Source organism: Bubalus bubalis, chromosome 17, assembly GCF_019923935.1.
Source record: "Bubalus bubalis isolate 160015118507 breed Murrah chromosome 17, NDDB_SH_1, whole genome shotgun sequence".
Taxonomy (NCBI): Eukaryota; Metazoa; Chordata; class Mammalia; order Artiodactyla; family Bovidae; genus Bubalus; species Bubalus bubalis.
This window is the reverse complement of record NC_059173.1, coordinates 18,872,109-19,104,856: the sequence shown is the minus strand read 5'-3', so window position 1 is coordinate 19,104,856 and position 232,748 is coordinate 18,872,109. Positions and strand designations below refer to the sequence as shown.

The 232,748-nt window shown below is 46.9% G+C and overlaps 4 protein-coding genes and 1 long non-coding RNA gene across 15 annotated transcripts; 2 read left to right on the top strand and 3 right to left on the bottom strand.

The window, feature by feature from the left end:
• The first annotated feature begins 26,737 nt into the window (after positions 1-26,737).
• Positions 26,738-37,878, top strand: MORN3 (MORN repeat containing 3). 2 transcript variants are annotated; one of them, XM_006047159.4, is made up of 7 exons: positions 26,738-27,103; positions 29,363-29,518; positions 32,141-32,298; positions 33,902-34,061; positions 36,664-36,848; positions 37,130-37,213; positions 37,751-37,878. In XM_006047159.4, the coding sequence occupies exons 1-6, from the start codon at positions 26,770-26,772 to the stop codon at positions 37,205-37,207; spliced, it is 1,071 nt and encodes a 356-aa protein (XP_006047221.3). In that variant the 5' UTR covers positions 26,738-26,769; the 3' UTR covers positions 37,208-37,213; positions 37,751-37,878. The 2 variants fall into 2 exon arrangements, with proteins under 2 accessions (XP_006047221.3, XP_006047220.3); XM_006047158.4 differs by having other exon boundaries at positions 37,644-37,859.
• A 4,511-nt stretch (positions 37,879-42,389) lies between these two features.
• ORAI1 (ORAI calcium release-activated calcium modulator 1) lies at positions 42,390-57,877 on the bottom strand. The gene is made up of 2 exons (XM_006047156.4): positions 56,838-57,877; positions 42,390-43,403 (listed from the first exon to the last, which is right to left on the bottom strand). Exons 1-2 carry the CDS (start codon positions 57,135-57,137, stop codon positions 42,798-42,800), a joined length of 906 nt encoding a protein of 301 aa, XP_006047218.2. The 5' UTR covers positions 57,138-57,877; the 3' UTR covers positions 42,390-42,797.
• A 40-nt stretch (positions 57,878-57,917) lies between these two features.
• On the bottom strand, positions 57,918-84,156 carry LOC102398747. Its single transcript, XR_326521.4, has 3 exons — positions 83,524-84,156; positions 61,226-61,364; positions 57,918-58,811 (listed from the first exon to the last, which is right to left on the bottom strand). It is a non-coding gene; the product is annotated as an uncharacterized LOC102398747 (long non-coding RNA).
• Positions 84,157-84,480: 324 nt separating this feature from the next.
• Positions 84,481-203,878, top strand: KDM2B (lysine demethylase 2B). 10 transcript variants are annotated; one of them, XM_045163095.1, is made up of 24 exons: positions 84,481-84,597; positions 85,849-85,993; positions 88,934-89,012; positions 90,385-90,431; positions 108,898-109,076; positions 109,275-109,381; positions 122,709-122,802; positions 124,072-124,225; positions 132,118-132,233; positions 137,877-138,003; positions 140,300-140,784; positions 158,077-158,163; positions 187,471-187,695; positions 188,376-188,468; positions 192,413-192,556; positions 193,779-193,865; positions 194,037-194,306; positions 194,497-194,610; positions 195,279-195,317; positions 195,454-196,133; positions 196,904-197,067; positions 197,157-197,318; positions 197,956-198,174; positions 202,558-203,878. In XM_045163095.1, exons 2-24 carry the CDS (start codon positions 85,981-85,983, stop codon positions 202,737-202,739), a joined length of 3,867 nt encoding a protein of 1,288 aa, XP_045019030.1. In that variant the 5' UTR covers positions 84,481-84,597; positions 85,849-85,980; the 3' UTR covers positions 202,740-203,878. The 10 variants fall into 10 exon arrangements, with proteins under 10 accessions (XP_045019030.1, XP_045019023.1, XP_045019022.1 ...); XM_045163088.1 differs by having other exon boundaries at positions 84,512-84,779; positions 194,046-194,306; XM_045163087.1 differs by having other exon boundaries at positions 84,512-84,779.
• Positions 203,879-207,116: 3,238 nt separating this feature from the next.
• RNF34 (ring finger protein 34) lies at positions 207,117-227,949 on the bottom strand. The gene is made up of 6 exons (XM_006047154.4): positions 227,797-227,949; positions 215,369-215,587; positions 211,952-212,359; positions 210,358-210,459; positions 209,900-210,101; positions 207,117-208,055 (listed from the first exon to the last, which is right to left on the bottom strand). The coding sequence occupies exons 1-6, from the start codon at positions 227,800-227,802 to the stop codon at positions 207,865-207,867; spliced, it is 1,128 nt and encodes a 375-aa protein (XP_006047216.1). The 5' UTR covers positions 227,803-227,949; the 3' UTR covers positions 207,117-207,864.
• Between the last annotated feature and the right edge of the window lie 4,799 nt (positions 227,950-232,748).

Genomic DNA, 232,748 nt, shown 5'->3' with positions numbered 1-232,748 from the left:
TACTCACCCCTCTTCAGCCACTGTTTTCTAATTCCTGCTTTTGCATGAAATATTCTTCCCTGTAACTCTTCACTTGGTTTCCTCTTTCTCATCATTCTCTACTTAGTTCAAACGACACCTGTATTAGTTTCCTAGGGCTGCCCTAACTACAAACTGGGTTAAATACCACAAACTGGGTGACTTAAACAACAGAAATGTGTTCTCTCGTGGTTCTGGAGGCTAGACTTGAGAAATCAAGGAAAGAACAAATTCATACTCCTTGGAATCTTGCTTCTTCATAGCTTGTGGTGGTCACCAACCTCAGCATTCCTTGGCTTGCAGTTTCACCCCCTCCAGCCTCTGCGTTCTGTTGTTACATATGGCTCTCCTTCCCGGCATGCTTGTCTCTGCATGTCCTCTCCTCCTACAAGGACACCGGCCTCCTTGGATTAAGGGCCCACATGCCTCATGGCCAAAAAAACAGAACAGAAACAGAAGTTCTTTGGAAGGAATGATGCTAAAGCTGAAACTCCAATACTTTGGCCACCTCATGCGAAGCGTTGACTCATTGGAAAAGACTCTGATGCTGGGAGGGATTGGGGGCAGGAGGAGAAGGGGACGACAGAGGATGAGATGGCTGGATGGTATCACCAACTTGATGGACGTGCGTTTGAGTGAACTCCGGGAGTTGGTGATGGACAGGGAGGCCTGGCGTGCTGCAATTCATGGGGTCTCAAAGAGTCGGACACGACTGAGCGACTGAACTGAACTGAATATTATAACAAATTCAATAAAGACTTTAAAAACGGTCCACGTGAAAAAAGAAAAAAATGGAGGGGGGCGGAGGTTGAAGGGGAAAGGGACATATGCATACTTATGGCTGATTCACGTTGTTGTACAGCAAAAACCAACATATTTTAAAGCAATTATCCTCCAATTAAAATAATTTTTTTTAAAGTGGAAGGCTCTGGGTACACTGGACTCATGTTCATACTTGGCCATGGGCTGGAACAGACAAACAGATGTCCCCTTCACAAAGGGCTTGCCAGTCACCACAGTCCCCACCATGCTCAATTGTACTGCCCCAGCTTATTTCATGTGGACTGGAGACTGTTGAGTTTGAGAATTCTTATATAAAGTGTCATGAAGCTTGGAAACCTGTATAAATCACACACATGGTGAAAAAAAAAAACAGAAAACAGTTTATTTAATTGGGGTTAGTAGATAAAAAAGGAAACCCAGGGCCTTGAAGGATGAATTAAATGTCACCAAGCAGGAGGAGAAGGGGACGACAGAGGATGAGACGGCTGGATGGCATCAACGACTCAAGGGATACGAGTTTGAGCAAACTCCGGGAGATAGTGAAGGACAGGGATGCCTGGCATGCTGTAGTCCATGGGATTGCAGAGTTGGACAAGACTGAGCGACAGAACAATGACAACAAGCAGAGGAATTTGGAAGAAGATCCCGCTTTACTATGCTTGCAGTCATTCAGTTCTGGGTGGAAGAGGCTGGCCCTGCCCCCCCAGGTAGAGTTGGGCAAGTACACCTTCTCCACTTGCTGGCCATGGTCAGGTTGCAAATCTTAGGAACTGTTCTCCATGGGGTCAGGACTCCAAGTGATTATTCATAAGCCCTTCTGTAGATGGCGCAGGCTGTTCACCCCCATCAGTGTAGCCGCTTAGGTACCAGAAGTATCAGATCTCACCTGGCTGTCCCCACCATCACCACCCTCCCACCCCGCCCCCAACCCCCTGTCCCAGTTTCTGCCCAAAGAGCTTTCAGACTCACTCATCAGCTTCCTGGGGCTGGATCTGCCTCTTCTTAAGAACTTTGAGCATGATAGATGAAAACATGTGTTGCAAGAGTATCCTCCCCACTTCTTCCTCACATCACCAGGGGGAAATATCTTCTATTTGTTCATTGCCCTCTCATGATGTACTCTGCATATAAGTTAAATAAGCAGGGTGACAATATACAGCCTTGACGTACTCCTTTTCCTATTTGGAACCAGTCTGTTGTTCCATGTCCAGTTCTAACTGTTGCTTCCTGACCTGCATACAAATTTCTCAAGAGGCAGGTCAGGTGGTCTGGTATTCCCATCTCTTTCAGAATTTTCCACAGTTTATTGTGATGCACACAGTCAAAGGCTTTGGCATAGTCAATAAAGCAGAAATAGATGTTTTTCTAGAACTTTCTTGCTTTTTCCATGATCCAGAGGATGTTGGCAATTTGATCTCTGGTTCCTTTGCCTTTTCTAAAACCAGCTTGAACATCAGGAAGTTCACGGTTCACGTATTGCTGAAGCCTGGCTTGGAGAATTTTGAGCATTACTTTACTAGCATGTAAGATGAGTGCAATTGTGCGGTAGTTTGAGCATTCTTTGGCATTGCCTTTCTTTGGGATTGGACTGAAAAGTGCAGAGTACATCATGAGAAACGCTGGACTGGAAGAAACACAAGCTGGAATCAAGATTGCCGGGAGAAATATCAATAACCTTAGATATGCAGATGACACCACCCTTATGGCAGAAAGTGAAGAGGAACTAAAAAGCCTCTTGATGAAAGTAAAAGTGGAGAGTGAAAAAGTTGGCCTAAAGCTCAACATTCAGAAAACGAAGATCATGGCATCTGGTCCCATCACTTCATGGGAAATAGATGGGGAAACAGTGGGAACAGTGTCAGACTTTATTTTTTTGGGCTCCAAAATCACTGCAGATGGTGACTGCAGCCATGAAATTAAAAGACGCTTACTCCTTGGAAGGAAAGTTATGACCAACCTAGATAGCATATTCAAAAGCAGAGACATTACTTTGCCAACAAAGGTCCGTCTAGTCAAGGCTATGGTTTTTCCTGTGGTCATGTATGGATGTGAGAGTTGGACTGTGAAGAAGGCTGAGCGCCGAAGAATTGATGCTTTTAAACTGTGGTGTTGGAGAAGACTCTTGAGAGTCCCTTGGACTGCAAGGAGATCCAACCAGTCCATTCTGAAGGAGATCAACCCTGGGATTTCTTTGGAAGGAATGATGCTAAAGCTGAAACTCCAGTACTTTGGCCACCTCATGCGAAGAGTTGACTCATTGGAAAAGACTCTGATGCTGGGAGGGATTGGGGGCAGGAGGAGAAGGGGATGACAGAGGATGAGATGGCTGGATGGCATCACTGACTCGATGGACATGGGTCTGGGTGAACTCCGGGAGTTGGTGATGGACAGGGAGGCCTGGCGTGCTGCGATTCATGGGGTCGCAAAAAGTCGGACACGACTGAGCGACTGAACTGAACTGAACTGAACTAAGGCCCTCTACTTAGAGACCTACCCACCGGAGAATTTGCTCAGTTAGCTGGGAAGAGTCGTAAAAGTATCAAAACAGAAGGAATTCCCTGGCAGTCCAGTGGTTAGGGCTCTGTGCTTTCACTGCTGAGGGCTTAAGTTCAATCCCTGGTCGGGAAACTAGGATCCTATAATGCTCATGGCACAACCCCAGAAAATAAGTAGCACACACATAGCACTCACTATGTGCTCGGAGTTCTATGGACTGTATGTATATGTATTAACACATTAAGTCCTCACAATGACCTGATGAGGAAGGACTTTTATTATCCCTATCTGATAGTAAGTATGGTTTCTCCAACTTTTCAGGGTGCTTATGAACCACCTCCTGGAGCTCTTGTTAAAATGCAAATTCTGATTCGGTAGGTTCTAGGATGTGAGAGTTGGACTGTGAAGAAGGCTGAGTGCCGAAGAATTGATGCTTTTGAACTGTGGTGTTGGAGAAGACTCTTGAGAGTCCCTTGGACTGCAAGGAGATCCAACCAGTCCATTCTAAAGGAGATCAGTCCTGGGTGTTCTTTGGAAGGAATGATGCTAAAGCTGAAACTCCAGTACTTTGGCCACCTCATGCGAAGAGTTGACTCATTGGAAAAGACTCTGATGCTGGGAGGGATTGGGGGCAGGAGGAGAAGGGGACGACAGAGGATGAGATGGCTGGATGGCATCACTGACTCAATGGACATGAGTTTGAGTGAACTCCGGGAGTTGGTGATGGACAGGGAGGCCTGGCATGCTGCAATTCATGGGGTTGCAAAGAGTCGGACACGACTGAGCGACTGAACTGACCTGAACTGAGGAAGGACCCAAGATTCTGTAATTCTACAAGCTCCCAGCCAATACTACTGGTCCAAAGACCACACTTGGAATAGCAAGAGACCAAGGTGCATAGAGGTGAAAAGACTATCCCCGAATCATCCAGCTACTGGTAGTGGTGTTACTTATGCATTGCAGGATGCTAAGAGCCTATTCTACAGAAATAGCAGCTGCCCAATGAGAAGTGAAAATTCTAGGGACTTTTCCTTCATCTGCTTCCCACAAATGCCCTTGCTCAAAATAGTCCCTGAGATTGTAACAAGCAATTTGTGCAAAGATGGTTATAGCAGCATTTTTCAAATCAGTCACATACTGGAAGCATCCCAAGTGCCCCACAACAGGGAAATGGTTAAGTAAGCTATAGTTTGCAGTGGTTAGGACTGAGTACTTTCACTGTGGTGGCCGGGGTCCAATTCCTCTTTGGGGAATGAAAATCCCACAAGGCGGGCAGTGCCACAAAAAAATAAAAAAGTGCAAAAACAAAACAAAAAAGATATAGTCTTTCTATTTCATGTAATATTACATGGCTGTTAGAAATCGCTATGGGAACTAAATGAATACCTTTAAACAGGTATATTAAATCATGCGAAGTAAGAAAGTGGAGCCCCAAAATACTGTGTATATACTGATTAAAGTTATATGATCATTCATGTATGCTAAAAAAGACTGGGTGAATTTAGTATAACAGAAATAGTCCATAATATAAACTGATGGCATCTTTTCTTCCTGAAATGTTCAGGTATTTGATAGAAATTTTACACTCCTATCTTTATGTTCATGGGTTTATAATGTAAGCAGTATTATCTATTAAAATTCATTTGTTTAATATTTTCTCTCCAGGTAGCAAAATGCCATTTATGTCTTTATTCAGTTATTTGCATTTCTGGGCTTATCTGGGACTGTAAAGTCCTGGCTGGCTGGGGCTGTGTGGTTTACTAGTCAACCTGAGTTCAAATCTCTTGCTATTTGCCGGATAGGTGACCCCAAGTACATAATTGGCTTTCTCTGTAAACTGAAGGTTGCTCTCATAGGATTGTTGTTAGGACTAAATGTAATATGTAGATGAAGTGCCTGATATGTAAGTACCTGAAAGCACTAACTTTATAAAGCTGGGTCTTAAAAAACTAACAGGACTTCCCTGGTGGTCCCGTGGTTAAGACTTTGTGCTTCCACTGCAGAGGGCACATGTTCCATCCTCGGCGGGAGAGCTAAAGATCACATGCCTTGGGGTGCAGCCAAAAAAAAAAAAATTGGGGATACTTTAGAAGAAGCTGAAGTTGAAGGGTTCTATGAAGACCTACAAGACCTTTTAGAACTAACACCCAAAAAAGATGTCTTTTTCATTACAGGGGACTGGAATGCAAAAGTAGGAAGTCAAGAAACACCTGGAGTAACAGGCAAATTTGGCCTTGGAATATGGAATGAAGCAGGACAAAGGCTAATAGAGTTTTGCCAAGAAAATGCACCAGTCATAACAAACACCCTCTTCCAACAACACAAGAGAAGACTCTACACATGGACATCACCAGATGGTCAACACCGAAATCAGATTGATTATGTTCTTTGCAGCCAAAGATGGAGAAGCTCTATACAGTCAACACAAACAAGACCAGGAGCTGACTGTGTCTCAGATCATGAACTCCTTATTGCCAAATTCAGACTGAAATTGAAGAAAGTAGGGAAAACCACTAGACCATTCAGGTATGACCTAAATCAAATCCCTTATGATTATACAGTGGAAGTAAGAAATAGATTTAAAGGCCTAGATCTGATAGATAGAGTGCCTGATGAACTATGGAATGAGGTTCATGACATTGTACAGGAGACAGGGATCAAGACCATCCCCATGGAAAAGAAATGCAAAAAAGCAAAATGGCTGTCTGGGGAGGCCTTACAAATAGCTGTGAAAAGAAGAGAAGCAAAAAGCAAAGGAGAAAAGGAAAGATAAAGGCATCTGAATGCAGAGTTCCAAAGAATAGCAAGAAGAGATAAGAAAGCCTTCCTCAGCGATCAATGCAAAGAAATAGAGGAAAACAACAGAATGGGAAAGACTAGAGATCTCTTCAAGAAAATTAGAGATACCAAGGGGACATTTCATGCAAAGATGTGATCAATAAAGGACAGAAATGGTATGGACCTAACAGAAGCAGAAGATATTAAGAAGAGGTGGCAAGAATACACAGAAGAACTGTACAAAAAAGATCTTCACCACCCAGATAATCACGATGGTGTGATCACTCATCTAGAGCCAGACATCCTGAAATGTGAAGTCAAGTGGGCCTTAGAAAGCATCACTACGAACAAAGCTAGTGGAGGTGATGGAATTCCAGTTGAGCTAGTTCAAATCCTGAAAGATGATGCTGTGAAAGTGCTGCACTCAATATGCCAGCTAATTTGGAAACCTTGGCAGTGGCCACAGGACTGGAAAAGGTCCGTTTTCATTCCAATCCCAAAGAAAGGCAATGCCAAAGAATGCTCAAACTACCACACAATTGCACTCATCTCACATGCTAGTAAAGTAACGCTCAAAATACTCCAAGCCAGGCTTCAGCAATACGTGAACCATGAACTTCCTAATGTTCAAGCTGGTTTTAGAAAAGGCAGAGGAACCAGAGATCAAATTGCCAACGTTCACTGGATCATGGAAAAAGCAAGAGAGTTCCAGAAAAACATCTATTTCTAATTTACTGACTATGCCAAAGCCTTTGACTGTGTGCATCACAATAAACTATGGAAAATTCTGAAAGAGATGGGAATACCAGACCACCTGACCTGCCTCTTGAGAAACCTGTATGCAGGTCAGGAAGCAACAGTTAGAACTGGACATGGAACAACAGACTGGTTCCAAATAGGAAAAGGAGTACGTCAAGGCTGTATATTGTCACCCTGCTTATTTAACTTATATGCAGAGTACATCATCAGAAACGCTGGACTGGAGCAAACACAAGCTGGAATCAAGATTTCCGGGAGAAATATCAATCACCTCAGATATGCAGATGACACCACCCTTATGGCAGAAAGTGAAGAGGAACTAAAAAGCCTCTTGATGAAAGTGAAAGTGGAGAGTGAAAAAGTTGGCTTAAAGCTCAACATTCAGAAAACGAAGATCATGGCATCCGGTCCCATCACTTCATGGGAAATAGATGGGGAAACAGTGGGAACAGTGTCAGACTTTATTTTTTTGGGCTCCAAAATCACTGCAGATGGTGACTGCAGCCATGAAATTAAAAGACGCTTACTCCTTGGAAGGAAAGTTATGACCAACCTAGATAGCATATTCAAAAGCAGAGACATTACTTTGCCAACAAAGGTCTGTCTAGTCAAGGCTATGGTTTTTCCTGTGGTCATGTATGGATATGAGAGTTGGACCGTGAAGAAGGCTGAGTGCCAAAGAATTGATGCTTTTGAACTGTGGTATTGGAGAAGATTGTTGAGAGTCCCCTGGACTGCAAGGAGATCCAACCAGTCCATTCTGAAGATCAGCCCTGGGATTTCTTTGGAGGGAATGATGCTGAAGCTGAAACTCCAGTACTTTGGCCACCTCATGCGAAGAGTTGACTCATTGGAAAAGACTCTGATGCTGGGAGGGATTGGGGGCAGGAGGAGAAGGGGACGACAGAGGATGAGATGGCTGGATGGCATCACTGACTCAATGGACGTGAGTCTGAGTGAACTCCGGGAGTTGGTGATGGACAGGGAGGCCTGGCGTGCTGCAATTCATGGGGTCGAGAAGAGTCTCGGACACGACTGAGCGACTGAACTGAACTAAGATATACCAACAGAGCTGCAAAGAAAATTTCCATTTACTCTTCTTCACTCCTTTTCCCCTTATGTTGACAATTTACATAACCATGACATCTTTATCAAAACTAAGAAATGAACGTAGGTATATGACTATGAACTAAATTCCAAAATTTATTCAGGTTTTACCAGTCTTTCCACTGATGTCCATTTTCTGTTCTGCAATTCAATCTGACACTACATTTAAGTATCATGTCTCTATGGTCTCCTGGTCTGTGATAGTATCTCAGTCTCTCCTTGTTTTTTCATGGTCTTGACAGTTTTGAAGAGTAAACTATATATTTTTAGAAATAATAGTTTTATTGAGCTGTCATGATGATTAATTTTATGTGTCAACTGACTGAGCCAGATAGGCTGATATCCAGCTAAACATCATTTGGGTGTGTCTGCGAAGGTCTCTCCAGAAGAGATTATTTGGATCAGTAAACTGAGTAAAGCAGATTGTCTTCCCCAATATAAGAGCACCCCAGCCAATCCACTGAACATCTGAATAGAACAAAAAGGTAGGGGAGGACAGCATTCTCTCTCCCTCTGCCTGACCCATTAAGTCTCCTGCCCTGGGACTAGGATTTACACCTTATCAGTTCTCTTGGTTCTAAAGCCTTCAGCTCAAGGGACTTACCTAGTGGTCTGGTGGTTAAGAATCCACCTACCAATTCAGGAAACCCGGGTTTGATCCCTGGTAATTGAACAAAGATCCCACATACTGACGAGCCGCTAAATCCATGTGCTTCAATAACACTGAAGCCCAAGCGCCACAGCTAGAGAGTCCACAAGCTTTTAATGAAAGATCCCACAAGAGGCAACTAAGATCCGACACAGCCAAATAATAATAAAATAAATAAATACTTTAAAAAAGAAATAAATCCTTTAGTTCAGACTCAGTGCAGTTCAGTTCAGTTGCTCAGTTGTGTCCGACTCTTTGCGACCCCATGGGCCACAGCACACCAGGCCTCCCTGTCCATAACCAACTCCTGGAGTTTACTCAAACTCATGTCCGTTGAATCAGTGATGCCATCCAACCATCTCATCCTCTGTCATCCCCTTCTCCTCCTGCCCCCAATCCCTCCCAGCATTAGGGTCTTTTCCAATGAGTCAACTCTTTGCATGAGATGGCCAAAGTACTGGAGTTTCAGCTTCAGCATCAGTCCTTCCAATGAACACCCAGGACTGATCTCCTTTAGGATGGACTGGTTGGATGTCCTTGCAGTCCAAGGGACTCTCAAGAGTCTTCTCCAACACCACAGTTCAAAAGCATAAATTCTTAGGCACTCAGCTTTCTTTATATTCCAACTCTCACATCCATACATGACCACTGGAAAAACCATGGCTTTGACTAGACAGACCTTTGTTGGCAAAGTAATGCCTCTGCTTTTTAATATGCTGTCTAGGTTGGTCATAACTTTTCTTCCAAGGAGCAAGCATCTTTTAATTTCATGGCTGCAGTCACCATCTGCAGTTCAGACTGGAATTACACATTTTGCGTGTCCATTCACCTGTTGATGGAAATTTGATTTTTCCCCTACTTTTTGATTATTATGAATAATGCTCCTATAAACATTCCTGCACAAGGTTTTGTGTGGACTTACTGTTTTCTTTTCTCTTTGTATTCCACTTAGGAGTGGAATAGCTGGGTCAGATAGTTACTTTGTTTAATATTTTGAGGAAGCAACAAACTCTTTTCCCCAGTGGCTGCATTTTACAGCCTCACCAGCAAAGTATTTGTTTTTTAGTCACTCAGGCGTGCCTGACTCTTTGTAACTCTATGGGCTATGTAGCCCACCAGGCTCCTCTGTCCAAGGGATTTTCCAGGCAAGAATATTGGAGTGGGTTGCCATGTCTTTCTCCAAGCAAAGTATTAGGGTTTGGATTTCTCCACATCCTGGTCCACAGTTGTTAAGTATCTGTGTTTTTCATTTTAGCCATCCTTATGATTTTGTGTGAAGTGTATCTCACTGTGGCTTTAATTTTGCATTTACCTAATAGCATATTAAAAAGCAGAGACATTACTTTGCCAACAAAGGTCCGTCCAGTCAAACCTATGGTTTTTCCAGTGGTCATGTATGGATGTGAGAGTTGGACTGTGAAGAAAGCTGAGTGCCTAAGAATTGATGCTTTTGAACTGTGGTGTTGGAGAAGACTCTTGAGAGTCCCTTGGACTGCAAGGAGATCCAACCAGACCATCCTAAAGGAAATCAGTCCTGAATATTCATCGGAAGGACTGATGCTGAAGCTGAAACTCCACTACTCTGGCCACCTGATGCAAAGAACTAACTCATTGGAAAAGACCCTGATGCTGGGAAAGATTAAAGGCGGGAGGAGAAGGGGACGACAGAGGATGAGATGGCTGGATGGCATCACTGACTCGATGGACATGTGTTTGGGTGAACTCTGGGAGTTAGTGATGGATAGGGAGGCCTGGTGTGCTGCAATTCATGGGGTCGCAAAGAGTCGGAAACGACTGAACGACTGAACTGAACTGAACTGAACTGAATGGCTAAGAATGTTGAGTGTCTTTTCATGTGCTCATTTCCATTGGCAGGCATATCTTCTTTCAGAGAAATGCCTATTCTAATCCTTTGTTTATATTTTGAAAAGAAGGAATGGGATCCTCAAGACAAGTGGAAGAGTTGTCTTTACATTTTATTTTTACTTTTAGGCTGCACTGTGCCCCATTCAGGGATCTTAGTTCCCCAACCTGGGATTGAACACAGGCCTTTTGCAGTGAAAGGATGGAATCCTAACCACTGGACCTCCAGGAAATTCCCTAGAAACCAAGTTCTGGGTACTAGATATGTGCTCATCACTAGGGAATGTCACTACTCTCCTCTCTCAGCTGACAGATCTGGGGACTGACTGCACTTATAAATTATAACTCTATAAGTATTGAAAGGGCTTCCCTGGTGGCTCAGTGGTAAAGAATCTGCCAGCAATGCAGAGGCCCAGGTTTGATCCCTGGGTTTGGAGATCCCCTGGAGGAGGGCATGGCAACCCACTACTCCAGTATTCTTGCCTGGAGAATTCCATAGACAGACGATCCTGGCGGGTTGTGGTCCATAGGGTCGCAAAGAGTGGGACACGACTGAAGCGACTAAGCAGCAGCAGCAAGTATTGAACACCATGACTCCACACCAATATCCACTTCTAGTCCACAGGGTTCATTCCAGTTTTTCTTTTCCAGATCTGCTATTCCCCTCACCAACAGTGGGAAATCTATCTCCTGTCATTTTTAGTATATTTACTTTTCCGATCATTTCTCCTTATATGTAACCAATCTCCCATCTCCACCACCTATCCTCTCCCATCTTGAAGCCAACCTTACCCCAAATAAGTGATTTTGCACTTTTTTTTTTTTGGCTGCACCGCACAGCACATGGGATCCTAGGTCCCCGACCAGGGGTGGAACCCATGTCCCCTGCATTGGAGGTGCAGAGTCCTAACCACCAGACCAGTACGGAAGTCCCAATAAGTGTGTCATTTTTAGAAATATTCTCTTTATTTATTTACTTATTTGTCTCCACCAGGTCTTATTTATGGCATGTGGGATCTAGTTCCCTGGCCAGGGGTGGAACCCAGATCCCCTGCATTGGGAGTTCAGAGTCTTAACCACTGGACCAATAAGTTTATCTTAATGAGAGAGATGATGAGCACATTAATTTCTTTCTCTGACTTGATGTCCAGATTAAAATGTCTTTTTTTTTTTTTTTTTTTTTTGTACAGAAACTCCAAAGGCTATTACTAGGGTGTGGAAGGAAGTGCTTGGTAAAGATTTAGAAACTGAACACTTCCTCAGTTCAGTTCAGTTGCTCAGTCGTGTCCGACTCTTTGCGACCCCGTGAATCGCAGCACACCAGGCCTCCCTGTCCATCACCAACTCCCGGAATTCACTCAGACTCACGTACATCGAGTTAGTGATGCCATCCAGCCATCTCATCTTCTGTCGTCCCCTTCTCCTCCCACCCCCAATCCCTCCCAGCATCAGAGTCTTTTCCAATGAGTCAACTCTTCGCATGAGGTGGCCAAAGTATTGGAGTTTCAGCTTTAGCATCATTCCTTCCAAAGAAATCCCAGGGCTGAAACACTTCCTAATTCACCTCAAAAGCCATCTAAGAATATTTGAGACTTGTATTTATTATTAGACATCTTGGCTGTCTTCATTTGTTGCAGACACAGAAAGCCCTACATCCTGGGGCCCAGCCAAGTCTGTTATTTTGAGGGCCCTTCATCAAGCAACAGGGAGAAAACACCCACTGTCTTTGACGTATTTGAAGAATTAAGTCTGACAGTCCCCCAGTGAAACCATATTTACCAGGTTCTTTTGTGTAATGGTGGATATTGGAGGAAGATTGAAGGTAGTGGGAAATTCACCAGAATATTTTCCCATCATCAGGGCAAGTGTTGGCTGCTTTTTGTTTTCCCTTTTGGCTTGCCATTGAGCCAGGAAGATTAAATCTTATTTAATTGCGCCACCTGCTGACAATGTTCCAGAATTTCTTTTTCTTCCAACAAAAGGCAAAAATCAGCAGATTTATTCAGTCTTTTTCTCTTCCGCCTGGAAAACTACTACTCACAGAGCTGGGGTGGTAGAAATATGTCAGCGTTGTTCTTTAATGAAACAAACTTCTGCTTTCCACAGTTTCAACAATGAGACTACATTACATTTTTATTGTGACATATGACAATACAGAAATGTGCATAAAATGTATATGTATGGGTTAAATAATAATCATAAAGAGAATCTGCATAAGATCCAGGTCAAGAATAAGATGTTTTCAACAACAATAACAATAAAAATGAATAAGGAGGACTTCCCCAGCGGACCAGGGGCTAAGACTTCATCATCCCAACGCAGGGGGCTGGGGTTCTAGTCTTGGTCAGGGAACTAGATCCCACGTGCAGCAACTAAAGATCCTGCATGCCACAATGAAGAGCAAATATCCCGGGGGCTGCAACTAAGACCTAGTGCAGCCAAATGAATAAAAAATAATAAAATGTGATATGCTATACAACGGAATATTATCCAGCCATAAAATGGAATGAAAGCAGTCAGTACAAAACGCCACAACCATGCGATTCCATTTATATGAAATGTCCAGAATAGGCAAATCCACTGCAACAGAAATTAGGTTAGTGGTTTCCAGGGAAGGGGGGTAGAGGAAAGAGAGATGGACTGCTAATGGGAACAAGGTTTTTTGGAGTGATGAAAATGTTCTGTACACATTACAAACCACTGAATTTTATAAAGAGTGAATTTTATGGCAGGTGACACACCTTAATTAATTTGTCACAAATAACATATATTTTATTAGAAAGGGTTGTTTGTTTGGCCACACCTTGCGGCATGAGGGATCTTAGATCAAAACCCATGCCTCCTGCAGTGGAAGCCCAAAGTCTAAATTTTTGCATACCCACTGTATATCAAACACCATGCTAGGTACTGGGGTGACAATAATGAGCAAAGCTAGATAGGGATCCTATTCATATGTGGTATACATAGTGTTAAACATTACATCACACGAAAGATCTTCAAAAGGAAGGCAATAGCCAATTCATAGCACAAGACTTCAAATTATTTATGCCTAGTAGAATTTTGTTATGATTAAGAAAACCTCTATATCTCATTTCTCCATTGAAGGAATCTGATGTCTGCCCCCGCTGCACCCCCATACGGGTAACAAACGAGTGAAAAGAGACCTCAAATATGGAATGGAAAATATGAAAGCGTCAAGGTACATATATGCTTAATCCTTTCCTGCTTTTTATTTGGGGAAATTTTTTCAAAAGAAGGAAGGGAGGAAGGAAGGAAAGAAAATTTCATGCATACAGAAAAGAGCAGGGACTTCTCTGGTGGTCCATCAGTCAAGAACCCACCATCAATGCTGGGGACAAGGGTTCGATCCCTGGTGGCGGAACTAAGATTCCACATGCTGGGGGGCAACTAAGTCTGTAGCCACTAGAGAAGGCCTCACACTGCAATGAAGACCCAGCACAGCCAAAATTTTTTTAAAAAGAAAAGAGTGAAAAACATTTTGTATAGTTTAACAAAGAATTATGAGGTGAACATCTATGTAACTACCACCCAAGTCAAGAAATAGAATATCACCAGCTCTCGGGTGTTAATTTCCAATTGCAATCTCCTTCTTTTCCACAGAAGGAGAAGGTTCCACTTCTAACCACAGTCCTAACTTTTTGTGGTAATTTCTTTACCTTTCCTTGTGGTTTTACCACGTATCTTTGCCTCCCTACATAACATACTTTTATTTTTCCTAGTTTGGAACTTTTATAAGTGAAATGATTTGTTTCTGATTCATTTTTATGCCTCTTGTGCTCAGTATGATGTTTTTAAGAGTCACCTGTATTACATGGACTATAATTTGTTTATTTTCACTGCTGTGACATTCTATGGAATAAGTAGTACACAAGTGATGTATCTGTGCTATCACGGATAAACATTCAGGTCATTTCCTGTTTGGGGTTTGAAGAACAATGCTGGAAAGGGCATTCGGGTACATTTATCCTGGTACCTAGCCAGGAGTTAATTGCTAGAAGCAAGGTTACTCATGACTTAGATCTCAGCCAACATAGTTCACGCTCTCTGTGTTTGGACTCTCCTGCTTTTTTTGAAATACCTTTGAAAAGTGTATTTCATATGGCTGGTAGCTTAAAAAGATTCTAAGTGGGCTTTCATGAAAGCTGCTATTGGGCTGTTTGAAATGGGGAGACAAGTGCCACTTGCCAGAAAAAGCACTTCAAAGAATTTAACATCTGCTCAGCGCCTCTCAGCTCTCAGCTCTGTTTGACAACAGTGCAAACATCACCATTCATACATCTTCCACACACCTTCCATGGGAACAGTTGTTACCTGGGATAGCAGTTACGCTTTCACAAACAGTATTTCAAGTAATCCTTATAAAATCCTGAGAGGTAGGTGCTCTTAACTGTGTATTTTAGAGATGAGGCAACTGAGAGCCAGAGTAATAGCTGTTCAGAGTGTCCAGTAAATTCCAGTGCAGGGGGTTGTAGCTCAGGTTATTTCTTTTCATCACACCTTAGCATGGGAATCTGAGAGTGCACGTTGTAGAGAAAATTTTGTTGTAAAGGACTCACTGTAACTAGATCCGCAGAGCACTGCATACGCCATAGGCAAAGCATATGTCCTACTTCTTCATTTGGGATTGGATCATGTAGCTTATTTTGATCAACATGATTAAAGGTTTATAAAGCACTTGAATGAAGGAATTCCCTGGCAGTCCAGTGGTTAAGACTCCATACTTCCATTGCCAGGGGGCTCAGATTTCATCCCTGGTCAGGGAACTAAGATCCCACATGCTGCAAGGCGTAGCCAAAAGTAAATACATAAACTGAGCTTATGTTTTAAAAAGTGCAGTATATATATGTATGAAGGTGTGTGTTAGTCGCTTAGTTGTGTCTGACTCTTTGCAACCTGATAGGCTGTAGCCCACCAGGCTCCTCTGTTCATGGAATCCTCCAGGCAAGAATATTGGAATGGGTTGCCATTCCCTTCTCCAGGGAGTTTCCGCGACCCATAGATCTAACCTGGGTCTCCTGAGTTGCAGGCAGATTTTTTTTTACCATCTCAGCCATCAGGGAAGCCCCCACATACATATATACATACATATATATATATATATATCTCATATATACAGATATATATTACCTATATATATATATGTAAGTAATATACATATCTGTAGGATGTTTGGACTCCAAAGCCAAAAAATATTAACTAGCTTTACAGAAAAGGTTTGCCCAATTCACCCCCTGGCTCTGGGGAAGAGGGTTCACTTTCCCTAGACAAAAGGGAAGCTAACATACTTGGAGATCTGCCATCAAGGAGGAAAGCAGGGGGTGGCAGGGTGTTGAATTTCAGTAGCAACCAGTAGTGTGTCAACCAGGGAACCACAGCCCCCATTCTACCTGCCCCTATTATCACAGCCCGGGATTGTCTGAGGCTCAGGACAAAGACAGTATCAATCAAACACAATGAAAATATCACCACAGAAAACGAATTAGGTTGGGGCAAGGGACTGGTTTTCAACCATTCACCAGACTTGAAAGGCTGGATAAAGTTATTCTCTTGATACCTCTTTTGTCATCTTTTGAAGAGCCAGGGATGATAAAAATTGTCCTTTGTTCAGCCATCCATTTATTCAACGAGTATTTATTAAGGACCTCCTGGGAACTGTATTCATTTGCTAGGGCTGCTGCCATCACAAAGTAACCACCAACCGAGGCAGCTTATCCAACAGAAGTTGATTGTCTCACAGTTTTGGAGGCTAGATGTCTGAAATCAAGGCGTCAGCAGGGCTGGTTCCTCCTGGAGGCTCTGAGGGAAGGTCTGTCCCATGACCTTATCCCACCTTCTGCTGGTTTGTCTGCATTTTTTTTTTTTTTTTTTTTTTTTTTTTTTTGCTGTGCCAGGTCTTAGTTGCAACACTCTGAATCTTCCATTCTGATTCCATCAGGACCTTTGGTTACTGCATGTGAAGTCTTAGCTGTGGTATGCAGGATCTAGCTCTCTGACCAGGGATCAAACCTGGATTGGGAGCTCCAAGTCTTAGCTACTGGACCACAAGGGAAGTCCCTGTCTGCATCTGTAGTGTTCCCTGGCTTGTGGACAGGGTTTCCCCAACAGCTCAGTGGTAAAGAATCTGCCTGCAGTGCAGGAGACCCAGGAGATTTGGGTTCAATCCTGGTCAGGAAGATTCCCCTGGAGGAGGAAATGGCAATCCACTCCAGTATTCTTGTCTGGAAAATCCCATAGACAGAGGAGTCTGGCGGGCTATAGTCCATGGGGTCCCAAAGAGTTCTCCCTGTTCAGTCAATTGCTGTGGTCTAAAAGTCACCTTCTAGATATCCCTGGTGGTCCAGTGGTTAAGACTCTACGCTTCCACAGCCAGGGTCGAGGGCTGGATCCCTGATCAGGGAACTAAGATCTCACATGCCTTGGCTCAGCCAGAAGATTAAAAAATGAAAGAAAAAAAAAATTATAGTTAAGTTTAATTTTTTAAAAAAAGTCACCTTCTGCCTCATCCCATGCCAACAGAGCAAATTCATGAAAACACAATGGTTCCTGGCCACTGGATTTGGATCCAACCTCCCTGGCCTTGGCATCTAGACCTCATCACTCCCAATCTTACCCCACTCTGTTCAAAGGACACAACCTTCCATGTCATTTCCTCCCTTCTACTTTAGTCTTTAACCAAGACAGTGTCTGGAATCATTTTACACTGTCATGCTTACCTCCAAGATTTTGCCCAGTCTATTTCTATAGCTTAACCCCACCCGGTCTTTCCCAGTGTGAATTCATCAAGGACAGGGGCTGAATTATATTCATCTTTTAATCTCCAGTATCCAGCACAACGTATATATATAAAAAATAACACGTTTTCCACAAACATCTATGGAATCAAGCTGATGAACTGACACTGGGGACTTCCAAAACATTTATAACTTCTATGACACAAAAGCACACTTACTTCTATGCAGATTTGTTTCTTCTTTCCTGGTTCCTATTCAGCATATCTTCCTGAAAATTAATTTCCTGACTGGGATTCCTGACTAGGACCTTTATGTGGGTGAGAATAAGTGCTCTTCATTTTTTAAACACTCATTTTCAACCTGGCCACACAGGAGGCACTAAAATGTGCCTTTTTTCTTTTTTAAAATTTATTTGGCTGCGCCTGGTCTTAGTTGTGATATGTAGGCTCTAGTTCCCTGACCAGGGGTCGAACCTGGGGCTCTTGCACTGAGAGCACGGAATCTTAGTCACTGGTCCACCAAGGAAGTCCTGCAAATGTGTCCTTATTGAGTCCTTAAGTCTTTCAGAATATAAGAATTGATGGGGGGGTGGGATGGGGAAGGGTGGGGAAGATTTCTTGGCGGTCCAGTGGTTAGAACTTCCTGTTTCCACTGCAGGGTACCTGGGTTTGATCCCTGGTGGGGGAAGATCCCGCAATCCCAGAGGCAGGGCTGAGAAACAAAAAATTCTTGGGGAAAAAGAAAACAGGGAAAATCCTCTTTGCCTCTAAAACTTTTCTTAAATATACATGCAAAAAATAATAAAACCTTTTAAAAAATCGAAAATTATTAAGTTCCCTGTGATCACATTCTGGCCTTTACATTTCTGCAGCCGAGCATTTGGGACATCCCCTACATTCAGCTTTCCATTCAAACACACTCGTCTTTGTCGCTTTCTCCCACCTCCTTTCAGGCTTTGGAACACGATCCCGCCCACTTCCGGCAGAGGTGTACATAGCGCAGGCGCAACTCCTGGACCTTTTTACCGACCTCCGGGTCTAGTGCTGAAGTATACGCATGTGCAAGGAAGGGGGCGGGCCTGCTTAATTGGGCGGGAGAATGTAGGTCCGCGGAACTCACGCGACTGTCTCCGCCCACCTAAGTAGGCGGGAGGAGCCGAGAGCCTCCTCAAGGTTCAGGCAGCGCACGCGCACGAGTGCTGGGACGCGGCAAGGTACAAGGGAGCCTTTACGCATGCTTATTTAAATAAGGCAAGGAGCTTCTCTCGTCAGCTCCTTAACCCGCCTCCTTTCTCTTCTTTGTACCCGCCTCTGACTTTTAAAGGGCTAGAGCTCTTTTTCACCGAATTGCTTTTTTTTTAAGATAAAGCATTTAGGTGGGCTTTCCTGATGGCTCAGTGGTAAAGAATCGTCCTGCCAATACCAGGAGAAACGAATTCTATCCCTGATGTGGGAAGATCCCACACCTAAATTAATTAATCAGTCATTTATTGAGAGCCTTCTGTGTGCTGGGCCCAACTTACATTTTCTTCTGTGTGCATTTTCCAATTTTTCCTTTGGAATACTTGTAAAAATTACATCATTATGTATATTTTTGGTAATACCATTCCCTTGGAGGCAATTTTCAGAAATGGGAGGCAATATGGTGTCCTGGGCAGGTCTTAGGTCAAAAGATCTAAGATTGAATCTTGGCTCAGCCACTTATTTGCTCTTTTACTCTGTCTGGGTATCATCCTTAATTTTTGTGAACTTAAGCGTTTGCAGATTTAAAAAAGTGAGGTTAACGCTACCTACCTCATAGGATGGTTGTGAAAACACGAGTACTTTTTTTTTTTTTCATTTTTTAAAAACGCAACGAAGTACCAAGTACTGTGGCTCATACCAGCTATCTATTAAATAAATAGTAGTTAAGTGGAATTAGCCAGAAAATAGTTTTATGGTTTCTGTAACATGGTTCCAGATGGTTCTTCAAGAGGATTTAACTAATCACCAGGATGGTTAGCAGTAGGTAAAGGTGTCTTTTTCCCCACAATGTTATCAATATCACAGTCCATCATTTTTTACACATTTTTCTAGTCTAGACAGTATGTAATGGTATGGCAGGCTTATTTTAACTTTCACTTCTTTAATTGCTGGGGAGGTTGCAGATTTTTCCTTGGGATGATTTATTAGCCGTATTTCTTTGCCTAACAACTATTTTCAAACACCATAATTTCCACTGGCTTATCCTTGCAGACATTATGTTAGGTTCTGACAGAGCATTTTGCTGACCAACTGAAAAAAAAAAAAAAAAGAGGGATAGGGAGCTGTGGTCAGTAAAAAGAAATTTTCCAAGGAGGGGGCAGAGTGAGAGATGACAGCTCATCCCTGAACACAGCACTGTTCAGACCTTTCTCTGGTAAAGGAAATGTCCTGTATCTACCCTGTCCCCTGGGGTAGCCAGTTGCCACACGTACCTACTGGATACTTGGAATGTGTCTAGTACCACTGAAGAATTGATTTTTATTTTTATAAAATTCTTTGGGACTTGGCTGGTGGTTCAGTGATTGACTCTGCATTTCCAATGCAGGAGGCCTGGGTTTGATCCCTGGATGGGGAACTAAGAACCAGCATGGTGGGGCGTGGCCAAAATAAATATAATAAAATTCTTTGATGGCATAACTCTAGAGATTAAGAAAGAAGGAGAGAAAGGAGAATAGCTGTCCTGCAGAGTCACTCAAAAGTGACCTCATATTGTTTTGGGAAGGAAAACACCTCTTATTGAGGAGGCCGTAAAACATTTAGGGTCTTGTATTTTATGGTCTTCTGTCGTGACCTTAGGATTGATTTCCAGTACTACTATAGTGCTGATAAATGGCCTAGTTGAGCACATCTGTATTTTAACAGCTTTGTTCCCTTACTGTGATAAATGGACCCAGAGGTGAACATTTGTAAAATATTTGAATTTTTTTCATTGTTCCACTTTCAAAAGTATTGCTCTTGTTAAATACATTTAGTTTCTCCTGTAATATGTTTTGTTAACCTGTGTAAAAGGATTAAATTTCATTATGGTTTTAAAAATGCTATTTTTATGTGAATTTAAATGCAGCCACATATTGTTTTTTAAAACCATATGGTTTACCACTAATTTCCCAAAGTTGCCATAAACTCTCAAAAGTTAAAAAAAAAAATGGCATCATATATATCAAGGGACTTAAATTGAGACTTTTGGCGTTGTTTCCAAGAGAGACAGTCCCAGAGGATCAGTGATAACAAGAATGGTGTGTTCAATTTGCAAAAGTCTATCAGGTTATACACCGATGATATTTCCATTTTTCTACAGAATTATACTTCAGTAAAAATTTCAACAACATTTCTACATTTTGTGTTACCCTCTTTAGGTATTTCTCTGATTTTTAATTCAGTAGAAGTCAAAAAAAAAAAAAAAGGCCTGTGACTTGCTCCGGATAGCTGAGAGCCCCTAGAGGGCGCTCATTCTGCACTGGAGACTTCCAGTTCAGTTCAGTTCAGTTCAGTCGCTCAGTCGTGTCTGACTCTTTGTGACCCCATGAATTGCAGCACTTCAGGCCTCCCTGTCCACCACCATCTCCTGGAGTTTACTCAGACTCACATCCATCAAGTCGGTGATGCCATCCAGTCATCTAATCCTCCGGCGTCCCCTTCTCCTCCTGCCCCCAATCCCTCCCAGCATCAGAGTCTTTTCCAATGAGTCAACTCTTTGCATGAGGTGGCCAAAGTACTGGAGTTTCAACTTTAGCATCATTCCTTCCAAAGAACATCCCAGGGCTGATCTCCTTCAGATGAACTGGTTGGATCTCCTTGCAGTCCAAGGGACTCTCAAGAGCCTTCTCCAACACCACAGTTCAAAAGCATCAATTCTTCAGCGCTCAGCTGTCTTCACAGTCCAACTCTCACATCCATACATGACCACAGGAAAAACCATAGCCTTGACTAGATGCCCTTTGTTGGCAAAGTAATGTCTCTGCTTTTGAATATGCTATCTAGGTTGGTCATAACTTTCCTTCCAAGGAGTAAGCGTCTTTTAATTTCATGGCTGCGATCACCATCTGCAGTGAGTTTGGAGCCCCAAAAAAAAAAGTCTAACACTGTTTGACTTTAAAACATCTTTATTGAGAGAGAATTCACACGCTGTACAATTTACCCATTTAAAACGTGTGATTTGATGGTTCTTAGTATATTCACAGAGTTATACATCCGTTATCACAGTCAGTTTTAGAATATTTTTATCACCACAAAAAAAACCTTGCCCTTTAACTATCACCTTCCTATCTTCCCATCGTCCCCTTCCTCAAGTAACCAGTAATCTAAATTCTTTCTGTCTTATAGTTTTGCCTATCCTGGACACTTCATATCAATGGAAACAACCTTTTGTGTCTGGCTTCTCTCAGCACAATGTTTTCAAGGTTCATTCATGTTGTAGCCTGTGTCGGTATGTCATTCCTTTTTATGGCTGAATAATATTCCATTATTATTATGTATGGATAGATGACATTTTGTTCATCCATTCATCTTTTTTTATTTTTTTAAGCTGTGCAACTCAGCTTGTGCTTTAGTTCCCCAATCAGAGCTCAAACCTAGGCCCTCTGCCATGGAAGCATGAAGTCGTAACCACTGGACCACCAGAGAATTCCCCTATACATTCATCTTTTGATGGTCATTTGAGTTGTCTCCAGGTGGGTCTTTCCTGCCACTTCTGGGAAGGTTTAGACCCAGATTATTCAGCTCCAGAAGGCCCCATTTGCATTTTATTTAGACAGTGCTCTCAGGAATGGACTACAGTGTGAATGTCAGGTCCTGGAGTTGACAACTCAGCAAGCATTGGATAAAAACTTTGGATTTCTTGCCAGAGTGGAGCATCCCAGCTTCCAGCCAAAGCTCTGTGCCCAGGAAAGTATATCCCCCCAAGGGAGTATTTATCTGTGGGTGTGGGGAGGAGTCCCTCTCACCTCCGACTACACAGGAGAACTCCCTTCACCTCAAGCTGTAAACAAGGCCCTTAAGAGGAGCCCAAGCTATTCAAGACTGACTACCTTTTTTGTTTGTTTTGGCCACGCCACACGTAGCATGTGGGATCTTATTTCCCTCAATAGGGATGGCACATGCGCCCTCTGCAGCGGAAGCACGGAGTCTGAACCACTGCACTGGCAGGGAAGTACCAGTTCTAGCCATTCAAACGTGGCAAGTAATTATCAGAAGGGTGTATGAGACAGAAGCCCTCATGCTTGACATTCCTGGCACTTCAGTATTAAGGAGTGGCTGGTCTGTAGCATCCACTTAGGAGTTTGTGAATAATGCTACCAAATTCTGACTCCACAAGGAGAATAATATTATAGATTTGTAACCTGCCGACCCAGATTGCCTTCAGAGGCAGATAAATGTTAACCTACAGGGCTTCTCTAGTGGTACAGTGGATAAGAATCCACTTGCCAATGCAGGGGACACAGGTTCAATCCCTGGCCCGGGAAGATGCCACATACCATGGAGCAGCTAAGCCTGTGCCCCACAACTATTGAGCCTACTGTCTAGAGCCCAAAGCTGCAGCTGCTGAGCCCATACTCTAGAGCCCATGAGTCACAAGTACTGAGCCTGTGTGCTCCAACTACTGAAGCCCATGCACCTAGAGCCTGTGCTCCGCAACAAGAGAAACCACTGCAGTGAGAACCCCCTAGCACATCAACAAAGAGTGGCCCCTGCTTGCTGCAACTAGTGTAAAGCCCCAGTGCAGCTACGAAGACCTGGTGCAACCAAAACCAACCAACCAAATAAATAAATTATTGAAAGAAACAACATTAACCTACTCCAGTTTCTTCTCTAGGGGACAGTCCTTGCTTCCCCTGAGCCAGGGTGTGATTAGCGGTTGTGAAAGGGTTTCTTGCAGGGATGGGACTGAGGCTTGAAGCTGTGTCTTGGCCTGACCTTGGGAGAGAGAAAACTAGACCATAGAGGTACCACTCAGCTGATGGCAGGGCAGCCCTGGACAAAGCCGCAGCACAGGGGTTGTTTGCACCAGGAGAGAACCTCTGGGACAGCTGGCCAAGTACCTGAGGAGGAGAAGAGAATGTCTTAAGGAGAACTACAGTATCTACACCTACAGCCTGACTGGCCCTGGGCAGACTCTGGATCTTAGATGAGCCAATCATGAATTTGGGATGGGAATTTGGAAAGAGCCAATTAATTTCTGTGAGTGATTGGAACTGAGGTGGAACCATGAAATGGAACCATTCTCTTTAAAAAAAATTTTTTTTAAGCTTTTCTTTCTTTTATTATTTACAAAATTTTTTAAAATTTGTTTTTAATTGGAGGATAATTGCTTTACAATATTGTGTTGGTTTCTGCCACGTCAACATGAATCAGCCATAAGTATACCTATGTCCAGGCTTCCCAGTGGCTCAGTGGGTAAAGAATCCACCTGCAATGCAGAAGATGCAGTAGACAAGGGTTTGATCCCTGGGTCGGGAAGATCCCCTGGAGCGGGGGCAAGCATATTCTTGAGCAGGATACTACTTCCCCAACATTGCATGCAGTTTCTGTTTCCTCTTGAGTAGGAATCTTCAACCTGAGGACCAAGGATTCCCAGACCAGGAGTCCCTAAAAGCACATCATTCATTCATTTGACAAATTATTAAGCAACTACTAGATGTCAGGAATTTCTTCTAGGTCCTAGGAAGACCAGAGAAGAAATACAAAAACTTCTCTGCCTGCACATATTGTTACCGAGCATGGGCACAGCAAACCAACTCACAGTGGGAATTTGCAACAAAGAGTTTATTGAAGCAACTTAGCAGCAGCAGCAGCAGCAGCAAGAGTTTATTTGCAAGGGTGAAAGTGAAAGTTGCTCAGCCGTGTTAGACACTTTGCGAACCCATGGACTATACAGTCCATGGAATTCTCCAGGCCAGAATACTGGAGTGGGTAGCCTTTCCCTTCTCCAATGGATCTTCCCAACCTAGGAATCGAACCAGGGTCTCCTACATTGCAGGTGGATTCTTTACCAACTGAGCTATCAGGGAACTCAATGGTAAAGAATCCGCCTGCCAATGCAGGAGACCCAGGTTCAATCCCTGGGTCAGGAAGATCCCCTGGAGAAGAGCACGGCAACTCACTCCATTCTGTAGCCCACCAGAGGAGCCTGGTGGGCTGCAGTCCATGGGGGCAGCAAAGAGTCAGACACGACTGAGCATACATGCACACAAGCAAGGAGAACAGGCAGCTCATGTTCAAGACTCAAACTCTCTGATGGTTTTCAGGGGAAGGCTTTTAGGGAAAGGGGTCCTAAGATGAGTGCTGAAGTGTGGAGTTAACAGGGTGATATTTTAGGAATGTCAATCATCAACCTTCTGGTGGTTCCAAACAGTCTGGCTCTACATGCCAGAGGACAGCATGTCATCACCAGCCTTCACCTGGAGGAGGGTGGGAGGTCTTAATTTCTGCTGAACAATTCAAAGATATGTGTCAGATGTTATCTATATCCCTTCAGAAGGAACTAGGAGTCCAATGTCTCTTTTGTTCTCATCATTAGCTGCTTACGCCTGTTCTCCCTGGGGAAGGCCCAGGAGACTACAGCCTTTTTCCTGCAAATGAGTAAAGAGGGGCACGGAGGGGCTTTTGTACTGGGAAGACCTCACAAGTTCCTCCTTGGTTTCAATTCCCCCTTTTCTTGATGATCCCCAATCCTGAGGGGAACAGGGCCAGGATAGGAAAAGGAATAAAGTTTCTGATAGAAAGATTAATCACAAACTTGGGAAACTGGGTTATTAGGGGAACTCAGTTTCAATACGGCAATATGACAATAGCTGTCCAGTACAGGCAGAGGTTATAACAGGTATTCATTGTACTATTACTGTTAACTATTAAGTTTTTCTGTGTTTTTGAAATTTTTCACTTAAAAGTTGAAAGAGGGCTTCCCTGGTGACTTTGTGGTAAAGAATCCACCTGCCAATGCAGGAGACATGGGTTCAATGCCTGGTCCTGGAAAATCCCACATGACACATACCAACTGAGCCTGTGTGCCACAACTATTGAGCCTGTGCTCTAGAGCCCAGGAACTGCAACTACTGAGCCCATGTGCTGCAGCTACTGAAGTCTATACCCCTAGAGCCCGTGCTCCGCAACAAGAGAAGTCACCACAATAAGACGCCTGAGCACCACATCTAGAGAGTAATCCATGATCGCTGCAACTAAAGAAAAGCCTGTGCAGCAATAAAGAGCAAGCACAGCCAATAAATAAATATATAAATTTTAAAAAAAATTGAAAGAAAATTTGCCTTCAAAGAGATAGATAAAAAGTGTTTGCGCGCGTGTGTGTGTGTGTGTTCATGCGTGTGGCTAACGAGAACATAAAACAGGATGAGAGTGGGAAGGAGGAAAACAAGTCAGAAAGTATATATGGAGATTCCAGTTTTAAATAGGGTGGTTCAGGGACTTCCCTGGTGGACCAGTTGTTAAGAATCCACCTTCCAGTGAAGGGGACTCAGGTTTGACTCCTGGACGAACTAAGATCCGACTTGTAGGGCAGCTAAGTTTGAGAGCCATAACGAAGACTCAGCACAGCCAAAATGTAAGAGTCAGACACGACTTGGTGACTGAACAACCACAACAATATATAGATAGATAGATAAATACAGGATGATCCAGAAACTCCATGCTGAGATGCTGCTGCTGTTGCTGCTCCTGCTGCTAAGTCGCTTCAGTCGTGTCCGACTCTGTGCGACCCCATAGACAGCAGCCCACCAGGCTCCCCCGTCCCTGGGATTCTCCAAGCAAGAACACTGGAGTGGGTTGCCATTTCCTTCTCCAATGCATGAAAGTGAAAAGTGAAAGTGAAGTCGCTCAGTCGTGTACAACTCCTAGCGCCCCCATGGACTGCAGCCCACCAGGCTCCTCCGTCCATGGGATTTTCCAGGCAAGAGTACTGGAGTGGGGTGCCATCGCCTTCTCCGCCATGCTGAGATGATGTTTAAATAAAACCCTGGAGATCAGGGAGTGAGCCAGGCTGCTTTCTGCAGGAAGATATGGCCTGCCTGGCAGAGGAGATGGAAGAGGCAAAGTCCCTGAGACAAGAACATGCCTAGCATTTTCCAGGAACAGTAAAAAAGTAAGTGTGAGGTTAGCGCAGAGTGGGTTTGGGCACACAGAGTAGGGGACAAGTTCAGAGAGAAGGGAGGGAGGCAGGCAGATGACACAGCGCGTTGAAGCCACTATAGTCACTATGGCTTTTACTCTGAGTGACCAGGGGAGCCACCATAAGGAAGTGAGCAAGGAATGACTTGGACCGGCTTGTGTATACCTAAACCGGATGCATCTTGCAGGGTGAAGGGGCTATTTACAGCTTCCTTCTGCTTCTCAGAGGAGTCTAGTAGACCACCATAAAACGAAGAGCAGGTGTAATGTTGATCTATCCTTCAAATCTGTCCCTTTGTTTTTTCAATTAGGCAAAAAAGCTTGTGATCCTTTTCTGCCAGGTTCGGGCGTGTTATTTGCCAAGGGCAACCCGGGGCAGGAGGAAAGGCGAACCTCCCAGGCACACCTGCCCAAGCTCCGAGATATGAGGTCTCTCGGGCTCGCCCACCTGCCTTTGGCACCAGGCCGGTGCACGAACTGGCACTCGACCTCCACGGGCCCAAAGACGTTCTTCCTCGTCGCGGGAGGGTTTGCAGCCTTCCCCATCCGCGGCCCCGCGAGTTCAGTCTCCGCAGGAAGGGGCGGGCCCTGCCGGTTGGCTTTGCAGAGGCCCCGCGTTGCCATAGCGACCCCGGCCGGGCTCTGGACGCCAGAGCATGAGCCGCAGGTAGCGATAGAAGCTGGAGGCTGCGGGCGGCGACCCCATCGCTGTTTGCCAGGGACTCCAGATCCAGACTCCGCCCCCCAGGAGAGCGCAGGTGAGCGGTCGCAGGTGTGACGGGGAGGGGGCGAGCGCCTAACCTTCAGCCGTCTGAGCCCCTCTCGTTCCACCTTCCCTGGTGGTAATTATTGTTATTTAGTATCAAAACAACCCGAGCAGAGCCCGCATACCGCGCTGTAAAACTTTTTTCCTGACCACGCTGCACAGCTTGCGGAATCTGACCAGGGAGCCCACCAGTGCCCCGGCAGTGAAAGCGCCTAGTCCTAACCATTGGACCACCGGGGAATTCCGCAAAACTTTCTTTTCCTATCAGAAACTCTATGTATTAAGACCACAGCCTCCTCTAGGGTAGAATCTAAGTTCTTGAAAGTTAGGACAGAGGATATGTTACACTGATGAAGGGTAATCATCCAATGATGTAAGAAAGTTATTAGATTTTGGATTCTCTTACAATTTCTGAGTAAGCCAAGGAGAAAGTGTCAGCTTGAGGCTAATGTGACATTAACACCTTTCTTAACATTTGCCAATCTCAACTGTAAGCCCCAGTATCTAGCTAAGGCTTAAGAAATGATCATAAAATCTCTTTCTTGGATAAAAGTATTGACTTTTAAAGTGAATTAATTTCAATATAAAGACTAATCATGGACCACCTTGATGGTCCAGTGGTTAGGACTCCAAGCTTCTAATGCAAAGAGCGTGGGTTTGATCCTTGGTCAGGGAATTAAGATCCCACATGGCCAAATATATATTAAAAAAAAAAAAAAGATTAATCACAGTACTCATGGTACACGCAAATGTGAGGGAAAAAAAAAGAAAAACATTAAATTTAGGACCTGAGACTGTTTCCCTCTGCCCAGTTCATGCCCTGGCTGTTTTCCTTGCTTTGAGTGCCTTTCCCAATTCCTGGGCATGATTGTCAAAATACGTACTAGCCAGTACAGTTGGCCAGCTTAGTCAGATTCCTGAAGGTCCCTGCTGTGTCCCTACAGGGAACTCCTTGATGGACAGGACCCAGTGCAGAATGAAAATGAGGCCCTGGCTCAGGAAGTATTAGGAGTTTTTAAAAAGTGACAGCAGAGCCAAGACCAAGCACATACCTTTCTAAGGACCAGGTCCTGTGCAGCTATTCAGGTTGAACATCTGTGATGCTGGCCCTGAATGGGTGGATGCCTGGAACACCATGATCTCCTGAAACCTGCTCAGCCTTGGGGTCATACTCATTGGTCAATAACTCTGCCTGCTGTTGGTTAAATAGTTCTCTGCACTGGGCAGGGAGGGTAGGAGAGCCCTTGTCTGATGGAAAAAACCTAACCAAGCAGACAGGAAGAGTACCCAAGCAGAGGTCAGAGGTCAGAGGTAGCAGGATGATCAATCCTCCTGGTGTGTCTGGAGCTGTCCCAGTTCTAGCTCTGAAAGTTCAATGTCCTAGGAAACCCCTCAGTCCCAGGGAAACTGGGACATGTGGTCATCCTAGAGACAGTATCGTTAGTTGATGGGCTCTCCTGACAGCTCACAAACCCCTGCAAAGCCAGCCCCTGTGTTTTTCCACCAGAGGCAGGACCTGGGGCCTAAAGTGCTAGATGCTGAACCAGTGGTGGTAATGGGATGTCCCTGGGGGCTGTGCCACAGGGCTGTCTGCCCACCCAGACAAGGGTGGCCTGGCTAGGTCCCAACTCCCCTGTAGTGGGTCCCAGTGCTCACCACTCCAGCATCCACTCTGATTGGTCATGAGTGAATGAAGGTTAGTTGTTCAGTTATGTCCTTTGCAACCCCATGGACTGTAGCTCATCAGGCTCCTCTGTCCATGGAATTCACCAGGCAAGAACACCGGGGTGTGTTGCCATTCCCCTCTCCAGGGGACCTTCCCAACCCAGGGATGGAACTCAGGTCTTCCACATTGCAGGCACATTCTTTACCATCTGAGCCACCAGGGAAGCCCCTGATTGGTCATACTGGTTATTAATGTGACTTTCACCCTCTCCCCAGGGCAGCTTCTTCCTGATGTCATCACAAACCCCTCTGATCTACTGGTTTCCCTGGGTTCCATCCCAAGCAATTGTGCCATCAGGTTCCCCGCCCCAGGGGGCCCTTAGGGAGGCAAGGGAGGAGACATCCAAACATCAGTCCAACACAAAAGAATCCCCCCCAAGGGCTGCTCATCTGCCCCGGGGAATTCAGAACACACATGACTCGCCCCACCTGACCTCAGACAAGTGTCTTTCCAGGAAGTCCCAGGGTCCCAGCATTCCTTGGAGCAAACTGAACCCCTGATGTCCCTAACCCTTTGGCCCCACAGAAGCAGCCAACATGCCTATCTTCAAATGCCCGCAAAAGTCGGAGCCCCTGTGGAAGGAGTGGGACCAGAAGGCCCAGAAGAACGGACTGAGGCACCAGGTGTTCGCTGTCAATGGCGACTGCTACGTGGGTGAGTGGAAGGACAATGAGAAACACGGTAAGTGGGGGCTCAGGGGTGAGTGTGGGGTCTGGGCCACGGTGGACCCCTGGGCCCAAGGAAGCAGCTTGCAGAGCTCACTGGGGACATAAGATATATCGCCGAGAGGTGAATACTGACTAGGACCAGCCAGGGGCATCCTTATGCTGGGGCTCTGAAATCCAACTCAACTCTGGCTTCAGGTGAGCAGAGGGGCCAGCAGGGAACGAAGCTGTCTTTAGACACCAGCCACAGCCTCAGCTGGGACTCCCAGGACAGCAGCTCATTCTCTACCGTCTGCGACTGCACTAAGCATGGAGCTGGCTAGCAGGAGGAAAAGGTGGCCTCCAGAAACCACCTTGCAACTGGGATTCTGGTCTTCAAGCTCAGTCCTTCAAACCAGCAGAGGGCGAAATAGGACATCTCCCACCACATCTCCACCCTGCAATGGCTGGGGCTCCCAGGGTGGAGTATGGACTCCTTGTGACACAAATTGAGCCCTGAAGAAAGAAAAACAGAAAAACAAAGTTTAAAAAAAAAAAGAAAAAGAAAAACAAAGTTTTTATTAAAAAAAGGTGTTATGGCTTCTCCGTCTAGTCTTGCAATTCCAGATTCTTGGCTCTTGGCCACTCTTCTCTCCTGTCTTCCTGCGTTAAGTGCTTGAGTCCATAAACCTGGGTCAATCTCAGCTCCATCAACTGTGACCTTGAGAGGTCTACTACACCACTCTGAGCCTCAGTCTCCTCATCTGTAAAATTGGAATAATACATATCTGTTAAGATAAGAGATACCATCTATCAAATATGTAGCCAAGGATCTGTGCAGAAGGGGAACTTCTTGAATGTTCTCTGAGGGCTGAGCACAGCACAGGACATTATTCAGACTTTCCTTGTCCAAGAAACCCCCAAAAGTTGAACCCACCCTGCTCATAACACAAAACCCACCCTCAGCACTGACTTAAAGGCCAGGTTTTGCACAGCTGCCTGGAGCTCTTTGTGTAGTTAAGGATGACTGCCTTTGTGTTTCAGTCTTTGTGGGAAGCCTGTAGTGTGGACAGAGCCCTGGACTAAGAGTCAGGACACTGAAGTTCTAAGCCTGGCTCTATTACTGAGAGGCTGTGTGACTTTGGGTAAGTCATTTCCCATTGTCTGAACTTGGCTGCCCTACCTGTGATATGACCTTGCAGGCTGGTATAAACAACTATTCATCCCCTACAGTGTAACTGGACCCTGTCTCAAGGGCAAACATCAATGATAGCATCTTTTCTATTTTCAGGCATTGTCCTAAGTATTATACATATACTAATGAATTTAGTGTCCAGAACAACCCCATGAGATCTTCTTGTCCCCATTTTACAGATGAGGAACCTGAGGCCCAGAGAGTTAAGTTTCTTGCACTAGATCAAAAAGCTGGGTTTGTTCCTGAGCTACCAAGGACTAAGACACAAGTTGGCACGCAGAGGTACTTCCCACATATTGTATTCATCCCTTTGTTTAACAAATATTGGTCACCTCCAACATGCCAGGCACTGTTCTTCCGTGCTGGAAATAGAGCAGTGAACAGAACAGACCAGTCTGTGCCCTTGTGAAGTGTACATTCTCCTGGAAGACACAGACAGTAGACAATACATGATAAATAAATGAATTATCTATTATGTTAGGAGTTGGAAATGGCAACCCACTCCAGTGTTCTTGCCTGGAGAATCCCAGGGACGGGGGAGCCTGGTGGGCTGCCGTCTATGGGGTCGCACAGAGTCGGACACGACTGAAGCGACTTAGCAGTAGCAGTATGAGTTGACAAGGGATGTGGAAAGAAATACAACAGGGTAAGGGGTTAAAAGTAGCTTATATTAATTTTTTTCAATATTTATTTATTTGGCTGAACTAGGTCTTAGTTGCAGCATGCAGGATCTTCAATCATTGTTACAGCATATACGGGATCTACGTCCCTGACCAGGGATGGAACCTGGGTCCCCAGCATTGGGAGCGAAGAGTCTTAGCCTTTGGACCAGCAGGGAAGTCCAGAAGCTTATATTAAATAATTTTAAGTGAGATGGTCAATGAGAAAATGATTTTTGAGTAAAGACTTGCAGGGGGTAGGGAGTGAGTGAATATTTGGGGAAGAGTTTTCCAGGGCAGAGGAGAAGCAGGTACAAAAGCCTTGAAGCGGAAGCATATCTGGTGGGTTCCAGGAACGACAGGGCCACCAGGAATTGGAGGGCAGAATGGAAAATGGGAGTGGAGGACACAGAAGGGGTTGGAGTATAATAGGAGGAGGTGGGTCTCCATGTATAATCAGGAGAACTACATAAATATGCAGAACATTCTCCAGAAATCCTGACCATCTGGTATATACACTCAGTATTATTAAAAGATGAAGCTCAAACACCAAAGGGGAAAATTTCTGCTTGGTGTTTGCTCTGTGGGTTTGGCGTCAGGGCAAAGCACTGTAGAAATAGACCTCTCTTGGAGTTTCTCTGGATGCTAGGGAGAGGGTGGTCTACGTACAAGGTAGATACCCCTCTCAGTCCTTGAGAACTGTCCAGTCCAGATGCCTGAGGCCCAGGCAGACAGAGAACCTGTCTCCCCGCACAGGCCCCATGAAGGCCATGTTTGCAGTGTTGGCCCATCTTTGTATCACCAGGGAAAGGAACACAGGTCTGGAAGAAGAACGGAGCCATCTATGAGGGGGACTGGAAGTCTGGGAAGCGAGATGGCTATGGCACCCTCAGTCTTCCTGACCAAGAGACCGGAAAGTACAAGAGAGCCTACTCAGGCTGGTGGAAAGGCGATAAGAAATGTGTGAGTGGTTCCCATCATGCTCTGGGGTGTGGGCCAGGCTGAAAGAAGCCTTTGTGTGTGTGTGTGTGTGTGTGCACGCGCACCCGTGTGTGTGTGTGTGTGTGTGTGTGTGTAGGGGGAGCAGTCAGAGAGGCCTGGGAAAAAAGGGAGGGGGATCTAGGGGAAGAGAACAGGGTTCTGCGTGGGTGGGAGAAGGAAGGGGTGGGGGAACCATCAAGACTTCTCAGAACAAAAACCAGAAACAGGAAGCAGGAGAGGGCCCAGGGAGGAGCCCATGAAACCCTGTGGCTACAAGAAGCCAGCCAGCCTGTGAGGGGCAAAATCTCCTCCCCCACCTCCCCAACTCATTTCCTGGCTTTCTTTTCCCCTGGCATCCCTTTCTGAGAATACCCCTTCTGTTGGGACTGGATAAGAGGTGGGGGGCGGGTGGAAAAGTGAGAGCAAGCAAGAAAGCAGACGCTACACCCTTTGCCGAGAGAAGAAGGTCCTGAGGGCTAGAAGGCAGTCAGAGGCATGCCCCCAACCCATAAACACCTGACTCCTCACCACAGGTCATGGAGACAGATAATCATACAGTACTGCTATTGAACAACTGCTATTATGACCCTGGAATATGATATATTGTAGAACTCCACATCAACATCGTCATCATCATCATTATTATTTTCCTCTCACTGATGAGGAGACATGCTCAGAAGGGTGCAGCAGGTGAAGTGCCTCACCTGGGGTCACACTGCTGGCAAGTTAATTGCCCCAGGATTTCATGATCTCTGCTCTCAAAATGTTTCTTGGCCAGCGGGGGACAAAGATCCCCAAATAAATAATTTATATTGTATAATATGGTGCTAGGATTGAGGTTTTCACAAAAAGTCCAATGGAAGTTCACTGAGAATTCAGGGCAGGCTTCCTGTAGAAGGTGACACCATAAGATGCAAGGTGTTAGGGAGTAAAAAAGGAGGAGGGGAAAGTAGCAAAGGCTGCAGAAGTTGTTAAAGGAAGGAAATATTAAACAGCAAGGTGTGTCTACCCACAGGGGTGGCAGAGAGAGGAGGGGTAGGAGGGGGCCTTGAAGGTTATGTGGGGGATCAGGATTTTTGAGGAGTAGCCTTGGGCTGCATAAGCCAGCCCCTTCAGGTTTGATCTGTGGGGACCCCATGGTGACTCTCTGCGGTTGCATGATAAGTTCTCATGTTCATTTTTCTGGGGAGAAACTCCATAGCTTTGATCTCATTGCCAGGCATCTGCGACTTTTAATAGGGTCAAATCAGAGTTGGGAAGACATAATTAACGTGATCAGACAGGCCATGTAAAAGATCCTCCCAGCAGTCATATGGCAGATGCATGGGATGAGGGGGAGAACGCGAGAGTGAAGGAGGAAGATCAGTGAGAAGGGGCGAAATGATGGTGGGCTGAAGGAAGGCGGTAGCACAGGGTAGCGGAAAATGGAAGGCCTAGGAGATTTTACAAAACAGGACCGTCAGCTTGGATGTAGGGCTTGCGGAGGAAGGAGGAAAGAAGCCCAGGTGTTTTGGGTACCAGGGAGGATGGTGGGTGTTCCTAGTGTTGTGGGGCGCCGTGAACAAGGACACCTTCGTGCTTTCAGGGCTATGGGATCCAGTTTTTCGGACCCAAGGAGTATTATGAGGGTGACTGGTGTGGCAACCAGCGCAGCGGGTGGGGCCGCATGTACTACAGCAACGGAGACATCTACGAGGGCCAGTGGCGTAACGACAAGCCAGAAGGGGAGGGCATGTTGCGCCTGAGTGAGTGTTCAGCCCCGTCCCAAAGGCCTGCTGGCCACGCCCACTCGGCCACCCCCTCAAGGCACAGTCATTCGGGGCCCTGCAAGGCCGGGCCCTGGCCACGCCCATCGGGCCACGCCCTCGCATAGCCCTGCTGGGGATGGGGGGTTAAGGTGCACGACAGGAGACAAGACCCGGTCCCTGCCCTCGGGGAGTTTATACTCTAAAAGAGGTACCTAACAATAAACATAAAGAATTAAGACTTTGTCTTTTGGTCCATAGTAATCATACTGCTACTGCTAAGTCGCTTCAGTCGTGTCCGACTCTATGCGACCCCATAGACGGCAGCCCACCAGGCTCCCCCGTCCCTGGGATTCTCCAGGCAAGAACACTGGAGTGGGTTGCCATTTCCTTCTCCAATGCATGAAAGTGAAAAGTGAAAGTGAAGTCGCTCACTCGTGTCTGACTCTTAGCGACCCCATGGACTGCAGCCTACCAGGCTCCTCCATCCATGGGATTTTCCAGGCAAGAGTACTGGAGTGGGGTGCCCCAATCATAGCCCACACTTAGGCAGCCCTGAGCTCATTATATCCACACTACAATTCTGTATCGGAAGCTGACTGTGGCTCAGATCATGAACTCCTTCATGCAAAATTCAGACTTAAATTGAAGTAAGTAGGGAAAACCACTAGGCCATTCAGGTATGACCTAATTCAAATCCCTTACGATTATACAGTGAAAGTGACAAATAGTTTCAAGGAATTAGATTTGAAAGACAGAGTGCCTGAACAACTATGGATGGTGGTTGGTAACATTGTATAGAAGGGGGTGATCAAAACCATCCCCAAGAAAAAGAAATGCAAAAAGGCAAAATGGTTGTCTGATAAGGCCTTACAAATAGCTGAGAAAAGAAGAGAAGCAAACGGCAAAGGAGAAAAGGAAAGATATACCCATCTGAACGCAGAGTTTCAAAGAATAGCAAGGAGAGATAAGAAAGCCTCCCTAAGTGAACAGTGCAAAGAAATAGAGGAAAACAATAGAATGGGAAAGACTAGAGATCTCTTCAAGAAAATTAGAAATACCAAGGGAACATTTCATGCAAAGATGGGCTCAATAAAGGACAGAAATGGTATGCATCTAACAGAAGCAGAAGAGATTAAGAAGAGGTGGCAAGACTACACAGAAGAACTATACAAAAAAGATCTTCATGACCCAGATAACCACGATGGTATTATCACTCACCTAGAATCCATAAATTTAGCATCATTGTCCCTCCAGACTGTGACCTGCAGAAGGACTGGGACTGTGTCTGTTTTGTTCCCCACTGTTTCCCCAGTGCCTGCTGTGTAGTAGATACTCTTGGTGAGGACACAAACCAGAACCTAGGCTCCTGAAAACTGGGGAGGGTTAAGGCAGCCACTCTGTCATTCTTAATCCTCCCTGCACCCTGCTTCCATTCCTGATTTTAGTGCATACCGCCTACTAATAGCCTGCATTTAGTGAGCACCTGCTGTGGCCCAGTGCAGGCTTTCTAAGGCTTGGAGTCTGGAACCAGCTCTTACTAGTTGTGGGACCTTGGGCAATTAACCTCTTTAAACTCCCTATGCTTCGGTTTTCTCAACTGTAAAGTAAGGGGAAAATAAAGCTTACTTAAAGTTATTGTGAAGATTAAGTGAGGTTTATATTTGTAAAATGCTTAGCATGACATAGAATAAATAGTAGGCGCTCAGTATCAGTACATACTTGTATAGTAGAGCTCAGCAAACTATGGGCCAAATCCAGCCCTGAACATGTTTTTGTAAATAAAGTTTTGTTGGCACACAGATGTGCTCATTCACTTATGTATTGTCCAGTGGCAGAGGTGACCATCTGTGGCAGAGACCCACAGTGTTGAAAATCCTATCTGCTACTTTGCAGAAAAGGTTTGTTGATCTCTGATCTGGAGTTTATCCAGTACTTTTCTAAGTCCTTTTTGTGTACAGATTCATTTAATCTTTACAATAATTTAATGAGGGAGGTGCTACTCTGGTCCTCATTTTACAAATGAGGAAACGAAACAAAATGGCTGCATGACTTGCTCAGGGTCACATAGCTCATATGTGTCTGAGCTGAGACATGTTAGATTTATCATTATTATTTTTACAGCATCACCACCATCCAATGGGAAGTGGAATTGATTCCCAGTTAAGAGCAGGGGCTCCTGGGATGAACAGGATTTGGTTTGAAACCCTTCCTAGTTCTGCGACCTTGAGCAAATCAATCAAATTTCTGGAGCTTTTCAAGTTTCATGTATAAAGTGGAATCCTTTATCCTTCACAGAACTGTTTTTGTGAGAAGTGAGGTCAGAAGCAGCATGGAATCGGCACAGAGTAAGTGCTGGAAAAGCACTGCCTGTTAGTATCATTAGCTATATTTTTTACAGGCAGGAAACAGTGTCGCTTATCTAAGTTCAAGTAGGTAGTTGAGGTGAGGTGATATGTGAACCAGGTCTGAAACCACTGGCACCCTAGGGCTCTATGGCTTTCTGGTGGGCATGATGTCTAGCCTGCCGAGTGGCAGAAAGTCCAGCCAGGTGGGGGGAATGTGGTGGCCAGCACCCATGACCCCCTGTCTTTCCCCCCAGAGAATGGGAACCGCTATGAAGGCAATTGGCAGAGAGGTGTGAAGAATGGGTCAGGGCGTTTCTTCCACCTGGACCATGGTCAGCTGTTTGAAGGCTTCTGGGTGGACGACGTGGCCAAGTGTGGCACAATGATCGACTTCGGCCGCGATGAGGCCCCCCAGCCCACCCAGTTCCCTATTCCTGAGGTGGGCAGCTCTCTGCAGGATCCTGGGACCACACCCAACCTACAGACAGGAAACAGCAGACCCCCACCAGCCACACCCAACCTAACTGAGCCCAGCCGAGTCAGGAAACGTACAAGGTTTTGTTTTCAGTCAGGCATCCCCAGGGAGACTGGCAGTACCCCCACAAAGCATGCAGCACCCCCAAGGCTGGCAGCACCCCCACAGGGCAGGCAGTGTCCCAAAGGCTGACAGCCTGGGTCTTCTCCACACTCCCCAGACCAACCCCTGTTACTTCCGTCCAGGTCAAAATTCTAGATCCTGACGGTGTGTTGGAGGAAGCCTTGGCCATGTTCAAGAAGACAAAAGAAGAAGGAGATTGATACCAGGTGAGAGGCGGGCATGCCAGCCACCCTCTGATGTGGTCTGGGCAGCTCCTGGGCTCTTCTCTGACCAGGAGGGATCAGGGGCAGGACCATATAGGACTTTGCCTCCAAAGTCCTGCTGGTCGTTTTTGCTTCCTCTCTTTGGAATCTCTTTTCCCTGCGACCTCTGTGGCGGTTCTGGGCATAAATAAGAATCTGTGCTCCCAATGCAGGGGGCACAGGTTCAATCCCTGGTTGGGGAGCTAAGATCCCGCATGCTACCTGGTGTGGCCAAACGAACAAGCAAACACACACCCTCTTTTCCCTATAGACATCCTGCCCAGATCCTCCCACTGTGGTCTTATGGGATTGGACTCAGGTGGTCTGCTCACCCCAGAGTGCCCTTGAGTACCGATGTTTGCCCCGGCCCTCTACTTGTCCATCTGTCCTGTAGGGCCTTGTTCCATGCAGTCCCTCCTGGTGGGTATAAGTGGGGTCGAGGAGAGAGCACTGGTACAGCATCTTTGAAACGCCAGCTCCCAGCACCCCTCGCCCTTGCAGAGAGAACCACCAGCGCTTCAGGAGGAATTCAAACCGGAGTCACCCAACTGCTTGGACCAGTGCGGCTCCTGTTGGAGGAGCAATGGGGACACACCCTTGGCACCCTCAGAAGGCACCTTCCTCCTCCCAGCACTGGCTCATTCCTTCCCAGGAGGAGGCCAGTGCTTCTCTCCCCTGCTGGCCTTGGGGACCCTCTTGTTACTGCCTTTTTTCTTGGACCTCATCTCTGAGCGCATCAGAATAAAGGGGACCCTGGTGGCAAGAGCTGGTTGCCTATGGTGGGTGGCGGTGGTGGGTGGGGGCGGTGTGTGTGCAGGGTCCCTCAGGAGGGATTTCAGGTGGAGAAGTGAAGTGTCCCCCTGGGCCACATGGATTTCCCTTGGGGCAAAGTGGGGTGGTGCATCCAGGTCTCTGATCTCTGATGAGATAACTGATCTCTGTCTCATTCCAGAAATGAGACAGAGCCTGCATCAGGCTCCACTCATCTCTTAGATTCGGCATTGAAATGTGACCTGGCTTCTCACCCTAACATAGGAGCTCCCAACCTTGGAATCCCGTGGGAGATGTAAAAGCTAAGAACGCCCAGATTCCACACCCAGAGAGCCTCATCTGTCTAGGATGACTCCTGGGCCTTCCAGAAGTTCCCCAGCTTGACTCTAGTGTGCAGCTGGGGCACAGAACCTCTGACTTATTGGCTTTGTGAACCTAAGCAAGTGACCTCAGTTGCCCTGTCTGTAAAATGGGAACCTCAGAGATCTCATGGGGGTGGGGGGAGGGTGTTGTGATGATCTTCTGGCAGATATAAAAACAACAGATAACATGAGGTTATTGAGGTGAGTTGTAAACAGATATCCACGAAAGGCTTTGCAAAATTTTGCACAACATTCCTGCAAGATAAGAGCAACTCTTACATAATGTTTATGAATAGGAGTCCTGCAGTCAGACTGCTGCAGAATGTGAATCCCAGCACTGATTTCTTAGCTGTGTGTTCTTGTGTATGTCACCCACCCTCTCTGTTCTCCAGGTTTCCTCTCGTAGGCTGGGACAATAATAGTACTTACCATCCAGAGTTAATATGGTACTGGAAGAATAGAATAAGGTGTGGTTCTAATCTGAGGGTGATTCTGCTCCCCTTCCTTCCCTGGGACATCTGGCCAAGTCTAGAGACACTTTCGGTTTTCACAACTGGCAGGGAAGAGTCTTACTGGTACCCAGTGGGTAGAGGTTGGGAACCTGCTGAACATGTTATAATATAAACACTCCACAGAATTCAACCCAACCTCACTGGTATAAAACCATGAAAGAACCCTGAAATATCAGTGTTCATAAAGCCCTAGGCAAATGCCCACCACATAGTAAAGGGCTCAGAAAAGCGTTCACTGGTTGCCTCTGGGCACACCATTAACCAGATACAGAGCCACTCACTGCCAGGCCCAGTGCTGACAGCTTTACATGAGTGCTTTCTCGTGATCCCTCAATGACCTATGAGATGTCCTGCTATTATTCATGTCATTTTAGAAGAAACTGAAGTTTAGGGAGGCTCACAAGTCACCAAATTAGAAAGTGCCTGTGCTTAAACTTAGGCCTGTCTGCTCAGTTGAGAAGAGGTGACGGTGAGAACAGTAGCAATGTGTATAGACTTTTTTTTTTTTTTTAAGAAGAAGTAGGGTGTGTTCTTGTTTATGTATAAAATCTCTAGATGGGATCAAAATATACTGGTAACTGTGATTATCTTTGTGGAGAATTGGGAACCTGGAAACAGGAGCAACAGCAATTTTTCACTGCTGTTATTTGGAACCTATGAACATATTATCTATTCAAAACATCAAATTGAAATTAAAGACTGTTCTTTTAACTGTCCATGTTTCCCTCACAAGTTGCCTGCGTTTGAGTACCTGGAGTTTAGTTACAGAGAGATTCCAGGGAATTCCCTGCAGGTCCAGTGGTTAGGACTTGGCATTTTCAAGGCAAAAAGATTCCAGAGACATACCCAGACCAATTTAAATTGGAATCCGCAGTAGGGCAGATTCTAGTAGATTGGAAATCCTCCTTTTACAAGCCAATCTGATGATTCCTGAGTTCAGCCAAGTTAAGAAAAGAAAACCAAACACTCAGGAAAAACTCCACCCAGACCACAGGTCTCTGCAGAAGTAGGGAGGTAAGAATCTCAGAGAAGGATGGAAGAAGATGCCTAGGTTTTCTCTGGGAAGCCAGTGATTTTTCACACAGGGGTACCTGCTCCACCCTACTCAGTCCCAGTCAGAGGGCCATCTGGGGACAGAACAGCAGGTGGGTCTTGGTACATGTGATACATGACGGAGGCTAGAAGCTGCAATAGCAAAAAGAAGGGCTCCCTTCCCCACTCAGCCCACCAAACTGCTGTTGGCCACGTCCAAGTTTATACAGAAGGACAAGCACTTAAGGAAGGCCACGCATGTGCATGCATGCGAAGTTGCTTCAGTCGTGTCCAACTCGTTGCAACCCCATGGACTGTAGCTGGCTGGGCTCCTCTGTCCATAGGATTCTCCGGGAAAGGATACTGGAGTGGGCTGTCATGCCCTCCTCTTGCAGATTCTTTACCTACTGAGTCACCTCAGAAGCCCATGTTTTCCTCCAAGAACTCTCACTTCATTCTGTCAGAGCACTTTGTTTTTGTAAAACCACTTTCTATGTCAGGGTTATGGGACAGAACAGGGCTCTCAAACTCAAAGGCCCTCTGGGGCCAGACAAGTAACATAGGAAGCTGGGCTGGTGTTATACAATAGGGAGTGGTGGGGGCTGTGGCAAATTCATTTCCTGGGAAGAAGGAGCTGCAACTCAGCTCCTGTTCATTGAGGCTCTGCAAGAAGGTAGGCCAGTAATGCCACTGCTGGATCTTCCAATTTCTTCAGCAATGTCAGAATCAGCCAATGTAAGATTTCTGGGCGTGTCTAGGCTCCAAGCCAGACTTACTTCCAGGTTTGAATTCTGCCCAATAATTACTTACCCTCTTTAGACAGCAATTTCTTGACATCTGCAAAATGGAGATAAAATTCCTGCCAAAATGTACAACCTGATCATAAAAATGAGTAAATACCAGAGAAACTAGATGGAGGTTGCATTCTACAAAACCACTGGCTTAAACTCTTCAAAAATGTTATTAAAGAGGACTAAGAAAGGCTGTTCCAAATTAAAGATGACTAAAGAGGGACTCTCTTGATGGTCCAGTGGTTTAGACTTCGCCTTCTACTGCAGGGGGTGCAGGTTCAACACCTGGTTGGGGAGCTAAGATCCCACATGCCTCAGGCACGAAAAACCAAAACATAAAACAGAAGCAATGTTGTAAAGGCGACCGAAGGGACATGACAACTCATTGCAACGCATGATCCCGGATGGAAAAATCACTGCACGAAAGGACATGATGGCGATAAGAGCAAAATTGAAAATGTTGTATCAGATAACAGTATCGCATCAATGTCAAATTTCCTGAATTTGAGCACTGAACTGTGCTTATGTAGAGGAATGTGCTTGATTTTAGAAGGAAATCTGCAACTAATGCATATGGTTCAGAGGGAAACACATATTGTCATCCTCACTATTCAGTTTTGGTATCTGCAAATCTGTCTGCTTGCTGAGGTCAAACAAGGTGACCCTCTGCCTTAGTTTCAGCTCATGCTGTAAACATCTATCCTTTTCACAGCCTATTTAGCGACCGGGGATGAGGGGACGATGGGGCCCCCCGAGCCACCTTCCCCACAGGCCTTCCCAGTTGTCCAGGGTCAGTAGTGGCGCATAGCCATGGTAGAAACGCGCCCAGTGGCGCCTGGTCACCTGTCGGGGGGCTGCCGACACATCCCCCCTGCCACCACCCACCTCCACTTGGAGAGGAGAGAGAGACGAGGGGCAGAGGGTTTTAAAAGCCCTCATATTTTGGGGGCTTTTAAAAGTTGGTGATTTCACTATTTAAAATAAACCCCAAGGGTAGCAACGAAGCACTGTCTATAGTGTTTGGAGCACAGGAAGAGTGACATGCCTTATGGGGAACATACGTGTGTGTTACAAATAAGTGACATGCTGTTGTGATAATGCATAAGTTCAATGTTATTAAGGTATCTTTAAAAAATATATTTTAAGTAAGGTGTCTTTAGAAAAAAACATGCAGCGAGTTCCCTGGTGGTCCAGTAGTTAGGACTTTGCCTTTCAATGCCCACAGAGGGTGCAGGTTCGATCCCTGGTAGGGGAGCTAAGATCCCACATACTGCCTGGCCAAAACACCAAAACAGAAGCAGTACTGTAACAAATTCAATAAAGACTTAAAAAATGGTCCATATCAACAACAACAACAACAACAAAAAAACTAAAAAAAAAAAAAAAAAAAAGTGACCAGATGCTCGCAGGAACCTAACCCCTTTCTCTTAGGAACAGTGGTTCAACATTCAATTAATTCAGTGTCCTGTAACTATAAAACAGAGCAACTGTGAATGATAAGAGCTGCCTACATAGACATTTCAGTTACTGCTCATGCAACTTTTTCAGATAGGGTGGAAATATCCCAAAATGTTGAATTTTTTTTTTTTTTTCGCTTAGAGGCTCACCTGACTGGTCCACCGGGAGAAAGGCCAGGCAGTTCAGACCCAACAAATACAGACACAAGAGGAGGTGTCCCTTATGAGTATATTTCTGTGTTCACACACGCGCACACGCACACAACCGACGCTGAACGGAGAGGGAGGGTCAAGACGGAAAGAACGGGAGGCATCCAGGTGGTACCTGCTCGGGGGAGGAGAAGGGACAAAGGGAGCGTTTGTCCCCACTCTGGCTCCCGGTGGTGGCCTCTGAGCAGGAGGTGACCCTGGAGCTGGAAGAACAGGAAGTGCTTACTCTCTTAGAGGAAAGTTTCAAAGTGCAGTAACTTCTCTTTAAAAAAAAAAAGCCTCTTTCCTCCACTTTCTGCCCCCGCCTGACGAAAGCCCAGCCCCGTGCACACGTTGTCCTTGAGACTGGGGCAGGACAAGGTCGTGGGGAAGGGCGTAAGGCCAAAGCTCTGAACTGCCCAGCCCAGGGAGGCTTAGGCATAGTGGCTACCCGGGGTCAGGGGGTGGTCCCCTCTGTGGTCTAGCTGGTCCTGCAGGCGGGCAAACTCGGCCAGTTCGTTGAGTTCCTGGAACTGTCGGTCCGTCTTATGGCTGACCAGTGAGCGGTAGAAGTGGACGGCAAAGACGATAAAGATCAGGCCGAAGGGGACCATGATGGTGGTGGAGGCGATGGCGGCGGCCTGGCCTGGGGTGATGCCGCCGGTGCTGCTGACGTTGGCGGCTGCCCCGCCGGCCGGGGGTTTGCTGGTGGGCCGCAGCTGGCCTGGCTGCTTCTTGAGGGGCAAGAACTTGACCCAGCAGAGCAGCACGACCTCGGCCAGGAAGAGCAGCGTGCCGATGACGGTGGAGAAGGCCCAGGCCAGCTCGATGTGGCGGTGCATGCGCTCGTGGGGCGACTCCTTGACTGAGTTGAGGTTGTGCACGTTGCTCACGGCCTCGATGTTGGGCAGGATGCAGGTGCTGATCATGAGCGCAAACAGGTGCACGGCCACCAGCACCGTGGTGCAGGCGCTGAAGGCGATGAGCAGCCCCGGAGGGTAGTCGTGGTCAGCGTCCAGTTGTACCTCCACCATTGCCACCTGGGGGGGGAAGAGCGGGGAGAGGTGAGCTGAGTGACAAGGACGGTCACAGCTCAGAGGCTCTCCTCCCATCAGGCTCTGGGACCCTGGGTAAGTCACTCTGAGGCCTCTCTGAGCCTCAGCTTCTATTATCTGTATAACGGGGATGATAGACCCACCCACTTAGGGTTGAGAAATGGCAGAAAGTACTGATAAAGAGAAAAGGCTCAAGGCCAGGCTGCCTGGATTTGAATCCCAGTTCTGCTACTCTTGAGCTGATGATCCTTGGGAAAGTCACTGAACCTCTCTGAGCCTCAGCATTTTTATTTGTAAAACAGGGACATCATATCAGTTCATAGGCTCATTTTAACAATTAAATGAGAGTTCCTAGTACTGGGCTTCCCTGGTGGTTCAGACGGTAAAGAATCTGCCTGCAACACAGGAGACCTAGATTTGATCCCTGAGTCGGGAAGATCCCCTGGAGGAGGAAATGGCAACCCACTCCAGTATCTTGCCTGGAGAATTTCATGGACAGAGAAGTCTGGCAGGCGACAGTCCAGAGAGTCCCAGAGATGGACACAACTGAGCAACTAACACTTTCAGTACATGACAAATACCCTCCAAATAGTAGTCACCACAAATGGTTAAAATGGTAAGTTATATGTAAATTTCACTATGACTAAAAAAAAAGTTAACATTAATGAAAAAAGGCACCCTCCCTATTGGAGCCACACTCCCATTCCCAAAGAGAGGTTTCTTCTTGTCTTGCTTCTGGGCATAAAAAGAGACGTGGGGTGAAGGGATGAAGGCCCTCCCAGGTCATACCAGGCCCTTTCTGAGAACATAGAGCACCAACTACAAAGGAATCAAGAGAGGCTTCCCAGAAGAGACGGGCTGTGACAGGGTGCTGCAGTGCAGACTGCAAGCCCTGGGGCCATCTCCTCCTCCGGCCCCAGTGCTGGGCTCAGAGCCCCACGGCTGACGTACTAGCTGCTCCCCAGTTCCTGGAGACCTGTGGATCCGGGGTTACCAGGGACATGCTCCAGGCCCCGCCACCCACCCCCTCTCATCTGGGCCTTGCAAATCATCCCCATGTAAAGAAGCCAGCTCATCAGATCTGGGCTGGGAGAAGCGGGTGGTGGGCACACTGCCAGGGGCTGCCTGCCGAGGCCAGAGACTGGGGCACAAGTGCCAATGGCAATACCATTAAGGAGAATGACCCTTTATAAAGGGTTTGCTGTGTATGTGCCAGGCTCAGAAGGGGGAGGTCTGAGGCTAAAATGTACGCACAAGCTCCATACCTGCCCTGATCCCTCCTTATTCCTGGGGAGGGAATGGGCTCCTTCCTTCCAGCTTTCTTGTCTGTAATACCTGGCACTGTCTGCTTTCATTTTTTGTACCTCCTCAGCCTTCTGAGGCCTGGAAAGGCAGTGTGGGGCAGTGGTTAGGAGCATGGGCTCTGGAGCCAGGCTACCTGCTTCAAGCCCTGACTCCTCTGCCCTTTATTAGGCTGTGTGACTCTGGCAAGTTCCTTCAACTTTTTGAGCCTCAGTTTCCTCATCTGTAAAAAAAAGAAAAAAGAAAAAAAAAAAAAGGGACTATAGGGGCAATTCCCTGGCACTCCAGGGTTAGGACTCAGCAATTTCACTGTCAAGGTTTGATCCCTGGTCAATGAACAAAGATCCTGCATGCTGCACAGCATGGCTGAACAAACAAAAAACCCAGGGACTTCCCTGGTGGTCCAGTGGCTAAGACTCCACACTCACAATGCAGGGGCACTGGGTTTGATCCCTGGTCAGGGAACTAGATTCCGAGTGCCACATGCCAACAGTCTGCATGCTGCTACTAAAGATTCCATGTGTTGCAATGAAGACTGAAGATCTCGAGCACCGCAACTAAGACCCAGTGCAGCCAAATAAATAAATATTAAAAAAAACCAAAACAGAATACTACGACATAACTCAGAGAGTTGTGAGGACTGAATTAATCCCACATCAAATCCTTGGGCTTCCCTGACAGCTCAATTGGTAAAGAATCTGCCTGCAATGCAGGAGACCCTGGTTTGATTGCCGGGTTGGGAAGATCTGCTGAAGAAGGGATACCCACTCCAGTATTCTTGGGCTTCCCTTGTGACTCAGCTGGTAAAGAATTTGCCTGCAATGTGGGAGATCTGGGTTCGACCCCTGGGTTGGGAAGATCCCCTGGAGGAGGGAAAGGCTACCCACTCCAGTATTCTGGCCTGGAGAATTCCATGGACTAATCAGTCCATGGAGTCTCTAAGAGTCGAACCGACTGCGTGACTTTCACTTCACTTCAAATCCTTAGTGCCTGGCCTAGAGTAAACCTTCAATAAAAGGAGCTTTATTAGAATTGTTGTAATTCAGTTTAAAAACTTCACTCCCAATCCCAGCATCTCTATATGAAACCCCCCTGCCTGAGCTGGATTTCTATCCCCCAACCTGAGCTAAGGACACCAAAGCCAAATTGGCAAGCCTGAGTTTTGGCTCCAGAATCACCACTGCTTCCCCCTGGGTGACCTTGGGCAAGAATCTTCCCTTTGTCTCTGACAAAGGAGGGGATGTGGCAAGATTAAGGTCACCATCTAGAGCTGATTTGGGGTCAGATACTTTGAGAATCTGGTGAAAATACTGGATATTTCTTAAGACACCCAGGTATATATAGTCATAGGACTTTTCAGACAATTTCAACAGGACTTTTGTCTTGGAATTCCCACAATTGATGGTTGTATAAACTTCTCAGCCCAGAAGTTTGTAAAATGTTTTAAGTTCACATAAATCTGGGGCAGTGCACCATGAGGATTTGGGCCATTTTTAGGATCACTGGTGGCCTAAGGCCAATGCTGAGATTTCTTAGCACTTAGGGCATCAGGGCACAGCAGGTTAAGGGCTGTACCCGGGCTCCCTGGTCTCTGTCCTCAGGCCTGACCATGCTGGAAAAGGGGGGCACCCCCAGCAGGGCATACCTCCTGCTTCCTCCCCACCCCTGGCACTTCCTCTTCCTGTTTTGGCCTGCTGCCCCGGAAGCTGAAACTGGAGAAAGGACAAACAGGAGAGCCAGCTGCTTAGCTGCTCTAGGCCCATGGGCTATTGTTTCACTCACTGGAAATGTCCAGACCCATCAGGTACATGGGGCCCAGAGCTGGGTCCCTATATGGGGAGGGGAGGGGGAACATGCCAACATATACAGTAACCAATCTGTTCCCTTAAACCTGGTATCTCCACCTCTAGAGAGCCATTAAGAGTAAACTGAGTCCTCCACTGGTAAGCTCTCAGTGCCACAGGGGTTGTTACAAGGATTCAACAGATTAATGAATAAAGCCCTTAGCATAAGACCTGGCATGCATAAATACATCTATATTACACTTAATAAAGCGTCAGTGATGGATACATGCATATGTATGGCTGAGTCACTCCGCTATACACCCGAAACTATCACAACATTGTTAATTGGCTATGTGTGTATATGTGTGTGTGTGTGTGTGTGCGTGTTAGTTGCTCAGTTGTGACCGACTCTGCGACCCCATGTACTGTAACCCGCCAGGCTCCTCTGTCCATGGGATTTCCCAGGTAAGAATACTGGAGTGGGTTGCCATTTCCTCCTCTGGGGGATCTTCCCGACCCATGGACTGAACTCACGTCTCCTGTGTCTCCTGCATTGGCAGGCAGATTCTTTACCACTGAGCCACCTGGGAAGCCCATCAATGATTATTAGCAACACTATTATTACGTTTTCACAAATGAGGAAACTGAAGCTCAGAGAGGTGAAGTCAGCAGTCCCAAGTGTTATTCTCCTGCTGAGTGGAGGATCTATTCTTAAGTCCACTTAGCTCTAAAGCCCATGTGCAAAGGGGTTAACAGCACTTTCCTCACACCTGCTACTACAGACTGAATGTCTGTGAACACTCTAAATTTATATTTGAAATCCTAACCCCCAAGGTGATGCGTTAGGAGGCAGGGCCTTTGGGGTGATTAGGTCACGAGGGTGGCGCCCTTGCAATAGGATTAGCGCCCTTATAAAAGAGAACCCCCAGGGACTCCCTCACCACTCCTGCCCTGTGAGAACACAGCAAGTAGTAAGACAGTGTCTATGAACTAGCAAGTCAGTCCCTTACCAGATGCTGCATTTGTTGGCACCTTGATCTTAGACTTCTAGCCTCCTGAACGGTGAGAAATAAATATCTGTTGTTTATAAGCCACCCAGGCTGTGGTATTCTGTTTTAGCAGCCCAGACAAAGACAATCACCAAGGAGATTAAATGAGGTCTTGACATGTTTTTAACAAAGGGCCAGCCCACAGAAGGTACTCAATAAATCTCAGTTAAAAAGAAAAACACAGGGCTTAAAGTGGAAGACGAACAGCTCCTGGACGCCCTCAGCTGAGGCTGGTGAGAGCTGACCCCACATTCTGTCCCCTAGGGAGGGGGAGGGGCTCAGATGCCCCACTCTGGACCCAGTCTGCCTCTTTCTAAGGCTGTCCCTGCTAGAAACCCCGGGTAGAAGGAGAATGTGTGCCCCCAAGCACAGCTGACCACCACAGCGGGACAGGAACCACCCCTGCCACACCATTTGTCACGCCCCAGAGCCAGAACACTGCAGCTGTTGGGCACACCTGGCCAGGGGACGCTAGAACTTCCCCTGAGGTCCTAAGCTGGGAGGAGGGGGTTAGGTAGGCTGGGCAGCTCAGCGTGCGAACTGAGCTCCTTCAAGGAGGAGGATGGGCTCCAGAAGAAACCCCATCAACTGTGCTGGACCCTACAGTTCCTGGAACTTGACCACACTGGCTGGCTCTAGGTACTGTCCCCACCTGGGGGACCAAGCTCCATGTCCTGGCGCTGTGGGAAGGAATGGCTGACACAGATCAGGTCTCCTGATGAGAACTGTTCACAAGCAGAAAAATGACTGCTTTTTTCAGAATGTGTCCCACTTGGGAAATCTCCCCAAGAGTAGGGAGGGTAAAGCCAGGAGGGCCTCATGGAATCTGGCAGGCGACTCCCAGGGCCCCAGCTGAGTCCCAGAGAGATCAAATCAGATCAGATTGCAAGCAGCTTCGCAAGGTAAATATAGCCAGAGTGCTGGGCCGTTAACCCAAAATAAACAGCTCCCAGCCAGCCACGGGCCTGGTTAAACCTGGACACATGGGTTCTAAAGGGTGAGGAGGGGTGAGGGACCACCAGCCCCACGTCACCCTGGTCCGTGGACCCCCGATACCTCCCTCCTCCGCCCCCCACGGGGACATCAAACCTCACCCATGGGCTAAGAGGCACCTGTGATCCCAAGAAGGGTAGGGCCTGGCTGGCTTTGCCAGGTGTCTGCCTACCACACCCGGATGCCAACTACCTCTCCTCACTCTTGCTGGGCTCCCTGGAGACCCCCTGCCACCTGGTGCCTAGAAGGCTGGGCCCCTTGGAGGCAGCCCTCCCATGCTTGGCTCCACCCGGGTGCCCAACAGCTGGGAGATATAACTCTGCCTTCCCCAGCCTGTGCTTTTCCTGATCACTCAGGCCGCCAAGCCAGTCACCCCGGGTCACCCAGGGCCGTCTGAGCCTGCGGCCCCCACCTCAGATGCAAACCATCTATTAAGAGAGGATCGAAGGCTCCTCTAAGAGTTTACAAACTTTTCTGACCACTACAGTACAGTATTCCAAAGGTTTCCATAAATAGACACATACCCACTTATAACAGAAATAAGTTTCCCCAAACAATAATTATCTTTAAAGCATGCTAATCCAGTCTACTCTTACAACACATGACGCATGTGGCTGCTTTCTATTTCATTCGACTCTTCTTCCAATAAAAATTAAAATGCTGGTTGCGACTCACTTCTTGTCACGAGTCACTAACAGGCTGAAGCTGCAGGAGGGGGCAGAGAACAGGCCTAGTCTTCCTGTTCATCTGGCTAATTTTGAGCACCTCCGGTCTCTATCTCTCAAGTCACCTCTGTTCCAGGGCCCTCCAAGTGAGGATGGGGCCATTCATTCAATCACGGACATTTTTTTCTTTTTCCTTTGGTGGTGCTGTGAGGCTTATGGGACCTCAGTTCACTGATCAGGGATGGACCCTGCACCCTGAGTAGTTCAAGAGCCAAGTCCTAACGACTGGACTGCCAGGGAATTGCCCTTATGAACTTTTTCTGAAAACTTACTATGTGCCTGGAGGATCTTGTGGCTCTGCTGGAGACAAAGAAAGCAGGAAGACAGACGGAAGAATCCCTGCCTCAGGGAGGATGACAGGCACAGAAGGTGTAGGCAGGTATTTTCAGATGGTGATAAGCGTCCATCCACTAACGCTCCTCCACCACTGCACTTGCCAAACACGTTCTGAAGATGTAATGACACGTCCGGTTTCCTCCACTCCACTTTCCTGCTTCTCTAGCTTCCCTGCACTTCCCTTGTCCCTCTAGGGGCCTCAGGAAACGAATGTTAAAGGAATAAATGAAGGTCAGAATTGACCCAGCGTCTCTAAAGTGCCTGAAGATTATCCTATGTGATCCACTGGAAACCAGAAGACCATAGGAGAACTCTCATGACATTCCTTTTTTTAGCTCATCCTTTAAAATTTTCAATATTGTGTCTTTACTTACTTCAGTTCCCCAACCAGGGATTGAACCTGGGCCCTGGCAGTGAAAGTGCTGAGTCCTAAACACTGGACCACCAGGGAAGCTCCTATGTACCTTAAAATAATTCGTTTATTTTTTAAATTTTTATTTTTTGGCCATGCTGTGTGACTTGAGGGATCTTAGCTCCCCAACCACGGCTCAAACCCACAACCCCTGCAGTGGAAGCGCAGGTCTTAACCACTGGATCGCCTATGTACCTTTTAATACTCACGCTTTATTAGCACTCATATCATACATTACTATATATCTATGTACGAATACTAAGTCTAATGTTGACAATATTTTGAGTGGGGTGTGCACTCAAAATGTTGTTGGAGATCACCACCTAGACCAGGGGTGGCCAAACTGGCCTGCAATGTACTTTCTGCAAATGAAGTTCTACTATAGCACACAACACGCCCACTCACTCACCTGAGGTCGGTGGCTGCTTTCAAGCTAGAACAGAACTGAGGACAGGTTTCCCCCTGGAACGTATCTCTGAAACCATTCATGAGCTGAAATGGCCTAAATGGACGGAGCAATTACCTTAGGAGATATTTTGCTAACATATGCACAAATAAACTGGGATTAAAGCACTGGTGCTCACAGACACAGCTCAGAGCTCTGACAGCTTGATGCCGAGATGCTGAGTGTGATCCCTGGGAAAGGAGCTTGGTGGTATGTCTTACCCCTCAGGGCGCATGCTGCCTCTATAACTGCTAGCTGCAAACCAAATACTGCATGCTATTTTCGACTTTCACCATTTTTTGGTAAAAGTAAAAATTCTCTTTGGGTTTCTTTCGGGCTAGAGAAAACAGGTACAAATGCAGGTCTTCTGTAAAATCGAGGAGGTGTAAAGTGAACTTGTGAAAAGTGTGTGTGTGGGGGACACCTGTAGTTACCACTGAGACCATGTGGCCAGCAAAGCTGAAAACATTTACTTCACAGAAAAAGGTGGCCCATTATTGGGTTAGATCAACGCTCCTAAAAAGGAACGTCGAACCACGGTCTCAGAGGATTCTCCTCTGAAGAGTTTGTGGTTCTATCAGTTTGGGGCATTCCCTTCTGGGAAGCATATTAAAGGTCCCCTGAGAAGAAATTCCACCAGAGAGAAACTTGCTCTTGGTTAAATTTTCTCAGAAGTTTTAGGGCTTCCCTGGTGGTCCAGTGGGTAAGCCTCTGTGCTTCCACTGCAGGGGACGTGGGTTCAATCCCAGGTTGGGGGACTAAGATCCCCCATGCTGCACAGCCTGGCCAAGAAATTTAAAAAGTGCAAACTGTCACAGTTTTTATTAATATTATTAATTAGTTAATTTATTCATTGGCAGCACTATGTCCTTGGACTGCAAGGAGATCTAACCAGTCCATTCTAAAGGAAATCAGTCCTGAATATTCACTGGAAGGACTGATGCTGAAGCTGAAACTCCAATATTTTGGCCACCTGATGTGAAGAGCTGACTCACTGGAAAAGACCCTGATGCTGGGAAAGACTGAAGGCGGGAGGAGAAGGGGACGACAGAGGATGAGATGATTGGATGGCATCACCGACTTGATGGACATGAGTGTGAGTAAGCTCCAGGAGCTGGTGATGGACAGGGAAGCCTGGAGTGCTGCAGTCCACAGGGTCACAAAGAGTCGGACACGACTGAGCGATTGAACTGAACATGGCATGTGGGACCTTAGTTCCCTGGCCAGGGATCGAAACTGCGTCCCCAGCAGTAGAAGGGCGGAGTCTTATCCACCAGGGACGCTCCATAAACTGTCACAGTTTTATTTTTCCAAGGGAACTGCTTCCCAACACTGATTACCACAGTGTCATCTTGGGAAACCCTAGAACTCTCCTTCACCAGCCCTGGACCCAGAAACCAGCAGAGCTTAACACAGACCCTGGCTGAAAACCCCAGACACGTGCACAGGCACTTGTGAAGTTTTCCAAAAGGCTTCTCAGCTAGTCAGGGAGTGCCTTTCCCTTGGGGCATTTAACAAAATTCCATTTATACCGACTCAGCGTACAGAAGGATCCATCTGTAAGACTTCGAAGACCCAGTTTTCAGCCAGCTACATGGGACATGGCGAGAGGGTGATTGAGTGGAAAAGGCTCAAAGTCAGACAGACCATGGCTTGAAATCTACTAGCTGGATCATCGCAACCTCAGTGAGCCTTTTAGTTTCCTCACCTACAGTACATACCCTTAAGGACTGTTCTGAGGATTAAAAAATGAATGGGAAAAAAAAAGGTCCAGGCTCATGCCTGGTGTTCAGTAAATAGTAACATCATCAACATTATTCAAGAATTCATCATGGGACTTCCCTGGTGGTCTAGCGGTTAAGAATCAGCCTTCCAATGCAGGAGACTTGGGTTTAATCCCTGGTCAGGGAACTGAGACCCCACATGGTGTACTGCAACTAAGACCCAACTCAGCCAAAAATAAATAAATGAATAAACATATTAAAAAAAATTCATCATGGAACTCTTTTGCTCTAAAATCTTCCCTGGCTCCCCACTGCCTATATCAGAAGGCCTTGCACTGTCTAGACTGGAAAGATTCACCTTCCTCTACTATCCCCGGACATGGCTTCAACTCCAGCCACACCAGACTCTCTGCCTTTCCTTCCCTAAGACCTTATCATTTCTCATCCTTGTAACTTTGCTCCTGATGCCTCCTCTGATAGAGGGTTCTTTCTCAGCTCTACTCCACCACCCTTAAGGCTTAGCTGGAATCACATTCTTCTAAACCAGTTAACTCTCATAAAAGCAGTCCTAGGAATTTCCTAGCAGTTTCAGTGTCGTGGGCCTGGAGTTCAATCCCTGGTCAGGAAACTAGGATTCTGCATACTGCTTGGCCAAAAAAAAGTAGTCTCAACGTTGTGGGAACAAGGGTGAGCGAGTTTCCGTCACACCTGTACCACGTGTATTTTAAGTGCTTTGCAGATACAAATGAACCGTCACACTGACCCACTGAGGTTGGTTATTGCTATTACTCCCATTTCACAGCTGAGGAAACAGGCCCGGGGACATTAAGCAACTTCCCCAGCATCTCACAGTTCTAAGTGGCAGAGCGGGGACCTGGATCCCACTCAAGCAGTCTGGCTCCAGGGTCCCTGTTCTTTACTTCACTCTACAATACTCAAGCCTCCCAACTCAGTCCTTCCATCGTTCTCTGGTGCTTCCTCTCCCGCAGCAGTGGGGCCACACCAGTCACAGGGTCTGGAAGCTTCCCAGCCAGGTAACCTCAGACAAGTCATTCACTGGGCAGTTACCTTCACTCCCCATTCTGAAGCTCACAAGAAACAGTTCAAGAAGAGTACTTAGCAGGTGTCAACCTATTCCAAGATCCCAATCAACAGTGGTAATATTTAGCACCATGAGCAGTAATACTAATTTCTTACTCATCTCCATGCCCCCTGAACTCCCAACATGTCACAGAGGCTCAATAACATCTTATGATTTGAGCCCTTCCTTCCAACTCATTTTCAGAGAAATGCCAAGCTGCTTCTGAACCCGCTCTGGAACCTGGGAACAAAAGGGTGCTGGCAAGCAGAGAACTTGAGGAGGCAGATAATCCAAAAATAATTGATCCCAGGTCATGGAAAGCATTTTGTTTATGGCAACAGGCTGCCCTTCCCAATTATCTTCTGCTTAGGCTAACGTTACAGGCTGCCCTCCCCAGGAAACCAAGATTGCTGTGTGTGCGCATGTGCGCTCCCCATAGTCCCCAGGGGACAGGGTCAGGCCGAGGCTGGCTGCTTCTTGCTGAGAGGTAAACTGAGGCAGGGGTGGCCTGAATCACAGCACCCTAGGCTCAAGAAGCACCTGCAGGCTGCTGATCCTCTGCTACATCCTGGGCCCTTGGTTTTGGAGTCTGGATGCTGAACCCAGACAAGGTGTGCTATTTCCAGAAGCTCCATCAGGAGTGGGATGCTTTTCTGTAGACCAGAGAGGGCCCACCTAAGGGTCCATCATCAGATCCTGACAATTCCTCAACCCTTTGTGGGTCCAAGCAAACCTTGTAATGACTCTTCATGCAAGTCCATGGAGAAGCAGGATATGTGTTTCCTTTGTACACATGAGAAAACTGCCCCCAAAGAGTAAAGGCACTTGCCTGAGGTCCCATTGCCTATCTCCCCAGCACATTAGGGCAGCTGTTCAGGCCTTTCTGCCCAGGAAAGGGGAGTCTCTCCATGCCCTCCAGGCTCCTCGGAGACCTTCCCTCAATTTCACCTTGTGTGCGGCTGAGACTGGCAACCTCACCAACTCTCTGCCCCTTGGAAATCAAAGGTCACATCATATCACTTCTTCTGGGTTTCCCAGTCTCTCAGAAGGAAGCCCTCTGGGGGCAGGAAGTTGGTTGTGCTGACTCACAGGCCAAGGGAGAGTAGTCCAGGAAACCTGCTCACTCCGTTTCCATGGCACCTGGCTGCATGGCACCCCTTCCTCTCTGAGGCTCATTCACAAGGCTGGGTGCCTGTGGTGGGGGCGGGGTGCAGGCGGACCTGCCCTGTTGAGCCCTTCTCTCTACCTCAACCCCATTTCTCCCCCTTGTTTGCAGACTCACGGCAAATGCAGTTACTCTCTTGTTAAGTGCCTTCCCAGAATGGAAGTGGGCACGGGATTCAGCCTTCCCTGCTGGCAGAACTTGGGGGATTTCATCACTGGAGCCAGGAAGCCTTCTCCACCCCAGTTGGGTAGCATAAAGGTCCCCAAGAGACAGTCTGGTTGAGTCAAGGCCCACCAAGTGCCACCGACTGCCCCTGCAGCCTGACTTCCCCACACTGTTTTTAGCAAGAGGAAGAGGGAGGTGACATCTGATCAGAAGGCCCGGCTTCTAAGAGACTACTCAAGAAGGCAGAAAAGCTTCACCCGTTGCCTCCTCACTGCTCCTGGCATGGGAAGGGGCCTGGGCAGCTATGAATTTACCACCCCAAGAAAAACGGGAACAGGTACCCCACCATCTGAAACAATTCACTGCTGTGACGAGCTGACAGCTGCTGGCGTCACTCCCTTCCCCCTAACTGTAACATTTTATTTTGCTCAAGAGAAGTTTTTCTGCTCTATTTCTCATTCCCTACAAGGCCTGGTCCTAAGAGGTCCCTGGCAGGACGGGGCTCAAAGCTCCATACACCACAAACTGCATAAGTGTCCAAGAGAGTTCTGCATATCAGCCAACCTGGGTTCAAATTCTGCTCCAGCAAGAGAGCTGTGTGGCCTTGGGAAGGTCCCACTCCAAAATTACCTCCAAGCGCAGTGGAGGACTTAGTGCGTCAGTTAGGGCATCTACACAGTGCAAAGTACCTGGTGGGTGCTTGGCTAAGTGTCAGCTGTTCTTAGGATTTGGGGCTGATGGAAGAGAATCCTTTCCTGTAGACCTAAACTAAAAACTAGAGTGACACTTCTTACAAACACACACATTTTATCCTTCCCTCTCAAAAGCTTCCTTGATTAAATTTTTTCAATGAAAAAATTATTTATTTATTTGGCTGCGCCACATCTTAGTTGTGGCACATGCACTCTTAGTTGCAGCATGTGGGATCCCTGACCAGGGATCAAACCTGGGGCCCCTGCATTGGGAGAGTGGAGTCTTAGCCACTGGACCACCAGGGAAGTCCTCGATTAAATGCTTAAATTCAGAGAAGCTCCTGAGAAGCAGCCTTCATTCACCAATTGAGGAATCAATCAAGGCCTACAGAGGGATTTGTCCAAGGTTGCACAGGCAGCAAGGGCAGACTCAGGAAAGTGCGTCCCCTACCTCAGACAGCTGGTCTTGCCACCATGGCCCTGGGTGCTCTGGGCCTGCTTAGGGCTTCTAAAAAGTTCTCACTCCTTGCATCATCCACGAGTTTGTGGAGCCCAGGGAGAGTCCCAGACACGCTCCCTTTCCAAGAAAACTCAAAGGGTGCAGCCACTCCCTCCCCCAAGGTCAAGAGCTTAGCTCACTCACCAGTGAGGCAAGAGTGCTCTGCGCTAAAAACCTTGGGGGGGTGGGGGTGGGGCAGACCCCATCCATGCAGGCTGAAGTCAGGACTTGTTCTGTAGCTGTTCTGGGAGACTTCAGGATTCCCAGCCTGAAGGCATCCTCTCAGCCACTTCTCAGCCCAACATGCAGCCTCACCTACCCCACCCCCCAGAGGCTGGTTCTCACTCCGACCCAGCACACAAGGAGGTGGGGGTGGGGTGGGGGCGGAGGGGGGAAACTAAGCCTACCCCCAACATCAAGAAAGAACCCATTCAACGGGAACATGTCCCACCCTCCTCCCCCACACCCAGTGACTCAGTGACAAGTTTCTGGAGCAGAAACTGAGGGTGGGGAGTGGTTGTCAAACCCCCAGGCTGAGGCCCTCGGAAAATACAATAGGAGAAAGCGTATCAGGAAATCCCCTCTACTAGATAATAAAGGAAGCTGGCCAATTTCTTCTGGCCTCAAGTGTGGGGGCACTAGGGAGATGGCTCAGGGGTCTTTCTCCTCCCAACCTCCTGACACCTGCTCCCAAAGAGATCAGACTACTTATGTCAGTTTCCCTTCCACTTCAACATGCCTGGGACTCACATCTACGTCGAGCATCCTGCTGTTTCTCCCTCCTCGCCACATCAAGCTTGCCCATCTGAGCCCCCCAACCCTGGACATTTGTATGATACCCAACCTCCCACTACGGGTGTCACTTGTCCACCTCTCATGTCCAGCATCTCTGGTACTCCCAGCGTCCACGACAGCTTTCTCCCAGCTCTTCCCTTCACCCCCAGACCCTCTAGCCCTCCTAGCCAGCTCCCCTGTGCGCGCCGTCGGGGCTGTGGGAGGCAGCGGCCAGGACCTGAGAGGGGGCAGGGCAGGGCGGCCCGAGCTCACCATGGCGAAGCCGGAGAGCAGAGCCGAAGTCCGGCTGGAGGCTTTGAGCTTGGCGCGGCTCAAGTAGAGTTTGCGCCAGGACAGCGCCTGCATCGAGTGCTCGTTGAGGCTCATCACCTCGGAGTAACTTTGGCCGATCCAGTCCGGGTAGGTGACGGCGGGCGGCGGCGGCGGCGACCCCGGGGGCTCCCCGTCCCCGCTGCGGCGGCGGCTCCGGCGGCTGCCGCTGGTGCTGTTGCCGCCGCTGAGGGGAAGCTCGGGGCTGTTGCTGCTCGGGGGCGGGGCGGGCTCCGGATGCATGGAGCACGCTGCAAAGGCGCGGGCCGGCCCGGGCGCCTGCTAGGGCAGCGGCCCCCACCCCGCGCCGCACCTCCGCCTCCGCTTGAGGAAGCCGCCGCCTGGCCCCAGCGCGGGTCCGGCCACAGCCGGCCGGCCGCCAAAAGCAAGTAGCTCGAAGAAGCGACTACAGCACAAACTTACAGGCCAGCCGTGGCGCTTGCAAAAGCCCGGGGCGGCAGAGACAAGAGCCTGCTCTCAAGCAAGCGTCCCGGATCCCCGGGCCCGGACCCTCGGCGAGCGACACGATTGGCCGCCGTCCGGGCTAATTTGCATGCTCCCCGCCCATCGGGGGTGGGCGTGGTCAGCGTAAGTCATGTGATTCGTCTCTTCAGACGGTACCGCCTACAGTCCCTGGCCAGGCACCGTCAGCGCCCGCGCCTCTTCCTGGAAGCGCTTCAGCCCCCGGGCCTCTCTCTGTTCCTGCTGCCGGCACCTCCCATCTCCACAGCTGCTTTTATGGCCCTTCTCCCAGAGCTCAGACTCCTGGGTCGGGCCACCTGAATTCACCTCTGGTCGCCTCCTGAAGCCCGTTTCCTCCTTGGAATAAGGTGACTTAGGATCTGCAGGAAACAGCAAACTGTGATGTAGATAGAGTTCATTCATTCTGTGTATTGAGCGCCTCAGTTCAGTTCAGTTCAGTTCAGTCGCTCAGTCGTGTCCGACTCTTTGCGACTCCATGGACTGCAGCACGCCAGCCCTGTCCATCACCAACTCCTGGAGTTTACTCAAACTCATGACCATTGAGTCGGTGATGCCATCCAACCATCTCATCCGCTGTCGTCCCCTTCTCCTCCCGCCTTCAATCCTTCCCAGCATCAGGGTCTTTTCAGATGAGTCCGTTCTTCGCATCAGGTGGCCAAAGTGAGCGACTCCTGGGTGCCATCACTGTTCTGGGCACTGAGGGTCGGGTGGTGAATCAAATGGACAAAATCCCCTGCCTTCGTGAAGCTTACATTCTAGTCTAGTAGCAGGGACACGCAAACACCAAGGAGTAAGTTATAATAGTTTAGAAGGTATAAGAGTATAGAAAAGTAAAGCAGATCAAAAAGAAAGAAAAGAAAGATAAAGCAGAGAAAGGGGGCACAGGTAGTGTGCAATGGCTTTTTTTTTTTTTTCAGGGCTGAGATTTGTGGTATGTTTTGTCCAGTTCGTTCATTTACAGTTCACTATCCTCAGAAACAAGCTGGGATACAGGATAAGAAGCCCGTTCAGTAAGTTTACTGTGCACCGATTAAGCGTTAGGCTGAGGGATTCCAAGAAAATAGTAACTTTCACGGAATCTTACAAATTAGTGAAGAGAATAGGCAGTCAACGAACAAAATAAGTTCACATTTTTCTGACTTGGTCACTTTTGAGCTGAGACCTGAACCAGCAATGCAAAGAAGCAGGGACCTGCTTTCCTGGGGCGGAAGGGAATAGCAGATACAAAGACTCTGAAGCAACAATATCTGCCTGTTGGAACATTAGGAGGCCAATTTAGCTACAGAATAATAGAGGGGAGAGGTGAAGTGAGGCTAGAGTACTGAGGTAAGAACTGTTCCCTAGGGTATCAGCTCCAGGAGGGCAGGGACCGTCGCTGTCGGTTTCACAACTCTAGCATCTAGAGGGTTGCTTGGCACACTGCTCAGTAAATATCTGTTGAATGAATAAGTGTGGGAGAGACAAAAATGAGTGAAACTTATAATTATCCCAGAGTCAAGTCACAAGCATGCAGCATTCCAGGTCAGCTATGTGAAATTTAACTCTTGTCACCACTAGAGGGCACCCCTCCATTCAGCCACATTATGGGATAGACCTGAAGGCCCCCTCCCAAAAGCCTCTGGAATTCTTCCAGAGACCTTTCTCTGTTTTTTATGAAGACCAGGGAACTTGGAATTTGAAATCTCATCCCACTGGGCTTGTTTCTTTGCTGGCCTTTGTACTTGTCACTTCTTTCACTTACCATCTGTGTCTCAGCTCAAATATCACCTCCAAAGAGGGCCCTTCCTTTTCTAAAGTAGGCCCTGTTTCATGTTATGTCACCTCACCCTGTTTTATTTCCCTGATAGTTCTGATCACTACAGTATCTGAAATCACCTAGTTTATTTATGTACTGACCTGTTTGTGCCCCCGACCTCAACAAATGAGTGTGCGTTCAGTTGCTCAGTTGTATCTGACTCTTTGTGACACCATGAATTATAGACTCCTCTGTCCATGAAATTTTCCAGGCAAGAATACTGAGGTGGGTTACCGTGCCCTCCTCCAGGGGATCTTCCCAACCCAGGGATCAAACCTGCATCTGTTGTGTCTCCTGCATTGGCAGGTGGGTACTGGTTCCAAATTGGGGAAGGAGTACGTCAGGGCTGTATATTGTCACCCTGCTTATTTAACTTATATGCAGAGTACATCATGAAAAGTGTTGGACTGGATGAAGCACAAGCTGGAATCAAGACTGCCAGGAGAAATATCAATAACCTCAGATATGCAGATGACACCACCCTTATGGCAGGAAGTGAAGAAGAACTAAAAAGCCTCTTGACGAAAGTGAAAGAGGGGAGTGAAAAAGTTGGCTTAAAACTCAACAGTCAGAAAACTAAGATCATGGCATCTGGTCCCATCACTTCATGGCAAATAGATGGGGAAACAATGAGAGATGAAACAATGAGAGATGGGAAAGAGTGACAGACTTTATTTTTGGGGTCTCCAAAATCACTGCAGATGGTGACTGCAGGCATGAAATTAAAAGATGATTGCTCCTTGGAAGAAAAGCTATGACCAACCTAGACAGCATATTAAAAAGCAGAGACATTACTTTGCCAACAAATGTCGGTCTAGTCAAAGCTATGGTTTTTCCAGTAGTCATGTATGGATGTGAGAGTTGGACTATAATGAAAGCTGAGCGCCGAAGAATTGATGCTTTTGAACTGTGGTGTTGGAGAAGACTCTTGAGAATCCCTTGGACAGCAAGGAGATCCAACCAGTTGGTCCTAAAGGAAATCAGTCCTGAATATTCATTGGCAGGACTGATGCTGAAGCTGAAACTCCAATATTTTGGCCACCTGATGCGAAGAACTGACTCATTTGAAAAGACCCTAATGCTGGGAAAGATTGAAGGCAGGAGAAGGGGAAGACAGAGGACGAGATGGTTGGGTGGCATCACCGACTCAATGGACATGACTTTGAGTAAGCTCCAGGAGTTGCTGATGCACAGGGAAGCCTGGGGTGCTGCAGTCCATGGGGTTGCAAAGAGTTGGACATGACTGAGCGACTGAACTGAATCGAACCATCTGGGAAGCTATCTGAGAGCAAAGTTCTTCTCTCTTTAAATTACTTCCTTATCACCCATGGCCTCTCACAGGAACTGGCACAACAGAGATTCCCAAGAGGAACAGGTTTAATGAAAAAGATAATGAGATGGTCTTGGTTCTAAGAGGCCCCCTCCCTCAGTTTTACAGGCCCCCTGGGGCCTGAGTGGGACCAGCAGGTCTGGAAGAGAAGAACCTTGAAGCAGGGAAGGAAGATTTGCTGACTAAGAAGGAACCAAAGGACTTGTCAGTGGCAGGTCGGCCGGGGGCTTTGGGGTAGGGATGGGGCCAGGTCTCCCACTCTAATTCTATGGAGTTTGAATCCCAGCGCCACATGCACAGAGCAAAAGAGAAGAAAAAAAAAATACTATCAAGACTTGGGTTGGTGGGTGGATGGGGTGGGCATCTGGGCAAACCCTGCTTCCTGTTTTAGAATCTTAGAGCCCTGAAGGGTCAGTGGTTAATCAATTTTCTCCCAAGTGGGCTGGTGGTAAAGAACCCACCTGCCAATACTGGAGACATAAGAGATGCAGATTCGATCCCTAGGTTGGGAAGATCCCCTGAAGAAGGAAATGGCGACCCACTCCAGTATTCTTGCCATGGACAGAGGAGCCAGCAGGCTACAGTCCATGGGATCACAAACAGTCAGACATGACTGAAGCGACTGAGCTCACAGCACATTAGAGCTAGTTGGGTCCATAAGATGCACCCCATTCCAAACCCCTCCTTAATAGCAACTGATGCCCCAGAGAGAAAGCACCTTACCAAAGTACACCAAAGAAGCCAGTGGAGAATCCGACTTGGAACCCGGGCTGCCCATCCCAGCAGTGCCTCCAAGGACTATGTGTGGCTCCATCTAGTGGCTAGGGTATGTGGGTGTGTGCTCAGCCTTTTGGACTTTGATCTGCAACAGCCAAACAGAATTTTTCAATCAACTCTGTGTATGTAGGTATAGAGAGCCAAGGGACTACGGCAACCTGCTTCACCACTGTGGCCAATGGATGGATATAGCCCAGGGCTGGCCAAAGATGGTATGAGCTGCCTTGGGAGGCAGCAAACTCCCACATGGCATGGGGTAAAAAATAAAATAGCACTTAAACAGTACTTACCAATGACAGGGAACAACAGACTGGTTCCAAATAGGAAAAGGAGTACGTCAAGGCTGTGTATTGTCACCCTGCTTACTTAACTTATATGCAGAGTACATCATGAGAAACGCTGTACTGGATGAAGTACAAGCTGGAATCAAGATTTCCAGGAGACATATCAATAACCTCAGATATGCAGATGACACCACCCTTATGGCAGAAAGTAAAGAAGAACTGAAGAGCCTCTTGATGAAAGTGAAAGAGGAGAGTGAAAAAGTTGGCTTAAAGCTCAACATTCAGAAAGCTAAGATCATGGCATCCAGTCCCATCACTTCATGGCAAATAGATGGGGAAACAGTGGAAACAATGGCTGACTTTATTTTTTTGGGCTCCAAAATCACTGCAGATGATGACTGCAGCCATGAAATTAAAAGACACTTACTCCTTGGAAGGAAACTTATGACCAACTTAGACAGCATATTGAAAAGCAGAGACATTACTTTGCCAACAAAGGTCCATCTAGTCAGGGTTATAGTTTTTCCGGTAGTCATGTATGGATGTGAGAGTTGGACTGTCAATAAAGCTGAGTGCTGAAGAATTGATGCTTTTGAACTGTGGTGTTGGAAAAGACTCTTGAGAGTCCCTCGACTGCAAGGAGATCCAAGCAGTCCATCCTAAAGGAGATCAGTCCTGGGTGTTCATTGGAAGGACTGATGTTGAAGCTGAAACTCTAATACTTTGGCTACCTGATGCAAAGAACTGACTCATCTGAAAAGACCCTGATGCTGGGAAAGATTGAGGGTGGGAGGAGAAGGGGACGACAGAGGATGAGATGGTTGGATGGCATCACCGACTCAATGGACATAAGTTTGGGTAAACTCCGGGAGTTGGTGATGGACAGGGAGGCCTGGTGTGCTGTGGTTCATGGGGTCACAAAGAGTTGGACACGACTGAGCGACTGAACTGAACTGAACCAATGACAGACACCATTCTAAATCATGTATTAGTAAATAGTTTATATATTATAAATAAATATGTAATATAAAATATACTTATATAACAGAGTAATTGATAATTTATTAAATATCTTAAGTATCAACAACCTCAGACAAGCAGATACCGCTCTAATGGCAGAAAGTGAAGAGGAACCAAAGAGCCTCTTGATGAAGATGAAAGAGGAGAGTGAAAACTCAGTATCAAAAAAGTAAGATCATGACATCTGGTGCCATCACTTCACAGCAAATAGAAGGGCAAAAAGTGGAAGCAGTGACAGAGTTTATTTTCTTGGGCCCCAAAATCACTGTGGAAGGTAACTGCAACCAAGAAATTAAAAGATGCTTGCTTCTTGGAAGAAACACTATAACAAACCTAGACAATGTATTAGAAAGCAGAGACAGTACTTTGCCAACAAAGGTCCGTATAGTCAAAGCTATGGTTTTTCCAACAGTGAGAGTTGGATCATAAAGAAGGATGAGCACAGAATTGATGCTTTTGAATTCTGCTGGAGAAGACTCTTGAAAGTCCCTTGGACTGCAAGATCAAACCAGTCAATCCCAAAGGAAATCAACCCTGAATATCCGTTGAAAGGACTGTTGCTGAGGCTCCAATACTTTGGCCACCTGATGTGAAGAGCCAACTCATTGGAAAAGACCCTGATGCTGGGAAAGGTTAAAGGCAAAAGGAGAAGAGGGTGTCCTCCTCAGCAGAGGATGAGATGGTTAAATAGCATCACGGACTCAATAGACATCAATTTGAGCAAACACCAGGAGATAGTGGGGGCTTCCCTGGTGGCTCAGACGGTAAAGTGTCTGTCTGCAATGTGAGAGATCTGGGTTCGATCCCTGGGTTGGGAAGATTCCCTGGAGAAGGAAATGGCAACCCACTCCAGTACTCTTGCCTTGAAAATCCCATGGACGGAGGAGCTTGGTGCAGGCTACTATCCACGGGGTTGCAAAGAGTGGGGCACGACTGAGCGACTTCACTTTCTTTCTTTCCCTGGTGGCTCAGACAGTAAAGAATCTGCCTGCAATGCTGGAGACCCAGGTTCAACTCCTGGGTTGGGAAGTGCCCCTGGAGAAGGGTATGGCACCCACTCCAGTATTCTTGCCTGAAGAATTCCATGGACAGAGGAGCCTGGTGAGGACCCCATGCATCCATGGGGTTGCAAAGAGTCAAGACTGAGTGACTCACACACGCATACAGGAGATACTGGAGGAGAAAGGAGCCTGGTGTGCTGCTGTCCATGGGTTACTAAGAGTCGGAGTCACAACTTACTGACTGAACAACAACAAATATCTATATTATCTTATTAAATGTTTTAAAAATATGTTTAATGATTTTGTTATTATTTTAGTGTATTGAATATATTAAATATTATATTGAACTCAAAAATTCCTTACATTTCATATTAATATCACCACTTAAAAATTATAGTCTATTTACAATATTGTGTTGGTTTCAGGTGTATATCATCACTTTGTAGATGAAAAAAAAACCGCACAGAAAGCTAGTAAGTAGTAGTACAGGACACTAAACTGAGTCGGTAAGTCTCTAGAATCTGGGGTTTAAGGACCACCAAAGTGACCCCTGCTTCTGCATCAGAATCTCCAGAGGTATTCTTTTTAAATGCAAGTTACTAAAACCTACCCAAGCAGTTTCCTTTTAGCCAGGTTTTTGGGTAAAGTTTGAGAACCACCACACTAGATAAGCTTCAGTTTTAAATACTTTGTCTTCTACGGCGGTTAAGGTTGACTGTTCCCTTGGCCAGTCAGTTGCTGTGTGACCTTGTGCAAATTACTTAACCTCTCTGAGCAAACAATACTCTTAGCAAAAAGAAAGATTACAAATACCTATTCATGGACCCCCAAGTCTGGACACCCAATCACCACCACCAGGCACATTTTTAGAAAGGGTAAATCTGATGCCCAGCTGAAGAGGAAATCCCTTGCCCCTTCCTGCCCAATAAGGCCATAAAGAATTCCCCACTTTCAGTTTGAAATAAGAGCATTTTGTCAGAGCCCATCATGGATGGTTGCTTCTATTTCCTTCCCCTATCTCTGCCTTACCTCTGACTACTCTTGAGGCTTGAAAGCCCTAAATTAATAATAATAAAAGAGCCATAATTTCTTGAGCTCCTGCCTTTATAGACCAGTGCTTCTATACCTCTGGTGATGGTAAGTACCCTCCTTCTGTACATTTTTTTTTTTTTTTTTCATTTTTTGGATGTGCCACTCAGCATGTGGGATCTTAGTTCTCCAACCAGGGACTGAACCCATGCCCCCTGCATTGGAAGGTGAAGTCTTAACCACTGCACCACCAGGGAGGTTCCCTGTACAGTTATTTTTAATAGTTCAAAAGTTTTCCTTCTATGCATGTGACTCCCTCTAGGTGTCACACAGAATGTGTGAAATCCCTCTGCTGCCCACCCCTGGTGCCAGCTCCACAGGACATCAGGAAGGCGGCATTAGTGCATGATCCTGGGGCTTTGAGAGTTAAAGAACTGGGTGACGGAAGGAAGCAGGGGACTGGATACAAAATTCAGATTTAGGGTTTGTGTTGATCTCAGAATGATCCTCGGCACCCAAAGCTCAGAGACCATGTGCAGGGGAGCCCCTACCCCACTTTCCCGCCCCTCAGGCCCTGACCTTTTAGGGCTCACTCTCCTCCCTGGTCAGAAGCCATCACTGGGACTGTGTTTGTGCTCATGCCTTTTATGGTTAGTGCTTTTAGTGTCCTGGCTAAGAAATATTTGCCAGTCCCAAGCTCATAAAGATATTCACCTATGTTTTAAAACTTTAAAACACAAGAGTTTTAAAAAATCTTAGAGGGGACTTCCCTGATGGCACTCTGGATAAGAATTCACCTGGCAGTGCAGGGATTGATACAGGTTCAATCCTGGTCCGGGAAGATCCCACATGCCACAGAGTAGCTAAGCCTGTGTGCCACAGCTACTGAGTCCCTGATTCTTGAGCTCGTGCTCCCGAGCAAGCCACCATGATTAGAAGCCTGGGCAGAGCAACAATGAGTAGCCCCTGCTGACCTCAACTATAGAAAGCCAGGGCAAAAGTAAAAAAGACCCAGAGTAGCCTAAATAAATAAATAAAAATTATTAAAAAAAAAAAAAAAAGCCTTAGAGGAACTTCCCTGGGGGTTCAGTGGTTAACTCAATGCTCGCAATGCAGGGGGACCAGGTTCAAACCATAGTCGGGGAACTAGAGCCTGCATGCCAACACTGAAGATCCTGCGTGCTGCAATTAAGTCAGCCACAACCAAATAAAATTTTTTTTTTAAAGTTTTAAAAGATAAGAAGCAAGTTCCCCATTGAAACGCATGGACCATTCTGTCAAAAATCAAATGATTATATTTGAGTGTCTGTTTCTGGATTCTCTATTCTATTCCATTGCTCTATTTTCTAATATGCCAGTATACACTCTCTTGATTACTTTACCTTTAAAATAAGTGTTGAAGTTAGATAGGTTAAATCTTTCAACTTTGTCCTACTTTTTCAAAATGGGTTTGGCTATATTAGGTGCTTTACATCTCGATATATATTTTGGGGTAGAATGTTGGGATACATTTTGGAATACAAACATGACTTGGAAGTCATCGCAATCTCTTAAAGGGGTGGGGTCTTCTCGGAAATCTAGCATCCTCCATTAGAGAAAGAGGAGTGGGAGTTCCCTGGCAGCCCAGTGGTTAGGACTCAGGGCTTTCACTGCCATGGTCCTGGGTTCAATCCCTGGCCTGGGAAAGAAGATTCTGCAAGCTTCTCAGAGCCACCAAAAATAGCAAAGCGGACCAACGAGGTCACACTGTAGAGACAGAGCGCCTGCATCAAGGACTGTTATGAGTTAAATTATGTCCCTCCCCCCACAAAAGATATTTAAGTTCCAACTCCCAGTACCTCCGAGCATTATCTTATTTAAAAACAGGGTCTTTATAGAGGCAACCAAGTTAAAATGAGATCATTTAAGTACAGTAAGCCCTGATCCAGTATGATGTGTGCTTATAAAAAGAGATTTAGACACACAGAGTCTCAGTGAAAAAATTATATGAAGAGACACAGGGTGAAGATGGCCATCTACAAGCCAGGGAGTGTCTGAGACTTCCAAAAGCTGGGAGAGAGGCTTGGGTCAGATCTTTCCATGGAGACTTCAGAGGGATCATGGTCTTCCTGATACCTTGATTTCAGACTTCTGGCCTCCCAAAATGTGAGGCGATAAATTTCTGTGTTCTTGGCTGTCCAGTTTGTGATAGTTTGTTATAGCAGCCCTGTGTGTCTGTGTTAGTCACTCAGTCACGCCCAACTCTTTGCAAACGCATGAACTGTAGCCCACCAGGCTCCTCTGTCCATGGGATTCTCCAGGCAAGAATACTGTAGTGGGTAGCCATTCCCTTTTCCAGGGGATCTTCCTGACCTAGGGGCTGAACCCGGTCTCCCGCATTGGAGGCAGATTCTTTACCATCTGAGCCACCATGGAAGCCCCTACACTAGGAAAGCTCATATGTGTACCCTGGACTGAGATGAGGAGGGATCTTCAGTCACCCAAGGGAGTTGAGTCCTAATGGGTTTATCATGGGGCTGCAAGTGTGTTCAAGATATCAGCAGAGGGACTTCCCTGCTGGTCCAGTGGCTAGGAATCCATGATCCCAGTGCAGGGCACCTAGGTTCAAGCCCTGGTCAGGGAACTAGATCTCACGTGCTGCAACTAAGATCCAGCACAGCCAAATAAATTAAAAACAACAACAAAAAGATGTCAGCAGAGATTAGAGAAAGTCACATGGGTTTAGGAGTCCCTTGATGTGAATCCCAGCTTTTTCAGTTTATAACTGTACCCCTTTGGGCAAGCAACTCAACCTGAGCCCCACCTGTCAAATCGGGATAGTAATTAATGGAATTTGGCAGAAAGGGTTGCTATGAGTGTTCCACGAAAGAACATTTGACTGGCAATCGGCATAATGCTCAACAAACAGTGGTTACTATTTTTTGTTTTGTGGGATGTCCTGTGCTCAAGGAAAGAGAATTGTGTCATTCCAAACCAGATGAATTGGCTAGATGGTGAGTATTCACGAAAGGTAGAAAATCAGTGAGAACCCAAGCAGGAGAAGCAGACAGTAGAATAGGGGAATGTATGCATTCGCTTCCTAGGTAATGGAAGAACCATGGAAGCGGGCAAACAGGGGAGGGTGAAGAACCTACAGATTAGCAACAGCAGGAAGGCCAGGACCACCCCTGGAGTTGGATGGACAGAGGCAGGGGTGGTATTTCTGGTACCCAGGAAGGACTGGACTCCCCAGGTAGAAGCTGGACCCACAGTGGCACTGTCTGGTGGGAGGTAGAGACACAGGAAATGCAGCTGCTCCTGCAACTATTTCCGGAGACAATAAGAGGGAGAAAAACCCTGGCTTCTCCCTTCTTCCCACCCACTAGGCTCCTATCACGGCCTCCCATTGGTTGATCTATAAAGGAAGTCAGCTCTTTTGGCAGCCTGCAGAGGTTGGCATCCCAGCAATACAGAGCTAAGCAGAGGAAGGGCAAGGAATGGATTTGAGGGCAAACAAGCCCAGGCCCAACACTGGGGAGCTGGAGTTATATTTAATCTCTCTAAGTCTCAGATTCACCATCTAGAAAATAGGGATAATGATATGTATGATTACTCACAACATTGCTGTCTGCATGAAACAAGGTATCAACAGTTTCCTGATGGTCCAGTGGCTAAAACTCCGAGCTCCCAATTCAGGGTCCCAGGTTCGATCCCTGGTCAGGGAACTAGATCCCTCTTGCTGCAACTAAGAGTTTGCATGCTGGGACTTCCCTGGAGGTCCAGTGATTAAGATTTTACCTTCCAGTGCAGGGGTGTGGGTTCAATTCCTGGTCAGAGAACTAATCTCACATGCCTTGGGGCCAAAAATAAAATAAAATAAAATGAAGAAGCAATATTGTAACAAATTCGATAAAGACAAAACAAATGGTCCACAACAAAAATCTTAAAAAAAAAAAGTTCGCACATGCCACAGTGAAGATGGAAGATCCTGCATGCTGCAACTAAGACCTGGTGCAAACAAACAAATATATATTAAAAAAAAAAAAATCCCAAGACAACACATACAAACAGTTGAACCCAGAGCCCAGCATATAGTAGGGAGCAGCCTGTAAATGTGAATGAATTGTCTAGTTCAGTGTTTTCTGCTCAGAGGATGAAAGGAAGGAGGAGGACAGAGGTCTGGGAAGAAACTCAAGGTACGAGAGCCGTGCTAGTGTTAGTGGTATTTTTATCTTGCAGATTTGCCCATCTGTCATCTCTCCGTTCTAAGCTGGTGACTGTCAGTCTCCTTTTAGAAACCCTGAGTCAGGGCTCCCCCACCGAGTTCAGGGTAGAGTCTCCACTAGCCTTCAGACGGACTTCAATCCACTCAATTTTTAGCTGGTGTCTGCCTCCTCCAACTGTTGCCAGACTTTCCTCGCCTCCCCCAGCCTGGGGGCTGAGCTGTTTCCAGGATCTCTCTTTGTATAATTAAAAAGAAAAATAGAACAGCCGATGTTGCCAAACACGTATTTAAAGTGACACCCTGGGTTCAGGGAGTGAAAAATAAAAACCTTTAAGGTTTAGATTAAAAGTCTCCATGCCCAGCTGTCTCCTGACCTTGGAATTTCTCCTCAGCCTGGCCGCCTTTAATCCGCTGCCCTGGCTTGTAAAAGCCTTTTAGACTGAGGGCATTTATTTCCCAGAGAACTATTCCAGCCTAATCACATAAAAATGCCCAGCATCCCTGGAACAGACTGTCAAAGTGCAATGTGGTTCTGTGGTTCTCTCCAGAGGCCCTGGAGAAGGGGAAATTGGGGTGCTGATCATCCTAGGAGTCACCCCTGGGTCCTTGCTTCCCCTTGCCTTTTCCCCACCACATACAATTCATCAGGAAACCCACATTTTCTTAAAATCTCAGCTCTTGTGGCCGGCATCACCTCTTCCATCTTAACCAGGCTACCATCATTGCCTGCCGAGAGGTCTGCAGTAAACTGCTCCCTGATGTCTCTGCTTTTAAAGCCATTCTGCAACAGCAACTAGCAAAATTTTTTTAAAAACAAATCTGAGAGCCTTCTCTGGTGGTCCAGTGGTTAAGATTTTGCTTTCCAGTGCAGGGGCTATGGGGTTCAATTCCTGGTTTGGGAACTAAGATCCCACATCTGTGCAGCAAAGGAAAAAAAAAAAGAAAAAAAAAGAGCATTTGAGTGATGACGGAATGCAAGGCAATGTACATTTATCAAATATCTACTGTATACCAGCTGCCCCAAATCAGTGCCTGCGTAGACAGTCGTTCAATAAATGCCTGAATCAATGAATGCCCTCAAGGAGCCCCCAGTCTTCCTGCTAAAATGCCCATAAATAAATAACTCTAACATGGAAAGATAAGGCTATTATGTGGGTATGTTCAGAGTGCAAAGGGGCCCCTTGTCACCTTGTACTTGTGGGTACCTTTACCAATCTTATCTTCTCACCTGGGAACTAGCTTTTTGAAGGTCAGGTGGACTCACCCGTCACTCACTCGCCTGTCCATCTCCTGGGCACCCAGGAAGGACTCTGCCTGTCCTGTGTGTTCAGTCATCGCCTCTTGTCTGATTACTGCTGACCCTCTACTGGCAGTTGTTCCTTTATTCAGCAAGAAGGCAGCAGCTGGAGGCCCCTGACAGGTCACCCACCCTCCTATTTGGCCTGACTTTTCCAGTTATCAGTGAAGGATTTGGTCTCCTTCCTTGGTATAACTCCTTGCATGGACTTCTATATAAATCTATTCTTATAAAAATTCACGCAGTGGGTAGAAATTGTTAAAGATTCAAATCCTCACCATAGTCACAAGGCTTTGCCTGATCTGCCACTTTCCATCCCTCCTTCTTTCCCCCCTTTTTAAAAAATAGGGGTTAAATATATATATATAATTTACCATTTTAACCATTTTAAAGCATACAGTTCTGTGGCATTAAGTACATTCACACTTAGGCCCCCATCGACATGCTTCTCTTCTTTTTTTTTTTTTTTTTTTTTGCTTCTCTTCTTTTTAAATAATTTCAGATGTCACTATTGGGACTTCCCTGGTGGTTCAGTGGCTAAGACTCCAACCTCCTAATGAAGGGGGCCTGGGTTCAATCCCTGGTCAGCGGACTAGATCCTCCATGCTGTAAATGAAGATCCCACATGTCGCAGATAAGATCTGGTACAGCCAAATAAATAAAATTTTATTAAAAATAAGTCACTATTTACTCATTATTTTTTATTGGGATCTTACATTTAATGATTGGTTCATTTAGAACATTTATAATGTACAAAGATAGCTTTTATAATGTACCATTTTGTTAAGAAATAGTTAATATGGGATTTGCCTGGTGGTCCAGTGGTTAAGACTCTCTATGCAGAGGGCCTGGGTTCAATCCCTTGTCAGGGAACTAGATCCCAGGTGCTGCAAAATAAGAATCAGCACAGCCAAATAAATACTTTTTTAAAAAACTGTGCAATCTACTACAACTGGAACAATACAAAGATTGGCATGGCGCCTACACAAGGATGACATGACATTCGTATCTGGGAAGTGTACCATTAAAAAAGGAGAGAAAGAAAAAAAAACACCAGCAAAAAGAACCCTAACATTACCAGCATTTCTCTTTGAAATTCTCATCTGCCCAACCCAGTCTCCTCCTCCTTCCCGAAGTAACTACTTTTCTCAGTTTGGCCTTTATCCTTTCTGTGTCCCATTGCCTTTTATATACATTGTTACTTTGGCTCATTTCTGAAATTTATACAAAGTTCAGAACTTTAGCTTGTGCCTACTTATGCAACTTGTCATGTGATTCAATATTTTCTGGTCAGAGTCATCTTGTAGACACAAGGAACGCTCTAGGCCATTTTTTTTTCACTGCTGTGTAGATTCCACCTTACAAGGTGTGGGCCATAGGCTTCTTCAGAGCCCTTAACCGCCTATCTTGGGTGATTTCCTTTCGCCACTTTTTTCATCCTAACCATTGAATACCACATTGACTGATTCTGTGGGGCTCTGGCCAAACAGCCTCTTTCTGGGGCTTTCCTGTGTGATACTGAGGGCCTCCTAGGTGCTCACATATAGGTAATCCTGAAGAAGGAGGGTGTTTACACCCCAGTGGGGCAAACCTTTGATCAGGAGCTAGGAGATAATTCCTCTCCCTTCTTTCTCTCCCCAGAACTGTCCTGAGTTGCCATGGTAACTATGGCCTCTCCTTGGTACCCTCGTTTGACTCTTTCCCTGCCTCACTCCTTTTCTGCACTCTTTCTCCTTGGGAATGCACTCCCCAACAAAGTAGACTTTTGATTCAGACTCTTGTTTATTGAGGAACCCAAGAAAGACATACCTGCAATGTGTCCACTCCCCTGTCGATGAACATGAGTTGTTCCCAAGTTTTCCAAGATTGCATACAATGCGGTTGAGGTTACCATCCTTGGTCATACTTCCTGGTGCACTTGTGTCTGTTTCTCTAGAATGTTCCTAGCATGGAACTGCAGGATCATAGGCTACCCAATCCTTCAGTTTTGTCAGATATTACCCAGTTTTTTTTTTTTTTTTTCCAAAGATTTTTATTTATTTGGCTGTGCCGGGTCTTAGTTGAGGCATGTGACATCTTAGTTTCCTTACCAGGGATCAAACACGGGCCCCGTGCAATGGGAGCTCGGAGTCTTAGCCACTGGACCACCAGGAAAGCCCCTCAATTCGTTCTTGAAGTGCCTACTTATTTTTCCAGTTTATTTCATCCCTAACCCCCATCCTCAGCTCACTACATTTGGGTCATATGGGCCTTTTTTCAGTTCCTTTACCATATGTACTCCCCCATCACGAGGACTTCACATCTGCTATTTTTCTCTGCTGAGAACACTTCCCCCACACTCAGCCTAACTCTTGCCTCAGAGCTCAGTTCTGTGCCTCACTTCCTTGGAACAGCTCCCTAACTTCCTTCTCAACCCCAAGCCAGGTCAACCCCCTTCTCCCCCCACCCATATTATACATCTCAAGCCTCATTTACTTCTCTGCTGTGACCCTCTTATCAGTTGGGATGTTCCCTCTGTCTGTGCAACTCGTGGTACAATCTCCCTTTTGCTGAGTTTCACTAGTCTGAAAGTCATGACCACCATGTTTATTTCAGCTCACTACCCTAGCTCCAGCACCCAACACCATACCTGGCACACACTAGGCAATTCATATTATTGTTTTTTTGTTTTTTTTTCTTGAATATTTATTTACTTATTTGGCTGCGTTGGGTCTTAGTTGCAGCACTTGAGATCTTTAGCTGTGGCATGTGGGATCTAGTTCCCTGAGCAGGGATCAAACCTGGGCTCCCTGCATTGGGAGCGCTGAGTCTTAGCCACTGAACCACCAGGTAAGTTCCGATTATTATTCTATTAGATATTCTTTGTTCTCACTCATGTTGGAGCTCGGTGTGTAAATTTTTCAGCATGTTTTAACATTATTTGCCATCTACTGGGGGCCAATATCGGAGAAGGCAATGGCAACCCACTCCAGTACTCTTGCCTGGAAAATCCCAAGGATGGAGGAGCCTGGTAGGCTGCAGTCCATGGGGTCACTAAGAGTCGGACATGACTGAGCCATTTCACTTTCACTTTTCACTTTCATGCATTGGAGAAGGAAATGGCAACCCACTGCAGTGTTCTTGCCCGGAGAATCCCAGGGACGGGGTAGCCTGTTGGGCTGCCGTCTATGGGGTCACAGAGTCGGACACGACTGAAGCAACTTAGCAGCAGCAGCAGCAGCAGGGGGCCAATATCATGGCACACTAAGCAAAATCCCATTCCTTGAGCAACTAAAGTTTAATAAACATTAACTGAGCTTTCTGGACCCTTACCTATTTTAAGTGCTTCGGAGCTAAGTACTTAGAACTATTTAATTGTCTCAGAAGTTATTTCTAGTCTGAATGTTACTATAATGAGTAATGATGACTTTTTGTTTTTTTTTGGCTGTGCTGGGTCTTTGATGCTGTGCGTTCGCTTTCTCCAGTTGTGGAGGGTAGGGACTGCTCTTGGTTGTGGTACTTGGGCTTCTCATTGTGGTGGTTTCTCTTATTGCTGAGCACGGGCTCTAGGGTGCACTTACACTCAGTAGTTATGGCTCTCGGGCTTAGTTGCCTGGATGCATGTGGAATCTTCCCCAGGGATCAAACTCATGTTCCCTGCATTGGCGAGCAACTTAACCACTATACCACTAGGTAAGTCCCTAGTGACCATTGTTTATTGAGCACTTACTATGTACCAGGCACTAAGTGCTTTGCATTTACCATCTTATCCTATCCTCACAGCATACAAGGGAGGTAGTAGTATTACCTCTATTTTACAGATGAGGAAACTGAGCCTTAAGAAGGTGAAGTCACTTGTTTCAGGTCACACATTTAGTAAATGGTGTGGACAGGATTTCTAGCCAGAGCACCTAACTTACTACTGTGATGTTGAAACTTCCCCTGTTCCAATTACACTGCTTTCAGTTAGATTTCAGAGACTGAGTTCTTAATCATAATGGTAATTAATGATCGGTACCGCTATAGGGCATTTATTGACCACTAATCACTTTATATCCCTCTATTCATTTATTCAACAAATATTGAGAACTTACAACAGGCCAAGCTCTATTTATAGGGCTGGGAGTACAGATGCAAATGAAAGGAGAAAAAAACTAAACAAAATAAAGAAATAAACTATGTGATAGAAGTGATCAGTCTACAGAGCATATGGAAGCAGAATAATGAAATACGGAGCGTTATGACAGTGTTTCCATGATCTCATCTCATTCCTCCAACGATCTATTATTTTTCCCATTGTGCAAGTCATAATGACATTCAGAGAGGTGAAGTCACTTTCCCCAAAGTCACACAGCTCATAGGTTAAGTCAGAATTCTGGAAAAACATATGAACCCATCCTGTCGTTTTTACTGTGCACCTACCAAGTGTGTAGGGTTGGAGACAAAAGGAGCATCAAACTTTCTTCTTCTTCTTTTGCTGCATGGGGGATTTTCCTGGCGGCATGTGAAATCGTTTAGTGGCAGCGTGTGAATCTCGAACCCAGGCCCCCTGCATTGGGAGCGTTGAGTCTTAGCCACTGGACCATCAGGGAGGTCCCAGGAGCATCAAACTTTCTTCCAAGAGTTTAAGGTCTGGCAGGTCAGTAAGTTAGGCCAGGTGAGTGGAGGACTCACAAAGCAGTACTCAAGTGTCTATGCCTTGCCCTGGAGGCTCTGCTGAGACTGAAGTCAAGGCTCAGGCTGACAGATCGATTTTAGAAATCAGGAGCAGAAGACCAAGGATGCCTAGCTCTTTGGGGGGCTGTTGGTGACCCAGAGACCCATCAGCCCTGCCCCCACATCTGGCTCTGTGCCCTGCCTCCAGGCCATCAAGAGATCTAGAAAGTGGCTAATGACAGGGTGCTACCACACCCTCCTCACGCCACACTCACATGCAAATAGGCCTCCTCTCCTAGCATTATTAGCTTGATGGGCCTTCCAGACAGACGGTGAAAGTCTGGGGTCTGGGCGGGATACCTGTTTGCAGGCCTCAGCTGCGGGTGTTGTTGATAGCTGGTTCCCTACCTCTAGGTGGCCCTGCGACTCAGTTTCTGCCCAGCAGATCTCATGAACCCTGAGCCTAGGAGGCAGTCTGGAATACAGAAGAGAGCGTGGGCTTTGGAGCTAGAAAACTGTACACAGCACTGTCTCCCCCAGGCCACAACCTGTTTGTTACACTTGAAGAGGGTCTCTTAGAGCCCTTGCATCTTCTTCAAAGAGGTACCCTTTAAGGTTTAGTTGCTCAAGCTGAAAATAGACATATTGTGGAGTTTGCCAAATTCATTCGTTCAACAAATGTTTGGTGGGTATATTTTATCAGCCAAGCCATAAGGGTTGAGGATAAGCAGTGAGTAAGACCAAGGTCAGTTTGCAGTGACTTCCTTCTTTTTTGGGGGGTGGAGGTGGGTTATTAAATTTATTACAATTTATTAGACTGCTAAAGTAGATAAAAAACTGGTGACTGTAAAACAGGGTCATAAACCCATAACCTTTGGGTTCCACTAGACAGACATTATTTGCAATTCTTTATTTTTTTATTGGAGTATAGTTAGTTTCTGCTATACAGCAAAGTGAATCAGTTATATATATATATACATATGCGTGGGTGCTCAGTCGCTTTAGTCATGTCCTACTCTTTGCAACCCTATAGACTATAGCCCACCAGGTTCCTCTGTCCCTGGGATTCTCCAGGCAAGAATACTAGAATGGGTTGCCATCTTCTCTGGGGGATCTTCCTGACCCAGGAATCAAACCCATGTCTGCTGCATTGGCAGGCTGAGTCTTTACCATTGAGGCACCAGGGAAGCCCATACATATACATATATCCACACTCTTTTGGATTTCCTTCCCATTTAGGTCACCATAGAGCACTGAGTAGAGTTCCCTGTGCTATTACAGAAGGTTCTCATTAAAGAGACTTCTGAAAGAAGAGACTTCTTTCAGTGAGACAGACAGTAGACCATTAATACATGAGCAGAATATTATAATCATGAGAAGTGTTCTGGATGAGAAAGGGTTTGTGTTAAGGTAAACTGGGCCAACTCACCTGCTCTCAGTTCACAACTGGTGAGATTTCTCTCTTCGGGCTGAGGCTAAGAGCCAACGGTCCATCTTGTTTCAGACCATCCTAAAGTCACGGGCATGAAAGACCTGCTTTCAGCCATGAAGAGGACTTCCCTGATGGCGCTAGTGGTAAAGAACGTGCTTTCCAATGCAGAAGACTTAAGAGACGAGGGTTCAAAATCCCTGGGTGGGGAAGAACCCCTGAAGTAGGAAATGGCAACCTGTTCCAGTATTCTCTCGAAAATTCCATGGACAGAGGAGTCTGGTAGGGCCACAATCCATGGAGTTGCAAACGAGTTGGACAAGACTGAGCACAGCACAGGAGCAATAAATAGGTGTTGCTGGGTGAGGAGGAGTGTTTCCTATAAAGTCCACTCTGTGGATGAATCTAGGAGGCACTCAGTGAAGAACTGGTGAATTACTGAATGCCATTTCAAGGAGAGTTAAAAAGCCACAGATTCCATCTGCAAAGAGTGGTATACTATGGATCGCTAGGAAAAGAGAAGATCTTGACACTTTCATTCCTAGCTTTCTGGAAGACAAGGAATTTGGGGACTTGGAGAGGCATGTAAGGGGTGATGGACTTCCATTAAACACTATTTTAGAGTAGGTGCTGGCACTGTGCCTTTAAGATACATCAATGAATGAAGGAAGAGAAGCCATCTAGTCTGATTCCAGAATAAATAAGAACTATTATATTACAAATAAGAGAAGGAGTGCTGCCAGGAGAGGGGGCTCTGAGTAGAGGAACCGGCACAGGCAAAGGTCTGGAGGAGAGAAAGCAGGTTTATTCAAAGAATTCAAAGTAGTTTGGTGTGTTCCGACTTTGAAGGAGACCTACTGGGGAGAGAAAGTATGTTGGAGAGAAAACCAGGGCTGATGCCTTCATCTCAGGCTGCCTTCCTCTTGGGGGAAAACTAAATTTCTTCTTTTTTAAAAAAATTTTTATTTGGCTGCATTGGGTCTTCGTTGTGGCACACAGGATCTTCACTGGGGCCTGCGGAATCCTTTCAGTTGTAGCATGCAAGGTCTAGTTCCCTGACCAGGGATGGAATCCTGGCCCCCTACAATGGTAGCAGAGAGTCTTAGCCACTGGACCACTAGGGAAGTCCCCAAACTAAATTTCTTGATTCCACAACTAGTTAGAGTTATGAAGTCCAGGTGGTTGCTTTCATTTTAATGAAGACACAAGGTTTACTGACCACTCTGTTCCAGAACACTGGCTCATTCAATCATCATATGAACTCTTGAACATTTGGTATCATGATTCCCCCCCAACCCCCACTTTACAGATGGGATAACTGAGGCTCAGTTTGTGTCCTTGGTCCAAGTCATGTAGCTCATGACATTTGGGAATTTAGAATGTTCCTTTATGTAAATGCTTCCATTCTAGAAGTTTCTCCCCCCCTCCCCCCATGAAGTAATGCATATAAAAGCTTTTTTTGGTAATAGAGCCATGTAAACATGAAGCATTATTATTAGTTTTGCTGGATTTCTGGCTCCATCCAGTTCAGCCTGCAGCATTCAAAGAGCCCAGGAAGGGGCAGTAAATGAAAACCAAAAGGCCCAGTGGTCTCTCTTAAAATTCCCCCTCATCTATTCTGGTTTCCTCTCTGGGGCACCTCCAGTCATTATCATCAGCCAGAGTTTGTTTCTCATAAGTTACAAGACGTGGGAGGTTAAAAAAAAAAAAAATCAGCAGCATCAACAACTACAAAAAACCACGCAGCAGCTTGAACACAAAAAGAGTTTGAATTTTGAACAAAGGGCAGGGTGAGACCCTAAGTAAATGCTGACACATGCTCTCTCCAGCTGTGAACTGGGGGTCTGAGAGCTGCTGCAAAGGTCATCTGTCTCTACATCTTTGGGCAGGAAATGCAATTCAATCCTCTCAATGACTGATTGCTCTGTAAGATTAATGGAATCTCTCCAACTCTGGTCTCTGTTCTGACAGCACAAAAAGTGAATCAAACTCCTCTCTCGTCCCCTCTCCTCTTATTAAGCAAGGTCAGCTGATTCCACACTTTAAAAGTTCAAAACTTTTCTCCAGGAAATTTGTCCCCGGGTGTTCCTCTGCAGGGTGAAACTCTTTCTTCTGGTGGAGCTTGAAGACCCGGGGACCTTTCTAAGCTTTTCATCTGTCCTTGCTTCATCTTTCAAAATAAAATGAATGTAAAGGGCATGATTGTCCCTGAAAGGGTTAACTGCCAGCCCGGCGGTCCAGCCCTCAGCAATTGGCAGCCAATGACAATTTAGCATGATGAAGTAATGCCAGAATTTTGATTTCCATTGGTTAACATGCTTGTCCATAAATCCAAAGATGCAAGTTTTGAAAGTATCTTTGAACTTTTATGACTCTCTTCCTGGAGTTAACCCCTTGATTAACTCACCTGTTATTTCCAAGTTTCCTTCCAACCTTCAGGAAGGAAGAGATATTATAATATGTAGAACTCTAGGCACAAACCTGTTTTCCTCAAAGGATCAAAGCCTGACACTCAGGCCATGTGTAATTTGGCCATGGTTTTTCTTACTCAGATATTGCAATCCACAAGGACCGAGGAGCCAAACAAAAACCCAAACAAACACAAGTCTCTGGGAACTACAATCACTTTAACTGTAATAGTGTGGTCTGTTGTCCCAGAGTATTTATTAAATTGCAAAAGTGACCCAAAATATGACAAAACTCTAGGGTTTGGATTGGCAAACAGAGATGCTAGATACACAAGTTCTTCCTATATTTATTTACATTTATTTTCTATGCCTTTATGTTTGAAATATCTGATAAATTTAACAGGGCACAATGGTTGTTAAAAATGCAAATAATTAAGTATAGACTGTATATAACCCCCTCAAAACTTTGTCCTCTCCTCAGAAGTGATCAAACAATGAATGGTTTGTTGTTCTATTCAAGCCTTTTTCTTTCTTTCTCTTGAATGTCTATACATTATAGTTTGTTTTAACATAAATGGGATCATTACAGGTTATTCTGTGACTTATTATGTTTCTTAACCAATCTTGAATTTTTTCTGTATCATGTGATTCAGATTTATCTCATCCTTAAATAATATTTTAGAATGAGGCAGTTCTACAGATAGTATATGGAAAGAAGTCCAAGATTACATTAAATGAAAAAGGAAGGGGAAGGACAGGGTGTATATTTGTGTGACACAATAATAAAAGAAAATATATGTAGAGGTTTTGTAACAGCATAAACCATTTCTGGGAGGATGCCCAAGAGACTTGCTAAGTTTTCTGGGGATGGGAATGTGGAGAGGAGAAACTAGGAGTGGGAGAGAAAGAAAGCAATTTTAAAACAATTTTTAAAGAGTGGAACCTTTCATAAACACAGTAGAATTTATCAGGTGTCCTCCACCTAGATTAAGAAACAGAAAATCACTAGCACCTTTCACTCTTCACATTCCCTAGCCCAGAGTGACTTTCTTCCGGCTTTTTCTGTTAATCACACCTTTGCTTTTATTTATGCTTTACCACTTATGTATGTATAACTAAATAATTTTTATTTGGTTTAGATTTGCCTGATTTTGCAACTCATAGGCTCACAAATCACAAATAAAATGAAATTCAATTTTAAGTAGGTAATACAATTTTATACTATGCATAGTATAAAATTCAAAAGATAAGACAACATATAAAATGAAATCTATAAGGTTCAAAATCAGGCAACACTAACACTTATATATGGTAAAGATATCACATTGTACCAAAGAAAAAGTATTTTTGTCTTTTCCAGTTCTTTTCCCCATTTAAAGGTTGTATTTCTTTCCAAAGAAAATTTTGCACATATAAAAAACTGTAGATATAGATATATTCTCTTTGGTTTACATAAGCGGTCATCACAGTTTGGTATTATTCTGCACCTTGTTTTGTTTTAATGTAAGGATATCATGAAATCATTTTACATCAGTATCTATAGTTTGTTATTGTTTGGTTGCTAAATCACGTCCAGCTCTTTTTGGGACCCCATGGACTATAGCCCGCCAGGCTCCTCTGTCCATGAGATTTCCCAGGCAAAAATACTGAAGTTGGTTGTCATTTCCTTCTCCAGGGAATCTTCCCAACCCAGGGATAGAACCCTCATATCTTGCATTCTTTATCACTGAGCCAGGGAAGCCCTATATACATAATATATATGTATGTGTATATATATATATACATATATATATAGCTACCTTGTTCTTTTTAATGATTTGATAACATTTCCTAGGGCATACAAACTGTCCAAGAATTATTTAATCAGTTCCCCAACTTTCAGATCATTTTTAATCTTTTCCCAAATCTTTTTTGCATAGGGCTACAATGCATTGCATCTTTGTGTTTGAGTCTGACTGTCGGATATATATCAGGAAGTAGTCATCCATTTCTAAGGCTTCCTGCTGTCACCAATCATCTGTACCTGAGAAGTTTATTTGTCAGATCTGGGCAGGTGGGACAATTTTATATCTTGCTGGCATCCCCAGGGGCCTATGGTGCCATGCTCTTAGCAGGCACACAGACTGGGTGGTTTAAGTGCTAACACTCCATTCATGTTGCACAGATGGCTCCTTCTAGAAAACCTTTGTAGATATCCCTGACCACCTCCCCTCAAGACAAATTCTGGATTGTACTCTAAGGTTGCACTGTCCAGTAAGGGAGATACTATATATAGGTATTTAAATTTAATTAAAATTAAATAAAATTCAGCATTTAGTTCCTTAATCCCACTATTCACATTTCATTCTGAAATTTGGGGAACTGATTAAATAATTCTTGGACAGTGCTCAACAGCCACATGTGGCTAGAGGCTCCTGTTAGCACAGACATAGAACATTTCCATCTTCGTGTTCTATGGGACCGCCCTGCAGGAAAGACTAGACAGACGGAAGCCTCTGGGCTCTGGATTCCTACCAGCCCAGGATTCAAAACCCGTCTTTGCTATTTCGCAGCCCTAAATTGTGGGCAAGTGACTTGACCTCTTTTTGAGTCTCAGCTGTAAAAATGGGCAATTACAGACCCTCTCTCAGAGAACTTTGATGAGGATTCCAAGAGATAGCAAAATGTGAGAGCTTTTGCTCAAAGACAGAGTAAGCTCTCAAAAATCAGGAGCTATTATAATGATACATGAATATGACAGCTTCAGTTTCTAACAGTGTGAAAAATCTTAGATTCTGGGGGTTCCATCCAGTATCAGTCCTTCCTGACTTGTTTGGGAAGCTGGCAGCCTACTCCTTGCCCAGTCTGGAGGAAGAGGCTACAATCGGAGCTGATTTTTCCATCCTCGAAGTCTTTAGAGCACAGAGCTGCTCAATCAACCTTTGATGAATGAAGAAATGAATGAATGGGGCCAACACAGCCAGGATCTGACTGGGCCTTTTGTAAGAATGAGCAAGAAGGTCCAAAAGTCATTATTATTTTGTTTCAAATACAACTGGCCTGGTCTTTTTTTTTCCTGCAAGATAAAAACAAAAAACAAAACAAACCAAAAACCCTCTCCTGGGGAATCACCTTACGCTTCCCTTCCCTCTCTCACCTATAGTCCACTCCTCTGGGACAATTAGCCAGGGAAGGAGCTCAAGGGTCTTGGCCCTTCCCCCTTTGGCCCAACATAACCTCCTCCCCCACTTTGAGCAAATGCCTGGAATTCTTTCAACAGGAGGACAAAGCCTTTCATCTGCCAATTACTGATAAAGGGAAAATGCAAATATTACTAAGGAAGGTGATCCATCAAGGGCCCAACATTTATGGAGTGACCACTTAGGACCAGGCGGCAGGGTAGGCACTCTGGGGGCATCAAAGGGGAACAAACCCCTGGTTGGCCCACTCTTTTCTCTGGTCTGTGGTTTCCTGGAGGTTTGTAAAGGGACAGGATTAAATTAGGTGACTACCCAACCCCTTCCCACTCTGACAGGCCAGGAACTCCCCATCCGGGTGATATATGGACTTAACTGTTTTTACACTAAGGTGTCTGCCATCGGGTCTTCTCTTGACACCAGCTTTTGGGGATACCATGAGACTGACCACATGGAGAGACAGAAAGGTCTTTGGGAGGAAAGGAGAATTAAGACCAAGTGTTTTGCTTCACACTTTTGCTTTACTGCACTTAACTCATGACCTTCCAGCCCACTGCATGGTCAGGGAATATCCCCCTGGAGATGGAATGGCAAACACACTCCAGTACTCTTGCCTGGAAAATCCCCATGGACGGAGGAGACTGGCAGGTTACAGTCCATGGGGTCGCAAACAGTTGGACACGACTGAGCGACTTCACTTCACTTCTTCATTTCATTATGTGGGACCAGTTAAGAGGGTCAGTATCCAAAAGTGGATGTGATGGCAGAGGCAGGCTCCAGTTTGAGCCCCAGCAATCCCATTTATAAGTTGTGTGACCTTGGGGGACTGGCTTTCCCTTTCTGAATTGCACTTTCCTTATTTGCAAAACTATTTACCTTAAAGGGTTCTTGAGTGAAAGAAGCAAATAAAATAGTCCCTGGTTCTTGACACAGGCTAAAGGCAAAAACCTTCCCACCCCCATTAAGACAAGGTGGGCAATTTCAGTTTGGAAAAAATTTTGATGTTTGCCAGTTAAATGGATTAAAACAAACTTCAACTAGTAGTCTTTGGAGGGTGGGTGGAAAAAGATACAAGATAGGAGAGGAAACTTCAAGGTGAGTGAGGGGGGAGCTGTCTCATAGGGTGACCAACACTGAGCTGATGGTTCACATCTGATCGCTGATGGAGAAGCCACTTCCTCTCCTCTTATCTGCCTGATCACTGTGTTGACATGAGGAGGATATGAGGGTAGAGCAATCAACCAGATTCAAAACTTCTCTGAGCCTCAGTTTCTCATCTGCAAAATGATCTGCTCCAACTATCCCACAGGGTTCAGGAAAGAAGTAAAATTAAAAAAGGATGGGAAGTTCTTCTTTTTGCAAAGCCACCTATGAATAGGTATAAGGCTCCTTTCTTGTAGCCCTGGTGCCTCCTTATCGCATCATGATCTTTACCTTCAAGATCGGGCCTAGTTGGGCTGGAAGAATGTCAGGGCCAGTTTTTTCTCACAAAGTCGACCCGACTGTTGTACATGATGAACTTACAGGACAACACCTTTACCATTCTAGTTTTGGGAGGTGGGCACAGTGAACTAGGTATGTCGACAGGTAAGTATTCCCAGATCTAATGACACTCCATATATATATACAGAGGGTGCCCATACCTCCGCCAAGAAGCACTGTAGGATTAATCAAGGCGCACCCACAGTTCCCCGGGCCCCATCCCAGCGCCTTGCACCTTTCCACCTACATTTCTCCTGTAACCCGCCAATAGGGGCTTACCCTTCGCATGTTTGCCAGCTGCGTTAGGAGGCGCCAGATCCGATTCTCTCGGTAGTTCACTCCTGAGCATCTATTTCCTCTTCTTGGAGAGCGCAGGGACCTTTAAAAAATATCCAACTTCTCTTCTAGGGCTTCTCGCCTAGTAAAGGACTCCACGGACGCGGGCAGAATGAATGAATGAAAGGCAACGTCTTCCGGTCAGCTTGGGTCTGAAAAGGCTTTGGTCTGGCTGTATTTCCTGTACCTGTGTGTATGTGGATCCTTTGAGTCCAGTAGTTTAAAAGTTATGTAGTCCGTACAGGTATGGAGCTGCGCTAATTTCTTCCTGAGCCCCCAAATGCTTCCTCCGTGTGGCCGATCCGCTTACGGCTCTAGAGAGGATTTCTCCCCCCCCCCCAAAAAAAAACAAGACATAGCGGAAAAGAAAAAAAAATTATATATACACAAAATGCTTTGAATTTGGGTCAGCCACGTAGGTAACGAGGTGGGGTAAATGAAGGAAGAGGAAGAAGAGGGGTCGCCCATGGGGGCCGTGGGCGATGGGGGCAGGGATTAAGGTGGGAGGTCGTTTTCGGGGGTGCCAGGCCCCGGGGGCTTTCACTCCAGCAGGCTCGGCTTGCATTTCCGCGCCTCCCGCTGAGGCCAGCCGTGCAAATCTGCACCTCCCTCCCTACCCCCTCCCTCCTTCCCTTCCTCCCTGCCCCGCCATCTCCGGGATGCGCCCGCCGCCTGCAACTCAGCCCTTCCAAAAGTCAGCTCTGCACACAACTCCCGGGCGGCGGCGGCGCCTGCGTGCAGAGGCGCACTCGTGACCCAACAACAAAACAGCGATGCCAGGGCGCTAACGGCGCCCGGTGCCTCCCGGGCGCCCTCCCCGCCCCACACCTCCTCGGGCCGCCGCCCCCTCCCGCCCCCATCCCGGGCCGAGTGCCCCCTCCCTCTACTAGCCCGGCCGCGGGCTCCGAGCGCGATCGGCAACAATGTTTACGTTCCGGGGATTATGACGTCGACGCCTCCCCCCCCACAACTGCTGAAAATGGTTTCCTAGGACTTTGCAAACGGATCTGCTTAAGTGTTGGTGCAAAACTTTGTAGATCTCGGCTCTGGCTTGCTTTATTTATTTATTTTCTGGTTTGTTTTCTTTGGTCTTCCCTCCTTCCCCCCTCCGCCAAAATGCAGGGGGCAGGAGTGTTGACAATTAATTGGTGAACTCTCCTAAAAAAATGGAGGCAGAGAAAGACTCTGGAAGAAGATTGGTGTGTAGCTTTTTTTTTTTTTTTCCAAATCTGTATCTGGTTTATGATAGATCTATTTTTTTTTGGTCGTTGTTTCTTGCTGCCTTTTCTTTCCTTTTCTGTATTTTGCAAGAGGACCGGAAAAAAATATAATAAATTGCATGCAAAAGGAAGCAAGCAGCTTACTCCTCCAGTCCCTTGTGAGACTGAGTCTCAGACACTTACGTGGGGAGGTGGTAGCGGGGAAAGGCGTAGGGGGGGCGGCTCAGCGGGCTCGGGGTTCGCCCGGAATCTGGGGGGCTGCGGGGCCGGGCGCTCGGCGGTGGAGGGAGGAGGCAGGGGATGCGGGGAGTGGTGGGGGATTCTCCTAAAGAAGTGAGTGTGCGCGCGCGCTTGTGGGGAGATGAGGCAGCTGCTGGTGCGTTTTGGGGTCTCCGATGGGAGCTTTGTGGCGGGCCGTCTGCCTCTCCCCCTCCCAAGCTGCGAACCTCCCCCCCCTCTTCTTCTCGCACTAGCGGTCGGTCGGCTGGGGCGGCTGGGGTCTCAGCCCTTCCGTTTCAGCTTTCCAGCTTACCCGGTAGCTCGGGGGCGGCTCCAGGCTTAGAAATGCCGCCGGCCCCCGGTTCCGGCTTCCCGGCTCTGCCGCCGCGGCCGCCAGGGCTGCTGTTACCGCCGAGCCGGGCGCTGCGGCGGCTCCTCCCGGGGCCTACAAATGCCCCGCCAGCCCGTGTGCGGAGCCCCCCTCGCGGGTTACATAACCAGGCTCTCGGTCGAGTGGGCAAAACTCAACACCTCTCGGGGGTGGGGGGCTGGAAGCAAGGGAGAGTCCTCCAGAAATCCCTTCCACGGCCTCCAAAGATGCAGGAGGGGAGTGCCCTGTATAGGGCGCCGCCTGACCCTGGGGGGTGCGGGTCCCTCTGCTTATCCCGATTTTCAGCATCTTTGGCTTCTGCGCAAAGTTGCTCCGGTCCCAAAGGTGGGGTGCACGGGGGCGCGCGGCTCCTGCACCTGTTCGAGCTGGGCCCAGGGTGAGAGGCGACCCCCAGATCCCCCAATAATGTCCCGGGCTCTCCGGTTTGGGTCCCCGCAGCGCCCGATTGACCGCCAAAGATACGACGAGAACGAGGACTTGTCGGACGTGGAGGAGATCGTCAGCGCCCGCGGCTTCAGCCTGGAGGAAAAGCTGCGCAGCCAGCTGTACCAGGGGGATTTCGTGCACGCCATGGAGGGCAAAGGTGAGGCGCCCCCTCCTCGGGCCGTCCTCCGCGGCGAGGCCCTAGCGCACGTGGGGAGGGAGCTGCCGGTGGCTGGGTTCGTATTTCGCGCCCGCGTCCCCCATTCCAGGGGATCCGGTGACGAAACGAGGCCGAGCACTGGGGGGGGGTGGGGTGGGGTGGCGAGGGAGGAGGGCAGGCGGGAGACGGGGCCGGCCGTGGGCCTAGGCCCGGCCCGCGCCCACCACCAGCCCCAGGGTGGGCAGAGCCAGGGGCCCGGCGGACAGAGGGACCTGGGGACCGACGGGTGGACCTAGGGAGGGCGGGTGCGCCGCGTTCTACCCCTCCCGGAGCCGGCTGAGCTCCTTGCACTGCACGAAGTACGGCTGATGGGCTGCAGCGGGCCAGGGTCACCCCAGGGGCATTGGGGTGAGGGCCCCCCAGGCCTGAAGCCTCCCTAACCCCGTGCCATTTCGGACCCTGCCAGTTGGACTCTGGAGCTGGGGACGCCCCGGATCACTTAGTGCACCTCCTCAGGCCTGGGGTCTACTGAACCCCATCATCTCGTGGGCTTTGCCAGACGGGAGCAGGGTGGGTGAGCCCGGAGTTGTTGGCTGGCCCCCAGTGAAGCCCAAGGCCTCTAGTCCTGCAGCCCTGACGCTTTGAAGTGGGGACTGCAGGTAAAAGGGTTATCCCCACTCCGGCTTCAGGCTTCCTCCTGGCAGTTGGAGGTGAAGACTTGGGGCACCCCCCTGGGAAACAGGGTCTCTTCCCAAGTCTGAGGCCTTGAGAGCTCTGTCCCTCTTGTGAGCCCTGCCAGTTTAGAGAAGTTGGAGAAGCCTGGGGGGGTTGGTGATGTCAGCCCAACCTGAGACCTTCGGGACCTGATTTTCAGCCTGACCATGATACTCGCAAGGTGTCTGGGGGGTGTCTTCCAGACCATTAAGTGATGCTCTGACTTGGGTCTAAGGCCTGCAAGGTTGGGCCAATGGGGTTTTGGATTTGTTTCTGCCTACTTGTCTCTCTGTGTCCTTCTGGGATTTAAGTTCATTTTTGCCTCTCAGTTATTTGGGTTTCCCTTTGTATTACTGTTTCTATTTTGTTGATCCCCCATTCCCCTTGGAAAACCCTCCAATCCCTCAGTGAGCTGATTAACAGGGGAAGAGCCTCCCCCACCTCCAGGTTCTGGTTGAGTGACTAGGGCTGTGGGGTTAGCCCCTAGGAGAGACAGGGCCTGGCTTTGCATTTTTGAAGTTTCTCTTTTGTGTCCTTTGCTTCCTGGAGTGCAGGGGTTCGGTGGTAGGGGGTAGTTGTAGGGGAAAGGAGGAAGAAATTTCTTCTAGCCTGCCAGGTCTTAAAGAGCGTTGCACGCAGAGGCCGGATAGTTCAGGGGTCTAGTCCCAACTACATTTAAATTTCCTTAGCACAAATGGGATTTTAATTCCTCTCCTTTCCCATTTTTCTTGAGTCGTTTGGCGCACTGTAGGAGAAAACAGTATGCAACTTTTCCTGGTCATTGGTGAGGAATTCTCTGCCCAGGATCTCATGTTTTCTCAGGCTTATTTGAGGAAGTTGAAGCTGACCCTGGGGCTGGACTTTGGGTGTGTGTGTACTGGGGAGGAAGGTGGTAGTGGGGGGAGGTTTCCAGTAAGGGAGATTCCTTAAATCTACTGTCCAGGCTCCTTTCAAAGAAGAGGACTCTAGGGTTGTTGGTTGTTAATTCAGATCTTGCCCCAAAACTCGAGGGAGGAGCTGAGAAACAGAAGGAGCCCTTAGCCTGGATTCAAAATAGAAGCTTCTTAAACTTCTCTGCCTTTAAATCCTTAGGAATCCCCATTCACTAGGAGCCCCTGGGGATCTGAGCTGCTAAGGTCAGGGCTTTCCCCAGCTCTGGTTTTGTTCTCTGTCCTCTGAGCAGAGTTGCCTTGGCCCTCCCTGCCCCCGCAACCCTCCAAGCTGCCCTAGTGAACTGTTTCTCTGGGGCAGGGGTTTCAGTGCCCTGAGATCTTATCTGTCTCCCTTCTGACCGGCCAGGGTGGGCTTGTGTCTTAGTGAATTGCTTTAGTTACCTGAGGGCTTGGGGGTGTGTGAGTATTTGTCTCCGCCTCCCTCATCTCCATATTTATGGATAAGGTTGAGCTCCCCTACTTTTGGAACTCAGGAGGATGGAAACTAAGGCTTCCTTCATTCTCCCGGGCATTCCGTAAGGATGTTGGGATCTCCACTAGACAAGCAACCTCAGACAGAAAACTAAGTGGTGAATTTTCTTTGGGCCTCACTATGTCCCCTTCATACAGCCTTCACCTGGGCAGCATCCTTCTGGGTTATCCAGCTGAAGCAAGTGTTGTGATGGCTGCAACAGAATTTCACTATTAAGACAACAAAGCTGTGCCCAGTTCCCTAGTTATTTTGGCACCAAATACACAGTTTCCAGGGAAACCGGCTTTTCCCCCCCTCCCCTTCACTATGCAGGATATTACAATAAGATCTTCCCTGATGCTCAGCTACAATGAGAACCCTCCTCCCAGCCTCCTCTATGGGGCTTCAGATCCTCCCAGGTGGCATTCTTCAGTTCTGCAGTTCCTTTACTTTCTGAGCTCAGCCTGGGATGCGTTTTCTCCATCCGTCCTTCTTTCACAGTGAGAGCTGGGGCTCTTTCTGTGTGGGGCTCTTTCCTGAGTTTCCTTCCCCAACCCTCGCCGCCCTTGGGCTTTCATTGACAAGTTCTGACCCGTGGGGCATGCAGGGAATGACTGAGTAGGCAGAGGAGCCAAGAGTTGGCATAGCTTCTCTTGGGCTTTGCCTCATCCATTTCCTTGTCATTTTCTAGGGATCTCTTGCTCTTTGAGCTGGTGCCTTCATCTCATATAACCCCTGCCCCTTCCTCCATCAATGGAGGATCATGGTTCATTTCCTCCTTCGTGACTTAACCAACCTGATTTAATTCCCATCTCCAAACAGATTTCAACTATGAGTATGTGCAGAGAGAAGCTCTCCGAGTTCCCCTGGTATTTCGAGAAAAGGATGGCCTGGGAATTAAGTAAGTTGCTGAAATGAATTGCTTCTTCCCCTCACACAGTTTATAGGTTGGGATGGATTTCTTCCACTCTTTTCCCTACCTTTCGTCACTGAGCAGGATTTTTCTTTGTTATTTGGGGATTGCACTTCCTTGTTCAAGGCCTGAAAGAGGGGGCAAAAAATCTCTAACGATGGGTCTGGAGTCTCAGAGAATTTGGATGGAGAGGTCACAGGGTACTTCAACCGTGTGAACTTTCCCTTCTGATCCATCCCACTTATACGCAGTGACTTCCTAAAGGGAAACTGAGGCAGTGCCTAAGCTGCAAAGGGATTAGCCAGCCTTTGGGCAGAGAGGCAGAATGCCTATATGCCTGTTTCTACTCAGACCTCCCACTGTATGGGAAACTGGTCCTTTTCTTTGGAGGGCCTGTTCCTTTTTTTTTTTTTTTTGGCCCTGCCTCTTGGCATGCAGGTTCTTAGTTCCCCGAGCAGGGATAGAACCTGTGCCCTCTGCAGTGGGAGTGTGATACCTTAGCCACTGGACCGCCGGGGAAGTCCTTGGAGGGGATGTCAGGACACCAGGTCCTGTCTCCTCTTTCTGCTGGTGCCCTAGCACCTGCCTCCCCATAGTGGCTTGTTTGGTTTACATTCTCTTTGGAGATCTGTCAGAACTCCAGGTGGGGGAGAGATCCCAGAGGAAGCCTGGAAGAACAGGTTTCTGCCCCTGGGGCAGGGGTTGGAGGAGGTTGAGGGTGTCCTCGTCACAGCCTGCCTTCTTCCACAAGCATCTACTGCCAGATTTGCTCAAGAGTCACATTCCTACGAATAGAAATGAAACCTTTGGCTTCACTGTCAATTAACAGTGAACGTCATCACTGCCACAGTAGCCAGGGATGCCAAATCCTTGCAATCCGTGTGATGTGGTTTTTTTCCCCCTTGAAACTTAAAGAGGTTCCTCCCACCCTCCATACAACACCTTATGGAAAGTATTTTCTAAAAGTGGAGCCACAGAGAGAGCTAGCCCCTCTAAAAGAAAGCAGAGATTTGAATGCCCAACTCTGGTGCTTACCTTGACAGCACACTTCAGTCTTCCTGGGAAAAGCGGGCGGGGGGACAGTGAGTTCCATCCTCTTCTCTGTAGCAGTGTTGAATTTGGGTGTCGGGGAGAGTGGGGTTTGATTTGCCTGTTGAGTTGAGAAAACTGCTCCCTAGTTCTGGGGTGACCCTCCAGGCACCAACTCGTCACTACCCTTTTGCTGAGTTATCTCATTGTGGGTTCTCAGCCTGAGAACCAGGGAACTCTCTTAGAAAAATGGCCTCCCCTGTGCCCATTGTGAGATCTAACCCTATTGTTTCTGGCTTCCCACCAAATGTCTGTGTTCCTTTTTTTCCAGGATGCCTGACCCTGATTTCACAGTCCGAGATGTCAAACTCCTAGTGGGTAAGTTGTGTGCGTGGCGGAGATGCTGCAGTTGGGGATGGCGGGCCCGGGGAGCAAGGCCTGTACCACCTGCCCATTTGGATATTTAACTGCCTCTGAAAGTCCTCATGGGAGGAGGCAGGAGCAGGTGTGAGCTGCAACCGTCTCACTCTGGAGAACAGGTTGGATTTCAGAGCCGTAAGAAGCTGTATTAGAGGGTGTTTGCCAGTGCAGTTTTATGAGGCCGATTTGGACCCCAGCCTCCAGCTTGAGTGTCAGCAAGGCAATCTTAGATCTCTTCTGGTGTTTGTTTGTGGGTTGCTGGGTAAACATTGGGTGCTATGTGACCCCTGCAAGACTTTGAGAACTTCCAAGGGGGAGGGATTACTGTTCCCTACTTCCTCTGGGTTCCAGACAGGTCTAGGGCGGGGCTTGGCCCTGGGCACCTGTAGAGCTTGGCTGATCACTGAGTGTCCTAGACTCTTGACCAGATAGTGGGCGGCCTTTCACATTTTACAGGAAGTAGTTCGATATATCAATTCTTTCCAGAAGTGTTTCTCAAGTAACTCGTACATGGCAGGCGAATTCAGATCTATGAATAGAACAGACAAGAGCCCTGCCCTCTTGGTTTGAGTGACAGTCAAAGAAGAAGTAAACCATTTAAAAAATTTTATATCTTTTCAGAAGGTGATGGGGCTATGTAGAAATAAAGCAGCATTAATGGGATGGAGGTTGTTGGAGCTATGTTTATTTTAGATGGAGGTAGTCAGGGAGGGCCTCTGGGTGGAGGCGATGAGGACATTTGGACAGAGACCTGACTGATGAGAAACCAACTGTGGGAAAGAACATTCTAGATGGAGGGATAAACAAGGGCAGAGGGTGGGGGAAGAATGGGAGGGGTGAGGAGAGGTGGGAGAGGTCTCAGGGCCAGGCTCACAGCAGGCCCTCTAGGCCCTGGTGGGGAATCTGGGTTTGTCTCCTGGTATAATGGGGAGGCCCTTGGGGAATTTTAAAGTGTGATGAGGGGGTAGCTTTGTGATCTGATTATTTTCTTGGGAGGGGGAATTAAAAACATTTTTTAAATTGAGAGATTTCATATACCATAAAATTCACCATTTAACCATTTTAAAGCATGCGATTCAGTGGTTCTCTTGTTTTTTTTTTTTTGCTGCATCCCAGGGCTTGTGGGATCTTAGTTCCCTGACCAGGGATTGAACCCTGGCTGCGGCAATGAAAGCGCCAAGTCCTAACTGCTGGACAGCCAGGGATTTCCACAGTGGTTCTTCATATATTTACAGTGTTATGCAATCGTTACCCACTAATTTCAGAACATTTTCATCACCCCCAAAGTAAACCCTGTACCTCCCAATTCCCCTTTCCCTCCATCCCCTGACAACCACTAATCCTCTTTTTTGCCTCTGTGGGTTTGTCTATTCTGGACATTTCGTATAAGTGGAATCGTAATATGTGGTCCTTTGTATGTGGCTTCTTTCGTTGGGCCTCATGTTTTTGAGGTTCATCGTGTAGCAACATGTCTCAGTACTATGCTTCTTTTTATGGATGAGTAGCATCCCATTATATGAATAGACCACATTTTGTTTACCCATAAGTCAGTTGATAGACATTTTGGTTGTTTCTGCTTCTTGGCTTTTGTGAATAATGATACTATGACTATTCATGTACAAGTGTTAGTGTGAACAGACATTTTCACTTCTTCGGGGTAGATCCGTAGGACGGGAATTGTTGGGTCATGAGGTAACTACATTTAATCTCTGGAGGAACTGCCAGACTGTTTTCTAAAGTAGCTGCACCCTCTTTTTTTTTTTTTTCAGCTGTGCCATTTTAAATTCCCATTAGCAACATACAAGGGTTCTAATTTCTTTGCCTTCCTTGCTCACACTTGTTATTGTCTTGTCTTTTTTATGCTAGCCATCCTGGTGAGTGTGAAGTGATGTAATCTAAGTTCTATCAAAGCTGACTCTGGTGGCCGTGTGGAGGATGCAGGCAGCTGACCAAGGGCTGTGCAGATGATCCAGCTTAAGTTTTTGACCCAGAGGTGTGTTAATGCAGGAAAGAAGACTAGGACTTCTCTGGTGGTCCATTGGCTAAGAATTTGCCTTCCACTGAAGGCGCAGGCTCAATCCCTGATCAGGGAACATGCCTGCAGCCAAAAAAAAAAAAAAAGAGAGGACCAGTTGGCTATAAGGAGATAGAGCTGTTGACAGAAGGTTCTCAGTTAATTGATGAGGGTTTGCTCAGGAGAGATTTTTTTTTTTAAGCTGGATTCTAGAAACACTGAAGGAAGTGGATGTCAGAGCGGAAGGAGGCAACCTTCCAGGAGTGAGCAGAAGATGGGGCGATGGACCCCATGAATCGAGTCTTAGCATAGGTCACTCTTGCTGATGCCTGTGCCCAGCCCCAGCTTTTGTTGTTGGGGCTCAGCTCTGCTTTTTCACTGAGTCATTTGGGGCAAGCTACTTCACCTGCTTAAGCCTCACTTTCCTCAGCTGTGAAATGGACCTAATAGCAGAATCTGCATCAAATAAGGATCCTATAAGAAAAATGAATGAATGCTTGGCTGATTGACTGGGGCGAGGGTGAGGGGGTCTCAATAAATGGTCCCTATTATTGTTCTAATGGAAGGATGTGGATCTGATGAGATTATCTTTACAGACAAGGATTAAAACCAGATTCTCAAATCTGGGGTTCAGGCATCAACATTACGGTTTGAGTAATGTTGCTCTTCGCCCTTTTGAAAAATTTCCAAGCCCTCCGTGAAAGTGCAAGTCGCTCAGTTGTTTCCGACTCTTTGCGACCCCATGGACTATGGAGTCCATGGAATTCTCCAGGCCAGAATACTGGAGTGGGTAGCCTTTCCCTTCTCCAGGGGATCTTCCCAACCCAGGGATCGAACCCAGGTTTCCCACATTGCAGGCAGATTCTTTATCGTCTGAGCCACCAGGGAAGCCCAAGAATACTGGAGTGGGTAGCCCATCCCTTTTCCAAGGGAATCTTCCCCACCCAGAAATCGAACTGGGGTCTCCTGCATTGCAGGTGGATTCTTTACCAACTGAGCTATGCGGGAAGCCCTCTGTAGCTTTGTTATTAGTTCTGGTTGTATGTAGGCTGCCTCTTCTTTCTTTGAGCCTCATTCTTCTCATTGTGAGAGCAGGATTCAATTTCCTTCCCAGCTCTTGAGAAGCTTAGGATGCCAAAGAAAGTGGGAATAGTGGGACCTCCCTGGTCGTCCAGTGGTTAAGATTCCACGGTCTCGGTGCAGGAGGCATGAGTTCAATCCCTGATCAGGGAACTAAGATCCTGCATGCTGCACGATGTAGCCAAAAAAAGGTGGGTGGGGAAGGGGGGGAATACCTGCAGCCCATGTCTCTGGTGATGAGTGAATGGATTGGAGAATATGAAGGTGCTTTGTAGAAGTCCAGAAGCTCTGATACTGTGAGGGATGCCTGTGATGGCAGTTGGCAGGGGGTATGATAATGCCCATTTTAGTCTCTGGGAGTGCACACAGGCTTCTGGAGAGTGGCGATGGGGAACATTTGTCACAGTGACATAAGTGACAAATGTAATTCAATCTGCCCTAAGCAAAACAGAATTCAGTGGTTTACATAATAAGTTCAGGATGTGACCTTAGGCATAGCTAGATCTAGATGCTCTAAGAAGATCTCAAGAACTCGGTTCTTATTTTTTCGTTTCTGCTTCCCTTTTTTTTGTTTCCTCTTTCTGCTTCATTCTCTAGCAAGTTTCTCCCCATGTGGCAAGAAAAATGGGGAGCACAGCCCCACGCCCAGAGCTGCTGGTGGGGTCCGCCCAAGCAGAACCATGTGAACTGAGAGGGGAAGGAGTGACTTCCCAGGGTTGCTGGTGACATGACCAGGCCCCTAATACAAATGGAAGATTTTTGTTTGTTTGTTTTTGGTTGTGTTGCTTGAGGGATATTAGTCACCCAACCAGAGATTGAACCCTGGTCCTCTGCAGTGAGAGCGTGGAGTCCTAACCACTAGACCGCCAGGGAATTCCCACAACTGGGAGTTCTGCTATGGAGGGCAGAGTATAGCGTTGGCTGGATCATCCCTTTTGAGTTACTAGGCTATCTCAGCCTATCTTCCAGTCACTTGCCCCCTCCCCAGGCCCTGTCTCTTGGGAGAAGCGGGTTGGTGCATGACCAGCTCTCAGTTCACAACTTGGGGCTCCAGACTCTTCTCTATCTCCTGAGATTGGGCTTTTTTTCCCCTCAGCCCTGTTTATCTGCCCACTGGGAAGACAGACACTTAGCCTCTGTTTACAGTTCCTCACCTCTAAAGAACAGAAATAAAGAGTGGCGCTTTTCATTTCTTTGGCAGTGTATGCTTAAAATAGAGGCTTTTTATTGAAGTCTAATACACATACAGAGAAGTCCACAGTAGTTTAAATGTGTGTGACGTTAACAATTGAACCTGCCTGCCTGCGAAGTCGTTTCATTCGTGTCTGACTCTGTGTGCCTTATGGACTGTAGCCCACCAGGTTCCTCTGTCCATGGGATTCTCCAGGCAAGAGTAGGTTGCTGTGCCTTCCTCCAGGGGATCTTCCTGACCCAGGGATCGAACTCGCATCTCTTACATCTCCTGCATTGGCAGGTGGGTTCTTTACCACTAGTGCCATGCAACCCCGGGATCAACCCCTCTTGAATTCCAGTCCAGGCTTTCCCTCCGCTGTTTTCCTGACTTATAATAGTGTAGATGAATTTTGCCTGTTTTCATACTTTATGTTAGTGAAGTCATACAGGGTGTCTGTCCTCTTGATTTTGGCCTCCTTCATTCAACTTTGTGTTTACAGGATTCACCCAAAGTGTTGTGTGCAGTTGTAGATGGCTTATTTTCATTGCTGTATGGTTTTCCATTTATGTGATTATTTCCCAATTGATTTATTCATTCTGTTAGTGGGCATTTGGGTGACTGCCAGTTTAAGGCTGTGTGCATGGTGCTGCCATGAACATTCTAGGCATGATTGGTGAACAAATGGGTACATTTCCATTGGGCATATACTTAAGAGCAGAATTGCTTGGGTCAGAGAGTTAGCATGTATGTTCGGTTTTAGTAAACACTGTCCAATAATTATCTAGAGGGATTGTTCTGGTTCTGCTGGCTCCACAAGCTCACCAAGAGTTGGCGTGTTCATCGTTTTCATTGTGGTCACACCTCCATGTTGATGGGAGTATCGTTCTATTTCACTGTGTTTCAGTTAGCATTTTTCTGATGACTCATGAAACTGAGCTCCATTTCATTACATGTATTGGCTATTTGGAGATCTTCTTTTGTGAACTGATTGATCAAGTCTGTTTTCCATTACTGTAAACTATCTCTTATTTAAAAACATACTTTGTTAAATTCAAGTGTAGTTGATTTACAATGTCGTGTTTGTCATGTGTGCAGCAAAGTGATTCTGTTACTGAATATAGTTCCCTGTGCTGGACAATAGGGGTGCTTGTTTATCATTTTATATATAGTACTGTGTATCTATTAATCTCAGATTCCTCATTTATCCCTCCCCTCACCTTACCCTTTGGTAAGCATAAGATTGTTTTCTATGTCTGTGAGTCTGTTTCTGTTTTATAAATAAGTTCATTTGTATCATTTTTTTAGATTCCACATGTAAGTGATATCATATAATATTTGTCTTTGTCTGACTTACTTCATTTAGCATAATAATAGGTCCATTCATGTTGCTGCAGATGGTAGTATTTCATTCTTTTTTTATGATTGAGTAATATTCTGTTGCATATATATATATGTATATTCCATACATTTATCCATTCATCTGTTGCTTTTGTGTCTTAGCTTTTGTAAATAGTGCTGCTGTGAACATTGGGGTGCATGTATATTTTCTAAATAGAATTTTTTTTTTCTGGATATATGCCCAGGAGTGGGATTGCTGGATCATATGGTAAGTCTATTTTTTGATTTTTAAGGAACTCTATACCATTCTCCACAGTGGTTGCACCAATTTACATTCCCACCAACAGTGTAGGAGGGTTCCCTTTTCTCCACATCCTCTCTAGCATTTATTACTTGTAGACTTTTTGGTGTTGGCCATTCTGACTGGTGTGGGGTGATACCTCATTGTAGTTTTGATTTGAATTTCTCTCATAATTAGCAATATTGAGCATCTTTTCATGTGCCTGTTGCCACCTGTACATCTTCTTTGAAGAAAGGTCTATTTAGGTCTTTGCTCGGGTTGTTTGTTTTTCTGATACTGAGTTGTATGAACTGTATATTTTGGAAATTAAGCCCTTGCTGGTTGCATCATTTGTGACTATTGTCTCCCAGTCTGTAAGTTGTCTTTTCATTTTATTTATGATAAAGATTGTCTCTTGGTGATTGTGAGGTGTATCAGTTTACTATGGCCAAACATAGCATAGTACCACAGAATGGGTGACTTAAACAACAGAAATTAATTTTCTCGTAATTCTGGAGTTGGAAGTCCAAGGTCAAGGTGTCAGCAGGGTTGGTTTCTTTGAAGGTCTCCCTCCTTGGCTTTTAGATGGCCGTCTTCTCCCTCTGTCTTCACATGGTCTTCCCTCTGTATGTGTCTGTGTTCTAATCTCCTCCTCTTATCAGAACACCAGTCTTATTGGATTAGGGGCCACCCTCTCAGTTGGTTAAAAAATCCACCTGCTTGTAGGAGACCTGGGTTCGATCCCTGGGTTGGGAAGATCCCCCAGAGAAGGAAACGGCAACCCACTCCAGTATTCTTGCCTGGGAAATCCCATGGAAACAGGAGCATGGCAGGCTACAGTCTATGGGTTGCAAAGAGTTGGATGTGGCTGAGTGATTAAAGCACCACCAAAGACCTAATTTTTAAACTTTATATCCTCTTTAAAGACTTTATCTCCAAATATGGTTACATATTGAGTTACTGGGGGTTAGAACTTCAACATATAAATTTTAGGGGACACAATTCAGCTGATAATATAAAGGTTCTTTCTGTATTCTGCATGTTAGTTAGTTTCCTACTTTGTGGGTTGCCTTGTCGTCCTCTTAAAGATGTCTTAGAGGGAGGGGACATATGTGTACCTATGGCTGATTCATGCTCATGTATGGCAAAAACCAACACAATGTTGTAAAGCAATTATCCTTCAATTAAGAATAAATTTTAAAAAGAGATGTCTTTGAATGAACAGGCAGTTTTAATTTAACATAGACCATTTAGCTCTTCCTAGTCCATTAGTTCACATTGTGTCTTTTCAAATTAAGAAAATTTTGCATAGTGTAAGGTCCCGAAGATATTCATATGTTTTTCTCCAAAAGTTTTATTGTTTCAACTCTTACATGTAGTCCATCTGGAGTTGATTTTTGTGTTTGGTATGAGATGGGGTCAAGATCTTTTTTTCCCCCCGATATGTTGAAACTGAAACTCCAATCCTTTGGCCACCTGATGCGAAGAGCTGACTCATTTGAAAAGACCCTGATGTTGGGAAAGATTGAGGGCAGGAGGAGAAGGGGACGACAGAGGATGAGATGGTTGGATGGCATCACCGATTCAATGGACATGGGTTTGGGTGGACTCCGGGAGTTGGTGATGGACAGGGAGGCTTGGAGTGCTGCAGTTCATGGGGTCGCAAAGAATCGGACACGACTGAGCGACTGAACTGAACTGAATATAGATATCCAGTTGATCCAGTATCATTATTGAAAAATCACTCTTTTCTCCATGGCACTGAATCAGGTTACTTTGTTGGGAAACAGGTGACTGCATTTGTCTAAATCTATTTGATGCTCTAATCTGTGTCCCCCACTCCCAGGATCGCTGTTCTGAATAGTTCATGTAAGAAGACTGGGGTATTTTCACATCTATGGTTTAGGAGTTGGGGGGATAGGGAGAGTGGGGAAGAGATTTCTCTTGTTGTCTCTGAAGATGCTTTAAACCCCTTGAGAACATGTACCCAGAAAGTGCAGGGTCTCCACACCTTGTCTGGACTTACATCACCAAAGATAGGAGGGCCCCTGGCTATGGGGAGATTTGCGTATTGTCTCTTCATTGTATTTCTCTCTAATGAGGGTACCCAAGCCAACCAATGCTTTCTTTGGCCGTTTTTCTTAAAAAAAATCTCATGACAGATCATTTCATTCAGTATTTATTTGTTCATACCATTAGAGTAATACAGAGGAGCCTGGTGGGCTGCTGTCTATGGGGTCGCACAGGGTCAGACACTACTGAAGTGACTTAGCAGCAGCAGCACCTATCTTTTACTGTATGTTTACCATGCGACCTCATTTTGTCCTCACTAATAATCGGAAATTAAGCGCTGTTGTTCACTTTTCTGGGTGGGGGATCCGAGTCTCACAGCTAGTGGGCAGTGGAGACAGGATCCGAACCCAGTCCAGGGTATTTCTCAAACTCATGCTTTTTAAAAAATATTTATTCATTTGGCTGTGCCAGGTCTTAGTTGCAGTGGGTGGGATCTAGTTCCTTGACAAGGAATGGAACCTGGGCGGGCCCCCTGCATTGGGAGTGGGGAGACCTTCAGGGAGGTACCCCAAGCTCATGCTTTTGCTTTATGACTTCCTACTCTACCCTCACCCTCCTCCACTCCTTCTTCACTCACAAATTTACTGGATGTCTTTGTTGTGTCTGGCCCCAGCTCTACCCTCGACTGGCTGTGTTTAGGGAGACTACATTTTTACTCTAGAAATCAAAGGTGGCTGATTTGTCCTCAGACCTTATTTTTATTGTGTGTGTGTGTGTGTGTGTGTGTGTGCGTGTGTCTGTGTGTGTGTGTGTGTGTGTGTGCAGCATGCTGGATCTCACTTCCCCTATCTGGGATGGACTCTGTGCCCTTGTAGTGGAAGCACCGAGTCCTAACTGCTGGACTGCCAGGAAATTCCCAACTAATCATTAATTTTTTAACTTGAAGTAAAGTTGACTTAAAATATTGTATTAGTTTCATGTATATAGCAAAGTGTTTCATATACATATCTTTTCACATTATTTTCCATTTATAGGTTATTAGAAGATATTGGATATAGTTTTCTCTGTTATGCAGTAAATCCTTTTTGCTTACTATTTTATGTATAGTAGTTTATTAATCGAATACTCCTAATTTATCCCTCCACCTTTCCTAGAAGTTAAAAATTTTTTTTGTTTATTATTTATTTTATTTAATTTATTTATTTTTCGCTGTACTGGGTCTTCATTGCTGTGCACAGACTTTCTCTACTTGTGGTGAGCAGGGACTGTTCTCTAGTTTTGGTTCTTGAGATTTTCATTCGGTGGCTTCTCTTGTTGCAAAGCACAGGATCTAGGGTATGTGTAGACCTTTTTAAAGTTGGTTTAAAAGCATAGACTTTAGGGATTTCCCTGGTGGTCCAGTGGTTAGGACTCCTTGCTTCCACTGCCTGGGACCCGTGTTCAATTCCTTGTCAGGGAACTAAGACCCTACAGGCTGTGTGGTGTGGTCAAAAAATAAATAAATAAATAAATAATAACAGTAAAATAAAAATTGAAAATATTTAAAATCCTGGACGACTTTTTAGAATTCTTGTAGTCTTGCTTTCCCATTTCACAGGAGGGAAAAACTGAAACCTGGAGAGAAGTTACTTGCAAGTTGCCCAAGCAGATGGCACATCAGATTCAAATGTAGGTTTGAATGTCAGCAATTGGGAAATGATGGTTGTAACAGAACCCAAGAGGAAACATTGATTCAGGTTAGGGTGTAGATGAGTTCAGTTCTGGCCACATTGAATTCGAGCTCAGGAGTGACATTAAGGCTGGACAGACAGGTAGGGCTGGCAGGACAGATAGAAGTGCCAGGAGCGGGGAGGGTGCATGAGGCCAGGAGTGCTGAGGATCCCAAGTGAGGAGGGTTCCAGAGGGGTTCAGTTATGTTCTCAGGTATGTTTTCTTTCCAAGAGAAACACCCACCTCATTGATTTGTTCTGTTTCCATTTCCCCTAAAATCAAAATCATTTTTTTTTTGGCTCCACTGCATGGCATGTGGGGTCTTAGTTCCCCACCTGGGGATCAAACCCAGGCCCCCTGCAGTGGAAGCACAGAGTCCCAACCACTGGATAGCCAGGGGACGTCCCTAAAATCAAACTCTTGATGCTGCTAGGGGCCTAGGGAAACTGTGTTTGCTTCTGCTCACTGTCTGCATTAACTGTTGTTCACTGAGACTTTGTTATAAGCCAAGGATCTTTACTATAGCTTTTTGTCTGATCACACGAAATCCTATTTATTACTACCCCCATTTTATAGATGGCAAAACTGAGGCTCAGAGTGACTTGTCCACAGTCAAATAGCTGGAGTGTGGAAGAGCTGAGCTTTGTGCCCATATTTGTCTGACCGCAGAGCTGTCCTGTTAATTTCTGCATGGTACTCGGTGTCTTCTCATCCTGAATTCTTTGTTGTTGTTGGCTGGGTGTCTTTTGGATTTTCTTGCCTGATTGGTTTCAACTCTGGTTTGTTAGTCTGTTTGGTATCTTCTTATGCCCCTCTCTCTGAGGGTCAGAGTGTTTTTAAAAAATACTTATTTTTATTTATTTGGCTGCTCCGAGTCTTAGTTGTGGCATGTAGGATCTAGTTCCCTGACCAAGGATGGAAACTGGGCCCCCTGTGTTGGAATCGTAGAGTCTTAGCCACTGGACCACCAGCAAAGTCCCAAGGCTCAGAGTCCTGGGCCCAGGGCACAGAAGACAAGCTGGCACGGGATCTGTCTTGGGAATCATCTTAAAAGGTGCAAAGGTGAGGAAGTCAGAAGATATTGGTGCTTAGGGAAAGCCTGTGGACCTTTGAGAGCATCCTCTTATTTCACAAAGAGGAAAACTGATCCGGTTTCCCAAGTTGTGCAATGATTCAGCCCTGGGCTCTCTCTTTCCTGTACCCTTGCATCTTCAATTTGGGACAGCATCCTTACTAGAACCCCTGCTTTTAGGCTTAAAAAGTGCTTCCAGTAATTTTGTTGGGCCACTAGGTAGGTCCTATTATCCCACTTTGCAGGTGAGGCAACTGAAGCCAGAGAGGGTCAGGGATTTACTTAAGGCCTCACTGCTGGGAAACAGAGGAGCAGGATTTGAACAATGACTGGTGCTCTTGCTAATAAACACTGCCTTGTGAGATGGATGAGGGAATACTCCCAAGGAGCAGAATAACAAACCAGAAACTTGAGGATGATAGAGAAGGTTCCAGAACTATGATGCAAGACACTTGCATGTACTCTCTGAAGAGTGGGCTCAGGGGGAGTTGGGGTCAGTGCCCGTGCCTGCTTTACATTAGCCTTCAAGGTGACTTTCCACAGCTTACTCCCAGCTCCGAGCCCATGGCTCTTGGAACTGACTGATGGAGCCTTCATAGCAAGGGCCATAGGGCCACGGATTAATTTCTGCAGCTGGAATTTGTTGGATGTGGGTGAAGCCTGTAATCTCAGAGAACCAGTGAGACTGGGAGGGAGGAGGAGGGAGGAGGGAGCAAGGAGAGAGAGAAGCAGAGGGGTTGCTGAGCTGTTGGCCTACTTAGGAACTCCAGCACCATGCCGACATGGAAAATTTCTCCTGTAACCCCTTGGCCTCAGGGGCCTGGGTTCTAGTGCTGTGGATCCCTTGCAGGCTCCAAAAGGCACCTTGTCCCTGTTACCCGCTCCCGCGGGGTGCTCCGCAGAGCTTGGACTGCCACATTCCCTTCTCAGCACTGAGCTGTGCCACTTGCCTCCTCCCCAGGGCTCAGCTTCCAGCTCGGAGACCTGGCACTTAGGTCCAGCTCCCCTTTGCCACCAGTGGCAGACCAGCCTGGGAACCTGAGAAGACGGAGTCCAGGCGCTTAATCTCCCAGCTCAGACTGGAAGGGACTGGCAGGCCTCAAGTGTCCCCAGTGACCCCTCGGGCAAGCCTCTCCATCTCTTCCCTCTTCCTCCTACTCCCCTTAGTTCACATTAAAAAAATTTTTTTTTAATTTATTTTTGGCTGTGTCAGGTCTTAGCTGTGGTGCACGTATCACCCATTGCAGGCTTGGGGTTCTTTCTAGTTGTGGTTGAAGGGCTTAGCTGCCCCAAGACATGTGGGATCTTAGTTCCCCGACCAGGGATCTAACCCGAATCCTCCACATAGAAAGGCGGACTCTTAACTACTGGGCCACCAGGGAAGTCCCTCAGTTAACATTTAAGGGATATGATCTAAGAACTAGGCTAGGATGGGGAGGGAGGTTCAAGAGGGAGGGGATATAGGTTTACCTGTGGTTGATTCATGTTGATGTATGGCAGAAACCAATGCAATATTGTAAAGCAATTATCCATTAATTAAGAATAAATAAACTTAATTAAGAAAAAAAAAAAAGAACTAGACTAGAGAATTCCCGGGAGGTCTGGGGGTTAAGATTCTGCCCTTTCACTGTAGGGGTCACGGGTTTGATCCCTGGTCAGGGAATTAAGATCCCACATGCTATGCGGTATAGCCAAAAAATAAAAATTAAAAATAAAAGAGAAGAATTTAAAATGGGCACCACCAACAAAAAAACTAGGCTAAAAATCAGTGTGTCAGCCCTGGAAGAGGACCTAAAAATGACCTAACTCAGTGGTTTTCAAAGGAAAATCCCTGGAATCCAGTTCTGAATTCTGAGTGCCTTCTCCCTACCCACTTCAGCCTGAGCTGCTTGTTTTTATTTATGTAGTTGGCTCTCGTCAAAGCATCTGTTTGAAGGAAGAATTTTGTGGCACTGAAAAAAATATAAAAATCAACTTCTTCCTGTCTTTACATATGAGGCAACTGAGGTCTAGAGGAGGGGCATTTGGCTCTGCAGGTAGTCACAGAGGTGGTGGTGTCTATGAAGCCAGAACCCAGGGCACACAGATCCAAAGGGCATGGCTCTGTTTCTTCCCCAGGAGAATGGCAGCTTCCACAGCATCCTGGCTTTTACCCCACTCCTCTTGGGATGGCTTCTGCACATTCTGTAAGAGGATGTGGACACCCCACTGGTTTTGCATTTTCAAGTACTGTTTGGTGCCCTTGAGCTTCTCTGCCAATTCTGGGAAAGGTGGGCCATGCCCCCCTGAGCCACGCCCTGGCATATCATTGTGGTCGAAATAGAATCCCAGAGAGAGGAAGGTATAGGAGGCCTGCAGATGCATGTTCCCCAGCTGGTGGACAGCACCCTCCACTGTGGTAGAATAATTCTGACGAATCTGAGAGCTCATGATTGATGGGTATAAAGAGCTAAGATAAAAAAAATGCTGTTGGCTGGGACTTCCCTGGTGGTCCAGTCGTTAAGACTTTGCTTCCACGACAGGGGGTGCACGTTTAATCCCTGGTCAGGGAACTAAGATCCTACATGTCACCTAATGCAGTCCACCCTCCCCCCAATTAAATATACTCAATAATCCATTTTTTAAAAATGTTGTTGGCTGGTCCTGGAGATCAGGGGTAGTTGAGTGGCTGGTTCCTAAGGTGTAACTGGAAAAAAGGTTGGAGGGTGGTGGGAGGCTGGAAGAAGGGGTGTTCCTGGGTTTTTTCCATCCCAACACTGTTGAAGCAGAAGACAAGTCTGCAGGGCCACGGAGTGCTCTCTCACACCTAGTCTTTTAAAAACTAGGAACCTTAATTACTAAGGAATTTTTTTGTTTGTTTTTTAAAAGCTAAAAGTTTTTAAAATTCCTTAAAATGAGTAAATATCCATATCCTTTGTTCAAATTTCCAGTTGTTTCCTATATGGCACAAATGTTACTTTCTTTTTTAAACAGTTGTATGAGTCAGAATGTAAATAAGGGTTTTGCATTGTGATTGGTTGAGGTATCTTTTAACTCTTTTATAATCTCTGGGCTCTTCCTCGATCTCTTTCTAATCTGAAGAAGTTGGATTGTTTGAGCTATAGAATTTTTCATTACTTGGACTCAGCCTTGGAGTAGCTTTTCTGTGGGCGTCCCTGGTAACTCAGCTGGTAAAGAATCCACCTGCAATGCAGGAGACCCCGTTTCGATTCCTGGTCGGGAAGAACCTCTGGAGAAGGGATAAGCTACCCACTCCAGTGTTCTTGGGCTTCGCTGGTGGCTCAGAGGACGGGGAGACCTGGGTTCGATCCCTGGATTGGGAAGATCTCCTGGAGGAGGGGATGGCAACCCACTCCAGTATTCTTGCCTGGAGAATCCCCACGGACAGAGGAATTTCTGTAAATTGGCAGTTGGCCGAATTAATAGATGCTTGATCAGACTCAGAGCCTGTCTCGCTCATTCGTAATTAGTTCATTCATTTTTTTTGCTTCATAGATCAGTCAGGAGGGGCATGTTAGTTCTTGCTTCTCCCTCTCTCCTCCATCTCTCTTCCTGCTGTTAGCATCTATTGACGTCTATCTCCGTCATCTTATATTATTTTATTTTAGCGGTGCTGTAGCGCTTGCCTGACCTTAGTTCCCCAACCAGGAATCACCCCCGACCCATGCAATGGAACCCTGGGGCTCCTCCATTGGACCACCAGTAGTCTTCTTTTGCCCTTTATTGTCTGGAATACATCTATGGAGAAAAACTTACCCTCCTCTGCAGCTTGCTTGGAGCTGGCCCTTATCTCAGCTGTGTCAGACTCCTAAGCTTATCGTCACTTCACTCAGTATCCTTTCGCCTCCCCAGGACGTGTTCTGAGGTTCCTGCATCTCTCATCCCCGCCTGCGGGCTGGAACGCAGCGGGATTGAATCCGGTTACTGGTACACCCATGTTTCCCTGGGGGTTTATAGAGCCTGGGCATCCAGAAGAACTATCTTTGCTCCTCCCTGTATTCCTACTTCGTCTCCTCCCACCCACCCGCTGCGGCTTGCAGGACACCTGGGGGAGCCGGACGGCGTTCCCTGAACACTGAGGACGCTATTCTTAGAATCGCTCCAGATACAGTCCATTGGCCTCCCACCCTAGGGCCTCTTCCCTCCGGCGACCCTCCGCCCCAGCTGCCCCTCGCGGTTCTAACCACTCTAGAGTCCGGACTTACCTTTTCCGCTGAGGGTGGGGCAGATCGAGGTGGGTCAACAGGGGACCTGCACCTGGGAAGGATCAGAGTGGAGTGAGGATGCACAGGAAGCCCTGGGGATTGTGTTGGGGAGAGGGGGTTCTGGAAGCCTGGTTTGTTGTTGTTCAGTCACTCAGTCGTGTCTGACTCTTTGTAATCCCATGGACTGCAGCACTCCAGGCTTCCCTGTCCTTCACCGTCTCTAGGAGCTTGCTCAAACTCATGTCCATTGAGTCGGTGATGCCATCCAACCATCTCGTCTACTGCTGTCCCCTTCTTCTCCTGCCATCTATCTCTCCTAGCATCAGGATCTTTTCTAATGAGTCAGTTCTTTTTTTAGGTGGCCAAAGTATTAGAGCTTCAGCTTCAGCATCAGTCCTTCCAATGAATAGTCAGGTTGATTTCCTTTAGGATTGCCTGGTTTGATCTCCTTGCAGTCCAAGGGACTCTCAAGAGTCTTCTCCGGCACCACAGTTCAAAAGCCTGGTTAGTGCTCAAAAACGTAAAAAGCAGGCCTTTCCCATGGGTATCCTTCTTGTTCAGTGATGGTTGTCTGTAGAGGTGGGGCTCTGGACTGCTCAATACTTCTTGATGTTTTTTAGGCTGGGAGGGAGGGGTGTGTGGGGCATTTTGCCCAATGCAAAGAGGGTTACTCTTATCTGCCTCCGGATACCCCCAGGTTGTTTCTTCAGTTCAGCTGTCATTTATATGTGAAGTAATAGGTTAAATGCTGGACAGCAAGAAGAATAACACTCAACATTTGTTTATTTCTTTAGTCACTATTTTCAAAATATTTATTTATTGTTTATTTATTACTGTATTTATTTGGCTGTGTCTGATCTTAGTTGCAGCACGCATCCTTGCTGCACGTGGAATCTTTGGGTGCTGGTGTGTGAACCCTTGGTTGCCATCTGTGGGATCTCAGTTCCCCTACTAGGGATGGAACCCTGGCCTGCTGCAGGGAAAGAGCAGAGCCCTTAACACTGGACCACAAGGGAAGTCTCTATATTTAAAAAAAAAAATGTATTTATTTTTGGCTACACTGGGTCTTTGTTGTTGTGCCCTGGTTTTCTCTAGTATCAATGCTGGGGCTTCTCATTGTGGTGGCTTCCCTTGTTGCAGAACACCAGCTCTACAATACCTGGACTTCAGTAGTTATGGTCCGTGGGCTTAGTTGTTCCCAGGCCTGTGGGATCTTCCTGGACCAGGGACTGAACCCACGTGCCATGCAATTGGCAGGCGGGTTCTTAACTATTGGGCCACCAGAGAAGTCCCTCTGTATTTTTTATGATGTGTGTTTTAAGTGGATGGAAGACTTTTGGAAGAAAACAGATAATTGTAGAAAAATCAACTTTGTTGGTCATTTAGTGTCTGAATGTTTTTGTTTAATAATATCTTTACTGAGTTATAATTCACATACCATACAATTCACCTATTTAAAGTGTACAATTCAATGGTTTGTCGTCTGTCCACAGAGTTTGTGCAATCATCACCACAGTCAATTTTAGAACATTTTCATTACCCCTCATACCTATGACCCCTCTCCATTAGCCATCCTTTTAGACTGACTGGCAGAGATTTAACGGACTGATTTCCCACCACCTCACTTTCTCTACCTGTAATTATATATATTAAAAAAAATTGTTTTTAAATTTTTTATTAGAGTGTAGTTGAGTGGGAAAGATCCCCCTGGAGGAAGATATGGCATCCCATGGACAGAGGGTCCTGGAAGGCTATGGGTCCATTGGGTCACAAAGAGCCGGTCGTGCCTGTAGTGACTGAGCAAGCACATGTAGTTGATTAAAATGTTGTGTTCGCTGCAGGTGTACAGCAGAGCGATTCAGTTGTACATACACAAGCATCTGTTCTTCTTCAAATTCTTCTCCCATTTAGGTTATTACAGAATATTGAGCAGAATTTCTTGTGCTACACAGTAGGTCCTTGTTGTCTATTTTAAATATAGTGGTTCCACCTGTGATTATAAATGCAATTGCCCAATTAGGTAACACTTCTTACTTGCAGGCACTTCTCAGAAGTCTTTCATGTACATTAGCTCATTTAAATCATATGACAACACCATAGGCTGGCTACCAGGTTATAGATGGGGAAACTGCTACTCTGAGATGCTAAGAGGCCTGAGGGCCAGCTGGGATTCAAACCCACAAAGTCTTAGCTTAATGAGTGAAACTCACTCAGTCATGTCCGACTCTTTGGGACCCCATGGCCTGGAGCCTACCAGGCTTCTCTGTCCATAGATTTCTCCAGGCCAGAGATTGGAATGGGTAGCTGTTCCTTTCTCCAGGGGATCTTCCCAACCCAAGGATTAGGGATCAAACCCAAGTCTCCTGCATAGCAGGCGGATTATTTACCATCTGAGCCACCAGGGAAGCTTAACTACCATATATATATAAAATTTATTTTTAATCTTTTTTAATGCATCGAGTCTCTAATGCATCATGTCTTAGTTACAGAATGGGGGATATTCATTGCATCATGCAGGATCTTTCCTTGCAGCACAGATTCTCTAGTTGTCCATGGGCTCAGTAGTTGCCTTGTGGGCTTAGTTGCTCCTTGGCATGTGGGATCTTAGTTCCCCAACCAGGAATTGAACCTGCATCCCTTGCAGTTGCAAGGTGGATTCTTAACCACTGGACTGCCAGGGAGTTCCCCAGCATAACCACTATATTGTACTGATGGGGGAGCTAGCTCCAGGCCTTTAATGCCACTTGCTCCAGCCTGTAGGGCTGTGAGTCCCATCACCTACCTGCCCAGTGAATCCCCTTCCCCAGGGGGCTTTGCGGATGGGACCCTGAGTAAAGTGAGGGAGGAGAGGCAGGGGGAGGCTGGAGGCGGGCCAGAAAGTGGGGAGAGCTTGGTGGGGGGGGGCGGCTGTTCTTTTCCCCTCCCCACTCGAACGGCAGGTTCTCTGCCAGGTGGGCTTTCCAGAAAAGCTCAGCAGAGCCCACCTGTTCCAGGAGCCCTGGTAAGGAAGGAGCCGGCACTATCCAGAGCTTGGCCAGAGTTTCCTGCAAAGTTCAGGGATGCCCCCTGGTGGATTTGCACTCCTGACTCAAAACCAAAGCGCTTCTCCAAGGCTTCCTGGGATCATGGGGCGAGGAGCCGGCCTCTGAAGGCGGGGATCATTTTTCAGCCTTAGCATGTGATCAAGATTCAGTATTGCAGGGGGCAGGGGCCAAGGTTGGGGGTTAAGAACCTTGGTGCTGGCATTAGATGGAATTGGCTTCAAATCCCAGCTCTGCTGCTCAATAACCGAGCTTTTGGGGTAAGTTAGTTGTGGAGGGAAACAGATCGATTGAGGAGGGATTCTTTTAAAGATTGGAGAGTGATTCAGTGAGGAACACCGATGGGAAGACGTCATTGAGCAGACAAGGTGTAGGGTTGTAGGATGAGGCATATTCTGGATGCTGGGTTAGGGGCAGGTTTTGTTTTGCGGGGCCTCCCACGTAGGATCTGGAGCTCTAGCTGGCTGGAGCCACCAGCCTGTGGATTCTGTCCCCAGGTAGCCGACGGCTGGTGGACGTGATGGACGTGAACACCCAGAAAGGCACGGAGATGAGCATGTCCCAGTTCGTACGGTACTACGAGACGCCCGAGGCCCAGCGGGACAAGCTGTACAACGTCATCAGCCTTGAGTTCAGCCACACCAAGCTGGAGCACTTGGTCAAGCGTCCCACCGTGGTAGGTCCCCAGCTGTGGTTCCCCTCCCCAGTCCCTTCCCCCTCCTCTCCTTGCCTGAGGCCAGCCTGCACCTGCCCGTCGGGGGAGGGCAGGAGGGATTTGGGAGCATGAGGAGGAGGAGGGTTGAGGCAGTGATGGGGTCCAACTTAAGGGTACATGGGGCCAGGAAGCGCTGATGGTGGCCTGGCTGGATTTCAGGTAGACCTGGTGGACTGGGTGGACAACATGTGGCCTCAGCACTTGAAGGAGAAGCAGACGGAAGCCACGAATGCCATTGCAGAGATGAAGTACCCGAAAGTGAAGAAGTAAGACTGGCTGCCTGGTGGCGGGAGCTGGGAGTGGGTGACTCTCAGCCTTGTAGGGGGTGAGGGCTGGAAATGAACCTGGGCTGAGGCCGCAGCTCTTTGGGGTGCTGCTGGGATGTGATTGTTGGGGGTTCTGAGTGTGGGCAGGTTGGCTCTGCATTCTGCTCTGGGTCTGGATTCTTCATCCAGATGGTTCTTGGGCCTTCCTGCCAGCCCTGCCCAGGGGGATGTGATCTGAAGAGGAGGAGTAATGGAAATCATCTCTCTGTGCATATGTGTGTGTGTGTGTGTGTGCATGTGCGTGCTTGTCAAACATTCTTCTACTCCCTCTAAGTGACAGTGTGTCCTAGAAGTGGATTTTCTAGGGACCCACTGTGGACACTTTGCTTTTGCCGAGGGCTGGATAGGGGTCTGGTATTCTTTTGCTTCCTGTTGCTGAGACCAGGCACCTCTGATGGAGAAGAACCTTCTCTGAATAAAGCCAGGGGCCACTTCCTTACCAGACACTCCTTAGAGGACAGTGTCCTCTAAGGGGGAGGTTGGTGCTGTGCTGGAAAGGTTGGCCACATCTAATTATGAGGACATCACTACAGGCAGGCAAGTCCTGAGACCAATTATTTAACACGGGCAGAGGTGGCTGCGATCACCTCTGTGTTCTAGGATTTGAGTGAAGGACCCTTGGGATGACGAAGTCACCTTGGGGCTCCTGCCATCTCAGGCCCTCTGTTTCTATCTTTAAAATGAGAATGAGATGCTCGCGGGCCAGGCAGTTGCTCTGTGCTTCCTAGAAGAGTTGGCTCTGGTGGCTCTGAATCCATTAGCATCTCTCTGCCGAGCCCTGCTGCCAGGAGTGCCCTCAGGAGCTTAAAGGCTGTGAACTTCTCATTCACTCAGCCCTTCATTCAGTGCATATTGAATGCAAACTCCGTGCCAGGCTTTGTAAGGGAGGCCAGCACGCTGGCCCTGGGCTTCCCAACGTTTTGCTTTCAAGCTCTCTCTCTGTTTAATTACTTCTCAGACATTTTTTCTCCTCTCAAAGCTGATGCTTCTTAATACCCGTTGGATCTGGGCTGCCTTGAAGGGAAAGACTGGGCTCAAGGTGGGGTTGGTAGGAGGGTTTTCAATTCTGTTCTGTTTCGATGCAATTGCAGCAAAATTTATGGAGACCCTGGGACAGGGAAGTAATAGAGAAACAGGTCTAAAAGCCCCTACCTTCTGGAGAGCAACGGGCCATTAACGCGAGTGCAAGGTGCAGCTCTCATCCTGTGTGTGTGTTAGTCATGTCTGACTCTTTGCGACTCCATGGACTGTAGCCTGCCAGGCTCTTTTGTCCATGGAATTGTCCAGGCAAGAATACTGGAGTGGGTTGCCATTCCCTCCTCCAGGGGATCTTCCCAACCCAGGGATCGAACCCAGGTCTCCTGCATTGCAGGCAGTTTCTTTACCATCTGAGCCACCAGGGAAGCCAGCTTTCATCCTAGGCAGAGAGAAACAGGTTCCCAGAAGGGAAATGGGGAAAAGAGGAATCTTTTTTGGCTTCTGGCCTCAGAAAATCCTCTCAGAGGGGATATTTGACATGGGATTTAAAGGACAGAGGAGATGGGAGGGAAGTGGGGAGGGATGGAGGTAGGCAAGTGCCAAGGGCCTTGATGGAATCACAGAGGCGGAGCTTGAGGAACAAGTGTGGGACTCAGATTAGAGGCAGATCCTGGCTGTCTTTGATTGATCGATTGATTGATTCCACCTATATATTGAACAACTGATTGGTGCTGGGCACTGAGAATACAACGGGGAGAAAACCGTGTGAGCTCCCTGCCCTCATGGATCTTATGGTCTGTGCAGGAGACCTATTAATCCAATGATCAGAGAAACAAATGGAAGTTTGCAGTTGTGAGGAGGCCACAAGGCAGAGACCTCTGGTGCTATAGAGCTTGTACCAGGGGATTCATCAGGTCATGGAGGGCAGGGCAAGCCACCTTGAACTGTGGTCTGAAGGGAAGAGGAGTTATTTAAGTGAAGAGACCTTGGAAGAGCTTTTCTGACTGTGTACAGAGCCTGGGGTGGTGGGGAGGGCTGGGAAGAGGGTGGGGCTGAAGGACTTGCCAAAAAGGCCAGTAGGAGTGGAGCAGAGTGAGGGACGGTCAGTGGTGCAGGATGAGGGGTGGGCCAGGCTGACAGGAGTCATGCTGCTGCTGCTGCTAAGTCACTTCAGTCGTGTACGACTCTGTGCAATCCCATAGACGGCAGCCCACCAGGCTCCCCCATCCCTGGGATTCTCCAGGCAAGAACACTGGAGTGGGTTGCCATTTCCTTCTCCAATGCATGAAAGTGAAAAGTGAAAGTGAAGTCGCTCACTCGTGTCCAACTCTTAGTGACCCCACGGACTGCAGCCCACCAGGCTCTTCCATCCATGGGATTTTCCAGGCAAGAGTACTGGAGTGGGGTGCCATTGCCTTCTCCAATTATCCTCCTAAGGAGCTTTTTTTATTTTTAAAGACATTTCCCTTCTAAACACATCTTTCACCTAATTGCCCACCTCCTAAAATTTAATGTCGCCAAGATACTGTGTATCTGTTTATGTATATATATTGTGTACTTTACACATACAAAGAGTAAGATTTTGTTTCACCCCTTGGGAGTGCATCAGCCTGTAGAAGAAGGATGCTCTCGCCTGAGGAGGAACACCAGGCTCACAGGAAGGCCAGGTGAGATTATTATCAGACACGGAGCAGGAGTAAGTCTGTTTCTTCAGTGGGTCTCCTTCCATGAAGAAACTGCATGGTCTCAAGAGAAAATAGTTACAGATACTGATATACAGGGCTCTCTCAATGAAAAAGGTAGCTTATAATTAGTAAGGCCCACTAACAAAACCCAGCCTACAATCCCAGCTTGTAATCATTTTTTAAACATCTAACTGAATAGACAGCCAAGGATCAACAACTATATGAGGAAAGCCTGGAATATTAAAAAAAAAAGGGGCGGGAGGGCTAAAAAACTTCAGAAAAAGAGAACTTATAAATAATATTCATGATACAGGAGATACCTCCTTTTTACTGAGCTTTGCCAATAGCGGTTTTTTGTTATTTTCTTTCTCTTTTTTTTTTACAAATTGAAGTTTTGTGGCAACTCTATGTCAATCAAAGTCTACAGGTTCCATTTTTCCAAGAGCATCTGCTCACTTCATGTCTTTGTCATGTTTTGATAATTCTTATAGTACTACAAATATTTTCATTATTATTTTATTTATTGTAGTGATCTGTGATAAGTGATCTTTGATGTTACCATATGACTTGCTGAAGGCTCAGATGATGGTCAGCGTTTTTTATCATTAAGGCATTTTTTTAATTAAAGAATGTACAATTTTTTGAAGAGAGTCATAAAGCTGGTGTGTGTTCTAAGTCATTTCAGTTGTGTCTGACTCTGTGACCCGATGGGATGTAGCCTACCAGGCTCCTCTGTCCATGGGGTTCTCCAGGCAAGAATACTGGAGTGGATTGCCATGGGGGTCTGTATGTCTCCTAAGAGCAATCAGAAACCTCTTGAATTACAAAAATATATATATATTTTTTGATTACTCGGCATGTGGCATCTTAGTTTCCCAACCAGGGATTGAACCCACCCCCCCTGCATTGGAAGAGCAGAGTCTTAACCATTGGACCACCAGGGAAGTCCCCTGAAACCTTGGAGATTTTAAGCAGAGAGGGATGTGTTCAGATTTGCATTCTGCAAATTCTGCAGCTGCAGTGTGGATTGAAGGAGGTGTGGGGGCAGACTGATAGAGCAGCCATTGCATCATCTACCTGAGGATGGGTAATGGGGCAGGGTTAGGGGAGAGCAGAGCACAAATGGGACATGTATTTAGGAAGGTGAAATAGACAGCCTTGGGTGACAGATTTCAATTAAGTAATGTCTACCTCCCCTGTCTGAGATAGTCAGTGTATTTTTCACTTTATTGAAAGATTCCTTTAAATAGGAAGCTCTGTTAATACACTGAGAGTTCTATCTAATTACAAAAAAAAGAGTCACCCACAATTTTCTAGAACCACATGTCTTGGACATATTGGTTGGATCATGTGGCAAATAAATTTACAAACCCTGTCAGTGGCCTAGAACTGGTTATAGGATTTGAAGCTTGTTAGGAAGGAAATTGTCGCCTTGGAAGTAGTACGTTTGTTCGGCTGAAACAAATGCTAATTTCAGTTAATAAACAAGGTAAAAATCCCATGATGATGAAGTCCTCTGGGATCATAGAATTGTTCTTTGGAATGTAATTAAAACGACACGTTCTAGAAACCAGAGTTTTCATGCTGGAGGTGCCTGGAGAGTGGAAACAGGAAGGGTCACCTGAACCGAGGGTTTCCAGCGGGCGAGAGGAGGGTTACCAACCCATGCCTGCTTCCTCCCTGGTTCCAGGGTTTATGCCCTTTGATCATGGTGAGGAGGTAAGGAATTTTAATGGATTTTTGTTCAGGAATTTCAGGCAAGGAAGGGGTGGAGACAGTTGTCAAGGGGGTAGTTGCAACGTTGTGGGAGACAAAATATGTGTAAAGGGTATACTAGTGTGGGAATTCTCCGGTGGTCTAGTGTTTGGGACTTGGTGCTTTCACTACTGTGGCTCCCACTGGATCCCTAGTGGGGGAACTAAGATCCCACAAGCTGCATGGTGCAGCCAAAATATAAATAACTAGTGTATATATATATATATATTTATATATATATATTTATACTAGTTATTAATTACCTCTTGCATTTGCTGTGTATTACATGCAAGACACTAAGTAGTTGGTAGACTGCAGTGAATAAATAAACAGAGTCCCTCTTCTCACAGAGCTTGTATTCTGGCTGGGAGAAGAGACAGGCCAGGATAAATTATATTGTGTGTGTGTGTGTGTGTATGTGTTAGTTGCTCAGTTGTGTCTTACTCTTTGTAACCCCATGGATTGTATGTAGCCTGCCTGGCTCCTGTGTCCATGGAGTTCTCCAGGCAAGAATACTGGAGTGGGTTGCCATTCCCTTCTCCAGGGGATCTTCCGGACCCAGGGATCGAACCTGGGTCTCCTACATTGCAGGCAGATTCTTTACTGTCTGAGCCATTAGGGAAGCTCTAAATTATATTATAATTTACCCTAAATTATTATATTATCCTAAGTTATAATATATATTAGGAAGTGATGTGTCATTAGCAGGATAAAGGGAAAAGGTGATGACAGGGTGGACTGAATATCAGCTGCACTGTCTTATTTCTGCCACGTCCTCCCCACCCCCATCGCTGTCCTGTAGAAACAATTTGTACAGAATTATTTGTCTTGGGAAATTCCTTACCGTTGTACAAACAGTGACAATGACTCGGAAGTATCCCTGTTAGTTGTTTATTGCTACATCACACTTTAAACTTAACAACTTAAAAAATGTATATCTTAGTAGCATCAGCTCACAGCTTCTGAAGGGCAGGTGTGACTCAGGTGGGTAATTATGGCTCAAAGTCTTGCTTACACTTGGGTTAAAACTTAGACCTGGGGGATTCCCTGATGGTCCAGTGGTTAAGCCTCTGCACTTTCACTGCCAAGGGCCTAGGTTCCATCCCAGGTCGGGGAACTAAGATCCCACAAGCCATGGGGTGTGGCAAAAAAAAAACAAACAAAAAACCAGCTTAGGCCTGGGCCTCAATTCTTCACTATGTGGGCCTCTCTGTAAGGCTGCTTGAGTGTCCTCAAGACGTGGCAGCTTCCTTCCCTCCATCAGGAGTGGTTTGAGAGAGAACAGAAGGAAGCTACAGTGACTTTTATAACCTAATTTTGGATGTCACATACTTTTTCGATCATGCTAAGTCCCTTCATTCATTTCCAACTCTTTGTGACTCTATGGACTATAGCCTGTCAGGCTCCTCTGTCCGTGGAATTTTCCAGGCAAGAATGCTGGAGTAGATAGCCATTTCCTCCTCCCGGGTATCTTCCCAACCCAGGAATCGAACCCACGTCTCCTGTGTCTCCTGCATTGGCAGGGGGGTTCTTTATCACCAGTGCCATGTGGAAAGCCTGACATACTATTTACTTCTGCCATATTCTAGTTAGTTAAAAGCAAGTCACTAAATCCAGCCCACGCTCAAGGGAGGGGAATTTGGCTCTGCCTCTGGAAGGGGTAGGGGAGCACTCAGAGACTTTTTGGACGTGTTTTACAACTTCTACAGTAATCTCCTAGGTCTGTGACATGGGCACACGTTTTTCACTTAGGACTGTAGGATATTTTAACGCATTTCAGAAAGAAATGGGCAAGGCGTTTCCCTTCTCACCTGCTCACACTCCAGGCTTGCAGAAATGAGGTTTGCTGGTGTATTGGAGATATACCATGTACCAAAAGAGCTTAGAAGCCCAGCCTAAATGGGATCCCATATAAAGCATACACTTGGCTCCCCACAAATTGAAAATTGACCACATTTTCTTCCCGTGTACTTTCTGGAAGTGGCAGGAAGAACAAGGGAATAATATGAGGGTACAAAGGTGAAACAGGATGAAGACAGGCACTGGGAAGACCAAGTTTTGGGGCTGCCTCTGCTACTCCCTGTACCTATGGCAAGTGTTTCATCTCCTTTTTATTTTTTAAATAAATTATTTATCTATTTGGTTGTCCAGGGTCTGAGCTGTGGCAGGCAGGATTTTTTTTAATTGTGGCGTGTGAACTCATAGTTGTGCCATGTAGAGTCTAGTTCCTTGACCAGGGATTGAACCTGGGCCCCCTGCATTCAGAGCATGGAATCTCAGCCACTGGACCACCAGGGAAGTCTGGATCTTCACTTCCGTCTACAAAACAGGGATCCTGTGATCCCTGCCCTGCCTCCTTGCCATGCTAAAGGGAAGATGGAGCCTACAATGGATGTGAAATGTAGTTGGGATAAAATGTTTTTGTCCATGTGGTCTCATGTATAGAGACACAGAGGCTGCAGCTGCCATTGGAATCCTGGCATCCACTGCTTTCTAATCTACCCTCCCTCATATTTACATAAGGCATCTCTACAACCCATATTTACCTTCTCACTCTCATCAGTCATGTTTGCTGGCATCGTAAATGATTTCCCCTGTGTAATATTATCACACAGAGAAATTGACATGGAGAGGCTGCTGATGTCACACATGGGCCATGCCCTGGACCCAGGCCTCTGGATTCCTGGGTTTTCCCTTGTACCTCAAAAAGAAGAGCAAAGAAAACTGTCCTTTCCTGTAGTGCCATGTATGGACCCAGGTGCTGTGTTTTATACTTAGCACACAAATCTCAAAAATATAGGAAGCAGGTTACTTTTGTTGTTGTCCAGTCGCTAAGTTGTATGGGACTATTTGCAACCCTGTGAACTGCAGCACACTGGATTTTGCTCAAACTCATGTCCATTGAGTCGGTGATGCCATCCAACCATCTCATCCTCTGTTGCCCTCTTCTGGCCTCAGTCTTTCCCAGCACAGGGTCTTTTCCAATGAGTTGGCTCTTTGCATCAGGTGGCCAAAGTATTGGAGCTTCAGCATCAGTCCTTCCGGTGAATAGTCAGGGTTGATTTCCTTTAGGATTGACTGGTTTGATCTCCTTGCAGTCCACGGGACTCTCAAGAGTCTTCTCCATTACTACAATTCGAAAGCATCAATTCTTTGGCCCTCAGCCTTCTTTATGGTCCAGCTGTCACATCCGTAACAGATAAATGGAAGCTGAAATTCACAGTCGTTCAATGCACTATGGATGTAGCAGCTGAGCGTAAGTCAGTAGGAGCTGCTTCTGGATAACCAGAGAGGCAACGTTTAAAAAAAAAAAAAACCTTAAAAAAAAAAACAGTGCTGGCCAAACCAAATCAATTCAGGGCCTGGTTTGATCTGTGAGGGCCATGAGTTAGAGGGCCCTGAGTACTTTAACAAATGGGATGCTGAGTTCCAGAGGCAGGGAATGATTTGGTCCAGTTCACATAGCTGATTAGAATAATTATAGGGCTGTTGCTGGGTGCTGCATTTACACGGATGAATCTGGTATGGTCCCTCCTCTCAAGAAGCTGAGGCGTTTGTGACTTTAAAAGTGATATGGGGAAGTTCCCTGGTGGCCTAGTGGTTAGGATTGGGTGCTTTCCCTGCGAAGGCCTCGGTTCAATCTCTGGTCAGGGAACCATCCTGTATGCTGGTGATGCGGCCAAAATACAAAATTAAAAAAAAAAGAAAGGTAATATGTCTCCCATGTGGACAGCTTGATCCTGTTGTCAGGGCCTTCTCCTCTCTTAGATCATTTAACTCAATGACTGGTGTTCTGATTCAAGGTGTGGGATAATCATTGTCATGACTGTCTTTTCTTTTAAATAGGCAAAGTATTCATAAGGTAAAAAATTCAACCCTTTCTAGGGTGTTTACAGTTTAACTTCACAGCAGGCCATCAGGGAGGTTCCAATGCATGAGCCATCCTGTAAATGACAACAGAAAGCAGCACCCTGGGACAGGGGATTGACCACCTTGAAATGGCTCAGTGTTCACTTCCCTAAAATGGGGATTATTGGGTTGTTTTGAGGGTAAAATGTTATCATACCAGTAAACAGCTATTATTATGAGCAGCTGATAATTGGAACCTATTCATTAAGAATGGTTGGTAGCCTGGGGAATGGGACTTGGCTAAAGAAAGAAGTTTGATTTCTGTCCCTGAAGCCAGCATACCACCATCTCCTGCCCTTTTTGTAGTTTGGGAGGAGGGCGGGAAGGGCGGGATGAAAAGTGGACTGTTGTCCTGATGAGCCTGCCTGGGATGGAGGGGACTTCTGATTTGAGCTGGACTAACTCTTTAGGGGTTCCCTGGTGGCTCAGTGATTTAAAAAATCCACCTGCAGGAGACTCCATTCTGGTATTCTTGCCTGGGAAATCCCATGGACAGAGGAACCTGGCTGTCTACAGCCCACGGGGTCACAAAAAAAAAAAAGATTTAGTGACTAAACAACAGTTCCTTCAGTTAGTGTCTGAGATTTGGCTGTAACCTGCAGACTCTGCTGTTTGTGAGTCTTGGGATTTACCAGGGAGATGTGGGGAGAATGGCTGAGAATCTCTGAGATAGGCTGTTTGGATAAGTACCTCACTTCAAGGGTAGTGATCAGGGTGAGCCTCTCTGCTTTCTCACCTGTAAAATGGATACAATCCTGGGAATGACCTTACAGGGTTGTTGTGAAGGTTGGATTCATCATCAAAGTGTCTATCAGTGAATTTCTACAGGAGTTCTATGATGTGGCGTTACCGAGCTACTAAGGGAGCAGATAAGGGACAGGGCTGCAAGAGCATCTTAGATTGCAAATGAACTTCAGGTCACCTCCCTGCCCTCAGGACAAGTATCCTGCTGAGAGAGGGGAAGTGGTTGTCCAAGGTCATACTGGCAGTGTGTTTTAAGGCCAGAGCAGCATCCCTGGTCCCTGGGCTGCCACACCCGGGATCTGACAAGCCCTCCACCTGCTGGCACTGGCCCTTCCTATAGCTTTGCCCCGATGGGTGCATTTCAGGAAGCTAGTTTTGCTGGGTCGTCGCCTTCAACAGCAGGATAGCATCCATACTCCCTGAAAACGTGTGTGCGGGAGTCCCCGGGCGCTTGCCAGTAGAACAGAGGTGGGGAGAGCTATCCTGGTGCCCCCACCCAGCCCGGGTGAGGGGGCGGCCGTGGGCGGCGGCGGCGTCCCCTGGCGCTGGTCTGGCGCGCTTCCTTGTCACCGCCGCGGCCTCCCTCCGCCTCCCTGGCGGCCGCCGTGCCGCGCGGGTGTTCAGTTTCAGCGCGGGGATGAGTGCAGGCTGCGCCCAGCTCCCCGAGAAAGGAAGGAAGCCAGCAAGCGAGGGCTCCGCGGTCCTCGACCGGGGCCTGGCAGCACCGTGGAGGGTGCTCGGCTCTGGTCGCGGGGGCCGGGCGAGCGTCCAGCTTCCGCCGCCCAAGGGGACACCCGGGAGCCGCACCGCCGAGGGTAACCGCGGGCGGGGCTGGGCGGGCGTCCCTGCGCGGCGCCCTGCGGACCCCGGGCTGCCCGGGAGCCCCCACTCCTTCGGGGCGCGCTGGGGCGGGGTGTGGGTCGCCTCCCGCCCACGGGCTGAACGGCCGGCGTCGCGGAGCGGCTCTTTGTGTCTCCCGGGGCTGCGTGTAAGTGTGTAGTGTGTGTGCACGCGTGCGCGCGCTCATCGCCTCCAGCCCCATCACCCGGTGCCAGCTTTCCAGGCACCCCCCCCTCCCCCGCGCACCAGACCTTTGCCCGAGGGGACGCCCCCTGGGCTGCCGGGGGAGTTTCGCCAAGTTGGAGGGAAAAGGGCGGGGTGGGGTTGCCCCGCCTCCCCAGATGCCAGGCAGCGCCCCAAAGTTAGTGCTGCAGGTGCAGCGCCCCCACCTTCCAGGCTCCTCCCCAACCAGCCCGAGCCTTGGGAGGCGGGAGCCCCCCCAAAGGCTTGGGGGCGCCTGATATTCAGCCGCCAACTTGGAAGGTGTCCTGCACAGAAAACCACCCGCGCCGGTGCGGGGGTGGGGGAGGGGGGGGCGCGGCTTTCCGGGCAGGGGGCGGCCTCCGCCCAGGAGGAACCAAGGCTGGCTGGCCGGCCGCCGCGAGAGCTTAGCGGCCGTGGCACCGAGCCGGGGTGCCCATGTGACTGCGGTGTGCTTTGGAAGAGGAAGCTGTTAGAGGTCAGTGCAAAGGCGTCACGCCAGAGAGAGCCAGAAGCCGGAGTGAGGGGGGAGACGTGGGACGAGCACGGCGGGGCGAAGGCTGCAGCCACCGGGACCGAAGCAGCCCTCTCCCAGCTCCCCTGGCTGCCCTAAAGCATGCAATTGCCCGTCAGGAGGGACCGGTCGGTCCCGGACGCCTGGAAATGAGGGACCTGGGAGGAGGGACCTCTCCAGGAGAGGCTGGTCTGGAAGTGGCTCCCCGGAGCTCCGAGGGGCCTCAGAGGATGCTGGAGGGTGACTGGGAGGGCAGAACAGACACCAGCTCAACTTGGAGAACTTTCCCTTGCACGCAGCAGCCGCAGCTTGAAGGGATTCCCTTTCCACACTTGCCAGGGAGGTTGGGGCTGAGGCTGGAGATGGGCAGGTTGAGGTGGGTGACCTGTTTGACCAGGCAGGCTTGGGTCTGGGGCCCAAGAGCCAAAACTGCTCTCTTTTCTGCTTTGGGCACCGGGGAGAGTGTCCAGCTGCAGGCCAAAGGAAGCATCTCGCCTTGCTCCATCCCACGAACACTTAAATTGTTTTTCCTAGACTGTGTTCTGCCAGGGGCCTGGAGGAGGTGGAAATCAAGGTTAGATTAAAAAAAGAAAAGAAGAGATGGTTTTAGGAAAATGAGGACTAATATTTTGAAGTGGTGCTTAGAGAGAAGAGGCCGGTGTGGTCCATGGGGGTGGGGGTGGGGTGGGGGCTTCAGCACCCCCCTGCCCCTTGAGTTCCTTGGAGAGATGAGAAACACCCAGGCCTTCGGCTAAGGACCTGGCTGGGTGGGCAGGGAGGAGGCAGCGGGGTGTGGAGCCGGAGCCGGAGCTGGAGCTAGGACTTTAACAGCCTCAGCGCCAGCACCGCAGCCCGCGCCTGTCTTCGTGACTGGGCTGCGTCCTGCGCTGTCAACTACACCCCTCCGATGGGGTTGCTAGGCAGCGGGGCTCTGATGTGCGGGAAGGCCTTCTGATTTGTCAGCCTCCTGCAGACACATGGTTAAGGCTCCTTCCAGCCTATCCAGAGGAGGGACGCGGGCACGCAGCCTGCATACTGCCGACAGCCCCGGGTCCACCTGAATGTGAGGTGCAAAAGGCAACCAGAGGGAGGGGCCACCTGGAACCCTCCAGCTTCCTAACCAGCTCTGCCCCACGCCCCCCTCCTCCCCTCCACCCCACTATCTCCTCTTAAGCTGCAGGTTCCTCCCTGCCCGTCCCCGCCCCATTCCTCCCCTCTTCCCCAAAACCGTGGAAAAGCAAAGTGCAGCGGGGAAAAGAGGTCAGTGGGGTAAGCATGTGTGTGCGGGCCTCTGGAGGCGCTAGGGTGTGTGAGCATGAGCCCTGGGGGACTGCCCCCAGCAGTGGCTCTTGTGGGAAGGGATAGGTGGGAGGGAGGGGGCCCTGGCACCGCCATCTGCCAGGCCCAGACCTGGAAGCCTGTCCGTCCCCCTCCTGAGCTCTGCCTAGCCCTAGGAGGGCAGCAAGTGGAGGGAGGAGGGAGGAGACGGCTGAGTAAGGAAGGATGGGTTTTCTGGCAGTTGCAGGAGCTTAGAGGCAGAGCTGCTGGCAGGTTTCTTCTTCCAAATGCACTCCCTCTGTCCCAGCCTCTAAGGGCCAAGCTCTCCTTCCCTCTTTCCCTCCCTCTTTGCCTCTCCACCATCCCACCCCTAGTGGCTTTACCACTTGACTTTGTTTTAGCAGCTTTTTTTGAGATGTACTTCACACACCATTCATCCATTTAAAGTGTACAATTCAGTGTTTCTTAGAATGTTTACGGAGTCATGCAACCACCATCAATTTTGGAACATTTTTGTCACCCCACAACAAAACCCTGTACCCACTAGCTGTCACTCTCCATTTCCTCCCCCAACCTCCTTCAGCCTCTGGCCACCACTGTCCTGCTGTCTGTCTCGAGATTTGCCTACTCTGGACATTCCATACATGGAATCGAACACTGTGGTCTTTTACGGCTGATACCCTTGTACTTGTAGCTGCATTGCTTACTTTGCAATCAATTGCAGTTTGTCTTGCCATTTAACTTTTTCAGGGCTGTGTTCCAGTAAGAGTGTTTCATCCTTCAGGTCAGGGGTCTATGCTTTTCTCTAAGTGCCATGCCTAGCTCTGGACTGGACCACTGCTTGGCTCTCAGTCAATGATTGTTGAATGAAGGAGGAAATGAATGGGGACTAGTAATTGGCAAGCAATGCAGGTGGTTTACAACTGAATTCCAGGGGGCCCAGCTGCTGCACAGGGGCCTGGCAGCTTGGGAGAACAGCAGGTACAGGAGCTGGAAGGAGTAGAAAGGAAGCTTCTTGCTTGCGTAGGAGGTGTGGGGGTGGGACAAGAGTAGAAACTGTCTGCAAGGAAGAAACGAAGTGGCCTGTGGGTTGCCAGTTCTTTCTCTGGCGGGAACCTGAGAACAAAGATGCCTCCCCCAGCCTTGGGGGCAGATAGCCAATGCTTGAGATTCATCACGTGATCACAGGGGCTTCCCCCATGGGGAACTCCAATTAGATTTGGGTTTTTTAAAAAAAGAAAATTCCCCAACGTCAGCGTTTATCAAAGGGCAGCAGCAGGTCAAGCATCTCTGAAGCTCTTTGCTCACCTCCTGTGATTCAGGCACTGAATTGTTTTTTCTGTTTATCGCTCCTGTGCTGCAGGTACTGTCTAATGAGTGTGAAGGGTTGTTTCACTGACTTCCACATCGACTTTGGAGGTACTTCCGTTTGGTACCATGTTTTCCGGGGTGGGAAGGTAAGTTGAGTTGAGTCTCTTCAAATCTCTGTGCATCCCTGACTGTGCATGGAGGGGCTCTCACCTTTCTCCTTCCACCCACCTTCCTCAGCAAGCCCCCACCCTGTGAGTACTTTGAGGGCCACTTGGTACCCTGGGGCCACCTCCTCACTGTCTTTTTCTGGAGGGAAAGATCAAGGTCAACTCTTTTGCATCACTTCTGGTCACCCATTCACCCCTGTTCACCCAATCCATCAATGTCCTAAGCATCTTAGGCCCGATTGGGAGCATGAATGCTTCAGTCCTGTCTGACTCTTTGTGACCTCATGGACTATAGCCTGCCAAGGCTCCTCTGTCTACAGGATGCTCCAGGCAAAGATAATGGAATTGGTTGTTACGTCCTTCTCCAGGGATCTTCCCGACCCAGGGATCAAACCCCAGTCTCTTATGTCTCCTGCACTGGGAGGTGGGTTCTTTACCACTCGCACCACCTAGGAAGCATCTTAGGCCACATTAGAACTCCAGATTTGGCTCCCAAGAACCCCCCAGCATTCACTTCCCCCAGCTGTAGTTCCAGCTCTAGCACTGTGACCTTTTAACTTACAAGTCTAGTTGCTGGCACCACCTGCCTCCAAGAACATTTTCCATGAGGGACAGACATCACCCAGGGAAAGGAGGTGAGGCATGTGTTCAGGATGCTCCTGCTGTGTCTGCCCCTGTGTGCCTGTCCATGTGGGAACGGAGGGGTCCCTGCACGGCCGTGGGTGTTCCTTGAGAATATGTGTGTGCCGTCCTGCTCCTCTGGGTCTGCGTGTGCATGTGTTTTAACCAAACGTGTTGGGAGAAATTCTGGTTAGAAAGTCACCCCACTTGGTTCCAGATGTTTTTCTTCCTCCAGAGCGAGTGCAAGCTGGGTTTATTTATTGGGCCATTTTATCCTACAACTTAAGAAATCCCCCTTCCTCTCTTTGCCCCACCTCCCCCCACAAGCCCATGGCTCAGGAGAAAGAATATTCTACCCAGTCTAAGTCTTTCCACCCTGGTGTTTCAGCTGGAATGAAGATTCTCTAAAGGCAGGCAGGGGGCCTCCCAGACCAGCAGCACAGCCCTCCCTGCCCCTCCAGAGACCCTTTGGGGAACCCGGTCCTAGAGGGGTCCCCGGGGATGGGTCCTCCCCCATCCTTTCTGCTCCCAGGCAGGTGGGGCTGTCTCCTGGCTTGTGGCAGAGCCTGGAAGAAATCAGAGACTTTGGCCTGGATCTTTAACCTATTGCTTCCTTTTCCTCCTAAGATTTTTTGGCTGATTCCTCCAACCTTGCACAATTTGGCACTGTATGAGGAGTGGGTGCTGTCAGGCAAACAGAGCGACATCTTCCTGGGAGACCGTGTGGAGCGATGCCAAAGAATTGAGCTGAAACAGGGTTACACGTTTTTCATCCCTTCCGGTAGGTTCCCGCGAGGCTGGCACTGGGCTGTCTCTTAGCAGCCTCCTGTGACCAGAGGTTTAGGCCAGGCGATGGGGTCTCTCTGGGCCTCCCGGCCTTGGGCAGTCTCCAAGAGAAGCAGGCCTCAGGCTGCAGGGGAAAAACAACCTCTCACATTGTACCTGTTTCTTCCTGCCCGAGGGCTAGAATTTTCTCCTGGGAGAAAGCCAGAGCCCTCCCAGTCTGGGGAAGTTTGAATGCCTTTCTCCAAGATGTCCTGCTGAGATTTCTGATAATGAGGATGAGGGTGGTCCTGTGGGGAGGGGAGGGGTGACTTTACCCTTCGGGCTGGGGAGGGGGAAGAGGAGAGTTGGCCCAGGGGAAGGACAGACCCCATGGAAGCCAGGGTAGAGAGGAATGCACCCAGAGTGGCAGCCTCCTTCCTGCAGAATGAGATGAAATGTAATTGGGCTCAAGGTCAATTCCTGCACTTGGACTCTCCCCTTCCCCTTAAAATAATTAGCTCCATAACTACTACAGAAGGCAGTAATTAAGAGCATGGGCCCTGGGGCCAGAATACCCGCCCTAATTCAAATTCCTTCTCTGATGTTTACCAGCTGTGACTTCCTGGAAATAACTTAACCTCTCAGTGCCTCAGTGTTCTCATCTGTAAAATGAGAGACTTGCTGGGTAGTAATGAGGACTGAGTGAGCCAAGACCTGTTTGCCTACAGTTCCTGGGAGATGGGCTGAGGGCTTTTGGCCAGTTATAGGCTGAGTCACTAGTGGATGTGGCCAGGGACCTGGGACCCTTAGGCTGCCTTGGTGGTGGTTTAGTCTTTAAGTTGTGTCCAACTCTTGCAACCCATGGGATTCTCCAGATAAGAATATTGGAGTGGGTTGCCATTTCCTTCTCCATAGGCTGCATTAGTGGAAGCGTTTTACCCCGCATGGGGGAGGTAACAGTCCCACTGGATAGAAGAGTGAGTGAGTCGGTCAGGCCACCTGATTGTGTTCCTTCTGGGTTGTAAATTGGAGGAGAAGTCAACCTGGAGAGAGAGAAAAGAGTCTGGATATCACATCAGGTGAGTTGCAAAGAGTTGCAAAGAGTCGGGCACGACTGAACGACTGAACTGAACTGAGGTAAATTTGAAGGGGCAGTTGGATTGTTTCACCATGGAAGTGAAGATGTATGGTAACGGCCGTCAGCCAGCTGAAGGGTCATCTGGAAGAGGTGTCTCCGAGTAGTGCTGGACTGACTTGCTCTGCTAGGCACTGAGCTCCCCATCACTGGAAGTATACAAGTAGAGGTTATATGCCAAGGAGCCTGCGGAGAATTTGCTGCTGAATGTAAGTGTGGCTCTTAGGGTAGGCATATCCTTTGAGGTCAGTAAGATTCATTGGATGGAGAAGATAGTCACACTGGAGTTTCTGAGAGTTGGACTGGAGTTGGCCTTGGGTCTGCGCCAAGCAGAAGTGTCAACTGAAGGAGGAGTGGTTGTGGCGATAGTTCCTGCCGTGGGCATGTGGGACCTGCATACGTGGGTTCTTCTAGAAAGTTGGGCAGAGATTTCACTGGTCAGTAAATCTGGGATTTGAAGGTGGCAGGGTTTAGTGGGGGTAACTTTGTTGTCAGGGCCCCGGATCCATCTTTGGACCTGCTTGACTTGGGGAGGCTTGGGACCCCTGCTTGAGACAGGAAGGAATTGCACTTGGTGGGCAGTGTTTATGAAGCACACCCTGGCCGGTGTGGTGTGGACGGATGGGAAGGAGGTGGTAATCTGCAGTGGGTTCAGGGCCCCTCTGGGTTCTGGAGGACTGGCCCTGCTAGATTCAAAGGAAGGCTGGTGTGCTCTTGATCTTGCTGTTGTCTTTGTGACTTTGGGTTAATCTTTTCCCTTCTCTGTGCCTCAACTGTCCCATCTCTACAAATGGGGGCAGGGTGAGGCTGAACTCTGGGACCCTCAAGATCCCTCCCAGGACTTCCCTGGTGGTCCAGTGGTTAAGACTCCACCCTTCTACTGCAGGGGGCACAGGTTCAAATGCTGTGTGGTGTGGCCATTAAAAAAAAGATTCCTCCCAACTCTGTCCCCTGAGCGCAGGCCTCCCAGCCTTCCCAGGAAGACAGGCCTTTTCCTCACCGGGTCTTTTGCTGAACTGGGAGGTGGCTCATTGCTTTCCCCCGATCTGGGATGGGAAGGGTGTTAATTTTGATGACTTGGGCAGATTGGAAAAGGTCTCAAGAAGCAGCCATGTAAACCCCAGCTGGGGTATGACTGTGTGTTGAAGGCAGAAAGAGGAGATGTGGCTTTTAACTGCAGCTGGCAGGAATCTGTTTAGATCCCAGCAAAGACTTCTGGCCCTAAGGGTCTTGAGTGAGACGCTAGGATTTTTTTTCCTGGATTTTTTGGGAAGAAAAAAAGAGACAATTGACATTTGTCACCTTCTCGGGGGCAGGGTGTACACGTGGTTCCAGACACTGATTTCATGAACCTTGTAATTTTGCTAAATATGGGCTTTACTTAACCTGTCACCTGTTTGTGCTATTGTTTTATGAAAGGAAGACTATTCTGACACTAAAAAAGATGACTGTACATAATTCCAGAATAAAGAACAGTCACTAGTTTTGAGTCTATGAGACTATACCATCTTCATTTTTCTCGTCTTGTTACCAACCAGTGAAAACTTAAGGGCCAGAGTTTTGGGTCACTGAGCATCTTGGGTCCTCATGGGAGCCCAGGGATTCTTGCTAGCATCATACCCTCTGAAGCGAACACACATCTGAGATTTGTGGTAGCTGGGATGTGGCTTTGGGGAGAGAGGGCCCCGGGGATTCCTGCCGCTGCATGTGTGAGCTATTGGGTGTGGAAAGTGGAGACTCTCACTCTGGCATTTCCCACCCCTGACCTGGGTTTTCACCCTCTTTGTGTGACCTCAGACATGTTCTGCCTCACGCTGGTCTCAGGCCTCGTTCCCCCTCAGCCCTGTGCGAGCTAGTAGATGCTGGTGGGAGAGGAAGATGTCAACTGTAACGATATCTTTGTAAGACTCGGTTGAGCCTTCTTTTGTCTGAGGATGAAAGGGTTGGGTGCTAGCTGTGTTTCAGAGGTGGTGGTTATTCAGACTTCCTTCCTGGGTAGTCCAGGAAAGCTGCGTGGAAGAGGAAGAATGTCGAAGGTGACCGAGGAGTAAGATGACCTGGATAAAGGGGCTGGGGTTTGTCCCGCTGAACTGGCCAGCTCTCAAAGGTGGAGGATGTGGAACTACAATGGCCTCACCAGTCCGCACAGAGTCAGAGTCCAGAGTGGGTTGGGTGTCCCCAAGATTTAACCTGATCATTGGGAGTAAGGAATGTTGGAGTTGGAACTCAGCAGTGGACCTGGTGACATCTTTTTCCTTTCCTTGACCTGGCCCATGTCCAGTTCCCCTTTTGAAGAACTGTAGTTAATAGTAATAAGAACTTAGATTACTGAGTAATGATCCTTTTATGTACATAAGTTCTGTGTGCATAAGGAAACTTCCCCCCACCCCTCCCCCTTTCTATTTTTAATTTTGTTTTTTGACTGTGCTTGGTCTTTGTTGTGGCATGCAGGCTTCTTGAGTTGCAGCACATGGGCTCTCTAGTTGCAGCGCTTGGGCTGAGTTGCCCTACAGCATGTGGGATCTTAGTTCCCTGACCAGGGATCGAATCCTCATCTGCTGTACGGAAGTCCCATTCCACCTGCTTTTTAAAAGTGAAGGTTCCTAAGGTCCAGAGAAGTGAACACACTAGTCCAAGGTCACACAGTTTATAAGTGAAAGGGCAAGATGGGAACCCAGGTGTGTCTGGTTTCAGATCCCACCTGGTTTCCCATCAGCCTGGGGGTCAGCAGGCTTTGGATCTGGTTCCCCTTCTTGGCTCCGTGACTTGGGGATAATTGTGTGCCCATTTAATAGACTTTCTTAAGGGTCCACTTGGTAGCGTGAAAGGTGCTGGGGAGGCCAAGAGACAGACTTCCTCCATCATGAGTACATATCCAGCTAGCTAGCAGTAGGATGGAGGAGCCCAGTACAGGGGCCTGGGAAAGACCCTCCTCAGTCATCTTTGCCTGGTAGTGAAATTCGCAGTAGCTCCAGGCATTTCCTAGACTCAGGCCAGTCTGAGAAAACAGTAACTCACAGCTATTTAACAGTGTTACCTGGCTTGGACCTGAGATGATCCATCTGTAAAATGGGTACAGAGCAGAGAAAGAAGGGCAGTGAAGCAGGCTGAGGTGGAGGGCCTCTGGCAACCCAGAGAATTGCTGCTCAGCTCCAGCCAGTTAGGCCCAGGTGGGAATGGGGCCTGGGTGGGGGGCCATTGTCTCACTTATCAGCAAAGTGTTAGTTGCTCAGTTGTGTCTGACTGTTTGCAACCCCATGGACTGTAGCCCACCAGGCTCCTCTGTCCATGGGATTCTCCCAGGCAAGAATACTGGAGTGGGTTCCCATTTCCTCCTCCAAGGGATTGTCCCAACCCAGGGATTGAACCCAGCTCTCCTGCATTACAGGCAGATTCTTTAAGTTCTGAGCCACCAGGGAAGCCCATTTATCTGGAGTGGAAGCCAATTCAGATAGCCTTGTGAAATTTCCCTATTGTGATAACACAGGCAGGTCAAACTCTACACACCCCTGGTTCTGATGTAGCCCATGGCTTGGTACCAGCGAGGAGGTCCTGGAATAGAGAGGCCATCCTGGCAGCTGCCGTGCCAAGCCCCAGGCCTGGCTCTGAACAGGGTGTTCATGGGTGTTCCTGAAAGCAACAGGCCATGGGCCTCTGGGAGGCACCCTGAGTTTTGTGGACTGTAGACACACCCCTGCAGTAGCCACTGATATAGACAGATGTGGGTCAGGGCCTTTGCATTCCAAATCCTGAGTGGCTGGGCTGTGGGTCACACTCTGTGTGCCCCTTCTGGCCTTCTCGGCCCCTCAGGTCCCAGAGAACACACCTGTCAGTAGGTTTTGTTGGGTTGCCTGCTTTCCTTCCATGACTGGATCTGTCTCCCATTGCCTGGCCTGAATAGCCTTTGTGATTAACTTCATGTTGTTGGAGACTTCTGGCCCGGAAGCAGGAGGTAGATGCCAGCCTCTTGGCATAGTTGCCAGTCTGGGGACACCTGTTCCCTGGTGCTTCCTGTGGTGCAGTGAATGAGTTGCCATCAGGAGGGTGGGTTCAGATGAGACTTCTGAATTTTATTACTTCCCCTCCTTGGTTGTTCAGAGACAATTTATTTTATTAAAAAATTTTTTTTTTGGCTGTGCCACACAGCATGTGGGGTCTTAGTTCCCCGACCAGGAATAGAACCTGAACCCTCTGCAGTGGAAGCATGGAGTCTTAACCACTGAACCTCCAGGGAGGTCCCAGAAACAAGCATTTAAGATGTGAAAAGGGCTGGGGAGAGGGGCTGGGCAGCAACTCTAATCCAAGTAAGGTTGCCTGACCCACCTGGAGGGCACTGGCCTGGAGAGGAGAGAGGAGAGAAGTTTCTAGAACCCCTGGGATATCTGGTAGCACAGATTCCCTGCCCCCCTCCCCCTGCAACAGCATCTCTCACATCAGAGGGATAGCTGTAAGGTAGGTGTGTCTGCCTTTCCAGAAGGGAGAGTCCAGGGCTGATGAACGCAGATTCACGTGGCCGCTGTTCTTTCTGAAGCCCTCGTGATGACCAAGACTGCAGCGAATATCAGCGGTAGTTGCTTACATGGTTTGAGTTCTTACTCACGAGGGAAGCAGTGATCTTCCTCATTTCACACAGGCACGTGGAGGCCAGGAGTGGGGACAGTCAGGTGCCCCAGGCCACATGGTGGATCAGCCCTGGAGACAATCTCCATCTCCGGGCATGAGCTTTCGTAGGGTGGAGGTGCAGCATAGGAAGGGGACCCAGGAATCCTTGTCCCATTTGGGCTTCACCGCACCATGAGCATCTGCCTGAGTCCCGCTGTCCTAGGTCCTAGCCTTGGAAAGTGTTGCTTAAATAATGCTGATGGTGGTAACCACAATCATAATAGATAGCGTGGCTCTGCTTGGTAGAAACAAAAAAATGTACAGTTGAGAAAATCAGCTGAGGCGGAGAGGCTGAAGCAAATGTGGGAACTGTGGCTTTGGAGGCCGCAAGGAGCACAGGAGGGGACAGGGAGGGAGCCCAGGACACACCACAAGGGCACACCTGGCCGGCACAGATGCTGCCAGAGATGCGGGAGGTAACAGCAGATCCAGGTTACATAAAGCCTTCGCCCCCATGCTGTTAGCTGGTGCGTTCCCCTGCCCTCCCTGCCCCGCGCGCCACCAGGTCTGTCCCACCTATTGTCCCCAGCAGGGGAGGGCCAGCCGCCCAGAGCGTCGACACAGATGCCAGCAGTGGCCTTGTAGCCTCCAGCTCTCTTCCCAGGTGGTAATGCTCCCGGCAGCCATGGCCACCCGCCGCTGACCCTGACTCAGGGCTGGCGTGTTCAGCTTGCCGAGGAAGCAGGCTGGATCTGCTCCCACTCAGGGATTGGTGGGGAGGCCTCTGTAATTTTCCTCTGAGCAAATGAGTTAGGCTCCAGGTTGTGGGTAGAAGGCTCAGGATCTCAGGTCACCCGTGTGTCCCCTTTCCCCTCTGCTGATCCTCTGTCTTTCACTGGGAGTCCCCTGTCCTTGCCTTTTTGCCTCTGTCTTGCTTGTTTCTCTCTTTGCCTCCGCTCCTGTGTTTTGCCGGCCTGTCTCCCGGGACTCCCGAGGCCTGTGCTAAGCCCCGATGCAGTGTCTAAAAAACCGAGATGCTTTCACTCACCAGCTGTGACGTCATTCAGCAAGTGACTTACCTTCTCTTAGCCTCAGCTTCAGTATCTGTTAATGAGAGTGGGATATAACACCCCCTCTCCCCCAGCTCTGCGCCGTCCAGTGTGGTAGCTGGGTGCCACAGGGAGGTCTGCTGAGCTCTGAGAACACAGTCTGAGATGGGTTAGTTACTCACTGGAGGAATTAGGCGGCTTGCTTTGTCTCTAGCCATCACGTCATGGGCCAAGCGCAGGGGCTGATTCCTTGGGTTCCAATCCTTACAACTGATTTCACTTTGCTGTGCCTCAGTCTTCTCATCTGTGATTTGGGGATGAATGTTGCATGTACCTTGTAGCGATCTTAGGAGAATTAGATGAGATGAGGCCTGGAATGCCTTCAGACCAGGGCCTGGCCCAGAGGGATCCTTCTCATAACTAGTGCCAGCTTCTGGGCTGGGAGCTCAGGGAGATGAAAAAGCCCTGCTCCAAGCTGTTCAGAAGCTGCAGTCAGACAAGAGAGACTTGTCAGCAGCTGCAGGGCATAGCAGACTCAGAGCTGATATGGGGGGTGCAAGAGACCACCTGGAAATGGGCCATGGGTGATTTTGATGGCAGGAGGTGGCCTCAGGCAGAGGAGGGCATCTGGGTCCTGCAGCTCTATCAAGATGTCAGGAGCCTTAGCTGTGGCCTCGAGCCATCCCTGAGTAATCCTTGACCCCTCCTGAGATGAGGCATCTCTGGAATGATGTGGAAGAGGCTTCAGGCCATATGAGTAGCCTGAGTGAGGGGTTTCAGCTCCCTGACTGGCAGTGGCAGGGGACAGCCTGTCTCTGTTGGCATCTATAGTCGGGTTTTTCATAACACTTTGTCACTGAGGTCTTCAGGACAAGGGGCTGGTCTGCAGCTGCCCCCCTGGCTGGACTTGAGCTAGCCAGGGGTCTTGGCTTGCAGTGGTCCAGTGGGGCTTCAGGTCTGGGTCCTCCAGGACAGCTAGGAGCTCAGCTATCTGCATCACACAGCCTGAACATCCTCGGGTGCTCACCCAGGCCTTCCACGCAATCCTACGTGCGGGCCTAGTGGGGCATTACCACAGGGCCAGCTGCTGACCCTTTCTTTCCGTGCCCTTCCCCACCCCAGGCTGGATCCATGCAGTCTACACTCCTGTAGACTCTCTGGTGTTCGGCGGGAATATCCTGCACAGCTTCAACGTGCCCATGCAGCTGAGGATCTACGAGATCGAGGACAGAACGCGGGTGAGGCGGCTTCCTTTTCTTCTCATGACCGTGCCAGCCCCTGAGCTCTGCCTGGTCCTCGGGGCATACGGGGCGGTCCTTCCAAAGTCCTTCCTGGTTCCTTGTCCCTCCTGAGTTCCCTGCCTCAAGCCAGGTCTTGGTCCTAGTTCTCTGGGGCAGGGGGTGCCCACGAGAGCTTCCACTCAGAGCCCCGGGTGTTTCTGTTCACCTCCAGACCCATGGCACCCAAAACCCCCTTGTTGAAGAGGAAGTATCTCTTGAGAAAGCACCGTAAGATGTCAGGAACTCCGGCTCTTCCTTCTTCCCATGTGTATAAAGGGATGCGAGGGAGTGGGGCAGGGGTGGGGGGTTGGTGGTTCATCGTTGTGCTGGTAGTTTGGAGCGGGGTTAGGATCTTGAGAAGCAGCTCAGATCTTGACCATGAGGGGACCCTGAGGAAGCCAGTATCGATCTGTGAGTCCGCTGGGGGACTGTCCCTGAGCTCCGTCTCAGTGTCTGCTTACTGCTGTTGAGGGGGGGCGCCTTGTCTTCTTGACACAAAGTCTCCCCTACCCCGCGCCCCAGGAGCAGAGTCCAAGCCTCAGACACCTGACCTGGGTCCTCCACTCTGTTCCCATTCCACAAATTTCCTCTGAAAATCTCTGTCCCTTCCATGCCGGAAACAGACGCAGTGTCCCCGGGCATTTGAGACAGGTCTGAGAGTGGGAAACCAGGACACAAAAGGCCTACTTCTTCGTTCTTAACAGTTATTCAAGTGCTTCTTCTGCCTTTTAATTGAGATGTAATCCACACGCACAAAGTGCACCATTCAGTGGCGCTTAGCATGTGCCGATGTTCACAGCCATCACTTCTAATGCAAAGGGGTTTCATCACCCTAAGAAGAAACCCCATCCTCAGTAGCTGTCACTCCCCACTCCCCTCCCCAGCCTCGGGCAGTCACTGGTCTGTTTTCTGTCTCTGCATTTGCCTGTTCTGGATATTTTATGGAAATGGCATCGTATAACCTGTCCTTTTCTGTTTGGCTTCTTTCACCTAGCAGCATCTTCAAGGCTCATCTACAGTTGTGGTATTTGTCAGTGCTTTGTTCCCATGGCTTAATTCTATTTCATTGTATGGGTAGACCACACCCGGCCATCTCAGGCTTTGCCTTGGAAGTGACTTTTGCCCCAGAGAGGGTTCCCATTCACGGACCCTCTCATAGAAGCAGATGCTCTGTGCTCAGGGTTCCTGCCTTTCTTGGTCTTGTTTCCGGGCCTTGGTCTGCGTGGAATCACATGCGTGGGTCAAAGTCTCAGTCACTCTGTGTACACTAACCTTTTTAGTAGTCCCAGTGTTGAGGAGCCTCGTCCACAGGTTCCCTGGAAACCACTCTATGCTGTGTCCATTGGGCAGGTGTGTTCACAAGGGCGAGTGCATATCTTCAGCTTGGTGGGTTTGCTACTGGGATGCCTGGATCCCAGGGGTCCAGCTTTGTGGAATTTCATGCCTCTCTTCTGTTGCCTGCCGACCATCCCTCTCCTGGTTTTGGTGAGGCCAGTCCCAGCCCTGGTCTGGAGGCTGCTGCCCCATGGTGTTCTAGAGAAAGGCACCATTTGGGTGCCAGTGGTCAACTTGTAGTCTGGTTCAAGAGCTGTCTGGGACTCTGGCCAACTGTCCTTTGGCCAGCCCCTAAAGAATGGACCGGTTTGTTTGTGAGCAGACGGGAAGGTGTGGGAGAGCAAAGGAGAAAGAAGTCAAGCACACAACTTTCCAGGCAATTCCTGAAAACCCGAATCAGGCTGGGATATTTCTAACGGCTTCAGCAACTCACTTGTCAGCTGTCCCCGCTCCCCCCGAGGGAATCTGGATCCTACTTCTCTGTGGATTGGGGTCCTGTCGTCATTCTGTTAGGAGCCCAGCTGCCCTCCCCCGTCAGTAGGAGGCGGGAGGGAGGGTAATGGAGTGGAACCCCCAGCGCCATGCTGAGCTGCTGTGGAATATCGCGCCTACATCGGGATGAGCACGGCAGGGCCCCCTCCCCCAAGGCCCACTGTTCCCTGTCTCAGTGGGCATCCCATCTGGTTTCCTGAAGCAGGTGGATGGGCGGGGGGTTGAGGGGGAGAGGCCGGGGGTGGGGTGGGGGGAATGGGGTGCAGGCTGGGCGGGAACCAGCAGCAGGCTGTTTAATCTGCTTTGATTTCTGGTCTTTGGAGAGGGCTTGGCTACAAGGCCCGATTGTTTATGTCTTAGGAGCCAAAGCAGACAAAAGATGCTGGGAAGAGAGCCCTGGAAGCCAGATAAAATGCCAGGGCTGCTCCTCATCAGCTTGCTACAGCTTAATTTTTTATATCCCTGTGAGCTTTCTTAAGAAGGTTATGGCCATTTAAAAATAGTTTTTCGAGAGTCCGAAAACATGGATTTGCTTGGAAACCAAATGACGGGGGCGGGACAGAGGAAACCATCAGTCTCTAAGCCCTGGGGTGTGGGCTTGATTTAGAAAAATCATTTGCCTTTGTGGCCCAAGGTGGGGGACCTCCCCATAGACACCAGGGGAACCCCAATGTTCTCTTATGTTTAGGAAACATGTCTGGCTCTCATGATTTGAATTTTTCTCGTCTGGATGAGAGGTGACCACCCTGCTGCCCATAAAGCAAGCATGAACAGGTGCAGGTGTTCTGGGACTGGGTTTTTCATTTCCTGACCATCTTTCCCCTCTCATTCTAAAGATAAGCAGAGGGGTGAAGAGCTAACCAAAGACTGGATGTGTCGCATGTTTATTATTTGAAGATAGCATCTCAACAACTCTCACTCCATATTTTTAACTCCAGTTGGCTTGATAAAGGATAGGAATGGTCCAATTGATCACTAAACTGCCGTCTCTCATATTTATCTTTCTTTCCCCCGCCCAATGGCTCTAGTGAAAACAGCCTTCTCAGGAAAGGTAATGAATGCCAACATGCCCCATTCCCTCTCAGCTAGCGAATCTATTTGGAAATTGCAGATAATTTATCCTTCCTCCCACCTTTCCCCTACCATTGGATTTTTTTTTTCCATTGACTTCTTTTTTTTTTTTTCCAGGAGAAAAACAATTTTTAAGACACTTCCACCCACCCTCATATTTTAGTTTCTCAAGTCCTTGAGACCTTGGGGTTCTAGATGCACCAAAACATCTTTGGTTCTGATCGCCTGAGGTCACTCAGCTCCAGGAGGAAGGGCTTAGGCCAGGTGCCACTCGAATGGACCTTTGGGAACTCAAACTGACCCCTTGAGACCCGCTGAGAGATTGATTACTCCCCTAGGCTGGGAGCATTGCATGCTTTCTGACTGCCTTGCCTTTCGATGATCAGCTCAATTTGGTGAGGCTCCGAATGTGTCAACAAGTAATGTTGAGCAATCGTGTGTTTAATGTTCCCAGGCATGTGGCTGAAACCTTTTGAAGGCGAAGGGTGGAAGGCGACAACCTGTTTGTAAGTCAATTCTTTGCAAATTTTGTTTCCTGCGGTGCTCTCTTGGAAAAAAAAAATTAAAAAAAAAAAAAAAACCAAACAAACAAAAAAAGTAATTCTTTCATCAGCATTTGTTTTCACCCAGCTGGTTTCCCTTGGGTTCAGCAATGATGAGGGGAGACTTATCCTCCTCTCCGGAACTACAAAACGATTTTTTTCCTAATCTAGAAAGATTCTCAGGTGCCATGGTGCCCATCAGGGCCAAATGGCTCAGATGGTTTCCCAAATTTGAAAAGTCAAAAGCAACTTGAGAGTTTTATCAATCAAGTCAGGAGATGCGAGGGAGGGTCTGAGAAGAGGCAGACCTGCCTGTCCTCAACTTGCTCTGTAGGTTTTGACGATTTGTTTCAAAATCTCTTGGCCCTTGTTCTGGAGTAGGGGTGGGGTGGGGCTGAGAACCACCCCCTCCCCAAACTCCCTTCACAGGAGGCCAGGACAGCCTCAGGCCCAAGAGCTTCTTTCCTTTTCAAACTCTGGAGGACACTGATCGAATGACTGTGAAAAACGATGAATACTCTCCCAGCAATAAAACTGGGGTTCTTGGGAAAGTAAGCTGGAGCCAAGGAAACCACTAAATGATATTCCCAACTCCATGCATCTCCCCAGGAGCTCAAAAGCATGCGGCAGCCAGGATCTCATCCTAAAGCATACCATCCCCCAGAGGCAGGGAGATCAGATGGACCCAGGATGCAAATGGGAGAAGTGGGGACAGGGCCTTGCAGTGGGAAACTGAGTCAGTGGGATCTGGGATGGATGGGAACTGGAACTGGGACTCTCAGAGAGCAGAGAGGGGGCCTTGTCCAGGTGGACATCAAGAGAGGCAGGAAGACCGGATTTTAGGGATGATGGAGTAGATGGAGCATCTAGGTCTGCCTGTATTTGCCTTCCTTCCAGATGTAGAATCTCACCTGCTGGTTGTCAGCAAAGCAAGGTGGGAGAGTGCGATTCCTTGACACCCAATTCCCTGAGTTCCTAGAGGACAGGAGGGGAGAGGAGGGGTCTCTGGCCCCCACACAGGTCCCTGAAGGCTGATGCATGCTCGGTGAGAGGGTCCAGGAGTGAATGTGGACATGCGGGAGCCATGAGTGGTCTCAGAGAAGAGGGCCCAGCTGTGGGAGACGGACCATCTCCCACCACCCTCGCCCTCTCGGGATGTAGTTTCTGGAAGGCTCCTCCATGCCAGGGCCATCAGTGTTATTGCTTCTTTCCCATCTCTTGCTGCCATCTCATCCGTTTAGAGTCCGTGCTGCCAACCATCGGAATCCCCCTGGGGCCCCCGGCCTTTTCACAGCTCTGATGCACCAAACTCTTCAGCACCTATACTTCCTCTCCTGTAAGAAACAGTCAAAAGGGGATCTCCAGCTGGACACCTGCTCCAGACCCGGGGTGTGTGTTCTGCAGTGTTAGGACTGTCCCAGGTCACACTTGGGACTTGTGTCACAGGGAGTCCTCTGTGGAGCTAAGGCTGGCAGTGCCAGGTGTCGTGGGGGAGGCGCAGGAGGTGGGCCCCTCTGAGGCCCCGCCCCTGATGGCAGGAGAGGCCACACCCCTTCCATCCTCATTGGTCCGTCTGTTGTGGCCTCCTCTTGAGTACAGGAGATACTTGACAGCCTATCTACAAATGGGTAAGGTTTGGGGTTTGATTTCTGTTTTTCAAGGCGGGAAGGAGCGGTGGTAGAATCTATGCAAGGATTTTTGAGAATGGGCGAGGAACCTGTGTCTGTGGTAGCTAGAATCAGGCAGGGGCTCGCAGCCGCAGGTACCCGCGCCCTCCGCCGTCAGATCAGGGGACACCTCTGTTTCTCTGCATTTCACCGAAGCACAAAGTGGACCCCGTACAGCTTTCCCTGCGCAAAGCTCGAGGACCTTTGCAATGACGCTCTCACATAGGCCTCTTCCCCGCTCTTCCTCCTCATTCGTGCATGCTGGTATCTTGCCCCTTTCAGCGCTTCCCTCCAGCCCATACCCCCGCCTCCCCGCCCCCCCCCCCCCCCCCCCCCCCGCATTTTTCCTTCACACCATTTGTGCTCTTGCTAAGATGATGAAAATGACTCCCACTCCCAGGAACTCCCCCATACCCCATCCCAGTGCCCTTCTCTCCCGCCTTTCCCCTCTGCCCTCCAGAAGCTGACCTCTGCTCCTGGATCTCTGCTTTCAGGTGCAGCCCAAATTCCGTTACCCCTTCTACTATGAGATGTGCTGGTATGTCTTGGAGAGATACGTGTACTGTATGACCCAGCGGTCCTACCTCACTCAGGAATACCAGAGAGAATCAATGCTTATTGGTGAGTGAGCCTTGCTCGGCTGCCTCAACGGCTCAGCTGCAGCAGAAATAATTTTTTTTTTTTTTTAATTCTCAGCAGTATTATTTTTTTTTTTTCCCATCTCTAGGTCAGTATTTCTATTTATTTATCTTTAAAGATTAATTTTTATTGGGGTACAGTTGCTTTCTGATGTTGTGTTAGTTTCTACTGAATAGCAAAATGAACCAGCTATACATATACATATATCCCCTCCCAGAAGTAATTTTTTTCAGTGGGGCTTTGGGAGTCCTGGGTTCCAGGAATTCTTCTGAGCCAGTGTTATCGGGCAGATTCCTAGAGACTCTTGAGGAGGGGCAGGGAAGTCATCCTTCTTAGCTTCCCACTTGAAATAGTCCTAAGTGAAGGAAATCATGACCTCCAACAGAGTCATCTTGGTGGCCCCCAGGTTTTACTGGTTGATTATACAGAGGTGGGGAGGGGCTAGTCCCCTGGCATGGTTACTGAGACAGGCTCCCCACCAAGCAAAGTTTCCTGATTCTATTTTTTTTAGTCCCTCCCTGGCCACCAACTGATTTTTTTTCTCCCTGCACTAGAGGTTAGATTTTTGTCTATATAGAAACAGTCCTAAGAGATTCAACCAGTTCCCCAAAACCCAGGCCAGTTATAAGCCAGAGGGAGGGGTTGACCAGAGTTGGGGGTGCAAGCTTGGCAGAGCGGTGGGTGGTTTTGACAGAGACAGGGAGGGAGCATTTATAGCTGCAGCTGCAACGCCTTGCCCGGCTGCTATTACTTAAAGGGACATCACACTCCCCCCACAAATGGCTCAGTCCTTGAATCTTGGCTCACAGGCACCCACCGTGAAGTTGTATCTAGCTTGTGACAGCCTCGAAGAGCGATCTGTAGGAAGAATATGCTTCTTCCCCTCAGCCTCTGAGCTGCTACAGTCGAGGGTTTCTTCTGGATGCTAGAGTCACTGTGCCGCACTCACTGCATCTTCCTCATCATGGGATAGAAAAATGGGGTCGGCCCATTTCCTTTAGGGCCTGAACAATTTCTGCTGTGATTTACAAGATGTTTAGATTTGTTTTTTCCCTCTTACTAAACCTCTTCCTTCCTTCCCTTGACTACTGTCCTGACTTCCAGGGGTTTCAGGCCTGACATGTGATGGAGAACCAGTGTTTCAGCTGGTGGGGGAGGTCTTGACTGGGGAGTGCCTTTTAGAAATTCAGTTCTCTCTGGGGTTCTGGGGGGGCGGTTGGTTTCATCCCTGTTAGATGATTCAGGTGCTCAAAAATACCCAGACCTTAACAGGCTCCTCTTGGGGAGCTTCCAGCCTGGTAGCAGATGGGAAATGATCCTGAAGTAGTGTGATGACCTGTATGGTTGCAGTAGCTACATGTTCCCTTGGGGACCAGAGGTGGATTTCGTGGCAGTCCGCAGGACCAGGAAAGAGAGGGTCACCACTCTCACTTGGAAATTTAGGGCCATAGAAGAAAGTTCCTTATTCTGTTCCAGGCTTGAGAGGAAGTGTTAAGGCAACGTTTGGGTCACTGGTACCCACGTTTCTCTTCAATTTTCTTGCCAGTTTCCCTCTACCAAAGAGAAGGGGGGGTATTTGGGGGACACCTCATTTCTTGAGAGCTAATTGTGTGCCAGGAACAATGCTCTGTGATGCCTTATTTAATGCTCACTATGAGTGTTCAAGGGAAGTATTTTGTGCCTATATTTTTTAAAGAGCATTCTTGAGATATAGTTCACATATCATACAATTCACCCTTTTAAATATGTACCATTCAGTGATTTTTAGTGTGTTCTCAGGGTTGTGCAGACACAAGCACGGTCAGTTCTTAGAACATTTTCGTCATCCCCAAAGGCATTCTGTGCCCTTGAGCTACTATGTCCTTTCACCCCAAGCCCGTGACCTCAGTCCTAAGCAACCACGAATCTACTTTCTGTCTTTATGTAGTTTCTTCCTGTTCTGAACTTTGGATATGAATGGAATCATTTAATATGTGCTCATTTTTGCTCTACTTTTTCCCATATTGAAAAATACAGTACCAGGTGTGTTCAGAGAGGTGAGGCAACCTGTCAGGGTACACACAACTGGGGAAAAGCAGAGCTGTGTCTGGCTGATGGCAGCCTTTCTAGGGCCTGAGGGAGGCAGAGGCCATTAGAATGTCAGAAGGAGCTCAGTGTGCAGAGTAAAGGGAGGCACAACGAGTGGGACATCCAGGGACTTCCAGCAGGGAGTTTGGGATGTTCCTCTCTTTCTTGTGACATTCTCCCTCCACGCCTCCTGCCCCGACCCCATTCTTAGATGCCCCAAGAAAGCCCAGCGTAGACGGCTTCTCATCTGATTCCTGGCTGGAGATGGAGGAGGAGTCCTGTGAGCAGCAGCCCCAGGAGGAGAAGGAGGAAGAGGAGGAGGAAGAGGAAGAGGAGGAGGGTGCAGATAAGACCCCCAAAGCATCCACCGATGGCCCTGCCTCACCCACGAGCACCCCGTCCGAGGACCAGGAGGCCCCCGGGAAGAAGCCCAAAGCCCCTGCCATGCAGTTCCTCAAAAGGACTCTGTCAAACGAGTCAGAGGACAGCGTGAAGTCCACCACGATGCCCACCGACTACCCCAAGACGCCCACCGGCTCTCCCGCCACTGAGGTCTCTGCCAAATGGACCCACCTCACCGAGTTTGAACTGAAGGGCCTGAAAGCTCTGGTGGAGAAACTTGAATCCCTCCCGGAGAACAAGAAGTGTGTCCCTGAGGGCATCGAGGACCCCCAGGCCCTCCTGGAGGGTGTGAAGGTGGGCAAAGGGGGTTGCCTTGGGCTGGGCAGCTAAGGAGGGTTGGGCAGGTCTTGTTCAACATACAGATTCTCGAGGGTAGCTCAGCTCCAGGGAGCTTGGGACAGACTGTCCTGGGGGGAATGTCCATGCTTGGAGAGGGACCTTGGGTCCAAACAAGCCCATCTGGGGTGTCCGAGTAGAGGCCACCATTGAGATCCCTGCAAGGGGATCTCATAGTGGAAGTTGGCTCTGCAGTTGACAGTGACCTCTCTCTTAGGACATGTTGAGAATCCCAGCCATTGAGGACAATAGGGTGTCACTACTTAGAGTGTACCAATAGTGCTGTGGTTGGGCTTGGGGACAAACTCCTGACATCATGTTCAGGGAGACTTGCTGCCCTGGGCTGGTTTTTTTTACCGCAGAGGATGCCTCTGTTTCATATGAACAGGTTGTTCATCCTGGTTGTCTCCTAAGTGACCATCTCAGGTGGGCCACCAGGATTGAGAGGTCTCCAAGTAGAGCCTAATTATTATTAATTTTTAAATTTTAAATTAGAAGATAATTACTTTACAGCATTGTGATGGTTTCTGCCATACATCAACATGAATCGGTCATAGGTATACATATGTCCCCTCCCTCTTGAACCTTCCTCCCATCTCTCTCTCACCTCCCTCCCAGAGCCTAATTATTGAGCAAGCTCATTGAGCGCTAGCTGTGTTGGCCACAGGGGAATGGGAAGCAGGCAGGTAAAGAAATCAGGAGGAAATTCCCTGGTGGTCTCCAGGACTTGATGACTTCACCACTGTGGCATGGGTTCAGTCCTTGTTTGGGGAACTGAGATCCTGCAAGCTTTGCGGTATGGCCAAAAAGAAATTGGGAGGCAGGGAATTGAGTGCCTGTGTGTACCCAGGTCATGGGAGTGGGGTAAGGGGACATTCATGGGCAACATCAGGGCCAGGGCTCTGGGACAGTTATGTACAGGGAATTTGAGTTGGGTCTCAGAGATTATATAGAGTTCTTCAGATGAGGAAGGCTGTTCTAGGCAGACTGCAAACATGAAGTGTATTTAAGAAATAGGAAATACACTGGGAGACCTTGTCTGGTAGTAATCATAACATTTGTTGAAAGCTTATGTGTGTGTGTGTGTTAGTTGCTCAGTCATGTCCTACTCTGCGACCCCATGGACTGTAGCCCGCCAGGCTCCTCTGTCCATGGAATTCTCCAGGCAAGAATGCTGGAGTGGGTCACCACTGCCTCCTCCAGGGCATCTTCCCAACAGAGGGATTGAACCCTGGTCTCCTGCATTGCAGGCAGTTTCTTTACCATCTGAGCCACCAAGAAAGCCCTGTTGAAAGCTTACTACCTGCCAGGTAGCAGGGCTCAGCAGGTGGTAGGTACCTGACGAGGAAGTTGACTCAGAGAGGTAAAATGACCTGTTTGCAGGGACAGCTCTGTCACCTATATCTGGACAGTAGGGTCAGGATGAAGCCTTCAGAGTGCCTATGTGGATATCACTGTGTGGAACTGCCTCCTATCTCGGCATTGATAAGGTTTTTGGCTGTGAGGCCTCAGAGGTGTTTGGGCTTCCTTCTCCAATGTCTGATTCTCTAGTGAATCATCTGCCCGCTGGAGTTGAAAACTGAATTCATGTCTCTTGTTTGATGGCTGCAAACTCAACCCAGGATTTGTTAATTAGTTCATTTGTACATTTGTTCACTTAGAAAACATCGTGTCAGATCCTGGGATATAGAAATATTAAGACTGTTCTGCTGCCTTTGAGGTGCTCAGTGATCAGGGGCTGAACTCTTGGGGTCTAGTGGAGGTGAGACCTGGGGCCGTGTCAGGCAGCTTAATAGATGCCACCAGCAGAGGGAGCTGGTGTACAGGATCATTAATTCAGGTATATCTCACTTTATATAGCAGGTTATTCCCTGCAGATGCTGTGATTTCAGATCTTATGACTCTGGGAAATTGCCAAGTAAAAGAACTTTGTGATGAATATCCCCACAAAGCATATCTTTACTTTCAAATAGGTCTTTTTAAAACTGGTTCTTGACTGATTTGGAGGTTGCTTGACCTCTTGAGAGTTTCATGAAAGTACACATATACACACAAAATTTTGCACGCAGTATCAGAGGGTTTTGGACTCCTGAACCCCAGCTTAAGACCCTCTAATCTTGTGGAATGGAGTTTTAGATATTGGGTTTCCTAAAGGAAACCTTAGAATTGTGCATTGTGGCTACTTTTCTCTTCTAAGGTCCTATAAAATGAAAGCAAGGTATTTTCATCAATAATAACATCACTAATAACATTAGAGTTCCAAAATGTTGTAAATGAGTTTAAAAAACACATGTTCATCTGAAAAGGAAGTGTTGTTGTGGAGCCTTTTTTACTTTGTTATGTCCATGTGCAGTGTTGCTAGTTCCTGGTTGGTCAGATTTCTTTCTAGGGATAGGATTCAGCCCCTTGTAGCCCTCACCTGTGCCCTCCTGATGGCCCTCTGAGGCTAGATTCAGCCTAGGCCCCGTGGTAGTGTGAAGGAGGCCTGGGGTAGGAGCTTAGACAAATTTCAAGGAGTCCAGCCTCTTTCCTCCCCAACCCCCACCTTGGGGCTCAGTGGTAGCTTATGATGATGTGTGATAATGAATGGATTTCAATTACTGTGTGCTCCTATAGGTCTTTTTCATATATAAATTCATTTAAACCTCCTAGCAATCCTCTGTGTTACTTTTGTTACCCCCATTTTACAGATGGGAAAATTGAGGTACAGATTAGGTTAAGTAACTTGCTCAAGGCCACATGTACTGCTTGATGGGGAGGTCCATGCACTTACCTACTAGACCATGCTTTGTTTAGCTGCTGTAGAGAAACTGATTCTCTCTCTTCTCAGAGGCCACTCTGAATTTAGGGAGAAGGTCTTAAGGTGACTATTAATGGCATTCTTTACAGAACAGGCAACACATTTGTTTGGTCCTGGGACAAAAACTGTAAATTGGTACTCTTAGGACAAAATCTAGCTTCTAGGGCATGGCATTTGACCTGTGCAGTGTTGAACATATTTTTGTAATTATTTGCCAACATTAACACCCTCCTTCAGTATTCTTGCCTGGAAAATCCCATGGACAGAGGAGCCTGGAAGGTTGCAGTCCATGGGGTCGCTAAGAGTCGGACACGACTGAGCGACTTCACTTTCACTTTTCACTTTCATGCATTGGAGAAGGAAATGGCAACCCGCTCCAGTGTTCTTGCTTGGAGAATCCCAGGGACGGGAGAGCCTGGTGGTCTGCCATCTATAGGGTCGCACAGAGTCGGACACAACTAAGGCGACTTAGCAGCAGCAACAGCCAACATTAAAAAATCAGAAGAGTAAGTGAAAATGAAAAAAAATCAAGAGAGTTATATAAAATATCTTGGCTATCCTGGCTTATGTTTCTGACTGACTCTGAAAGTGAAAGTTAGTCATTCTTTGCGACCCTATTGACAGTAGCAGCAAGAAATGAGTAGCAAGTGATCTTATATACCCCAGTCCCCACCACTCTCTGCTGCCTTCTGAGTGTCGGCTTACCATTAGGCTCACCCATCTCTTTTTGGTATAATCTAGCCAACTTAGCTTATTTATTGACTTAACTTGTCTTCAGAGATATTTATGGTCTTGAGTCTTGTCTGAGGAAAGCCTTTTCAGGCTAAAGAGCTTATAAATTGGGTGGACACATCTCCTTAAAGCCCCAGGAAAATCAGAGCCTCTGTTCTCATCTCTGAGTATTGTGTGGCCTGCATGGGGAAAGTGGACCAATCACCTTTTCCAGAGTAGGGAGAGCTACTTCCGGGCTGTCTGGTCAGGCCATCAGCCCCTCCCAGTCCCTAGAGACCCAGAAGAGATTTTGAACCTAAGACTAGCTTCTAGAATGAGCGTGTTGTCACAGAGGGCGAACAGCTTCTTCCTGGCTGCTCGCTTTAGGTCCTTTTGTTCTCTCTTCTCAGATGCTGGGGTTTCTTTTGCACTGGCTGAGAAATAAAAGTCAGCTCAGGAATGTGGGTTCCAGATAGAATTCTTAGCTGATGCCCCCTGCTCCCACTACTATTGAACGATTTGTGTTTCTCACCAGTGTCGGTTCCCCCTTGATGATTGATCAGTCATGATCTTTGACTTTTGTGGCAAAAAGATGATGTCTTTTCTTCTGTCTCTTTCTCTGAGGCCTCAGAGATGGCTGCTAATGGTGGCTCATGGTAACCAGACCCCCTGGGATTAGAGACACTCCCCAAAGTATTAATATTAATGTCAGTCTCCAGATGGCTAGGTTTTAGCTTTTATCAGAAATTCATTTTTTTTTTCTTTCATTCATAATGTACGTTTTTAAATTGTGGTAACGTATATTTACCGTTTTCATTATTGATTAATTATACTGACTAGATCACCAGCTTAGAATCTTCAAGAAAGAAGATTTACGGTTTTCACCATTTTCAAGTGTACAGTTTAGTGGTGTTAAGTACACTCCCAGTATTGTGCAGCCACCACCTCTGTCTAGTTCAGAACTTTTTCATCACCTTAGGCAGAGCCTTATACCATCAGCAGTCAGGCTCTATTTCCCCCCTCACCCTAACCTGCATTCTGTCTTTATGGACTTATTTATTCTGGATAGTTCACCTGTCTAAGAGTTGTAAGTTGTAGGGAGTTCCCTGGTAGCCTGGTGGTTAGGATTTGAGACTTTCACTGCTGTTGCCTGGGTTTTCAGTCCCTGGTTGGGGAACTGAGATCCTGCAAGCTACATTGCATGGCCAAGGGGAAAAAAAAAGTTTTGAGTATAATATTATAATCTTAAGAGAGTGGTGTTTGTTTTTTTTTTTTAATAAACATTACAGGTTACAGGATAGAAAATGTCTCCTTCCTCAGTTCTGACTTCCTGGAGAATAACTTCTGTTAGTCATCTGCTGAACATACTTTTGGAGCTTTTTCCATCACATCCATGTATATAAACATATATATATATATTTTTAATGGGTTCATACTTGCTTTTTGTCCCTTTAAAGCTTCCTTTTTTGTGTCTGTTTCTTTTTAAAAATATTTATTTTTGTTTGCACCGGGTCTTCGTTACTACACGCAGGCCTTCTCTAGTTGGAGTGAGCAGGGCTTCTCATTGCGGTGGCTTCTCTTGTTGTAGAACATAGGCTCTGGGCTCACTGGCTTCAGTAGTCACAGCACGTGGGCTCAGTGGTTGGGGCTCTGGGCTCCAGAGCACAGGCTCAGCAGTTGTGGCTCACAGGCCTAGTTACTCCAATGCAGGTGGGATAGTCCCAGATCAGGAATTGAACCCCTGTGTCTTCTGCATTGGTTGGTGGATTCTTTACCACTGAGCCACCAGAGGAGCCTGACTCTCTTTTAAGACAATTATTCTGCTAGGGTTGCAGGATATTGGCCTGTGTGCAATGGGAAAATAGGAAATTGGGACATGAAACATGCTTTCCTTTGATTTCTGTTCTTAGCTGTTTGCTGTGTGGTCTTGAGCAAGTCACATCACCTTTCTGTTTACTAGTATGTAAATCTCAGATATTAGACTGAATGTGCTTTGTTCCTCCAGAGCCCAGATTCTGAGGTTCCTTGGCCATTCAGAAATGTGTAACTGATTGAAATCGGAATATCTTCACTATAAAATAAGGATAGTAACAGGGACCTAGGTCACTGAATTATTGTGTGGGACAATGAGGTAATGAGCACCTAGCTCTCTTAGTAAGCCCTCGGAGAAAAATTAGCTATTCTTAGATAGCAGGCAAAGGAGAGTCAGACTGGCTTTGACCAGCTCCCCACCCTTCCCATGCTCTTTCCCTGCCTTTCAGCTTCTCTATCCCTGCTTAAGGGTTAATGATTACCACCTGTATTAGTTTCCTAGCGCTGCTATAAGAAAGTACCACAGACTGGCTCAAACAACAGAAATTGTCTCATGGTTCTGGGAGCTAGAAGTCTGAAATCAAAACTGTGCTTACTCTGAAGCCTCTACGGGAGGATTTTTCCTCATCTCTTCCAGCTTTTCTTGGTTGCTGGCAATCCTTAGAGTTCCTGGGCTTGTAGCTACCTCACTCCAGTCTCTGCCACAGTTTTTACACTGGCAGTCTGTGTTCTCTGTGTGTTTCTGTGTGTCTTTTCTTCTCATAAGGACATCAGTCTGTAGATTAGGTCTCATTCTAATCCATATGACCCATTTTCCAATTAGGTCATACTCTGAAGTTTTACATGCGCTTGAATTTTGAGGGGCAAAGATTCCCTGAAGGAGGAAATGGCAACCCCCGCCTCCAGTATTCTTGCCTGGGAAATCCCATGGACAGAAGAACATGGAGAACTACGGTCCACGGGGTTGCAAAGAGTCAGACATGGCTGACTTGAGTGCATGTGTGTGTGCACACACACATGTGCTGTTCAATTCAGTGCAGTCTTTTTCCCTTTTCTTTCTTGGATTGGCAACCATTAATCAGTGGACAGACTAATTCATAGTGAGATGGGAATTGGCCTGCATGCTGTCCTTCCTTGAAGAGTCCATACTTTCAACTAGAACTCAAGGAGAGAGCTTGAGGCTCCTGATGGGAGAGAAGGAGGGCATATGGGCATTACTCTAAGTAGTTGTAAATGACTTGAAAATAACCAGATGCATTGCAAGCTTGTGAGGACTTGGGCCTAAGTGCGCAGTCACCACTGAGATAGGAGATGGGAGAGTCTTCATTAGATATGTTTTTGCCAGGTGATTCTGCATCTGTCCTTGTTAATTAAGATAATACCAAGCTCTCTTTTACATGATTCCGTGCTCCTTTGGCTGCCAGAGTATCTGGCTAGGGGTGGAAACACCAGTGTACTGTGGATAACCATCTTTCTTATTTCATGGAACTATGGGGGCCTCACAGAATTATGAGACTGATGGAGTTGTCAGGCCACATGGAATTGTGGGCCCCACATGGCATTATGGGGCCTCGGAGTTATGCAACTGGTGGAATTGTGAGACTGCATGGAATTATGGGGCTGCATGGAATTATGGGGCCACATAAAACTGTGGGTCTGCATGGAATTGTGGGATTGCATAGAATTGTGGGTCTGTGTGGGATTATGGGACTGCACAGAATTATGGGGCTGTATGGAATTGTGGGTCTGCAAGGAATTATGGGGCTGCATGGAGTTATGGGACTGCACAGAATTATGGGGCTGCATAGAATTGTGGGGCAGAGTGGAATCAAGGAGCTGAAAGAGACAGTGAGGGGTGACTGCTTTCAGGTGTTACTGTTTTTATTTTTAAACACTAAAAAAGAGATCAATGGTATTGCTCTTTCATCAAAACCCAATTGGGAAACAATCCAAAATAAGAGTGCATCACCCAAACAGGTATAATCTTTTAAGACGAAAGGTTCTGGAATCGGGCTGACTCCCCTGCACCATCCATTTATCAGCTGACTGCTCTGGGGGAATGTAGTAAAATAGGGATAGAAAGAATCATGCCTCATCGAGTTTAGTGAGGTGACATATTTAAAAAGCCTTAGAACAGGGCCTTTAAATGCTCAGTGAGCTAGAGCTGAGCTCACTGATACCGTGGAGTGAGAACAGGCTCATTAAGGGTCAATTGTGAGAGTGTGTGTGAAACTCATGACTGTAAAAGGAAGGTGTGTGCAGCTTTTCTCCCTTGGGGTCATCAGGTCTGAGCCTGAGAACACACCTGCTTATCTAAGTTGCCCTTCCTGGGTCTTGCTCTTTTGTGAAACAGTGAGATGTAGAACCCAGACCTCCAACACTGTTGGCTTTTTAAAAACCATCATACCCTGCCTGCTTCAGAGGAGCCAGAAGGTGGGAAGCCAGTGGGAGGGCTACACCTTGTTTTGCTCACACCCTGAAGATGACCCAGAGTATAGAAAACAGGGAACAACCAGATTCAGCCTGGTCAGGGGGTCAGGCTTCCAGTAGTCGCTGAGGCTCTTCTGCCTGGGGCTGCATGTTACACTGAGCCCTGGGTTTGGTATTTTGGATGAGCTGTGAACGGATAGAGCATTGATTCAGGGATAAATGAGACAGGCCTGTCAGCTAAGCCACATGTATTCTGAGTCTGCTGCTGATACCACTTCAGGAGAATGAAGGAGAGCAGTGAGGGGCAGAAGATCTGAGTTCTAGACATCTGTGTACCCCTAGGCCTGAAAAATGGATATGTTGATCCATGCCACTTAGGGGTCCTCTTGGCTTAAAATTAGCTTCTTGGTCCCTGAATCACGTTTTTATCCACTCTAGTTGTGCAGCTAAATCAGCTTTTAAACTGTCGTTCCAACTAAATAAACTTAAAAAAATTTTCCCCCTATGCTTGCTGGTGCTGCTGCTAAGTCACTTCAGTCGTGTCCAAATCTGTGCGACCCCATAGACGGCAGCCCACCAGGCTCCCCCATCCCTGGGATTCTCCAGGCAAATACACTGGAGTGGGTTGCCATTTCCTTCTCCAGTGCATGAAAGTGAAAAGTGAAAGTGAAGTCGCTCAGTAGTGTCCGACTCTTAGCGACCCCATGGACTGCAGCCTTCCAGGCTCCTCTGTCCATGGGATTTTCCAGGCAAGAGTACTGGAGCGGGGTGCCATTGCCTTCTCCGCCCCCTATGCTTAGAACTTGTTAAATGGATGAATTCTGCAAACAGAGAATGGGGACAGCGTATCCCAACTGGAAATATGGCATAAGCCAGAAGAGATGGACTAACATTTGTTTCTGCTCCCAGATGGCACTGGTGGTAAAGAACTTGCCAATGCAGAAGACGTTGGCACAGTCCATAGGTTCACAAACAGTCAGACACTTAGCATGCATGCAGCGTTTATTGAGCATTATCCACATGCCAGATACCTTCCATGCATTATGATCCTGGCAAGATGGGGACAATTATTAATCCATTTCTTAGACAGGAACCTGAGTCTCAGTGAGATGTGGTGATTTGCCCAAATCATGTAGCTAATAAGCTTTTAATCATGATGTTTGTTGTTTAGTCTCTAAGTTGTGTCCGACTCCTTTTGCCACTCCATGGACAAGACAGGGCTCCTCTAACCCATCAGGCTCCTCCATGGAATTTTCCAGGCAACAATACTGGAGTGGGTTGCCATTTCCTTCCCCAGGGAATCTTCCCTACACAGGGATCGAATCCGAGTCTCATGCATTGGCAGGCAGATTCTTTATCACTGAGCCACCAGGGAAGCTCCCTTTAATTGTGATGCACTATGACATCATATGGTGTGTTTGTTTCCTGTGGGCTGCCATAACAAATGACCACAAACTTGGTGATTAAAACAATAGAAATTTATTCTCTAACAGTTCCAGAGGCTAAAAGTCAGAAATCGAGGTGTGCTCCCTGGGAAGGCTCTGGGGAGGATCCTTCCTTGCTCTTCCAGATTCTGGTATTGCCTGGAGTTCTTTAGCTTGTGGTTGTGTCATTCCCGTCTCTGCCTCTGTCTTTCATGGCCTTCTCCTTTATGTCTCTGTTCAAATCTCTCCTTTCTCTTATTTTTAAAAAAATTTTATTTATTTTTTGCTGTGCTGGGTTTTTGTTGCTGTGTGGACTTTTCTCTAATTGTGGCAAGCGGGGACTACTCTTCGTTGTGGTGCACAGGCTTCTCATTGCAGTTGCTTCTCTTGTTGCGAAGCACAAGCTCTAGGGTACATGGTCTTCAGTAGTTGTGGCTCCAGGCTCTAGAGCACAGGCTCGGTAGTTGTGGCACATGGGCTTAGTTGCTCCGAGGCATGTGGGATAGTCCCAGATCAGGAACCAAACCCGAGTCTCCTGCATTGACAGGTGGATTCTTTACCACTGAGCCATCAGGGAAGCCCCCCTCCTTTCTTTTATAAAGACATCAGTCACTGGATGTAGGGTCTACCCTATCCAAAATTACTTCTTGAGACCCCTTAACTAATTACATCTGCTAAGACCCTTTTTCTAAGTAAGGTCACACCCTTTTTCTAAGTAAGGTCACATTCACAGGTACCAGGAATTAGGACTTGAACATATCTTTATTTATTTATTTTTGTGCACACTTCGGGGCTTATGCAGTCCGTGACCCAGGGGTTGAACCTGGGCCCTTGGCAGTGAAAGCACAGAGTCCTAACCACTGGACCATCGGGGAATTCCCTGAACATATCTTCTTGAGAGATGCAGTTCAACACAGTACAGATGGGTTTTTATAGGCAGGCACAAGAACTAAAGAGCCTCTTGATGAAAGTGAAAGAGGAGAGTGAAAAAGTTGGCTTAAAGCTCAACATTCAGAAAGCTAAGATCATGGCATCCAGTCCCATCACTTCATGGCAAATAGATGGGGAAACAGTGTCAGACTTTATTTTTTTGGGCTCCAAAATCACTGCAGATGGTGATTGCAAACCATGAAATTTAAAGATGCTTATTCCTTGGCAGGAAAGTTATGACCAACTTAGACAGCATATTAAAAAGCAGAGACGTTACTTTGCCAACAAAGGTCCATCTAGTCAAGGTTATGGTTTTTGCAGTAGTCATGTATGGATGTGAAGTTGGACTATAAAGAAAGCTGAGCACTAAAGAATTGATGCTTTTGAACTGTGGTGTTGGAGAAGACTCTTGAGAGTCCCTTGGACTGCAAGGAGATCCAAGCAGTCCATCCTAAAGGAGATCAGTCCTGGGTGTTCATTGGAAGGACTGATGTTGAAGCTGAAACTGCAATACTTGGCCACCTGATGCAAAGAGCTGACTCATTTGAAAAGACCCTGATGCTGGGAAAGATTGAAGGCAGGAGGAGAATAGGATGACAGAGGATGAGATGGTTGGGTGGCATCACCGACTCAATGGACATGAGTTTGGATAGGCTCTGGGAGTTGGTGATGGACAGGGAGGCCTGGCGTGCTGCAGTTCATGGGATCGCAAAGAGTCAAGACACGACTGAGCAACTGAACTGAACAAGATGGTTGGGCTGGGGTGGAGGGAGGGATCCTGGGAAACCCAAGGTGCATTGATGCCTGCTTACAGGGGTCCTTACCTGTGGTCAGGAGGGACTCCTGAGACTGCCGAGTTCCCCAACAGCAGCCTGAGCTACTCCATGCTGTGTTGCTCTCCCTCTACAGGCCTGTGGTTAGGGCTTCTTTCCTGATGCTTGCCTCTGCTTTACTGGCACAGTGTTGGTATTTTTAGTCACAGTTATAGATGCAGTTTCTAATTATTAATGCCGCATTCTGGGGAGCATGGGGCCTGAATCCATTGTTGACTAATTAAGCTTTTCGAGAGAAGTTGGCATCAGGAAGAGCGGAAGCCCAGCTTATCCATTGTCTGTGGTTATCTTGTTAGGTCAAAAGCAGGGCAATTTCTAGCAGAAAGGGCCTAGTGACCCCAGTCTTTCTCTTTCTAGAAACCCGGCCCTGTGGCTTCCTACTAAAAGGCTTGTATGATATAACCCAAGAGTGCTGGGCTGGTGCAGGCACCCAGGCCTCCTCGTCTCTGCTTCTAAGAGCCCCAGGGAGTGTATAAATTCTGGCAGAGCCCAGGGAAGCCAGTGACATGATTCCCTTCAGCGCAATTTATTTCTCAGAGAGAAAATGTCCAATTAGAATAATCTCCTCTTCCTGCAGCCTGTCACATACAAATGAAAACACAATACTTCCCTGAGGGACAGAGTCCAGAGCGCCCCCTGGTGGCCACTGACAGCCACATGTGGAGAGGTATTGCTTCCTTCAGGAAGTGTGTGAGATCCCCCGACAGAGGGATACTTGGGGAGGTGTCTATTAATTTTAATTATTATTTATAATTATGTCTTAATTATTAATAATACTTATGACTTCAGTAATAAATTTTTGTACCCAGACATTCCTCTAAAGAGGCCTGCCTCACTTTAATGCTTGTGAGTCACTGACTCCAGCTCTGATTGTGAAATGACAGGAAATCTTGAGACAGTTCAGAAGGAAACGCAAACCAAACCAAGGCAACCAGTCACTATTTTCAATCATACGCAGAGTAGCCTTTGTAAACTGGTCACCCCGTGGCCCAAGCCAGCCCACAGATATATTTGGCTCCCAAGTGTTATTTGTTTTTTATTTTTTTTAAATTTTCAGTCAGTTGCCAACATTTGAAATTGGAGAGATTTCAAATAAAACTCTGGATCTTTGGTTTCTTCTGAAAATCAGAGATCTAGTGGGGCTTTCATTCCCACAGGAGGTTAGTAGGTTGAAATTAGAAAGCATCTGCTATCTTTAAATAGGGCATGTGGTCTCTAGTTTGCCACAGGTGACCACACCACTCTCTGTCTTTCTGGTCCATTTATATTTTTCACTTTACCTGATTGGTTCCTGGAGGCATTTGAGTTTGTCATGCCTAGCCTAGAGTTAAAGATTGGGATGGGGCGTGGGGGCAGAAAGTCCTATGGAAGTCCTCTGCCCCGCCCCCTCCCAACCATATGGCCAGATATCTGTACATGTATTCATAACCATATAAGCTTTGGTTACACATGCACTATCTTCCTGAAAAGCTCTTTTTGTGTTAATGATTTTGGGGGGTGGGCAGGAAACATTTTTTAAAAAAACAAACTGATGTATTGTGGAGGAGGGTGTAAAATTCATATGGGTTAGTAAGAACCATGAAACGTCAGCAAAACTTCATGGTTGTGCAGGCCCAATTTGGTCATGGAAGCCTCTTCTGTGACTTGGGGGGGCTGTTTGAGATGCTTTGTAAAGGCATTAGTAGTCAAATTAGTTCTCTCTCTTCTTGGCAAAGAACAGGTGACTGTGATTCATTTCTGTATTTGCGAGTTGAATGGTAACTCTAAGCCCAGATTTTCTCCTAGGTGTCTTTTTAATAATGGGGTAGGATCAGCTGGAGAGGTTGCTGCCACGATCTCCTGAGGCTTTACCACCCAGTGTTACTCTTTAGACTTGTCATCAGATGGACCAGGTCAATGCTGGCTTCTGCCCACCTCTCAGCTCTATGACCTTGAACTATTATCACTGAACCTCTCAAGTTTAGTTTCTGCTTTTGTGAAACAGGGAGAATCAGTCCTGCCCCACAGGTAGGAATTTTTTTTTTTCTTTTTTGACTGTGCTTGCTAGGTCTTTATTGCAGTGTGCAGGTTTCTCTAGTTGTGGCCTGTGGGCCTCTTTGCCCCACGGCGTGTGAGATCTTAGTTCACAGACCAGGGATTGAACCCATATCCCCTGCATAGAAAGTGGATTCTTTACCACTGGACCACCAGGGAAGTCTCCCAGTTGAGATCATTTTAACATTTAGGGCAAGCACTCAACAAATGTTCCTAAGAATGGTAGTAAAATTACCTCCAGCTTTGTAGCCTCCTATCAGGGTGCAGACATCGCTCCCCCCCCCCCCCCCGCCCCCACCCAGGGCCACACGTTAGGAAGCTGTGGCTTACCCGAGATCACACAGGTTGTCCTAGATCTTCTGACTCTAAACCTAGTGTCGTCCCAGGCATAACAGCAAAAGTTTAACTGGAGAGGTAGTATGTGCCCAACTTGTACTTTCTAGAAGGTCGTGAATCCATTCCTTTATTTATTAATGGCTGTGCTGGGTCTTTGTCGCTGCAGGGAGCCTTTCTCTAGTTACGGCGGGAGTGTGCTGCTCTTTGTTGTGGTACGTGAACTTCTCAGTGTGGAGGCTTCCTTGTTGTGGAGCATGGGCTCTAGGCATGCCTCAGGCTCAGCAGTTGTGGTTCGCCAGCTTAGTTACTCCTCAACATGTGGAATCTTCCCCAACCAGGGATCAAACCCATGTTCCCTGCATTGGCAGGCAGATTTCCAACCACTGGACCACCATTCAGGGAAGTCCTGGATCCATTCCTTAGGGAGGGACTGCTTTGCCCCACTTCTTCCTCCCCAGTTAAAAATAGATAAAAATATTTAAAAATATAATAGTTAAAAATATTGTTGTTTAGTTGCAAAGTAGTGTCTGCACTGTTTTGCAGCCCCATGGACTGTAGCCCACCAGGCTCCTCTGTCCATGGCATTTCCTAGGCAAGAATACTGGAGTGGGTTGCCATGCCCTCCTCCAGGGGATCTTTCTAACCCAGGCATTGAACCCGAGTCCCTTGCTTTGGTGAGTGGATTCTTCACCCCTCAGCCAGTGGTAAAATATACATAACATAAAATTTTAACAATGTTTAAGCGTTCAGTTCAGTGACATTAAGTACATTTCCATTGTTGTGCAACCATCACCATCCATAGCCAGAGCTTTTTGATCTTCCTGAACTTAAAACTCTATATCCAGAAAAAAAATTAAAGTAAGAAAATCCCCTCCATATCCATTAAACAGTAACTCCCCACTTGTCCCCTCCTCCCACCCATGGCTACCAGCTTTCTACTTTATGCTTTTATGAATTTACTGCTTTAGGCACCTCATATTAGTGGCATCGTGTGGTACTTGTCCTTTTGTGTAGGACTTTGGCTTATTTCACTGAGCGTAATGTCGTTCAGGTTCATCCGTGTTACAGCATGTGACAGAATTCCCTTCCTTTTTCAGGCTGTATAATATTCCATGGGTTGTATGTTATCCATTTATCCATCCGTGGACACTTGGGTTGTTTCTGCTGTTTGGCTGTTGTGAACAGTGTTGCTGTGAACATGGCTCCATTCCCTTTTCAGAGACCGGCTGAATGATGCCAAGGTTAAAGAGCCCAGGTCATCAAGAGCCTCCAGCCCTTCCTGGCTGAGTGCTAGTCAACAGTTCCCTTCGCCCCTTGAGCCCTGCCCTTCTCATCTGCTCTGTGGAAATGGTCGTTCATCCCACAGGGTGGCCAAGAGGATTGGATGAGAGTGTGGACATGAAATGTTTATTATGGTGCCCGCTGCGGAGCAAGACCTCAGGGCCTCTTACTCCCATCCTTTCATTCAACACAACGTGAGGTGCCTGCCCTCCTGATGTGTTCATCCTCTCAAACTGGCTGCTTCCACCTACTCCGAGAGGTGGACCAAGGTGGGGAGAGGGCTGTGGAAATGGCCCATTCGGATGCAAGTTCTGAGGGGTACAGTGTCTGCAGTGTTTGTGAAAGCCATAATTTAAAAAATGAAGTTGATAAAAAGTTGATTTGCTTTTTATCATCACCAGGAATTGGCAGTTCTAAACAACGTCAGTGGAAATTCCCTGGCAATCCAGTGGTTAGGACTCTGCGCTTCCATTGCTGGGGTCACAGGTTCTTTATCCTTGATTGGGGAACTAAGATTTGGTGGTGCAGCCAAAAAACCCCAAAACAAACAAACAAAAAACAATGTTAGTGATGAAATACTCCCTCCTCCAGGCATGATTGCTGCCACTGCCCCAGCTTTTGGTTGCCTCGGATGCTCCATGTGAAGTCCATACCTGAGATGAATCGTGTCTGCTTGTTTCCCTTCTGTTGTATTATTTTTTAAATATGCCGCATAGGTATTAGCAAAATTGGCAGCCTAAGAATCCTGTTGTCCTTTATTGTAACTGTTACTACTGTCTTATTAGCATTTTTAAAATGATTATTTGCTCATCGCTATTGTTTTAAAATTATTTTAAAATTGTTTTAGAAGTGTAATTGTTGATTTGTGTTTTAGAACAGTTTTAGATTTTCAGAAAAATTCTGCACATAATACAGAGTTTCCACATACCCTACACCCTGTTTCCCCCAGTTACTAACATCCTACCTTAATATGGTGCCTTTGTTACTTCTAATGAAACATTATTGATACATTGTTGTTAAGTGTATAATTTATTAACTTTTCCTCAGTTTTTCCTTGTGTGCTTTCTCTGGCCCCTTGGCTGTGGTAGTCTCTCAGAGTTTGCTTGTGTGTGTCAACCTTGACAGATTTGAGAGGTCAGACATTCAGCAGAAAGTCCCTCTTTGGGGATTTGTGGCTTCAGTTTTTTAAGATATTTACTGGAGGCTTCCCGTAGGTTAGTCATTGTGTAAGGCTGGGGGATATCGCAGTGAACCAAGACATTTTATAAAAACAGTGTTTATAAATCATTGATGTTGACTGTTGGACTTGGAGAAAGTTGTACGTGCTGAGAATTGAACCCGGAGCCCAAGCCCCTGACCTTGCTGTTGGCCTCCTTCCGTGGGAAGAGGAGGAAGTTATTCAGGCGTGTTTGAGGTAATAAAGCACAGTTTGAAAAATCAGGCAACCAATTGAAAATTAAAGCAGGAAAATCAGGAGAATAAATTAGAAGTGAATTGGATTCTTTCTGGTGAAGACTAGGGAAAGTGAGTTAAAATCATCTTCACCTATATTTATCTTCTGAGCTCTTTTGCACTTCCTGTTAAGTGCTGCTATGCAACTTACTCTGTCCTTGGATGTCTCTGCAGGAGTGTTTTTTGTACAATCCAAAAATTAGTGGTTGGGGTCAGAATAGACCAGTAACAGTTTCCTGTCCATCCCTCAACACTTTCTTATGGTATGGTGCGGATTCAGCCCCAAATCCCGTGTGGATGCACCCCATGACATGGTCATCGGGCAGGAAGTCTGGTGCCAGAGAGCAGGGTTCAGGGCTCTGCCCTCTTAGTCTGGAATGGCATCCAGGTCCTTTGAGCATTTCTGAATCTCGGTTGCCTTACTGGATAGGGATAATTCAGCGGAGTGACATCTTACACCTTGGTGAGGTTCTGCAGTTGGCTACACATAACACCAAAAGCTGCTGAAGTCAGGATTACCCTGTAAAGCATTGAAACCACCTACAAAGGAGTGACCATGAAGTGCCATGTGGGAGACCCACACAAAGTCTGGCGGTGTGTCCATCATAGCCCATTTTTTTCTGCCAGCATTTGTCCAGTTGACTGAGTACTTATGTTTAGGGACCTTGATGCAAAAAACAAAGACATGTCTTTTCACACCTGGATGAGAGGACTTAGGGCATACTTGCTGACTGGTGAAAAACCAGAGTCAGGGCTCATCAGTGAGATCTCATGTTTGCTTTGTTTGTTTCTCTGAGGACATAGTTGAATTCTTGTACGTTAGAGGATTTATTAGACCGCTGCCCAGCAAGCACGTCTCAGAGGACTGTGTAAGGATTAAAGGAGGCTGGGTCCATGAGTCTTTGGTGCTCTGGACAAATGTTTGTTGTCGTATGATCAGTGAGCAATATGTTCGTGGAAGTCTCAGGGAGGTGGGCGATTTGCTTTTTAAAAACTTTTTTTGGAGAAGGGGATGTTTTGTGTTTTACGGACCCTGGGGAACCCTGGCAACTTGGTTTCTATTGAGCATGTGGGTATTGGTGGAGTCAGGGGGCAGGCAGTGAAGCTGCAGAGAACTTTGTCTTTTGCTGGGTAAGGGCCAGCCTCCACTCCCTTCAGAGACATCTCCTGTACCCTGGGCTAATATGGCTCCTTTGCTTGACCACAGAATGTCCTGAAGGAGCACGCGGAGGATGACCCCAGTCTGGCCATCACTGGGGTCCCCGTAGTCACTTGGCCAAAGAAGACTCCAAAGGTAAGACACAGGTCACCCACAGCTGGGAGACCATATCCACTGCTTTTTCACATCTCCTGTACGATGAATGTCGGCAGCTTTTCAGGGGGAACTCCAGGGAGAGGCCTCCGAGTCAATATGAATGGTGCTGGTGATTTTTTTTCCTTGCAAGTGTTTGTTTTTCAAAGGGGGATCATTTCCCCTTGCTGTGGAAACTGCAGGCAGTGCCCCTTTGTGGTCACGCAGAAAACTGCAGGGAAATGATACCTCACCTTTGCCTGTCATTTTTCCTCCCCTCTCTCCTTGCTTCTCTATCTCCGTCTTTCCTTTGTCCTCCAGCTGCTTCATGGGCTGTTTTTTCCTTTAAAGAAAAAAAATTTATGTATTTGACTGTGTCTGTTTTAGTTGAGGCACGTGGAATCTTTAGTTGCAGCATGTAGTATCTTGTTTCCTCACCAGGGACCAAACCCGGGCCCCCTGCACTGGGAGCACAGAGTCTTAGCCACTAGACCACACTGAAATCCCTGTTTCACCACAGGAAATCTGTTTTCTCCTCTTTTCAAAGTTAAATTTTTTCCTCTTTCTAAATGGATCCTTGGGAATTCCCTGGAAGTCCAGTGGGTAGGACTCTGTGCTTCCACTGCAAGGGACACAGGTTCAATCCCTGGTCAGAGAATTAATATCCTGCATGCCTTGCAGTGTGACCAAAAAACAAAAAACACAAGAAGGGTTGATGCTCACCATGAAAAATCTGATCAAACAGGAATGGACAAGGATACTGAGAAGAGTAGTACTGCTGTCACTGAGAACTTAGTCCTCTACGTGCCCTGTTTTATTTAGACTCCCACAATCCAGTGAATAGGCTTAGGATTTGTTTTACCAATGGGGAAACCGAGGCTTAAAAAGGCGAAGTTACTTGTTAGGTTACTTGGCAGAGCCGAGGATGCAAACATAGGTCTAACTGACGGTGGAGACCTAACTTTCAACCAATACCTGCCCCAGTGTCTTCCGTCCAGAGAAAACCAATAACATCTTGGTGTATCTAGGGTGGGATATATATCTGTGAACCCATTCATCTGTCATCAGTCTGTCTTGGCTTCCTCACTTTCTTGAGCAAGTCATATGAGTTCCAAGAGCCTTGCTTCCTCATTTGTAGAAAGGTGTTATACGGGCACCTACTTTGAGCGGTCATTGTGAGGACTAAAAATAACACATGCAGAGTCCATAGGACGAGGGCTGACTCATGGTAAGTTCTCCAAATGTTGGTTGTGACCTAAGCAGCCTTCCTGTTGATGGGTATTTTGCTAATTTCTGATTTTTTACTGTTATAAAAAACACTGAGAGGAACTTTCTAGAACTTTCTCGATCTGTACTGTCCAAAAGGCCATGAGCCATGTGTGGCTATTAAGCACTTTAGATACGGCCAGCTTAAATTAAGAGGTGCTGCCAGTATAATATACATAACAGATTTTAAAGACACTATAAAAAAGAACAGTGTACAATACCACATATATTGATTGCATGTTGAAATTAGGGTTGCCAGATTTGAAAAAGGAAGCTCATTTAAATTTGAACTTCAGATTTTCAGACAATTATACAGACCGCTTTTTAGTTTAATATGTCCCATATATTACATGGGATATATTTATGCTAAAAAAGTTTTTGTTCTTTTCTGAAATGTAATATGGCTGTATTTTTATTTGCAGAATCTGGCAACCCTCATTGAAATGATCATATTGTGTGTCAGTCACTCAGTTGTGTCCAACTCTTTGTGACCCCATGGACTGTAGCCTGCCAGGCTCCTCTGTCCATGGAATTCTCCAGGCAAGAATACTGGAGTAGGTTGCCATGCCTGGGTCTCCTGCATTACAGGCAGATTCTTTACCATCTGTGACCAGGGAAGCCTGATAATCCATTAAATAAAATGGATTATTAATACTCATTTCACCTGTTTCTTTTTATCTTTTAAAGAGTGGCTTCAAGTACTTAAGTGGCTCACATTATGTTTCTGTTGGACATTGCTGTTCTGGGTTATCCTGTTAACCTTTTTGATTATCTTTGATTATCTTCCTAAATGTGGACTTGTTAATGGAGAGAAGGCACCCAATTCCTTGTGGGTGTTGAATTCTGATTCTGTCTGAAGCTTAGTGGGAACTGAAGTGGCCATAGGATTGAAAAGGATTTGCCTCCACATCTTCTACCTTTAGCTCCCCGATCTGTGGACATGCGTGGGGTTTCAGAGCTGACTTTCCCCTAAATGGGCAGAAATATAAATGTCATTTGTCAGATCACAGACTGTACTTGCACACATAGCACCTTGAAATAGCCCAGCCAGGCCCCATGGTTGCTTTGAACCTGTAGAGGAAACCGTGGCTTTGCCTTGCTGCCCGCTTCCCTTATGGTGGAGGAATTGCTTCATGGGATGGATTGGGGTTTGTAGAACATGGGCTTTAAAAGGAACCCACTTGGCATTGTTCACTGTAATCTCAGAATTAATGGAGGTGTTCAGACCAGCCTCTCTGGAGATCACTTCAGGACCATAAATGTGCCCTGTCTTCTGTGCTGGAGCAGACCCCCAGCGCAGTCCTCAGGGGCTTCTAGGCATTTTTTTTTTTTTTTTATTCAAACCTCTGCCCCCTTTCCTCTTAAGGTCTGGAAACAAGAAGCTGGCTTCTGGGGGCAGTAGTTCTTATTGAAGTTTCCTCTGGAGGATTGGTTTATAAGCATGGGACTATAATGCATGGCTGGTGTCAACATGGGTAGGAGAAATTGGAACCCTTAGGCTGGTTGGGAAAGAGTGAGTGGGAGGGAGAAGAGTGAGCCTTTGACATTTAACAATGCTCATGGTAGCAGGCTTTTCTTTTTTTTTTTAATCTTATAATAAATAAGACTCCCATACTTTATGGTTTTCCCACTTAAAGTTAGTTAGTATGTTTTTAATATATTGAAAATATTCAGAGTTGTGGAACCATCCCCACAACCACAATCTTCATTTTAGAACATTTTCATACCCCTTAGAAGAAACTCCATCCGCAGTCAGTTCCCCTTCCCCCAACCCCTGGAAACTTTCTGTCTCCATGGATTTGCCTATTCTGGACATTTCATATAAATAGAATTATACAGTATGTGGCCTTTTGTGACTACTTTCACTTAGCAGAATGTTTCCAAGGTTCATCTCCATTGTGCATCTATCAGTATTTTATGCCTTTATAGGGTTGAATAATATTCCATTGTATAGATGGACCACAGTCCATTTATCTGTTCATCAGTCCATGGGCATTTGTGCTCTTTCTCCGTTTTGGCTATTGTGATTGATGATGCCATGAATAATTTATGTACAGGTTTTTATGTGAAGTTATGTTTTCATTTCTCTTGGGTAGAAACCTAGGCATGCAGTTGGCTTGCTGCTGCTGCTAAGTCGCTTCAGTCATGTCCGACTCTGTGTGACCCCATAGACGGCAGCCCACCAGGCTTCCCCGTCCCTGGGATTCTCCAGGCAAGAACACTGGAGTGGGTTGCCATTTCCTTCTCCCGTGCATGAAAGTGAAAAGTGAAAGTGAAGTCGCTCAGTCGTGTCTGACTCTGTGCGACCCCATAGACAGCAGCCCACCAGGCTCCTCCGTCCACAGGATTTTCCAGGCAAGAGTACTGGAGTGGGTTACCATTGCCTTCTCCATGCAATTGGCTTACCAGATGGTAACTCTATGAGGAACTGCCAGACTGTTTCCCAAAGTGGCTACAGCATTTTGTGTTCCCCTCGGCAATTACAAGAGTTCCAATTTCTCCACATCTTCACCCAACACCTATTGCCTATCTTTTTTTTTTCAGTTAAAAAAATTTTTGGCTGCATGTGCCATGCAGCATATGGGATCTTAGTTCCCTGACCAGAGATGGAACCCATGCCCCCTGCACTGGAAGCTCAGAATCTTAACCACTGGACACCACAGAAGTCTCATATTGCCTGTCTTTTTCATTAGAGCCATTCGAGTTTTTTTTCCTATGAATTATTTGAAGTTAATTGTATGAGTTTGCAAGGGCCAGCATAACAAAATACCCCAGACTGAGGGGCTGAAATGACAGAAAAATTAATTTTCTCACCTTTATGGAAGCCAGAAGTCTGAGATCAAGATGTCAGTTGGCAGGATTTATTTCTTCTGAGGATTCTCTCCTTGGTTTATAGATGGCCGTTGTCTCTCTGAGTCTTCTCATGGTCTTCCTTTTGTGCGTGTTCTAATCTCCTCTTCTTATAAGGACACCATTTAGACTGGAGAAGGCAATGGCACCCCACTCCAGTACTCTTGCCTGGAAAATCCCATGGATGGAGGAGCCTGGAAGGCTGCAGTCCATGGGGTTGATAAGAGTCGGACATGACTGAGCGACTTCACTTTCACTTTTCACTTTCATGCATTGGAGAAGGAAATGGCAACCCACTCCAGTGTTCTTGCCTGGAGAATCCCAGGGACGGGGGAGCCTGGTGGGCTGCCGTCTATGGGGTCGCACAGAGTCGGACACGACTTAAGTGACTTACCTTACCTATTACCTCATTAAAGACCTATCTCTAGGGACTTCCCTGGTGGTACAGTGGTTAAGACTCCACACTTCCACTGCAGGGGGCCCAGTTCCATCCCTGGTCAGGGAACTAGATCCTGCATGCTGCAATTAAAAAAAAAAATGCATGGTGCAATGAAAGAGTGAAGATCCCTTGTGCTGTAACTAAGACCTGGTGCAGCCAAATTAAACAAACAAAAAAAGACCTATTTTCAAACACAGTCACATTCTGAGGTGCTGGGGGTCAGACTTCAACATATGGATTTGAGGAGGACACAGTTTAGTCCATAACATGTATTACACATTATACAAAAAGGAATAAATCATATAATAATGAATATCATGATTCCCCCTTCAACTGTAGAAATAAATTATTTCTGGTATAACCAAACCCCCGTGTATTCCTTCTAAATGTATGCAACAGTTCTGAGGTCTTATTGAATTCTTACAACGAGGCTGGGATGATGGGATTATCTTCATGATGCAGCTGAAACTGGAGGTTCAGAGAGGTACGCTGGTAAGTCTGAGGCCACCCAGCTTATGAATCTAAGGTGTTCATCCCCAGATTTGTCCCTGCGCCTGAGGAACTCTCTGAGACGTGGCGGAGGGCAGGGGGAGGGGCGGCCGGGTGCCGTATTTATGCGGTTCCTGGCTGGTGGGGTTAAGAAGTTAACAGGAAAGGAAGAAGTAAGTACACGACTGACTGCCTGGGCCGCCCCGGGTCTCTCGATTCCCAGGTTTGCAGTCGGCTTCCTCCCAATTTGATGCAGGTTGGCTTGAAAGATCAAGGGTGCTCATTGAGGCTGTCAGGATGCGAAGTCAGGAGCGGTCCGGGTCTGGCTCGGGTTACTTAAATAATTAATGCTAAATGATGATTAGCAAGAAATGCTTTGATCTCCCACCTTGCCTCCTGGAGAACAAAGTCCCTTTCTGGAACTGATTAGGTGCCATGAGGTCATTTCTGATGTGGCGTCTTTCAAATCAGAGATGCTACTGAATCACCCTTGGTCACCGTCCCCCCACCCCCACTCCACCCCATTGGCTGTTTTCACCAGTGGTGATGGATTTGTTTTGATCCGTCTATACTCTGGCCACTTCCTTTTATGACCATGTGGTAAGATTTGGAGAGGGGGAGGTTGTCTGTGACCTTAGAGCCAAACTGAGGGAACTGAACTACTTTGAGGCCCGACTTCTGACCTCAGCCTTATTAGTGTGTTGACCTCCCTCGCAGCAGCCAGACGCTTCTACCGGGCCAGGCTGCAGGTTGGTTCCCAGAAAAGGAAACCGAGGAAGGAGGTGAGAGGAAGCCACGGTTTTCCTGGAAAGAGAACAGGTTGATGCATTTGCTTCTTAATCTCTAGTGGCCAAACCAGGCTGCCTCTTGAATTTCAATTATTGTCAATTTTTCTGGAGTGGAGGAGCAGAGAGGCTGCAGAGTGTACCAAGAACCCTGACAGGGACATGGGGACAGCCCTCTACAGCAGTTAGTGGATCAGCTTCCTTACGGGGACGCCACCGGAACCATGGGAGGAAGACAGACACACACACACACACACACAGCTGATATCTGTGTCATGCTTCAGTTCTGCTCTTCCCCTTCCTCCATACTTGGTCATTTAGATCTGGGAGGCCTGATAAGTCTGGGGTCCCCCCGGAGCGTCACACACAGCCTTTCCCTGAAGGAGAGTCACATAAGTCATTAAAAGAGGCCCCCATGTACTTCCTGTTCCCACTGCCCTGCTCCCAGCTCCTGTCTCCCCCAAGTAATTAAGTTGATGGTATACAGTTGAGGAGGAGGATAATGCCTGCCATTTATTGTTGCCTGCTCAGGGCCAGATCATTTCCTATAAAGGCCGTGTGGCCTCATGAGGACCTGTGCTCAGGCTGGTGACATCTGCTTTACCTGGGAAACGTATTTTTTTTTTCTAAGTTGTTTCCTGGGTTCCCCTGAGACATTCTTATTCATTAGGTGTTGGTGGGGCCTAGGAATCTGCACTTGTTAAATGCTTCACAGGTAATTCTCATGCACAATGAGGCTGAGCTCTGGGGTCAGGTACACCTGGACTCCTGGCTCTGCTGCTTACTAACTGTGTGGTTGTGGGACAGTCTGAGCCTTAGTTTACTCACCTGTGAAAAGGGCTCATAGCGCTTTCCTACAAGGTTGCTGTGAGGGGCTGTCTGCAGAATGCCTCTATAGTAGCCCTTCCATCCGAAGAAGGCAATGGCACACCACTCCAGTACTCTTGCCTGGAAAATCCCATGGACAGAGGAGCCTGGTAGGCTGCAGTCCATGGGGTCTCTAAGAGTCGGACTCGACTGAGCGACTTTACTTTCACTTTTCACTTTCATGCACTGGAGAAGGAAATGGCAACCCACTCCAGTGTACTTGCCTGGAGAATCCCAGGGATGGGGGAGCCTGGTGGGCTGCCATCTCTGGGGTCACACAGAGTCGGACACAACTGAATCGACTTAGCAACAGTAGCAGCAGCCCTTCCATCATCAGTGATAGCACTTAGGCTTTTTCATAGTTCTGTTAGTAAATAATAATCCCGAATCTGCCCATCTAGAAGGCAGAAATAGAAGACACTGGAGGAGGAGCTGGGTCAGAAGGGGATGATTAGTTTAGAGACATTCCCCATCTCTACATGATTACTGGCTGGTGCAAAAACTCAATCTCAGGCAAGGCCCTGAATGGCTCAATTTCGTGGAGGTAGTCACAGCTGGCATTTCCCTAAAGGGGGCTGGTTTAAGGAACTGGTTCTTTATGCCTTCTGCACTCCACTGGAGGGAGGAACCCTAGGCCTGTGAGCAGAAGGGTAACTTGCCTTAGAATGTGCTGGAAGAAGCCTCGTGAGAGCAGCCTTGGAGATCAGGAACAGGCAGCGGGGAGACCGGCAGCAGGGGCTGTAGGGTGGAGAGGCACAATCCAGGACCCCCACCTAGAGTCCCCAGGGCTTCCCTAAGTGACAGCTAAGTCATCTGTGGAGTTTGGAGGCCAGCAGGTTCCCAGGAGCACAGACAGTAAAAACCCCTGATCACAGAATACCCACAAGAGATGGTCTGCTCATTCTGGATAATGTTGCCTCCAACATCAGCAAGAGAAAAATCCCATTGATGGTCAAAGAACGCCAACGTTTCTTACAAGCTGGGACCCCAGGTCTCTGACCAGATATATGATCTCTGGTTCCAGAATCCGTAATCTCTGAATCATATGACTGGGATCCTGAGCCCCCTGCCTTTTTTAGTCGAACCCAACGATGCTCTGTAAATTGAGCCTCTGTTCAACTCCCCTCCGTGACCTGGTGGGAGGGTGCCAGGATGCCATTTCATTTCCTGCTAAGATCCTGACTGATAGACAGACTTCCCGTTTTCTCCTTCTGCTGGACATCCACATTCTACTCTGCATTTTTAAAAATTTTATTTATTTTTGGCTGTGCTGGGTCTCTCTAGTTGTGGCGAGCAGGACTACTGTTTGTTGCGGAGCACGGGCTCCAGGCGCAAGGACTCAGTAGCTGTGGTACTTGGGCTTAGTTGCCCCGAGGCATGTTGGATCTTCTTGGACTAGGGAACCCATGTCCCCTGCAATTCCAAGGCCGACTCTTAACCACCAGGGAAGTCCCTATACTTTGCATTTTGTTGCATATCTGTCTTAAGCTTCCATTAGCTTCTTGAGACTGGAGCTCATCTTATTAATTTTTTTCTCATCCTTTTTTGTATCCTGTCATGCAAGATTGGTTCCAGAAAATGTTCAGTGAATGAATGAACTTGATAGCAAGGTTTCCCCAGAGCTTCTAGAAGATGAAGTTGTAGTCAGTCAGTTCAGTCTCCTTGCTGTCTTTTACCTGCTCTCCAGATGCCTCAGAGTCATCACTAGTGAAAGTAAGCCTCTCTCCTTACTTTAATTTGTGTGTCCCAGTTGCAGCCAATAAAAGAATGGTGACTAGAAGAGCACTAAGAAGGGCTCTTGGTCTTCCCTGGACCCTTTTGTCCCTCACATTTAAGCATCTCCCTTCATCCTCTTGGACTTAAAAAGATATTATCTCTCACCTGGAACTTTTCAGCTATCAACCGTATCATTTTATTGAAACTTTAAGACAGTGATCAGCTGAAATAACCTGTAATTAAAGTCTGCAGCCTTAGTCTGATAACCTGCTTGGCTGTCTGTGTTAATAATGCCAAAGACAAATTCTTGGAAAGCAATTGAGATACCCAGGGCTTTCCTGCCTTTGGTGGAGTAATTAGAAGGCCTGGCTGGCACTGTAAGTGATTGCTTGCCATTATCATGGTTTTATTTCTAGAACAGTGCTCTATCCTTCAGGCTTTTCCTTTTTTTTTAATCAAATGGCATTGTGTATTTCCTGTTTCAAAGGAGGATACTTGATCACTGACGTTGGAAGTAAGTTGTGACAGCCCTCCCCACCCCAACCCCTGCGTATCTAATCTGGCTTTATCAGGAAGATGAATGTGTATGCAACCAAGTGATGTTGTCAGATAATCTGCTCCCCAAATGTAGGTGATCTAGAGGAAAAAGGGGCACAGTTAAGTGAATACAGGTGAAATATTTGCTTTATTTAAGTTTGCTTCCTGTTACAAAAAGGGGAAGAGGAAGTCCATTTGTTGGGACAAGGGGAACTTTAATTATATACAAAGAAAATAGGTAGAAAGTGAAAGCTCTGGTAAAACCTGCTCTAAGTCACTCACCTTCTTCAATGTATGTAAATGACTAAACAGCAAAGCATGTTGCAGGAATTCAGAGATAATCTCCCTTAAAACAATGATTTTGGGAGGGAGTATTTAAATTCATCTCTCTCTTAGTTAATATTTATGGGACAAGATGGCAGGAAGGGTTGTGTTGGGGAATGCTCTGGGGAAACTTTTTGGTTTGAGTGTACCCAGTTGATTGATTCTTCTTGGGGAGGGTGTTCTTTTATTTCTTTTTACTTATTAGTTTACTTTTTAAAATTGAAGTATAATTGATTTACAATGTTGTGTTCGTTTCTGGTGTACAACAGAGTGATTCATTTTTGTATAGTAAATGTTACACATTTTTCAGATTCTTTTCCATTATAGGTTATTGAGTGATATTGAATATAGTTCCCTATGCTCTACAGTAGGACTTGTTGTTTACTTATATATAGTAGTTTGTATCTGCTAATTCCTAATACCTAATCTATCTCTCCCCACTCCTTTCCCCTTTGGTAACCATAAGATTTTCTATGTCTGTGAGTCTGTTTTGTAAATACGTGCGTTTGTACCATGTTTTAGGTTCCACATATAAGTGATATCAGATGCATTTTGTCTCTCTCTGACTTTCTTCCCTTAGTATAGTAATCTCTAGGTCCATCTTTTTTATCTTTTATCATATTTCCTTAAATTGTGGGAAAGAGACAGCATAAAATTGACTGTGTTAGCTATTTTTGGGTGTATTTGAGTGGCATTTTGAGTGTATTTTGGGTGGCATTGAGTACATAAACATTGTTGTTAACCATCACCACGGTCCGTCTCCAGAACTTTTTCATCATCTGCAACTGGAATTCTTAATCCCTTAAACACTAAATCCCCATTCCCCCATGTTCTACTTTTTTTATCTCTGTGAATTTGGCTCTTCTAGAGACATGTATAAGTGGAATCATACAGTATTTGTCTTTTTGTGACTGGCTCCTTTCAAGTAGCATGTCTTCAGGGTTCATCCATGCTGTAGCATGTGCCAGAATCTCTTTCCTTTTTAGAGCTGAATGGTTTTCCATTGTATGTATATACATTTTATTTACCCATTTATCTGTCGAGGGGCACTTGGGTTGCTTCCACCTTTGGCTGTTATAAATAATGCTGCTGTGAACAGAGGTGAGTGAAAATCTTTTCAAGTCCTTATTTTCAGTTCTTTTGGGTACATACCTAGAAATGAAATTGCTGGAATCATAGAATAATTATGTTTTAATTTTTGGAGGGGCTGCTGTACTGTTTTCCACAGTGACTGCATCGAACATTCCTATCAACAGTGCACGAGGGGTTCCAGTTTCTCCACATCCTGGCTATTGTTATTTTCTGTTTGTTTGTTTGTTTTTCATAATAGCCTTCCTAATGGGTATGTTGTTTTTCAACTAACTTTATTTTTTATGTTGAAGTATTCTTTAGAGTATTACAGACATCATGTCATTCCATCCCTCAATACTTAGGTTTGCATCCCTGAAAAATAATATTTTTCTCCATTCTTGAAATAACATTATTATACCTAGCAAAACTGACAATTCTTCCTGATGCTGGGTCATATAAATTATCTTTTACAGCTACTTTGTTCAAATCAGGATCCACTCCAAGAATCTGTTCTTAATTCTCTTTTAATGACCTTTCTCAGAATACTGACTGGTAGAGAAGATGCACCCATGTCCTGAAGAATATCTCACTTTATGCATTTGTCTGATTGCTTACTCTTGGTGATATTTAGCTTTTTCGTTATCTCTTATAATTTCTGTAAATTAGAAATTAGGTCTAAAGGTTTGGTTAGATTGAAGTTAAATATCATAGGTAGTGGATTAAAGCAATGGTGGTCTAATTATTCCCTCCTCATTCAATTACATTCATCCCTCTTTGCTCTAGAGAATAATCTGGATGGGAATACGTTAGGCCCTTGCTTCCATTTACCACTCACTGATGATTTCAACACCAGTTATCATTCTTTTCCTGTATCAATAATTTTCTCAGGAACTGAAAATAAACCTTTGGGACTCCCCTGGCAGTCCAGCGGTTAAGACTCTACGCTTCACTGCAGGGTGCCATGGGTTCAATCCTTGGTCGGGAACTAAGATCCCTTACACTGCACAGCACAGCCAAAAAAAAAAAAAGAAAGTGAATCTTTGAAGTATTATCATCCCTCCTTTATGCACTAGCTGGCTTTTTTTCTGCAGTTTTCCCTCATCAGTGGGCGCTTCCCTTGAATATACTTCCTCCTGAAAAGGCTGCACGCATGCTTAATTCTTTCCCTTTAAACACCAATTTTCAAACTAAGGAGTTGGTATAATGGTTGCTTCAAATGGTGACAGATGAGTTTTGTCAGACTTTTTCTATTTTGAGTATCTTGGTAAACTCATGGATTTTCATAGATCCAAGGGGCTTGTAGAGGCAAATTGGCCTGCTGGAGCTGAGCCATTTTTAAAGGAAAGCAAGAATGTACATGAAGAAGGCAGCCAGAGTATGTGTGTGAGAGAGTGTATGTGTCTCTGTCTGTTCCCCCATCCCTGCTCCCAGCCATACCAACCAATGTGTATTCGCATTTGTTAGGCGTCCTTAAGTGAAAGGCTTTCAAGTGCTGTCAAAGCCCATCAGACCCCCATGGTGACTGTTAGCAGCTCATTTAGGAGGTGATTCAACTATCACCTTGGTTTGTAAGTTTCAACCTGCTCCAGGGCTGAGTGGCTACATTTCCTAACCAGGTTACCTTTCAGGGACAGGAACTAAGATCACTCTTAAATGATACCTGATGAAAAGGAAAAAAAATTGTGTGTGTGTGTGTGTGTGTATATGTGTGTGTGTATGTATATACAAATATTTGTATTATATATAAATACAAATATATATACAAATATTGTATATATACATATATACCCAAACACATGTGTATATATATACAGATACACTTTCTAAAAGCTTTTTATATTGGAGTATAGCTGATTAATAATCTTATGGCAGTTTCAGGTGGACAGCAAAGGGACTCAGCCATGCATATACATGTATCTATTCTCCCCCAAACTCCCCTCTCATCCAGGCTGCCACGAAACATTGAGCAGAGTTCCCTGTGCTGTACAGTAGGACCTTGTTGGTTATCCATTTTAAATATAGCAGTGTGTACATGTCCATCCCAAACTCCCTAATACATAATTTTTAAAATTGAAGTAAAATTCAATTAGCATAAGATTAGCCATTTTAAAGTACCAATTCAGTGACATTTCATATTTTCACAGTGTTGTATAAGCATCACCTCCTTCTAAACCCCAGGATATTTTCATCACTCCCCAAAGAAACCCCGTGCCTATTAGGGGGTCATTTTCCATTCTCCCATCACATCCCCACCCAGCCCCTGGCAATCATGAATTGGCTTTTGGCCCCTGTGGATTTTTCTATTCTGGACATTTTATATAAATGGAATCATACTATATGGTGTGTTTCACCTGGCATGTTTTCAAGATTCAACACGTTGTAGCTTGTATCACTACTCCATTCCTTTTATGGCTGCATAACACGCCATTGTATGGATATACCACATTCTGTTTACCTTTCGTTGATGGACAGAATTTGATTTGTTTCCGCCCTTTGCCCATTGTGAACAGAGCTGCTAATTTTCCTCCTGTTTTGCCTCTTCACTGTCTGCGTTATCGTCCCATTTTGAGTAAGCTTTGTATTTGGTCTTTTTAAGTCTTTATAACCTGGTCTTCCAAGGTCTTTCTTTGAAGGATGGTGGGATGGACAGTGAGGGGTGCTCTGACTACGAAGGAGACCAAGGGCAAGATTTGGTCTTGTTAAGAAAAATATTTGGGGGGTCTTCCCTGGTGGTCCAGTGGTTAGGACTCAGTGCTCCCATTGCAGGGGGCAGGGGTTTGATCCCGGGTTAGGGAACTAAAATCCCACATGCAAAGTAGACAGGGGAAAAAAAATTACGAAAGTCCTGCATGAGGGAATTCCCTGGTGATCCAGGAGTTAGGACTCCATGCTTTCACTGCAAGCATGCAGGTTCAGTCCCTGGTTGGGGAACCAAGATCCCACATACCAAGTATTTCGGGAAAAAAACAATAAAAAAATAATAAAAAGTCCTGGTTATAGGCCCAAATGATGCTGGCATTTTATGTACTTTTAGTCCCTATTTTCTGGGGTGGGAGGTGGGATTGCAAAGTGAATCCATTAATTTTGTATGAATTGTCCGAGCGCTCAGCCTTAACCTAGATTTGTGTAGGGAAATGAATGGAGAAGGGAAGTAACTTTCTAAGGTCAGTGATTGAGTTGGAAATGGGATGGATGGCAGGAAACATTTCTCAGATCAGTGCTAGTCACCTGTTAAATTAGTTAATTAAAAAAAAAGAAATCCTGTGCACAGTCACAAATCTTCCAGTGAATGTAAATATTTATTGGTTGATCTTTGTAATGTAAGGAGACAGTATTAGGAGAAGAACTCTATTTAAGAGAAAGCTTGGTCTCTTTAAAGGAGCCATCTGACAGATATATGTGGGTTTTAAATGCTTGTGGAATGATTCTCCAGGGGCAAAATAAAAAGCAATTAACATTAGTAATTTCCTTAACCGAAATCAGTGCAGCCCTTGGTCTGTCATACAGTGACTCTTTGAACCATAGTTTTATCCAGGCAGCTCTGAAATTAGTCCTAAATTGCTATGTGACACGATGCAAAATTTTTCTTATTTATGTTTTATTAGAAAGATAACTCTCCAAAAGACCTACTTCTTGGACTGTGAATGGGGAACAACCCATTGAAGAACAGAGAGACAAGTGGTAAAATAATAGTAAAATAACTGAAGCATGCATTCTCTATTGCTTATTAAACATACATTATTATGTATGTTAGGAAGCAACCCTCCAAGTCATTTTTGTTCCTTCTTTAGGGGCATATTTACAAATGGTGTCCCTTGGTTCAGGAGTGTGCCAGCCAGTTACTGGTCTGGACACAGGAAATGCATTCTCTTTCCCTGTCCTGATCCTCTGGAAAAGACTGTTTCCAAGTTTAGCCATGCCCTTTGTGACATGGATACAAGGAAATGGGGCACATGCCAGGGAGACCCTTCCCTAGGGAGCCCAGAGTCCAGGGGGCATTTATTCAATCTGTCCCTTTCTTACTGGTCCTGGACATGAGGATGGAAAGGACTGGAGGGGATGGCTGCCCTCTCCCTTCTACCTTAGCTCACTGCCCATCTCTGCCCTGGGACAGCCTGCAGTCCCTCAGATGGCTAAGTCTGGGCAAAATCTCTGGGCAGACTGGGATCACTCCTCAAGTCTCATGATCTAATAGGCAGACCAGAAAATTAAATGACATTCAGAGAAAGCGAAGACGTGGGTGACACCTGTGACTGAGGCAGGCTTGGCTTCCATTTCTTCCTCACTTGGTGAAAATTTTGGACCCTCCTGGCTCAGGGCAAGCACCAGTTGCCCTGATGGCATTAGCTTTGGGGAACTCTTTCTAAGAAAGTAAACCTTGGCTAAGTGGAGCTGGGAGACCGTTCAGTTCTTAGAGTCCCTGGAAGAGGAGGTTGAAAGGGAGAAAGGATGAGCTTAAGGCACAATATAAATGCTAAATTTTAAGGTGGTAATTCTGGGCAAGTAAATAATATATTTTGTATATAGTCCAGTACACTATTAATACAAAAGAAACGCTGGGTAGTTGTGTGTACCAGTTAGCTAAAGGAAGTTTTGATCAAGGAGGTAAAGATGCTAAAAGGCTCTTTGCAAGTGTCAGAAGAGGAATTTTTAAGAGGTGTAAGGGCAGTGGCTGCTGGCATGAGACTTGTTAAAATTTGGAGAGGACCCACCACATTGTCATATCTTATTCCTGGCTTCCTCCTTTCACATCAACCTCCACAGATCCATCAGGCAGCAATCTGGTTACCAAAACCATGCCTACCTGTCCTGAAATTGAATTTGAACTGAGAACACAGAATTTGCAAAATTTAGTCAGGGATAGTTAATTTTCCACATAAATCTTGAGTATTTCACTTGGATTATTACACTGGTCTCACATGGCATCCTCCTGTCTTGATTCTGGCATTAGTACAATGTGATTAACAGCCCAGGCTGCAGGCTCCAGCTGCTTATAGGTTCAAATCCAGGTCGTTTCACTTCCTAGCAGCCATGTATCTCAGTTTCCTCATCTGTGAAATGGGTGAACGGTAGAACATACCTCATGGGGCTGTCTAAAAGAATAAATGAGATATATCTACACTACACTTAGCATGGGATCTAGCCCTTCAATCATGCTTAGTAAACATTAGCTCCTCTTTTTGCCTGGACCCCTAGAGGGGGTCTCTGGATGGTGTTTTATAAGGAACCCTGGGCTTCAGAGCTACTTTCCAATTTTCTCTGGGCTTCCTCACCTTTTCTCTGGGCTTTCCTTACCTGTGAAGTCAGGGACGGGGGTGTCCGGTGAGGCCCCTTTTAGCTCAGAAATGATGTGACAGAAGGAAGGAAGTTTTGTGTTAGCTGTAGCTTCTGTTCATTAACACTTTCCCTTTCTCTTCTTTGAACCATGATAAATGAGAACTGTCTTTTTACTTCCTTAAATACAGAAGTGAGCTTTTGAGAATTCTCAAAAGAAATCAGCCCAAAGACAGGTCTAAATAATCTTGTACTCCTGCTAGGTAATGAGAAAAACCTTTGAGAAGAAGTCCTGTTTCCATACCTCTCTCTTGATATATTGTGCTATTTGTATGTTTCTGTATCCTGGCAGTTTTGACCAATTACAGTGAAGTGAAAGCATGATTAGATTTTTTTTTTTCAGCCCCTCCTCTTTCTTTAAGGGACTTCCTGCTAGGTTGAGTGGCCCCTGAGAGTTCACGGACTACATCAGATAGAGACTTTAATCCAGACAAGGTAGTTTTATAAAGGCTGAGACTTTGGGGGGTGGATTGAGATGGAGGGGGTGTATTCTTTTCAAAACGACGTTTTTGTTGTTAACCTTGAGTGAATTGTGAAAAATGTAAGAAGGGAGAAAGGTAATTCAGAAAAGGTGTGTTTCAGTAAAGAGCAAGTTGACTGGGATTTGTTTTCCCCCATAAGTGTCAGTGGTTGTATAAATTTCAGACTTTAAAATCCACTCAGTAAAACTGACATCCCTGTTTATTCACTCTGGCCGACTCCCTGATAGAAACCTCCTGAGTTTTACATCCATCACTCATTTTGCCTTCCTTGAAAGCCCAGGGCATGACCTGCCTGTGGGTCCCTTCTATTCTCAGAGTGGATTTCATGGCCCATGGCCTGGGCACGAATAACAGTTGGACAACACTGCAGAGTTGGTCACCAGGTTTCACAGCTAATGAGCTTTTTCTTGGGAAAGCCTCAGATTCCTTGGTTGGGCAAACCCTCCCACTTTACAGATGAAGAAACGGGTGCATGTATACATGTTTAGTGTCACCTTGGACATCCTAATTAGATGATGAGTGTGCTAGCTACCTAGCTAAGTCAGTCTGGTCCTTAGCTTGAGTTTGGCTGTGGTTTTGATGCTTATACCAGAATTGCTCACTCTAGCTAATGGTCACTGAGCTCTTCCTTCAGAGTAAGGACTGCTGGCCTAAGTACCCCCTAGACTTTTTTCTTTTTTTTTTTAATCAATCTCAATCTGGATTTCCAGTAACAGTTTTCTACAGGAGTGGGCTGCTTTAAGCGTTAGGAATGTTTCCAGTTTAAGAATTTAGAAACCCACACCTTCTGGGCTAGCTTCAGGCACTGCAAGTCTTCTACGAGACTGGGTTCTGGCCTGCCGTCACCCCTTTCGAAAGCGACCCTTGGGCACCTCACGAAAGGGCGGGCTGTGGGTGGGGTCCTGTCCAAGACAGTAGGGCGCCCACCTCAGAGCAGAGTGCATTCATGGTGTTCTGTCTGGCTCCCGCCTGTACCACCACGCCGCATTTTACGCTGACTCCCTGGCGACCTGGAAAGGCAAACCTGAGGGCAACGTCAGGGGACCAGCCTAACCGAACTGCTGGCGTCTTGCAGAACTGGCTCCCTAGACCGTACCCAGGCCAGCGGGCCCGAAGAGGGTACGGGACTGCCGGGTTCGCAGGCATATCAGGTCGTGGTCTCAGAGCTTGTGCAAACCCGAGAGTCCGTGTGCCCGCTGCCGGGGCACAGGGACCCGTCCCTGGTGTCGCGTGCAGGGCCGTTCCCGGAGGCCCATGCACCCCGGGGCTCCTGTAAGACACCCCGCAGGACCACACAAAAGACCCCACCCCAGGTCGGGCGTGCATTTCCTGTTAGAGACGCGCGGCGTGCAGCCACCCATGTGCATCCCGCGGCGCGCGGGCCGGGCGGGGCGCGGGGCACGCCCCCACGCAGCCCCAGTCCCCCAGCTCCGGCCGCGAGGGGCCGCCCTCGGCGGGCCCGCCCCCGTGTCACCGCAGGCCGGGCTCCCTTTGTGTGCGGCCCGAACGCCGGGGCCGCGCCATTGGCCCGCCGGCCCGGGGGGCCAGCCCCTTCCTGGCTCGCCTCATGCATATGCATGAGCGCCCCGGCCCTCCCCACGCCGGCCCCTCTCCGCCCCCTCCCGCGCGGGCGTGCGAAGCGCGCGGCGCGGCTCCCTCCTCGCGGCAGCGGGAGCCCGAGCCCGAGCCCGAGCCCGAGCCCGAGCCAGGGCGAGCCGAGCCTGCTCCGGGCGGGCGGCGGCGGCGGCGGCGCCGCTCCAGCCATGTCAGCGCGCGCGAGCCTGGGCCCACCATGAGCCATGGCCATGTCCGTGAGCGCCGAGGACGACGACTATGAATCGGAGCCGGACCAGGTCTGTGGCCCGGGGTGGGGTTGAGGGAGGGACCCGCCACCCGCCGGTTCGACCTCCCGACCGACCGACTGACGCGCCCCGGGCGGTCGCGACGCCGCCGCCGCCACGATGAGGAGAAAGTTTTGCAGTCGCCGCCGGCGGAGCTGCCAGGGCCCGGCCCGAGCGGGGCGTGGAGGAGCGCGGCAGGCCGGCGGCCACCCGGGCGCCGCGGGCCCCGCAGCCGGCCGGGGCAGGGGGCGTGTGCGAGCGTCCGTGCGTGAGGGTGGCCGGCCGTGCCGCGGGGACAATGTGGGCCTCGCCGTCGGGCGGGCCCTGAGGGGCGCGGGCCACGGCCCGCGGGCAAGTTGCGGGCGCCGGCGCGGGCGGCCGGGCGCGCCTCGCCTTCCCCTCGCGCCCTCGCCCGCGGCCCACGCGCGTGCCGGCCGCCCCGGGCGCACCCGAACCTGCAGGCGACGGCGCCTCCTTCCTTTCTGTTTGCAAAGTTGCACCGGGACCCTCGGCCTCTGGGCTGGAGGACGCCCGCGGCCCGGAGGGTGGGCGGCCCGGGGCCCGTGGGCCCGACGGCCCGAGCTTTTGTCTGGGCGCCGCGCGCCGGCCGCCCGCCGTGGGCAGACGGAGACAGGAAGGGGTACGAGACACGGGCCGGCGCGGGGAATCCGGAACCCAGGGAGTCCGCTCCGCGGCGGCGGCAGCGGCGAGAGGAAGCCGTGACCCCAGATGGCAGTATTTGGCCTCGGTTGGATCTAGAAGGGAAAGCAACCTCTCTTGGGACCAGGGGCTTGAAATCTGTATAAAACAAAGCCTTGGGTGTGTTTATGGCGTGAATTTACTCCGGGGAGATTCGTGTTTAGGAAGCAGGGGAAGAAAGTTGAGGTTTTACGAAGTAGAATCTGCACGGTATTTGAAACAGGGCACCGGCTTGGTAGACTTGTCTGAGGAATTAAGCATTGACGGGTTGAGTTATCGTGTGGGCATGAGACTAGGTGAATAAGATGCTTACTTATAATCCCGGGTGCATTTCCTCAGTGGAATGAAGATGTTTTGGAATGTTCAGGCCAAGATGTAGGAACGTTTTTTTCCCCTTCTATCAGGCGTGGTTGAGGAAGTACTATATATACTGCACGTAAGTCGTAACACACATATTATTAAGTGGTTTTATGTACCAGAGACGAAGTTAAAGTGCATTTTCTCAGTTTTGCTGGACGTTTTTCAGGCTCATCGTGTATCTTATGATGTGTTCCTGAATCTCACTTGTCTTCTGGATTGGATGAACCCAGAGACAAACCCAAGTGGTTTTGCCTTGAAACTTTCATCAGGGCAGAAGCATAGTCTGTGAGGTTCTCAGTTCTTGCTGCTTAGTTCATACTTCACCTCTTCCTCTGAAAATTTTCAGTTCAGTGTGGGTCTGCCCAATCCCTGCCAACAGCGTACCCTTCCTGCATCTGGTCACTCATAAGACATCTGTATTCAGTATTGATTGTGTTTTGGTGTGTCGAGTGAGGTTCCTGTTACCTCTTTTGTTTTGGTTTTTTAATTTGGCCACACCCTATGGTAGACTCTACATGGGACAGGACCTCTGTACGTCTCTGGGCTTAAATCACATTTTCACCTTTTTGCCACTCCTGAGAGGACCCATACTCCCTGTAGGCAGATTTTTCCCCCTCCTGCTCACATCAGTCAGCCTGACTGTGGCACTTCTGGCGTTGTTAGTAACGGAAGTTCTCCAGGTTGCCATGTTTGCTTTAAGATGATGCTACCACTCAGGAGCATTGAGGGAGATGACCTGTAAGCCAGGCCAGCCAGTGGGCAGAAGGTTTTCCCCAGACTCCCAATAGAGAAATTGGCTGTCAGCCACAGACCCTGCATTTGCCAACCCTCCAGGTCATGGCTCCCTGCTGCTTGCCCTCCCACCCCCAACCCTTTCCTCAGCCCCAGTATTTCTTGGATCTGAGAAGAGCGGCTTCCTCTGAGGCAATTGTGTCTTCCACATGGGAGCCAGAGTCTCTGGATGGAATCTGCAGCTCACAGACTGTAGACCCCGCTCTCCTCTAAAGTCTCCTTCAAGGAGGGGCAGAAGTCTTGGAGTGTGGGCATGCAGGTATGCTTGGCCACCTGCTGCGGGCCACCTGCTGCGTGAAGGGCCCCAGTGGAGGCCCTGTCAGGAAGCTTCTGTTACCTGGTCTGTCCCTGCAGCTGAGCCTGGCCCCTCACCCTTGATCAGAATTTTGCCTGCTCTACCTTAATTAAAAGTCTCTGCACTTCCTTGGTCCCCACTGGAGGGTGCTGTCCAGTCCTGGGCGGCTTCAGTCCTTACGCATGTACTGCCAAGCTGGCCTTCTGTCCTGCACCTGCCCGCAGTACCCTGCGCCTCCCTGCTCCCAGTGTTGGGCGCGTGCAATGGGAGAGACCCTTGGTTGGGCCTTCTCCCATGGACTTCCTTTGCTTCTTCAGTGCAGAATGTACTGGAAGATTCTTTTCACCTCTGATTTTTTAGTTTGAGGGCTATTAGTAAGGAGAATCCCATCTTGTGTGTTTTTTTTTAACTGCTGAAGAGTAAATACCATTATTCCTTTTTTTTTTTTTCTTTTTAACTAAAAATGATTACTTCTTGTTTGTTAAAAATACTGATTGGGGGAACTTGCCTGGTGGTCAAGTAATTAGGACTCTGTGCTTCCACTTCAGAGAACACGGGTTCGATCCCTGGTTGGGGAACTAAGATCCCACATGCTCCATGGCACGGCCAAAAAAATTTTTTTTTTAGGAAATTATGATGAAGAAGATCTCAGAAATTTATATGGCTGTAACCACTGCACTATTCTCTGTAACTGTTATAAGAGTGACATTTTCATATGGGTCCCTGAACCCTTCCCAAATTACATACAAAAGTTTTATGACCTTGTGTGTATGTGCATTTTTCTGGGATAAAGGTCCCCAGCTTTCCTTGGATTCTCCAGAGGCCCACCCCTCCCCTGGGTTTCTGGTAGCTCCTGTGTTTTTATTCTCTTGCTCCTTACTCTTGGTGTATAAACAAACCCGAGCCCTCCCTGGAGTCTGCAGGTGTGTGTTAAGGGGCCTGCAGCGCAGCTCAAAACCACCCTTTCCTGGGATGTCCATTATGCTTGAAGATCTGGGAACAGACATGATGTTGAAAAAAATCTGTTATACAACTGAAGGTAGCGTTAGTATGACAGATCCCCTGCTGTCTGGGGGCTCTGGCCCTTCTTGGGGCCGGGTGTCAGTGGGCTGCTGTTAGGGGCAGTTTGGTGGGGAACACCAAATCGTAAAAACAGACACAGCCGCATTTACTGTTCTCTGACCGACTCCTCTTGACAGTTGAAACTCTGGCCTGCTCCCTCCTTGAAGCTCTTCTCTGGCTTCCGTCTGCGATGCCACGAACTCCTGCTGCTTCTCCTGCCCTTCTGGCTGTTCCTCAGTAGGGTGCTCTTTGTCACCCGGGATGTTTTCTCTCCTGAAAGTACAGCTCAGGACCCCGTGGTCCACGCTGTCCATTCTCCCTGAACAACCCTGTGGACTTAAGTCGTTCAGCACCACACGATGCTGATTCCCAGCCATGTGCCTCAGCTCCAGTCCCTCCTGGCTGCTTGCTACTGGCCACCTTCCTTGGATGTCTCATGGGCTCCTCAGATCCCATGTGTCCACAGCGGATTCGTGTTCTCTCCTCTCCTGTTGCTCAAGCCTGAAACCTCAGAGTCTTCCAGGACTCTTCCTGTTTATAAGCCCCACCTGCACCCAGCCTACCGGGTCTTCTAAACCGGCTCTGCTTCTAAAACACCCCTGAATCTTTCCCTCCCTGGCATTCCTTCTGTGGCTTCTACCCCAGCCTTCACAACCCTCGACCTGACTGCTGTAGCATCCTCAACTCCTATCCCCGTCTTTCATCTTGCCCACCACCCAGAAACTTCACTCCCCACAGTGGAGCCAGAATACAATCGTTTTGTTCCTGTACGCAAAGCCCTTTAACTGCTCTTACGCAGAACACCATAATGTGGTCTATGGGGCCCTGCAGGTTTAGGCTCCTGCCACCTCAGGGCTGTTTTCCAGCAGCCATATCAAGCTATTCCTTGTACGGGTCATCTAGCTTCTTCTCTCTATCTTACTCTTCCTTCTGCCTAGAATATTCACTCCTGAACCCCACCCCTCCTCCTGGCCTGCAGCAGCCTATCTTCTCTCTAAAACTCACGTTAGTCACAGCCACCGTGTGTGACACTTGTCTCAGCCTCTCTTCCTCGTGAGATGAGGCACTTCTGGGTCAGCATGCCAGGGTCCAGGCTGTAGAACCCCTGCCTGGGTATCTTGGCTTCTCGTTTATGGGCAGTATGACATTAAGGAGATCACTTAACTGCACTGTGCCTCAGTTTCCTTATTTCTAAATGGATGTGTGTGTTTGTGTGCGCTCAGTCATGTCCAACTCTTTGCAACCCCATCAACTGGGGCCCACCAGGCTCCTCTGTCCATGGAATTTTCCAGACGAGAATACTGGAGTGGGTTGCCATTTCCTCCTCCAGGGGATCTTCCAGACCCAGGGTCCAACCTGTATCTCCTACGTGTTCTGCATTGGCAGGTGGATTCTTTACCACAGAACCACCTGGAAAGATAATAATTCCTCCCTCATAGATTATCAATACAAATATTGAAAAAGAGTGTTACTTCAGTAAATGTTAGCTTTTGATTTTATCATCATTGTGTTGCAGTGCATTTATGCAGTAACATCAGTAACATACCTTTCTCCCCCTAGACTGTAGTGCCTTTGAGAGTAGGGAACAAACACACCTTACTCAGGTTTGTAGTCCCAGCACCCAGCATCGAGTCTGTATATAATTCACAGCCAGAAGACAGTTGAGTGGGTAGGTGGGTGGGTGTGAGTGTGAGGGGGTTAATGAATGAGTCTCTGGCACAGATCACATGCTTTATTGGCCTAGTTTGGAGAAATTTTTTCATGCGCTTATTGCCCATTTCTTATATCTCTTTTTGGAGAAATATCTGCTTAAATCCTTTGCCCCTTTTAAAACTGAGATAGTTATTGGTTTTTTTTGTTTTTTTTTTTCGGTTGCTCCAGGTCTTAGTTGCAGCATGCAGGACCTTCATTGCTATGTCTGGGATATTTAATTGTAGCACTTGGGCTTTTAGTTGCAACACGGAGTATCTAGGTCCCTGACCAGGAATCGAACTCAGGTCCCCCTGCATTGGGAGCACAGAGTCTTAACCATTGGTCCACCAGGGAAATCCCAAGATATCTGTCTTTCTGTTGTTGCTGTTTTATACCCTCTGGATACTAGCCCCTTAAGAGATGTATATTTTGCAAATAATTTCTCCCACTCTCTGTACTTCTTACTTGATAGTGCTTTTTTTTTTTTTGACTGCATCAGGTCTTTTTTTTTTTTTTTTTATTTTTTAAACTTTACATAATTGTATTAGTTTTGCCAAATATCAAAATGAATCCGCCACAGGTATACATGTGTTCCCCATCCTGAACCCTCCTCCCTCCTCCCTCCCCATTCCATCCCTCTGGGTCGTCCCAGTGCACCAGCCCCAAGCATCCAGTATCGTGCATCGAACCTGGACTGGCAACTCGTTTCATACATGATATTTTACATGTTTCAATGCCATTCTCCCAAATCTTCCCACCCTCTCCCTCTCTCTCAGAGTCCATAAGACTGTTCTATACATCAGTGTCTCTTTTGCTGTCTCATACACAGGGTTATTGTTACCATCTTTCTAAATTCCATATATATGCGTTAGTATACTGTATTGGTATTTTTCTTTCTGGCTTACTTCACTCTGTATAATAGGCTCCAGTTTCATCCACTTCATTAGAACTGATTCAAATGTATTCTTTTTAATGGCTGAGTAATACTCTATTGTGTATATGTACCACAGCTTTCTTATCCATTCATCTGCTGATGGACATCTAGGTTGCTTCCATGTCTTGGCTATTATAAACAGTGCTGCGATGAACATTGGGGTACACGTGTCTCTTTCCCTTCTGGTTTCCTCAGTGTGTATGCCCAGCAGTGGGATTGCTGGATCATAAGGCAGGTCTATTTCCAGTTTTTTAAGGAATCTCCACACTGTTCTCCATAGTGGCTGTACTAGTTTGCATTCCCACCAACAGTGTAAGAGGGTTCCCTTTTCTCCACACCCTCTCCAGCATTTATTGCTTGTAGACTTTTGGATCGCAGCCATTTTGACTGGCGTGAAATGGTACCTCATAGTGGTTTTGATTTGCATTTCTCTGATAATGAGTGATGTTGAGCATCTTTTCATGTGTTTGTTAGCCATCTGTATGTCTTCTTTGGAGAAATGTCTATTTAGTTCTTCGGCCCATTTTTTGATTGGGTCATTTATTTTTCTGGAGTTGAGCTGTAGGAGTTGCTTGTATATTCTCGAGATTAGTTGTTTGTCAGTTGCTTCATTTGCTATTATCTTCTCCCATTCTGAAGGCTGCATCAGGTCTTGTTGTAGCACGTGGGATCAAGTTCCCTGACCAGGGATCAAACCCCAGAACCCTGCATTGGGAGTGTGGAGTCTTAGCCACTGGACCACCTGGGAAATCCCTGATAGTGCCCTTTTAAGCACATAAGTTTAAAATTTGAAGTCCAGTTTTATCTTCTTTTGTCACCTGTGCTTTTGGTGTCATATTCAAAAACTCATTGCCTCACCCAAGGTCATGAAGATTTATCCTTATTTTTTCTTCTAAGAGTTTTATGGTTTTAGCTCTTATGTTAAGGTCTTCTATCCATTTGGGGTTAATTTTTGTATGTAGTGTGACGTGAGTTCAACGTCATCCTTTTGCATGTGGATATCCGTTTATCCCCACACCATTTGTCGGAAAGACTGTTCTTTTCCCCACTGAATTGTCATGACACACATGCCAAAAATGAGTTGGTCATAACTATTGTATTTATGGGGCTTTATTTCTGAATTCTCAGTTCCAGTGCAGTGATCTGTGTATGTGTCCTTATGCCAGTACCACTCTGTTTTGGTTACTGTGAGTGAAGTGAAAGTCGCTCAGTCGTGTCCAACTCTTTGCGACCCCGTAGACTATACAGTCCATGGAATTCTCCAGCCCAGAATACTGGAGTGGGTAGCCTTTCCCTTCTCCAGGGGATCTTCCCAACCGAGGGATCGAACCCAGGTCTCCCGCATTGCAGGTGGATTCTTTACCAGCTGAGCTATCAGGGGACTGTAGTTTCGAAGTAAGTTTTGAAATCAGGAAGTGTAAGTCTTCCAACTTTGTTCTTCATTTTCAAGATTGTTCAGGTTCCTTGCATTTCTACATGATTTTTTTTTTTTTTGGCCATGAAGTATAGCTTGTGGGATCTTAGTTCTCCAATCGATCTGGGATCCAGCCCGCCCCCTACATTGGAAGTGTGGAGTGCTAACTGCTGGACCACCAAGGAAGTCCCTCCACATGAATTTTAGAATCAGCTTTTCAGTTTCTGCAGATGAGCCAGCTGAGATTTTCACAGGGGTTGCACTGAGTCTGTAGGCCACTTTAGGGGGTACTGCCATCTTAATGGTGGTGTCTTTCAGTCCATGAACGTGGGATGTCTTTTCATTAATTCAGGTTAATCCAACTAATGTTAATCCCAGTATTTTAGAGATGAGGGATTGAAGGTTCTGCCCATGAATATTCTGGAGAATAGGATCTGATGGGAGGCACTCAGTTAATGTTTGTGGAATGAATGAACTATCTCAGTAATATTCCTTTTAAAAAATTTCATTATTTAAAACTTTCTTATCAATAGCATTCCTTTTAAGGATGATACTTATGAGATGTTGATGGGGAAAAAGTGTTGGAATACTTAAGATTTGTGTGGGTTCAATTTTCCTAACCAGATGGAGCTGAGACTATGAGTCCTGAGCTGATAAAATCAACAAAGCTTGGGGTTTGGGACACTGGTTTGTATGTGAAAGTCAGTGGTCGCTACTATTCCCTTTTGCTGAGAAGAACACTTCAGGCTAAAATTAACAAAGGAACATCCTGGGTTATTTGAATAGAGGTACAGGTAGGATAGGGTAGAATGGAGTATTGGTTTGGGCTTCCCTGGTGGCTCAGGTGGTAAAGAATCCAACTCCAGTGCAGGAGACCTGGGTTTGATCCCTGAGTTGGGAAGATCCAGAGAAGATCCCTGGAGAAGGGAATGGCAACCCACTCCAGTATTCTTGCCTGGGAAATCCCATGGACAGAAGAGCCTGGAGGGCTACAGTCCACAGGGTCACAAAGAGTCGGACACCAAAGTTTGGGACCAAAAGAAGTTTGGGAACGTTACCCCAAAAGAGGTTAGGTTAGAAGCGTCACCTTCCCTAATAGAGACCTTCTGATCTTATCTGTTGATTTTCTCATCGGTCTTTTATGAGGCTCCTGCATTTCAGGTGTTGCTCAGTTGACTCCTGCTGGCCCACGAAGCTGCAGGTGGCAGCAGCTTCTCTGGCAGCCTGGCAAAGAGGGCCTGAATCAAGGTCTCTGGAAGCAGCCGCCCTTAAACCTCTTCCTTCGAGGCATTGTCTGCCGTTGACTCTTGTCATTTTCCAGGATGTCTCAGCTGCCATCGAGATCCAGACAGATTTGGTTTTCCTATAGCCTGGGAAAGTGCTTCTTCAGATGAAAATGAACTTTGGGAAGCAAAGGAAAGTGGGTTTATTTCAGAGTCAGGTATGAGCTTTATGACTCTGGTCGAATTGACCCAACTCTCTTAGTTCCAAGTGGCCAGTGAGGCCAGGGGCGCTCAGCGGCTGTTTATACCTGATGCTCCTGAGTGGGAGGCAGAAGCCAGTTTTGGACACCTGGAATTTTTTCCCTTCATCAAAGAAGCTAGTCCTTAGACTCTCCTGCTCCAGGGTCAGCGTGTAAGCCCTTGGCCTTGGTTTTGTCTGTGGGGCTGGAGCGTGTGCTCTCTTCTCTGTACCTGACTTGTGGCTCTGAATCTCCAATGTTTCAGGGATTTGAGGAGTGAGTTGCTGACCGGACTCGGGCTTTTTACTGGAGAGTCTTCTGGGCTGCAAAGAGAGGGAAAAACCTTCCCGGTCTCCATTTCTCTAGAAACTGATGTCTTCCTCTGCACCTTGTGTTGGCCTCCATTCTGCTAAGGGCATCGAGGCACTAGCTGTGGGCCCGTTCCCGTGGATCTGGGGGTGCTCACCCTGCTCGGCCTGCGCATCACTCTGGTTTATAGTGTTTACTCACATTCGCAGGGTACGCACATCCTCTGCTGGCTCCCTGACCTTGGGCAGGTCACTTGCCCTCTAGCTGCAGTTTCCTCATCTCCCACAGGGTTATTACGGGGAAATTAGATGATGCCCTGTGTGAAGTGATGAGCAGGATGCCAGGCCCCCGGCAAGTGCCCCCTGCACTGTGGTCACCGTCCCTGTCGTGGCTGCTTGCTGCTTAGTGTTCAGGTCCACCGTCCCTTACTTGCTGTTCTCAAATCTATAGACTCTGAAAACTGATTTTTTTTTCACTACTCATCTGGCAGCAAGACCTGACCTGAATTGACAGGTGATGCATAGGTTGACATATCCCTCTGAAGGTGCCTGCCAGGGCTGTGGAACTGCCCACGTGCATGACTCGCGCTGCCCCCCCCCCCCCAACTTCCCTGGGGTGTGTGTGGTGTGTAAGGAGGCCCTCCACAGCTTGCAGGAGGAGTAAGCTTGCGTTGGGGCAGCCCCGTACCCTGCCTGGGGACACTGGCATGGTCTGGCGGGAGTGGCGGGGTCAGGGCAGGGGCAGTGAGGATGCAGGGACCCGTGGATCTGGGTCTCCTTCTCTCTGGAGTTGAGAGCAAGATGAGAGGGATCACGATTCAGAGAAGATGGTGGGAGTGAGGCGCGATTCTCAGAGAAAGGTGGGCTGTTTTCCTTGCTGATGTGGCTGTAAGTTTCTCAGCAGCCCCTGTAGTTTTGGGGGAGGAGACTGTAAGTGTGTACTGTGGTGGGGGGTCCCCTGAAGGAAGACTTTCTCTGCACTGTGGTACATTGTAACCACACTTCTCAGCCTGGGAACTGGCGCGGGGCAGGATTTTGCCGAAGGATCCAAGTTTGGCAAGCAACTAAGATGAAAAGGCCGGGATGGACTGAAGCTGGCTAAGAAGGGCTTGAAGCATTCGATGCCAATTAGATAGTTTTGGGAAGAGAGTGCGTCTCCCTGACCAAGGGATGAACCATTTTCCAGCAAATAGAAAGCTGCCCCAGGCGGGACAGACTCTCCATGCCATCCAGGTCTTTCCCAGATCTAATCCCGGGTGGACAGTGTCCCAGCAGCTGGCTTCTGATCCTGGTTTGCAAGAGGCTCTGGAGCTGGTGGCCAGGTCGTAAGGGTCTCAGAGCAGGACATGTGGCTGGCTCGTGCCCTGCTCAGCATTTACCAGCACTTTGTGTTCACCTGTGTTTCTCTGATAGGATTTGGAGCCCATGTGGAGAAGGTCTTAGAAATCAGCTCCTTAGGGTTCCGGTCTCCTTCTCCCGGGGTCTGGTTTATTGAGCGCATGCCAGCTGTCAGCCGCCTTGTTGAGGGACAGTGGCGACAAGCACCCTCTGTAACTGCCTCCCGAGCTCTTGTCTCGAGAAGACTCCCACAGGAGAACGGGCAGTTACGCTGTGGTGGGCCTGAGCCGGCCGTCAGGGAGGGCGGCCAGGAGAAGGCGGTGTGTAAACTGCGCCCTGCAGCCTGAGCTGGCCTTAGCCGGGCAGTGTGCGGAGGGGGCAGTGCTCGTGGCGGACAGCCTCTCCGCGGAGACACAGGTGGCCTGAGGAGCCTGGCCTGAGGTGTGGGGGCCACGGGAGGCTCTTGAGCTGCCCTCAGAAGCAGGGATGTCCCCTGCAGTTTTCTGCGCCTGCCATAATGAAGCCCCAAACAACGGATCCCCTCTGGAGCCTGGAAGTTGGAAGTCAAGGTGTCGCAAGGGCCCTACTTTCTCTGAAGGTTCTAGGCGAGGACCCTTCCTCTCCTCCTCCAGCTTCTGGTGTCCGCTGGCTTTTTTGGCATTTCTCGGCTTGGAGTCTGGAGCCCTCCAGTCATCTCTCCGCCGTCTCCGCATCTTCACATAAGATCTCTCTGCTGTGTCCACGTTCCCCCTTTCACAAGGACATCAGTCCCACTGGAGCAACGTCCCCCTTAAGGCCCTTATTTTAGTGATTTCCTCTGTAAAGACCCTATTTCCGAATAAGATCACATTCTGAGGTCGTGGGGTTGGGACTTCAGTCTGTCTTTGGGGGGTGGGGCACACTTTACCGCCTAAACCGCCGTCTCACCAAGTCGCCCGTGTCTTCTCCTGCAGAACCGAGCGGTAGGTCGGCCCAAGGGGAAGCTGGGCCCGGCCTCTGCGGTGAAGTTGGCCGCCAACCGGACCACGGCGGGAGCTCGCCGGCGCCGGACGCGATGCCGCAAGTGCGAGGCCTGCCTGCGGACGGAGTGCGGCGAGTGCCACTTCTGCAAGGACATGAAGAAGTTCGGGGGCCCCGGGCGGATGAAGCAGAGCTGCATCATGAGGCAGTGCATTGCGGTGAGTGCGCCCCGGCCCGCGCTTCTCCCCCGACCCCACCTCGCGGAAGGGCAGCCCTTCCTTCCTCTGGACTGGCACCGAGCAATCCAGGCCCCACCTCCTCCGCGTGGGGCTGGTCTCTGCAGTCCCTCCGCTGAAAGATAGTGTGGCCACAGCAGAAATCCCGGAGAGGTGCTCCCTCCTGGAAAGAGAAGGGGGCCCTAGTGCTGTTTCCAGATTGCTGGCCGCAGGCCTCCGGGACGGTTCTACCATGCGCTGCGGCTCCTTTTTTCTTCATAGTCCGATGGTCTTATAACTCCTTCCTTCCCTCGATGACCCAGTACTTTGAAGTCTCAGCCATTAAAGATGTCGGGGCAGCCTGTCCTGTCTTTGACCCCGTTGCCAACATTTATGGTCCAGTTCATGATGGTTGTGGGCCCTCCCTTCCTTCCTGTCCTGCCTTCAAAGTCAGAGGTCTGGGTGGAAGGTCAGTGCCCCTCCTGAGGGGGCCGTCCCAGAGAAAGAGAACTGATTTATGGGGTCCAGGAGTGGGCTGCTGGAGAGCCTGGCTAGCCCCTCCAGACCTGGCCTCCTGCTTCGTCCCTGGACAGGGCGGTGGGCACTGACTCTGGCCATTCGGCGGAGTCTCAGCTCTGCCCTGCATCTGCCCTGCACACACTGACGCACTCTGCCTTCCTTAGGGCACTGTGCCTCCAGCCCCAGGGAGGGAGTGGCGATCTCCCTGCTCCCCGGGGACAGCAGGCTCAGCGGGAGGATCAAGGCCTCCGGCCCAGGTGAGCCCATTGCAGGCCCAGCCTGGCATCCAGGGAGCCTTCCTCCTGTGTCCCTGCTTCTTCAAGCCTGGGGCACCTTCCTCTTCTCCCTCCTACATGTACTGCTTGTATTTTCTGTCTCTGTTTTTAATTGTGGTCAAGAACTTCTGTGACCATTTTTAAATGTACATGTCAGTGATATTACCAATGTGCTTTTTTTTTTAACGCAAACTGATCTGTGCAACTTTTTTATCTTGTCAAATGGAAACTCTATATCCATTGAACAGCACCTCCCTCCACCCCCCACCCCAGCCCCTGGCAACCACCTTTCTACTTTCTGTTTCTAATTGTGACTACTTCTTAGATCTCTTAGAAGTTGAATAAGGCAGGGTCTGTCTGTTTCACTTAGCATTAATGTTCTTGAGGCTCATCCTTGCCAGGGTTTTCTTCTTTGTAAAGGATGACTGATATTCCACTGTATGGATATGCTGCATTTTCTCTTTCTGTTCATGTGTTGATGGGCATTTAAGTTGCCCCCACCTCTTGGCTATTGTGAATAATGCTGCAGTGAACATGAGCATGTCAATACCCCTTTGAGATCCTGCTTTGAATTCCTTTGGATATATACTCAGAAGTACCATTGTTGGATCATCAGTTCTGTTTTTAAGTGTGTGAGGAATCTGCATACTGTTTCCCACAGCAGTTACTCCGTTTCACCTGCCCACCAGTAGTGCACAAGGGTTCCAGTTTCTCCATTTCCTTTTTATTTTCCACAACACTTGCTGTCTTCTTTTTTATGATAGTGGGCATTCCTAGTGGGTGCGAGGTGCTACTTCATTGTGGTTTTGATTCACATTTATCTGGTGATTCCTGATGTCAAGGATGCTGTCGTGTGATTGGTGGTCATTTGTAGACCTTCTTTGTAAAATATCTGTTGAAGTCCATTGCCTGTTTTAAAATTGGATTGTATTTCTTTCTTTTTTTTTTTAATTTTATTTTTAAACTGTACAATGTTGTATTGGTTCTGCCGTATATCGAAATGAATCCACCACAGTGGATTGTATCTCTGTCCTTGAGTTGTAGGAGTCCTTCACATAGTCTGGATATTAACCCATGATCAGATACATGGTTTGTAAATATTTTCTCCCATTCTGTAGGTTACCTTTTCCTTCTGTTGACTGTCTTTTTCTTTTCTGTGCAGGAGTTTTAAAGTTTCATGGCTTGTGTTTTTATGACCTGTACCCAGACCATTGGAATGGATTTCAGGGAATTTGAACGCTCCCCTGAAATTAAATACAGATTGTTATCTGTGTGCATGAGTGTGTGTGCATTTTTCTGGAGTGAGGGTCCATGACCTGCTGCATTCTGTCACGATTTAAGAGAGGTTGTCCGTAGGGACTCTGGGTTCAGAGAACGGTGTCACCTAAAACCTGGCCCATCAGTGGTGTCCCGGGACGGTCTCTTCCTCTTTGGCTGTGCTTTCTCTTTCACCCCTGCCTTCCCTCCAGGGAACCAGGCCCAGTCATAGGAACCTGTCCCTGCCGTCACCTCTTCTTTGTAGCCCTGCTGTCTGCCCTGGTGCCTGGTTGTAGGAAATCTCGCCTCTGTGTGTCTCTAGTCTGACGTTTCTGGGTCTGATGGCAATGCAGCCTCAGCCCAGCCCTCTGCCCTCCTCTTTCTCCGGCCTTCCCCACCTGTTGGGGCATTCTTGCCATGTTTTATCCGCCTGTGACCCAGGCAGACCGTCCGCCCCCTCCTGCTTCTCCAGGCCCGTTTCCCTGAAGTGTGGGTCTGCCTCTTCCTGTTGGCAGCTTTCCCTTGCACCCTCTCCCAAGGACGCGTCCCCCACTGACTTGACCCTTTCCCGCCGCCAGCACCCTCTCCCTCAAGCCTGGGCCAGGGCTTCCGCTCCTGTGTCTCTGCATTCGCTTGGCCTCTGAGTCTGCCCCTCCTCACCTGAACCAACGAGCACTCCTTTGTCTTCAGTGTTTGATTCACTTGAATGGAAACGTGTTGTCTTCTTATAGACTTTTACTAGTTATCACTGGAGTGTATATCCTAGCTTATTTGAAGCTGTTCTAACTCAGTTTACTAAAAATTGATCGTGTTTCCTCTGGATTCTGAGTACTGGGAGGCCGGCGTGTATAAGGAGGAGAGAGTGAGAGCCTGCCCACAGGGGTTTACAGTCTAGGACTACATTGGCTGTCAGACTTTGTGGTCTCTGGATACCCTCTTAAAAATTATAAGAACCTCCAAAGAGCTTTTGTTTATGTGGGCTATTTATTTAGTAACATTACTGTAATAAAATTTTTTTAATGTTTTGAATTCTAAATTTAAAAATGACAAGAAACCCACACTATATGTTAGCATAAACAACATTTTTATGAGAAATAACATCTTCCAAAGCAAAAGGGATGAGTAGGAAAAATAGCATTGTTATGTTTTTGTAAATCTCTTTTATGCCTGGTTCATTAGGAAAGACCTGGGTTTTCACGTATGCTCCGGTATTTATTCTCTTGTGGTAATGCTTTAGAAGAACTCTTTGAGGAAAATTTGGGCTCGTAGATACATAGTTGGAAAAGGGAGTAGTCTTTTACTGTAGTGTTTTCAGGGAATTGTGAATATTCTGATCCACCACCAGAAGGGGACAGGTGGCAAGTGCTCACGGGTTAGTTGCAGTGTGGAATCTGAAACTGTATCAACACACTTTTCATACTGTTACATTAAAATTCATTAGTCTTTCTTGCCACTCATGTATCCTGCATAATATTGTAACATCAGACGCTGGACATTTGGAAAATACTGGCTCACTTAGTTTTTACAGATCTTCCAAGTAGGGGCAAATAGTGTTATGCAGTGTTAGAAAAATAATAAGTGAACACATTTGTTACCACCGCCACTAGTGTCCTCAGGAACGTCTTTAAGTATTGGGAAGTTGTCTATTTTATGATGGTTAATGTAAGTTTTCCAAAATTCTAATTTTTGTTTGAAAATTTGTATTTCATCATCTGCAACAAATGCCTTCATTTATTTTTCTGTGACAGGCTCACTTATTTTCATCCTCGAAAAAATGTGCCATTATCTGCCCCCCCTTTTTTTTAAATCAGTCTTCTTTCCAAAAAAACTGATGTTCTGTGGAGAAAGTTGCGAGTTCAGCTCACAGCTTGGTCACAAGTGCTTTTCCTTTAGATAACCGTCATTCTTTGGTGTTCAGCTAAAATAGTTAATGGCTGTTTCCTATTTTGTCATGCAGAATCTGAAAAGGATGTGACCTCAGAGGTCAGACTTTTCATAAAATTACGATATCCTTAAATGAAACTGGCCATTTCTTGAAGGAATGTATAACCAGGAATGGTCCAGTGACTGCCCAGGCATATTGGAGCCTGACACGGGTGGCTTCACCCACACAGTGAAAAAAGCAGATGGTGTCTTGGTGGTATTCTGAAGATAGTTTGACCTCCCTTTAAAGTCCTGAGGACCCAGAATCCTCGGTCTGTGCTTTGATGGCTGCTGGAGAAATACAGCCTCAGCCCCGATACATCCAGGCTTGGTTTGTGCCCCACCTCCCCCTGCAGGTCTTGTCTCAAGTGTGAGGCGGTCCCTGACCTGTGTTTCAGGTCAGCCCTCCTTTCCCTCATCTCTCCCCTGGCCTGGCCCTCCTTGCTTTATTCTCCATTTCCTTTGTCACCATCTAACAGACTCTTCTTCATTTTGTCTGCTTCTCTCTACTAAAATGTAAGCTCAGAATGGCAGAGACTTCTGTCTGCCTGGTTCAGTGCTGGAACAGTACCTGGCATGTGGAGGTAGAACATGGATAAGGATTTGAATGAATGAATGAACGGTGGGCAGCCCTGCACTGGTTCTCCCAGGGCTCCTGGAAGGCCCGAGGGGAATCGTTGCCTTTGATCTGTTCCCCAGGGGGTCCTGGCCATGCTGACTTCCCTTGTGTTCTCCCCACCCTGCAGCCAGTGCTGCCTCACACCGCAGTGTGCCTGGTGTGTGGCGAGGCGGGAAAAGAGGACACAGTGGAAGAGGAAGAAGGCAAATTTAACCTCATGCTCATGGAATGCTCCATCTGCAATGAAATCATCCACCCTGGATGCCTTAAGGTGAGCAGGCTTGGGGGCATCGGGCTGCACTGCTCAACACCTGACCCTGGCTCTCTCTGTGGTGCTGACACTGGGGTGGTTGTGGTGGAGGGAGTAAGTTCCTTCCCTGGAAAACCTGGGAGTCGGGGAGATTCTGTGCATCCGAGGATGAGCTGAGAGCAGAAGGGCCTGGACTAGCTCAGACCTTGCACACACCCATGTCTGCACACACGCATGCATGCACATGCACACACTCCACCTGCCAGGACCTCAGACCCACAGAGTTCCCAGAGTCTTAGACCTGGGCCAGAAAGACTGGGTAGTTGGGTTGCTTTTGGGTCTTCTGGGAAAGTAAGGCCTGGGCCAGGAGAGTGCGGGTCATGTAACAACAGGTGGTTGCATTCCTGTCCTTTGTGCCAGGAACCTGTTCCCTTAGTGTTGCCAGGACAGGCCTGCCTTCTCCTGGGGACTGTCATGCTGGGCCTGCCCTTCTTAGGCAGCCAGTTCCACCTTTGAAAGGAATCAACTGCTCTGGGCTGGCACATACCTCACACCTTCTGTCTCAAGTGAATGTCGTCATACCTGGCACCTCCCGCCAGCCCAGGTGTATCTCTGTTTAGAGAGATGAGGGTGGGTCCACCAGTGGGCCCGCCTCAAAGGGCACTTCGACTCTGAGGTGTCTGTCCCCTTTCCCTCAGTGATGTTAGTGGAGGTTTGTTTTGACACTTATCCCCTTTTCCCCAACACACCCACCTCCCACTCTGAAAAGGGTGCTACGACTTGCCCCCGGCCCCTGGTCACTTCTTTCTCTCTTGGATCTGAATCTCCAGGAGAACCGGGACAACACATTTGACTGGCTGATACCAAGCACCCAGTATGGTGCAATGAGATGAGTGAACAGTTTGTGGGTCCTTGCTGGGTGCCAGGCCCTGAGCTAACTGCTTTCACTAGGTTACCTCATTAAATTCTTACATAACTCCAGGGAAACAGGCACATTCCATTTGTGGCTGAGGGTACTTGTCCACGGAAATGAAGCGATTTGCCCAGGATCATGGAGCTAGAAGAGGCACAGTCAGGATTTGAATCCTGACCTGACTCCAGAGCCACCGTCTTTACTACTCTTGATTTTTCTTGGTCAAAGGTGGTATGGAAATAGCATTTGGGAGGGGGTGTCAGTGCCTGGGGCAGAGCTGGCCTTGTTCCCCACCTCCTTGCTTGCTGACTCTGTGTGTGTCCCTCCCAGATTAAGGAGTCAGAGGGCGTGGTCAACGATGAGCTTCCAAACTGCTGGGAGTGTCCCAAGTGTAACCACGCCGGCAAGACCGGGAAAGTGAGTGCCGGGCTCCAAGTCCCAGGGGTCAGCCCGGGAGGGGTAGACCTTGGCCTTGCCAGACCCAGCTTGTCCCCCCGACGGCGATGTCGGCTGGGAGGGGCTACTGCGGACTCGGGGGCAGGGGCAAGTCCAAAGATATACAGTTGGTGTGTTCCTTCTCTGTTTTTGGCCTACAAGCAAAAGCGTGGCCCTGGCTTTAAGTACGCCTCCAACCTGCCTGGCTCCCTGCTCAAGGAGCAGAAGATGAACCGGGACAACAAGGAAGGGCAGGAGCCTGCCAAGCGGAGGAGTGAGTGTGAGGAGGCGCCCCGGCGCAGGTCCGACGAGCACCCCAAGAAGGTGCCCCCCGACGGCATCCTGCGCCGAAAGTCGGACGACGTGCACCTGAGGCGGAAGCGGAAATACGAGAAGCCCCAGGAGCTGAGTGGACGCAAGCGAGTACGCTTAGGGGCGGGGGGCAGGGGGCGGGCAGCGAGGGGTGGCCTGGCTAGTCCCGGATGCAGGGGCGCCTGGGCGGGGGTGGGGACGGGCAGCGGGCCGCCCCAGCAAGTCACATAAGTCCTGAGAGCCCAGCCTAAGAGAAAAGGAGGGGAAAACCAGCGAGTCACTCCTCTTCCCACCCCTTTAGGCCTCGACGCTTCAAACGTCCCCCGGTTCCTCCTCTCACCTCTCGCCGAGGCCCCCTCTAGGCAGCAGCCTCAGCCCCTGGTGGAGATCCAGTCTCACTTACTTCCAGCAGCAGGTGCTCCCACGTCGCCCCGCCGCCCCGCCCCAGGCCCCCTGGGACCCCGAGTCCCTGGCACCCGCGCCCCACTCCCACCCCGCCCCCGCCCCACTGGTCCTCGAACCCACTGCCGCAGACGCTCCCAGACACCGTTTCACCATAACTTCCCAGGCCCCAGCCCCCGGTCACCAGCTCATGGTTCCGGCGTGGGGCCTGGGAAGCTGAAGCTGCCGCAGGGAAGCCCTGTGGATCTGGGGAACCTCGAAGGATCCTGGCGGCCCTGCTCCACCCACCGGCCCTTCCAGCATCAGCCACGAGGTGGCGCCCGGTTGTCTTCTCCCAGCTTTAGCCATTAAGGCTCGGCAGGGAAATCCCGCAGACGCTGCCTCAAGGCCTGGCTCCCAGAGCCAAGTCCGACCTGAATGGGCAACTGCGGATCCCTGGGTCTGTCCAGGGGTGGGAGGTCAAGTGGGTGGGGATAGTTCCATCAGCCTCCGCCACTTCCAGATTTTCCTTAAAGCCAGCAGGCAGGGCCCACCCAGAGCGGAGGAGACGGGGGTTTGTTGGGAAGGTGACCCCCCAGCTTCTGCTCTTTTACTGTGGATTCTTGGTGGGGCTGGGTGTGGAGGGGACCAAATCCCGCGACCCCTGGGAGCAAGCTTTGCATCTTTTCTTTCCCATGACAGCTAAAACCCGGCAAAGAAGATAAGCTTTTCAGGAAAAAGGTACCATCTCCCACCCACCCCCCCGCCCCGTTGTCCCAGAACCTCTCTTGGGGCAGTAGTCAGGGTGGAGGGTAGGAGGCCCTAGGTGGGCGCAGCCCCGGGCCTGGGAGCTTACTCCCGTGCTCCCCTTCCTCAGCGACGGTCCTGGAAGAACGCCGAGGACCGGATAACTCTGGCCAACAAGCCTCTCCGGCGGTTCAAGCAGGAACCAGAGGACGACCTACCCGAGGCGCCCCCTAAGACCAGGGAGAGCGACCACTCGCGCTCCAGCTCCCCTACTGCCGGGCCAAGCACAGAGGGCGCGGAGGGGCCCGAGGAGAAGAAGAAGGTGAAGATGCGCCGGAAGCGGCGGCTCCCCAACAAGGAGCTGAGCAAGGAGCTGAGCAAGGAGCTGAACCAGGAGATCCAGAAGACGGAGAGCAGCCTGGCCCAGGAGAATCACCAGCCCATCAAGTCGGAGCCTGAGAGCGAGAATGAGGAGCCCAAGCGGCCCCTGGGCCTCTGCGAGCGCCCCCACCGCTTCAGCAAGGGGCTCAACGGCACCCCCCGGGAGCTACGGCACCAGCTGGGGCCCGGCCTGCGCAGCCCGCCCCGAGTCATCTCCCGGCCCCCTCCCTCCGTGTCCCCGCCCAAGTGTATCCAGATGGAGCGACATGTGATCCGGCCGCCCCCCATCAGCCCCCCGCCCGACTCGCTGCCCCTGGATGACGGGGCAGCCCACGTCATGCACAGGGAGGTGTGGATGGCCGTCTTCAGCTACCTCAGCCACCAAGACTTGTGTGTCTGCATGCGGGTCTGCAAGACCTGGAACCGCTGGTGAGGGGCTGAGCTCAGACAGGGAGGCACCAGGGGGCCAGGCTGCTGCTAGACCCGGGTGGGCTGGGGCATCCCCACGGGGAGTCACTTATCATGCTCTCGCCTTCTAAGTCAGTCCAGCTTCAGTATCCTCAGAGAGTTCCAGAGTCCCATCAGTGTGGTCTTGTTGAAAGAGGTGAACCCTATTTGCTTTCCTAGCTTAACCCCTTGGGAGGTGAACTAAGAACCAAGTGGTATTCTTGTTCTTTAAGAGTTAGCCCAGGTGAGACTTGCCTGGCAGTCCTGTGGTTGGGAATCCACTGCCAGGAGCATAGGAATCCCTGGCCAGGAAGTTAAGATCCCATATACCAAGCAGTAGGGCACCAAAAAAAAAAAAAAAAATAGGAGCCCAGTTTAAGGGCACCTTGCCAGTTCCTGGGTTCCTGCTTTGAGAGTCCCCAGCTTTCTCACCTTGGTCAAGTTACTTACTTTCATCTGTGAACAGGCATGCTGCAGGGTTGTTTTGAGATTTGATCTGTGGAAGGTGTCATAAAGCCCCCAGTAAATACATTAGAGGTGTTGGTACTTTCCATAGGGGGAAGGGCTGTGACCCCAGAGCAGCCTCTTCCAGGTGAGAATAAGACAGAAACTAAGCAGAAGAGTCCAGAGGGCAAAGTTAAGGAGCCTCTCCTTGGGCTTGGTAGGTGGGGGACTGACCACAGCCATGCAGGAGGCTCCCCCAGTGAGCTCCCAACTCTGATGTTGCCCCTTTTGCTGGGCCTGGCCCCCAGGTGCTGCGATAAGCGGTTATGGACCCGCATCGATTTGAACCACTGCAAGTCCATCACGCCCCTGATGCTAAGCGGCATCATCCGGCGACAGCCTGTCTCCCTAGACCTCAGCTGGACCAATATCTCCAAGAAACAGCTGAGCTGGCTCATCAACCGGTTGCCTGGTGAGCACTGGACCAGGGACCCCCCAGAGTGCAGTATTGGGGGCTGGGGGCGTGTCACTTGACCTGCGGCCCCCTCTCTGTCCCCCCAGGGCTCCGAGACTTGGTGCTGTCCGGCTGCTCATGGATCGCAGTCTCCGCCCTCTGTAGCTCCAGCTGTCCATTGCTCCGGACCCTGGATGTCCAGTGGGTAGAAGGGCTGAAGGACGCCCAGATGCGGGACCTCCTGTCCCCGCCTACAGACAACAGGCCAGGTGAGGGGCCAGGCCCACACGGCTCAGGTAAAGGTGATGTGATCAAGCTGTGCTGGTGGATCTGGTTTTCACCACAGACACATCTGGTACTTGTGTCCTCAAGCCTTTTCTGGCCTTGGCCCTTCTCCTGTTCTCAGTCAGCTTTGGGTGCAGAAGGGATCTGTGAGAGGTCAGCAGCTCCCATCATGCCACTTTGGGAGCTCTGCGTGGGTCTGACTGCTTTGCTGTTCACTTGTTCTTCTGAGCTCTGAGCCTCGGAAGCGTCGGGGTCTTTGTGGCTGGGCAGGGCCTCAGGGGTTGAGCCCTCTAGAACAGGTTGCAGGGCTCACTGCTCCACACCCATACCTTCAAAAAAGAGGAAACTGCTGACCCAGAGATGCTGTGCTATCTCTGCTTTAATTGGCCAAGCACTGAGGGTGGAATGCAGGCTGTGTTTGTAGATTTTCTGACTTTTAAAGGATTTGCAAATGTAAAACTTGACGTGGAATATGCCAGTCTTTAAACGTTGGAACCAGTCCTGATCTTTTAGGGGAGATACTCACTGGCTGAATGAAACCCAGGTGTCCCATCTGGCGGGTGGGCCTTGAAGAGCGTCATGTCTGGGTGACACGTTGCCTCTTCTGCCCCACCCTCTCAGGTCAGATGGACAATCGGAGTAAGCTCCGGAACATTGTGGAGCTGCGTCTGGCCGGCCTGGACATCACGGACGCCTCCCTGCGGCTTATCATCCGCCACATGCCCCTGCTCTCCAAGCTCCACCTCAGTTACTGTAACCACGTCACTGACCAGTCCATCAACCTGCTCACTGCTGTGGGCACCACCACCCGGGACTCCTTAACTGAAATCAACCTGTCAGGTCAGTCAGGGGCACCCACGGGGCTCTGTCCAGGACCCTATGGTTCGGGTGGGGGGGCATTTGACATTTGTAGGGAAATACTAGCTTGCCTCTTGTTATAGGGTCACGTCCTAGGTGCTGTGACACATCAGGGAACAAGACAGACACACGGCCTAGTCTAGCGGGGAAGCACATGAACAATTAAGCATTATTAGATTTTAAATAATTGCTACAAAAAAATAGTGCCAGTAGCAGTGAGTGCACATGAGCACATAGAAGTGGCTCTTGACCCAAAATAAGGGCTAGAAAAGCTTCACTCGGGCTCAGTGGATGAGCTGGTGCCGGGCAGCAGCCGGTGTGGGAGGATGCCTGGCAGTGCAGCCAGGCCAGGCGGATGGAGTGCCCGGCTTGATGGCTGCCGTTGTTGTTGTTGCTCACGTGTCCCCCTCCTGACTCTGCTCTCAAGGGGCCCGTTGTTGACAAGAAAACCCCACAGTGGAGTGAGTCCTCACTTCCTCCACTTACTGATGGGGCTGGAGTTAGTTCCTAAGAGCTTGGGGCATGACCAACAGGGAGGTGGACCGAGGTGACGCCACCCATTCTCAGCCCAGCCAATAATCCTGTACTGGTCTGATGGCTCAGGATGGTCAGGTTAGGTGTGGGAGGGAGATTCAGATGAGACCAAAAAAAAAACATTTTTTTTCCCTCCAGAAATTAGCAAGTAATAAATGATACTCTCACCTCATGTAAATTCTATTTTAACACAGTCTAATCTGCTGTTTGGCTTGGTCAGCATTCACATGCTCTTTTGCTGTTTGTCTCTTCAGCCCGTGTTCATTCCTGAGAAACTCCTCCTTCCTGTTGCTAATGCCCCATCCGACTGGGAGCGAGGAGGTTTGGCTCACTTGAGCTAAAGTTGTACCTTAGTGTCTGGGAGGCCCCTTCCGCCTCCTCAGGGAGTTTTGGTGGCGGGTGGCAGTGGGGTGGTGGCCTCCCAAGGAGGCAGTGAACAGAGCGCCACACTGAGGTGAGTCAGCTATTGGTCTTGAAGTGATGCTGGGCTGCCCAGTGGAGAAGGTCCTGGGAGGCAGCTTGTTCTAAGTGCTTGGTAGTTATGAACTCGTTACCCTGTTCTGACTGGGTCACTAGGGTATATAGCAGGGATACCAGTTTAATCCCCCTCCCCTGCAGCGAAGAGGATGTCCATGATACGTGTGTGTGAGTCATCTTTTGCATTTTGTTTTCCGCCACAGTCCAGTCGCCTCTTTTCGTCTCAGAGCCTGCATGCATGTCTCTCCATTGTGTTCAGAGCTGTGACACGCATGAAGGCCCGTCTCCATACCCAGTCTTTTCTATACTCAGTTCTTTTGAACATGTTTTCTCTTCCTATAAGTGTAACTAGTTAATGGTAAAATAAGCCTCTGCCACAGAAAGGAAAGCGCTTGACATATTGCCAGGTCCTTCAGTGTGGTCAGATCAGGTCTGGTAGCAAAAGTGAAGCCACTTTGGTGCCTTGCCTCCCCTGCTTCTCACCTGGAGGAACCACCTTCAAATTTTGAGCTCTTGCTGTTTGTTTACCTCCCCTTTTCCAAACAGCCTACATTGCTATTTCTTGTTTATTTTTTACTCAGATGCTCTTTTTGTTAACTTGCCTTGTACAGCATAAGGATTACTGTTCTTAAATTCTCTCCACTGCCGCCTCCCCCACCCCAAAATCTTCCCAGTTTGTGTGGTTAAGTCACTGTTATTTACTGCATTATGGCCATGCATGTATTGTCCAGTGTTGAGCCAAAGTGTGTATTATGAGTATGTTTCTTTCCTTGCACAATTTTTTTGTTTTCCCTAGAGTTAATAATTGCCTTTTTGTTTGCTCAGTCTCTGAACAGACTCTACAACAGACTCGAGTACTATTCTTTACCCTCATGAACTTAGGCCCTTAACCAATCTTGGTAAGAAACCACCCTCCTAGCTTTCTTTCCTCCTGCCCCCACTTGAACTCGACCGCCTCTGCCATCTGCATGTCTGCTTCCTAGGATTTCCTTGGTCTCTGTCTTGTGTAGGGGCCCCTCTTTCCTTGATCCTGTATCTTCTTTCTTGGTTTATCTGTTCATTTGCTGGAGGACATAATCCAGACCTTCTGTGTCTGAAATGGTTTCATTATACCTTCATGTTATAAGGTATAATCAATCTCTCAACTTGGAAAATATGTTCTGTGGTTCTGGAAAATTTTCTTGAGTTAGTTTCCTTTTTCTTTCTTTAATAGTCTTTTGATACCTTTACTTTTTCCCCACCTCTTGTCTTTTTGCTCTGTTCTTTGGTTTTCCCCTTCTTACACAGTTCATAGTCAGTTCACCCTTAAACAACTTAGGTGCTAGGGGTGGAGCCCTCTGCAGTAGAAAATCCAAATATAACTGATGGTTGGCCCTTGGTATTCGCACGTCCTCCATAACCTCAGGTTCAACCACTATTGAAACACATGGGCAGATATGTTGACCTGCACAGTTCAAACACGTGTTGTTCAAGGATCAGCTGTAGTGAATTTTTCATTTCAGACACATGAAACTGCTTTATTAGGTAGGTCAAAAGTCACATATTGGCAGTTCTCACATGGTTTAGCCTATATTTTTAACTTGACAGCTACAGTTCTCAGGACTTTTGGGGAGTGGCCTGTTCTTGGATCCAGATGTCTGTCCTGAGGATACTGGCGGTTGTATTTTCTTCTCCACATAGACCATGCGTTCCTTCAGAAGCAGTCGGTGGGCCTGCCTGGGGCTCCTCTCAGTTCTGTCTTCAGCATGTGGTTTTCTCTTCAGCTGATGGGCTGCTCTTGGGACAGGGTGGGAGCTGATTGACTGTAGATGTCATTGGGCAGTCAGCACGGGTTGTTTCTTTGGGGAAATCCAGACTTGACACCTATCCATCTTTCCTCTTAAGCTGGTCAAAGTTGCCCAAGGACACTTTTCTTGACCTCCCAACTGAAGGGTTCAGGCCAGGCTGCTGGTGTTCAGGGCTTGGCAGGAAAGGAGTCTGGGGGTCTCAACAGTCAGCAGGTAAATTTCCCTGTAACCCCCATTTTTCAGTGGGCCCTCCTGCCTTCCACAGTGGTGCTGCCTAGTCTAGAGCCTTTCTCTTGCCCAGAGACGAACTCCCCTCTTCTGGGGAGTCTTCCAGCTTTGTACCTCTTCCCCTTACAGGGTTTATACACCATCCTTCTCACTTGACTTTTACAGTAAGACTATGTGGGCAAATATTTGAGAGATTATGAGGTAAGGGGATACCCTTGGAAAATCTGAGGTGTTAATCTTCCAAGTCACCTCTTTGGCAGCATCCTTGTCACTTTGCCATCTGCCTGGCTAGCATGGGAGGCACTCAGCTTTCCATCACCACTTGTTCTAAGTTCATGAGTTCATTGTTCAGGATTGGATTTTGTTGACATTGTCTGAAATGTGTATCCAGGACTCTGAGCATTTGTGCAAGGATGTTGTGCAGACCTGAGGAGAGTGCTCTTTGATGACTTGTGGGATGCTGTGACGTGACTTCTTTGTACCACCTCCTAAGCTGGAGGCACTGTGACATATGGAGCTGGCACTGGCCTCATGTGCGTTACTGCAGTTTGTCCTTACTGTTAACATTTGTTCATACTCAATTCAAGAGCAAAATGAAAGTATGCATACTAGCAATGACAAGCCAAGGTCAGTAATACCACTGAGATGAAGGAATCTCCAGGCTCAGGGTAGGGACTTGGCCTCAGCTGGATGAGAGCTGGCACTGCAGCTCATTGACTGAGCGTTCAGTTCTAAGAAAAGAGTATGACAGACCCTAAGTCCACATTGATAGAAATACTCGGTTGAGGGTTCGGAGTTCCGATTTTGCTCTCTGTGGATGGAATCTCTCCAGCCACTTCTAGTGCATTGGTTTCCTGCATGGGTTTGAGGTAGACATTCCATGGAGGGGACCAAGCATGTGGGCCTTGCAGTAAAGCGCCAGTGTCCAGGGGAGCAGGAGGGTCCCGGGATGGCCTTACAGTGTCCTCACTCCCCAGCATCTCTTCCCTGGGAATGAGCAGGTAAGCACACAAGAGCGTGCAGAGAGAGGTGTTCCTCAGCAGGAGTATAGGCATGAAAAGCAAGCTGTTTTCGTGTGTCATGTGATCTTATCTGTAAAACAACATGGACAGGACCTGTTGATGTGAGAATGTATACGTGTAAGACTCTTAAATGGGACAAGAGCCTGAGCAATTTCACTCGGAACTTGTGGTGTTTTTCAGGCATGTGTGAACCTTTGTAAGTGGCAGAGGAAACCAGGCCCCATCTGAGGAGACTGAACAGGAGAGCTGCTTGGGGGAGTTGGGGGGGTCCTCAGTTCCACTCCTCCTCCACCTCACCTGTGTCCTCTTCCCTCCAGACTGCAATAAGGTGACTGACCAGTGCCTGTCCTTCTTCAAACGCTGTGGGAATATCTGTCACATTGACCTGAGGTACTGCAAGCAAGTTACCAAGGAAGGCTGCGAGCAGTTCATAGCCGAAATGTCTGTTAGTGTCCAGTTCGGGCAAGTGGAAGAAAAACTCCTGCAAAAACTGAGTTAGTCCAAGGACAAGTATGTAAATACGGGGTAGGGGAGGGGAGGGGAGACGCCAGGGGAAGGGGAAAGACTTTACAAAAATTAGGGCCTTTAAATATTTTCAATTTGGAACTTGGAACAACAAACCCCAGACAATTCCCTTTTGCAAGTCTCACCGAGGGAGAAGCCAGTCCGCCACCGTTTGGGGGATGAGTGAGCCTGGTGCTTTCCTCTGGTCTTTCTGAATCAAAACCGCACTGCTTTCTGGACCATTGCTCAGGCGGCCTTTACCAAGAAGACATTCCCGTTGGAGAGGAGGATGGACTTGGGCGACATTCTCTTACTGAAGCATGAGCTTAGGAAATTTTGGGGTGGGGGGTGGTGTTTTAGTTTCGGACACCTTACTCCTGGCAACTTTGGGGAGTTTTGGTGTCAACATAAAGTGGACCACACACCACATCTGCCGTCTCAACATGTTTGTTTGGTTTTGTTACATCTTACATTATGCAGAACTATTTTTGTACAAATTGTTTAAAAGTTATTTATGCAAGGTTTGAATGCATACCAGTGTTTTTATTGTTTTGAGATTGCCAACTTTCCTGGTTTCCTTACGGTAGGAGAGAACTTTTCCCTGTACTTCATACAAACACATCTATACACGTGCCCAGATCCGGCAAAGCAGGCTAAGACCTCTAGTTAAAAGCATGTCTAACTGGAAGTTGAGAGCCTGCTTTGTATGTCAAGAAACTGCATAAGCATGATGTGGATATATGTAAATTATAGTCAAAGTGAGAGAGACACTTTGCTAAATTTCCTCTGTATAGAATTCACCTTTTTTTTTCCCCTCAAAATTTTGAAATTCAGACTTCAGCCTTTGCACTCAGGAGGGGTTTGCTCCAGCATGAGCTCTTGTATTCTACATAGATCTAATTTATACAGTGAGTCGAGAAATAGAATAAATGACCCACCACAGCCTTTTCTTTTCTTTTCTTCTCTCCTTTGAAGTGAGCTGAGTTCTCATTTGAGGTTTAGCCCATGGCTGTTGCCCAGTTGTAAAGTTACGCATCGTAAGTGCCACTGTCGTAAGGTGTTGTTTTCCTAGACCTTCCCTGACGCGGTTTTACCTTTGTTGGATTTGTATAAACAATTGTACAAAAAAACTCACTCTTGGGCTTTGAGGGTTTTTGTTCTGGGGCGGACTGGAAGCCTGACTGGGAGGTCCAGAGGCTATAGTCTCGACACCAGTGTATGCTATCCTGAAGCCAGACTAGGTATCATTTCTTAGTCACCGGAGAAATGCAGCAGCCCCTTGGAACATGTTTTTCTGTCTTCAGAAAGAGATCTTGCTGTTCGTGGCTAATAAGGTACGTCCACATGTAAGCATTAGGTACGAACTGCTTTAAGGGGCAGAGTGGCTTACCTGTGTGGTTGCCTCTGACCTAGCCTGTATAAGGTAACTTCCACAGCCACTTGGCATTTCCACTGCCAAAGAGGGGGAACGGGGGTCCACTTGCTCAGCTTCCAGTGGAGGCAACTCAAGGAGACCACACCCTGCACTGGTGACGTGGGGCTGGGGTGGCTGGAAGCCCTTAGCTAGCAGGTGACTGCCCCAGGTGGGAAGTCAACTTGAGATCACAGAAAGGCAACTAATCATCTGAAGATAAACACGGACCAGCTTCCTTCCTCAGTCATCAACAGCACCATCAGACTTGGGTCTCATGGGACCAGCCTTTCCCACTAATAGTCATTTCATACTCACACCACCACCCCCAATCCTTTTTTTTTTTTTTTCCATGGTGAAATGGTTTTAGGTCCCGTCTAGGTCTCTGCCTCCTATTCATTTAAATCCAGAGATCCTTTCTGACTCAAACTGGAGACATCTGAAGCTGTTCCACCCTGGAATTTAACTCAGGGGATGCATTTGACAGAAGTAAGATTAGTTTAACACATGATGGTTTATTTATAAAAATGTGGCTTACCTTTACAAGCCTGATCACTCATTGTGGAGCATCTATACCAGAGGTCAAGTTGCCATTTTCTTGGCAGCCTGAGTGCTGCGAACCTCTGAGTAAGAGTGACCCTGATGTCCAGTAAAGACATCTTCTTCCTTGAGAACTGCTGAAGGGTGACAGTCGTTTCCAGGTAGAATCTCGGCATTAGAAACTGAGCGTTTCCCGGTCATGTTTGCAGTGCGCTGGTCACAGATTACCATCCCCCAGGTGTACCAAACAATCCAGTTAAGATTATATAGTAAGTCCCCTACACACAAACAAGTTCTGTTCTGAGAGCACATTCCTAAGTTCAATTTTTTCTGAAGTCCAACAAAGTTAGCCTAGATACCCAACTAATCCAATCAGATATATAGAACTGTATAGGTTTATAATATTTTGGACACAAATACATAAAAAAACATGTCTCATCTTCTAGTACAGACTTTAAGCACAGTACCAGCTACATCACTGCTGCTTTTACACTTGCTTCCAGACATCCTGGGCTTGAAGTAAACACCGTATTCTCTACAGTATTGTGAGTACACAAAAGCACTTATAGAGGATGCAGCACATGACAATGTACTCCAGGTATGTGAACTCACACGACTGGACATGGGAACACATGTTCACAACTTGAAGGTGCATTATGTTAAGGTACTTGGTATATCCCAGTACAGACCTATTCCTTACAAAATGAGCTTTAGATGAGGCTGGGCCAAGCTAGATGCTTGCAAACAGCTATTCTGAGCCCAAATATTGTATCTGATGAAGTAATGGAAGGCACATAAACCATACGGAGCAGTTCCTGGGTAAGACCACATCTTAACCCAGGAAAAAGGAGAGGCTCCAACCCTCCCTCAAGGTCCTTCCTGCTGACCTTGACAAAGGGAGATACCACGGCCCATCGAATGACATCATTCCGTACCATGAGGGTAAAGAGATGTCACTTATTCCCTTATGGATCCATATGACAGGTTACCTATTCAGAAATAGAGACATGGCATGCAACTAGAAAATGCAGGTTCCAGAGAGACATGTTTGCCCCCTGCCAAATAAATTAGTACCTTATAATTCCAACCTATTAGGCTGAAAATGTGTTTGCTTCTTACTAAGCCAAGGTTGTTTGAAAATGCTGCCTACGAAGATCTACCACTAGGAGTTTTTGTTCACTGCTAAAACAAGCACCTGATACTATATATAAGTCCAAGAGGAAACAGTAAATAAGCTGTTTTCAGCTGAGACTATGAGCAAACAAATCACAATTTTCTAATTTAACTTAAGATACACCAATACCTGCTGCTTGGCTTCTATTTGGGTGTGTTTACTATCTCACCTGCTAGCCTGGATTTTTAGACCCCTCCACCAAATTAGTGATTTGTGGGTAATGTTTAATTTCTGGAGTTCACTGTCTGACTAGAAGTACAGATTAAGTGCACCTACAGCTTCAGCAGGGGCTGAGCTTTGGGTCTGCAGGCAAACACAAGAGAAGAGGTTTGGAGAGTATCCACAAGCCTTGGTTTACATGCTTTGACCCTCACTATCAGAAAACATAGAAAGGCAACTGTATTTCATAGCTAGCCAAACTTCCGGCCTTAAGCACCGAGGGGAAGACTATTTACCTCCTTTGCTGTAATTTTCAGGTCTTGTCCATTGACTTCTGGATCCTGAGCACCTGAAGGCATGTGCTACCCACTGCACAGAGTCAAAAGATAAGAAACCCACAGGACTCACCCAAGGAGTTATGTAGTTTCCCAAAAACATACCTCCTCACAAGCAGTGGGAGTGAATCCACAGTTGGTCTCAACTCAACCACCGTGATCAGAATTAGATCTAAAAGAAGAGAGATTTCACATCATTAATATCCTAAGAACCTTTTTTGCATAAGTTAGTTTCTCAGGTTTATCATCTCAGGTATTAGAGGAGTTAAGAAAAAACATTAGAGCTAGGTTCAAATTCTGAGGTGGGGGCTTATTTTATTAAAAAACTTTTTCTTTGGCCTCACCATATGACTCACAGGATCTTAGCTCCCTGATCAGGAATTGAACCCAATCCTTGGCAATGAGAGCACAGAGTCTTAACCACCGGAACTCCAGGGAATTCCTTGTGGTGACTTTTTAACAGACTTTAGACAAGATTTTTAATTTCTCAGAGACTTGAGTTCCCCATCTGTGACATGAGGTAATATATATTTGGAGATAACCACAAAGCACCTGGCACAACACCTGGTCACGGTAAACGGTGAAAATGTAGTTAAACTTACCATTAAGTCAGCAGCCAAGGGTAGATGGGGGCAACGTCTTTGAAGGTGCTCCTTGCTCTCCTGAAGGAGGTGCTGGGACCAGGTGTGGACACCCATTCCTGCTGCACCCAAGTGAATTAGGAACTGACCAGGAAAAGTGTCCATAAAAACATTTCTTAAAATCTAATTTTATTCCTAAAGTTCAAATTAGCTAGTGGGTAGCACTGAAAATACACTTTCACTATACAAAACAGTGTAAACTGATTACACGTTAATAAAGAATTCAACACACACTTCTCTAATGAAGGAAGCTAGATGCAGCCCTTGCTAGAAAAAGCTGTACCTGAACAAAAATGGACATGTTTAGTCTAAGGCCCTGGCAGTTGACTATAGAATGTCAGTTGTTCCCAATGATGTTGAAACACAGAAAGAGCAACAATGTGGAAACTTACATTCATCAAATAGTAGCATTTAAAATATACATGACTAATAAAATGAACATTCAGAGGTGCCACTGCTCAGTGTGTACCATGTCAGCCATTTGCAGACAGTGATCTCATCCAAAGAGAACAGAAGTTTCAAACATCTGAGTTAAAAATAGGACGAAGGAGAAACAAGAGAACAAGAGAAATGTCCTGCAAAGAGAGCAGTAGCTGATGCCATAAGCAGTCCACTTGAGCGAGGAGTGATCAGAGGCGTTGTGAGGGAGCCCAGCAGAACCTGGGAAACTGAGCCCGTGCTCAGGCTGACGGGCATACGGCATGGACCAGTGTGGCCGCAACTCAGGATGAATCTTTCCCGTCCCCAGTTAGGAGTGAAAATAATTTTTAAAAAATAGCTTCAGCTTTCGAACAGGAAGTTTCCAGTCCCCTCTGTGCACGGAAATGTCTAGGATCGAGCTCAGCACGGGAGGCTGGGCTTCAGGACTTGAACACATGCACAGCACGCACCACGTACTGCCGGCAGATGGGACACTCGCTCATGCGCTTGCCGCACTTGGTGCAGGTGACCATGTGCCCACACTCGAGCAAGACACAGTCGATGACGGCGTCCATGCAGATTCGGCACAGGCTGTCGTCCTCCTCGTCCTGCAGCTGCAGCCGCTCACCATCTGAAAGGCAACAGAGGACTGGGGTGGCGGGCACAGCCACGGAGGGACCCAGTGACCCCACTGTGAGAAGCAGTCCCCACTTCTCTGTACCTCGCTTCCTTCCCCTAGAAATGACAATAAGGACGCCTCGTAGGGTTGTGTGAAGAATAAATGAGAAATGCTAAGCTGAGGGCCAGGGATGATGTGCCTAGCAAATGTTAATTCTGTTTTATGTTGCTGTTTAGCTGCTAAATTGTAACTGACTCTTTTGTGACCCCGAGGACTGTACCCCACCAAGTTCCTCTATCCGAGGGATTCTCCAGGCAAGAATACTGGAGTTGGTTGCCACTTCCTCCTCCAGGGGATCTTCCCGACCCAGGAATCAAACTAGTGTCTCCTACATTAGCAGGCAGATTCTTTACCACTGAGCCACCTGGGGACCCCCGATTCTATTTTATATCTGTACATAATACAAGATTTTTGTGATAATGATGGTTTGCTTCTGTAAATAAAAATGAAGAAACCCCAGGCTGGCTGATAGAGGAGCCTCAGAGTCAGAACATGATTGGAATTTCCAGCCCAACTATGTGGCCTTGGGAAAGTCACAGACTCCAGAGCCTCATCTCTGGAGGAGGAGCGTGAGGAAAGTTTATTAAAGCATCAACATCAAGTTGCCTGCTGTTGGGGGAAGGCACCCCCTGAGGCTTGGAAGCATCTTGAAATTCATCTGTTTCTGGCTATGATAGTACTGTTGGGGTCTGTCTACCCAAAAGGCACCTTCTGGTTCTGAACAAGAAAGGTGTGGAATGAGTTTAAAAAGTTCATGACAGCCTGAGATTTGGCCACAAAGCTTTGGATGGTGAGGTTTCCCCTTCTACAGGTCACAGAAGGACTCAATGGGAATCATGAAGAAGGTTAGAAAAACCGAGCAGGAATCTAAGCTCAAAGGGCCAGTAGTCTCTGGATTTAAGAGAAATAAACACTACCATGTCAAGAGATTTTTGAGGTCCTAGTTCTCGGCCCACACCATTACTGGAAAGTGGGTAGAAAGCATGCATGGAATAAGATGACACATGAGCCTCTAAAGGCTCCAGTGACTAAGATGCCTGTGTCTACTGTTGTGGCATCATCTTAGAAACAGGTGTTTCAAAAGGCTTTCTGCATATTCTGGGCATAGACCTGTTTATCAACCAACCCTGTGTTATAACCAGCTTTTAGAGAAAAAAATTCAAGATGATAAAAGTTAATAGGAAGACTGTTTTTGAGATTAGAACATAATATTTGTCAGTCTGAACACCACTGAATTCTTTTCTCTTGCCTATAAATGCTCTGTGGCCCTGACCCTTTACTGGCTGAGGATTTCTGCTCCACGCTCCATCAGTATGTAGTTTAGAAGTTCTTAACCTCAGCTTTTCATGACTTACACAGAAACCTACTAATACTGATGCTAAGAACTACTTAATATCTTGGCACTAGGGAGTTTTTTTCCTCACTGATGATCTCAATTATAGCTTTTAAATCCTAAGTACCAGCTTGCAAGACAGGTAAGTGAGAAAAGAAGCCTTTTTATAGATCCAAGGAATTTCATTAGCGTTCTAACAAATTATGGAAAGAAAAAACAAACTGAACAAATGATTACCTGACTCACCAGCAATGGTGAAGCAATGGTGATCTCAAAGCCAACATTACATAATGAACCTACTGCTTAAAAGATCTATAAACAGCTTCATATGACTAATTCACACTCAATCAAAGGACAGTTTTCTCAAAAATAAATTGGGCTTCATTGTGACAGAGACAGCCCAGTTTTAAAAAGCCTAAAGAAGGCTACTCTAAGGACAAAAAAAAAGGAAAAATAAACCTACATGACTTTTGGTTTTCTTCATTCTCTTTGTATAACCGGTTTACTTTCTCTACTAGCTCCCATTTTTCACAGCAGCCAGAATAGTTGACGAAATTCCGAGCCAGGATCTCCTTCAGCTGGCGCACGCTCATCCCCTCCACGTCCTCAAGGCTTGACAGGTCGGACAGAGAAGCTCTCACTCTCTTCTTGGCGAGGCCAGGCGTCTGAAATCACAAAGTGCATCCATTACCTCTGTTCCTGCAAATTCAGCAAGGAAAACAGCATACCACATTCGCCCTACGGGCATCACTGGTCCTGGAGATTCGACCCAGACTTCTCACGAGTCCTTGTGTCTTATATGCTGTGCTGCGTTCAAACTTGAAGCAACAACCTATGCTAATCTAGCGGAAGTCCACATGGGTATTTTCCCTACCAGGGTGAAGACATGTCAGGAAAATCAAATTACACAGGCAGTCTCACCCGCTCCTCCAAGTTTTCTTCATCATCATCGTCGTCATCGTCGTCGTCGTCATCATCATCTTCATCGTCTTCTGTGTTTGCTGAAGCTATTTCACTGGGCTCCTACACACATAATGGATATTAGGCCAGGACTTTTCCTAGCAATATCAACCCGTATTTATCACTGGAGAAAACCCTTCCAGCCATCCTCCCTAAGAATGACCCCAACACCTGGTATACTCCACACCTTCCCAGGGTCCTGAGAGCCGCTGCCCCTCCCAAAGAGTTGGGCCCCACATGATTCTCTAAACAACTAACCTTCCGTAGTTATCTCACAAGTCAAATTCCTATAAGAGTGTGAATCTGTAAAAGTCTAACCAGAAATATTAACTCCCCAAGGAGTTAAGAAGGGCCCATCACAGGATACCAAAGCCAATAGTGTATGAAATTGCACTGTGTCCTGATAAAGGACCCGCACATGGCTAGTTTAACTGGAGCCTCTAAGATACAGGTAGAAACTAAAGCTTTAAGATCAGCCCTAGTGTCAGGGCTATTTGATTTCAAAGATCTCAGTCTTACTATCTCATACTTAGCCATTCTAATTCCAAGCAAAGCTTTCTAGAATAATTCACTGATGGTGGATGCTAGTTCTAGTTTTTAGAAGTTCCTCAACCATCAGATACTTTTTTCTTTAGGGAGAACAGAAAGCCTATGTCAATTTCCAATTTCAAGTATTCTATCCTAGTAGTTCACAAGTACCATATTGTAATACCCAAAACCCACACCTCCTGAGTGGTGTCATATACCCCAAAGTGACACGAAGGTCAGACATATGTGCTTTGTGTTTGCATCACAATTGTGCCAGCTGTCATTTGACAAAACAATAAAATGCCTAGCTTGGGCTTATTTAATTTATGACTATTTAGAAAGCAACTAGACCACATTTCCCTCTGCTTCTAACCTCTTTCCTCAGAGGAGAAAATTAAACTCGGAGATAAATGTTCAAAACAATTCTTTAAGCATTTTAGAATCATTCATATTTACAAATTGGGTATTAATTACAAGCCCTTGCATGTAATTCCATCAGAATGCCCAAGGACGTCACTGGGACAACATTCTGCACTGGCATTTCTTTGAAATGACTAAATAACCGTATCATGTTGCTAATTCAGATGGCTCTTTCCCAATATCTAGATGAGCACAACTTTACTGTAGCAAGACAACTGGGCATTAGGTAACCTTATAGTTTCCATGGTCACTGACACACAATTAGTAAACATTTTTACTAGTTTTAATAGTAAACACAAACAGTAAAAATGTTCACATCCTATAAACATTTATGTGCTACGTTTCACGGCCATTATTTCAACAGTTAGTATTTAACTGTAGGATTTAAGGAAACTGGGATAACTAAGGTCAAGAGACTGATGAGCTCTTTTCAGACCCTTTGTACAGCACCCAAGTGCAGAGCTTCACACTAGGTGAGCCAGCAGGTGCAGAGTTCAGCAAAGCGTGGAACCTCTGCTCAGCAAGGAGCCATCAGCCCTGAAGGCCCCACCACACTGGCCAAGAGTGGACGATGTGCCAGGCCCTTGGGGTAACTGCACCCTCATACCTGTGCCAGTGCTCCAGATCCTAAGGTCCGGTCTCCACCCATAAGCTCTCCCTGAAACGAAGATGCGGTAGCAGACGGGGCTGTATAGTTTGAAAAAAATGAGTGTGTAAAAAAGCTAGAAGTCTGGGACCTTGAGGAATTGAGACTGCTCGTGTCCAAGTCGTCCTCAGAGCCCAGCCGATGGTGGCACAGGACCAGGTCCACCAAGTCTTCTTTCTCCCGACAGGTATCGGTCGGTATGTTTCGAAGGATGAGATACTGTCGGAGATCCTTCACTTTCAGTCGCATTAACTGAGGGCGCTGAAAGGCCGTCTCTTGTAATAACTGACAAGTGGAACATCTACGGAGATTTTCTTGTAAGACTGAACACACGGAGCAAAAATCTTTCTTGCAGTCACAACATACATGCTGAAGAGACAGAGAGAAAAGAAGCATTTAATGACAGCCAGACATAAACCACTGCAAAAGCCCTAGTTTTCCTTTTGTCTTCTATTAAAATTAAATTTTAGTTTTTATGAAGCCCCCTATGGCACCAGATCCATGGGCGTTTCGTGTTCTCAAAGCTGTGAAAATCAAAACAGTCATTGCTGAGGCAGTCTGGATTCACCGAAGTACAAATATAGCCCTTTAAAAAATATATACTATTGTGTTAATGAATTAAAACCTTTTCCACCCATGGGTGCAAACATGTAATTAGCAAAGCAGAGCTGACTTGAACCACATGGAGCAGAAAAGCACAAGCACAAACTCTCTTCCTGCTCTTTTCCTGTGAAAATTTCCTGGTTTAAAGAGAAGAGGGGCTGTACACATGAAACAAACACAACGCTGTTAATCAACTATATCCAATATAAAATAAAAAATAAGTAAAGAGAAAAGGGGAAAGCCTAACAGAGAGGAAAAGAGAAAGACAACTAACTGATCTCTCAACATCAAGCCAAGCAAACAGAGGACACCACTTTACAGTATCTGTACTCTCAGTTCAGTTCATTCGCTCAGTCGTATCTGACTCTGCGACCCCATGAATTGCAGCACGCCAGGCCTCCCTATCCATCACCAACTCCCAGAGTTCACTCAAACTCATGTCCATCGAGTTGGTGATGCCATCCAGCCATCTCATCCTCTGTCGTCCCGTTTTCCTCCTGCCCCCAATCCCTCCCAGCATCAGGGTCTTTTCCAATGAGTCAACTCTTCGCATGAGGTGGCCAAAATACTGGAGTTTCAGCTTTAGCATCAGTCCCTCCAATGAACACCCAGGACTGATCTCCTTTAGGATGGACTGGTTGGATCTCCTTGCAGTCCAAGGGACTCTCAAGAGTCTTCTCCAACACCACAGTTCAAAAGCATCAATTCTTTGGCACTCAGCTTTCTTCACAGTCCAACTCTCACATCCATACATGACCACAGGAAAAACCATAGCCTTGACTAGATGGACCTTTATTGGCAAAGTAGTATCTCTCCTTTTCAATATGCTATCTAAGTTGGTCGTAACTTTCCTTCCAAGGAGCAAGCGTCTTTTAATTTCATGGTTGCAATCACCATCTGCAGTGATTTTGGAGCCCCCCCAAAATAAAGTCTGACACTGTTTCCACTGTTTCCCCATCTATCTGCCATGAAGCGATGGGACCAGATGCCATGATCTTAGCTTTCTGAATGTTGAGCTTTAAGCCAACTTTTTCACTCTCCTCTTTCACTTTCATCAAGAGGCTTTTTAGTTCCTCTTCACTTTCTGCCATAAGGGTGGTATCATCTGCATATCTGAGGTTATTGATATTTCTCCCAGCAATCTTCATTCCAGCTTGTGCTTCTTCCAACAGCGTTTCTCATGATGTACTCTGCACAGAAGTTAAATAAGCAGGGTGACAATATACAGCCTTGACGTACTCCTTTTCCTATTTGGAACTAGTCTGTTGTTCCATGTCCAGTTCTAACTGTTGCTTCCTGACCTGCATACAGGTTTCTCAAGAGGCAGGTCAGGTGGTCTGGTTTTCCCATCCCAGAATTTTCTACAGTTGATTGTGATTCACACAGTCAAAGGCTTTGGCATAGTCAATAAAGCAGAAATAGATGTTTTTCTGGAACTCTTGGTTTTTCCATGATCCAGTGGATGTTGGCAATTTGATCTCTGGTTCCTCTGCCTTTTCTAAAACCAGCCTGAACATCAGGAAGTTCACGGTTCACATATTGCTGAAGCCTGGCTTGGAGAATTTTGAGCATTACTTTACTAGAGTGTGAGATGGGTGCAATTGTGTGGTAGTTTGAGCATTCTTTGGCATTGCCTTTCTTTGGGATTGGAATGAAAACTGACCTTTTCCAGTCCTGTGGCCACTGCTGAGTTTTCCACATTTGCTGGCATATTGAGTGCAGCACTTTCACAGCATCATCTTTCAGGATTTGAAATAGCTCAACTGGAATTCCATCACCTCCACTAGCTTTGTTCGTAGTGATGCTTTTTAAGGCCCACTTGACTTCACATTCCAGGATGTCTGGCTCTAGGTGAGTGATCACACCATTATGATCATCTGGGTCATGAAGATCTTTTTTGTACAGTTCTTCTGTGTATTCTTGCCAACTCTTCTTAATATCTTCTGCTTCTGTTAGGTCCATACCATTTCTGTCCTGTATCGAGCCCATCTTTGCATGAAATGTTCCCTTGGTATCTCTAATTTTCTTGAAGAGATCTCTAGTCTTTCCCATTCTGTTGTTTTCCTCTATTTTTTGCACTGATCGCTGAGGAAGGCTTTCTTATCTCTCCTTGCTATTCTTTGCAGAACCTTAAATCACAATCAAAGCCATTCCATGAGCAAAGCTTAAAGATACTAAGATGTGGTCATTTCCGCTTGGGGTTAGGAATACCAACCCTTGCTAACACCTTGTTCCTTAAGTATTTTAAAGGACTGAACTGACTGGGAGATGACCTAACAATATGATGGTTCTCAGAAAGAATGACCTTCTGTCCTAAAAAAAAATAACTGTTTTAGCCCAAGTGTGGTATGATGACTCTTTAAACAATAGCCAATATCAATATACTCAATTCTTCACTTGAGTTCATATGGGTAGGGACACATTTTTTGAAATTTGAGGTCAGAGCTATAATAAATCATCTCTGAACAGACTGTTGACTAATTAAATCTTTTGCTTCAGAATATAAGCAGCATTAGGAAGAATCAAAGTGGATAAACAAAGTCAGAGTCCAGGAGAAAGGATGGCTGAGCATCGTTAAAGGAATAATAGTGTCTAGTCAGAAAAACTGACAATGATACACAGCCCCTTCAACTTAGTACTTTTCCAAATGGGAAATGGTTATTAGGACTAAGTTTTTGACATGTATAAGAAGAAATGAAGAAAGTATTCAAAATAACATACAGTTGAGAATTCTGACACGTAAGTTTTTAATATATAACATTTCATGCAACTCACCTTCTTTCTAAAGACTGAAAATGAAAGTCCACAGGCTTTGCAAACTATATTAGGCCCTTCTGCAGATGCTGGTGGGTAAGCAGAAAAATCAGAATTTGGTGTAAATCTGAATGGACCAGTGCCTCCTGCAAATCCAGATTGCTGGCCCCTGACAGCTCCAGTCCCCATGACTTCGTTCAGTAGCCCACAGCACGAAGCCCACATAGATGTAGCACCCGCCTGAAAAGGAACAAAAACAGGCATCAGTTTAAAGCTGAGTGGAACCTGGGCTCTCTGGGATTCTTAAGGAATGCCATTCTGCAGAAGCATGTTTGCCCTAAATAATTTTGAGATTGTGAGGGGTTTTTTTTTGGCCACACTGCCTGGCCTATGGGATTCTACTTCCCTGACCAGGGATTGAACTGGTACCTCCTGCAGTGGAAGCATGGAGTCTTAATTACTGGATCACCAAGGAAGTCCCATCTAGATTATCTTTTTAGCATCAAAATTTTAAGCTATTTGACAGTGGGTAATATTCTGGTATTTACAAAGAATATTTGGCTTTGGGGATACTCATGATACACTGTTAACTAAAGGAGAAGATACAACATGAACCCAATTTCATTAAAAAAAAAAAAAACCCACACATAAATGCTTAGAGATGTATGTGCATACAACACAGAAAAAAAAAAAGACTGGATAAAAGTACCTACTGTGTGATATTTTGGGTTTATGCTTATCCCCCCAAATTGTTCTTTATCTAAAATTCAAATTTAATTAAGTGTCTTGTATTCTACCTGGCAACCTTAAAGACTGGTGACTACAGATAGCACTGTTCTATAGGCTGAAGCAGTTTTTCCTATCATTTAGCAGAAAGAATATAAATTCAAAATAGAAACTTCAGTCCTCTCATTTGTAACTGGACATAATAAACTATGGCATATGAATACTTTTTTGGTTTTTTTAAAATGACTGGGAAAACATCAAAATGCCACCTGAGGCGCTCTCTAGGTTTTCATGTAGATCTCATATAATTTGTTTTCTGGAGTTTTCCCCTGCTTTCCAAATCTTTATAAAGAAAATATTAGGGACTTCCATGGTGGTCCAATGGTTAAGAATCTACCCTGCAGTGCAGGGGACGCAGGTTTGATCCCTTGTTGGGGAACTAAGATCCCACATGACACGGGCCAACGAAGCCCGTCACAGAGTTCTCCAGAGCCTGCACGTCACAACTAGAAAGCCAGGATGCCGCAATGAACATCCCACTTATTACAACCAGGACCAAACACAGCCAAATAAATAAATATTTTTTAAAAGAATATATATATTAATTTAAAATTAAGGAAACTTTTTATAAGCAAACAGAATACTGAACACAATTTTTGATGACTTGATAACCCTAATGACGTTATGAGGTCTAAGGGCTATTTGCTATACCACTGAGTGGCTTGAAACTAATATGCTGCCTTTTATGTTTTCTCCCATTTCTTCTCTTTCTGTGAATCATCACTGCTATCACTATAGCTACCTCTAGCAACTTCTTTTTTTTTTACTGTACTCAGAAACCTGATAACCAAGCTTGTTAGGAGTGTATATAAAAATATTTTTTCAGTGAGGGCTTTAGGCATTTTCCCATGCTAAAAACAAAAAGCTACAGTGTTTGGAACCAGTGAGCTCTTGCCCCTTGTCCTGATTCTTAAGCACATTCTAGACTCTAGATACTATGATAAGTAATGGAATTCCAGGTAGGTGAGGTCTTACTAGTTAAAAGGGCAAAACACGACAACAGTACACTGTTCTCTTCATTATCTAACTGTCAAACATTCACTGTTTGTCCAGTGAGCTCTTAAAAAACTTTTTTTATAAACAATCTTAAAAGATTACTTGGAATGTTATAGAAGGATCACGCCATTCTTGCTACTACCCAGATAGTAGTGTGTGTGTGAGCTCAAGTGTTAGCTGTGTCTGGCTCTTTGTGACCCCATGGACTGTACCCTGCCAGTCCTTGGGATTCTCCAGGCAAGAATACTGGAATGGGTTGCCATTCCCTTCTCCGGGGGATCTTCCTGACCCAGGGACTGAACCGCCTCCTGTATTGGCAGGCAGGTTTCCACCACTAGCGCCACTTGAGAAGCCCCCCAGAAGCAGTATGCTATGTTAAATACCGGGAAAAGAGAAGGTAAAGAAACACGAACCCACAATACAAGGTTCAAACAGTCTGAAGCATCAGGGTCACTGACTTAAGTGTTACATGGCTTCAAACCCTGTAATTCTCAAGAAACAGTGATACCTTTAAAGTCAGGTTAAGTTATAATTAATAGTTCATACCTTTAAATAAATACATACCCTCAGACCCTAGAGCCATGATTTGTTTAAACATAAAAGCATAAAAATCCAGATTTACTAACAGTCCATTTAAAGTGAGTGTTTTTTTAGTAAAGGATTCATTCGCAGTGCTTTAAACAGTGAGCTCTTAAAACAACTGGGAACGTTTTCAAAATATTCAATTTGCACGTAATATTTTGGAGGGAATACCTCAACTACAGAAAGTACCACCAGGAGAAACTTTTTTCATTCCAAGAGTTTAAAGAAGTATGGTTTTGAGAAGCTTTGGCTTCCTGCTGACTGAGCTTCTAAATGATTAAATTGTTGTTCAGTTCAGTTCAGTTCACTCAGTCGTGTCAGACTCTTTGCGACCCCATGAATTGCAGCACGCCAGGCCTCCCTGTCCATCACCAACTCCCGGAGTTCACTCAGACTCACGTCCATCGAGTCAGTGATGCCGTCCAGCCATCTCATCCTCTGTCGTCCCCTTCTCCTCCTGCCCCCAATCCCTCCCAGCATCAGAAGCACCCTTTTAATTCCTGGGTGATATTGTCTCAACTCCAGTGAAAATTCCTCATGAACAGAACTTTCCTCCACAGCATATGGTTGCATCACCATGACTAATTGATAAATAACTCTGTAAAAGGTTTCATTATGATACTTCTTCATTATGATACTTCTTTTAAAAGGCAATGTAATCAACTTTTTTGTGCGACCTAAAAAATTCAAATTGTGTCTTGTTAAGAAAGAGTAATAAAGATGGAAAAAATTCTGACCTTGCAGGCCAAAAAAATGAATGATACTCCCTTTTTAAAAGTAGCTCTGTTGCACATTTTGTTCTTTCTGTCCTGAAACACTTTTACAATGAGAGTAAAGGAAGGATACAAATTTTCAAACCATGTTAATAAGTACAACCATTAAAATTCTAGGTTGAAAATATACACGGTTCTGATGAAGGGAATAGAAGAATTTGTTTTTGGGAAAACAACAATCTCTGTGTAGACATAAATATTGGAAGGTAACAATTTCATCCAATTCCTCTCGTTTCTATAAAGGGGAGAGAATTTCCTCTTCATTCCCCAGAAGGGAAAATAGTGGAAAGAATGCTTCTATCTTTCAGTTATTTCATTATAAAATAAAAATTAAAACACAAAGCCCAAGCCAACTCCCAGAGCACTGTCCCAGGCAAAAATGTGTTGCTATAACATATTTGTTACAGATCAGCCAAAGACCATATCAGAGGGGAAAAAAAAGAAAAATCTGAAACACCGAAATTCTGTTTCCGCTTCCTTAGATCTGTGAACTCAATTTTGAACAAAATCTCCCAAAATGAGAATAATCTCCCAATAAGAAGATATTCCTCACATCCCGCTAAAGGGTAAATCTACCTGTGTGCAGTCACCCTCTGGCAGGAGCACTGGCGACACTCCAGCCTTTCTCAAGATAGTGCAGAAATTTGAAAGAGCGGAAGCCCAGGTACCAGTTTTATTCCAGGTATCTTTCTTTACCATCCAGCATATCTTAAAAACTTCATTTCTATTCCCCCTTTAAGGCTGTTTTCTGGCACCCCAGTGCTGAAATGAAAGTGATCTCTTTAGTGATTCAACCTCCCCCACGTCTTTGGAGCAGCTTATTTTTAGTCCTGTACTACAGGGGCTGCTGTCACTGCCTGTCACTAAGGAGCGGCCTAGGCCAGCGAAACTGCCCTTAAGACAGCAGTTGGACTGGCCAGGAGAGCCGTAAAAAATGCTGAGCCCCAAGATTCTGATTTAACTAGTCTGGGCATCATAACTAAAAAAAAAAAAAAAAAAAAAAAATTCCCTATGTGGAGGGGTGGAATATGGAATACGGGGTGGGGGAGGCTCATAAGGGGGGGGACATATATGACTGATTCATGTTGATGTATGACAGAGACTACCACAGCACTGTAAAGCAATTATTCTCCAATTAAAAAATTTTTTAATAAAGAGAAAAAAGTCAACTATAAAAAAAATTCCCCATGTGATGTGCACGTACAGTCGAGGTTAAGTGGTTAACACCTGCTGAGTCTAGACTTCTCCTTCCTGCCTCCATCATTTCAGCTGGAGAATCACTCAGAGATTCCAAAGTGGAAGGGGCTGCAGTTACTTCTGAAGCCTGTGCCTCTAGAGTTCTAGGACCAACACCTCCATCACATGCTCCTCACGACCTATGTATACTCCCCACCCCATGTCCCATCCCCAGGCCCCAAGTAGTGGGATATGCTTTCAGTTTTTCCTTTCCCTCCATGGTTTCCCCTCATTCTTTCAGAAAGGCTCAGCTTGAGTTTTCAACAATTTACTCTGATTCTTAAATTAGTCCCTCTCCTTTACCACACGTTATTAGCCTGGAACTTAGGCTGAAATTTGATGCCGTCCTTCATTTTATTTGTTCTTTGTTTTTTGGCCCAAATTTCTTATTTTCTAACTTATTCCTCTACACCTTTTCTTGTGTGCAATCTCCAATATTGGGAGAAAGAGTGATTTCTGCGTCCATCAAAAACAGCCATTGCGCATACTATTTTTGTTGTTCTTCACGTCTAAGTTGAAGGATCCACGCAAAAGATGAAGCTTCCAGGCTTCGGCTCCATCTCCCTGACGTCCATTAGTATGTTTCATCTTCTAGCACTTTCCCTTAAAGTCCTAATTGCTTACATTTCTTCTGTATGTTCCCTCCGGGCACAAGGATCCCTCCCTAACAACTGTTACCTTGCCATTCAGTTAATAGTACTTGAAGTGTCCTATACTAATCTTTCCCTTTCAAATCTATCCAAACTTCTGTTACTACTTGATATTACAGTTCCAGGGCTTCAGATGGTGCAGGGAAGAATCTGCCTGCCAACGCAGGAGACACAAGAGATGGGAATTCGATCCCTGGGTGGGGAAGATTCCCTGGAGGAGGAAATGGCAACCCACTCCAGTACTCTTGTCTGCAGAATACTTGTATAGTGAAGCCTGGCGGGGTCCATGGGGTCGCAGAGTCAGACACGACTGAGTACACAACACACACACATAACAGTTCCATTTTTCAAGTGACAGACAGAATCTCCAAAAGCAATTCAGGAACAATTTGAGAGAGCATTTTCCCAACAACTGAGTTGAATGTGTGTTCTTGGGAAGGGGGCAGGTAAGGGAACACGAATTTATTCTCTGAGCTTTTGACTCTCTGACTCTGTTACATTTTCTTGCAGTCCAGTTACCGAATCTAGGGGAGTCATAACCAAAAAGCCCCCTTTCTTGCACCCTCCCTTGAAGAGCTTTAGGGACCCAACTTCATTTCTTTCCAATTCTGTTTTCCTATCTTCTAAGATCTTCTACCAGTTTAATCGACCTGCATTCTCTTATTTTGCTTTTATTCACATTCTGCTCATCTTTTGATAGTAAGATTGAAGCATATTTTCCAAACGATTCTACTTTCTTCTGAATATTCTGAGCAAACACAATTTCTAGGCAGACAGTACACAAGGCAGGGCTCTTTGGTTTTTGGATTTGCAGTAAATTCGAGTTGTTGCTATGCCTCAGTTACAAAGAGGTGTGTCACCTAAATATAGGTCACCACCCATCTTTCAGCTGCTTACTTTGTTAAAAAAAAAAACAAAAACAAAAAAACCCTACTACCCTTCCATGAAAAAAGACAAAGTCTGGATCTCTGAAAACTAAAGCTATGATCTGGGTATATGTGACTATCAATTCTAAACCTCACTTGGGACCACGGTTGACAGCAGGACTCAACAGACTAAATCACGTGAACCCAAGAGGTTAGAAGGAACAATAATCTGTAAAGATGGTGACATTTCCTCTCTTGGCCATGAATATAGTTCAAAAACAACATAGAGAATAACTGAATAAGGCAACCATCTACTTATGTCTGGCACAAAACTCCTGCTGCTGCTGCTGCTGCTGCTAAGTCGCTTCAGTTGTGTCCGACTCTCTGCGACCCCATAGACGGCAGCCCACCAGGCTCCCCCATCCCTGGGATTCTCCAGGCAAGAACACTGGAGTGGGTTGCTCCTAGCTCAGGGAATTTAGCTGTTTGCAGCTGATTTTCTAACCATCAATGACTACTGAAAATAAATGACTTTCTTGATAAACCTAGTCCCTTTCCTACACATCCTGTTAGACTAAAATTATTTCTGAACAGATTAGCCACAGAGCCAGGGCCTGCCTGGCATCAGTTAAGAACCAGATATCATATTAAAAACTTACATGACCCACAGTAAGAAATTAAGTTCTAAAGTTTCCTATCTGAACTGCCCCAGACACCTAGATCTCTTCATGTTATTCTGGTTTCCAATGCCAGCTCTTATTTTTTTTTTTCCCCAAAGCCAGTGCACCAAGATCTTAGGGAGCCAATAACACTTTTTTTTTTTTTTTTGGTCACTCCCATTCTAAAACTGAGTAAAGAGATAAAACAAATAGAAATTTAGTATTTGCTTTTTTACTGGTAACACCAAAAGGAGAACGTGACTTTAGCTCTGCAGCCAACTGGTCTTGATAACATGTCACCCAACTACCTACACGGCTGGCCAACAGCAGCCTACCAGCCAGCTAACCAGAGTGTCATCCCAACCAAAGGAAGTGAGATCTGAGAAGGTCCCAGGAAAGTACTGAGTCAAGCATGTTTAGCTCCTTTGTTAAGATCACCAACACAGAAGTTTCTCTTTACTTTCTGGCAGCAGAAAGGCTGAAAGTGTTCCTCCTGTGTTGTTTCTTCCTAGAGAATAAAGAGGAAAGTCCCCCTCCTCCAGAGTAGTACAGAGGAGGGGCAGGGACCGTTATTCACAAACCTAGACAATTTGCAGGAGTGGGACTAACAGTTTCCAGTGCTGTGACACTTATTTCCACAACAGTACCAGACCACCGACTTTATAAGCACTCTCTGGTGTTCCTCAGTCAGAGTCTCAATAGAGGCCCATTCTGAATCATCATTTTACCTGTTGTTTCTTTGGGAGAGCAATAGCTCAGCCTTCTTTCTGGCACAGTGCCAGAGTTTTTGAGTGGCTCAAGGTTCAGCTGTTGCCTGAGTCTGTGTGTGTATTTTGTGTGTATTCAGTGACTCAAGGTTCAGCTGTCGTGTGTGTGTGTGTTCTAATGTGTTTTTTAGAATAGCTAGGGGTTGAGGGCAGGGGAGACTTCTAAAATGCTCAACTGAGAGAATCAACAAAAAGTTTACCATAAACTTTGAATCCTCTTCTGCTGCTGCTGCTGCTAAGTCGCTTCAGTCATGTCCAACTCTGTGCGACCCCAGAGACGGCAGCCCACCAGGCTCCCCCGTCCCTGGGATTCTCCAGGCAAGAACACTGGAGTGGGTTGACTATATCAGGATGTGATTCCTTTTAATGGGTCCACCAAATGTAATAGTAGCCAGGCAAACTAGAATGCGGAATAAGAAAAGCTATACTGACTTCCATGAATGCTAAATCAGGAAGCAGGGGAAGTTAATGGGTTTTAAAACAGCAAAAAACTAAATGATCATAGGTGCTGTGCTTACTTGCTCAGTCCTGTGTGACTCTTTGCAACCCCATGGACTGTAGCCTGACAGGCTCCTCTGTCCATGGGATTCTCCAGGCAAGAATACTGGAGTGGGTTGCCATGCCCTCCTCCAGGGGATCTTCCCAACCCAGGGATCAAACCCAGGTCTCCCACATTGCAGACAGATTCTTTACCATCTGAGCTACCAGGAAAGCCCAAGAATATTGGAGTGGGTAGCCAATCCCTTTTCCAGGGGGAATCTTCCTGACCCAGGAATCAAACCAGGGTCTCCTGCATTGCAAGTGGATTATTTATCAGCTGAGCTACAAGGAAAGCTAAATAATCTAAATGATCACAGTCTAAATCATTTGCTTTTGACTAAACTAGGTGATCATGAAGCCACCTCCTAAGCATTGCTTGCTTTCACTCTAAATGTGGTAATAATTTACACAGTTAAGGATAAACCTAAAAGTTCCCATTTCAGAAACATTAGTTTTTTTGGATGCTGTAAGAAGTTATAAGGACCAGGCAGGAATTCAGTTCTTCCACTAGTGGAAGCTTCTTCAGAGAAGTCAATCATCAAAAACTCTGTCTTTAAACTCTGAACAACCTTCAGTTTGCTGAAACTCAATGTCCTTGTGTTAAACAATAAGAAAAGGTGTTTCAAATCTCAGTACCCATGATACAAAATAATAAGTTTCACAGTTTTAATTTTAATGAGGTTAAACTTCCCTATAGAACTTAAAGTAAACCAAAAGAAACTGTTAAGATAATAAGCAAAAACCTTTACCCTATTTAGAGCCACTGGAGGAACACAGTTTCTTAAAATGTCAAAGGATTTCTTACAGAAACTGGTGCTTCAACTGAAATATAATACGCCAGCAACTCTGCTACCTTAATGACCAAGTATTAGACCGTATATCACAAAGGAGGAAACTCTGCATCCTAAGTTCTCTCTCTCATACCATTTGAACATTAAGCAGGCTGCAAAAACAAATGCTGGTCTTAAAAATGTGTATTTTTATGCAAGACATTTGGCCAAATTGATTGATTTTTACAATAACGTGTTCTGGAGATCATAAATGTTGTCTTCTTCCTGTTTGGGTTTTCTTTTTTAAACAGTATACTTAACCCTTAGCACCACTCCCCTACCTTTCAGGGCAAAGAGAAGGAAAAAAAGAAATTACATTAAACAGATTACTTTCTTCTTGATGTCTCATTTGAATTTGGAACAATTATTAGTACAATTAAGGGGGAAATCAATATAAATATGGAAAAACAGGAAGGAGGATTAAATCAAACTAACATAAGACACACACGAGCAAAGCAATGCTCAAAATGCTCCAAGCTAGGCTTCAACAGTACGTGAACCGAGAACTTCCAGATGTTCAAGCTGGATTTAGAAAAGGCAGAGGAACCAGAGATCAAATTGCCAACATCTGTTGGATCATAGAAAAAGCAAGAGAATTCCAGAAAAACATCTATTTCTGCTTCACTGACTACGCCAAAGCCTTTGACTGGGTGGGTCACAAGAAACTATGGAAAATTCTTAAAGAGATGGGAATACCAGACCACCTTCCCTGCCTCCTGAGAAATCTGTATGCAGGTCAAGAAGCAACAGTTAGAACCAGAAATGAAAGAACGGACTGGTTCCAAACTGGGAAAGGAGTATGTTAAGGCTGTATACTGTCACCTTGCTTATTTAACTTACATGCAGAGTATATCATGAGAAATGCCAGGCTGGATGAACCACAAGCTGAAATCAAGATTGCAGGGAAAAATATCAGTAACCTTAGATATGCAGATGACACCACCCTTATGGCAGAAAGCAAAGAGGAATTAAAGAGCCTCTTGATGAAAGTGAAAGAGGAGAGTGAAAAAGCCAGTTTAAAACTCAAGAGTCAAAAAACTAAGATCATGGCATTTGGGCCCATAACTTCATGGCAAATAGATGGGGAAACAATGGAAACAGTGAGAGACTTTATTGTTTTGGGCTCCAAAATCACTGCAGATGGTGACTGCAGCCATGAAATTAAAAGACACTTACTCCTTGGAAGGAAACTTATGACCAACCTAGATAGCATATTGAAAAGCAGAGACATTACTTTGCCAACAAAGGTCTGTCTAGTCAAGGCTATGGTTTTTCCAGTGGTCATGGATGGATGTGAGAGTTGGACCGTGAAGAAGGCTGAGCACCGAAGAATTGATGCTTTTGAACTGTGGTGTTGGAGAAGACTCTTGAGAGTCCCTTGGACTGCAAGGAGATCAAACCAGTCAATCCTAAAGGAAATTAGTCCTTAATAGTCATTGTTAAGATTGATGTTGAAGCTCCAATACTTTGGCCACCTGATGAAAAGACCCTGATGCTGTGAAAGACTGAAGGTAGGAGAAGGGGATGACAGAGGATGAGATGGTTGGATAGTATCACCAACTCAATGGACATGAGTTTGAGCAAGCTCTGGGAGGTGGTGATGGACAAGGAAGCCTGGCATGCTGCAGCCCATGGGGTCGCAAAAAGTCGGACACAACTGAGTGACTGAACTGAACATACAACAATAATTTGTATTTTCTTAAAATCCCTTATAGGAAGTTAATTAGATGCTACTCTAAGGTAAAACAGTACAGAATCTTTGAGACATAAACCTATTTCAAAACAACATTTTCTAGACTCCCCCAAAAAAAATTAAAGGAAGAAAGTAATACCCATTTTATACATATACTAAAACCAGCTCCTATCCTGGGTTTGTGTGAAGATGTATTTATCTGATTGCTTGACTTTTAAATTAATTTTAATTCCAATCAAAAAAGTACTTGCTTTGATGAACATTCATGTTAGAATTTCATGACATCAGGAATCAATGACCCTGCCCAGAAATCTATAGATGACACCACCTAATTAATCCTAATGAGAAACAAAGTTAATAAACAGCTCAAATCCTAAATTTTATGAATCCAATTTTCACAGAAATTTAAATGGAAAACAGAATCTTCATAATTGTCTTGTTCAGGCTGGTCTATTAGGTTTGTACTTTGTTTCACAATATATATGTCTTTTTACATTTTCAAATCCCATTCAATTTGGTTTTTAAAACTTCAACTCAGAAAGCAGCATCTTCCACCTAAATTCAAAAACACTGCTGAAAAGATTTCAACACTGGACTTGCCCCTCATTCTCTCCTTTGACACCTTGTTTCTTGGTAGGTCACAAATTTAATACTAATAAAGATACTAACATTCTTTGAGGAGTTAGTATAAAGATTCCTGCTTTGTTTTTTGGATCTTATTAATAAAATACGGCAAGATGATGGTTTTCAGCAAAGAAAGCTAGTTTTAGATATTTTAATAGGTAAATTCAAAGTTGAAATATTTTATAGCTGAAATGGGAAGTTAAAAATAAGCTCTTTGAATATACTCATACTTAACATCCAGTTCAGAAGTTACCTATTCCAAAAATCTTCCTTGCTTTCTATAGCCAGAAAAAATTCTTTCTTGCTCCTGAGGGTTTTGCATTTTTGATACCTTACATCAAACTCTCCCTCAGAATGTGGTCTCTTGAGAATGTCTCTTCTCTTTTGGTTGGCAAACTCCCAAAGGATGGGATTATATTGTGAATTACTTCTATGCATGAAATATCCCTCTTAGCTAACATATGGGAAATGCTCAACAAAATATTTCCTTGGGGCTTTGTGAAAGTAGCGTTTTAAGCTAGCGGTTCACTCTCTTATTTTTCTTAACCCACTGTCAATCACACCTCTTCACGGAACTTAAAAAAACCATCTAGGTCTGAAAGAGTATCATCTTATGACTCATCCCACTTGGTTTGAATCAATACTTGAATTGATTGTTGTTACCCAGAGTTCTTCAGAATTCTCAGCGATCGAGTTGAGAGAATCAGTTCCGAAAAGTGGGCCAGAATCTCCCCGCCTTCCCCTAAACTTCTCACTCAGTGATGCTCCCATGCTCTCACACCCACCTTGAAGACTCAAGCTGTCAAATTACTTGCTGCGTACCTAGCGGCGACGGAGACACATTGGGTTTGATAGCGCTCTAGGTCACGGCCCCAGTGTTAAGCCTGTAAACAGATCCTTCAGGCTGGGATCCCCGCCCTGAGGCATTTCTAACAGGGAGCCTAGCCCGAGCCTTTACGACTCTCCGCACCACTCCTTTTCCCTTCGTCCTGTAGTTGCCGTCCTGCGACAGTCCCGTGGTGCTCCCGGCATTTGGGTTAGTTCAAGGACTCGGGACGGGAGAGGGCACGGTGTGGGCAAAGGCACAGAGGGTGAGGTAAGCACCAGTGGGTCTGCCTCCGGCCCCCAAGGACGCGGACAGGGCCCGGCGCCGAGAGGGGCCCACCAAGCATGAGGGTCGGGGGCGCCCGGCCTCTCCCCCGGCCTCGGCCTCGCTGTCCGAAGCGCTGTGGTAATTGGGAACGGCCGACAGCCCAGGACATCCACCCTGCGGGTCAGGGCCCCAGACGCCGGTCGGGGTGTTCCCCCCTCCCAGCCGCCCCAGGTCTCCGCGGAGCTCTCCGTGGTGCCGGCGGGGTAACAGCTGAGGCGAAAAAGAAGACGCTTCAGGCGCCCTGGCCAAATAAGAGACACGAGGAGGGACTGCCCGGCCCCATCGGCCCCTCACCTTCATGGCCGCGACCGCCGCGTCTGGGTCGGCTCTGCCAGGGAACCCAGCACCATAGCAGCTTCTAGCACAACCGCCCTCCTCCCTTCTGGGCGGTGATTACGGGCCCTTTCTAGGCGACCCAGCGTCCAGACGTAAGGGGCGTGGTCACGCCCGCTGCGCGCCCCGAGTGGCGGCCGAGTCTGCCAATCCGAAGCCGACACTCCGGAGGCCGGTCCGCAAAGCCAATAAAGGGGCGGGAGTGGGGCGGGAGTGGGGCGGGGCCTCTAGCGCTGCCCGGTAGGCTAAGGAAGAATCCATTCCGCCGCAGGCAGAGATGGGCGGGTCTGGAGGGGGGCCGGTAGGCACACTCCCAGAGGTTTTCTTCATTGGGTCGCTGAAATCGGAGTCAGCGTCCCCTGAAGAGTCTGTGGGGCAGAGATTTGGGTTTAAGGCTGGGTGGTCAAGTTCTCTGGGAAGTGAGGGCGGTAAGGGGCGTGGTAAATTTGAAAAAGCCGGTTTGGTTGGAAGGTTTTTGTTATAATAACGGTCAAAACAGGGCCTCGGATTTCCTCTCCAGACGGTCAAGCCTCTCACACTCGGTAATGACCTCAGGTCTCCTCTCTGAAGCGTCCACTGAGCAGTGGCAAATGCTCACGTAAGGACTTGGCTTTAAAAAACAAGGTTTTATTGAAAACACTTGAAGAACCAACGGTTCTCAGATCCCAACTGCTCTTTTAGAGCGAAGTTCAAAATAACCAAATCCTAGCACGGTGAGAGAATTAAGGTGAGTCCTTGGAGTTGACTTTATTTGGACCGAGAAAATTAGTTTGTAAATTAAGTACTGATTTCTTCAGCCGGACTTGATGACACTCCGTAGGTTTTCTATATTCTTCCTCTCCCCTCTAACCAGTACTTAAATATTTAAGTAGAGAAAGAGATATAAAGATATCAATTCTTCTCTTGGGGACCTAAGTCTAGTCTATTGCTTTTGAATAGATTTGCTTATATGTACTATGTCAGATTAAAACATAAAGCCATCCCACTTAGGCTGCAATAATACTCGTTGTGTACTCGCTTATTTTCTGGCTTAAAGCACTGCTCAGATAATGCAGTTTAGCTTCTATAGTCCTGGATTTTCTTTGGAAAAATGCAAAGAAAGACTTTCACTCACCATGTGGGAGCAGCAGCTGAATCTCAATGGAGGAGAAAGTATTAATTCTTCTAATGATCCAGGCACAAAGAAACTCAATAAAAACCTGCTGGTGGTACAAAGTCATATTTCTCCCTCTTTAGAAAGGAAGCTGGCAGGTCTACCTGAAGAGTTAACGATTAAGCACATGAAAAGAAGCTCAACATCATTAGCCATCAGGGAAATGCAAATTAAAACCACAATGAGATACCACTTCACACCCACTAGGATGGCTAAAATAAAAAAGATAATAAATGCTGTTAAGGATTTGGAGAAATTGGAACTCTAATTACATTGCTGGTGGGACGCTAAAATGGTGCAGCTGCTTTGGAAAACTGGCAGTTCTTCAAAATATTAAACACAATTACCATATGACCCAGTAATTCTAGGTATAAAAACCCAAGTAAGTCCACCAAAAAGCCTTATAACATGAACATTCATAGCAGCATAATCAATAATAGTTAAAAAGTGGAAACAACCCAAGTGTCCATTATTTGACAGATAAATGAAATGTGGTCTACACAATGGAAAATTAACTAAAATAGGAATGAAGTACTGATACCTGTCATAAGGTGAATGAACCTTGAAAGCATGATGCTAAGTGAAAGAAGCCAGTTACAAAAGGCCATATATGAGTCCACACATATGAAATGTCCAGAAGAGGCAAATCCAGAGAGAAAGTAGAGAAGTAGTTGCTTAGGGTTGAGGTGGTTAGGGGGATTTGTGAATGGACCCAGGGGTTTCTGTGGGGAGACAATGAAAATATTCTAAAATTTACTGTTGTGATGGTTGCCCAACTCTGTAAATACACTAAAAACTACTGAATTGTACCATTTAAATGAGTGACTTGTATGTGAATTATATCTCAATAAAGCTGTGATCATGATAATAAAGATATTGAGAAGCAAAGCACACGTACACAAAGTTAATGCAGTTTCCTGGAGAGTGACCAGGAAAAAGCAATTAAAACAGTAGTAGGGAAAGATTGTATTGGAGACCATTTAACACTGCAGTGCTTGAGGATGACCTTTTTCTGTGCCTAACTTAAAACAAAGCTCCCCATAAATGTTTGAGTGAGTTCTTTCTTCTGGAAGACTGAGAAGGAATATAACATTGAAAAAAAATAAGAAAAACTTTTTAAAAAAGGAAGTAAAGAGGGTACACACAAGTTCACAGTTGCTAAATACTTGAAATTGGAACCCCCTGAAGCCTGAGAGGCATTTTTGTGCTTCAACATCATACTTTTTCAATAAAAGAGACACTTTGTGTGATTGAAATTTTTTCTTTGTTTCAAACTTTGTATAATGACACCCTTCTTTCAACTGTGTATTAACTGTACAGATTAGGGTTCAGGAAAATGTGGTCTGTTGCTGATATAACCATCAACAGCCTAATACTTTGTATTTCAGAATAAAAGTATTCCCAAGACATGTGGGATAATTTATTGCAGCTAAACTTACTTGCTGTTCTCTGAGTTTGTCTTTTATTTAATCCCACAAAAGAATTCTTTTACTGAATTCATAATGCACTCTTAAGTCAATTACATAACTTCAAAACCTTTTTCAAATTCAAGAAGCAGCAGAAGTTTTATTAAAATGTTTAAAAGTTACTGAATAAATGGTTCTTTCAACAGCACGTGTACTCTTTAGACAATATAGTAGAAGGACAGCAGTTTTTATTCCAGCGATGGATTGTCTCAAAGACAGTAAGTCATGGAAGACTATATTGAGCCTTTTGCAATGTTAGCAACTTGCTGTACTAAACCATTTATTTGGGGAAATTTCAAACAGATGAAGTAAACAGAATAGTGTAATGAATTCCCATATATCCATCACTCAGTTTTAACAACTCTCTACATTCTGCCATTCCTGTCTCATCTCCAGCACACGCATCTCTCCACCCACTCCCCACCCACCCCCCATCTGAGTTAAGTTGCATCATAAGATTAGTGCATGACTCTGTTGCCTAGATATGAGCCAAAAGTATCTGAGAACAAAAGTATCTGAGCCTTGGATCTGGTTTGCTGTGTTGTTTACCCTTGGTCACCTTCACAAATACAGTATAACTCTTTCACCCAGTCAAGATAATACATCTTCTTTGTGGTCACTGCTTAAGTTGCATGACTTAAAAGACCACAAGGACTCTCTATCCTCTTTTAACCTGAGTTTACACATGCCAAAGTTGTAGAGAGGTCATAAAATTTGCTCACCTGTACAATGAAGAAGCATCTCTTCACTGGAATGCTTAATTTGGGTCTTATCTGAATCCTGATTGACTTCTGCTACAGTCAAAATGGTTCCAACAACACTGCACTTTAGCAAACCATCTCTGCAGCTGGCGAACAGATGGCTCCACAAAATCATTTTGTTCTGGACTCACAGAATCTTTTTGGAATTCTCTCGGTGAATTACTGTGCTGATTTGAACATGTAACCCGCTTCTGCCTTAAATTTCTCCATCTGTAAAAAAAAAAAAAAGATTATTAACTGGGCAGCTATTGTCTTCCACTTTGCTGAATGGTTGAAGAATACAGATACAGAAAGTAAGACAGAAACAGAACTTGAAACTGTTCCCAGAGAGTAAATCAAATAATGTAGGGCCACATCATACTACTCTTAAGCAAGCTGGAGGGACTTCCCTGGTGGTCCAGTGGTTGAGACTTTGCCTTCCAGTGTAGGGAGTAAGGGTTCAATCCCTGGTTTGGGAGCTAAGATCCCACATGCCTCATGGCCAAAAAACCAAAACATAAAACAGAAGCAATCTTGTAACAAATCCAATAAAGACTTCAAAAATGGGCCACATCAAAAAAAAAAGTAAGCTGGAGCACTTTACAGGCTCCCCCCGTGCAGCCCAATCCCCCATGATCCTCCTTAGTAGTTAGAAAGGAGACAAGATTTTCTTTTCATGGCTTGGGAAACTGAACCACAGAAATGAACCCTCTTGCCTGAGGCTTCTGAGGCCATGATGAAAGTTAAAATAGTTGCCAAGACTTCTCTCCCAGCCCAGTATTATACTCACCTGTATTAGTATTCTTCTAATAAAGAGACAGACCTTGCAAAACAAGTTAATTCTTGTACATTAGATTTGCATTCACATATAACCTCTTCATAGACATCATATAGTATTGGGAAAACAATTCACCTGCCACTGAAATGTAGAGTCAGTACAATTTCCCACTGGTATTGATATATCATTCGATATATATTAAGCACCCACTATGTGCCAAGCATTGAAAAGAGGGACTCAGTGCCTCTCCTCATGGAGCTTAAATGGCCATGATGAGGGAAAGAAATTTCTGAAGTGGCATCTATGTTTCCTGGGGCTGCCATATCAAACCCCATGAACTTGGTAGCCTAAAACAGAAGTGTATTCTCTCACAGTTTGGAGACCAGACATCCTAAATTAAGGTGATGGCAGGGCCCCATGCTTCCTCCAAAGGGTCTCAGGGAGGACCCTTCCTTTCCTCCTCCAGCTGCTGGTAACCCCAGGTGTTCCCTGACAGTGGCCACGTCCCTGCCTTCTCTGCCTCCGTCTTTGTGTGGCCTTCTCTATATGGTCTCCTGTCTTTCTTTCCCTCAGTTTTATTGAGACGTAGTTGACATGTAACATTGTATTAGATTCAGGTGCACAACATCTAAGGACACTAGTCATTGGGGTAGGTGGAATGGGTGAAAGGTACCAACTTCCAGTTATAAAATACATAAATCATGGGGAGGTAATGTACAGCATGGGGCTTCCCAGGTGGCGCTAATAGTAAAGAACCCACCTGCCAGTGCAGGAGA

Excerpts from the sequence above, each read along its gene's own strand:
- MORN3 (XM_006047159.4), top strand. The coding sequence starts at position 26,770 with ATGAGGTCTCTCGGGCTCGCCCACCTGCCTTTGGCACCAGGCCGGTGC. Across the intron at positions 27,104-29,362 it reads CGCCCCCCAGGAGAGCGCAG|AAGCAGCCAACATGCCTATC; the intron begins GTGAGCGGTCGC and ends TTGGCCCCACAG. Across the intron at positions 34,062-36,663 it reads GGAGGGCATGTTGCGCCTGA|AGAATGGGAACCGCTATGAA; the intron begins GTGAGTGTTCAG and ends CTTTCCCCCCAG.
- KDM2B (XM_045163087.1), top strand. The coding sequence starts at position 84,747 with ATGGAGGCAGAGAAAGACTCTGGAAGAAGATTG. Across the intron at positions 122,803-124,071 it reads ATGTTTTCCGGGGTGGGAAG|ATTTTTTGGCTGATTCCTCC; the intron begins GTAAGTTGAGTT and ends TTTCCTCCTAAG. Across the intron at positions 194,307-194,496 it reads AGCTGAGTGGACGCAAGCGA|GCCTCGACGCTTCAAACGTC; the intron begins GTACGCTTAGGG and ends CCACCCCTTTAG.
- ORAI1 (XM_006047156.4), bottom strand. The coding sequence starts at position 57,137 with ATGCATCCGGAGCCCGCCCCGCCCCCGAGCAGCAACAGCCCCGAGCTT. Across the intron at positions 43,404-56,837 it reads TGCTCTCCGGCTTCGCCATG|GTGGCAATGGTGGAGGTACA; the intron begins GTGAGCTCGGGC and ends TTCCCCCCCCAG.
- RNF34 (XM_006047154.4), bottom strand. Across the intron at positions 210,460-211,951 it reads GATCTGGAGCACTGGCACAG|GAGCCCAGTGAAATAGCTTC; the intron begins GTATGAGGGTGC and ends TTATGTGTGTAG. Across the intron at positions 208,056-209,899 it reads TGAAGAAAACCAAAAGTCAT|ATGGTGAGCGGCTGCAGCTG; the intron begins GTAGGTTTATTT and ends GTTGCCTTTCAG.